Raw genomic sequence first — 288,358 nt, forward strand, 5'->3', positions numbered from 1 at the left:
ATTGTGTACATAATTGTTATGTTAGCAGTTAGCTAATGAGATATTATGATTGTGAAATTTTGCTATTCACATCTACCATCTATCTACTATATCTATTTACTTTAGGTACTATTGTACTTGTTTGAGTCTAAGGGTCTGTTCATATTTACTTAATTTCAGTTCAGTTCAATTCAGCTCCAATCAGTTCAATTAAGTTCAGTTCAGCTCAGCTCCTAATTTTCTTCTCCCATAAAATATTCATTTCAGCTCAGTTCAGTAAATGTGAACAGGCCCTAACTCTACAATAGTGAATAGTTTATATATAAAATTACTCTATAATAGATGGAAGTTTTGGAGGATCTTAATTGATAAGATTAGAGAATATAAATATATAATAGAATACAACCATTAATTTTTTATATGCTCACAAGGTACAAATTAAACGGGTAAGAAAAAATACAAAGTTTTTGGTGTTTAGAGAGCCACAAGGGCGGGGGTGAGAATCGATCCTAGGATCTCTTGAAATCGGGAGAAAGCTCTAACCACTTGAGCTATCCCTCACTCTCTAGAAAAAATATACAAAGTAGTAGCATAGTTTATACCATTCAAATAGTCTTATTTGTTATACATGAATTTCATATTTGACTCTACTTTAATCTTTTTTTTCTACAATAAACTATCAAATGAGATAATGATAGAGTCATATTAAGGGCCTGTTCACATTTACTGAACTAAGCTGAAGTGAACCGAACTGAACTGAACTGATTAGAGCTGAACTGAATTGAAATTTTTAAGTAAATGTGAACAAGCCCTAATACATTTCATTTTTAACTTGTTTATTCATTTTATCATCATCGTTGTTGTGTTGTCATAATATATTATACAGAAACTATTGGGTACGGCTAATTGTTTATACGGCGATTGAAACGATGAAGCGATACAATTGCGATGTACCTCACTCTTTCTCTTCTCTTCTCTTCCTCTCTCCTCTACTCTCTTCCTTTTTACTCTACGTACTCCATTACCAGATCTTCCATTTTCTCTAACCTCTATCTTCCTACAGTGCTCCGATTTTGATTTATCCGGCAACAATTGTTAGTTCCGAAGTAGTACCGGTGCTGGTGCCGCAGATGGAATCTGAAGCTGCCAAGAAAAAATTCATCATTATTAGAACGAATTCAACCTCTAAAATTAGTGAATTTTTTAAGAATTGATTTATTTTAGAATTTTTTTCAAGCTGATTTCGATTTTAAAAAAAAATGAGTTAGGGCCTGTTCACATTTAGTGAACTGAGCTGAACTGATTGGAGCTGTGAATTGAACAAAGATGAAATGAATATTTTATGAGAGAGGAAAATTAGGAGTTGAACTGAACTGATTGGAGCAGAACTGAACAAAGCTGAAATGAATATTTTATGAGAAAGGAAAATTAGGAGTTGAACTGAACTGATTGGAGCTGAACTGAACTGATTGTAACTGAATGAACTGAACTGAACTAAAATTAAGTAAATGTGAACAGGTCCTTAGTTGTTGAATGGTTGGACCATTTGAAATATGAGAAATTTATGGATAATAATGTAGGTAAAATTGCAAATGATACTATGATTAATTGGCTATATGACATGGTTAATTGTATAGATGATATCATTCATCATTTGACTGATACCATATATTAGTTGGATGATATCTTTTTATAGCTGGATGTACGTGATATCATGTAAACCAGTCAACAAAACGAACATATCAGCCAAAAGCAACATATAAGCCGACAAAAAAAACATATCAACCAACAAATGAAACATATAAGCCAAAAAAAATGAACTTATCAGCTCACAAAATAATTATATCATCCAACTAAAGAAACATATCAGCCAATATGGGTTTTTGGTTAGTAAGTCTGCTGCACGTAATTATGCGTTAGGTAGTCCGCACACAATACCTTCTCTGTATTATAATGTATTATATCAATAACTTATAATTTCAAGCATTGACATTCTCTCTCCTCTCTAAACCTAGCTTCCATTGTTGAATTTTAGAAATGAATTCCATTAATTTATACCAGTAGAAAACCCCAATATTTTTTTTTTGTCTGTCTTTTCTCTTTAATAGGTTTATAATAACTCTTCCTCTTCTAAGAGAATCGTTTTTCCCTCAGAGAGAGATCGAGGAATAGCTAAGATGGTTAGAGCTTCTCTATCAGAGGATCATGTGATTGATTCTCACACCTGCCCTTGTGGCTCTCTAAACACCAAAAAAGGAAAAAAAAAATCCCCTCAAATGATAGGGTTTTTCTTATTCTTTATGAGGATCTTTTCTTCTTTAAAAGACTAGCTAGATTCTTCTTCTTCTCTTTCGTGAGAGTATTTACTTTTTTATTATGATGCATTGATGTGAATTCTTTCATGGAGAAAAATTGTGTGAGATCGCAAAAATTATATAGTCAGATTCATCAAATGAAAAGCATCCTCACGGCTACAACAAGTTGTTAGATTGTTTCTCCAAAAAAGTTGTAATATTTCAAAGATGTAAGTGAAAGATCGATGTTCAATAGTGCAAGATATACTCGATGATCATAGCTATTATAGGAAGGAATTCTTTATTTGAATCAATATATTATGTATTTGTTAAATTTGAATATCTTTTGATATGACTTTATTAATAGATTGATTTTTGTAATACCCCTCATGATTGCTTTTAAAATGATTTGATATACTACTCATATCAACAAGATGCATCTTCTTTTTAGGGAGCTCAAATGCTAAGATACTCCATAGCTTAGCGTGTTTGGCTAGGATTAGTTTGAATTGGGATGGGTGACCTCATGAGAAGTTTACCCAAGGTGCGGATGAGTGACTTCCTGAAAAGTACAAGGTAAGGTGTGGTGAAATGGAGGGGAAAAATACTTAAATATTGTATATAATCTTTAATCATTTTTTTTTGTTGGCGAAAAATCATTAATCATTTTATTACAATTCTTATTGTGGTTACAATTAAAGATAAAAATAGTCATGTTGGCAAAGTCTATACGCTTTAAACTCTACAAAGTGTGTCCTATGCTATCCACAACCCGTAATTAGGGGTGCTAATTGAGTTGAGCAGCTCGCGAGCAACTCGTACTCGACTCGGTCAACGCTCGGTCAAAACTCGACTCGAGTTGGCTCGACTCGATTCGAGATGTTAACGAGCACGAGTTGAGCAAGCTCTAACTCGACTCGATAAGCTCGTGAGCAACTCGATAATATAATATTAATATAGAATTTGCAAACAACAAGTTACTATCTTTAAACAAATTTAACACTTATTAAGCCTTAATTTATATCATAAAAAAAGAAAGAGTAAATTTTTAATAAAATCTATATATAATAAGGAAAACAATATTAATTGAACAAAAAATAAATAAAGGCATATAATAATAGAAGGACCAAAATTTTAACGAGCAGAATGTGAGCTGCTCGACTCGACTCAAAACTTTAACAAGCATGAGTCGAGCAGATTTTATTTGCTCGAAACTTTAGCGAGCACGAGTTGAGCATATGTAAAAAGTTTTCGAGTTGAGTCGAGCACCCCTCAGCTCGTGATCGACTCGCTCGATAAGCACCCCTACCCGCAATCAATAAGAAAGTCTCATATTAACATGATTCAATTCACCATCTCTCTTAAGTCACAATTATCATTGTAAAACTTTCATAAAAACATAAAGAACGAGTATACAAGTATATTTGTATACTTCTCTTCTCTATTTTGGAACGTGGGTGTACCAAAGAAAGAGAACTCTTTATTTCATTTTCTAAGAGAATTCAAGTAATAATAAATAACACATCATTAATATCATTTTCAAACTTTTATTGAAATATCTAAACAACCCATCCCCCTCCACAAAATAATTTTTTTTTTTTTTTTTTTTGACAGGCACAAAATAAAATTAAGAAATGGATTCGTCAACCATATAAACTCTAAGAGGATATACATGAACCTCCTAAAATAAAAAATAAAAAATAAAAAATAAAATAAAAATAAATAAATAAATCAACGTCCCTAACAATTTCTTAAATGAGAAATTAGTTAATCAAGATCCGACCCCCCCCCCCCCCCCCTCCCCCTTTGATGCTGATATATGCTAAAAATGCAGTCCCACAATTTAAATATTGTACTCCGTATTTCATAATGTATCAAAATTGTAATATTTATAATATACTTTAAAATGACACCAATAATTACATGCCATTTGGAAGCTTAATAAGAAAGGTAGCAAAATTGTTACTTAACTAGATTAGTGCCCGTGCAATGCACGGATTTACCAGTAATATATCTTGAGATTTTTGTAATTTTTTTTGAGTTTACAATATTCATAAGTTCAATTTAATTGACCTTAATTATGCTAACAACTCCTATGAAGAATCTAACAACCTTATATGAACATAAATTACCAAAATATATGTACTTATTTTAAATTAATACCTAAATATAGCTACTATATATCTGTTTAAAATTAAATAGCATTTTTTTTAAAAAAAAAATTAAATAGCATTTGAGCGGGAAATCTTTTAATGAAATAGCGCCACGTGTATAATTTTTAAAAAAGATGACATCAGCGGTTGCTACTTTAGTATTAATCATAGATTATAGATTATAGACTAGTTGAATTTACGTTTAGGACTAAAACTAGTAAGAAGCAGCTTAACCACTTCCATAATTCATGCACTCTTATTCTAATTTTAATTAAGTTTGGTAGGCCGACATTTAAGTTAGAAAATTAGATAATTGGTGGGCGATGGCCGGGAATACGATGATTAATTAAACTATATATTATAATACATTTCATGAAATTAAAACTATATAATGTATTGATAATATTTACACATAAAGATAATTGTAGGGTGGGATTTGAAGGAATCGTTTAGGATTAAGTTTGGATATTCATATTCATAATGGAAAGTACTAAAAAGCAAAAGTTTACAGCCTAGCTAATGAAGAAAAAGGCGGTACTTTTAATTCATATTTTATTTAGTTAATTATTTTTAAATGTTTATTAATAATTTAAATTTTTATGTTTTTGTTTTTTATCTCATCATCAACTTTGCCTTGCTGTTAATGTTTGTACCATGTTTGACTAAACCTACGAAGTTTCTTCCTGCCTAGCTAGCTTTCTTTTTTTAGTTTTTTTAATTTTTCACTCTTCTTTCCTTCTTTTGGTTTTCTCGCATTTTGTTTGTTTCTTGGCATAATTGTCCTGAATCTTATTTTAATAACCACCCCTCGTATGGGAAGTATAATTGGCCAAGTATAATTGGTTATAGTAGAGTCCATTGATCCGAAATTAGTTGTCACATTATCAATTGATTAAAATAGTAATGGATTTAGATATAATTATACCTATAAGGCTATAACCTATTTGAAAAGGCTTAAATTTTTCTCAAACACTAAAGTTGTATATGTGCTTATGAGTTTTGAATCTTATAAATATTACTAATTCTAAAAGTAGTATTTGTTTTGTTGCAAGATTTCATGCTTTTCTAAAATTTATCTTTTTTTATTATTTTGGTGTTTCTTCGCAATAATTCTGTTGTAATGTGCTTCAAACTTCTCCTTGATTTCTCAAACTAAGGTTTCATTAATTTTTTATGTTATATACTTTATCCTTAATTTAAAAAATTTATATGATCAATAATCTAACATGTAGATATAATAAATTATGTTTTGTACGTTATTATTTCCATTGTAGGTAGATCAACTAATAATTAGCAACTAGCTAGTACTCATGCAATATACAATGAGATCGATTTAAAACGAATATTTTACACAAATTAAAGATTTGGAGATAATGCAACCGAAATTATCAAAAACACAAGCTTCTTAATTATGAAAAGACAATTTGCAACTAGCATTATGATTGCATGGATTAAAAAATTGCAAAAATGTATGGACAATCCGATAATATGACGGTATGACCTCTAGCTAGATACATATCAGTTTGCACACACCCTAACAACTAATTTTTCGGATTTTAGTTACTCCATTATATTTTGCACATACCTAGAATTGCAAATGCTGTTGTTCATGCATGAAAAATATGAATAGTTTTTACACAATAATTCACTTGTTCCTCTTTTTATATTGCTTAATTGTTGTATGTTTTCATAAAGCAGTGAAATTGATGAATTAAGTAAAATTTACCCTTCTTGGTTTTAATTGGACTTCTTATGACCAATCACACTCCTCCACCATGACAAACCACGATTAGATTTTTCATGTCTAGTGACCTAAAACATGTGAAGATCTATCATTTCTTATGCTTATATATCAATGTTTACGTTTTTTAAATCAGAAGAATAATTTTAAAGTAAATAGAGATTTCATTGTATCAAAAAAATAAATGTTTACTAATCCATTTTCTATTAAGTTATACTCTTCTCTATCTGTCTCTTACAGGCTGTCCTATACTTCAGGTTCACTTTATTATTAAGGCTTGGATAAAATTGTGTCTATGAATGACAAATTTAAGCACATGAGAAGGAAAAAAAAATGGTATGAGACAAACTCATCAAAAAGACATTCTAGAATATACTGCTCCGTATACTTGATAATATGTAATCAAACAAACAGAGTAAATTTAAAATAATCCTAGTTCAAAGGACGGCCTTTGCTTAAAATGATGAGGCTTCATACACCATACTCGAACTAGAAAAACAAGATAAGTACCAAGACATCCATAGTATGGAATAAAAATGGAACACTAGCAAAAATTGTAGCTTTATTGGCAAACCACTCAAATTCCAGAATACAAGCCGTAAGAAAAGTTGAAAACGATATGTAGATCAACCACACCCATTTTTTCATAGCGATTTGACTTCACCTCTTCATACACAATATACTTGCTACATACTTCCCCAATTTGAGGAATTTTAGGCTTGGACAATTATGACAGAAATTCCAGCTTTCCATGGACCATAATACCCATTTACGGAGTACTATAACTATATAATTATATATGTGCATGTATGGCATGATGTCATTTTGTTGGTTTTCTCCCTTCACCTGTTTCTTGTCCCCTTAACATTTATCCAAAAATTATTTTATACCGGTATTTGGCTTTGTTTAGTTTATTTAATTTCACTCCTTTTATAAGAATATGCTTGTATAAGTTTGATTTAAGGTTAATAAGCTCAAATACAGGTTTTACGATTTACTTAACTTATAAAATAAGTGAAAATCAGATGAATAAATCACACTATCTTTCATTATAAATAATAGAATTGTTGATGAAAATAATATAATAATAGAAGTTTTTTTTTTAATTTTTTTTTAATACTTTGTAATACTTAAAATTCTATATGAGTTATATATAAGGAGTTGTCCATAAATAAGAAGTGAATGCATGGCAATCAAAGGGGATGTCAAGTGTTGATTATTGGACGAACTTTTTAACTTTATATATGTGGTGTGTAATTACATGTACACAAAGTGTCTAAATTGTACAATAAAATAAAGTCTAATTCAAATAATTGCTGGTACTAAAATTAGATAACCTTTGCTTGAGATGTAAGGGAGTTAGAAATGGTATGTACTAGGGTTGCGGAGAAAGGAGGAAATCAAAAAAATCTTAACAACAATAATGTATGTCAATATGTAAGGTCCACGTAGTATCATTGATATGTTTTTTTAAATATCAATATATGAATAAGATCAAATAAATTGAAGTTATGAACTTTAATGATTTTCCAACTTATGAAGCATGCATGAGTTAGCTAGCTTATAGGTCTATTTGAGATTAATCATTACAATTACTAGCTATCATGTGTTAATGCGCTTCCCTCTTCTTAAGGGTTAATTATCATGCTTTCTTGTTGATGAAAGTGAGGTAATAATTGTAACTTTGTCGAGGGAAATGATCCATTATTTCTTCAATTTTAATTTATTTGTTACATTTGCTATGCAACATTATTAGTATTTGATTTTTCTTAAGAACTTGTCTACCAATAAAGTCCCTAACTTATTTAATTGATTAACTAAGCTCATATTCATTTGGACTATTTAGGGTGTATTTTATTTACCCAATTTTCACTAATCTGATCTTATTTTATCTTATCCGAACTTACCTAAACTTATCTAAATTTGCAAACCTTATTTTAAATGCAATTTGTATGGGGTAACCCTTGTCAGAACTTATTTTTTCTGAAATGAACTCATATGAACTTATTACGCTTGGATATGTGAAAATAAGGTGAACATATAGACCTAACCTTATTCATTAAATTTTCAATTCAATCCCTAAAACTCAAAATCTCAATTCAGATTAGTTTGATTCTATTATTCATTGCGGTTTAGTCAGTTTCCTCTTCTATTAATTTAATTCTAATTTATTTAATTTCCAAGAATAGGGCTTAAGTAGTATCGTGAATACTATTAAGCCGAGTTGGTAAAATTCATTAGCATGATATTCATGCCAAGAATAGGGAAGGACATCATTTATCCTTTGTATCACACTTCACACCCAAAAAGTAATAAATAGTATCAACTATTTGTTTTTATTAGTTTAACATAGTGTATAAATATCGAATGATGGTCTATAATATCATATGTTAGCCACTAGATGTTGATATATATTATGAGTAAGACATATTTGATCTACTAAGTTGTTTGAGCACATACATTATACAAAATCAAAATACTACTGTATTAGTTATGGCCAAGAGGCAAAAGCCCCATACTAGACTAGGTTATAATTATAAGCATCATGGAAGTAAATTCAGCTATGAAGAGGTAAAAATTAAAATTTTGTTTAAATAAAAAAGGGTATGTATGAATGCCACATGCAAAAGGTTTACTGAAGCTGTCAATTAAGTGGAGGAAAAAGTTTTGGTAAGCAAAGGTAAAAAGCAGGTTAGTGGTAACATGGGCCGGCCTTTATCTTTGCATGCTTTGGGCTTTTCTTCAAATATTTTAGATTGGGATCCACACGCTTAAGCAATGGATTTTTTTTATTTTTCCTTTTTTCAATCTCTTAAGAAAAATGGACAATGATGCCCTCTTACTTAAAGAGTACATTAATTTTTTTTTTTTTTTAAAAAAATTAGAATACTTACATCTTTACTAATATATAAGGAGTTTCTTAAAACGTCGATGTGCCACGTCACTTTTTCAACATTTCATGACGCCACATCATCACTCAAACAATCTTAGCCATTACGCCACGTCACCCAAGAAACCAACATTATATAGTATAAAAATATAAGGATAGAGAGATTCCAATCCTCAACTTTTTATAACAAAGATTACTATTTAAACATCTAAACCAATTATCAACTATGTTATTAATATATAAAAACATTTATATAATGCAAACCACAAGTTTCAATTTTTTTTATTTTTTTTTTAAAAATTACTTATCAAAGAACTCAATTTTGATTTACAACGACAATTAGTTTTGAAAAGCCTTTAATAAAATTTATTGATTGTATGTCAATAACGGTACCAACCTGGGACAATGTCTGAGCTACTCACTAGTTAAGAAGTTACAACCCGTTTAATAAACTAATACGTAGGTAATAGTTAACGATCCATTAATTACCACTAAACTTTATAAATTTTTTTTTTAAAAAATCATAATCATCAATTATTTTAAGATGCAACACTTTTAAAATTCGGAATTCTAGACATCTAAAAAATGAGAGATAAAGAAAAAAATGGACCCATATATTTTATACTATAAGAGAGATAATGCTGCATCTAAATTAAAACCTCCACATATCAAAAGTGATACATTTGATAAATAGAGAAAGTATTTCCCGACCTAGTTTCTATAATTCAATCTTTTTGATAATTGTTCATTGGACTTGAGTCCCATCAAGGTTACATCAATAAATCAAATAGATTCAATCATAGGTGGGTTCTTTGATAGTACATAAATATTGACCTATTTGATAGACACTTTTGTCAATTTTAGCTTCTACTCATAGTCTTTAGCATACAATTAAAATTTCTAAATCTTGTAAAAAAAAAAAAAAAAATTACTACTACATAAATACTTTGTTTTTAAATATATGCACCATTCTATCGAATTCTCTAATTGCTGAAATATAAGTTTGACCATTAACATATTTAATAATAAAAAATGTTTTTTTAAAAAATTAACTTTTAAAAATAGACCTTGTAAATAATCTAATGATATACTCATATTACATAATAACATTTATTCATTTTATAATATTAAAAAAATAAAGATGTTTACAATCTACAACTTGACTTAAGTTCTTAAGCAAAATTTGACCAAATAATAAAATCTACACCTTGACTTGAGTTCTTAAGCACCAAAACAAACCCAAATTTGAAACCCCTATTGCATCAAAAAGTTGCTCAATATTTGTTAGATACATCACAAAAGTCACATAATTTTATCTACTTAAAGATGTTTAAGTGCTTTAAAATGACTTTTTATGAGTACAAATCAACTGTACGTTTTTATAATTGGATTAAGAGTGGACTCCAATACGGAATCAACCCCACAATTTATTTATTTATATTTTAGTTTCAAGAATCAGATTTGTTAAATTTCTTCTAACCCCCAACTAGGATAAGTGGATAACACAACTTGACTACATGTCTAGTTGAGGATATAAAAGGCTATGACCTCAAAATCCTCCATCAACATTTGATAGATACGTACACAATCTGACATTCACATTCGTGAGCAAAAGAAAAGGATGTTTGGCAAATTGGCAAATGGTAATTTGTACCTTCTCCTACAGCTTTCATATTTATGTTACGTTCAATGTCCACTTTCAACTTTTCAAGTGAACTTTAACTACTCGCACTTACCAAGTTATCAATTAGTATTCTATCTGTCTCTTAATTATGTGCCTGTATTTTTTTTTAGGGGTGTCCAAAATGTTTTGCCTGTTTCAGAATCTTTAAGTATAAAGACTATCTTTTTGACATTATTATGAGCAGGTGTAATTTTTTCTTTTCTTTTGTACTTCATTCGTTTCATAATGATGTTCTGATTTATGTAAATCAATGCAAGTTTTTGTTAATCTTTGACCGCAAATATCTTTAATTTCACATTAGCAAAAATTATAAACGTTAGATATTAATTATGTTCTCATAAACACGTAACTAACTAGACCCCATATAAATATATTTGTTCTTATAGATTGAGAGTAATTTAGAAGATTCTCTCTTATTTTTAAAAGTTAAAAAATTCCAAATAAGAATATCATTGTGAAACGGAGAGGGTACTATCATACTTAGTAGCTAACATGAATGTAATATACTAATCACAAACTTTTAAATAAACGGATGTTCAGTAAATTACTCCCTCCGTTTTTTTTTATATGCATCACTTTGAAAATTGCACTATTCACATGCCATGGTTGACTTAATTTTTTCACCTCTAAAAAATGAATAAATGTTATTATATTATATATCATTGGATTCGTCATAATGTCTAGTTTCATAATATAATTTTGTTACAATTTTTACAAATACACAATTAAAGATATTTAAGGTCAAAGTAGAGCCTCGGCAAATGTTCCGGTCAAACTGATGCATATAAAAAAAACAGAGGGAGTACTGAACATCCGTTATAAAGTGACAATAAATGCGCAAAAGTTACACTAAAACGCACAAAAGTTACTCGGACATTTATAAGAGTTATTTATGCTTCATTGATAAATTTGACAAAAGTGACACTAAATTTGACAAAAGTGACACTAAATTTAACAAAAGTAAACCCGACGTACAGTAATTTACTGAAAACCGGGTGTATACAAAAGTGATTGTATACTAATATTTTTTTCTAAACAAAAATGCTCCATGGGCTGGGGCCATATTAGGGCCAAGCCTAGTCAACCTAAAACTCATTGGGTTGGCCCAAAGACTCTTTCAGAACATAATGTAAGTAGCAAACTAGCAATGATGAATGGATAATTTGATTCTGGCATTTTTAGCAATGGTCATTGCTTCCACAACCACACCACCACCCCACTCTCTACCCTCCTCCGCCATAACCACCACCACCAACCACCTTCTCTCTCTCCTCAACCAATGCTCCTCCATCACTCAACTCAAACAAATCCACGCCCAAACACTGCGCACAACCCCACTTCACCACCCTAAACACCTCCACTTTCTTTACAGCAGACTCCTGCATTTCTCTTCTTCCTCTGACATTCACTATTCTCTTACACTTTTCTCCCAAATTCACAACCCCAATTCCTTCATTTGGAATACCCTTATTAGATCTTGCGCAATCAGTAATACCCACAAAAAATTAGCCTTTCAATTTTACTGTAACATGTTGATTGATGGGAATGTTAACCCAGATAAGCATACTTACCCTTTTGTTCTTAAAGCTTGTGCTTACTTGTTTGATGAATTTGCAGGTAAACAGGTTCACACCCATGTTTTAAAACTTGGGTTTGGGTCTGATGTGTATGTTAATAACAGTCTTATTCATTTTTATGCTTCTTGTGGGTACTTGGATTGTGCACGTAAGGTGTTCGATGAAATGCCTGAACGAAGTGTTGTGTCGTGGAATGCGATCATTGATGCCTTTGTTAGGTCTGGGGAGTTTGATGTGGCGTTGAGGTTGTTTAGAGAGATGCAGGGGTGGTTTGAGCCTGATGGGTATACACTGCAGAGTGTTTTTTCTGCTTGTGCTGGTTTAGGAGCTTTGTCTTTAGGGGTTTGGGCTCATGCTTATATTTTGAGGGTTTGTGATGCTAAGTTGATTAGTGATGTTTTGCTCAATAATTCATTGGTGGACATGTATTGTAAATGTGGGATGTTGGATTTGGCTAAGCAAGTGTTTGATGGGATGGTTAAGCGCGATGTTAATTCGTGGAATAACATGATTCTTGGACTTGCTATGCATGGAAAATCATTGCTGGCGTTGGAACATTTTGATGAAATGACGAATGTTGAGGGGCTAGTGCCGAATGCAATTACATTTGTTGGCATTTTAAGTGCATGTAATCATGGTGGCATGGTTGAATTAGGTCGCGAGTATTTTGATAAAATGGTTAGCGATTACTCCATAGAACCTCGGCTAGAGCACTATGGATGCTTGGTTGATCTTCTTGCTCGTGCAGGATTAATAGAAGAAGGTTTAGATATTGTAATGAACATGCCCATGAAACCTGATGTGGTTATATGGAGAAGTCTTCTTGATGCTTGTTGCAAGAAAAATAAAGGCATACAGCTTAGTGAACAGGTGTTTGAAAAGATCCTCGAGGCCGAGGGAGAAACCTCCAGTGGTGTTTATGTGCTTCTCTCCAGGGTCTATGCCTCAGCTTCTCGATGGAACGAAGTTGGTCTTATAAGAAAGTTGATGGCTGATAGAGGCGTAAAGAAAGAACCTGGATGTAGTTCCTTGGAAATCAATGGCGTCCATCATGAATTTTTTGCAGGGGACACTTCTCACTCTCAAACGGAAGACATTTACAGGGTTATGGATGTGATAAATGAGAGACTTCACTCGGCAGGATATAGGCCTGACATTTCACAAGCACCCTTAGTGGATGGTGAATATGAGGATCAAAAGCAAGATGCACTTAAGCTACACAGTGAAAGACTTGCCATTGCATTTGGACTTCTACATCAGAAACCTGGTGTACCCATTCGCATATTTAAAAACCTTCGTGTCTGTAATGACTGCCATGAAGTCACCAAACTGATATCTAAGATTTTCGGTGTTGATATTATTGTGAGAGATCGAGCTCGATTCCACCAGTTCAAAGATGGTATTTGTTCATGTGCTGATTACTGGTGATATATGGTCTATTTGATATTATTTATATAGTTCTAGTATCAATTAGGTCAGGTGGTAACTTTTGATGATGAATATATTTGTCTGTGGCTAATAAATACTTATATACAAGAACATATTAAAAACTTTGTGCTAGCATAAAAATGAAATATGGAGAAACTGTTTAATGCTAATTTCTTTATTCATTTATCAATCACACACAGAAAACCAATCTCCAAAATAACATACTACATATATTTACAAGCAGCAACACAAAACTGCCAGAACATTATAGCTTCTACAAAAATCTGCTCAAGACCTGGAACATATGAAAAAATATATGGAGCACATCTTCAATTAAAACACAGGCAACAACACAAAATCGGTGGCTAACGCTTATGGAACCTGACTCTAGTATCGTCACTTGCTAAAACTGCAATTACTTTCTGGATCATTCAACACTACAAGGCAAACCCAATATGAAACTTGAATATCTGCTGAATACGTATTAACATCTCATGCCCATGTACAGAACTCGATTTGACGAGCTTGTCATAAAATTCCCACTTTTGTGAATTCGTCTGCCACTGGAATATGAAAACATAACAGAAGCATAGATTTAATTATTTTGTTATGGAATTTGTTCCAAAAGTAATGCAGGAAAGATTCAAGTTGCAGGAATTCAGTAACTCAGCTGACTATACTATCTACTTTTGCATACATGAAAATCCAACTTTTGCATACATGAAAATCCAACTTGTTAATACACATAAAATTCACACATTGATGATTGATCTACAAACTTCAGTGTTCGCGTATTCAAGATTTTTGTATATACATGAACTAGAGTCACCAAAAGCAACAGTAAATTGACAGCACCCATCATGAACAGCAAATTGTATCAACAATTTTAATAGAAAAATGAGCTAGTAAGTAGGGGAAATGATTTTGGCACACCCTTAGTTGATTTTGGCACACCTCTATGTGAGAGCACAATTTTCAATGCTCTTCTCACATAGGGGTGTGCCAAAATCAATTAAGGGTGTGCCAAAATCAATTTCCAGTAAGTAGTTAGAGCTATAAAGACAACGTTATGCTGATAGTCTGTATATGAGATTTCCCCATACCAAGTATTCACATCAAATACAATTTTTTACGATTGCCTTTTTACCATCCTAAAAGCATGACTTTCCCTACTCATGAAAAGTGCAGCCAGTTTAATACTAACAGCATATCCTTAAAGCAGATTTTCTATATGAAGCATAGCAAGTTTATCAGCTGACATAGTGTGATAAACACCCAACCAAACCCTTGCAGCGCTTTCATCCCATCTCATCCATAAATCAAAAGACACAGCAACAAACAACAAAGCTTACAAGACAGCTTAAAATTCCCAAACACCTCCCCAATCAATTTGTGGTACAATCTATTAAAGTACTGAACTAAGGAAAGATCACAATTGCATTTGTAATATACTTTCCCATAGATAACTTTGGTTAGCAAAGTCTAGCTATTCTCCTATTAGAAATAATGGGGGAGAAATGTGACTACTTATGCAAACCCAACATGCCAAAGAATTTTTGAATGCAATCCAGTCCTAACAGTATTGTATATCATAGCAAGATCTTTAGCTATACCATAATGACAGTTGGGACAATTCTGACCCCAAGTCTTCAGTACTAGTAGTTCATAGCATCAACATGGAGGGAATGCAAGGGAGGGGTGGAAGGTGATATTTATACGAGTTCTATGCTCATGAAACACTCTACTTTCTTGTTTTTTAAACGAGTAACTCTACAAAGTAAAACATATAAAGCAGTAGGCATTTAGGCAAATATACATTAAACATGGGATACGACCAGAAGAAAACTTACATCTCGAAGTTGATGGAACCACAACAATGTGCATGGTTGTGTTGTTTGGAGGAAGTCGCAAGCGGAGGGGATGCAGTTTCCCATTCAAAGGGTTACGCGCGCATACAAAAATATCCTCAAGCCCAGTCTCTTCCTTCAATTTATGAGTCAGCTCCGCAACACTGTGGCCTTTGAACGTAAAGGAGCTACCCTCCACACTATCATCAACACGACCATAGTCATCCGCAACATGGTAATAGATTAACCTACCATCCTGCTTAGGCGGTGAGTAAGTCCCCGAGTCACTTGACTGCAAAATTCAAAAACCCAAAAAAAATCAGCAGCATTTCAGCACTCAAACAATGTACGAAGCATTAGGTAGATACGCAATTTCTACTCAATCAACTATACAATATGAGTATATGACAAACCATTTTCTACAATAGAGACGCTCACACAACTAATTTCCTATTTCAATTGAGTGTAAAAAATTAAAAATTGAACATTCCCTGCCTATAAGGCCCCGTTCTCTTCACCTTATTTTGGCTGAACTGAAATTATTTTTACTGAAACAAAATTATATTTGCTGAACTAAAATTATTTTTGCTGATTTTCTTTAATAGTTCTTCTTTGAAGAACTGAATTTTACTAAACTGAACTTACTTTTGCCAAACTGAAATTATTTTTAGTTTTAATTGAAATTAATTTTACTGAATTGAACTTATTAAGTTATTTTTACTGAATTGAAATTATTTTTACTTAATATTAACTTTTTAAGGTGAAAGAACAGGGTCTAAGTCTAAAAGCAATTTTTTTTTGTTCATTTGTATAGTGAGTTACAAAAGGCAAAATGATGCACCATTATATTTTTGTTCATTTGATCATAAGACGTGACCCACAGGATTAAGTCAGGGTGGCTTAAATGGAGAGCGGCCACGGGAGTGCTATGCGACCGCAGCATTCCCTTAAAGTTGAAGGGAAAATTCTACAGGACTGCCATAAGACCAGTGTTGCTCTATGGTACAGAATGTTGGGCTTCTAAGAAAGAGCATATTAAAAAGATGGAGGTTACGGAAATGCGCATGTTAAGGTGGATGTGTGGAAACACTTTAAGAGATAGAATCAGAAATGAGGTTATTCGCAAGAAAGTAGGTGTGGCGGGCATTGTAGATAAATTAAGGGAAAATCGTCTGCGTTGGTTTGGACATGTAAGACGGAGACCCGAGGGTGCACCGGTGCGAAGAGTGGAAGAGTGGGACCATGGAGGGATTAAACGAGGAAGAGGGAGACCAAAGATGACTTGGTTGGAAGGAGTGAGGAAGGATATGAAGTGCATGGATTTACGTGAGGATGAAGTTTTGGATCGTAAGAGATGGAGGAGAAAGATTTATGTTGATGACTACACGGAATAATCAAATTTGGTTCATGTTAGCCGACCCCACTTTTGGGATTAAGGCTTTGATTGATTGATTGATTGATTGATTGATCATAATACAGTGAACCTCGAAAGGTTAACTAACTAAACTGAGTGTCAAAATGAAATGTTCCTCTATAGTTGATTGAGGAACAAAAACTGCAATGATGCAAACAATATTTGATATTGACAATTGTTAAGCACATTTATCATTTTCTCATTCTTATTCTTACTAAAAACTTTTTTTAAAAAAATAAAAATTACCTCTTGTCTTTTGTACTTTTCCGACCCATTAGAAACCGAGCTCAAATCCGACCCGAAAGAATCCAAATGCTCAACCTTATCAAGACCCGAACCCGGAATCGGTTTCACCTTGGGCTTCAAATCCTCCATTTTAAAATCCGCATAATCCGAAATCTCAAGAATATCAACATCCCAAACCACCCAATCTTGAGTAGCAGTCCGATGAGGAACATCATGAGTAACAGAATTCCTCCAAGGCGGCAACCCACCATTGGCCCGAAGATAATTCCCGTATCTAGTTTTTAAACGAACCTGTGACCCATCCTTGGTGGGCTCCCACTCAACCGACGAGTCAAGCCTACTTGGCAATGACTGAACCACCTTCCGACCCGTCATCCCTAGCAAAAACGGCTGGTTCGATGCGGTCAAGTATTTCCCATAGCAGCTCTTGAGTCGGATGGTATTGTTGGAACCTTGAACCGGTTCTACGACCCATCTTGCGTTTCGGGCTGACCCGTTTCGTTCCTGTGAAACAGATTCTTGGTCTTCTTCTGCGATTAAGTATTTGTCGTGGTGACTCTTTAATCGGACTGTTTTTGCGTTGTAGAACAAATCCATTCCTGACCTCTGAAATTAATTAATCAATCAATTGATGATCAATAAATACTTTGAATGAAATGATTGATTTATAAAGCAGAGAAAGTGCGGCGTCGGGTCGGTAGGCGGAAGAGAAGGTGGCGGAGGAAAGAGGGAAGAAGGTTTGAGAGAAATGGTGGAATTTGACTGAATCAAATACAAAGGAAAATCATAGAGTACAGTTGTTGATATTACTCGTTTTTTTTTTTGGGTAACTTCGATGTCATAAAACTCATAAAATTACATCACATCTAAATGTGAATTCATTACAACTTTCTACAGTGGTAACTGCTAAATGGCTGCGGTGGTCGGTTTGTATTTTTGGGATATCCCTGATTTTTTTGCTTAGTGTGTAAATAATGACGTCTTTTGTTTTTTTATTTTTTTTTTCTTTTTCCTATTCTTAGGGATTTTATTTTTTTAAATTTTTTTAAGACTATTCTTAGGGAATTATTTACCTTTTGGTGTAAATTTAGGATAATCTAACAAAGAATATTCATTAGTATTTACAACCCAAAAAAAAAAAAAAAAGAATATTCACATGTCACTAGATTTTTGTATTAAAAAAAAATAAAAAAATAAATAAAAATAAAAAATTGGCAATTTATTAAAAGTGGAATTAAAATTGTAAAATCAAAATGGATATTCCATATTATTTTCTATATAATATGATGTTCATGATATTTAATTTGATAAAAATAAAATTGACGAAATTATAAAACCCAATTAAATTTGATCATAAATGAATACTTCGTATATACTTTAGGGTCAAATTTATCCGGTTCTTTACCATGATATGAAACTCATTATATTCAATTACGTTAAATGCTTGTAAAAAGTTTATTTGTAAAGGGCATATTAAAATTTATTGATACTTCTTTCAAAAATAAATTTATTAATACTTCATACTAAATTAATGACATCTAATTGAAGATTACCATTACTGCACAACTAAGGTTTAATTCATAAAAGAAAAATTAAAATTAAAATCAAATCAAAATATCAATTGAACATAGTTAACATAAAAAAAGGAGATGTTATATGCACCCAGTAGGTGCACTCAAGGTTTTTGAATAATTGTTGTTCATTTAATTAATAAGTGAAAAGCAAAACTATCCTTGAGTTAGTTAGATGCATTGCGCATCTGGGTCTACGTAAAAAAACTTCAAATTAACTGTAATTTTTCAAGATTTACTAGTAAATATTTTTGATGCAATTATTTTCAAAGCTTGAAACTTACTCAATGTAATTTGTTTTGTTGTTAGTTTGTATAATAACGTTAACATGCAAAAGCTTGCTTGATCCAAGAAATGATTCTAAAGATTAACTCGTACATAGTTTTGAGGCCATTATAACTTTGACAACTAATTAATTTGTCCCAACACTTCTTATATTTAAACTTCCATACCATATACAGATCCGTTAAATCATGATATGGCTAAACAATATCAACTTTGAATACCCCATAATCCCATATGGCCCATAATTTCATATTCCCAACCTTAAAAAAAGGAATAAAATCTAATATATATATATATAAAGGGGAGTTTTTTCCCGAGTTTTTAGAGAGCCACGTAGGATCTAATTTTCTTAGCGCGCCATGTAGGATTATAAATCTTAGTAATAGCCAATTAAATAAGAGATTATTAATTTCTTTTAGAATTAAATAATTCAAATACCACGTAAGCAAAATTGGCGAATGAGATTTTTAAGTTTAAAATAATTTAATATTAAATATTATCTTTTAATATTAGGAATTTTATCTAAATATATAACAAATTTTAGCTCATAGATACAAAAAAAAAAAAAAAAAAAAAAAAAAAAAAAAAGAAGAGCTAGATGATGCACGGGCTTCATCTAGTACTTATTTAATTGGGATGGGAGCATACATAATATAATAAAAATAAAATCTTTATATGTATGTATATGAAACTTATATCGCTTTCAATTTATAATTCGTACGAAGTATATAAGAGTACTTGGATTAGTTACTTTAGTCAAACGCAATTTCGATTGTTTTATTCCATATCTATCTTTCAAACAATAAAATTACTATGCATTAAAATATAATTTTGTATAAGATCGATTTGATCATGTACCGTGAGCTTAATAAATTAAAGTATTAATAATCAAAGCAGCTAATATTTAATGTTATAATAAACATGATATCGTTATTTAACTAATTAATATACAACCTTGAATAGTACTCCGTACAACGTAATAATTTTGGAATACAGGTTAAAATTACTACGTATTAAGTTTGGGATACATGCTAAAGTTACGTGTCAATTAATGTAATTAGTTAACAATATACTCATAAAACCTAGTCTTTAAGGAGTAAATAATACGGAGTACTACGTAAAACTTTGGCTATATCCACAATGGTGACAAGAAAGACGGGGAACCATACCACATTACCACATGCTTTGCTAATCCTTATGTTTATTAATGTTTTCCTACCAAGTTTTGACGTTTTCGAGTGCACATTATGAGCATTTTACCAAACGCTGGATTTATCAACTTGGCGTTTTTATATACAAACAAACATACCATAGATTATCTCCAAGATTATATTCTTTTAATCATCTACCACTAGTGCGGGCACTTGACTTACAGTTGCCCTTCAATTATTGTTGCTTCTTTTTCTTGTCTGCATTGATTCTAATTGTATATTCTATCAACTATTATTAGCTTAAGCATCCAATGATCATGCTACTTAATTTTTTTAATAACGACAATTCGACAGTGATACTAATTGATTCTCCCTCTAAATAATGTATGTTATATTTTATCTTTTTTATACGACTATGTTCTGACTTTTTATATATGATTTATCTTTCATTACGACGTATTATAATTACGATAAGTATTAACTTTTGCATTATAGTTCATTTAAACTATGGTCTGACTTATTATAGTTAAGTTGACAAAGTAAACATACAGGTTATACAAGCGACATAGCTTCAAATAATGACACATCGAGCAACGATCCGATTAAGCATAATTATTCAATTCAATGAAGTACATTTTAACAAACTTTTACTAAAATGGAATTGCAATTAAGAATTAGCTAGGGTAGTTTTATCAAACTTTCACTAAAAGGGCAAAAGTCTTAGTGGCTTGAACACTAATACTAGTGGTCCTATTTTTTTTTTTAGGCAAAGAAAAATTTGCTACTAACATATTCCCACCTGAAAAATAGAATGGTACAACAGTACTATGAAGTGGTATGGTGGAACACGGTAGGCAAATTAGTTAAAATCAATCAAAAGACGCAAAATGACACAGCATCATTATCAAAGGTCAGCATGCTAATATTCAAGAAAGTCAATAAAATTACAAGGTCACTCCATTTTTTAATCTGGCCATGACTTGGATATAAGTCATATAACCATGTATGAGCCACGTACGGAACTACCGACATCGTATGTACAATTGTTTGGACCTTAAGAACCAATTATATGATAAAAATACTTGTCCCTTTACTTTTTATTTTTTTTATTTTATTATTATTATTATTATTATTATTATTTATTTATTTATTATTATTATTTATTTATTTATTATTATTATTATTATTTTATATATATATATATATATATATATATATATATATATATATAGCAGCGTTATAATCTTAATTAATTACATACCATCTAATATAAGGATTGATCACTGAACTTAGTTTGTTGAAAGCATGATACATACATATATAGTATTAATAATTGTTTTTGGTAATAACCGAGGTCACAATTTCGAAGGGGAGACAGGGAAAACTATTATCAATACAACTTTGTTAAGAATTGATTTGTATTCCACACTAGATAATTAGAGGATACTTTAGAAAGACCAATGATGAATCAATTTTTAATAAGAAAAACTAAAAAACCCTTGCACCTTATTTTTTTTAGCGCCATAATTATAATAAGCATTATTTTTTTTTTTGGTGAGAATTATAATAAGCATTATAACACCACTATTACTTTGTTGTAAACAATAATTACCTTATTAGCTTTATATTACTTATAATAATAATCAAGTTAAATGGGTCACATCCATACCTTGAGGTCCTTGACATATTAAATTCATCCTCAATTAACATTAAAAATTTGAAATGAATGAATGAACAAGTCACCATCAATTGTGTTGATAAGTTTTAATTGATGGTGGAAGGATTTTCACATGCATGATCTCATCTCTAATCCATATCCATTATCTCATCTCCCATCCACATCCACATCCAAACATTACCAACGTTAAGTTTATTTTTATAGTACTTATTGTCTTATTTTATACGATATTTTCGTAGTAATTTTCTAACCAATGCATTTTCCCTTACAAGTATGTTTTGATATTTTCCAAAGTTTAGCTATTACTATCAAAGTCAACACTCAAGAAAATTCAACTTACAATAATGTAACAATCACACAAACAACCAAATCAGCAAACTCGTCAAAATTAAAACAAGAGATACAATAAACATACCTTCTTGGTAAACAATTCTGCGGCGGGTGACATAATAGACCTCGTAGACATTGGTGTACCCGGGCACGACCCGCCAAAGTCGTCGGAAAAAACCGAATTAAAACTCGACAAAGGCGTTAAGGCGTCTTTAAATGACCCGGGATCCGACAACGAAACGGGCTCAACATCCCAAAGGATCCAAGCATTTGTCCCACCCGTTAGGGGTGAATCATGAGTAACAGAATTTCTCCAAGGTGGGGTCCCACCATTGGCCCTTAAATACTTTCCTTCTTTAGAACTTCTAAACTTGAGTTGAAACCCATCACAAATGGGTTCCCATTCCACTCGACTCGGGTCGAATATGGATAGTTGAACAACCCGTTTACCCGTCATCCCTAAAAGAAATGGACTATCGGATGCGGTCAGGTAGAGCCCCGAGTTGAGGTTCTTGAGCCTGACCACATCCCGGTTAGTCGAACACAGTTCGACAATCCAAACAGCTCGTCGAGACGAGCCGTTTCGGCTTTGTCGAACCGAATCATCATTCTCGTCTGCTACTAAGAACTTCTCTAGGTGACTTCTAAGCTTCACTGCCCCTGTTTTTACTAGAAGGTCCATGTATATGAATATGATCACAAAATAAAGGTTGTTGTATGTTAAAATAACAAAGATTGCTATAATATATGGGGGATGTCAAAAATGATAAAGCGTGAATTTGGATGGGTGTTGCTTGTTGTAATAAGAATGATTTGTTAATTATAGGTGTGTTATTATTTAATAGCAATTGACGAATAAAAAAGTGTTCAAATTAGATGACTTTTTTAAGTTACCAATTAAAAGGTTGACATGAAACTTCGAGGTTGGGTCATGGTAATTTCCTAATTGATGGTTTAATCATCATTTGTTCAAATGTTTCGAGAAACCCATTTATGACCGTGGTTGCCAAGTTCATGGCCCGATGGATTGTGACTAGTAAACAAATTCAGAATTATGGTTTAATATTCATAGAGGAATTGATTATATATGTTCACATTTAATGAATTGAGTTGAAGTGAACTGAACTGTTTGGAGCTGAACTGAACTGATAGGAGCTGAACTGAACTGAACTGAAATGAATATTTTATGAGAGACGGAAATTAGGAGCTAAATTGAACTGAACTAAATTGGACTGAACTGAACTGAAATTAAGTAAATATGAACAAGCCCATAGCACTGTATTAACTTAATAAAAGAAGCTCTCTAATCATTAATTAGGGGGAGTGTAACACTACAGCACATATGTCTTCATTTGGAGTATTATAATCAATCAATCAATAATCAATATCAATCAATAATATATACTAAAAGACACACCAGCAATGACACATGTCAGTTTCTGGTGTGTCCTTAGTATTTTTTTTTTTTAAAAAAAAAGGAATAGAATATTTATTTAAGGAAATTTTTGTAAAATTTAATTACTACATAAATAGAAATGATATTTACCTTTTTTTAATATTCACATTCAATTAACTAATTAATATGGAAAATAGAATAGCAAAACATAATCTTTGTGAATATTTTAAAAAATACAATCTTCCACTATAAGTTTTTATGTGGCTAACACAATATCCGTTTCAAGGACACAATTGAGATAGACAAAAATTAATGACTATATATATACTAAAAGACACACCAGCAATGACACATGTCAGTTTCTGGTGTGTCCTTAGTATTTTTTTTTTTTAAAAAAAGTAATAGAATATTTATTTAAGGAAATTTTTGTAAAATTTAATTACTACATAAATAGAAATGATATTTACCTTTTTTTAATATTCACATTCAATTAACTAATTAATATGGAAAATAGAATAGCAAAACATAATCTTTGTGAATATTTTAAAAAATATAATCTTCCACTATAAGTTTTTATGTGGCAAACACAATATCCGTTTCAAGGACACAATTGAGATAGACAAAAATTAATGACTAAAACCGAGATATACGTACAAAAATTAATGATTAAAAACGAGATCTACGTACATATATGATCACTGATAAGTATATACGTACATAATTTTTTTTATCAATAACCGTGCATGGCATGGGACCTAACCTAGTATTTCATTATATATGTCCTTATTGGGAGTACTATAATATTAATACATAGGAATTTTATAGGAAATATGTATTACCTTATTGGGAGTATTATAATTAATAATTAAAATATTTTCTACATTACTTGTATTATTTATTTGTCCCTCTTTTATTAGCTTGTTTTATTTTTTAGTGAGTTTATGATGTTATACTGAAATTTATTCTTGCTACCAATTATAGGAAAAATTGTTACATACACTCGGGTGCATAGTACACCCATGAATATTTTCTTCTCATTTTGATGATTGTTATTCATTTTAATCCTTCAAGATTAGTTGGGCACATGGTGTTGACATATCATTGACCTACTTTCCTTTAACTTCACCAGTCAAGTAATATCACATGGACATTATTTTATAGTAGGTGGTTATATATATAACCTAAACACCATACTGATATAAATATGGAGACCGATTACATTTATCTCTTGAATCCGCAAAAGGTTAAGTTGCATATTTGTAAAGCGGGGTGTGCTTATTGGAGCCAAAGAGTAATGGGTGGTTGGTGCACCCGGGTGCACCATGCATTTGGAAAGAACATTAGGTATATTTAAAAGAACATGAGCAAAAAAACAACATTATAGAAATTTATAAATAACGCGAGTATAAATGTTCTTTGAGTTTGATTATTATGTTCTTTGAATATGAACTACTCCGTGTATTTCCTTTACATTATATAATATGTTCTTTAATGTGTGTAGTTATGTACATAAAAAAAAATGTTAAATTCAAGTAACCATGAAAAATGTCATGTTATTTTTGTAATGACTTTGTAGACCTAATCATACTTAGCCCGATTTTGTTAAATTCAACCATGAAAAAATGCTAAATTCAACCACTTGAGTAACCCGATTTTGGAAGGATTTTGGGCAGATTTTTTCGGCTTAAAATCGAGTCGGGCTTAAAATCGGGTCGGGCTCGACCCAACTCAAAATTTTATATTTTTTGGACGGATTGGCTGGGAATGTGTTTTTATGCAAAGTTAGTTGATTTTTTTGGCCCGGCCCAGAATTGGCCCAAAAAGCCGGCACGGTCCCGCAATTTTGGGTGGGTTTGGGCACAGAAGTTTCAGCCCAAGAAGTGGGCTAATTTTTTGCTCTCGGCCCACCAATGATCACCTCTAATAAGACTTTACATTCTTTTTAATGTCATGTTCTTTTGTTAAACATAGGATTCTTTTCAAACATATTCAACCACTTGAGCAATCGTGTTCTTTATAATGTCGTGTTCTTTGTCAAACACGAAGATGATCTTTTGTCAAACACAGGTATATATGTTCTTCTTTTGCCCATGTTCTTTAAAATATGCCTAATATTCTTTCCAGGTGCACTATACAATTTTCAACTAAAGAGTGAAGGAAAAATGGTTTGGATGAGAGGTTGCAGTCCCAAAATTCAATGACTGAAAATTCGTCATAACTTTATAGACAGAAACCAAACCAAGTAGAGGGTTGGACCGCTAACGTAGTTCACTTATTGTGTTGAACTTGAACATCGTGTTTTTTTTTTTTTTTTTTTTTGAAGGCACTTGAACATCGTGTTTGTTTGTCCTTAAATTTAGATGTGTTAGCCGGTTAGCCCTGAGAAATGACCATGAGTCCATGAGATACAAGTACAAAATAATGTTATTGGAGCTGCTGCACGTTGGGCTCTAGAACATGTCAATGTCATACATTTTTTGAACAAATGGAAATATAACATGGTTGTACATGTAACATGCCTGCTCTCTGGAACCCTTCTTGGTACCAGTTTTTTAATGGCTTCTTGCAATTAATTGTGTAGCCTTTTTCTTTAAACCCTTTTTTTCACATTTTTCAAGACTTTGAACTACGCTACAACTAGTTCATTTCCATTCGAGAAATTCTAGGACTCTAACGTTTAGAGTTAGGAATGTCAATGGGGCGGGTCACGGGTCAAGTAGGAGACCCGCCCCATCCCCGCCCTATGGGTCTCGGTTTGGCGAGTGGTGGGGCGGGGATGGGGATAAAAACCATACCCGCCATGGGTGATGGGGCGGGGGTGGATTTTAAGATGTACCCGCCCCATCCCCGCCCCACTTTGTACCCGCCTCATCCCCACCTCATACCCACATCTATATATCTTTTAAAGCAAAATTACATACTTTTATACTATTTATAAAATAATTACGTGAAATACAATATTAATTATAATACTTTGTACGACACTTATATTATAACACAAAAATGTGTGTAGAATGTTTTATTTTACAATTCATAATAATTATGTAAGATTGTGTATTTGATATACGGAGATTAGGTGGATCTTAGGTGGGGATTAGGCGGGTCTTTGGTGGGGATGGATATCCAAGTGAAGGTGGGGCAGGGATGGTTTTGGAGTTGTACCCGGTGAGGCGGGGATGGGGACGAAATTTGGACCCACCGCGAGGATGGGGATGGGGATGAAAATATTAAGTGGGGATGGGGATGGGAATGGAAAGGCCAACATCCGCTCCGCCCTGCCCCATTGACATCCCTAGTTAGAGTCATAAATGACTTTATCAAGGAGTATAATCGTCCATTCACTTTTACCGTACTTGAAAAAAATAATGTCATAGCACATGTTGGTATTTCATTATACTTTAGATAGTATCGCCAAAATACCAACCACCTTATTCAATAATACCAACGAATATAAAATTGTTTGTTGGTATCGATATAATTTACTAATCAGTTATTGGTATCATGTGAAATACCAATGTGTGCTAATGACTCTAACAGTTAGAGTCCAAGAATTCCTCTCCATTTCTTCTTGAGTTTTGCTCATTTCATCTCGAATTATATATGCATTTCAATTTATTCCTGATCATTTTTGGTTTGGCATATATGGATTTTGTTTAATTTCTTAATCATCGGGTTTATATATATTGGGAATCAGGACTACTTGGGTTGGGTGCGGCCGTGCGGTTTAAGTTAAAATCTCTAATTCTCAAGCTATTTCGTAATGTGTTTTTGGCCAACTTACAAATAGCACTATAGCAGGTTAGCAAGGAGCGCGAGTCATTTACTTAATCTAATAAAGGGTGATAGAAAAAGGAGCTCCATCCAAAATTTCAGCTGTCATTGTTATAGAGAGCTAAACATATACTTGCACTGATGGCAATAATTTAAAAATGCTGCCCAAAGTGGCAAAGAATCGATCGGTGATACTTGATACACAAGCATGTATAAGCAAAAATTATAAACTTACTACTTGAATATTTGAACAAGATTTATACTTAGGCTTGTTCACATTTACTTAATTTCAGTTCAGTTCAGTTCTGATCAGTTTAGTTCACCTCCAATCAATTCAGTTCAGTTCAGCTCTTAATTTCCTTCTCTCATAAAATATTCATTTCAACTCAGTTCAGTTCAGTTCAGCTCAGGTCAGTAAACGTAAACAAACCCTTAATTAATTATTACAGTAAAATGTGAAAATTAAACATTTAAATACTACCTCTGTTACATATTATTTGCAACGATTTGACATAAAGTAGAGAGAAAAAAATGTCTAATCGTTATAAAAATATGCAACGAAGGTAATATGTTCTAAATCACGTACAAAACAGAATCAATAATTAAAATGACTTACCGTACTATTATAAAAATCAAAGAGTATTCCGTACAATATTATTAGAGAATGTAAAACAATAGAGACTAAAATGTAAAAGTGTCAAATGTGAATCTAATTCTAATTCCTCATCAAAAAACAAAATTACCCAAATGTCAATAAAGCAAAAATTTGGTGCGAATGACAACGAGTACTGTAAGAACTGACTTTCGTCACTGCTTTTTGACAGGCTGAGGCCTACCTTTAGCAAGAGCTCGTGCAACAACCCCCACTATTAACAGAAATCATTAAATCAACCATTAGAACCAACATTTTTATGCATTTGTGCAACCGAAATCATTTACTAGTACTCCGTATAAAATAAGGACATTGAAATTAATTTGATTTCTGCAAATTTTAGTAAGATATTACTCCAGATCTACCTCGTCTTAAAGAAAATGTACTTGAAATTCAGATAATTATATACCAAATAGGGTTAATAACAAGTTAGAGATTCATAATCCGTTATGAACTCATGTTACACAATTTGAGATGGAGGCGACTCTCGAAAACAATTTAGATTTTATGGAGAATTACGAGTTAAGTATAAAACTGAGTACTGTGTTTTTGTTTTTTTCACCTTTTGGGTACTCTATGTTTTATTTTCACCTTTTAGGTACTCTAGTTAGGAAACCGGTGACTTAACCCAACGTTAACCCACCGGAACAAAACTCAGTACCTTAGTTAATTAAATCCCAAAAAAAACTCAGTACCTTCATTTAATTTTCAGCCAAAAAAAAGATAGTCCCTGATTTAATACATGCACAGCAGCCAAAATAGGTAAGTCCTTAAATATTTATATGCAAATTCAGAGTATTTGCCCCTCTCAAAAAAAAAATAGCCGTTGCATTCAAAAGTTTAAAACAAAAGACTGAAAGCAACATCAGTAATTCCTTCAGCTCAAACAACATCTTCAATGCTTCTTCCCTGAGCAAGCCCTGTAGAAGAAAGAAAAAATAATGCCAACAGTGAACAACTTTTGCAAATGTAATAGGAGGGTGGCTAGAAGAATTTCAAGAACAAGCAAGAATCCCTTTAGGAGATTCATTACATGCCAATATTACAGGAAATATGATGGATGTGATTTATGGGAATGGGTAGATGAAGATTATGAATGGGAGGTGAAGTATGAAATGATCAAGGTGATTGAAATGAATGAGATGCTGCAAAACATGGAAGACAAGATGAAGATTTCGCTTTCTTTTTATAGGATTGTTATCTTATGTCTACTTGTAATTATATGTGCAATGATTACTTACAAGTAAAAATAAGTTACCTAGTTAGTACATCCTCACTGTTGTAGTAGTTGAACCAGTCTTGGATTGTGACTGAGATGGTTGAGTTGTATGAACATGCTGCAAAAATGATCAATAAATAAGAAATTTATTTTAAAATTTGCTGTTTTATAGTAATAAGTCAGTAATGTTTGTTTGTTTACCTGAGCTGTTCTCATGTAACCATTGGGGTAAGTGTATACTCCCACACCCCTCTGATGCATAGGCAGATTAACTTGACTCTGTTGAGTGGTTGGAGTACCCTCATTAGGTGGGTGTTGGGCTTGCTTCCTCTTGCCCGACTTAGGTGGGCCAGGGTCCTTCAATGGCATAGGGCATTTCAGCTTGTTGTGCCCTTGCTGTGAACAGTTGCTGCACTTGTGAGTTTGTCCCTTCTTGGACAATTTAGTGCCCTCAACCTCACCTAGTGATGGTTTTCTTTTTATTGCAGGTCTGTTCTGTATTTTCTTCACTGGTGGAGCTTGTATTGGTTCATATGGTGACTCAGGCCATTGCTGAGGGCCATTTAAGGGCTCTAAAGGGAAGGCATAAGCCTTCAAATATGTGTCTTTGCTGAACCAGTCAGACACATAATGCTCAGGGTGCTCAACTGCCTTCCAAATGGCTGCAACAGCATGGTGGCATGGCACTCCACTAAGCTGCCATGCATTGCAGCTACAAGTCTTGTCTAGAAGACTGACAACATACCTAGTCTGTGTTGCTCCCTCCCTAACCCCATAACAATAGTGGCCATCCCAAAATGCAGACCACCCTCTTGCATCAATTTTGGACTTCTCTAACCTTGTCTTGATCCTAGGGCAGATGGTAATGTCCTTGTTGCCAATGTAGTCCCTTTTCTTGTGAAGCCTCTCCATGAGGCTCTCTCTTATGTCCTCTAACATTGTGATAATAGGCTTATGCCTACTTGACAGAATGTATGCATTGAAAACTTCATTCATGTTGTTGTCAATCACATCACATGTGGACTGTGAAGTGAAAAATGCCCTCACCCATTTCTTGTAATTCCTCTTGAGCAAATCTTGGCCTGCTGTAGCTCATATTTTGTTGAACAATTCCCAATTCCTCTGAAATCTATTTTCTGTTGTTGATTTTGCAATTCTCCAAAAACCAAGTCTGTACTCCAAACTTCCACCAAAAACTTGCCTGAAATTGCAATATACATGCCTTACACAGACCCTAGTTTCAGCACTAGGCCATATGTCTGACACAGCCCTCAACAATCCTTTTTGTTGATCAGACATAATAGTGTACCCATGACCATCTACAGTCCCCAAGTCATCAGCCAACAGCTCAAGAAACCAAGTCCAAGTTTCTGTATTTTCTATTTGCACACAAGCCCAAGCAATAGGAAACATCTGATTGTTTCCATCCCTACCAACAGCCACAAGCAATTGCCCACCAAATGGGCCTTTTAAGAAGCATCCATCTAAGCCAAAAAATGGCCTACAACCAGCTACAAAACCTTTCTTCAAAGCAGCAAAGCACACATACACCCTTTCAAAGACATTGTTGTTCAGTTTGAACTTGATGGTGTTGTGTGGGTTTGATATAAGGATTTCCTGTGCATATCTATGTAAGAGAGAGTATTGTTCCTTATACTCACCCAAAATCAGTTTTTGTGCTAATCTTCTAGCTTTCAGAGCCATCCACAGACTTATTTTAACCCCCCAGTCATCCCACACAGTGTCAACAATTTCTTGACATTTCAAATAAGGGTTTACATTAAACTTTGAATGGTAATGCTTAGAAATCCAAGAAGCCCTTATCTTTCTCACCTTAGCTACTCTCCCACAGTTATGATCAGGATAATGTGTTCTGACGGTCATTGTCCCAGTACCCCCTTCAAGTGATGCCCACAAATACCATTTGCAGTCCTGTCCTTTGCATTTTGCCCCAATTCTTTTTTTATCATTTCTTGTGTACTGAACATCCCTCCCTACACTAACACAATATGATGTAATAGCTGACCTAAGTGCAACTGCATTTTCAAACTCCTGGCCCAAGTAGAAAGGTGATTGAATTTCAGCCCTGCCCCTAAGTGGCTTATTCAAGTTGAATTTAGGTTTATCTGGTTTACTTTTCTTAGGCTTAGGTAACAAGTAACCACAGTCATCCTCTGTGTCAGATTGGGGTGGTGAATCTAAGTCTGAATTTGACTCATCATCCTCATCACTATTAGTCTCAAAAGGGTAATCACCTGACCTCTCAGCTAGCCTATTCAGTGACTCTATTTCTTGTGTAAACTGATACTCAAGATCTGCATCTTCCTTCAGTTTAGCCCTATCATCCTTCAGTTCAACATCATCATTGTCACTACCCTCCTCATCATAATCAATTTCATCCCATAAACCTATATTCTCACCATGTAAACTGTAGTCAGTCTGTGTCAAATTGCTTAAAAGTGGGGGTTTACAGTGTTCACTATCCTCCAGTTCAGTTTGTAGTAGTTCTTTTCCCTTTTTCTTAGACACATAACCATTACCTGATCCTATGTTAAACCATTGCCTGTTCTCAGTGTCATGTTCAGTAAAAAGATCAATTATTTTGTATTCAAACAGAAGACTCTTGAACTTAGTGAAGGTGATATCATCATATCCTAGGACTCTTACACCATTTGACAAATTTTTTAAAGGATCACAATAGTGCAATTTGATAACATTGGAATAACCTAATGAGTTGAATAAGGTTTTGAGATATGTACCATCAAAATCAACATCCAACTCATTGAATACTTTCACTTGACCACCCACATATTCTGTATCACTCTGCCAATGCCCACCATGATGAAGTATAATGCAAGGTGCAATGTCATCAGCCATATCTACAAATCATTCATAAGTTGGATTCATGTTATGAGAGGTACATTACCAAAGATCAAATACAATCATTAACAAAAGTATAATTGCATTGTCATTAACACTTAAACAAAAAGAAGATGTGCATAAACATGAATAATGACAGAAAATAAACAATTTTTCATTTCCAAAATGTTTCATTACATATATGATCATTTGAAACACTTACTTGTCAATGCTGTGACATTGTGTTACAAAAAGGGACAACCTCACAATGTCACCTAGCATTGACAACTACAATAACAATATTAACATAAAGCTGAATGATTAGCATCTAAAGGGCTGCAAGCAAAAAACAATTATGCCCCCATCAACCTAAGTTAGCTGTACAAATCCAAAATGCTAACTACTACAACCCCATCTACCCACACCTACAGCAGCAGCTACTCCTCCCCAAACAAACAAGGGAAGCCATCACAATAGGCTGTCCAATCACCATTCATGTGAGCCCAGAAGTCATGACCTCCATTGTTCACAATGTCATGAGCTTCCCAGCCTAGGTGGGCATTGTAGTTGTTGTAGTAACGGTAGGCAACAATCCTCAAGACCATCCATTTTACTCCTACAATCACCAAAGACAACAACTTCTTTAATCTCACTCACTAAGACTCTGTTTTTATCAAAACCCTAACCAACAACCATCTCACTTCGTAACGCAACCAAAATCAAACACACACCAAACACATAACCCATTTTAGCACATCCACCATCTAAATTACACACATAATCGCATAATTCAAGCACAAAATTGAGAAAAAAAAACATAACCCTCAAACCTAAATATACCCATTCGAAAATTTGAACAAATTCGCAAAAAAAACCACACAACTACAAGTTCAGGATGCTTACCGATAAAATCTTCAACAATGGTGTTTGAATTACCACTTTTGGAAGCCCCCAAATCAGAAGAATGTTCAAGCTTGCAGAGAGAATGTGAGAAGACGAACATAGGAATAAATGAGAAATGGCGCCTAAATAAACCCCCTTGGTTTTCCAAACGCTGCGTTTCATTTTAAGCCACATAAATGAGTTGCTTGTACAGCGAGCTCCACTCCCCCAGGCACACGTGTTCAAATCCAATGCGCCGCCATCAAATCATACTCAGACGTAATTAATAGGGGACTCAGTTTTTTAATCTTCCCATTCTATTTTTTAAGTAGGGTCCCACGTTTAACCAAGGTACTCAGTTTTTTACTCACCTTTGGTAAACTTTTGGACGGAATATTCCTTTCAGTACCTAAAAGGTGAATAAAAAACTATCAGTACCCAAAAGGTGAAAAAACTAAAAAGTTAGTACCTACTTTTATACTTAACTCGAGAATTACTTAAGAACTAGAGCTCTTGAAATCCTCATTATTAGGGCCTGTTCTCATTGACTGAACTCAGCTGAACTTATCTGAACTGATTTGAAATGAATATTTTATAAGAGAAGAAAATTAGGAGCTGAACTGAACTGAACTAAACTAAACTGAACTGAGCTGAGCTGAACTGAGCTGAGCTGAACTGAGCTGAATTTTAACGTAACAGAACAGGCCCTTATAGCTCTTGAAATCCTAATTATTAGGGAATTCAAGCTTTCAAGGCACAATTGTCTCTTGATTTTCTCTATTTTCATGTAAGAATTACTTAATGAGATACTCCATGAATATAATTTCAATAAGTAAATCATTAGTGCTTTAATCACAATTTACAAGTGTAAAAATATAAGGTAAGAGTTCAGGAAAATAATTAAAGCTGGGCGTGGGCCGGGTCAGCACGCGGGCGGCCCGGGCACGGCACGAGGATGGCCCGGCACGGCACGGCCCGCCGGCAGGCCCGGCCCGGCACGATGGCACGCCCCTCGTGCCTCGTGCGGGCTGCGGTTAAAAAAAACCAAAAAACAGCCCGGCACGGCACGAGCCCGGCCAATAGCCCGCAGGCACGGCCCGCAGGCACGGCCCGCAGGCACGGCCCGCAGGCACGGCCCGCAGGCACGGCCCGCAGGCACGGCCCGCGGGCTAACGGCTATAAGGCTGGTTGTGTTTTCCCTCCAACGGCCATAAACGGCCATAAACGGCTATAAACGGCTATATTTTCACCTATAAATACCACCCTAAACTTCCAATTCTTTCCACAACTCAACTTCTCATCTCATTCTCTTACTCTCTTATTCTCATAATCTCATTATTCTCATATATTATAATTTATAAATTATAATCTCTTAATATTTCTTAATCTCTTATTCTCTTATAAATTTTACATTTTTAATATTATTAGTCTACTACCAAAAAAAAAAAAAAATACTTTGTTATATTTACATTCGGGAAATTATAATTTCGGGAAATTATAAATTCGAGAAATTATAAATTTGGGAAAGCGTTGAAGCGTCGTTGTAAGATCTAACTCAACTTTATTTTAATTTGTTATTGTTATTGTTATTATTATTGTTGTTATTATTATTATTATTATTATTATTATTATTATTATTATTATTATTATTATTATTATTGTATACTTGGAACTACTTAATTACATAAAAACTAATTTCTATTTTAATTGTGGGTTATTTGGATTGTTGAAATCTGTCTAAGGCGGGATTTGGGCTCTGGACAACGTCGATCCTAACCATAACCTACCTGGGATCTCATTGATTTAGATAATCTACTATTATTATAATTATTTTTGAAAATTTATTAACTTACTAATTAAGTAATAATTAAGAAAAAAAACTTACTTATACTTGTTAATTGTTATAATTTGTTACTTTGTTAGTGTTATAAACTTATAATTGTTAATTTGTTATAATTGTTAATATTGTTGTTAATTATTATTTATTAGTTAATAATCTTAATTAATCATGGCATCAAACCCGAACCAATCCTCCTCTAAAAAAGCCAAATCTAAACGACCATTGGAAGGCTCTTCTATGCCCCCCCCTACAATGCAAATCCCTACTATGCAAATCCCTACAATGGCCACCACCCACCCCGGGTTTTCTACCGGTTTTCCCACCGGATTAGATCAACAAGGGACATTCCAACCATGGCAAAGCACCCAATCTCCACCTTATTATGCCTCCGCACATGATATGCCTTTTGAATTTAACTATCAAACAACTCAAGCAAGCAACACACAACCTGCCGGCTCTAGTGACCCATCCGTCCAAAATACTATTCCCCCATCTGATAACCCATTCATTGAATGGTACACCGAAGAAGAAATGACCCTTTTGAAAAACCGAAAGAGTAAATGTTGGCAATATTTCTTGTTAAGTAGAGATGGTGAAAAAGCCAAGTGTAAAACTTGTGGTAATATTTATTCGGCTCCAGCCAAAGGCGGTACGGGGCACCTAAACCGACACAGTGAAAAATGTGGTGCCCCAAGTACTGACCCAACTCAACCAAAAATTTCTCAATTCCATCCTTATGGCTTCACTTACAATTATGAGAGAGATAGGGATGAACTTGGGAGAATGATAGTCCAAGCCGAACAACCTTTTCTTTTTGCTGAAAGTGATCCGTTTAACAATTACATTAAACGAGCACTACAACCCCAACACAAAAAAATCTCCCGAAAAACCGTTAAAACAGCTGCCATGAAAACTTACTTAGAATACAAAATGAAATTAATTGAAGAACTTAAAACTCTTACTTCAAGAGTTTCTATAACTTCTGATGCATGGGATGGTGGTTATGGTTTACATTATTTGTGTGTTACTTGTCATTGGGTTGATAGTGAATGGTTATTGCAAAAACGTATTATTTATTTCAAATTGCTTGAATACCCCCATACGGCCTTTAATATTTCTAATTGTATTATGAGTGCTCTTGATGAATATTGTCTTAGGGACAAAATCATGTCCATGACGTTTGATAATGCAACATCCATGACAGCTAGTGCTAATCTAATTAAACCAAACTTGCATAATGTCATAATGGATGGAGATGCATTACATATTAGATGCATTTGTCATGTTTTAAACTTGTGTGTTAAGGATGGACAAGAAGCAATTGGTCCATACTATTCCAAAATTCGAAATGCAGTTTTGTCTATTATGTCTTCTAGCAGTAGGTATCAGGAATGGAGGCGATATCTTAAGCAAAATAAGATAAAGCCTATTAGAATTAAAACGGATTGTCCAACTAGGTGGAACTCCACCTATGACATGTTGAGTCAGGCACTTTCGTATAGAGTTCCATTTTCATTGTTTTACAATAATAAGTATCCACAATTCATGATAGCAGACTCCGATTGGGATAATTGTGAAAAATATATGCAATTTTTACAATTATTATATAGTATGACTCACTGTTTTTCTTCTGTTTATGTTCCTTGCATTCATTCTTTCCTTCAAAATGCATGTTTATTTGCTCAACTTCTTTATGAACATCGATCACAACAAGATTACAATGATTATGTTCCACAAATGGAGGCTAAATGGCGTAAATATTACACTAAGCTTCCTATGGTTTATATGTTTGCTTCTATTTTAGATCCTAGATCAAAGTATGATGGCACATTTATGCTAATTGATATTTACTATGAATGCATGCAACTCGGTGATGGTGTCGAACAATATAAAAATCATGTGAAAGATAAATTTTTTGAGTTATATAGAGTTTATGAATCTAAATATGGAACCGTCACTCATTTTGCCCCTTCTCAAACATCCAAAAGCGTAAGTAAAACGGGCAAAAGTTTGGCGGCCCAAGCTGCTAACATGTTATCTAAGTTTTCAGGTAGTGGATCATCATCAAGGCGAACACAAAGCGATGTTTCGGAGTTGCAAATGTACTTAAACTACGACTTCATGAAAGGCTTGGACGAAGATTCGAGGTTGGGGATGGACATCCTAGATTGGTGGAAATCCCAAAGCACAAAGCATCCAATTTTGGCGGCAATGGCACGTGATATTTTCAGCATCCAAGCCTCCTCCGTTGCCTCGGAACGAGCTTTTAGTGCTTCGGGAAGGGTTCTAGACGATAGAAGAACAAGTTTGAAGCCCGAAACACTAGAAATGTGTGTTTGCTTGAAGGATTGGATGGATGCCCAAGAACGCATCCAAGATCGTACTTTTACGGCCAACGACAACATCGATGGTTCCGATCGTTCTGGTTCAACTAGCTCCTCCGCATTAGCTAGTGAACATGAAGCCGAAGATGAAGACGAAGAAGATAATGAAGACCTTGATTGAAGATTACCAACAACTCGAGAATTAATATTAATTAGCGAAAATTCTAGTATTTCCTATGTACTCTATTAATTAGTGAAAATGTTAGTATATCCTATGTTGGCTATGTACTCTATTAACATTAGCCGTATAATAAAATAACAAAATAAGTTATTCATCAATTATTGTTAGTTGTACACTTGTACTTCATATTATCTTTTACTTAATAAATTTTTATGAATGAATTTTTTCAACTTTTAATTTTATGGAATATGTTATATTGTTATTTAATTTTTGTCTAATACTTATATAGTTATATGAATAATATGATATATAGTAAATTATGAATGAACAATAAATATTAATATAATTTAAACAATATTTAATATAACTTAACTCCATAAAAAATTTAATAATTATTATATTCAAATATTAAATTGTATAATTATTCAATTCAATTTTTTCTTTCATAAAAAAAATTCAAGTTTTTTTAAAGTTTTTTTTAATTTTTTTTTTTAAAAAAAAAAAAGAAAAAAGGGTAAGCCGTGGCCCGTGGGCCGGCACGGCCCGCCTCCACCGTGGGCCGGCACGGTGGCCGGCACGACGGGCGGCCCGGCACGGCACGACCGGCACGGTGGGCCGTGCCGTGCCGTGGACAGGGATGCTTGAAGGCAGGCCCGGCACGGCACGGCCCGCCTCCACCGTGGGCCGTGCCAGGCCCGGCACGACACTGTACCAGGCCCGCCTAGGCACGGCCCACGGCAGGCCCGGCACGGCACGTGCCCAGCACTAAAAATAATACTCCACAATACGAGTTAAAAAAAAAAAAAAAAAAAAAAGCAAATCCGGAGTTGATAGTCACAAAAATCGAGTGTACCTTGCATCCTAGGGAAAACCTAAACAAAACAAATAAACAAAGACTACTACACCAATATACTTCTCTTTTTCTTTTTCTCCGTAGAAGAAAAGTAAAATCCCCCATTTTCAACATTTGTGTTCCCTCTTCTCTCTTTCTCTCTCCTTTCCTTTTTTAAAATCTTTGTTCACGTGACTCTTTCTCTCTCCTCAAAACCACACTTCCCCTTATTCTGTAAATCAAGATTAGATCTCTTTCCTCCATTTTCATGCCCACATTACTCCATGCCTTCTTTCTTCATCTTCCTCTCATTAATCCTCTTACCATTTTCATCAGCCGAGTTTAACCCCCACCACCACCACCACCACCACCACACCTGCACAACCACCGCGCAACCACCGCACTGTCCGCCGTTCAACACCACACCACCATACCCATTCTCCACCATTCCCGGCTGCGGCCACCCTGACTTCCACCTTCACTGTACTCCCAACACTTCTTCTTATCTCATCATCAACAACCTCTCTTTCTCTCTCCTCAACTATGAACCTTCTTCTTCCTCTCTCATTCTCTCTCCTCTTTCTCTCTCCTCTTCTCACAACACCTGCCCTTCTCTCTCCTCTTCTATCCCTCCTCACCCCATTAATCTAACCAACACTCCTTTCACTATCACTGATTCTTCCTGCTCTCGTCTATCTCTAATTAGACCATGTCCTACTCTCACTTTGCCTAATTGTCAGCTCTGTCCATGGCATTGCTCTTTGATTAAGCACCCGCTTCGGCTTACCCCCGGTTGCGGTCCGTCTTCTCGCCCCGCGACTGAACAAGGGTGCCAAAGCGATGTTATTGGATTTTTGGATAAATTTTTCAAGTACGGTATTCAAGTGGAGTTTGAGCTGACCCACGACGAGTTCTTCAACAAGTGCAATGATTGCCGGTTGGATAGAAATGGGGTTTGCGGGTTCAATTCATCCGACCCGAATAAGCAGTTCTTGTGTCTACACGAAACCATCCTCCCTCCTTCTTTGTGGGTCCAGCATAAAAAGCATATTGCGGAGTTTACTTCCGCGGTTGTGCTGATGTGTTTGCTTTGCTTTGTTGGGGTTTCATTGTTCGCGCTTCGAAACGGGCGTTTCGGTGGCAATGGTGGTGGTGGTAATAATGTGGAGGATCCGATGACGGTTTTTTTACACAATCACCGGTCCGCCTCGCTTCTTCCGCCGGTTTTCACTTACGAGGAGCTCGAATCTTCCACCAACCGGTTCGACCCGAACAGGAAGATTGGAGATGGTGGGTTCGGGTCGGTTTTCTTAGGGAAGCTTCTCGATGGTCGGACCGTAGCTGTGAAGTACTTGCATCGGCACGGCGGTAAAGCCGTCCCAACGAAGTCGTTTTGTAATGAAATCTTGATACTATCATCAATTGAACATCCGAATTTGGTTAAACTTCATGGTTATTGTAGTGACCCACGTGGTTTATTATTGGTGTATGATTACATTCCAAATGGAACATTAGCTGACCATTTACATGGTCCTAACCGGAAGATATCTGGTTCGTTGAGTTGGCCGACACGGGTTGATGTTGCATTACAAATTGCGATTGCGATTGAGTACCTCCATTTTACGGTCCAGCCGGCTGTGGTTCACCGTGATATAACTGCTACCAATATATTTGTTGATCAGTATATGCGGGTTCGAGTTGGGGATTTTGGTTTGTCTAGGTTGTTGGTGTGTCCGGAGAAGAATTTATCCGGGGAATTACCCGGTTCATCTTCGGGTTGTGTGTGGACTGGACCGCAGGGTACTCCGGGTTACTTAGACCCTGATTATCATAAGTCATTTCGGTTAACCGAGAAGAGTGATGTGTTTAGTTTTGGGGTTGTGCTTTTGGAATTGATTACTGGGTTGAAGGCGGTTGACCTAAGGAGAGAAAAAAGGGAGGTGGGGTTGGTGGATATGGTAGTAGCTAGGATTCAAATTGGGTTGTTGGACCAAGTGGTGGATCCCTCATTGGCGGCCGAAGGGCCTGCTGTGGTTGAGAGTGTTGCTGCAGTTGCTGAGCTTGCGTTCCGGTGTGTGGCCGATGATAAAGATGATCGGCCTGATGCACGGGAAGTAGTGGCGGAGCTACGACGAATATGGAGCCGTATCCGTGGGGTTAGAGTTTCTAATTCTAGCGTCGTGGTGGTTCCTGCTGCGGCCGAGGGATGAGATTGGAAGGGTTGTGTAATGGTTTTGTCTGGGTTTTGGGTATCAAAACTCTTCTGTAATTTTGTACCACTATACTATATCATAATCTCATATCCTTAATGACTTTTGTGGGGGTTTTTTGAAGGGTTTTGTGATCAATCTTGTAATTGTTATGATGAGAAAAGAGATGATATAATTAGGTTGGATATTTTGTATGATGCCACTTTGTATTATATTACATCATCATTATCACCAATTGAATGAAGTGTATTTGATATGATAAATAGGAAAGGTTGTTGCTAAATTTTTTTGATTGGGCACTTGATTTGTTCTATTTTTCAACAAAGCACAAAATTAATCATAGCCAACCTTTCGCTTTTGTTATGGATCTTATATTACCTGAAATTTGTACTCATAGTCTCATAGCATTGGTGGGAAATCGAAACCAACAAGACCACCATCGCCGGATGAGCTTTCAATCCCCCATTAAACTTGACCATATTTTAACATTTTTGCTTACTTGGAAATTTTTGATAGCTTTTTCTGACTCTTGATCTATTGGGTTTGGCTGTATGTCTCTTTCTCCACTGATAGTGGCCGAACCATACCTAAATACTTGAAGACCAATTCTTCATCCTGGGAGTTAGACCAATCTTGAATAGAACCCCAGTAACAGCCTGACTATCTTGTATACACAAAATGAGTACAGCAGTGTGACATTTAAACCTGCAAATTTTAAGCCAATTATGTCTTTATTCAAAGCATGGTATGGATCATTGGTGCAACAACGATGTCAATTGTTCACCCTTGATGTCTGCAATGGTTTGTTTGATCTTTACATGTTTCCTACAACCACTTCATTCACTATTTCACACCTTCGTATCAATATGCACTCTATGCATCCTTTGAAGGGGCTGCATCTCCTCGTTTAACTAAATACATAGTACATACATGATACATACAGCTATTGAAAATATATCCTCTCCAGATGGTTTGCCTTATCAGCCGCTCTCACAGCTTCCTCCCTGCCCATCATCGAGTATCCTTTCTCCTGATATACAAGTATAGCAAAAAATTTAAATTGCAACTCATTGCCACAACAACCAATTTTTGAAGGAATATACGAAGCCATACCAATAGACGCCATAAAAAGGGCACACCATCCCTTGTCTTAAGTCGTTTCTCAATTGCCTCTATCACTACATTAAACATCACACAAATAAAAAGGCAGTAAGTCAATAATCCACTATAAAAGCAGCCAATTGTTCTCTGCATCAAAGTCATACCTTTCGCAGCTTTCCCAGTATTCAGTAGCAAGATATACCAAATTTCATTAAACACATCGATTTGCTCATCGGATGCTCCTATTGCCTTGGAGATATGAGGCATTATTTCATTTCAGCAATATGAAGCCAATAGCATATAGTAATAGAGAATGTTCTGAATAATTGGACCAAGTATTAGGTTGTAATTTACCTTATAACCACAAGCATCAAAATCTGAACCCAGGAGCTGTAGGGCACGTTCGTCATTACCTCTACCATACTCATATACAGTTTCGGCTAGCTGAACAAACATTGAAAACATAATCTAATTATGTACATAAATAATGATTGAATCCCTTGAATCTTAAAATAACAATTGACATACAGAGATCCCTCTTTGAAACTGCTGCTGCTTCTTAGCGCTCATATTTGACACTCTACATAAAAAAATAATGCAAGTCAAGTGTCTATTCATTCAAGACAATGCAGAAAGAAAAGAAAAGATTTCCAAATTTCTGACCTGAGCTTCAAGCCTTTAAGTAACTCTTGTGCTGCAGGAAGCTTATCTGTATTTGTTAAAGCCCATAATATAAACAAATCAAGCTGCCATTCCAAGTACCAAAGTGACTAACACAAGCAAGAAACAGTAAGTATTAGTTACTGTAATTCTCTTTCTGAATATAACATAAGCATGACTCTTGGTCTGAGAGTAAATATTAGACTTTATTAAGACGGTATTTGCAAAAAGTTTTGACAAGTTTTTAAATGACAAGTACTCAAAGACAAAATTTTCATACACAAATACGGAGTATTAGTTTGTAGAAATTCCAAAAACCGTGCCATATGAGGCATTAACACATTGTGCAATACAAAACTTTAAGTCCAACACCACAAAAATATTTCAAACAACTGCTATATTTGTACAAGGTTTTGAAAATACACTGCAGAAAATTGATCACTTTACTCACTTTATCAGTCAAAAGTTCAGCTAAATTCTTCAAACGATCCTCAAATAGACTTATTTGACCTCGTATATGTAATCTCAACAGTAATCCCAATGCATTTAAATAAACCTGAAACCCAAAAAAGAAACAAAAATTGGAATTGTTAAAAAAAAAAAAAAAAAAAAAACAATTGGAAATAACAAAAGGGAAAATTATTAAACCTCTGGGCGTGTGGCATCAGTTCTATCAATTTCCTTCATGATACAATGGTCATACACATCTAAGACCTTTGCAACCGGAGAATGACCTTCCAAGTAACAAAGAGCAACATGCCACCAATTATGTGTGTACCTGGGGGCCAATTACTAGTCCTTAGCACAGGATGACAAGGGGAAGTTATCCAATATATTGTACTATAAAATATACAAAGTAGCATTGACAGGATAGACTCATGAAGGAGATTGCAATGCTAACAATACATGAATGACGAACAGGAACTCCATGAAGGCGAGCAATCTTCCATGAACTGTACAGCTTCAGCGAAACGACATTCATGTTGAAGAACATGGCACAGCTGCATTGACAGAATGTGTTAGCTGATGTTCCATCACCATGATACACACAGCTGTAGGCACGAAAAATTTATATAAGTGCCACATCGGATGTTATACGGGTCAAAAGTCAAATTGTTGACTTATTGGTTATTTGACTGTTAACTTAAATTATTTAATTTGGGTGAAATATATTAAATTAGCCCATTTAATTTAATAGGTTCATTTTGAGGGTTAAAACTCAACAAATGGGTTAAGCTACAATAGATGGGTCATGATTACCAAGTCAAAAGCCCAATACAAATATAACCCTAGCCCTAGAAGTCACACCCTCTATAAATAGAGGCTATCTAGTTCATTTGAAGGGGGAGAAACCTAGAGAAAAACCTAGAGGAAATAAGGAGAATCAGATACAGAAAAAAGCCTCTCAAAAACTCTAAACCTCTGCAAAGAAAATCTCTCATCAAATACTCTAAATCTCCCCAGAGAAAACCCCTCATTCACAAAGCCTAGAAGAAGAACAACAAGCATTCGACGTGCCGTTCTACTCTAGAAGATCATCCGTGGAAGAGATCAAGCCTCGACGGCCCTCAACACGAAGGAAAGAAGGAATTCAAATCATCGACAACACTAGTTGAACCTCTACATCAAATAATCATTGATCGAGATCAAGCCTCATCGGCCCTCAATCAAGAATTCAAGACAAAGGTCTACATCAACAACAAATCAAAGGTCTACATCAACATAAGTCAAAGTTCTGCATCAAATCTTCGATCGAGATCAAGCCTCGACGGCCTTCGTTCGACAATCAAGTCAATTTGTGAATTACGCCAAAGTCAGAGTGGAGACCGAATCAGAGGAGCAAATTAGAGATTGTACCCAAAATTATCAAATTAATAAAATTAACTCTTTGTTGCATTCATTTTGAATCTACTACCTCCGTTAAATGTTATGTGCAACTTTGGAATATTTTAAAAAATATTCCAAAGTTGCACATAACATTTAATGGAGGTAGTATTATTTTACAGATTTAAAATTTGTGTTTACAACAGCACACTGAAATTTGTATCTGACAACAAATTCAGATTGGCGGAAATGCAAAATTGCGTTCCTCATACACCAAGCCACTTGCTACTAAGCCTATAATATGGGCTATGGCTTTACAGGAATGAAACAACAGAGAATTGAGCCCAATTGAAGACAAATGGGTATAGATCCAGTACCATTATGCTGAGGCTTCGACTAGATTAGGCCTAACAGCAAAATGGAAATTGATAAAAGAGTCAAGTACATATGACATACTGGAATTAAAGGTACTTTCAAATTTCAGAAAAAAGGTGCTAAAAGGTTTGACTCACGCAATGTTGTGCCCAAACATCTTGCTTGTTGATCTCAAGTGCCTTTCTAGCAGCTCTTTCAGCTTCCTCCATCTGTCCGAGCTCCAACAGAGGAAAAGAAAGCATGCCATAAATGTAAGCTTCCTCTTCATTCTCGGGTAGTACCTAAGTGGATCAACGAAATCGGTAGCAAAATTCCAAAGTCAATCACAGTGGTATACAAGTAGAATAATCCTGTGTTTTGTTTTAATCAGAAACGCCAGAGAGACTCTAATGTATAAATGTTCGTTAGAAAGAGAACCTGCTGCACTAGATCAAGAGAAGGGTTAGGCTGCCCCATGTAGAAGCAAAGTATTTGAGCCCTCTTCAAGGAGGATAGGTCCTTTGGGAAATCCCTTAATAACTGTCAACCACAAACATGCAAAGACAAAACTCAGGATCACTAAACATCTGACTTTACAAAAACTAAAATATCAAGAAGTTTTATGCCGCTAAATCATACAAGTACTAGTTAAAATCAAATATCTCAAATTCTTGCTCACTTGAAGACTGTTCAGCATATAGTAATTCCAAAGACATGATACACTTCGCTTTACATAACTTGTAATTTTAAGTCAAACCCCCACCCCTACAACAATACTACCCCTTTCTATTGGCCTGACACTTGAATGCTTCAACATATCAACATAAAATCAAAGTATATCAGACTCTTTAATCTAGCTAGTTTGGAAGCACTAATGAGTGATTGCATTCAAATTTTAGCCCCAACTCAATAGTCAAATTAACACTATCTGTTTAACAGAGAAAATCATATACTCTTTCCGTTTTACTAGTTGTTCAATATGACTTTTGACACTAATTATCCACTTCATTTTGACCATCGTGTGCTATATATTATACTACATGATAAAATCATATTTATGTTGGGTCGTATTAGATTCATCTTGATATACTAGTATAAATTTTCAAACCATTTAATTTTTATAATTTTAATTTTAACAAAACAACAATTATAGATATTTAGGATTGAAGTCACAATTTGGTAATTAAGGATCTATTTTCCTTCTCCCGGGTTAATTAATGCCAAAACTACTTTATTACTTAAATCTCAACAAAATAATCATCATAGCCTTCATAGGACAACTCCAAAATATAGCGAATAAGAACAAAACCCAAAAAACAGGACATGATCAATTATAAACAAATAAACGTTATTTAAACAAGTTTCTAAAGAATCAGTAAAGAAAATCAAACCTTAAAATGTAAATCAAGAGCATCATCATCATCCATATCATCAGAAATTATACAAGAAACGGCATCAAACACTGCTTTCTCATAATCAGTTGCTTCATCCTGCATCATAAACCCCAACAATTAAAAAATAAAATCACAATTTTTAGAAAAATCCCAACAATTAGCAATTAATTGAAAAATTAATTATGAAAGTAACAAAGAGGATTTTTTTTAAAAAATTTACTTACATAGTGGGACTTGGCAGATTGAAGAAATGAAAGAGCTTCAGAAGGGTGAGTAGCAAAAGAGAAATGGGCAGCTAATGTATTCCCTAAAACACAGCTTTCATCATGAACTGGAGCATCCAATATGATTGACCTCTTTCTCCCATAATTCAACACCTTCAACCAAAGTAAACATAACCCAATTAATCAATTAATTTCAAACGACACGTGATTGAATCTCGTCTACATCATTTATCCTTGCGGGCGCAGCAATTAAAATCATTTATCCTTGCGGGCGCAGCAATTAAAAACAATGAATTCAAAATTTAACCCCAAAAATTAAAGGGGTTAATTAAGAGAAGAAAAACCTGGTCATAGAAATCATTAATGGCAGAAATACAGTGATTAGAAGTAGTATTGACTGGATAACCCCATTTATCAAACTTCAAAGCTTCTTCTTTTCCCATGATTTTCTCTCTCTAGAAAATTGGATGTGAATCAGTGATGACTGATGAGAGAGAGAGTGTTACAAGACTTAAAACTCCACCGAATGAGAATGATGTTGTAGACTAGTGTAGTTTTGGGAATTTGGTTGAGTGTTTTATGTTTGTTGTTGATGTTAATATAGGCAATATTATTGTGACATGTGAGTGGAATTTATAGCACAAAGTTTTTTTTTAAAAAAAAAAAAAAAAAAAAAAAAAAACTAAAGTTTAAGGGCACTAATCAAGATATCCTGGCGTTTAGTTTGCTGCCATAGTGCCATTTGGTAGTTGGTACCTTGCACTTGAATTTTTTTTTTTTTCTTCTCTTTTCTTTTCTATAATACTTATTACTCGTATGATCTCTTCTTTAACATTCCACAATAGTGCTCCCTCTATCCTTTAATTAAGAACCTATTTGGTTTTTTTTTTTCTTTTTTTTTTTCATAAGAAATAAGAAAATCGGTGAAATCATGAAAGTACATAGTGCATGTGGGGTTAAAGAAATAAGGATAAAAAAAAAGTTGGGAATAATTGAAAAGAGGGAGAGAGACTAAGGGAGAGTAAGACCGTTTTTGGTGAATAGCTTAAAGCTGATTATGTTAGCTGATTGTATTAACTGATTTGATTAACTTATTTTATTAGCTGATTGTATAAAAGTGTTTGGTAAATAGCTGATAGCTTAAAGTTGTTTGAGTATGTGAAATGACCAATAAACTAATTGTAGGGTAGGCAGTTTAGTAGGATTTTAAATTAAATGGAGGGTATAAGTGTCATTTCACCATATATTGATGATTAATGAATAAGTTAATTGAAAAATAGGATCTTTTTCAAAAAGAGCTTATTTAGTGGAATAAGCTCCCCACCAAACACCTTGAATTAGCTTATTTGATAGTCAATAAGCTAATGTGGTCAAATAAGCTAATTTTGCTCAAATAAGGTGTTTACCAAACACAGCCAAAGTGTTGGGAATTGATGTAAGACCATTTCTAATGGTGAGACTTTAGGGAGTTTCTTTAGGACAGAGAGAGAGAGAGCATTTTTGCAAACGATACACGAATAGGTTGTGGGTGGGTTAGGTTGTGGTTTTGTTTCTGGGTAGAAGTGGTTCGGTGGGTTGTGGTGGTTTTGTGGGTGGGTAGTGGTAATTTCGTGGGTTGGTAGTGGTGGTTTGGTGGTTCTAGGTTCTAGATATGGTTTCGTTGGTGGTTTAGGTTAATAGTGGTTTGTTGGTAGTTTAGGCTAGTAGTGGTTCGTTGGTGGTGGTTTTGGGTGGGTGGTAGTTTTTCGTTGGTGGTGGGTTAGGGGATACTAGATCCGGAGTTACTAGGTCGATATGGGGTTACTAGGTCAGAGGTTACTAGATCGGTCAGGGGTTACTAGGTTGAGGGTTACTAGGGGTTATTAGGTCGGTCAAGGGATACTAGGGGTTACTAGGTCGGTCAGGAGTTACTCGTCAAGGGTTACTAAGTCAGTCAGAGGTTACTTTTTCTGGGGGTTACTTGTTTGCTGACATGACACCATGCCACACCGTGTGGCTAGAGGCACGCAAAACTCGCTACCTAATAAAATAACCCGTTATACTAACAATCCATTTAATGTTAATTTTAATATAATATTTATGTTTCCATTTGAAAAAATATAGTAGTTATTGTTTGTTGTACTCCCTTTTCTCTTTATTTAACTTGAAGCAGCTCCGTCCAATACTTCAAAGACAAAGATATAGTGTGTGCCACAATATAATCTTAAACTGTTACTAAACTCTCAAGATCGGTGATTACCGTGATTTTGATATGGTTCCAACATGTTTGAGAACTCTTGACTCAAAACAACTTGTCTGTTGCTTAGAGCATGGTAACCTCGATTCATCAATAAAGTTAAAATACAAGAAATTTTTTAAGACAAAGTATATACTATATTGTGCAAAATCCCAAAGCACAACATTTGTTGCAATTTAACAATAGCATCTTAAGGTCTCTTTATAATCACAATAATAACTATGCCATTTAACTTTGGGCAGCAGCTTCTGCTTTTAACTTAGCTTGTAACAATTTTCCAAACTCCATAAGCTTGTCAGTCTCGGGCATATAATCCTTGACAGCATCATCTGCACAAAACCTCTCAGACCAAGTGAAGAGGTTTGGTGTCTCCTCCTCATTTAGAAACTCGACGATGTTGCGCATCTTTGCAACCGCGCGCAACCACCCTATGTAGCTCCCCAAGACAATGTCAAGGTGTCCAATTTTGTCACCGCTGAAAAAGGGCTTCCCTTTGCTGCATTTCACAAAGGCATCTTCAAACAATGCCAACCCTTCTTTCACTTTCTCTATTGTTGGTACTCGTAATTCCTCATTTTGTGAGTAGAGTAGCTCACGAAATGTTGGGAACCACTGCATTTTTTTTTACGGAGTAACACATTAACATTTAATTTGCAATACACACATTAGTTGTACGTGTAATTCAACAATTAACACATCGATCACTAACCAAACAAATCATACATGACATGTTTATATTGGATACTATTATAGAGTTTGTCATGTAAATTTGTGAATAATTTATCAGGTTGTTTTCTAAAAAAAAAAAAAAACACTTTATCATAAAATTCCAAATGTGATTTTTAAAGTGACCTTTTATTGTAGTTATTGTGACCTTATTGTGACAAAAATGCAAAACCATAAATATGAACCATCAATTTCTAAATAAAATAGGTAAAACATTTTCTTCTTATAACACAAAATAAAAATTGGATATTTTTCTCCTTTAACATTATTGAATCTACCAAACCACCACCCACCCTATCCTAATCTTAACCACAATTTCCCCTTAAACATCAATACTTAATTGATATACGTTCCTTTTTTTTGTGTTCTTACTTGAAGTCTTCCAATAACTATATACAATTTGAGAAAATCTTGTAAGTATATTTAATTCCAGTATATTAGAAACTCCATATTGTCATATTGATGATAGGTCTTACTTGATGCTTTAAGAATATCAGTAACTTACTATGCATTATTACTTTATTAGAGATATATATTAGAGGTCAAAAATGTGTATAGCACATGTGTACATATAAACAAAGAACATGAATACGAAGTGGAGGGTATAGTTTTATAAAATTTTGACATTTTTCTATATACTTTTGTAAATTAAGTTGAAAAAGGTTTTTTCTAACTTATATAAAAATCAAATGACTAAAAAATTCCCACCAATGCTAAAAATTTTCAAAACACGAGACTAATATACTAGTAATACCTTATCATCAATGTAAGCGGCCCAAAAGCGTTGGATGGCACGGTCATAAGGGTCGGAAGGGAGGATGGATGGACCGGATGCGGATGGAAAGGCCTCATCAATGTACTCAACAATGATGAGAGACTCACAAATTGGCTTATCATTGTGAAGAAGAACAGGGATTTTCTTGTGAACAGGGTTTGATTTAAGCAAAAGTTCACTTTTTGGTTGCAAAGTATCTTCAATATATTCGGATTCTACTGATTTCATGTGGAGTGCGATTCTTGGCCTCATAACAAATGGGCTTGGCCAAAATCCTATCACCTTCACCTCTCCCATTTTTCTTTGCTCCTTTTTACACAACTATACAACTGTTTCTCTCTACCTTCGTAAATGATAAGGCCAGATATGTAATAGATAATAGATATTATTTGAGATACATATACTTCCAACCATATGTGTATTATATTGTAAAGGAGAATTCCAACCATATGTGTATTTGTTTGGACCCCCTATGGGCCCAAGTTAATTGAATACAAAAATTACCAAAATGCCCTTACTTAAACCCGAAACAGTAAAATTCCATAATCATGCACACCACGCATACCGAGAAACCCTATTGTGGCCCAACAGGGCCTAATGTGGCCCAGAACGGCCAGAAACCCTATTCCTAACCCTAATCAAGTTAGTTAATCCTCTTCTATAAATACTGATCTACACATATTAGCGAGGTAACTAATTTTCTACACACTCTCTTTCTTTAGAAATTCTCTCTCTAAACACAGTAGACTGACTTGAGCGTCGGACGAGCAGGCTCCCCTACAACTTAGATCCAAAATTCTTTTGCAGAAACAGTATTAGTATGTTTTTTTTTTTTTTTTTTTTTTTTTTTTTTTTTTTTTTTTTTTTTTTTTTTTTTATCTTGTCCATCATTTTCCACTATTCATAGTTTGAGTGAGACACTCTTGTCAGTGCACAATTTTAACTATAGAATATTATATCGTTAATTGTCTGATTTTAAAAGCAACTAGGTTAAGTTTCGTGCCATGCACGCTGATCTACAGTCATACAACTTATATATAGTTATAAATTATTGATGATAAGTATTATAATCATAAATTAGTTGAGTAATAATAAAAATATGTGATACGTTGATTTGTTAGTTGTAGCCTCTAATACGCAACTAATAAACAAGAGTAGGCAAAAAAATTGAGCTACATTTTTTCTTGTTCTAAAATAGGTCACAAATTATTTTAAGAATATGATTTTTGGTTAAAGTCGTTCAATTTTTTTTGAAAGATTTGTGAATCATTTTATTTTAGGAAATTTTGATTTTTACCACCTTCCAATAACGACTTTGTCGAATTTACCACCTCCAAAAAAAAAAGATTTACTTTACCACCTCATAAAAAAATTAAACATCAGTTTTCCCACCTCCACCCTGACTCCGGTGACGGAAACTGCCAGTAGGGCCCACTAACTGTCACTTGCCTCCAATTTATTTCATTTAAACACGATTTCCCTCTCTCTCCTCCTTTTCTCACCTTCCATAATCAATTTCTCACCGAATTTCTCACCTCCTCATCAATTTCGTCTCTCTCTCCTTTGATTTTTGTTGTTTCTCACTGTAACACCTTCTCTCTCCTTTGATTTTTCACTTTCTCTCTGTAAAAACTCAAACCCTAAACTAGTTTGGGTGGTTGAAATCGCGCTGGAACCACAAAATTGCTACACATCAGCTTTGCTTGTCATCTTCATCAGGTGGAGGGAAATTAATTGTATTTCAACACCAATCACCATTATCTAACCCTAATTTCAGTAACCAATTAAGAAATCAAAAAACCCCAAATTAATTTAATGTTGCATGAACCCTAATTTTTTAAATCAAATTGGGGTTGAATTGATATAACAAAGCGTTTTATTTCAATTACTCTAAGCAAATGCATCAAAATCGCACAAAGATTTGCAAAAAATTACAACAGAATTAACACAAATTGCTTACCTGATTGATGTTTGATGTCGAAGAGTTCAACTGATTGCTTCACAATTTGATGGTTTAGGATTGTTAAGGTTGCCCAAAAATACTGATTTGTGAAGAAAATCGCAAAAAAAAATACCCCAAATTTGAAGAATTTGGTGTAGAAATGAAGACCTAGGTTTAAATAGAAGAGAAATCGAAAGAAATTGGGGATAAATTCAAAAAGTAGCCGTTATGGTGGGTCTCCATGCGTTTTCGGCCGTCACCTGAGCTCAGACGAGGTGGGAAAACTGATGTTTAATTTTTTTATGAGGTGGTAAAGTAAATCTTTTTTTTTTCGGAGGTGGTAAATTCGACAAAGTCGTTATTGGAAGGTGGTAAAAATCAAAATTTCCTTTATTTTAAATATATTTTTTTTTTTGAAAATATTTTAAATATATATAATTACTATATATTAATATGAATATATAAAATAAATATTATCTTTGTAAATAATTTATTTCCTTAAATCAATAGATTTTTTTTAATTAAAAAAATTAACTAAAGACACACCAGGAGATAACATATGTCATTGTTGGTGTATCTTATCAACGTGGTATTGGCTTAGTAGTTAAGACTAAGAATCCATAGATAATAGATTAATAGGTCATAAATTCATATTCTATCCCCTATAAAGGTTTATCCGATCCACACCAAACCTCAATTTTGCGGTTTGAAAATTTTGTGACGCAGTTTGCGATAATGACCAACCCGTGGTTTGTGGTTTGGTGTGGTTTAAAAAAAAATTAGATCGAACCGCACCGCAAACGCGATTTAGACCGTTTAACCATTTTATACACTTTTTTAAAAATTTATTTATAAAAAGAACTTTTAAAATGATGTAATATTTGATTATTAGCTAATTAAAGATTGAAAAAAGAGTTTAATATTTGAATTATAACTTTATAAGTTAATAATCACTAAATAAAAAAAAGTTTTTTTTTTTGTTTTTTTAAATGTATGTAATTTTACAAAAATGTGGCCGAACCGCACTGCACCTAGCCGCATTTTACAACGCGGGTTGGCTATAAGTACGGTTGGAAAAAATGTTAACCGCAATTTTGAATCCAAACCGCACCACGAACATCCCTACCCATGTATAAACCGTCTTTTCGATGGTCTTTTTTGTACAAAGACAAAAAAATAAAAAAATAAAAAAATATAAAAACATCGTCAACTCATTGCATATCCGGGGGTGTATGTCTTGGTCAAAAAAAATTATCTTCAAAGATTTTAGCTTATTTAACAAAATGCAGCCTTACTTAAAATAATTCTTGATCGGCTCTCGCTTCACACTAATGTAGTGGTGGCGAAGTCAAGAATTGAACCCATGACCTTAGAGGCACTTATAAGTGCTTTGACTACTAAACCACATCTTTTTTCTTTAAATCAATATGTTGCACACATTCATAACTAATTTTTTTTAAAGTTGTCCCCCTTGTCCCCGATTGGCTCCGCTTGTGATATAAAGTCTTACAAAAACCTTTGTTGTATCAATACATCCAAATTTTGCGCATAATTTCCAATAGGATGTTTTCTCATAGTCAAAGAATATCTTGTGTATATATTCTCACAAACACTCTAAGAGCATGTTTATTTAAAACTCACTTGTGCATGTTTAGTTTAAGAGATTTATGGAGCTAGAATAATTTAAACTAGCATAAAATACAACACAACATTAAAGATCAAAGGTGCATCATGTATCATGATCAACCAGCTGAAATACTATCCCTATATAGCCATCATATAGCTTTAGACTTTAGTTAGAACTCTTAGAAGCAACTGCTTTGAATCTAGGCATAATAATCTTGGCAAACTCCATTAACTTATCAGTCTCAGGCATGTAATTTTTGACAGCATCAGCAGCAGAAAACCTCTCAGCCCAAGCGAAAAGGCTAGGCGTCTCCTCCTTGAGCGCGCTAATGTTGCTTAGTTTTTCATAGACGTATAACCACCCCAAGTAGCTCCCTAGGGTAATGTCAAGGTACCCGATATTGTTGCCGCTGAAAAAAGGCTTCCCTTTGCTGCATTTGACAAAGGCATCCTCAAGCAATGACAATCCTTCTTTCACTTTCTCTATTGCTGCTGTTCTTACTTCTTCAGTTTGTGCCAGGGCTACTTCACGAAATGTTGGGAACCACTACATGTTTCGTAACAAAATGTACATAAACAATTAACTTGCAATACAGTCGTTAGTTTTGTATATTGATCAACACTAACCAAACAATCAAATCATACAGAAGCTTTACTCCTTTTAGGGCCTGTTCTCATTGACTGAACTCAGCTGAACTGAACTGAACTGAACTGAACTGAACTGAACTCAGCTGAACTGAACTGAACTGAACTGAACTGAACTGAATATTTGATTTAATGTTCAAATGTAACAAAATTTTACTAAGTCAGTAAGTCACAGTAGTAAACATATACGGATTATTTCATACAAGGTAAAGTTTACTATATACATAATATAAAGTTTTTTTAATTTTCTGAAAAAAAATTGTAAAACACAAAAAGAAATACAAGTACAGTACAAAAATTTTGTACTAAATTGCTTCCCCTGTACTTCATCAATTAATCAAGGTGAACAACACAAAGTATTTTTTCTGTTTTTTACTTGCAACACTTTAGTTCAATTATTGCCAATCCATTATTCAATCACTAAAATGTAAGCAGATCACAAAATTAAGAAATAATACCTCATCGATGTAAGCAGCCCAAAAGCGTTGGATGGCGCGATCATAAGGCTCAGCCGGGAGAATGGACGGAGTAGATGGAAAGGCCTCATCAATGTATTCAACAATGTTGAGAGACTCACAAACAGGCTTATTATTATGAAGAAGAACTGGGATTTTTTGATAAACAGGGTTTGTTTTCAGTAAAAGATCACTTTTGGATTGCAGTGTTTCTTCAATATATTCATAATCTACTGATTTCAAGTGAAGTGCAATTTTTGGTTTAATTGCATATGGACTTGGCCAAAATCCCAGCAATTTCACCTCTTTTGCCATTCCCAACTTTTTTTCTCTATCTTAAGATACTAACAAAATAAAGACTATCACTCTTCAAAATTATTGTTATTTTGTGTGGTATAGGAGCTTCATGGAAATTTCAAACCACTTTTAATCAATCACTTAGTCAAAAATTGTATGATTAAACTTGTTCAAGTCAAAATTGATGGCTTAATTTATCAAAAATGATTTTGATAACCACATATAATTCTTTAAAAAAATTGATTGCTCAAGTCAAAATTTGATAACTTGACTTCACATGTTCTGCATAGTAGAATAATGGAGATAGGCAAGAAGATTTAATGGAAACAGGAAAGAATTAGTAAAAGATGCAAATATATCAAAGAACCTTTTTGCATAAAACAGAACACTCTGGTTTCATAAAAGAGACAATGAAATTTGAAGAACAGTTGATGAAACAGAACACTCTGGTTTCTGAATAGAGCACGTTTATTTTAAGAGAAGGGTTTAAACTAGTCTCTTAGAAGCCAACACACAACAAGCATGCCTATAATTTTTAGTTAGAAGCAGCTGCTTTGAACCTAGCCATAATAATCTTGGCAAACTCCATAAGCTTGTCAGTCTCAGGCATGTAATCCTTGACAGCTTCAGCAGCAGAAAACCTCTCAGACCAGGCGAGGAGGTTAGGCGTCTTCTCCTCATTGAGCAGCTTGGTATTGTTCATCTTTTCAGAGACGCGCAACCACCCCAAGTAGCACCCTAGGGCAATGTCAAGGTATCCAATGCTGTCGCCGCTGAAAAAGGGCTTCCCTTTGCTGCACTTGACAAAGGCTTCCTCAAGCAATGACAACCCTTCTCTAGTTTGCTCTAATGCTGCTGCTCTTGCTTCATCAGTTTGTGCCTTGGCTACTCCTTGCAAACTTGGGAACCACTGCATTTTTATTTTAACGTAATTAGCACAAACAATTAATCTGCAATACACACATTCGTGTTTAACACTAACCAAATAAACGTTTCAGGGAGACGTATCTTGTTCAATTCACCACTAATGTCTTATATACAGATAAACTATATACATATTAATCCGATCCGTATAATGGTATTTGGAGCTCAACATGTTTGATTGGTTAGTGATAGAGTATATAAACTGATCTTAGCTAGGCTTCAACCATCCGCTTCAGCTTTAGGTTAAATTGATTATAGATTAGTTTGAAGGGCAAGGAGAACCTTTATGTTACAAAACTTTATGTTCATGTGATCTACGCTTTCATACAAACAGTGAAATAAACGAATTTTAATTTTAAGGATTTTACTAACGAGTGCCCTTGAGGCCCTGAATAACTAAAAAACATTATAAATTTTTTTAAAAAATTATATAATTTGATAACGCATATAAAAATCATGTGCGTCAAGAGTAATAAAATATTTTTTCAACTTAATTTTTCTACTTTTAGTTATGGACTCGTATTGACTTTTGACGTAAATTATTACAGTAGGTACCAATGTAATTTTGAAACTCTAACTTCTTTTTATTTAATTTTTTTTAAAACAAATTTTCAAACTCAAACTAAATACGACTGGTCTCAAAGTCTTGAAATTGGCAATTTGGCATGGACTATGACCACAATTTGAAGAATAGTACACAAGCACTTAATGCGAACGGCAAGATAGTACGGAGTAGTTGGTTATTAAAGCGAAATTTAATCTTGACTGTGATAGCTTAAAATGTGGATCACTTATCAGTTACTTTTATCACATAAAATGCTGGATCTAACCCACAAATAATCAAAGCCCATATATTTACAATTTTTTTTTTTATTACATGTTGCATAGAAATTTGAACAACTTTATTTCCACTCTTTTTAGCAAATAGCAGAATGTTTGAGAACAAATAGAGAGAACTAGTTCTTATCATTGCCATTTTTCATTTATGAAAAAGTTGTGCAAATTTAAAAATTGGCTTACTCAATTACTCATACATACTACTCCGTATAAGTGATGTTAATTTTGAAACCTGACAGCAAAAAATCACCGAAACTACAACTGTAAAAACTAAAAAGTAAAACTCAAAACAAAAAATCACGGAAACTACAACAGTAAAAAGTAAAACTCTAAACGATAACGAACAAGCCCTTCAAGCTAAAAAAGCACCAACAGATCTGACTAAAATTATAACTTTTAACCCTACCTAACCTCAAATGTTGTTAAAAATAGGTTTGATTAATTATGATTTTATCCTAATTATAAGCCATACTATATGAGACAATAAATTAAAGTTGTGGGATTAAAAAAAGGTGATTACCTTGTCATCGATGTAAGCAGCCCAGAAGCGTTGGATGGCACGATCGTAAGGATCAGAAGGGAGAATGGACGGACCAGATGAAAAGGCCTCATCAATGTATTGAACAATAACGAGGGACTCACAAACCGGTTTATCATTGTGAATAAGAACCGGAATTTTCTTGTGAACCGGGTTTGATTTTAGCAAAAGCTCACTTTTTGGTTGCATTGTTTCTTCGAGGAAATCATATTCGACTGATTTCAAATGGAGTGCGATTCTTGGTCTCATCACAAATGGGCTTGGCCATGCTCCCAACACTTTCACTTCTTTTCCCATTTTTCTCTCTCTTTTTTATTTTTTTTTAAATGAGGATGTTTTTAATGAAACTAGCCTTTTGGCCCGTACAATGTACGGGTTGTTACTTGGGTTAATCATATTCATAGTAGGTATGCTTTTATACAAAGTAATTGTTTCATTTCTAAAACTTAAAAGAAAAAATAGTGAGAACATGAAGGAATTTAGTTAGATATATATACATGAAAGAATGTGGGATATGAAATGACATATTAATTTAAATTATATTTAAAGTCTAGGATATGAAATGACATATTAATTTAAATTATATTTAAAGTCTAGGATATGAAAAGACAATTTTTATAAAAATTCATATGTTTATGTAATGTATACTAATTAATTGAACATTATTTTATTATGGTGAAAATGAAACACTTTATTTTCTTACTTGAATTTGCAAGTTGCATTAAGATTTAAATATACATATTAAGAGAGGTGTCATGTGGCATATAGGGTGATGAGTGACTTGTGAATTGTGATGCCATGTGTCATATGAAAAATTTGTGGTTTGTGTTTTTAAATACTAAGTATAGATATAGATATAGAAGTATAGATATAGATGTGTGTGTAATATTTTGTGAAGGTTTGAGTAGGTGTATTTATAGAGAGTATGGAGGACCCCTAGCGACCGTGATAAATGGATTCGTACTTTTCTAATCCGTTCTTTTAGCTTTTTATATGCAATCTATTTAGCATTTTCTTTTTATAAAAGAATGAGATAAAGATTGATTAAATTGATGAAAGGATACAATTGTTTATAATGTTACAAATGAAGGAATAATCCTAATAAATACAATCTCTATGATTCACAACAATTAAATGATATCCTAAGTGATTACAAAATTTGATATCAAAGATATTTACATAGCATAGGAATATAGTATCCTATTATACCATATATAAAAGATATGATAATAATAATATTGATATCAAGAAATAATCTTTTTTTTTTTTTTTTTGAAAAACAAGAAATAATATCTTGATATTTCTAATATCAACCAAGACTATCCGAAAAATCGAAAACTTGATCTGTATCTGATCCAAATATTAGGGAACCTGATCCAAAAATTTATTTGATAATATACTATAAACCATAGCATAATCATGATTGGTCTTATTATTTGATTTGTCTCAATAAGTAGCTCAGGCTCCGTTCACTTCACCTTATTTTTGCTGAACTGAAATTATTTTTACTAGAAATAAAATTATATGTGCTGAACTTAAATTATCTGTACTAAACTAAAATTATTTTTGCTGAACTAAAATTATATAATTTACCGTAAAATTTAGTAAAACCGTGCATGGCACGGAACTTAAGCTAGTATTTTACTATTCCGTATTAATATACAATTAAAGATAGTTATGGTCAATTGCATCCACAGTCTAACTTTAGAAGATCATTATAAAACGAAGAGTGTATAAATTGACATGACAATACAGTGAATTTTCACAGTTTTAAAAATGAATCGCTATTGGCCAAATATAAGAGGGACCATTGCCACGATAGGTAGAATAGAAGGATTTTTCTTATAAATTGTCATATAGGAGTTGGAATATTGTTGAATCTTATAAATTACTTGTCATGTTGGCTTAAGTCTTATTTAATTGTCTCAATGAATTAATATTTAAATATAATATTTAAAGTAGAATATCTTTTAGAAATAGAGGAGTATAAAAAATTATGTTTTAGAAGAAATAAATTTAACAAAGACCTCAGTTTTTCTTAAGGAAATACAGTTTTTACACAAATTCTTATATGTGGCCAGTCATCATGAGGTTATTTTGTTAGTGTTATATGAGTTCTCTATCAGTGTTATAGAAATTACTTCGTTAGTGTTATAGGAGTTATAGGGTTATTCGGCAAGTGTTATAGAGTTTACTTTGTTCTTTTACAAGCAGTCAATCATATGGTGTCACTGTGTCAGCACACAAAACATGGTTTTTTTTTTTCAATTTATTGATAAATCACAAAAGCAGAATTTTTACCACCCTTTCAAATTATTTGTAATGATAAGACATTTTCTGCTCACATTTTATGTAAAATTATTGCAAATATTTTAATACAAAAGTAATACTAAGTATTACAAAAAAAATAAAAAATAAATAAAAAAAAAGTTGAAAGATGATTTTCGAATTTTCACTTGTGTTGGTTGTGTGTACAACTTTTATAAATTGGTCATATTAGACCCTGTTCACTTCACCTTAAAAAAAATTATACTGCATTAAGTAAAAAAAAATTCAGTTCGGTAAAAATAAGTTCAGTTCAGTAAAAATAAGTTCAGTTCAATAAAAATAATTTGTAAAAATAATTTTAGTTTTGCAAAATTTAGTAACTTAAAAGAAAAAATATAATAGAAAATCAATAAAAATAATTTCAGTTCAGCATAAATAGTTTCACTTCTGTAAAATTAATTTCAGCCTTATACACAAACTTTTAAATAAATCGGATGTACAATAAATATTGTACATCCGTTATAAAGTTACCCCTAAAATAAGCAAAAGTTACCCTAATATGGATAAATGTTACCCTAACATAAATAAATGTTACAAAGTATTTATACTTTATTGATAAAAGTTACCCAAAAAATTGTAAAAGTGACCCTAAATTTGATAAAAAGTGACCCCCGATGTACAGTAAATTACTGTACACCGGATGTATACAAAAGTTATTGATAAAAATAATTTAAGTACAACAAAAATAATTTCATTTTAGTAAAAATAATTTAAATTCAGCAAAATAATATATATTTTTTTGGTGAAAAGTTCAGCAAAATAATATCAGTTTAGTAAAATAACTTTAGTTCAGCGAAAATATGGTGAAGTAAACGAGGTCTAAAACTCTAAATGTAATGATAATTAAATTCGAAGGACGCAACACAGTCCATGCAAAAATAAATAATCCCAAATTATTAGGTGCGTTGTCTTAAAGGTGTTTAGTGTTTACGCATGGTCAATAAGTAGGATGAATCCCTTGTTTATCCAATGGCTCCAATTGTTTTAAGGTGTTTATCGTCAAACACCAAACAATGAATGAGAAACTACATTATATTTATATGGGACATGCATTGACGCATTGTAGACTTGTAGTGTATACAACATTAGGGCATCCACAATAAGAGGTTTGTCATTGGGTTTATGGGAACTTTTTTGAGGTTTGTTGACAAACCTCTTATTGTGGGAAAAGCAAAATAAGGAACAGGTTTGTATATACAAACCGGTTCATTTGCTCCAAATGACCCACTTTCTTCTTTTTTTTTTTCAAAAATAAAATAAATCTAGTTAGGCTTATTTTATTGTTATAAATTTAACGAGTTTTAAGTAGGTCCATATACCTTTGAAGAGGTTTATTTATTGTTGATGAAAGGTTTGTCAAGTGTAGAGTTTGTATGATGATGACGTGGCAAGTGAACAAACCTCTTAGAGGTTTGTTCTATTGCTCATGCCCTTACAACGTATGGCATGACCGCATGACGAATTGCACGTAATTTATTAGACCAGCCAATATTTAATGTGTTGTAAAAATTATTTTTAAAAATAAATAAATAAATAAATAAATAAACCAATATTTAATGAATGGACTCGACTACTCGAGGTAGGTGGTGAATGTGGTGGAGAACTGGAGATGAGAGTAAGATTTTAAATGACTTTTTGTTCATTTTTTTATTTGGTTTTTTATTAAAAAAGAAAACTCTCGTGACGAAGCTAGAAATTTTAATTTGGAGAGACAAATTATGTTTAATAATTCGACAAAAAATCTCAAAAAATAAAAATAAAAATAAAAACTATATAAATTGTTTAATATTTGAATTGTATAGGATAATTATTCCTATATGGTACAAAAAGAGTTGTAAACAGTACAGTTCCATCATGTATTAAGAAAATTATCCAACAAATTAAAGACTAATTTTGTCTGTAACCCTGAATAACATATACACAACTTTCTTTGACTAATCATACAATCTACATCGTAAAAATTAATTTTGAAATTTAGTTACAAACAATTATTAATAGAAATATTTGAAATTTAGTTACAGACAAGTAATTAATTTGTTTTATGTGAATATCTTATATCCTTTTATTGGTATTTTGCAGTACTTTTCAGATTGCCAGCTCTCAAGTTTTGATCAAATTTTGGTTGATGAAGTGAGAAACTGAGAACGCAATGGATGCGCTATGTAATCCAAAAAAAAATAAATTATGTGTGCTTATTTTGATTTACATATTGTCTTTTTCTTGGAACACATTTCTTTCGATAATCAGTTTTGTTTTGACCGTGTAAAATTCTTTATTAGATCTTGAATATTATACAAAATTACCATTGTTTTATATACTACTAGATGAGAGTGAGGGATAGCTCAAGTGGTTAGAGCTTCCCTTCCGGGTCCAGGAGATCTTGGGATCGATTCTCACCCCCGCCCTTGTGGCTCTTTAAACACCAAAAAATATACTACTTTTTTTTTTTTTTTGAAAACAAAAAATATACTACTAGATGAAGCCCGTGCGATGCACAGTTTGTTTGAATTTTCTAAAATATATTTTTTTGTATTTATGTGCTAAAATTTGTTGCATATTTAGATAAAATTCTTAATATCAAAAGATAATATTTTATATTTAATTAATTTAAACTTAAAAATATCATTTGTCAATTTTGCTTACGTGACATTTGAATTATTTAATTGTAAAATAAATTAATAATCTCTTTTTTAATTGGCTACAAATAAACTTTATAATCCTATGTGGCGCGCTAAGAAAATTAAATCCTACGTGGCTGTTTTAGATTGTACAATTTTTAATGTTATGAAACATTGAAACTTGCATTTGGTTGTGATAAAAGAAAATATATGTGAAAAAAAATCGCTGTTTTAGTGAAAAATTATTCATAAAAAAGAGAAATATGGGCATATGGCAGCAAAGGAATTTACAACACTACTTTTACAACGGTTTTAATATGTTGTAATTGGACATTTGAGCAGAATCCCGAAAGCACTTTTTATAGCGGTTATGTAATCCGCTGTAAAAAAACTCATTTTTACTTTTACAATAGAGTGATTAATAGTGGTCTAAAAATCGCTATAAAAAGCTTTTTTTTTTATTTTTTTTTATTGTCGTGATACATTAAATTCGAAAATAGAAATATTTGCATTATTAGGAGTAGGTAAATGTTTTAGTAACAAGAATGGTTGCATTAGAATTATACAAATATTTTGAATAATGGGATAGTTATTGCATGAAATATAACCGTACAAGGGAAATGCATTAAAAATTTCTAGTTATATTTATTAGAAAATAATTGAAACGTAATCATTAAAGGAGAATGCAAAAGATGGTATACATAACCCTCTTTCATGAAAGGAGGTAGTATGCCAATTAATACTTTTTTGTTAAGGTTTTCTTATGTGGTCTTTTACATAATAGATTAAGTTTACCTAATAAAATTTGATATACTACGTAGTTGTAACTCTTGTAAGTGCTTGAGCTAGACACTTCAGAATGCATGACTCTAGCTGATAAGAAAATTACCGTCTAATAGAGTCATGCATTCTGAAGGTAATTTGCTTATAAGCTAGAGTCATGCATTCTGAAGTGTATTTAAATATATTTGCTTATCAGGATATTTAAATACGACCTTGATGGTTTGCATGTAATGATCCAATTCAAGAAAACAATATAATCTGTTGTTCGATTGCCCTCTTCATAAATGTGCTTGAAATCCACGTAGCAGAAATGACGAAGAAGCTCTTTGACATCTTTTCATCAACTGTCAAATCTTCCGGCCTTCCAGGAGCACTGAGTTTTATCCTGCAAAATATGAACAATACAAGTTATCACCTTCAATTAAAACATTACCTAGAAAAATTACGGGCACGAGCCAAAAAGGAGCTCATTTCGGAGAGCCATAGCTTCAGCAATTAGGGGAGTAGCCGTTCCCAAATTAAACGTGCGGCTACAAATATTATTGCCAAAGTAATCTCTAATAATAATACCCAACTTATCTCGAACTGAACCATCACAATTAATAGGTCCAAAATGTAAACAATTTTTTTGGTGTTTAGAGAGCCACAAGGGCGGGTGATGAAAATCGATCCCAAGATCTCTTGAAAGCGGAAGGGAGCTCTAACCACTTGAGCTATCCCTCACTCTCCCCAAAATGTAAACAGTGATCATACATGAATATTATTGTTTATTCTGATTGTTTAATGGGAGTTTATTGACTATTGATAGATGTCTAGGCAAAGGTTGGCACAATTGGACAGTAGGAGGTTCAACGGTGATGATATGTTGTTAGGCCCAAAATATGTACTCATGTTGTCTATTCTAACTGTTTGAAATAACTGCAGTACCTTATTTTTTTGTTTTCTAAAGCTCAATCACCCAAATAAACCCTATAATACTCCGTAAGTTTATTACTCTCCCATCTCAGGAATAATTAAACAAGAAACGAGTAGGAAAAAAAAAAAGAATAGGAGGAAAGAAAAATTTGGGAAAGCGAAATAATTTGCACCAGCCGGGAATCGAACCCGGGTCTGTACCGTGGCAGGGTACTATTCTACCACTAGACCACTGGTGCTACTTATTGTGATTTACAAAACCGAACGAGATTAATAAATTTTGTTGTAGTATTTAAGTTTATATCTTTGTAATATACACCATACTTTGTACTAAAATGAAATTTCTACTTTTTAACAATTTTCTTTTGAATCAATCATAAGCTCATGGGGAAAGCAATTAGTATAATATAATCCTGGAGTACTATGGATCATGGTATTCCTATACAATATGTTTGAGTTATTTTGCGTACACTTTATATTATTTTGCTTAAATGTTGTGTTATTTTGTTACAATAATTGATAACACGATATTATACATGATTTATATGTGATATTTGGTCATATTTTATTGTGTTTTCTTCATTTTTCTAATCTTTTAGAGTTATTATTCTTCCTATTTCTATATTGCTCTTCTCGTTTTGTTTGTTTTTGTTTTTATAGGAATAGGGCTCGATTTGTGTGGAATTCAACTTGGACGCGAGATAATCTTCATGTGGAGCGTTTCTAGCATCCACGAAGCTTCACGGCAGCCTAATCCGCAGCTTGATTGCGACTCATCACGATTTACCGCAGCTTGCCTGCGGCGCACTTCAAGGGAGCAAGAAACACAAGGCTGGCAGCCTACTCCGCAGCCTTACTGCGGCTCGCAACCTCGTACCGCAGCTCAGTTGCGGCCACTTATTTACCCACGAGTTTAGCCCAATTTTTGGGATATTAGGAGTCCTAATCTTATGTAAAGACTACTACTTTCCTAGCATATAAATAGGTTTTAGATAGTCTTTTATAGAACACTTTTTACATACATTATTTTAGAGCTTTTTTAGTATTACGTTCTTGAGCATTATTTTCGAGGGTTCTACTTTCAAGATTCAAGATTTCATAATTAATTCCAAGTATTGATTTCTTTTCTCAATTCTCTTATTTTATTATTGTTATTATGTTTTCTTTAATTATTTGTCTTGTTATTTCTATTATCATGTGTGAGTAGTTTCATAATCTAGGGTTAGGTTGAACCCTAATATGGATTAATGTGTTATTTAATTCCCAATTCCCAATTTAATTAATTTATAATTCCTCTTTATTAGGGTTGGTTTTATTATCAATGATTAACTAGAAATAGAATTATTGAATGTGATTAGGTTTACAACGAAAGTTGATTCTTAATTGATATTAGAACCCTAATTAAAAGTTGGAGCTTTTATGCATGAAAATAGCTAATTGTTCTTGCTAGGACTTATAGGATGCCGTTCTCAATGTCTTTAATATGTATGATTCCATGAAAATAGGTATGATTGCATGTTAGGGAAGCTATTAGTTGATCGAAAGAAACTCTTAGTATTGTTTTAGGGAGCATCTGTCCTGTGGAATATTTATTGATTTAATTGAGGGAAAGGGATTGTTCTATTGCATTGATTCATATTAGTGGGGATACTTAATCTTAGATGTTTTTAGTTCTTGATTAATTTCATATTATTGTCATTTATTGCTTATTGGCTAATATTGTTGTAGTTTTGATCTATCGATATTGATTGGTTACTCGCTTAGTATTTATTTGAGTCTATTTAATTAGTTGAACCATAGTCTCTTGGGATCCGACCCTTACTTGCCCGTCTACATAGTAGTGGTCTTGTTAGGTTATTTTTGTTAGGTACGCGACACGCCTACCAATAATATGATATTTATTTATTTACTTCAACCTTAACTCATGCTATTTTTAATTTACATAAAATAACAAGTACTTATTCAAAATAACATGTATATAAATTGAAATAATAATTTCACATCAAAATAATATTAACAACATTGAGTTTTAAGAGAATCGAACACTTCATGAGGTACTAAATTTTTGGACATGAACACATTTGAACCCTTAAATGGGTTCAAATCAACAGATTTATAAGAAACCCAGAAAATTGGAAGAAGAAAAGAGGAGATAGAAAGTGTCTTTGATTTAGAGAGAGAGAGAGAGAGAGAGAGAGAGGTTGATTTCTGGAAAATTGAAAGAAGAAAGGAAGAGAAAATTTATGATTTTGAGTTGGAGTAGCTGAGAAAGGGTGATAGAGAGTGAGTGTGGGAGGAAGATGACTGAGAAAGGGGGCGATATAACATACATTTATTTAAAAATAACATATATATAAATTGAAAAAATAAGAAGTTAACATCAAAATAACATGAATTTTATAAACCTGGAGTACCGTGTGCATGGTGCTCCAGGAGTAAGATAGAAATTGCGTGGGGCAAGAATGTAAGAAGATGTAAAGTTTCATTCATACCTTAGAAATTGTTCACATAGTCTCTCATACGGACTAATAAAAATAATACTAAGCTTACTATTTAGAACTACTCCCTCCGTTTTTAAATACTTGCTCCATTTCTTCATGCGCAGAGTTTTAGGAGAAATTTGAGAAAGTAATAAAATATAGAGGTAGTGGGGTTGGTGGAAGAATAAAAAATTGTAAAAAGTGAAAGTAGTGGAGAAATTAGAGGAGAGAGAATATGAAATTAATAAAATATGATATTTGTTGGGTCCACTAGGTAATAGATTGAATTAAATATTGTAAAGCTTTCTAAATGAGGAAATGGAGCAAGTATTTAAAAACGGTCAAAAAAAGGAAAGTGGAACAAGTATTTAAAAACGGAGGGAGTATCAAATTAATTCAAAATCAACAAACCCAAATTCAAATTTGATCAATCTAGATCATAGCTAAATTGAACTGGATTTGAACTTAAAAAAATGCCTGAATTTGTTTAATCAAGACATTTAAACAAATTTATTTTCCCCAAAAAATAAGCTAAGCAAATTGATAACACATGAGCCTAATAATATTGTGTAATTTTTTACAAATTAAAATTTCACAAACTATTGGGTGTGGACGTCCGCACCCAACAATTCGTGCGTCCATATTATTTTGCCTTCCATTTCTCTCTCCTTTTTCTCTTCCCTTCTCTTTCTCTAACCTCTACTCCTTTCTTTTCTAGATCTAAATCAAAATCAGAATTCATATCAACTGCATTAAATCAAATTGCTATTGAATTAAAAATTGATGATTTGCTCTGTTTGAAAGTAGATGACGGATGTAGAGGTGGAGGCATTCGCTGGTGGTGGTGGCATTCGCTGCCTGGGTCAAATCACTGGTGGTGGTGATGGCGTTCGCGAAGATGGAGTCGTTCGTTGGTGATGGTGGTGGTGTTCAGTGGTTTGTGGGTACGGTGGCCTGGGTTCGGTGTTTTGTGTGTGGTGGCCAGGGTTCGATGGTTTGTGGCCTTGGTTCGGTGGTTTGTGGGTGCGGTGGTTGATGCACTACATGAGCCTCTGTGTGTGCCCACTGTAAGATAAAGACTTCATCTGCACTTTATGCACAGTTGCATATTAGCACATGTACCATCTTTAGATTGATGTGGGTGTAATGTAGATTAGGCTTGTACAAAACTATCTGAGAATCCGAAAATCCGAAAATCCGATCCGCAACCGATCCGAAATTTAGGATATCCGATCCGAATTTTCATTTCGGATCGGATATCCGATCCGAAAAATCGGATATCGGATACGGATTCGGATACTGGTTTTCAAATTTTCGGATATCCGAAAATTGTCGGATATCGGATATCGGATATCCGAACTGATATCCGAAATTAATTGGGTAAAACTAAATCGTGATATTAGAAAATAAAAAAATAAACAAAAAAACTGAAATTTCTAAAATAAATTCACAAGAATTAGTGAATCACATTATCAGTTTATCACAACATCTACTTACTTTCAATCTCTCAATAAAAAAAGAAAAACCCTAAATTCTTCCCCCTTTCTCTATGTTCACTGTTCAGGCCGCCACCCACCCTTCGTCGCAGTCCACGACCACCCCATCCTAACCCGCCTCCTCTCAACCCTCCCCAAACTCGCCGATCCGACCCGAGTTAACTCCGAGTCCAACTCACTCCACCAAGAAAAACTCTCCGATCAGATCTCCTCGACCGCCGCGACGATATCCCTTTCTATGACACCGTCCGCTTAAACGACGCCGTCCCCGCTCAACTCCTCGCCTCCGTCGGCGCTGATATGTCACTGCAAAACTCCTCTGGGTGGAACCCGCTTCTTGATGTCGTGTGTCGCCGGAAACTAGAAATTGCGAGGATTATTGTTCAGCATCATCATCTTGCTGCTTGGGCTAAGTGGCGATGTCGGCTTTCGAGGTTACTTGCGAGAATGAGGGATTTTTATTTGGAGATTCAATTTCATATTGGTTCCTTTTTTGTTCTTTTATTGGCAAAATTGCCCCCTCTGATATATTGTACAGGAAGGCTTAAGATTAGAAAATTGATAAAATTAATGACATTTATTAGATAAGCATAATCAATTTTTTAAAATAATATCGGATAATGGATATCCGAAATATCCGATCCGAATGATTTCGGATACCGGATATCGGATATCCGAAATTTTCGGATCGGATTCGGATATCAATTTTAGATATCCGAAGCTTCGGATATCCGATCCGTGAACAGGCCTAATGTAGATCTTTAGGTTGATGGTTTAGTATCATTAGAAAATTGGACCATTTCATAGTTTAGACTTTAGAGGGTAGCATGAGTTGGTTTGATTTTTTCTAACACAAGAAAGAGAAAGAAAGGAAGATGAGAGAGAGTGAAATAAAAATTGTTGTACTTATTAGAGTCGGTTGAGTTTAACAGTACTCGTATTAACTTTGTGCATTGATACCGGGGACAGTTTTGCAATGACTACAATAAATTATAAAAACGAAATCTACACCGTTGATTATTATTATGTAAATAAGGCTATTGATTTAAGTTGACCGAAACAAATACCCAAAAAAGTCTTTAATAACTAAACTATAAGACTGCTTCCAATCTTCCATTAATGATTTTCTACAATGTATGAATAACCAACATAAAAGATTAAGCACCATTGTCAACCAAAAGGAAGATATTGCAATTGAAGAACTTTCCGACGCTTAATGTTTTTCGACGAATTTGCATTTATCGTTGAACATTGACATTGCTGTCGAAAATGAGCATCAGATATCTAATTCATGATATTTTTGGGGATAATTTGATAGAAGAGTGGGGGTGTTGTTGAGAGCGAGGAGAGAGAATCACTGTATAAGAAATCTATCAATTAGTGCAACTATGCAAGAGTAAAATGGATCCTATCTAATTATCCATGTACTTCGTATTATACTTATCCAATGTATAAGATCGTATGCTTTTTGGCAGTTTTCCATTGAATGTATGTTATATTTTAATCCTACCCATGTTAATTGTTTCTCTATGATTATTTAATGGAGATTAGGTTGAAGGTTTGTTTTTTTTTTTTTTTGACAAAGGAGATTAAGAAAACCTTAAAAAACATAAACAAAGTAATTCCCTACGATGAGCAGCACCAGCAAGAAGATGCGCGTCACCCACCGAGGATCTAGGAACCTTGCGGATGGAGCAGGAAACAAAGGACAGAATAATATGACGGATTTCATCAACAATCCAAGTTACTGAGATGTCCAAGGAACCAGAAGCTGAAAGCAGCTGTGGAATAGCCATACAGTCAGTGAGAAGCATAATCGTAGCATACCCCTTCTGACGAGCATGCTTAAGACCCCAGAGGCAAGCTAACAATACTGAATGAAGAGCAAAACTGGCCAGACAAGCCCTGGCCCCACCACCTATACATTGGGAAGAAGAATTCTGAAAACACCAACCAGTCCCAGCATAATAAGTGCCTCGATCCCAAGCAGCATCACACAGTAAAGAAACATCATAAACATCTAGAGGGTCGCCTTGCAAAATATAAATAAGAGGACAAGAGGAGAACCCCGAAGGAGAGGAGTACGAGACAGAAGCCAACAAGCGGGCTTCATGACTTCTGATACTCCACATCAAAGCTAAGTCCACGATAGAAAGTGGAGAATACACCTCCGAACGAAACTTAATACCGTTTCTAGTAAGCCAAATCGCCTAGTAAAGGCTAAAGACGTTATCTAAGGAAGCCCAATCCTTAGAAATAACAGACTTATCACAACATCTGCAAACCAAGAATGAAACAGAGTGGAAGAAGTGAGGCCTGGAGGAGGACCCTAAGGAACCATGTTCCAGATCATCTGAATAAACCGAAATTCCCGGAACAGATGATCAACTGATTCCGAGGCGAGGCCACAAAAGATGCATGTAGAGTCAATGGGTAAACCTTTTGACAAAAGTAAGCACGCCACCGGGAGAGCATTGTGTAAAATCTTCCAAACAAACAACTTCCATTTTGGAAGGATAGGCAAACACCAAAAACGATTCCACCAAGCAGAGGGTAACCCAGAAGTATTAACTGCATGATATTGATAAATCAAGAAGGAGTAGGCTGACTTAGTAGTAAAGGAACCATCCCGAGTGAATTTCCAATACACAAAATCATCAATCTTCTGCTTAGGACGCTCCAAGCTTAGAATCGCAGAGGCAATAGACTGAAGGAAAAGTTAACAAACAAGAGAAGCCTTCCAAGAAGAATCGCTAGGGGATAACAAGTTTGACACAGAAGAAGGTCTATCCGCCTCAGGAGCAGAATCCTTAAAAGAGACATCCACCCCAGGAACCAAACAATCATTTAAGATACTAATACCAGCCCCTGAACCAACTTTCCAGGCAGAACCCCTAGCAAACACCGAACAACCTTCTAACAGTCCTCGACTTCCCCAAGAGGGATGAGCACAAGAGATATAGGGTTTAGAAGAAAGCAAGCCCGGATATTTAACTTTCAAGGTTTTAGAAACCAGCAGTTGAGGGTGTTGCATCAAACGCCTGGATTGCTTAGCTAGTAAGGCTTGGTTGAAAGAACGAAAGTTGAATACCAAGACCGCCTAACCCTTTAGGAAGATGTAATAAGGTGGTAGAAGTCATAGACATACCCTTAGGATCCTTACCAAATTTCCACCAAAACCGAGAGATAAGGCCATCCAAGCGATCACATATGGAAGAAGGAATCTTAAAGACAGATTGAACATGATTAAAGGAAGCAACCAAGATTGAGTTTATGATTACCAACTTAGCCACCTGCGATAACCTGAGGGAAGCCAAAGACGACAGGCGCTGAACCATCTTATCCACCATAAATTGAAAGTCTTTACATTTACTTATGCCTAGATCAACTGGGACTCCCAAGTAAGTACCAATGGAAGTGTAGGCTTGCATTCGCATGGAAGAGGATAAAAAGTCACGGAAGTCGTCAGGCGTATTAAGGCTAAAACGGACGAAAGATTTCTGAAGACTAACCATCTGACCAAAAATAGAGCAGAATTCCTCCGTCACTGAAAGGATATTTTCATAGTCCGAAGGAGTAGCATGGAAGAAAAATAAAGCATCATCGGCAAAGAATAAATGAGAGACTGAAGGGGCCTTCCTAAACACACGCAGACCCTGAACAAACCATTCCGCTCATCCTGACAAAGCATCAAAGAGAAGATTTCCATGCAAAGCACGAAAAGATACGATGATAAAGGATCACCTTGACGCAGTCCACATTTAGGATGAAAGGACTGAGAGGGAACTTCATTCACCAAAATCTGATACGAAACCGTAGTGACACATTGCTGCAAAATGTTAATCCAATACGGGGGAAAACCAAATCGGCGAAGAGCCTCCCAAAGGAAGTTCTAATTGACTCTATCATAGGCTTTATTCAAATCAAGCTTTAAGGCTGCCGAGCAGAGCTTGGAAGGAGAGTTCTTCATATAGGAAAGAAATCATGGGCTAAAATACTATTGTCCGCCATTAAACGACCCGGTACAAAGGCAATCTGAGACTCTAAAATCAACGACGGTAAAACCCTTCTCAACCTATTAGTTAAACATTTCGCAATGCATTTGTAAAAAACATTTGTAGACACCTAAAAATGTCTCCCCAAAAACCAAACCCGATGATGAACAACCTTTCACCGCCATTATTGGTCGGGTTGAGTATTTAATCCCGGGAGTGCTTAAAATTCATATTCAATCAAATTCAGTTCATCAAATAGTCAATGGATCAGTCCTAATTTTTAGTCAAAGCATAGTTCCTCTTTTTGGCCCAAACCTTTTTTATTCATTTCACATTATTTATTGTTTTAGCCCAATTTTTTTTAAAAAAATAATAAAACTTGAAATAGCCCGAAATTATGAAACGACACTTAAAAATGCTGAATGTAATTAGGGTTAAAATGTTTTTGGGCAGATAAATGGAAAAAGCCCTTCGCGTCACGGGAAATAGTGCCGTGTCACAGGGAACACTCCCGTGTCACGGTAGGAAATCCCGTGTCACGGTGCCTTTCCCGTGACACGGGGCAGCTCCGTGTCCTTTCCGCATAAGCCCTTCACGCGTTTTATCTCCCGTAGCCTAATTATTTCCCGCATCACACAATATTCTCTCGTGTCACAGTAGTATCTGCCGTGTCACGGTAGCCTTTTTAGGGTTTTTGTTTATTTTAGGGTTCCGTGTATTCCCCTACTCATTTTTCCTATAAAATACCCCCTCATTTATGATGTACGGGGCATCAATTAATTCTCCCATTCTCTCTTCCTATGCTCTAGCCTAAACACTAGCCTACCTTTTTCTCTCAAAATACCTTCTTTAAGCACTCCAAGGAGTCCGTACTTTACCCGAGGTTCTGTCCTTAAACCAAGGCGTGAAAGGTAGAACTGTGTTGAGGGTTTGGCCCCAAATCAACTCTATTTAATTTCATTTTAATCATTGTTTTATTAATTTTCCTTGAATTTACTGACGAGTTTATTGTTTTTATAGTTGCAAGCAGGCAAAATCAAAATAAAGAATCATGTTCCTTTTATTTCTATTATTTTTCTAACGATTTTATATTGTTGGATTTATTGCTGAATTGCTTCCAATATTTATGTTATTCTATTATTGTTTATTGATCACTATATTGCATGTTAAAGGGAATATGTAATTGAAAATCACGCCTAATAAGATAATTTGGACAACCGGTTTAATTAGGTTCCTTTTTAATCTTGTTATTTAATCAAGTGGTCACAATATTTTAGAATTATATGTTGCATTAATATTCAACCAATTTGGCATAATTATAGTTTGGAGCAAATTGAATCTTTGTTTGCATGCTTTAAGATCGCAAGAATCACTTTTCATAATAAGAATCGAGTAGAGGCTAATACGGGCGAATTGAATGTGACTTTGACTCACTTCGTACCATCATCCCCGATCCTCCTTTCGTAGTTCTAAACCATATGGAGTTAGTAATCTCATGGATTATGAATGGGGTGTAACCTTCACGGGTCAATCGTTGTTGCCTTTCGTTGTCCCTTTATCGTGGTTGCCTTTTATGATCCGTGAACGGTTTACAAGTTCCTTAAAAACTTGTTGGTGGCTCCATACTTTCCTTGTCCTTAATCGTATATGTCAATTCCCACTTCCTATGAGTGCCAAGTATATTCATACATGCTTAAGTAGGCGCACTTCAAATAACGCCTACAACATTGCATAAACCAATAGGCCGGAACTGAGAAGCTTGTTCCGGGTGATCAACTTTGGGAAGAAGAACTAAAAAGGTGCGATTCCATTCTTTCAGCAAATAACCATGATCAAACAAGTACTGGATTGCGTCAATGATATGGGGACCAACTACAGACCAATGAGATTTGGAAAAACCTGCTGTATATCCATCTGGATCAGGAGATTTATCATTACCAATGTGAAACATAGCATCCTTGATATCTGCCCCAGAAAAAGGCCTAGAAAGAAATTGACACTCCAAGTTCGACAAGGTCGGGATTCCCAGACTATCCCAGTGGCATTGAGCAGGGGTCGGAGAAGTATCGTAACAATTGTAAAGAGAAGATTAATACTTCTGTAAAAGGGTTGAAATTTCCACCTGATCCGAGAACCAAGCACCATTCTCATCCTTTAAGCTCATTATTTTATTCCGGCGACGGCGCACCCGAACTGAACGAAAGAGAAGAGCAGAATGAGATTCCCCTAAAGCATCCCACCTTGTATTAAATTGTTGTTTCCAAAATAAAAATGAAGCTTGAGTCTGAGAAAGCTTGTCTTGGAGAACAACGAGGAGCGAACTTCTATTAATCGGATTCAAAAGATCGTTCGAATTTGTCTTGATTGAATCTTCCAGATCTTGCCAGTCAATACCCCATTCACGTTTATGGTTAACACACCAGGAAAGAAGGCTGCCTTTAAGAAGCTCCAACTTCCTCGAAACAGAATACATGCAAGAACCAGGACAGGAATTCTCCCAACTAGAAGAGATTAAGGCCGCAATATCAAGGAGTCCGAGGCACCAGTTTTTTATCTTATAGTGACGTTTCCTCATACCAACTGAACCAGATTCTTTCAAAATTACCGCGGCATGATCCGAAAATAAAATGGGTTGATGAAAAAGGGTGGCATTCGGGTTTGACACCAACCAGGAAGAAGGGGCTAAAGCCTTATCTAATCTTTCATAAGTCAAGTTCTAAATTTGACCATTTGTCCTAGTAAACCGAGGGCTAGAAAAGGGAATATCTAGAAGCTGAGAAGTTAATTTCCAATAAAAAAAGGCATTACAACCCGGAATATCCCCTGAACCTCCAACTTTATCACCGAGGTATTATACTTGATTAATTAAAATCCCCTAGAATAACCACATTTGGAACTGATTGTAAAATTATTGAAATTTCATCCCAAACTAAAAGTCTAGAAGAAAGGTGAGGCGAACCATACACAAACACTACGTATTTTATTGCTTGACCAGGAACCATTATTTAACATAAGATTACATGAGGTGAAACTGAAATAGGTACAACTACTACCGGGGCGAACCAAAAAACAACTAAGCCCCCACTAAGACCTAAAGCATATGAACCACAAAAACCATCAAAGCCTACTACAGACAACTTTTGGACAACCATATCTACAGATACATAGGTTTCCATCACAAACATAATATCAGCAAAGTTGCGGACTAACGAAGTGACATATGGAACATTAGAGGAGTCCGCTGCTCCAAGCCCCTTGCAATTCCAAGCTGCAATATTCATGGATCCTTGGGTGGCTCATATCGGGTAGCCACCACACACCCTCAGACTCGTGAGAATCACCCAAACTTGAGCTCTTGTCGCCATATTTGCGTTTCTTGAATAGCTTGAGGAAAGTCATACAAATTGAGTTTGCATCCGAAGCTTGACAGAGAGGAACATGAACTTCCGGTGATGCAGAACGGCGCTTGTAGGGACAAGCAACCTTAACCCAATTCCAAACCTTATCTCCTTTCTTTTGATAATATCAGAGTAAGAGCCCCTTTACCACGTTTCTTTGCCATTAAATTGGAATCTGTGGGAGTTGCTGATGCTGATTTAGGAAAAGACTGAACCAAAATTAGTGGTGAGCACTCCATAGGAACTGGGTCATTGGACTCCGGTATAAATTCTCCATATTTAGGCACAGCACCGCCAATTGCAGCATCAAAGTCGTTGGAAGATAAAGCAAACCCGTCCGCTGATGAGTCCACCATATAACCAGAATCATCATGAGTTGAAGTCGAAATAAGCGAACTAAATTAAAAGAGTGCGAAGGTTGCGGCAATAAAACAGGGGTGGCCACTGATTGAAGGAGGGAGTAGCCGCCGCTTGACCACCCGGAGAAGCCCCTGCCCAGTTAATAGGACCCACACCAAATGGGTCTTGGTGTAGAGGTCCTGAAGGTCCCACTGGAGGAGGTGAGAAATGACGGACGACCTTCGCCATTCCCGGAGGCAGAACCGAAGCACCAAATGGCATGTACGGGTTCAAACCCAAAAGAAAATAATTAAGATGTTGTGTATGAGAAGGATCAAACCTTGTTTCATTGTGAAGAACTTGGGCTTCCAGACTAGAATTCAAAGTTGGGCCTTGAGAACTAGGCCTGACAAAGATAGATGGCCTCATAGCAGTTGGACCAGATCTAAACTCAGAAGTGGCTTGTAAAGGTTGAGTGAGACCAAAATCCACCATAGAAGGAGCTGGCCCGAGAATAGAATTGGGCTGGGTATTAGGCCTAGTTGGATCAGGATGAGTCGCGTCAAAGCTATTCGAATATGTAATCGAAAAAGAAAAAGACTGATCTGAAATATTATCATGATTGCCAGGTGTAGCATTCAAATTCCTTCCCACATGATTAGGATGAAAAATTTGATGTGGAAGAGTAGGACCCCACGTGCTGCTAGATTACATCTCACCGAACAAATATGTGATGCATGATTGACAGGTGGTGGAGAATTATGCCCCCCCCCCACGAAATCCTGCCGTTTGAGAAAAGGTGAGGGGGGTTGCCACGTGTACTGGTTGGTGGTGCTTGCTGCAAACCCTAAGCTTCGAATTTCGACCTAATTGCTCGGTTAATTCCAAGATTACGCCCAAACTTCGTCTTGTTCACTCCGATAAACACCTGGAATGGGTGGCGGAAATAGCCTTGGTAAAGATCGTCTAGGCATATCCACTGAAGGTGGTGAATCCAAACTACTAATTCCAAAAGAATCACGGTCCGAAGGGTGGGAGTCCCCTGACATTTCAGAGTGGTCGTCATCATCATGGAAACCAAAATAGAGTTTTGTAGTTGTAGGGAATATTTCAAGCATTATGATCCCAAACTTGAACCCCACTGTGATCATACACTAAACTACGGTGGCGTTCCAAAGGGAAAGAAAAGAGAGCAAAAGAGTCGCCAACAAGTTTTAGGAAATTGTAAACCCAAAAGACAATCCAAAAGGACCATCAACTACTCCATAAGGTCTTGAACCAAACAGGGTTCGGGGATGAGGGTACGAATCCAATCTACAAAAGAAAGGACCCGCCCTATAAAATAGGCCTCTACTTTGTTCTGCTCATATTCATGTGCGCTTTTCGAATAACATACAAACATTATATTAAACCTACCCTGTTTATCTATGTTGGTTGAATATTAATGCACAAATAAAACTATTATTGGCGATCACTTAAGTTAAAATCACATTAGCCTAAACCAAATTATTAATTATCTTATTAAGCGTGATTTCAAGTACAAATTCCCTTTAACAATCATAAAAGGTGTGATCAAGCAATAACAATGAAACATATCAAGCAACATAATAATAATCAATAAACAATAACAATGATGATAATAGCATGATAAGGCATAATAAAGCTTAATAATAATAGCAAGATCCTAGGCATGATACTAACAAGATTAATAACAAATCCTAGCATGTCACTAAACAATAAAGATCAAAGCTTTAAACCTAACATGGTACTAACATGATATTAGAAAGAGTAAAGGCACCCTAAACATGATACTAGAAAGCATAACATAACATCCTAACATGATACTAGGAATTGAAGGCATCCTAACATGATACTAGGAATCATAAAACAATAATAAGCATGCAATCTACATTGTGAAAGAAATAAGAAGTAAGCTAATCTACTTACTTTGAAGCCTCGTACCTCTTTCTAATAACAAAATACACAAGTTAGTAAACTTCAATGAAAATAATAAAGAATAATTAAATAATTAGATTGAAATCAAATTAAATAAAGTTAGACTAGTTTTGGACCAAACCCTCAGAAAATATCAACCTTGCACGTCTAGGGCGAAGGCAACTTCGAACTTGGCTAAGAGACTCTAAGTCTTGTGAATGCGGAATATTGTGTGTAAAATACTAGTTTAGAAAGAGAGGGAGAAAGAAAGCATATATTGCTTAGAGGGAGAATAGAGAGAATTAAGGAAGGATTGATGAGAATTGATGAGAGTTGATCATTCTGAAAACAGGGATTCGGACCCTATTTATAATGAAAATAGTCCGGAAAAACATAGAATTTGATAAGGAATAAAACTACACGCTGTCGCCAGGAATCGACTCTGTCGCGACGCGACAATGTCTGTTGCGAGGCGACAGGGTCTGTCGCGTGGCGACAGACTTGTCGTTTGGCGACAACCTGTATTAGCGCGTTTTCTTCACGCGGAATCCGATCTTTAATCAACTTGATCTACGGAATCCGTACAGAAGATAAAATACGTATTTTAAAGATAATATAATATTATTTTACTCCAAATAAAAGTCTATTTTAAAATAAATAATTATTAAATCTAATAATATTAGAATTTAAAAGAATCTTCTAGAAACTTCTAGAAAATTATAATTAATCCTAATAATTTTAGGAATAATAATTAATATTGGGCCCTCCTCTAGATCATTGGGCCGTATTTAAATAATTAACCGGGCCCAGTTTAGTATATTGGCCATAACTTCCTCAATATTCATCGGAATTGGGCTTATAATATATCGTTGGAAAGGTCTTTTCGAGCCCCATCCAACTACACTATTATTGGACCTTAATTATAGACCAAACTAAACTGGTTTGGCTATTTTCAAATAAATAGAGTTATTTTCAAAACAGAGAGAGGAGAATTTTAAATAAAACTAAACCGCAACACTTGACTTTTAACCACTTTCACCTAATTCGATAATGGTTCGACGTGAAAGGCATTCATCACTGGGTTTGGTTTTGGGGAGACACAAATGGGTGTCTACAGAAGCCCCCACTTTGATTGAGTTTGAAGAAACTTATGTTTCGAAAAACGAGAGTCAAAGTATCGATAGGGACGGACCAAATCATTCTTATAACGTCGATACCTGTAAAACAACCATTAGTTAAACAGATAAAAAGAGTTAAGAAACGCGTATCTTGCACCGTCGAGCACACGTCTCTAAGCGTAACTGTTTTGCTGTTGCTTTTGTTGTTGTTTGTGACAACTTCCATAGTGCCTCGTGAACGCCATCGTTGAAGATAACCATATGTCGTCGTCTTCAATATTCTTGGTGACATTCCTCCACAGTATTTCGGGAACATCGTCGAAAATAATTGTATGTCGTCATCTCCAGGTTGTGGTCGTACGTCGCCACGGCAGTGCATCGCCGCTGTAGACAATCTCTTCTTTACCTTGAGGGACCGTCGAAGTTGACCTTGCTTCGCCATCTCCAAAATTTGTGACATTGCCTCGCCACGGCCGTGCTTCGCCACTTGACAACTCCTCTCTATGTTGGGACATCGCCAAAGAATCATTCTGCTTATTGACCCCTAGTATTGTTATTATTGTTATTTTGTTTGTTCCAATGCTTCGGTGCTTCTGTCTTTGTAAACCATTATTTCGGTGCTTCTATTGAACCATTATTTTGGTGCCTTGTTATGAGCCAATACTTAGGCGCCTTAAGCTAAGTGATACGATCTTTCATCAAGTCGATCACTTAATGCAACTGCAATCAAGCTGACTAAATCATGTCAATTTGCTTAAAGGGGCTAACTGGCGTATCAAGGAACCCAAACTACTAAAATAAGCCCACAAAGTCATGAGGAGGGGCCCAGCATTCTGTCGCCACTCCAGCGCTGCCCGAAGACGCATGTCGCGAGGTTTTGCCTCTGTCGCCTCGCGACAATTCTGTCGTTTGGCGACAGAATCGGGGTTTTAAAACCCGTCTTCTTCTTCATTTCCGCTGCTGCTCTGCTTCTCATATTTTCGCAAAAACTTCAAATTTCTCGTTCTTGCTCATTTCTCAACCAAATTCGCTCAAACTTGTTGCAAATCGAAGCTTTTCTCATCTATTTTCCCGATCTATGAAAGTTTTGCTCAAACTCTACTCGGTTTTTGATGAATTGTGCATTCTTATTCGCGAATTTTCGAAAATTTCGGAAGTGTTTTTGCTTAATTTGCTTTGTTCGTTGAATTTTATGCCTTGAATTTGTTTAATTATGCTTGTATATTACCTTGGGAGTATTTTGAGACTTGTTTGACTCAATTTGGTGAAGAAACGAGCGATTCACCATTGTTGGACCTCTTATGGTTGTGAAGAACAATGTGGGTCGTTCTTTGTATTTTTACTGCTTTTGCTTGTACAATTTGTCACAATATTCATCATATGTTTGCAAGAAATTGTTTATTTTCTTAAAAAATGCTTCCATGCTTGATTGAAATTTTGCTCTGTTTTAGTACTACGTACTCTGTTTTGCGAACATAGGATCATGCGGCCTAGGCGAACCTTAGATACTGTAGAGCCTTAAATTTAATTACTTTTATATACTTTAGCACGGCTAGACGACGTGGTTCTGGTTCTCGGTCAAGAGACACGCGTCGAGAGGACGAGCCCGCCAGTGAGGGCGAGGACGTGCCTTCTACTTCCAGGCTGGGTCTCATGCCGGATTGGGACGAGCGCACCCTGTTTCACGCGCCAGTTCATCATTTGTCGGAGCGAGTCCGACGAGGTCTTGCGAGTGGGAGGACTCGTAGCCACGGCTCGGGTAATTCCACCATCATTTCTCTGTACGACAACTTCATCAGTCGTGATGAGGGTCTTCGTCGTCTTTGGGAGTCATGGGGGTAACCTCGTTGTTCGAGCTTTGGTGGAGTTCTTTTGGGACACCACCAACACCTTCCACTTTCCCTGGGGTGAGATGACAGTCACTCCAGCTGACTTCAGCCTCATTACGGGGCTAGAGTTCCAGTCTACTCCTCTTCCTTTTGACGCCGGTGTCACCGTCTATTCGCCGGAGGTTCAGGAGTTGTTGGGGCCGATCGTTGTTCGGGCCCAGGCTGAGGCTCAGTCGGGACAGCTGAGTTCCCGATGTATTCGTCGCTGCACGCTGGCTGCAGCTTTTGAGGATGATGCTACCACCCGAGAGCAGCGGGTGCGCATCTTTGTGTTGATCCTGCTATCAAGGACGTTTTCCCCTGATCGAGGTAGTAGAGTACTTCTTTACTACCTGTCCGCTGTTCGCGATCTTCACTTGGTCGGGACATATGACTGGGCCAGCATGGCCTACGCGGACTTTCTACTGGGCTTGCGACGCTCCTGTCGTCACAAGGCCTTGTCTGGAGAGGTAGCCTTTTCCAGCTTTTGGAGGGTCGTAGAGGTACATCTCCTTTCCTTTTTGAGGTTTTAACTCTAGATTTAGAAGCATAATCTTTACTGACTTTTGTCTTTTCATATAGGTTTGGTTCTACGAGTACTTCCCTTTTCTTGTGCCCGCGAGGCCTTCTCCTCGCGTGCTCTCCGTTGCTGCCAGTTGGGGAGGCCGCCGAGGTCCACCGGAGGTGCTACGCCTTTGAGAGATGATTCTCTCGGTAGGTTTCCATAACTCATATTTGCTTTTATCATCTTTTAGTATTAGTGCCTTATTTAGTGATTTTTGTAGGAGCCTAGCCCGGTCTATCGACCTTGGGCTACTTTTCCTATTTCTGCGCTGGCGGCGCAGTACATAGCTGAGCGTCGTTACTTTCTGGGGACGTACGACGCGGTGGTTTACCTAGGGGAGAGGGTAGCCATCCAGCATTCCTCAGACACTTTTGTCGTTCCTGCTCCTCCACCCCGACATATGTTCCACGATGCCTTGCAGCGGGATCGTGCTGGTGGACCTACTCGGGGTACTCCTTGGAGGTCCTACCTTCTCCTCGAGCAGAGCTAAGAGGAGGACCTTCTACCGTTGCTAGCGCCGGCTCCTGTCCTTTCAGAGGAGGCAGCGGTATGCTTTTATTTTTTGTTTATCTTTCTTTAGGTAGCCCCCAAGTATTTTTCTAACTTTTTATTCTTAACAGGCTGGCCTTAGGGAGTTCATTCCTCCGAGGATGTCCATACGCTACCAGGGCATGTATGGGCCGATCGAGGAGCTTATTCCGCCGGCCACAGAGGGAGAGCAGTTTGTGGAGCGGTCTATTCCTCGTCACCAGACTCGAGTAAGTAACTTCTCATATATCATCTTTATGTTTGCTTCATAATTGTTACTGACTTGATTACTCTGGCAGTTTTCTCGCGAGGTGGTGACGGCTATGGCTAGGTGCATAGACGCCTTTCGCATCCAGCTTGTGAGGTTGCGGAACCGTGCTACCTGTCGTAGCAATGATGCTGAGGAGGTATCATATATATTTTTTTTACTTTTATCATTTTTGACTTGTTTTTTCATTTGTACTTGCTAACTTTGATTTACTTTTGCAAGGGCAGCCTATTCCTTCTCCACGCACTCGGTCGAGACCCGAGCCTAGGAGAGAGACTACTAGGTCCAACTCGAGGCGTCCCCGGACTACTTCCGGTGGTCGAGGTGGTCGTTCTGAGGCCGCTGCTGTAGAGGACTCGGCGTCATCACCTGAGGAATGGGTGGTGGGACGTACGAGTTTGGCTCGTCGTCGCAGCAGCCTTTGCAGTCGGGTTTCAGGGTGAGGTTAGGTGGCCTGGCCCTGAGTTGCAGTTTGCGCCGCCTGGTGGTTCAGGGGACGATGATGGACATACTCCACGGAGTAGGACATTTTTGATACATTTGGCGTCCCTCGCGACTTGCGACCTCCGGCACCGTAGTTGTGTTTTATTTATTTTGACTTTTGTAGGACTTTGTCTATTTTATTCACATGATTTATGTACTAGACACTTGTATATATATGCACTTATTATTTATTAACATTTTATTTACATGACTTATTATTTATTAGTTTGTATTGTGCATGTGAGTGTGTGAGAAAGTGTAATTTTTGCTCAAAATTTCCGTCATTTTTAATATTAGTCGAGGGTACCGACTCTCTCCCCCAAAAAAAGAAATGAAAAAATGAAGGAAAAAGTATAATTACCAAAAATAAGCCTAAAATTAATTAAGCTTAATATAATATAATGATAATAATAATAAAAGTAATAATAATAAGGGTGTGTGGATAAAAAAGGAAAATAATAAAAAGGTCAAGTCAAAGTCGAATTCAAGCAAGTAAAAACACGGTTTCCCACGCGTAATAGTTGTCGCTACGAAGAAAAATACTGGCGCCACGTAATTAAACCTGTCGCAACGCGACAGGGCCTGTCGCCACGCGACAGGGCCTGTCGCCACGCGACAGCCTTTGTCGCCACGCGACAGTTTTGTCGCTTGGCGACAGACTTACTTTTCCTATTTCCTACGGAAATTGAAATCTGTCGTGAAAAAAGAGCTTATAAATAGCCCCCGAATTCTCCGTTTACTGCATAATTTAACCAGTTTATTAATTAATTAATTAACTAGTAATCATGCCTTTAGCTAAAAGAACTTTTTGTGGATACATGAATGAGTGGTGTCGTCTTTTAACTTCTAAAGAGAAAAAAGCATTGGATACTTTCCGCATGGGGGGTATGTTTGGAATAAAGGGGGTGAGTCTTGACATGGATTTTATTTACTCTGCCATAGACTATTGGGACATTAATACTCACTGTTTTAGATTTTTCCATGATGAAATATGCCCTTTACCGGAAGAATTTGGAGCCATTATAGGCTATTATTCCATAGATCTTGCGGTAATGCCTAGAGTTAGTGAATATTATTATAAAGATTTTGAATGCTTTTTTGATCTAAGGGGTATGGCCTTAAAAAATATAGTGCATGGTAATGTAGTTGATTTGACAGAATTTGCACATTATTTTTATGACAATCCTAATCCTGATTTTCGTGTCCATAAGAGAAGGGCTTTCCTCTTTTGCATGTTTAACCAATTACTTTTAGTTAGTGGTAAGGATAATGAAGGCCAAACAATGATTATATCTGTTATAGAACAAGTTGAGTCCAGGAGAAATCCAATGCCGCTAATTGTTGGAGAGACCATGCTATGGTTGGATGCATTAAGAAAGAATCCAAGAGCACCTTTTCGAGGTTCTCCAATTTTATTACAGGTATAAAAATAATACTATTCTTAATTACAAAGAACTAAAAATATTTCTACGTTGTAATACTAATCGAATACATATTTTACGGAAAAGAAAGTTTGGGTAGAGAAGAAACATGGGGTTCTAGCGGAGGGGGAAACTATCTATACTAAAATGGAGTGTAGATCTTCTAATGGATGTCTCCTAGCAAAGGTTATGGATCAAGAGGAAGAGAATGAAGACAAAAATTGGAAGAGAATCAAGAAAGAGAAAAAAGAATAGCGCATTGCTTTTCCTTTGATTTATTAGACAAAGTTAATTTGTTTTAGTTAATTTCTCAGCTTTTATTTCATCAATAATGTAATTTCTTTATTAATTAATAAAATTTCAACTTTTATTTCAATTAACTTTTCAATTAAAGCAATGAAAACAATTACAATATTTATTTTTCGGAGAATTAATTCGAGTACGGAAGTCAAATAAATTTCCAGAATATACAAAACTTGCCCAGACACTCGCAGAAACCTGGCGCTGTTATCTGTTTTACTGTCGCTGTCAAATAGCGCTGTTATCTGTTTTACTATCTTCTGGCGCCAGTCTTGAAATTTTGCAGACATGTATTTTTTACCTAGGGGATACAGAATTTGAAAAAATTAAAGTGGTCGCACCCTGTCTGGGTTGCCTACGTATCCTTTGTTTAAGGAATCAGGCCCAACGTAGCTCTCTTAAGTATTTTACTCAAGTACTTATGGGTAGTATTTCTTAAGTTGGTCAAGGTTTGTCATGTTTGAAAATTCGTTACCATCCATGTCAGTTAACTTAGCCGCGCCTCCTGACAGGATTGTTTTGACAATATATGGTCCGGACCAATTAGGCCTAAATTTGCCTCTTGGGTCCAAAACATTTTTCCTTAATGCTTTCAATACCAAGTCCCCAACCTTGATATTTCTAGTCTTGATCTTCTTGTTGAAATGTCTAGCCATGCGGGTTTGATAACATCGGGTGTGATGTAGAGCCTCTAGTCATTTTTCATCGAGTAGAATTAGCTCTTCACACTAGGCGAAAAAAGGGCTTGGCCACGGGTTCAAAACCCCCCTTTGCCACCGGTTTTGAACCGGTGGCCAGTGGGGGGTTGGCAATACCCCACAAGAAAGGCCACCGGTTCAAAACCGGTGGCAAAAACAAGTATTTGCCACCGGTTAACCGGTGGCAATATTATTTCCCGGTTTTTTTTTTATTTGGATATTAAATATTATTGCCACCGGTTAACCGGTGGCAATACTGTCCCAAAAAAAAAAAAAAAAAAATTTTGTTTTTTTTTTTTTTTTTTTTAACTTTGAAATCAGGATACATTAAAATTTAATAATAATAAACATAAATTATGTAATATACATAAATCAAATCTGCAAAATTACATACAAAAATCAAATCTGCAAAAATTACATACATAAATTTGGGAAAATTACATACATAAATCTACAAAATTACATACATAAATTATATAAATCTATATAAAATTATAAATCTGCTTCAAAAAAAATATATATATAAAATTATAAATCTACAAAATTACATAAATATACAAAAATCTCCAACCCACCACCTCCTACCACCACCAACCGTCACCCTACACGACCCACCACCTCCTACCACCACCAACCGTCACCCCACACCACCATCTCCAACCCCAGCCCTCACCTCACGCCACCAGAACCCATCCAAACCCACCCAAACCCTGACCGAACCCATAACCTAACCAAAACTCTACCCAACGCCCCACCTACAACCCACAATCCACGACCCACAACCCACCACTAACAACCCACAACCCACCACTAACAACCCACCACCGAATTAACCAAAACCACCAACCAGCCACGAAAAACCACCCAAACACCCACGAAAACCACCCAATCACCCACCAAAAACCACCCACAATAAACCATCAAATCACCCACCACCCAAAAACAGAAAAAATGAAAAAAAAAATTGAAAAAAACACACAAATCTTCATTCGACGACTCTCCATACCTTGAATTAGGTTTACGAGGCCAAATTCGACCATAAAAACTCTAGATCTAGAGTTTTCATGGTCGAATTTGACCTGAAAACCTATGGTTTCATCACGAGGAGAGATAAAGTGCGAGAATATGACCAGTAAGACTTGTTGTTGATGATCGGCTTGGTGGCTGCGGTGGCTGCGGTGTTCAGTGGCGGTGGTGGCTGCGGTGTTCAGTGGCGGTGGTGTTCAATTCGCAGAGAGGAGAGAGAAAGAGAACAAGACAGGAGAGAGAAGAGGAGGATCGCAGAGAGGAGAGATAGAGAAATAGAGTAGGAGGAGAGATTGAGAACGAGGAGAGGAGAGGAGGAGGAAAATCGCAGAGAGGAGAGAGAAAGAGACAGGAGAGAGAAGGAGGAGAGGGGAGAGAGAAGGAGGAGAGGCTGCGAGAGAGAAGGAGGAGCTGTTAGGGTTAGGGGTTTATAAGGAGGGGGGGCGTTTTTTTTTTATTATTTTAAAAAGCCACCGGTTTGAACCGGTGGGATTAATATTTTCCCCACCGGTTCGGTTTGAACCGGTGGCAATACTAATACCTTAAAACCCCGCCCATTTTCCCCCTATTTTTTGCCACCGGTTTTCGAAAACCGGTGGCCATTGAGCGGTGCTTTTTTGCTTTTTTCTACTAGTGTCATACCGTGCTCTAGTCCATTCGACTTCATCAAGTTTACTTTCTAACGCAATGCGTAGCGAAGGTATTTCTAATTCTACAGGTTGTACGGCATCCATTCCATATACTAATTTAAATGGCGTATTTCCTGTTGATGTTCGGATTGGCGTGCGATAACCCCACAGTGCGAAGTGAAGTTTGTCAGGCCAATCCTTATAATTTTCAGTCATTTTCTCAATGATTGTCTTTAAATTTTTATTAGCGGCCTCAACTGCTCCATTTGCTTGAGGTCTATAAGGAGAAGAATGGTGATGTTGAATACCATACTTTTGTAGCAATTCTTCACATTCGGCTTGAAAGTGAGTTCCATTGTCACTTATCATTTCATGTGGGACTCCGTATCGACAAATTATGTTTCTTTCGATAAAGAGTGCTACATGTTTGGCAGTGAGTTTAGCATATGATTGTGCTTCCACCCACTTTGTGAAGTAATCTATTGCGACTAAGATGTATTCATGACCTCCTGTTCCGGGAGGTGTGATCTTTCCGATTATGTCTATTCCCCATGTAGAGAACGACCATAGTGAAGTGTAGGTGTAGAGGAGGGATGGTGGGATATGTTGCAAATTTGCATAAATTTGACATTTGGGGCATCTCTTTACATATTGATGACAATCTTTATTCATGGTAGTCCAATAATATCCTTCTCGCATTATCTTTTGGACTAGCATTTTGCCATTAACATGTGTTCCACATATACATTCGTGGACTACTCTCATAGCTCTTTGAGCATCCTTTTTGCCTACACATAATAGAACTCGACCTTTAGGTACCTTTTTGTGTAGTTCATTTCCTATGAGTACAAACTGGGAAGCCAAAAGTCTTAGTGCTCTTTTCGCTCTTTTGTCAGCATGAGGAGGATATTCTCCTTTGGTGACATAATTTAATATATCTATGAACCATGGTTCTTCTTCATGTTCTTCTTCTTGAATCACTTCATCGTCTTCTATAGCTTGAACATATGCTGGTTTATGCCTTTTTTCTATGGTTAAAGGCATTTGCTCAATTTCCTTAGGAATTCTAACCATTGAGGCTAGTCTTTCCAAGGCATCGGCGAATTGGTTTTCCTCTCTAGGTAAATAAGTGTATTCCACTTTTTCCAACTGATCAGTGAGAGTTTCCAAATATGTTTGGTAGGGAGATAAGCTTTCACTCCTAACCTTCCATCTCTTTGAGATTTGATTAATGATTAAAGAAGAATCCCCAAATATCCGGAGTTTCTTTACACCTAAGGCTAAAGCAGTTTCGAGGCCTACCACTCATGCTTCATATTCGGCTGCGTTGTTGGTGACGTCGAAATCTAATTTAATGGATATAGGGACATGTTCTTCTTTAGGTGATACTAGTAAGACTCCTACGCCGCATCCCTTTTGGTTTGAGGCTCCATCGAAATATAGAGTCCATGTATCATCCTCTGTCATCATTAAACTTTCATCTGGGAATTCATTCTCTTCCAAGGGTGTCGAATCTTCTATTGGGAAATCTGCTAGAAAATTCGAGACCACTGATCCTTTAATTTCCTTTTGAGGCATAAACCTTATATCGAATAGGGCCAAATTCACTATCCACCTTGAGATAAGCCCGTTAAGTGTAGATCTTTCGAATAGGTATTTAAGGGGGTCCATTCGTGAGACTACGTAAACGGTATGCACGAGCATGTAATGTCTTAATTTAGTTGTGGCCCACACCAATGCGAGGCACAACTTTTCCAATGGTGTATAGCGTGTCTCATACTCGAGCATTTTCTTACTTAGGTAGTAAATAGCATTTTCTTTACTTTCTACCTCTTGTGCAAGCATAGCTCCCATTGTTTCCTTTGTGACGGTTAAGTATAACCTTAGGGGTATTCCAGGGAGTGCTGGAGCTAATACGGGAGGATTCGAGAGATAGGCTTTGATCTTTTCAAAGGCTTTTTGACACTCATCGTCCCATATAATTGGTACATTCTTCTTAAGCTTTTTGAATATTGGTTCACATATTGTGGTTAGCTTGGATATGAACCTACTTATGTATTGCAACCGGCCAATGAATCCTCGAATTTGCTTTTCGGTTTTGGGCGGTGGCATGGAAATGATTGCTTTGATTTTGGTGGGGTCTATCTCTATTCCTCTAGAGCTTATGACATATCCCAAGAGTTTTCCTGAGGTAACTCCGAAAGCACATTTGGAGGGGTTCAATCTCATGTTGTATTTTCTCAGCCTTTCAAAGAACTTTTTTAAGGCTATTGGGTGTCCTTGGCGGTCTTTTGATTTTACGATCATGTCATCCACATAAACCTCCACTTCTTTATGCATCATGTCATGGAGTAGGGTAGTTGCTGCTCGTTGGTAAGTAGCACCCGCGTTTTTCAACCCGAATGGCATTACCGTGTAGCAATAAGTACCCCAAGGTGTTATGAACGTTGTCTTTTCCATGTCTTCTTCGGCCATGAGGATTTGATTGTATCCTGCGTACCCATCCATAAACGAGAGAAACGCATGATTTGCTGTATTATCTACCAAAATATCGATGTGTGGTAAAGGGAAGTCGTCCTTTGGACTTGCCTTATTTAGATCTCGATAGTCGACACACATTCGAATTCTACCATCTTTTTTCGGAACCGGGACGACATTGGCGACCCATTCGGGGTATTTAGATACCCTGATAAAACCTGCAGTTATTTGTTTTTGCACTTCTTCTTTTATTTTAAGAGCTACGTCGGGTTTCATTCGACGTAACTTTTGTTTTACAGGTTTCATTCCTGGAATTAGTGGTATTGTGTGTTGAGCTATCTCTCTATTGATGCCTGGCATATCTTCGTATGACCAAGCGAATACATCAATAAATTCTTTAAGTAGATTAATTAAATCGGTTCTTTCGTCTTTACTTAGTGTTAGTCCGATTTTAACTTCTCTTTTAATGGTTGGATCTTTTGAGATATCAACCGTTTCTGTATCCTCAATTATTGGTGTCTTGTTTTCAAGTGTTTCCATTGCTTTAATTATTTCTTTATCATTTTCATCATTAGTTAAGCAATGCTCGTCATCTTTAGATAAAGAAAAATAAGAAGAATACGGGGAAGAAGACATATTATTGAATTCAGAAATCATTACATCAAATAAAGAAATGTCCGTTGGGACTTGATTGCTAACTATCCTAGGAGTAGAAATAGAAGGCGAGGGTGCTACAACTAAAGGTTTGGAAGACTCGATAGGGGAAGACTCTAACTCAGACTCTGACTCAGACGATTCTTCGAACATTGGTCCTTGTCCTGTAGTTACTGAAATCTTCTTTCCATTTGTAGTGGTTATCTTCACCGTCTTGCGCCATCCACGCTCTTGATCTTCTATTGGAGTGATAAATTCCGAGGGATCAAAGCCTTCACTTTGGAGAACCGTTTGAAAGAGTGAAGAATCATCTTCCGCATATTTTGGCTCATTCTTTTCTCTTCCAAAGAGGAGTCCCATGACGTTAAAGTCAAAGCAAGGAGGTGCCTTCTCCTTATAAATTGGAGCTGGGATCTCGTCTAGGAAGTAACAATCCAAAAAGATCTCGAACCCAGGTTGTCTTATGCCATTTACAACGAAGGGTTCAGGAAATTCATGACAAGGATAATCCTCCCCTTCTCTTATAAATTGTCCATTTAAGGTGAGAGGATATTAATCCATGGGTATCTCCCTCTTTTGTGCACGAGCATTCCTTCGTGCTCTCGATTTTTCCTCGGCCCACTTAAGGTCTTCACGAGTTGGTTCAAAACCAAGTCCAAAAGTATCCAATTTAGGGAGGCCAGGTAGTCCCATATGTTTAGCTATTCCTTTCTTCTTTCCTAGAGTCATCCCAGGAAAATGTCCTTGCTTTCTTAGAATAGCATTAGTTGTCATGTTTGAGTGGAGGTCGTAATGAAGAGGGGTCCTTTCGTCTTCCTCTATTAAGGAGACCTCTTCGCTAAAGCCCCACAAATCTTCATCATTTTCATCATGTTCCACATTAACTAGTGGATTTTCCACCGTTTTGATCCTCATGGATGAAGCATCAATGGTAATTGGAATTCCTCCAACTATGGCCTTTACTTGTTGATGAAGAGATGAAGGGACGGCCTTTAGATCATGAAGCCAAGGGCGTCCCAGTAGCAAGTTAAAAGATGCCTTGATATCCACTACTTGAAATGTGGTGGCATGCTCAATTGCACCCGCCGTTATATTCATGGTAATTGTCCCTAGTGCTTGACGGCGTGAGTTATCATAAGCTCTTATGCCTTGAGTTGATGGGGATAAATCCTCATTTCTTATTCCTAATATTCTTGCGGTTCTAAGTGGGCACACGTTAATGGCTGAACCATTATCCACAAGAGTCATAGGAACGTTCATCCTCTTGCATATCACTGTGAGATTTAGAGCTTTATTGTGTTTGTCACCTTCCGGTGGTAAATCCTTATCCGAAAAGGTGACCAAGTTGATTGGACTTGGGAGATCACTCGTGAGGAAGTTAGCAAGTCCCTCAGAAGTAGTGTCCGAATCTATGCCTACTTTAGCCAAAGCATCCATGACTGCAACCCTATGCTCCCGGGATGTAGCTAAGAGCTTCCATACATTCATTTCCACCTTAGTCTTTTTTAATTGTTTGACAACATCGTTGTCTTCTATAATAGGCACGGGAATTTGCTGGATAGTAGGTATAGGTTGTGTTGAAATGGGAGGTTGTACTCTCCCGGACCTGGTGAGGACATCTATGGGCGAATCTTCCTCGTCCCGAATGTCACTTACTGGGTATATTGTTGATAGAGGAGTCTCTTCAATATCCTTAAGGTAAACGTCCTCATCATCACTGTCCCATACTCCATTAATTGTAGCATCTTGTGGAAGTTGAACCAGTTTCTTTTCATCAATCAAACGTTGAACCAAGTCTTTGAACTTGAAGCAGTGCTCTATTGTATGTCCCCCTGATTGATGATATGAACAATAGTATTTGTCCATCCTTTTTAATGACTCAAATGGTCTCGGTTCGAGAGGTTGAATTTTACCATTCTCGGAGAGCATTTTGAACATATTAGCGTACGACGTCCCAATTGGAGTATAACTTTTATTATTTTTCCTGGGAGTGTCAATCACTTGGAGAGAAAAAGGTTTCTTTTGCTTGGGTGGAGGTCTACTTTTAAGTAATTCATTTTTCTCTCTTATAGCCTCAAAGGTTTGTGATAGTAACTTGTACATTTTTGACAATATTGATGTCAACGCCAAAACTTCTTGCTTAGTTGCAGGTTCTTGGCCAAGGAATTCGAGAGCATCTTCGAAGATTTCTTCTTCAATGGTCTCGATAGGCTCTATGAGGCTAGATGGGTCCACTTGATTTTCTTCGTCGGAAATAGCCAAAGAATCTGACAGCGGTGCGGTGTTGATGCTTGGCTTCTTGCTTGCAGGGGGCAATGGGAGCTTGTTACTATCGATCAAGTCTTGAATAGCTTCTTTTAGCCTCCAACAATTTTCCGTAGGATGACCCCTACCTTGGTGATATTTGCAATGTGCATTTGGGTTCCAGCTAGCCGTTCTCCTTTCGACAGGTGGGTCCCCAAATGGTCCAATGGGAGTTATAAGACCTTTTGCATGTAAGCGGTCAAATGCGGTGTCATAACTCATACCAATAGGAGTATAATTCTTCCTAAATGGTTTCTTTTGTCCCTGATTGTTATTCATTGCCAGAACTTCATTTAGATTAAAGGTGCTAACATTGTTTGAGTGGGTGGATTTGGATGAAGAAGGATTGTCGTTCTTCTTATTTTTCCAGCCACTATTTGAGTTATTATTAGCACCTTTTTGTTTAGCGAGGTCATCTTCAATATTAATTCCAATATCATAGACAGCCTTAAAGGTGTTTAGATTGCTTTGGTACCTAAGGTGTTTAGAATATTTTTCTTGGAGGTTCTTAATGAACATCCTGACAGATTCTTTCTCACTAGGTACTTCAACCATTTTTGCAGTAGTTTCCCTCCATTTATTAAAGAAGGAGGTGAAACCTTCATTTTCTTTTTGCTTTAGCATTTCTAGCTCTCTATGATCGGTTTCAATTTGTATATTGCATTTATACCTTTCAATGAAAGCACTTACAATAGCTTCCCAACTAGAGGTCTTTTCTTTATCAAGTGAAAAGTACCACTGTTGACATACAGCTTCTAAAGATAATGAAAATACAGAGTGAAATGCTTTTCTATCTATCCCCTTAATGTTCATTACAGTTTCAAAAGCTCTTAAATGAAAATAAGGGTTATCCATAGCCTTAAATTTAGGGATGTCATTGGGATTGAACTTCTGTGGGAAAAGGTCCTTATCACCGAGACCCCTTGGGAGCTAATCTCTTGGAATCTAAAGTCGTTGGACAGCTTGCCCAAGCTTTCCTGGATTAGGTCCATTTATTTTTGTTTTTCAGGATTACTTATTTGCAGCGATAGGTTTTGTAACATCTCAGCCAAGTTGGCTACCTGTCCCTTGACCTCATTAAGTTCTTCTTGACTAGCCATTGCCTTCTTAGCTTTCCTTTTCCTACCGATTGGTTTGTCAAAAAGTAAAACTTGAACAAAAGTGTTGTCCTTGATTAAACGCCCTTCCTTTCTTGTCCACGCGCTGTAAGTTAAACCATATTTGTTTTAATACTTGACTCTAATTGACTTGACTTTATGGTTTAAAAATTAAAAAAAGAATAGGCAAAAATGGGGTATATATTTTAAGGGAACAATTTTAATGAAGTTAAAAAAAAAAAAAAAAAAAAAAAAAAAAAAAAAAAAAAAAAAAATTGGAGGATTAATATCCGACTTACCCCCCTAAAAAAATGACGGAAAACATGCATTCAAGACTCTCTAGACATGGTCATAATGTGACAAACATGTTATGTGTGTGCTTTATGTGTGTGTGAGTGACATGCTTTGACTCTTAGTGTATGACCATTGGACTTTAAGTGCCTAAACTCAATTAAAGACTTAAACATGGTTTGAACCATTAATAAATTGATAAACTGATTAGTAGACTGTAAATTAGACTCGTCGTGACGACCCGATCAAGAAAACTGGACTGTCGCCAAAACAACAGGACTGTCGCCAGACGACAAAATTGTCGCGCAGGCGACATACACTAAACTGCAGCGCCACAGTCTAAATTTCTGTGCCATTGCTGGAACATTAATCTGGACTGTTTCCAGTAATTTTACTCTAAATGGACATGCCTAAAGTCGTACTAAGTCAAATTGATTAATTTATTAGCCTTTAATTAATTCAAAATTAATTAATTAGACAAAGTCCTTTTAGTCATTAGTCAATTTATTTAGTCTTTAACACAAGTCAAACAAACGGTTAACACATATATAATATATACAAGCAAGGGTGCACAAGTAGTTCACATAGTCACAATATGATGAGCTTGCAACCTAACCATGGCTCTAGTTCTCTAAAGTTCGAGGATATGGGTTAAGTCAAAAGGGTCCATGGTTATGAATCAATATGCATTGCACACAAGCCTACCGGGAGGGTTGGAGCGAATGGACAGGATTCCGCGAGTTCGTGATGAAATCGAACTCGACTCCATGGTTTGGTGGATTCACAAACTTTGCACGTACCCAAATCTGAACTTTGCACATGATAGTGGGATATTCCATTGGGCAGGTGAAGCAGGAACCCCCCAGAGGGTTATTTCCATATGTAGAACACATATGGGTTCAGAAAAGTGAGAAAATGACTCAATCAATAAGCAAAATCAGGCCAACAATGCTAGAAATGGTCAAAGCAAGAAGGCAGACCCCTGGCTCGGTATTGGAAGAACTTGGCGCCAGACAACAGGGACTGTCGCCGCAAAAAAGCTCCTGTCTCCAGGCGACAGAAACTTTTTACGGGCGACAAGCCCTTTTTTCTAGACGCTAGTTCCTACATGCCTTGGCAAGTTTCTGTGTTCTTCGAATTTTCCAGATTTCGCATCATCTTTTCGATTCTAGTCATGAAAGATATTTCTCAAATTTCCTACGTGTAAATGTCCTATGGATTGACTCATGGGGTGCTCCCATGAGGACCTTTTAATGCATATGACAATAATGTTAATCAAATCACGCACATGAAATACTTAGAATTTTTCGAGTCTCATCCGCTCATTCTAAATAATTGCCAAAATTAATAATAAATTTCAGGAATATAAATAGAAATCCTCCCCAGCGGAGTCGCCAAAAACTGTAGGGAATATTTCAAGCATTATGATCCCAAACTTGAACCCCACTGTGATCATACACTAAACTACAGTGGCGTTCCAAAGAGAAAGAAAAGAGAGCAAAAGAGTCGCCAACAAGTTTTAGGAACTTGTAAACCCAAAAGACAATCCAAAAGGACCATCAACTACTCCATAAGGTCTTGAACCAAACAGGGTTCGGGGATGAGGGTACGAATCCAATCTATAAAAGAAAGGACCCGCCCTATAAAATAGGCCTCTACTTTGTTCTGCTCGTATTCATGTGCGCTTTTCGAATAACATACAAACATTATATTAAACCTACCCTATTTATCTATGTTGGTTGAATATTAATGCACAAATAAAACTATAATTGGCGATCACTTAAGTTAAAATCACATTAGCCTAAACCAAATTATTAATTATCTTATTAAGCGTGATTTCAAGTACAAATTCCCTTTAACAATCATAAAAGGTGTGATCAAGCAATAACAATGAAACATATCAAGCAACATAATAATAAGCAATAAGCAATAACAATGATGATAATAGCATGATAAGACATAATAAAGCTTAATAATAATAGCAAGATCCTAGGCATGATACTAACAAGATTAATAACAAATCCTAGCATGTCACTAAACAATAAAGATCAAAGCTTTAAACCTAACATGGTACTAACATGATATTAGAAAGAGTAAAGGCACCCTAAACATGATACTAGAAAGCATAAAATAACATCCTAACATGATACTAGGAATTGAAGGCATCCTAACATGATACTAGGAATCATAAAACAATAATAAGCATGCAATCTACATTGTGAAAGAAATAGGAAGTAAGCTAATCTACTTACGTTGAAGCCTCGTACCTCTTTCTAATAACAAAATACACAAGTTAGTAAACTTCAATGAAAATAATAAAGAATAATTAAATAATTAGATTGAAATCAAATTAAATAAAGTTTAGACTAGTTTTGGACCAAACCCTCAGAAAAATATCAACCTTGCACGTCTAGGGCGAAGGCAACTTCGAACTTTGCTAAGAGACTCTAAGTCTTGTGAATGCGGAATATTGTGTGTAAAATACTAGTTTAGAAAGAGAGGGAGAAAGAAAGCATATATTGCTTAGAGGGAGAATAGAGAGAATTAAGGAAGGATTGATGAGAATTGATGAGAGTTGATCATTCTGAAAACAGGGATTCGGACCCTATTTATAATGAAAATAGTCCGGAAAAACATAGAATTTGATAAGGAATAAAACTACACGCTGTCGCCAGGAATCGACTCGGTACTTCAGCCTTACAACTTTATCAGCTCTTCGTTCCGACGTCTCCAACAGTTAGGAATCCACCAAAAGCAAAAGCTCTGCCTAAAACCAAAAAAAGTGTGGGTTCCTAAACAGCCCGTTGTAGTGACAAATGCACTTTCTTAAGAAAAAAGCCTTGATCACGCCTGATCGCGGCGACAGACCCTGTCGCCTCGCGACAGACATTGTCGTTTGGCGACAACCTGTATTAGCGCGTTTTCTTCACGCGGAATCCGATCTTTAATCAACTTGATCTACGGAATCCGTACAGAAGATAAAATACGTATTTTTAAGATAATATAATATTATTTTACTCCAAATAAAAAGTCTATTTTAAAATAAATAATTATTAAATCTAATAATAATAGAATTTAAAAGAATCTTCTAGAAACTTCTAGAAAATTATAATTAATCCTAATAATTTTAGGAATAATAATTAATATTGGGCCCTCCTCTAGATCATTGGGCCGTATTTAAATAATTAACCGGGCCCAGTTTAGTATATTGGCCATAACTTCCTCAATATTCATCGGAATTGGGCTTATAATATATCGTTGGAAAGGTCTTTTCGAGCCCCATCCAACTACACTATTATTGGACCTTAATTATGGACCAAACTAAATTGGTTTGGCTATTTTCAAATAAATAGAGTTATTTTCAAAACAGAGAGAGGAGAATTTTAAATAAAACTAAACCGCAACACTTGACTTTCAACCACTTTCACCTAATTCGATAATGGTTCGACGTGAAAGGCATTCATCACTGGGTTTGGTTTTGGGGAGATAGAAATGGGTGTCTACAGTAGTCCAATTTTCCGGAGTGGGATTGTAGACACTCATTTGTGTCTCCCCAAAACCAAACCTAGTGATGAATGTCTTTCACGTCGAACCATAATCGAATGAGGTGAAAGTGTGGAAAGTTAAGTGTTACGGTTTAGTTTTGTTAAAAATTCTCTTCTCTCTGTTTTCGAAATTACTCTATTTTATTAAAAATTGTCAATCTAGTTTAGTTTGGTCCATGATAAGGGTCTAATGATAGTGTAATTGGATGGGGTTTGAAAAGACCTTTCCAACGATATATTATAAGCCCAATTCCGATGAATAATGAGAAAGTTATGGCCAAAATACTAAACAGGGCCCAAACTAGATTTTACCTACCTCAATGATCATGTGGAGGGTCCAAAGGTATACTTTTATTCCTAAACTAATTAGGATTGATTAGAATCTTCTATAAGATTCTAAATTATTTTAATTAGCCTTTTTTGAAAAAGATAAGATTAAGGAATTTGATTTAAATATAAACTTTCCTTTTTTTAAAACTTTCCTTTTTTAAGTCCTAATTCTATTCGAATTTAAACATGTTCAAAGACAGTCAGATATTATTTTCGTGCATCATAATTTTTATCCAAATTTTATATGGTTGGGTAGACCTTGAAATTATCTTTCCAATGATATATTATAATATTAATTCCGAGCTACAACGAAAAAGATATGAAAGAAATACGAAACTCTATCCAAAATTGACACCCTTTCACTATTTCGGCCATATCTTTTTATCTACAAAATATTTTAATCTGATTCTAATTTCATTGGAAAGTAGACTTTAAGATCTTTCCAACGACATATTATATGACTTATTTGAACTTTTGGATCAAAAGATATGATAAAAACAAAATCCGCCAAAACTGTCTTTGTCGCCAAACGACAAGTCTGTCGCCTGGCGACAAGATGAATTTTTGGCGACAAGGTCGGTTTGTTGGCGAAAACGTGTAGTTTTATTCCTTATCAAATTCTATGATTTTCCGGACTGTTTTCTTATAAATAGGGTCCTGAACCTCCGTTTTTAATCAACAATCTACAATCAACCATCATTAATTCTCTCTATTCTCTCTCTAAGCAATATAGCTTATTCTTTCCCTCTTGATTTCTAAACTAGCTTTTTACAAACACAATTCCGCATACACAAGATTTTGAAACACCTAACCAAGTTTGAAGTTGCCTTCGCCCTAGACGTGAAAGGTTTATACTTTTCTAAGGGTTTGGTCCCAAATCCAGTCTAAACTTTTTAACTCTTTCTTTCAATTATTTAATTTAATTCTTTAATTTAATTATTTTCATTGAAGTTTACTAACGCGTGTATTTTGTTATTAGAAAGAGGTACGAGGCATCAAAGTATGTAATCTTATTGCTCTATTCTTGTAAAAAGCATGCTTAGATTTGAATAATTCGTAGTATCATGTTAGGATGTTTTTATTGCTTTCTAGTATCATGTTTAGGGAGCCTTTTATTATTTCTAATAGCATGTTAGTACCATGTTAGGTTTAAAGCTTTGATCTTTATTGTTTAGTGACATGCTAGGATTTGTTATTAATCTTATTAGTATCATGCTTAGGGTCTTGCTATTATATTTAAGCTTTATTATGCCTTAACATGATGATGATTATTATGATTATTATTATTATTATTATGTTGCTTGATATTATTTATTTATTGTTATTGCTTGATCACGCCTTTTATGCATGTTAAAGGAAATTTATACTTGGAATCACGCTTGATAAGATAATTAATAATTTGGTTTAGGCTAATATGATTTTAACTCAAGTGATTGCCAATAATAGTATTATTTGTGCATTAATATTCAACCAACATAGATAAATAGGTTTAGGGTTAACCTAATAATAAAATAGAGGCTTATTTTATAGGGCGGGTCCTTTCTTTTGTAGATTGGATTCGTACCCTCATCCCCGAACCCTATTTGGTTCCTGACCTTATGGAGTTGACGATCTCCTAGATCGTTTAAGGGGTGTAACCTTCACCTCGTGATTGGTTTACAAGTTCCTAAAACTTGTTGGCGACTCTTTTGCTCTCTTTTCCTTCCCTTTGGACGCCACCGTACTTTAGTGTATGATCACAGTGGGGTTCAAGCTTGGGGTTATAGTGCTTGAAATATTCCCTACAGGGATTAATACCACGAGTAGCATTTGTATATAAAAGAGTATCCGTTGGACCAAATAGAACATGTGCACCCCTTTCGTGGAGTTTACGAAAGTGGCGCTCCAAGTGGAAGGTGATTTCATCTTGTTCCTTAGCACACGTTGTCCGACCGTGTCCGACAAAACCACATATTTTACAAAATCTAAAGATCCCCTCATATTTAAATCGGACCTACGTAGCACGATTATCATAGGTAGGTTAGTAACAACCCGTAATTACTGGCAATGATAGATCAACTAATAATTTAACTCTAGGCTTAGGAATTGGAAATTCACCTTGTAACTCTTCCTCCATAGTGATATCACCAACATGAGCGAGGACCGAAGCCGCCACCATCGGAGTAGAGTAACAAATAGGAAGACCGACCACCGTAACTCACATATCAGCGTGGTTAAGATTGAGATTCTCCGAGACAGAATGTCCTCTAAGACGCTGTAAAACCATAAGGATGCCTTTAAGATGAACCCATCCAAGATTATCAAGATCCGCTGCATCTTCTTCATTCCCACAGAAGAAGATGAAGTCACCATCATACGGAAAAACGACCACTGATTGACGTAGGTGCCAATATTTTGAAATTAAACGTTAAACTAATTCAACCGAGAAGTCACGAGCATCCTAGAACCGTCCTATAACACAGCAGAAATCCCAGCTAAGATGACTGATTTCATACACAGGGGGCGCAAAGGGGAAAGCTCCTATACGATGAGGGTACACGAAAGTAGTTGGAAAGATACAGTCACTCATGGTGAAAGTAGAAAGTTTATGGCAGAGAGTTTGAGTCAAAGAACAGAAATCTATTAGAGAGGAGTTAAAAGTAAAGGATACAGGGGAAAAGCTATCAAGCTTGATAAAGACAGAGAGAATTTTCTCTCACTAGAAACTTTTCTCTCACTAGAGAATTTTTGTGTTGATTAGGTTGAAGGTTGAATTCTTAGAAGTTCATCAATGGCAGTGACAACTGACAAGTAGTTTTTATTTTTATTTTTTTCAGTTTTTTTTTTATAATAATAAATTAGTTTTTAAAATCATTTATAATTTAGAGGTCAAATATTGAATGGATATGATTAATTATTAATATTTAAACGATTGAGATTGAATTTAGTTACAATGGCTATATTTTTTATGTAGCCATTGAATAGTCTTCCTGATACCGATAAACATTAAAGACATCAATAAAAATGTATCAGCCAATAAAAGAAACATATGAGCTAACAAAAATTACATATCAGCCAACAAGAGGAATATATCACTCAACAAAAGGTACAAATAAGTGAATAGTAGGAACATATCAGCTAACAAATGAAGTATATAAGCCAACAAAAATATATCAGTCAACAAAAGGTACTTATCAGCCAATAAGAGATACCTATCAGCCAACAAGAGGAGTGTATCGACCAACAAAAGGTATTTATCAGCTTACAAGAGATACATATAAGCCAACAACAGAAGTCTATTGGCCAACAAAAGGTACTTATCAGCTTACAGAAAGAACATATCAGCCAACAAATGAATCGTATCAGCCAACAAAAGGATGAAATCAACAAACAAAAGCAACAAGTAAGCCAACAAAATAAACATATCATCCAAAAAAATTAAACATATATGCCAACGATTAAACTATACATATCAGCCAACAAAATAAATATATCAGCCAACTAAAGAAACATATAAGCCAAATAATGTCTGATATCAACAAAATAAAAGGAACGTAATAGTTTCTCTTAAAATGTTTATCGCTGCTAAATTTGTTAAATTATTTCAAAACAAAGGAATCACGACATATTTGAGTTCAATTGCTTGAAATTATGATTGCACGAAAATTAGAGTGCTACTCTCGTCAAAATGATTAAGCAAAAAGGGGAAGCTGACAAAAACTAGTCCACTGATTAAATTATGGTATGACCCATTATCCCCATGCGCATTACATACAAAACAATATCTCTATGTCCCTTTATTGGGTCATTGGGTGCTTGCCAACCCTTTTTTTTTTTTGTCTAAAATGGAAACTATTGAACGTAAATCATTCGAATTACTTCTTAGGCTCTTTTTCTAGATGATATTATTAGAATGATCTTTCATTAATACCTATCTTAACACTGCTCTCTAAAATGAAATATTTTCAAATCTTTGAAAGACAATTTTGAAAGTTCATAATATGTTAATGTTCTCTTCCTTTCCGTCAAAAAAAAAAAAAATGTTATCTTCCTTGAAGATAGGGATTAAAGATACTCACAATTAAAGGTACCAAGTCCGTAAATGTGTGACTCAGTTTGTGTTGTTTAGTCGTGACTACTTTGTTTTAGTACTTCTTTTATTTAATGTTCGTTCTAGGCAGTTGTTGTCCTTTCTAGCTCGTTAATATATATGCCAAGGTTTTTGTCTTCGTGTGCATTCTCCAAGTCCAATGGAAAATGAGATACAAATATATAGGGCTTGTTTGGTTCACATTAAAAAAAAGAAAGATTTATTAGAAAGGTCCTTTTAGGTGGTCAATTTTGTGGCAAAGGTCTTTATATGAAAAAAAAGGTGGTTTTAAAGGTCCTTATATCCCACTTAGGGTTTAAGGAGGGGCATTTGACCGTGTTCCGGTGATTGACTTTATTTTCCGGCTATCAAAGTCATGTGACTTGTTAAAAATACCCTTATTATTCCTTCCCCTTTTTTTCCTTTAATTTCCCTCCAATTCCAACTCCCCCGAGCCAATTTTTGTCCCCCTTAATTCTCCTTCCTCGAAATTAAAAACCCAATTATTCAATATTGACAAATAAAGTCGTATATCAATAAATTCAATTTTAATGGAAAGGACTAGATTCATACTTAGTTGTTGCTTATTGAAATTTAGGGTTAGCAAGAGGAGAGAGAGGAAGAAGAAAAAGGAGGGAAAGAAAGGGGGGGGGGGTTGGAATTGGAGAGAAAGAGGGGAAAATGGAGGGAAAAAAAAAGCCAAAAAAAATAAATTAAATAACATGTTGGACGTGTGGCTGTTAATGGCTGGAAAATAAAGTTAATTGAAGGAATCTGGTCAAAGGTCCCTCTTTACAATTTAAGTGGTATAAATTTAGTTTTGTTAAATTCGAAATAATATGAAATAGGTCTGGGCAACCCGAATAAGGAGGATTGTTTGGTCCACAAACAAGGCTTAGGAGCTTTCATACTAAAACTAATTGACAATAGTAAGAGTCTAGGAGGTATTTCTCTACCTTATAAAGAAGAATTATCTCTTCTCTTTCTCCAATGTAGGACACTCTTATATCGATGTAAAGTTTATTTAAATTAATATTTCTACTTTTATTTGTCTTATCCAATGACCCGTTAGCTTTTGCCCATTATTAAAAGTAGGAAGAAGCCAAGAATATGCTATTCTGTTTTGCTACTTAGAAAAAAGCTAGAGTTTGGGTTTGATTTTTCTTCCTGAAATTGAAATGAAAATCCTAAAGTGGTTGGTTGACTCCATACCGCAATTTAGGTGGGCAGTGGTCAAATAATGGCACAGAAATCTAAACATAATGACACACAAAATAATCAATGTGGACACTTCGGAACGTACAACTGCCCCCAAATTCTTTTGGGTGTACCACACTACACTGCACTATCCACTATACTATACCCATTCTTTGCATTTTCTAAACTACCCCCAACCCACTCTAGTTAATTACGTAGTATAATTTTGTTAACATTAAGTCTTAATTAAGGAAAGTGCGTGCCAATTTTGACTTTCGGGTGTATTTTCCCCAAGTCCTCCCCCCTAAAATATATTGAATTCGGTGATGTTTATGTTTTTTTCACTAATTTAAAAAAAACGTTAAAATAGGATTTTATAAAGTCAAATAAGCTCACATTTGGATCGTCATAAATATGAGTTAACAATAGCTACCCAAGATCAATTTACCATTTACTTATGGCCTGTTCACATTTACTGAATTGAGCTGAACTGAACTGAACTGAACTGAACTGAACTGATTGGAGCTGAACTGAACTGATTGGAGTTGAACTGAACTGAACTGAACTGAATTGAGCTGAAATGAATATTTTATGAGAGAGGGAAATTAAGAGCTGAACTGAACTGAACTGAACTGATTAGAGCTGAACTGAACTGAACTGAACTTATTAGAGCTGAACTGAACTGAAATTAAGTAAATCTGAACAAGCCCTTAATTTTAGTTAATTTATATGTAGAAGATATGAAACCAGACATGAGTGGCAAATATGCCAAACCATTATTAATTCTAATGACTTCTATACTCACTAATATATTATACAAATATTGGATCCGAAGTTTAACATAGGTTAAGCATAAATGCAACAAATTTTTAATTGAGTGTAGATAATATTCAGAGATTTGGTAGTAGACTAGTAGTGCCCCTTTACAGCTTACCCGTATTGTTTGAATTTGGGACAAACCAACAATTAAAGATCTAGGAATTAATTAAACAATTTAATAAGAGGAATGGTGGATGGATAATGGTGGTTTCCACAACGGATTCCCTCATCCCAAGCCTGGTCTATAGGTTTTAAAATTTCTTTAACTTTTGCCTTTTAATGACCTAGTTGTCGAAAATATATTGTCACATTGTCCGATCCCTCTAACTATATGCAAAGACAACTTTTTTCTAAAATAGAATACGCGACTATAATTACATGCGGGCAAAGAGCGCCGTGCAGTAATATAATACAATGAAGAAGGAATAATTGGGATACACACGTAATATACCATAGACATAGCAGTTAGCATACCATCAATAAACCAGGGTGGGTCAATAAATATGAATGATTGACTTAAATCCCTAGTTTCCTATCCATAATAAAGGGCCATAGCTTACAACGTGATATTTGTCAAAGGAAAATGTCAAAAAGATTTGGGAAACCTGTGAATTTAACACTCAAATCTGACCTTTATAATTGAAACTTGCCCAACCAGTTGAGATCACTTTGCAGATACACAAATCGCAAAAGTCAGGAGCCGCTATCAGCTGCAATACTCTGAAGAAATGGCTGGTTTTGCTGTCATTTTGCTTCTCTTTCACTGTCTGCTTCTCTCTCAAAATTCCTACTCACTCCCCTTGTGTACAGACTTCAGTAAGCCTTTTTACTCTCCTTCTGTATATGTGTTTGCGCGCACGCGTGCGAGCGAGCGTGCGTATCTTCGTTATGGTTGCAGAGATCTTGAATTTTTATTGAAACAGGGGCACCCGCAAAATTAAAGACGCCTTTGGAATTCTGTCCTTACAATGGAACTTCATGCTGTGATTCAACAAAAGACCTTCAGCTGCAGAAACAATTCCAAGCTATGAATATCTCTGATACTTCCTGTGCTTCCCTTCTGAAATCAATACTTTGCGCTGTAAGCTCTCAAAACCATTTTAAATAATAACAAAAATGGTATAATAAAATGAATTTGTAGCAATACTAAATTTCTTGTTCACCAAATAAATACTACGAGTATTACTTTACATGGGAATATTTGCATAAAAATTCTCACTTATGCCTAAGAGAACGTTCAGCTAAAAGCCGTCGAAAATCAATGTTTTTGGTCATTTGCAGACATGTGATCCCTTTGCAGCAGAGCTTTTCAAGGCCAAAGCAGGGAACCAGAAGCAGCAGAAACCAGTTCCAGGTCTTTGCAACTCAACTGATTCAGGAAAATCACATTCATCAAAGCAATCAACAAGCAGCTTCTGTTCAACTGTATGGAACACGTGCAAGGATATATCCATCTTGAAATCGCCCTTTGCGCCTTCGTTACAAGGTGGAGCAAAAGGAGAAGCACCAATTGCATCGAACTTATCTACACTGGCAGATCTTTGGCAGTCGGAAAAAACATTTTGTGATGTTTTTGGCGCTTCTCCAGACAATGATTCTGTGTGCTTTGCTGGCGAGCCCGTCAAACTAAACAATAACAGTTCAGAGACTGATGTTTCTCCAAAAGGGCTATGTTTAGAGAAGATTGACGCTGGCAGTTATATCAGTATGGCTCCTCATCCTGATGGGTCTAATCGTGCCTTCTTTTCTAATCTACCTGGAAAAATCTGGCTGGCAACAATTCCTGAGCAAGACTCGGTAGAAAAGTTAGACCTTGACGAATCAGACCCATTCGTGGATTTAACCGATCAAGTTCTCTTTGACACTATATTTGGAATGCTAGGAATTGCATTCCACCCGGATTTTGCTCGTAATGGACGCTTCTTCGCTTCCTACAACTGTGATCGGCTAAAGTCACCCGAATGTGCTGGAAGGTGTGCATGTAACTCTGATGTTGATTGTGACCCATCCAAATTTAACACTTCAGGTAGCTCAACACCTTGTCAATATCAAAGCGTTATTGCAGAATACACAGCAAATGGATCTTCATCAGACCCTTCATCGGTAATTATCTCTACGATCGTTTGAGTATCGAGTCTAAACAGTTTCTGCTGTTTTATTTCCTGTCAATGATAGTTTGTCTTTCACAGATGCAAAGTGGCCAACCAACAGAAGTACGGAGGATCTTCACAATGGGTTTGCCATTCACAAACAATCATGGAGGCCAGATTCTATTTGGACCAGAAGATGGGTATATGTATGTCATGATGGGAGATGGTGGAGGAAGAGGTGATCCCTATCACTTTTCTCAGAACAAGAAATCCATACTAGGGAAGATTCTAAGAATTGACATAGATAAAATTCCAAGTAAGCATCTTCACCATTTTAAGACCAGAAGTGTCTTACGTTACTTCTTCGTATAAAAATGAGAAAGTTCTCAGGTCACTGTCTTCTGATGTGCAGGTGAAAAACAAATAGATGACCTTGGTCTCTGGGGTAACTATTCCATACCACAGGACAATCCGTATTCAGGAGACAAGAATTCGGCACCAGAAATCTGGGCTATGGGGCTCAGGAATCCTTGGCGCTGCAGCTTTGATGCAGATAGGCCTTCCTACTTTGTCTGTGGAGATGTCGGCCAGGTTCAAATTATAGCTTGAAAAACACTAAACTTCATGTATAAGCACTCCACTCTAATTAACAACATATCATTCATATGGCAGGATCAATATGAAGAGATTGATATAATCACCAAAGGTGGAAACTATGGCTGGAGTATATATGAGGGCCCCATTCCTTATAGTTCTGGAAATGAAACAAAAAATTCGTCAGCTACCCAAAATCTGATTTTGCCAGTAGCAGGTTACACTCATTCACAAATCAACAAGAAAACTGGATCAGCTGCAATGTCTGGCGGGTTTTTCTATCGCTCTGAGACTGATCCATGCATGGCTGGCAGGTGAGTTAACACTTAATGAGCAGCCATCACTAACAAATAAAATAGAAATGCTATTATCATGCACACTGAGTCACAATTGTTGGATGATTCAGATATCTGTATGGGGATCTATATGCAAGCAATATATGGGCAGCTACCGAGAATCCAGAAAATAGTGGGAATTTTAGCACAGCAGCTATGCCATTTAGTTGTGCCAAAGACTCACCTCTTCAGTGCAGCACTGCTCCAGGAACTATACTGCCAGCTCTGGGATACATATATTCATTTGCACAGGACAACAGGAAAGATGTCCTCATTCTAGCCAGCACTGGGGTTTACAGAGTTGTTCGCCCAAGCCGTTGCAACTATGCTTGCTCAAAGGAGATCGCAAGGCCTGCCACTGGTCCAACTCCAAGTCCATCATCCCCTTCAAGTAGAGCTCATTTTATTGCACCTCCTGGAAATTGGCTCTCCTTTCTTCTCTGTTTCCTGATTTTAGAGCGTTTGTATAACTGACACAACTGAAGCCGCATTTATCATTTTGAGCAGTGTTTCATTCAGTTTCAATAGGATAGTCGTGTAGCTAAAGTTCTTTGTATCTGAAAGAATTGAAAAAAAGTTATTTTGACAATTCTAAATTAAGTCCACCAAAAAACAGATAACAGCAGCTCACCACTAAGCTGTGCACTTCTACTGAATATTTGAAAGATAACAAGCAGCCAACAGAATAATTGCACCATTCAAACAGCAGAACATCGATGGGAATGGGGATGATTCTTGACAGTGTACAACACCACTAGTCCTGAATCCTGCAGTTACTTGAAAGCAGTAGCTATGAAAACACTTAATTATACAAGTACAACAAAATTGAATCATTATCACACTTATAGAGTTCTAGACCAAAGCCAAAAAATAAAAAAAATAATAAAAAAATAAAAAAAAAATCTTATAATTAAAAAAGCTTGTGAAATATGAAAATCTTGAAACTACTAACATCATCAAAATAGCATATATTATACCTTTGCCTTCCAGTCCATGTCAGCTGGTAGCAAGAACTAAGTCCTGGAGAATGTTGTCAAGGGATGTTTATACGCACGCTCTCAAAAAACTAATTAATCATCAAATATCATTATCTTCATTGACCTTATCAATAAGGAATCTCTCTATCACTTCATCACAAAGCTCAATAGCATTTTCAAGGTTCCCTTCATCGAAGTTCTTGTCCAGAAAGAAGTATAATATTTCTTCATTCGCAATGAACCCTTTTCTCCTCATCTCATCAAAGAGTACCTTTGCTTCCCCATACTTTTTCTTTTTGAGAAGCCCCTTGATAAAAGCATTATAAGAGCTGTCAGTGAGATCAAACCCTTTTGCAACCATTTCCTTGTGTATATACCACACTTCTTTCATATTCCTTGCTTTACTGTGCCCCTTGATTAATATATTATAAGTGTTGTTGTCTGGCATTACATTATAAGCACACATCTCCCTGTAAATTTTAGTTGTGTTATGCATGTTGCTTCTAATGCTATACTGCTTCATTAGAGAATTATAGGTTGTGGCATTTGGCATTATTCCCTTCTCCAACATCCATTTTAGCAGCCTTTCACCATCTTCCAACATCCCTGATGTGCAGAACCCATTCATCAACACATTAAATGTAACAACAGTAGGCTGATGTCCTCGATCCAGCATTCTCCTCAGAAGCTCATGTGCCTTAGAAATTTCTCCCGTCTTACAGTAAGCATCCATCAAAGTAGTATAAGTAATGGTATCAGGATGACATCCAGTCATCTCCATGTCTTCCATAAGTTTTATTGCTTGATTTATATTTCCTGTTTTACAGAGACCATTAATGAGTACATTATATGTGCACTGGTTAAGTTCTAGACCCTTGGCAGACATTTCATGCAGAAGTTCATTTGCTGTATCTACCTCTCCTTGTTTACATAGGCCATCTGCAAGGGCAGTATAGGTGACAACATTAGGGGTCACCCCCTTCTCAACCATCTCATTGTGCCAAAAAAAGGCTTCTTTCAGCTTACCAGCCTTGCAATAACCATCTACAAGTGTTGTATAAGTGATTTCATCTGGTGCTAATCCACTTTTAAGCATTTCATGGAACAGCTTCTCTGCTTCTTTCATGTTTCCACTTTGACAAAGCCCACATATAATAGTTGAATATGCAATAATATCAGGGATGATATGAACTCTTTGCATTTCCTTGAAAAGCTTGATAGCGGAACTAATATTACCAGACTTGCAGAAACCATCAATAATTGTCGTGTAAACTACATTATCTCGCGGTATATTAAGAGCAATCATTTCTCTCAGAACCCTTTCTGCATCTGCTACCTTACTATACTTGCACATAAGAACAATAATGCTATTAAATGTAAATGCATTTGGCTTCAATCCCTTCATTCTCATTTCATTAACCAGCCTCATCACCTTATCCAATTCACCAACATGACAGTATCCATTAATGACAATACTATAACTCACAACATCAAGCAGACAGCCTCTTAACTCCATCTGCAGCAGTAGATGGTGTGCTTCTCTAATTTTTCCTAACTGACAAAGAATGTGTAAGATTATGTTATATGAACCAGTATCCCAACAAATTCCTGCTTCAAGGAACTCCTGAAAAACCTCAAAAGTGTCCCTTTTCTTGTCTGATTGGCTGGAAAGATTAGCAAGAAGCAATTGACAGGATTCAGCAGAGATCATCAAACCAAAATTCAACATCCTTCCAAAAAGTCTCCTTGCCTCTATCAAATACCCAACTTGAACAAGCACCTCAAATAATAAATCAAATACACATGGATTTGAACCCCAATCCTTGTAAGTGTAGATCAATTTTTCAACAAAACTGGAAAAAGAATAGGCAACGTCAATATATGGTTTAGACCAGAAATCATATATAAGACTGTGAGCTATGTTCAAATCTTTTGAAGCAACAGCAATATGTATGACAATACTCCGAACTTCCAATGATGGTTCTCTATGAAGACATGCCCATTCATAGAAGTTATATACTAGCTCGGTATCATTCTTGATGTTCATTAGAACCCAAATAAGATGGTCAGGCTTGAATTTTGACTCGAAGGGTCTAAGAGCATGCCTTAACGTCTCAAAACGCCGTTGCTTTATGGTACTTGAAATATTCTGCACAAGTTCAGAGTCTCTGACTGTTGGCTTTCTGGGTGAGTAATCCGGAAATGGTCTTGCATCAGTAGAGTAAAAAGTGCAGAGCTTTTCTCCCAAATATCTGTCCTTAAATGGGATAAGCAGAAATCGACCCAAGTATAAACTCTGGGGTACGAATTTAGAGCAACCATTGATTACGGATATCACACCAATATTCATTTCTGTGAAAGAAACCCATCAAAGTGGATTCCGAAAAGATATTGTTAACGAAACAGAAACACCAGTCCATGTAGATTCCTCAAGTTGATAAGGCATTAACATGAGCCCATCGCCTGCAGACCATAAGCAACGTTATAGTCATAATCACCGAAAGATTCTTAATTGCATAAAAATTTGACTACTGTTACACTGATGATGATGAAGATGCATCTGACTTAGGCACATTTAGTAATTCAAACTAGGAAACAATATATCGCCCCAATTAAACATCAATTTTAGGATATATGAGAACAAGAATTCATTCCCACTAAATAAAGCTCCCTTTAAAAATAATAGTACATTTTCACTTGGGCATTTCATCAAACAGTTGGTGACCATTAACAAATTTGATTGCTAATTAACCCAGAAATACAAGCATAAAACCGCAATTTAAACCAATGTGACATGGGAAATCATTGATAATGCATAAGATGAAATTAACAATACCAAAGAGCATTGTTCTCATTGATTCACTTCATTCAAATGCAATTTTTCTCTACTATTCCAGAGTATGAAAAGAACATTAATTAAAAGATGACATTAAAGCAAACTTTGAAAAGAGATGAATGAAAGTGTTTACCTTAGCAGCGAAGAAACATTGGAGACATTCCAGATTAACAGGGAATAATGAGTGGGGAAGAGAGAGAAAGTTGGGGGTGATATGGTGGGAGGAAGACGATGGAGAAATTGCGCTGCTGCTTAAGAAAAAGAAAGGCGGGTAGAAAACTAGAATTGGAGTTCTGTGTTTTGGGCTTTTAACCTTTTAGCATAAATACGAAATAGTGTTCTATTTGGGCCAAAATAACAATAGTACGGCCACATGACTCACATCTAACATATTTACATACTTCCTCCGTTCTTTTTTATTTGACCCGCTTTGACTTTTACACTATTCACTACTCTCCTTTGACCGTCTTTTGTAAATAATATGTAAGGAAAAACATATTCATGTGGGATATTTTTGAATTCGTCTCAATAAATATTATTATAATATATAACTTTTATAATTTTTACTTATGGAGAATCAATGATATTGATCATTAAAGTTTTGCATTGGCAAACATGATAAAAGAAACAGGTCAAGTAAAAAAGAACAAAGGAAGTATGTAGTATAGACAATGTATAGTTATTCTTGTCAAAAACCGACTTGACTTGAAGCCAACCCGAAAAAATTAAATTTAGATTTTGATATATTTAGACCAATAATTTAGGTTGAATTAAAATATAAAATAAACTCGACCCAAATATTTGAATTAACACCTTTATATATGACTCATATTCACTCTGCATAAGGCCATTGATCGAACAAAAAAGGTATTCATATTGAGTATTGCGGGCGGTATTTGATCGTAGGTCTAATTAAAGTAAGAGTCCACTAGATTCTGATTAATCTGAATACATTCTAGGCCATACCTCAATTAAAGGGCAAGGCTCTTTGAATAAGTGTTGCTGCGTTTTCAAGTATTGAACCTAAAAGCTTGGTTAAGCTTAAACAACTTCATTGTCAAATGATATAAGCTTAAAAAACTTCTTTGCATAAGCACTTGTTGGTTTGATGTTATCGATATCGACACAATTTATACTTTGTATTGATAGAGAATGCCCATATGTATTGATTATTTATAAACTGGATTGTAACGTGAATTTTGAATATACTACTTACTACTATAAAAATAAATTAGGATCCATTTCAAAACTATACTTTATATATGGTTATTATGTTTTCCTAATTTGTATATTGTTCATTTCAAATTTATACTTGCACTTTTTTTAAAAAAAATCATTGATTACCATGGCTTTAAATCTTTAATAGATGTGTCCAATTTTCAACATGCCAAGTACGTACATTGTAAACAGAATGACACAAACAAAACATCAAGTTGATACAAAATACTTCACATATAACAATATACTGGTAACATCAAAGAAAAATCAAAAATAATCTAGTGTTATGAGCTAGAGATATTTCACAATATAATATTTACTCATTAATGATTATAGTCTTGATGAATGATTTCTTTATTTGATAAAATATGTTAATCTAGATTCCTTTTATAAATGTCATATGAAGTTTTATTATTGAATTGTTTTTAGTACATAAAACATGCGGCATACAAATTTCTTTTAAAAAAATACTTGTATAAATTAAGTTATTTTTAATGATGAATGTGTTATACAATTGACAAACTGGGGACACAGAATTGGACAATTGAATAATACAGATTACCAAATGATTAAAAAGTGGATTCTTATTCTTATTCTTTCTAGGAAATTTCTTTCTCTTCTTCAAAGTGAAGGGCTCATACAAGTATTAGTTAGATGTATGTTTTTTTAGGTAAATCCACAACCTTAATAGTTTTGTACATTGTCCTATAAATAAAATGCCCAAAAAGCAAAGCTTTTTACGGATAACTATCTTAGTATAATTTTCTACTAATTACAACGTCTTAATATCCAAAAATATTAATTACTCTCTCCATTTCTAAAAGTTCTTCTAGTTTGAATGGTGTTTGTCTTATCAAAAGAAAAAAAAAAATACAAAGAAGTTTTAGAGAAAAGACACTATATAAATAATGTCGTATATTGAAAGCTTTGGTCAGTTAAATCAAGATAGAGCGAAACACAATAAAAGAAAAATCCAAGAAACAATTGTTAATTTATGTTAAATACAGGTGGTAAACTAGTAATCACATGTTATGTTAGAAGTATAGTACAAATTAATAATGATTTAGTAAATAGTTTGTCGACCTTCATCGGATCTAGACCCCAAATTTTGGACAATACATGCCTTAGCTTCTAAATTGCATTATTCTCTGATCTGATGGTAAAAGCACACAACTTTAGTATTCATCCCAGATACTACCTTAGAAAGATTAGTATTGACTGCATTTGCGTTTGGTAGATGATAATATGTAGAGACAATATTATGTATGTTATGCATTCCATAGGGTGTAGCCACGTAGGGCAAGTATAATGACAATGTTCTTGATAATGAAATTACATTCCCAAATGAACATATGTTATTCCACTTAAATTTTTAATTCACTCAGTGCTACATCGAATTGAAATTATAGAGTGAATACATAAAATCATCAATAAAATGCCTAGTGATTAGTACGTAGTTGAAATAAAATTATTACACGACTAATAACATAAGACTTTATTATAAATAGATTTATTATCATACATCATCGTTATATGTTTGAAATGGATTTTCCCTTCTTCACAAGGAGAGGTAGATCAATATTCAATAATCAATACTCCGTATTAAGGTATGACGATAGTTGTCTAATACAGAGTAGTTTGTATGCGACTAATTCTCATCCAAAGAAATTTTTGAATATTTGGATTAACCGAAAGCAGTTTGTAGAATATATCACTAGCAGAAAAGAACTTTCCAAAAATCGAATACATATTGAAGTAACTACATTGTGCCCAAAATCCAAATCTCCAAAGTAACATATTCAGCAGTAAAGCAATACTAATGGACCATGGCCGTGGACCAAGAGCTATTGCCACTAGTATGCATTTTACTTTAATACCCCTTAGCTTTGTTTGAGGAATTTCAAGGAATAATTAGTCACTTCCCCTAACTCATCAAAAATTATAACCACCTAGTATTGTATCTTGTATGACTAGTATTTGATGCATAATGCATAATGCATAATGCATAATGGAAATCATCCTTGCTACCGCCCGAAGTCCATCCAATTCTCTGTTTCGATAGGCTTAAAACTAGTATCTCGTCTAATGGTAAAGATGGTATCATACAACCAAAAGTTTGTAGGATTAATCTTCATTAAGGACACTTTAAAGTTAAGTTTTTTATTTTTTACCCTTTCCATGAATTTCATGGTTTGCTAGTCCATACCGGAGTTGACTTGTGTGAGATTTCGATCTAATACACCATTTCTCTTTGTCTACCAGTATTCCATCTTCTCAGGATTGAAGTGTGATTTGGTCATGTCTTTTATACATTTTCTCGGGATTGAGGCATCTCATGACACTCAAACAGTCCATTGTTATAACCTTAAAAGTACCTGTTTAAAAATATATAAACATAAGCAATGACACAATAGGATAATGGTGACTTGTGAAACACTAAAAGCAATAAATTCCTCATATTAGTCGGCTAGTAAAGAGGTAGAAAAAGGCAGTTAGAAGCATGGAAACAGAGAGAAAGACGGCATCTACCACATACTACATAACTAACAAAGGTGAATCCAATTCCTTCCCATTAAAAAAACCCTCTACATTGGTCTTTCCTTACTTCACTTGCCTCACACTTTCCAATACAAAAACCACCCTCACACTAATCAACCAACACTTCCCCTTCACACCTTCATTTCTTAACCATGAACCTAAACCACCTCTCTCTATTCCTCCTCTTCCTCGTCCCCCTCGTTCACTCCCAAGTATGCCAACGCTTCTGTGGCGACATCCCCCTTCGTTACCCCTTCGGGGGTGGTCCGGGGTGTGGTGACCCTAGGTTCACCAAGCATGTTACATGCAACCAAAGACAGCTTTCCTTCATCACCCACACTGGCTCCTACCCGGTCACCAACATCGACTATAACAAACAAGTACTCTATGTCTCTGACCCTACTATGTCTACCTGTTTCTGTACTCAGCCTAGCAAAGGGTTCAGCCTTGACTGGGATGCCCCGTTCTCTTTCGATGACAGCAGTGTCTTCGCGCTGCTGGACTGCTCACTGGATTCTTCCCCTATATATAAAGGCGCTATCAATGGAAACACTTCTAACGTCCCTCAGTGTGATAATGCAGGTACCGTAATATATCAGTTCAAAGCTAAGTGTTCTAGCTTTCCATTATAATACTTGTACAAAATCATTACTCTAACCATATTTCATCACTGCGAATAGGTACCCCTCTCTGCAGCTCGCTCTACTCCTGCCAGCCTATCAGTCAGCTGAACGTCCCAATCAACACATGCTGCGTGTACGCGCCTGTGGATCTGGGGCCTGCCTTCGAGATGGACCTACAGAAGGCACAGTGCAAGGCATACACCGCGATTTACAGCTTTGAAGACCAGGAAGCGAATCCAGAAGTATGGAAGTACGGGGTAGCATTGAAGTACAAGTTCAACGTGAAGAACGACTACCCGGTTTATTGTAGCAACTGTGAGAAGAGTAATGGGGCTTGTGCATACACCGGGATTTACAACACTTTTGTGTGTAATTGTCCAAGTGGAGTGAACACTTCTACTGATTGTTACTTTCAAAATTCTTGGAATTCTGGACTAAGGACTGCTCCTTTGATCAAAGGTAATAATCATTTTTCATAAAGATTTCTCTTGATGCAAGTAAAGCACATGCTTCCTATTCTTTTTACTTCTTTTTGTCTAATTATATAGTTTATGTATAATAAATTAATATTAGGATTTGACTTTTTCTTAATCTTCATCTTTGGCTGTTTTTTTACAGGATCCTTGATCTTCTATTCTATTGTGCTGCTCCTGCTATCGATCTCGCTGTAGAATACATGATCACAGCAAAATGACAGACAAAAGAACCAGATCAAGCACCAGTGTTCTCTTCCCCTTCTTTTTGTACTCTTTAAGTTCTTTAGATTTTGCAATGTTTTTGTTTGTTTTAGTTTTATTGAGACAGGTAATTGTATTATATGAAAATGCAAATAAATATAACAGTTTACTCCAATGTTCTCGTGTATATATGTCACTAACTATTCAATATTGGGATTTTAATTTACTGACACTAGATGAGAAGCAGAACATGTCTCATTTATGATTTGATGGACGGACTGACAATGTGCAAGAACTAGCATATTACATTATTTAAACAGACACATTGGAGGAAAAAAAAATTGAGCCCTCCGGAGCCTTGACACGAACCTGCCCGGAAATTTCTGATCTGAATCCCACAGACCTCGACAAAAGTTAATCGACATGGACTTGACTAAAACACTGATATAAAACCAACCTGAGTTAAAAAATTAAAAAAAAAAAAAAAAAAAAAAAAGTTAGATTAGGACTCGACTTAACCATCCCGTTTGACACGTCCATAAGCAACAGGCGGCATCAAAAGGTGGTAGCACTAGCATATATTAATCAGACAGACTGGACATGAAAAATAAAAAAAAGTTAAGAAAAGAAAGAATTATTAGAGATAATGATCACAATAATCACCTTACAATACATGGAGAAAAACACAGTTGGAAAGTACAAGTTTGGAGGTTTAGTGGATTTTCTAGAAAATAATTTCATCAAGAATATGATTCCTTCTTTAAAGCCACTAGATTAGAAAGAATCACTTTTCTCACACAAGAATCTTTGCTTTTTATCTCCCACTTCAATGGGATCGGAGCTCCTAGACAGAGGTAAAAGAAAGTTTTTCCTAAACTAATGATTCAGAAACAGCAGAATGATTATCATAAGAGTTCTATTCTATTGGACTACATATAAAATGTTGTATCATGCACATCTTTATGAGGGTGAAGGGCATAAATACCCCAAAAACATGCAGAATTCGAGGAAGAAAAAGCCAAGTCTTGGTATCATCTCATAGACTGAGTTTAATCTTATGTTGTTGCAATAAAATATTCATTGCTAAAACTTCTGATTGAATGCACATGAATTACCAGCTTCAAAGCAGGACATATAGGACTATAGGAGAATATTCGTACCTTGAACTGGCAAGATGAGAGCTCGTCTTCAATTCACACCGTCAAATATGCTTAAAATGTACGTGTAGCCTTCGTTCTTTACCTAAATCATCAGCAAACATTATGATAACAAAGCTGTATACTCTTACTGTAGGCAAAAAACTGAACTTGTGAATGTGTAAACTTATTGTACATCCATTCACCATGATCAATTTGTATGAAGAAAATCATGTATAATTTCTCAAATTTAGAGTAATTTATATGAAGTTCCCAATAAAAAAGAAAATTCCTTGTATACATTGTAGGCTCTGTGCTACGCGCCAGGCCACCTTTCATCATGTTCATGATGATTACACAAGTATAAGCTATCTACAAGTCAAAACCTCTCTGTGTCACTTTTCCTATTAGCTAAATCCTCCGAATCATAAGAGAGGATAAATATTGGATGTCAAACTGGTCTAGTATAAATGTTACAGGTTGCAGCATATGGGTTTTCCTTCACTTTGTAGTCTTTCCCACAAGCAAATAAGTTGTTTAGGAGATTGATAGTGCGCAGTATAATAATCATCGATGCAACCGGACTGGTGGAAATGCGAGTTGTGCAGATACTCCACAGGTCTCGAATTGTTGAACTTCTCAACCCACATCCCCATGCTCACATCTTCCATCTTGAACAACTACAATGCAACATACATAATTACTGATTTTGTTCAAAAAACTGTCTAATATTGGCTAGAGAGATGGATAAGATATTTGACATACTCTCAATCTGTCCTTTCGATACTCTGTCACAATAAAACGGGCAATGTCTGAAGACACAATATATCCAGGTCCATCAGCATATGGTGGATAAATTTCGCCAGGCCATTCCTGAAACATTACAAGGACAAAAAAAAATCAGATATACAGCAGTAAAAAAACTGGTCAATGCAACTTTCAGCTCTCACTAAGAAAGTAAGAATAACCAACTATACAACTCTAAAATTGTACTAGTAGAATGCTACATCAAGTGTAGAGGTGGCCAATAGGCTGGTCTAAGTGGGGAACCAGGGGCAGACTAGATAAGCAAGGCCTGAACCTTGGCTAGGTTGGGTGGGCTTGAGTTAATCCGGATGACTGGCCACTTTTAGCAAACATGATTGACTAACTTTTTGAAATGACACGCAACAGGCTTCATACCGATATTATGCTAACATAAGAAAACACCAAATAGCCAGTCATGATTCATGACCTTTGATAGTTCCTTAATTATACCTCATATGTAACTGCCCATTTACCAGTGCGAAGTGGGGTGTGATAGTAATTAATTTTTCCAACATAAAGGCTCTTCCCACTATTAACTCGTCGTGCTTCCTCAATCACAGCGTCTACCCTTACAAAGGTATCATCATCGCATTTCATAATATATTTTGTTGACAAGAAATTTACCTGCAAAGAAATAAAAAAAAACTTGTCAATATGTTTTGGCAACTTTCAATCAAATGATTAAATAAAAATTACCCATATTCTTACCCCATATTCACAAATAGCTAAAGTCTTCAAAACAACAAGATCATAGTTGTCTAGGTATGGAACAATGATGATGTCGCCAAAAAACTCAGCTTCTTTCCTCAACTCCACATTTATAGTATCTCTTTCATGCTGCAAATAGTTTGATGTCAAGGATCACTCTCTTGGAATATAAGGATCAAACATATAGCATGGTATCAATATTGCCTCTTACCAGTGCTACAAAGAAGCGGGCTACAACAATTGAAGATTTAACCAAGTAATGTTGCATCCAGGATTTACGCACTGCCATACGTTCAGCAAAATGGTCTCCAGCTGAAATTACACCAATGAAAAGATCAACTGGTTCATAAGGAAGTGGTTGAGCCTTCCACACAGATGACATCTCAAGGTGCCTCTCAGGAGCGACACTAGGATGTGAAGTGGGCAACGAAGCAGCAAATGCAGAATGTACATCAACATCCCCATACACATGTAGTATCATGGCATCTTCTAAGTCAAAACCCTGTAAATGCAAGCACAATTCAGTAAGTTATTGTGTATAATAGGTTTCTCCTAGTTTCTGTGAGCTATCGAGCATCTCTAACAAAATGTTCCAGAAACAGGTAAACGTGCAAAGAGAGGTATTTATATCAATTTGTCACTGGAAGCAATTTTAATATAATGCTTACATTACGATAAGCAAATGAGGTGAGATGCCGCCCATTAACACTAATATGATAGCCTTCCAAGCCAGCAGTGATGGTAAGAACAAAGAACTTCTCTTCTAAGAAAGGAAAAGGCCAGTCCAAATCAATCTTTTTCCTCCGCCCCATCAACCTGTCCAACCACAAACTAGCCTTTGACTCTTCGAAATCATTAGCATCATCACGAATCCATTTCTCACATTTTACCTGTCCATCGACTGCAAAAAAATATCCAGCAATCAGCTGAGCGAGGAACAACAGAACAAACACACAGAATTAAGGATATTAGGTCTCTACTAAGTGCTGAGGACTGCTAACAAATAAATTATGGACTAACCTCACATATGAATGACAAACAATCACCACCTAAACTCTAACACAGACCGTCAATGTAATATCTGATTTATCGTACCATTATGGATACATGTAAGAACACTTTATTTTCAATAGGAGTTCAATTATGCAGTCAACCAAACCACAAGACCCAACTGTCATGTACCGACATGGCTAAGTATTAAACAGTAACTAATGGCAGAAAATTTCAGATTAAAGGAGGAATAATAAAAGCTAAATGTGAAACATTATAATTGACGAGCTGAAATTACACACACTAACACACTAAACAAACTACTCGTAAGATAGATTATCAAGCTTTCGAGAGGCTTGATACTCTCCCAATCAGTAACTTTAGGTTACCACTCTCCAAGTGACTTGAGGTCACAACTCTCAACAAGTTTCATCTGATTTTTGCCTACCTTTTTCCTTTCCTTCCCTCTCTATTTATACTAAGGACTATTAACCTAGTGAACTAATATTACTAGAATACCTATACTACCCTTCCTTAGGTTGATCTATTACACCAACTTCTGTATTTGTGCTAGCATCACAAAAGCTAGGTAATGGCATGTACTTATTCAGGCAGTAAGTTTCTGAAAATAATTTAAAATCTCTAGTATAGCTCTTCTAATTTATTGCAGAAGTCACTTGAAACAATATGAAAAATGAGCCTATCACAGTAGTCATTCCTACTCTTACCAGCTAAAGCACAAATCTCACAAATCCAATGTATTGGATAATTCTTTTTTTTTTTCAGGGTTTCGAGAAGTATGGCCAAATCGGTATAATTGCATTAATACAATTAGTCAATTACAGTATTATCTTTTAACCCAAAAAAAGAGTATCTCGTTCATGCATTAACAAACTCTACAATTGAAGTTCTATCAATTAGGTGGAACCTAACAGGACAACTCTGCTCTAACAGCTTATTAATGGAATCATTCATTAAAAAGCTTAAGCTTAGTTGTTAAGTTCCGATCAATGATTTTATGACTTTTATCCTTTTGAAATACTACTCTGATATTTTTAGCCTTCCTTCCAAATCAATAACCAAGACTATATTCACACAACAATTTAGATAATTAAATAATCCCTAGAGTGATAGTTTACAAATATATCCCAAGAACTGAAGAAAGGCATTAGTGCATTGCAATCTACAATTTCCTAGCAAGTGATGATTCCTATGTCTAACAAAACCACCACTTAGACCTTGTTCACATCACCCAATTTGTATCGAACCGAACTTAAATTACGATTTAAAACTTTAATGATTTGTACTAGGAAAAAAAATTGGACATAATAAATAGATTTTTAATTTTTTACTAATTAAAGTCTTTTATTTATTGAATACTCTGTAGTACCGGAGAAATCACTAGTGTTTATCTAGTGGCTTCCTCGTAGTACTGTACTTTATAAACAAAGTAAACATGGCCTTAGCTAAAGGGCTTGTTTGGTAAATGGCTTTTCATTGGCTTTTTGATTGGCTTTTGGCTTTTGGCTTTTTCATTTGGTCAAACATCCAAAATTTGTGTTTGGTAAATGGCTTTTTCAGCTAGCGGAAAGCTGGCTTTTAAGCCAAAATGAAAAAGCTACTTGGAGTAGCTTTTGGCTTTTGGCTTTTGGCTTTTGGCTACCTAAGTTACTAATAATATCAAACAACCAATTTTACCAAACATGTTTTTAGACTAATAAAAAGTCAAACAGCCAACAAAAAAGCCAATACAAACAGCCAATCAAACCAGTCGACAGCCAACAGCCAATTGCCAAACAAGGCGAAAATGTTAATTTTGACTCCAAAAAGAAAGGGAGTACTATCTAGGAATGAATGGAGTCAGAAAGTTTAATCTTATGAAGTGCACAAAAAAAAAAAAAAAAAAAAAAAAAAAAAAAAAAAAAAAAAAAAAATCTTAATTGCTACCATACTAAGTTTTCCAAAATCCTCAATGAGCTCACAAAATCCTTTGATCGAAAACATTTCACTTACCATGCAATTTCATCCACTCTTGGTAGACGCTAACATGATTTTACTAGATAAATATATACGGAGTACATTAAAAAAAAAAAAAAAATAGAGTTTAATTCATTAATGCCTGATAATTTTTAGTCTTCCATAAGAATTCACCCCTTGGCGCCTTTCTCTCAACAATAACAAGTTGCTATATGATTTGTGCATATGACATGGGGTGACAATGTTTCTTTCCAAATACTAGTAAAACAAAACAAATTTTTTTTAAAAAAAATTAAAAAAAAAAAAAAGAAAAAGACAAAAATGAAAAGAAAGACAGAAGTAGAACATTCATAATCAAATTCTTAACCTTTGAATATTCTATGATGCATTCCTAGCAGCAAGTTACAGATACTATTTATGAGCTATCACTAACAGAATTATAAACTGCTCGATTACGTACTAATATTCTTTAATTGTTGGACCCGTAATAAATAAAGTAAAGCACCACAAAATTCTCACACCTCATCTATTTATTTTGAGTATGGTATAATGTCGATGTAAATTGTTAAGAATAGCATTTTCTAAATTCTACGGGTCTTGTAATATTTAATTTTGAATAACACTAGTATAGTAGTATGACATTATTTATGAATCTCGGCAATTAAGCTATCATCTTTACTGTCACAAGTCTTGTATAATCTATACTTAGGGTCTGTTCTATTCTCATTAATTGAATAATTTATAAGAGGGAAAACTTTTGTATACACCCGGTTTTCAGTAATTTACTGAACAACGGGTTCACTTTTGTCAAATTTAGTGTCACTTTTATCAAATTTATTGTTACTTTTGTCAAATTTATCAATTAAGCATAAATAACTCTTATATATGTCAGAACAACTTTTATACAATTTTGTGTAACTTTTGCGCATTTTATTGTCACTTTATAACGGATGGTCAGTAATTTACTGAACATCCGTTTTATTTAAAAGTTTGTCTAAGGAGGATATTAGGAGTTGAACTTAACTTATTAGAGCTGAACTGACATAATTAAAGTAATCACCAAAGAGAACTTGACATAATTTCGTGAAAAATTTTACCTCTAAAATGCTATTTATTATAAAAAAAAATTATTAGGACAGATTAATAAATTCAAATTTCAAAAAAAAAAAAAGGTGTTACATAAGTCATTTAATTTCAATTAACTCTATTTCGATTGACAATTTATTATTTATAAATCTTACTTTATAAATTGTACATTGCATAGGGCCAAAACTAGTACATATATACTTGTAAGTTGTAAGTAATAAAATGTCAATATTTTGAATTTTGAATTGTTCTTTGAAAAAAACAAAACAAAATACAAAATACTTTAGATTTTTTTTTAATTCATCTAAAATTATATGTTGGTCAAAGCGTAACACATAAAATCAAAATGTATTCTATACCCAACAAAATGTTACTCACTTACTCCGTATACCTTCATGTTTAAATAAATAAAACGTTTTGATTTTTTACACGTATTTCATACAAGTATAACTTTAGCGGGAGCAATTAAAAAAAAAAAGTAAGTACCCCCCTTAATGTATTTTTTACAAAACAAATTAAAGAACAAATAAATATCGAGAGAATAACATACAACACCACAATAAATAAGCAAACCAACATTACCACTTACCAGTTTCTTCATTGAAAGGCGAACGCCACCCTTCGCAACGGACGGCATTGCCCCACTGCCCTCGATAACAATGATTCATCTCGATCACCGGCTTATCACTCCAATCCCCTTTAATCCTCGGATTAAAATGCAGTAACCTCGCCGCCTCCTCGCCTCGAACCACTTTCTCCTTCCTCAACTCCACCATAAACTGCGACACCATCACATCCTTCCCCAACGATATCTTCGGCTCCTTCTCTTTGTGGGCCTTCTTGGGCTGGCCCACCACCGTCACATGTGACCCAACTGTCAGCCCACAAGGCAGGCCCACCATCCCATCAAACTCTGACTCTACAACTGACACCTTCTCCGGACACTTAAACGCCGCCGTTTCATTCCCTGGACTCACCGCCGCATGGGCCTCCTCCTTGGGCTTTTCCTTCAATTGGGCCCATAATTCTGACCCCACAACCCACGCTTGCATGCCAGTTTTGTAAATTGAGCTATTATCACAATCTCGAGCTCTAAAGTCCAACCGGGAGAGGATTCGGGTCGGGTTATCGGGTCGGGCTGATTCGTCTACAAAACGGGTCGGAAAATCATGTTGATTGCCCAAGAAACGGAAAAGAACTGGGAATTGTGTTGTCATCAAGAAAAAATAGACGAAAACTAAAACCATTAAAAGATGAAGTGACTTGAGTCGACTCACTATTATCACCGAGTCAACCTTGTAGTTGTTGTGACTCGGTCTCTTCATCATCATCTCTCTAACTTTCTCTCTCTAAAAAAATCAAGAGATGAGAGATGAGAGAGAAAGCAGAGAATGAATTTTGGGTGGAATTTTTTAAAATTAATTTTAGGATGTTTCATGCAGTGTTTATATATATTTGGTGGCAGTTTTAAGAGAAATTATAGTAATGAGACCAGTTTAGATGTTTTTTTTAAAAATAAAAAATTAATATTGTTGGAGTTACTAGGATCTCTTAAATTGAATCACAAAGGATACAAGAATAAAAATGCGTTATATTGAAGGTGTTATTTTATGGTTTGGTCAAAAATTAATTAGACATGTTTGCATATTTGGAAGATATGCTTACATTATTTGAGTGATATTTACATGTCAATAACTTTTGATTTATGAGGGATTTATGTTGATTTGGTGAATTATTGGTTTTAAGTGAATGTTAATTTGAAATTGAGTTTGATTTAACATGTGTTTATAAAAACATTGACTTGTACTTATGTGTGGTAGAAAGAATAAATAATAATTGAATGTGGTCAACGTACATTAATTTTAATATAGAAAAATTAATTACATCAATAGTAAATTAGAATAGTTTGATAAATGATCAATAATTGTTATTTACTCTAAATTTTATTTATTTGCAAATATGGAACAAAATATGATAGTACTCCGTATATGAATTAGAGCAATTTTTTTTAGGACCAAACCTAGGTTACTCACGGGGAGATGAAGGGACAAACACGTCCATCCACTTCATGATGAGATTATATTAACTTGAAATGTGACAAAATTGAATCAAGATTGCGTCGAGCAAATTTTGGCTCATAAAATTTCAATTACAAACCATAAGTACATACTACAATATATATGGATAAATAATTAAATATTTATATTCTGAAAAACGGATTTTCACATGTTTTTCAAACTATTCTATAAGCCAAAATGTATATACTACAATAAACTTGAATAATATAGTACTCTATAATAAATTGTTAGTTATTTATTACACTACCAATGACAAATTATAAAAGTTACCTAAATGTAAGGGGTAAAAGTTATAATTGATTTTTCTTATTAAAAAGGGTTGTAATTGATTGTTAATACGAAAGGAAACTATTTAATTAACTGGTCAAACAATAGTAAATGTACGGAGTAACATAATAATTATTTAATTATTTTTAGGAGCATAATGTATTACATATAGTACTGTCAAATTTCAAACCGAAACCATTTTTAACTGCCCAAATCCAACCGACCCAAATGAGAACCGAACCGATTAAAAACCGTTTCTTTGAAACCGAAAACCGACCCGAACCGCATTTTAGTAAACCCGAATCGAACCGATTCGAGTAATGTTAAACCGTTTAAGAACCAAACATGTTAACGAACCAAACCAAATCTAAACCGAACTGAAAGAAAACCGAACCGAAAAAGATTTCGGATTGGAAGCGGGTTCGATATCCGATCTCCCACTGACGTAGGGTGCCATAAATAAAATTCAAGTTAATAATAATATGGATTTTTATTTACTAACAAAACTACAAAGAGTACACTATTATATACGATTATATAAGTAATATGATATCGTATGTCAAAATATATGAATTATCAAAAGGGATTAAACTTTCTTCTTCTTTTTTTTTTTTTTTTTTTTTATGTGCAAAAGGGATTATATAATTGTATTTGACATATAAGCCAAAAATTTTATCTTAAGTTTTGATAAAATAATTATAAAATAATACGCCACAAAACTAGTATGCAAATAATTATAATAATACAATATCATACAAACAGACATTGGGCATTAAAGACCATCGGTAATAATTCTCCTCAAAGGGTTGGGCTATCAATGCAGCATGCATCACACGCGTTGAAATCCCTATTAATTTCAAATTTTCAAAAAAAAACAAAGTTTTCCACTTTCCAAACAAACAGTATTTACCACTTAATTAGAAATGAGAAAAAGTAAATTATGTTTCTAACTAGTAACTACTACTACCTCCATTCTATTATGATATACTCATTGTAGATTTGTAATTTAAGAAATTGTTGAATAAGATGAGTTGCTATAAGATCAATAATAGATAAAATGTAAAAAGTTGGGTTTGGGTAAGAAAGAAGCTGAATAATAAATTAAACCACTACAAGAAAAATGTCTTTTCGTAGCGATTATTTCGTAACAATTGTACATTCGCTACAATATGGAAGTATGTTTGTGAATTAATTAAGGAAGTCGTATCATTTTACAATCGCCACGGTTTTCCCATATAAAATCGATACGGAAAACATAATAATACATATCCACACTATTTTACGCATTTACATAATTTTGAGAAATCGTATCATTTACAATCGCCACTAAATCCCAAAAATCGATACGAAAAGCCTATTCAACACTAAATATATAAATATTATTTGACAAAGAATACATAAATATGTCATAGCTTATTGGTGAAACATTTACTATGAGAGTTTGAGGTTGCATGTTTGAATCTTATAAAGATCATATGTATGTTTTTTTTTTAAAAGAAAATGAGTTCAAGATTTATAGCGATTGTAATCGCTACAATAATCACCACGATTAGATGTAATTTTTTTATATCGATAATTGAGGCCAACCCCATCGATATTGAAAACCACTACTAAAGGCTAAGGCAACGGAGGATATTGTATCGAATGACCATTTGCTGGGAAAGCTTTTTGTTGCAATTACAATCGATACTAAAGGTTAAAATAATCGCTACGAAAAAGTTATTTTCTTGTAGTGAACTAAGATAGAGAATATGAAAATGTGTAATTATTGTGGGGTTAGGAGGGACAAAATGGTAAAACAAAGTATAAATCAAAAGTAGATAAAACTCAAAAGCACGCCTTAAATTGAAGATTATTGAATAGAATTTAAAATGGCAAAGGGAGTACAATTTGCTAATTTAAGCCAAATGAACAAACTTTAAAGGTGTGCTATATTCATCTGATTTTCACTGATATGAACTTATCTTAACTATTCTGAATATATCAAAACTTATTTTTATTGTAATTTGTATTTAGGTAATCTTATCAGAACTTACTAAACGATTGAAATCTGAAGTGAAATTAACTGAACTTATTACACTTAAAATAAGTGAAAATAAGGTGAAAAGAACAAACCCTACCATTGACTAAGGGCCTGTTCTCATTGACTGAACTCGGCTGAACCGAACCGAACTGAACTAGACTGAACTGAATATTTTATAAGAGAAAGAAATTAGGAACTGAACTGAACTGAACTGAGCTGAACTGAATTGAGCTGAACTGAATTGAGCTGAACTGAATTGAGCTGAACTGAACTGAACTGAACTCCGCTGAACTGAACTGAACTGAACTGTATTTCAACGTAAGAGAACAGGCCCTAAGGCCCTATTCTTTTGAGTTTCTGGGTAGAGTAGAGCAAGGGCCAGCAGAGCATAGCAGATTGAATTTCAGCAGATCAGAGCAAAGCAGATTTCAACATTATTATTATTATTATTATTATTATTATTATTATTATTATTATTATTAAGTGCATATACCATTGATTTAGGTGAGTGAAAACATAAATATATGCGTATCATATTTAACATATGTTAATAGTAGAATGATAAAAGACAACGGTTTACTTATATTTATTTCACAAAAATTTTAAAATAAAATGATTTAATGAGTAATTATGATTTTATTTATAAATTTGTCTTAATCATATATTTTTAACCCTAACAATAATAATAATATACAAAGTACTACTTGAAAATAACCTCTTTTTTTTAATTGGAAAAAATTTGAAAATAATTCAACTCGATGAACTAACAATCAATACCCACATAAATGTTTCTACAATTGTGATTCTAATATCAAATGTTTATAAAAGAAATTGTTATTAATTGTTATTATTATCATTTATTTATTTCGAAAGAATTGTTATAATTATTAAAAATTATTAATTAATAATATTATTAAATATTAATTCTTAATAGTTTGAATTATTAAATATTATTATTGATAATTATTATTATTAATTGTTATTATGATTAATAAATATTATTATTATTATAAATATTAATAATTATTAAAATTATTTTTAATATTAATAATTATTATAATTATTCAAAATAATAAATTATTATCATCAATACAATATTAATTATTATTGTTGTTATTATTAATTATTATTTGAAAATATAGCAGAGCATATTTCTTTTGAGCAGAACAGAGCAGATTTGATTTGAACAGAACTCAACAGAGCAAAGCAGCTCTAAAGAATAGTGCCTATCAATAACATTTTAGAAAGTATTTAGCCCAAAAATTAATTTAGATAATGATACATTTAAAGAAACGGAGGAAGTAAACTATAAAGCGAGGGAGGTAAGGTTGAAATTCCGACGTAATGGGATGACGAAGGGATGGGACCCATTATGAAAACGTGTCAGAAAAGGAGAAGAGTTAGAAGAAGATGAGCATTGAAGTGTCAGAATTGCATGTCATTGTATAACAGCAACCTTTGAAATTAAGAGCTGATGTCCAGAAAACCTTTAATTTGCCTTTTACTTTTCAGTTTGGACTTCAACTTCTTGACTGCGATATTAAACTTGCCATGCTGCTCCAACTTTTCCGCCGGACTCCCTCCCTTCGCCAACAGCTTCGGGAATTTCACTTGACTGCTTTTACGGATATGATTTTGTACACCAAATATTAATTTAGACGCACTTATCAGAGAAATTCAGAATATACTCGTACTATTTTCTATACCTTTCTAACTAGGAGGTGTGTCAAAAACTCAAAATTACTGTTTGACGTGTTTAAATCAGTTTCCACATTAATGAATTAACATTGCTACTCCTACCGTGTTTTAATAAATGTTACACTTTTTAAACGTGGTCATGTTTTAATAAGTGTTACACTTCTTTTTTGGCAAAAAATTACATTTTAATATTATATCTTTTTCTAATATACTACTTTTTTTTATTATTTTTTTTCCCTCACATTCATTACTTATTAATACTGCATGCACAATGTATTTATACAACCTAATAGAAGAGAGTAGGTCTCATACATTGGCCTATTAGCTAGATACAAATCATACAATACTAGATACAATATTAGGGCTTAACATAATTCTTTTTAAGACAAAAGATCAACGCATTTATAATTTGTCTACGAGTACTTGTATAAGAATTTGAGGCCAAGGAAACCCTTGAAAATATCTAGAACTCTTATTTGAAGAATCTTAATGGTAGAATGCCGAATAAAGTTATGGAGGTGACAAAGCCATCATTAATCTCAATGTATTGTATGTAATTGTAATACTTCGTATGCATTGTAGTTTTATAACTCCGTAGTAGTGTAGTACGGTGTAGTTTTTGACATTTTTTTTTATTTTGTAACTAACACGTACTTTTTTTTAACTACTTCAAATCTAAAGACTTGTGTCTATAGTTCCATTATTTTTTATTCATACAATAGTTTTTGCTACTTTTTATAAACGCCTGCCTCCATTCTTTTTATAAACTACTTGAAATTGAATGTTTAATTGTCAAAATATATTTACCAATATTTTTGAATAGTTGTATCTTAAAACAGAAAATCCTAACCGTCAAAGGTCCCACACTACACATGGCAAACTTCCAATTACCTAACACAAAAAAGTTTGTTATTGTTCTGTTTTTCCTCAAACAGGACATCACGGATCATCATCACTCTCCCTCTCTTTCTAAGATTTTCCTCTTTTGCAATGAAATTATCCGATAATTAAAATGGGGATTTTGTTTCTTTTTTGAGATTAATTAGGAAAATGTTTTGATCAAAAAGAAAAGTTTAACCCCACAATCTAATTAGAAAGAATAACAAGAAAAAAAAAAAGATGGATCATATGGTGGTAGGAGGATCAAAGGAGCTAAGTTTGGGAGATTCAAACGATTTCGAGAGGGAATCAAACCTCTCGCTTAGCGACCGCCTTAAGGTCTTTAAAAGCTCTCAATTTGATCCTGACGCCTTCATCGACTCAAAATGCAGAAGAATGGCCGAAAAGGTATTGTCTTTCTTAAAATTACATTTATCATCTTTGTAATAATTTTATGATTAACATTGGGATTAGACTTTTGTTATATTAGCTGAATTGTTCAAATTTTTAATAAAATGTTGGGATTAATGGTTATTTTTCCATTGCATTGTGCTACATTATTCAATGTATTCATTCATTTATTGATTTGTTTGTATTTTGCTACGACACAGGAGTTAAAACACTTGACTATGTATTTAAAGGACTTAAAAAAGGCATCAGCTGAGGAGATGCGTAAGAGTGTTTATGCTAATTATTCAGCTTTTATACGGTCAGCAGAATCATCTATCTTGATTTTTATTATTTTTTGTCACGTCTTTGGTTATCCAATCATTTACTTGTATATCATGGTAAACTTTTGTATATGAGACAATTTTACAATAAGCTACGACTATGTATACAATTGGTTTTTTGGTGGTGTAACTTGAAATGTATCATAAAAGGTTATGTAAGTTGTACTTATTATATCTGCTGTATTGTTGGATTTATTATCAAATTTATGTACAAAAATTCCTGCAATATATTATTGTAGATAACATGATACATCTGCACAACTTGCAGGACGGCGAAGGAGATATCAGCACTTGAGGGTCAACTTCTATCACTTCGTAACCTCTTATCAGCTCAAGCAGCAGTTGTTCATGGCTTAGCAGATGGAGTCCATGTCAACTCTTTGTCACCAGGTGTACAAGGTCCATCAGATGAAGAATTGTCCAATAATAAAAACAGCGAGGTTACCAAGATTGAGACATGGTTAAATGAATTCCTCGAGTCCCTAGAAGTGCTTCTAGCCGAGAGAAGGGTGGATGAAGCATTAGCAGCCCTAGATGAAGCAGAAATAGTGGTGGAAGATGCCAATGACAGGGGATCCCTGAAAACAACGATGCTGATATCGCTCCAAAATGCCATCACAGCAAGCAGACTGAAGTTAGCTGACCAACTGGTGGAAACAGTTAGCCAGTCTTCCACCAAAGGTGCTGAAAGAAGAGCAGTTGTAATGGCGCTTAAGAGACTAGGGGATGGTCCGAGGGCTCATTCATTACTTTTGAATGCACATCACCAAAAGCTTCACCACACTATACAAATTCTGAAGCCTGCAGCAACTCTCAGTGCAAATCCAGGGGCTGCATACTGTACTAGTCTCTCACAGCTTGTATTCTCTACTATCGCTCAAGCTTCGAGTGATTCTCTAGCTGTTTTTGGGGAGGAAAATTCATATACATCGGAGTTAGTGACTTGGGCAGTTAAGGAAACTGAGAATTTAGGTGTTTTAGTAAGGAGGCAATCTCTTACACAGTCAGCTGCTTCAGGGAATCTGAGAGCAGCTGCTCACTGTGTGCAGATCTGTTTGGGACATTGTGCATTGCTTGAATCTCAAGGACTTTCCCTCTCTCCTGTTCTGCTGAAAGATTTCAAGCCACTTGTTGAGCAGGCGCTTAGTGCTAATCTGAGGAGGATAGAACAGAACTGTGCTGCCCTTGCTTCTTCTGACAACTGGTCTCTGACGCCTCCTCCAGGCGGGGGTGTGAGTCAATCTAGGCTCAGTAGCAGTGCCAATAGATTTAATTCTATGGTCCAGGTGCACCTCATCACCTATTGCAATTTTTTATTCAAATTCAAACTTCATAGTGAGGCATTGTGATGGTTGTATCAAAATATTTCCTTTTTCCAATATTATTTCTTGTATTTGTTTCATATACTCCAATGCTTCCTCTTTCAGGATCTTTTCGAAGACGTGGAACCCCTAGAGACTCTACAACTGGGGACACCATTGCTTGAAGGGTTAATCCATGTGTTCCACTCCTACGTGAACACCCTAATAAGCGCGTTCCCAGCATCAGTAACTGAGGCAATCCAAGATGGTCTAGGACCGTCAATTGTCAAGGTGGCCGAGACTGAAGCTCAACAGCTTGCTTTGCTAGCCAATGCACTCCTTTTATCAGACGAGTTTCTCCCCCGTGCTGCTGCAAAGATGTTGCCCTTCAACCAAACGAATAGGAATGAAGAACCTTCAAGAAAAGACATTGACCGACAACATCGTGTAGCTGAGCAGAGAGACTGGAAGAAGAGGCTCCAAAAATCTGTTGACAGGTTAAGAGATAGCTTCTGCAGACAGCATGCCCTTGAGCTCATCTTTACTGATGATGGTGAACTTCGTCTTACAGCACACTTATATACTAGATTGGATGGTTATGCTGAGGAGCCTGAGTGGTTCCCTTCTTCAATATTTCAGGTTCTATCCTTCACATCTTCAATTACATAACTAGGCCGTGTTCTCTTCACCCAATTTTTTTCTGAACTAAATTGATTTATACTGATTTTCAACTAATGAGTACGTATTCACTTACAACTCTCAATAGTATGTAAAAGAGTAGGAGTAGGACTGCACCAATAAAGGTCACTAAAAAAAAGTATTTTTGGGGTGTTTTCTTAGGAGCTTTACATGAGATTGAGTCAAATAGCTGCACTAGCATCAGAGATGTTTGTAGGAAGGGAAAGGTTCGCGACATTACTGCTAATAAGATTGACAGAGACAGTGATTTTGTGGATTTCTGACGATCAAACCTTTTGGGAAGAAATCGAGCAGGGGACTAAGCCTTTGGGTCCTTATGGCCTTCAGCAGGTGGGATACTCGAATTCTCACCCTAATCACCTTACCATAAGTTGCTTTTCTATATAATTATAAGGACTTCTTTTGCAGTTTTACTTAGATATGGAGTTTGTGATGCTATTTGCATCCCAAGGCCGTTTCTTGTCTCGAAATCTCCAACAAGTAGCTAAAAACATCATTGCTAGAGCTATCGACGCAGTTTCTGCTACTGGGATTGATCCTTACAGGTTAGAATACATTACATCAGTATAAGTTTAATTGGTTCATTGTCACTCGCCAAGTAGCCCAATGCTAAAGGCTTCCATCTCTGTTTGTTCTGCTTCTTTCACCCCCTTTGGCAGTTCTTTACCTGAGGATGAATGGTTTGCTGAAGTAGCTCAGATAGCATTGAAGATGCTAACAGGAAAGGCCAACTTCGGAAATGAGGAGCGCGAAGCTGTCAGCCCTGCAGCATCAGCATCTGGAAGGTCATTATCATCAGCCTTTTCTCATGGGAGCCTCACAAGTATGCAATAGTAATCATTCTACAGTTTTATTTTTATTTTTTCAGTCTTTAAGTAAGATGAAATAAATCCCAATTATAAATTTTCAATACGGAACACATTATGTTTGTGAGTTCAAATCTTAAGCAGTGTTGGATCCTTACGATAATTTTAATACTACGATCCTACAAAGTTTGAAATGTACTTCAAATCAACGCAAATGTGAGAGTTACGCACATTAAATTGATTTTTACTGATTACAACTAGTTTATTCGAACATCGATTTTTCAAATTTTATTAGGATAGCAACTGAACAATGCCTAAGATGTCAACAAATTAGCTCTAAACATACATAGTGAAGGTGGTAGACTAGTAGTAATATACTACATATGTATAATACAGAGTTGACCCCTAGCTAATTAACTTATAACGTACATAGTATAAGAGTACAATATATCATAATATTGCCCATGCATTGTTATAATTGTAAAAATATAAAAAAGTTTGACCTTGGAAGTCACATGGTGCCATCTTAGCCGCCAGATCTGGCATTGGGATATGCAAGGTTGAAAATATTTTGCTTTTGATGCTCTACTTTTGAATTATTTCTTGTTGGTTTTCGGACTATTGTAAACTTGTAATTATCATTGTATTTAGAATGACTATATGAATATGAGAATGAAATTTATTAACATAGGGCCTAAAGTTTGTACTAGCACGGGGCCTCTTAATCTCTCGAGACGGCCTTGCATCCGCCTCTCCAAGAAGGTTACTTCTTTAGCATCGGAGGGAGTTTCCTCAAATAACCCGCGAGAGCAGTTTATGTTTTATCTGTCATGGAGCAAGGAGCATCAAAATCATTCCTCTTAATTAGACTCCACGCTCATAACAATTATCATGTATCATCGTTATTATCATCATTAATTAATAAATTACAAGTTGATACAAGGATATATCTTACAAGTTTATAAGGAACAAAATAAAGCTTGTACTAATACTAAGTAAAAGTTGACTAACAACCTACCATAATTATTGGATAGTGGGGGGACCTTCAAACATAGGGTTGACCCCTGCTAATTTATACAATTAGTATCCAAACAATATCAACTTAACAACTTGAATAATACTTTTCACGTTAATTAATAATGCAAAAAAGTATCAACCTTGGTCGTCAGATTTAATATCTATGCAAGTGCATTAATCATTTGTATAATTTGTCCACATAATATATAGTTTATTACTTTTTTTTTGAAAAAGAATATATAGTTTAGTTTAGTATTAACACTAATAAGAATTTTAGTGTTTGTTGAAGATTTTTAATAACATGTGCCAGCAATATGTGGCTTGAAATTATATGCAAAGCATGTTCCATAAAGAGATTAATTCCAAAGATTTGACATTAGAAATGCTACTTAAAAGCTTTGGACTTTATTGAGCACTACAAAAGAGAAAGACAAGAAAACCAATGAATTCTCATGTTAATGAATAGTGTTCACTTAAATAATTAGAGAATATAGTATAATTACCCACCTACAATAGATGAGTAGCAATATCAAAAAAAAAAAAAAAAAAAAAAAAAAAAAAATACAGTAGTATAATTATTCCCTTGTTTCTTTATTGGTAACAAAATGCAAAAGAATTCATATTGCCCCCTCCATTTCATATTAACGGTTGCATTGATGAAAAAAAATACTAGTAGTCTGAACAAATCTTTGGATTCTTTTTGTTGAATCCTAATAATATAACAAATATTTAATATTTATTTGTTTTTAACCAAATAATAATATATTAATATTTTATTACCCTATCTGTTCCGTTATTCGAAGCCTATTTCTGATATTTATTACTCACATAATAAAGAGAAACAAGCTTTTAATTTAGGGATGGAGGGAGTACTTGGTAAAGATCAAATAATATTATGAGAAACAAATGACATGAAAGTAAAATGGAAAGACTTTATCAACAAATGGCATGATCCAATCCTTAGGATCACAAAAATAATCTCAAGTGTGTCGGTTAGTTTTTCAAATGACATGATAATAAAACTTTAATAATACATTAAAAGAGACACTTTTTAGTATAAAGATTAAAGAAGAAAGATATTTTTTGTTTACTCTATATAATAATAATAATAATGTTTTCTTAATGGTAGGGCTCTAATTCTATTAACTTATAAATACAGGTGCTAATCTCAAGTCTCATTCATCCTTTTTAGCCAGCAAAACAAAACATGGCATATAAGTTAGTGTTCATCCTCTTAACATTCTGTTTATTTTACCTTGAATTTGCCAAAAGTATTAGCTCCCAACCATGCAACTCTAATGACCTAACAGCTTTGCATAAATTCAAGGCAGCTATTCGCCTTGACACTTCTGGCAGGCTGCTAAAATGGGTAGGCCAAAAGTGTTGCGATTGGGAGGGGATTGTATGTGAGAACATGACATACAGAGTGACAGAAATCAATCTGCCCGGGCTCATCTCAACCGAAGATTTCATTGGTCAAACGAAGATGGAAGGCGTTATATCTCCCTCAATCATGCGCCTTTCCTCTCTTGAAGTTCTTGATCTAGGAGGGCTTGTCAGCCTTTCAGGAAACATCCCTAAATCTATTGGTCTTCACTTGGTGAACCTTAGAAAGTTGAATCTCTTTGGCAATAATCTGAGTGGTCCTATACCAGAAAGTATTGGTAAGCTGTTAAAACTCGAAGAAATTCAGCTTCAAGAGAACAGGTTTCTTGGATCAATACCCTCTAGTATTGGTTCTCTAAAGAACCTGCAAAGATTACTCTTGTATTCCAACAGACTTTCAGGGTTCATACCGGATACTATTTCAAACTTCGTGAACCTGGTGACACTTGACCTCCACGACAATGCTCTAAAGGGTTCAATCCCTGAGAAGATTGGGGCCTTGAGCTCCTTGAAAGCACTCGATTTCTCAAATAATCGTCTGACAGGAGAAATTCCTGCTTCTGTAACTAACTTAACTGCCATTTCAACAGCTTATTTTGACACCAACTGTCTCCAGGGACAAATTCCATTTCCTGTAAATCCTGGTGATATGCCCTCCCTTGGTTTCTTGAGGCTGCAAAACAATCAGATAACAGGAAACATACCCTCTACGTTTGGATATTTGTCATCCCTTCGTAGATTATCACTTGCAAATAACAAACTTGAGGGTGCATTAACTTCTAGTTTTGGCGATTTATCAAAACTATCAGAGTTATATCTTGATGGTAATCGTTTCACTGAAAATATACCAAAATCCATAGGCAAGCTATCAAATCTTATTCTCTTAAACCTATCACATAACTTTATACAAGGTCCTCTTCCTCAAGAGATATCAACCCTTAAGAACCTACAAATCCTTGATCTTTCTAACAACCATCTAACCCTTCAATCTATCCCAAAGTGGCTTGCTGAGTTGCCCTCTCTTTCCCGGATTTTGTTAGCAGGGTGCGGGATCCAAGGTGAGTTTCCAGAAGTTCTGCGAGCAACTCCAAGTGCATTGCAGGAATTGGACTTGTCAGACAACAATCTGACAGGAAGCATACCAGCTTGGATTGGGAAACTAACTGAGCTCTATTCGCTTAACCTATCTAGAAACTCCCTCATTTCAGATATTCCAGACACAATCATGAATCTGCAAGATTTGGGTATAATCGATCTTCACTCAAACAATCTCACAGGATCAGTGGAGAAGGTTTTCCAATTGGAGACCAGGTTTTCAGGCGGGTCTCTGACATACGTCGATCTTTCTAACAACGGTTTCTCAAGCGGGCATGAGAGTATCGGTTTAGGATCTCAAACTGGAATTCAGCTCCTAAATTTATCCAACAATTCACTTAAAAATGGACTGTCAACTTCCATAGGGAAGTTAGGATCACTGAAGACCTTGGATTTTAGCAGCAACCAATTAACCTCAGCATTGCCAGAATCATTAGGTGATGCAAGTTTATTAGAGATATTGAAGTTACAAAGAAACCATTTTAATGGCAATATACCAGATGGGTATTTAAAGCTGAGGAAACTAAGAGAATTGGATTTATCAGATAATTTTTTGAAGGGACAAATTCCTACCGGTAAACCACTTAGCGGGTTTCCATCGAGCTCTTACTCTGGAAATCGAGATTTATGTGGAAAACCTCTTCCTCCTTGTAAGATTTGAATTAGAGTTTTTGGGGTTAGAACTTAGAAGTAGACTAGAATACTTTTTTTTGTTTTTTTTTTTTTTTTATGCATTTTCATTTTTAGAGCAAGTTAGCATCACACATTCATTCTCTTTGGAAAATATAATCATGATTTTAGCAGAAACTTAATGCCTTTATCTTGGCATGATCCAAAATAATAAAATGGAGTACAACTCAGGAGTATGGGCCATACACCCATGATTTAAATCATGAGCAAAAACTACGGTGATGAGTTGGTGAGTGTCCAACTGTTTCCAAGAAATTCATGAACATTTAAAAGTAATAAAGTGCCATTTATATAGATGCTCAATTTCTTCAAATCAAGGGGCCATGCATTCATCATTATGTCTAGACACAATTATAATTACAAGTAGGGCAATAATCCACTATGTCTAAAATATCCTATAGTATTTTATATCATATGCATGTGAATGACCCTGTTATCTATGCACAGTACATGTGCATCAGAGTAAAAATTTCAGCTCCATTTATCATTATAGGAACTGTAAAAATAACTTTTAGAACTATACACATACATACAGACTATGGAAATATATAATATGGAGCAAAACTAAACTCCCTTTTCTTTTTTATTTCACATATATTGATCTTACAGTATACCAGCTTAAATTAATTCAATAAGGGGTTGTCTTGATTCATCCCTAATTGCTGGTAATTCATGTAGTCAAGTCCGTTTAATCGTACACAACATAAAATTTGCTCAGGCAAGTCTTCAGCTTTGTTCCCCTGTTTAATAATGTAATACAGTTTTATCAGTAAACGCTGTCAGCATGTCGCATGTGCTTAGTTTATGATAGAAAGGGATACAGCTGAATAATTAAAACATAATCTCAAAAAGGGCGGTATCAACTTGCCTGTATGGTGAGTCCAAAATCCAGTATACACATCTTTAGTCTGTCCAGGAATGCCTCAAAGCCTTTCCTTGAGATATAACTAAATCTGTGCATATCTAAATCGATTTCAAAGTAATTTTCTCCCTGCAGAAAATTTGCAGCAGATGTTAAGAATCCTAGAACATTGAAGTAATGGTTTAACAGGACTTACTGAATATTTGAATCAGACAACCTTTCAACATATTGCACTTAGTTTAGGTGAAGACAATAACCATTTTTTTCCCGCTAAGCAAAGTACAATATATGTATTGTTTAATTTTTCAAAGTACTCAAAGTTGATTTCTTAAACAATAAAATCCATTTTCAAAAGCACAAGCGCTTCAAAGAAACATAACACACCATTCCTTAGTTCTTACACTGCCTCTAAAATTATCAAAAACTTCAAGGTGGAACAGAACAAATATGAAATATATTGGGAAAGATAAATAGCTATATTTCTACTAACCGTAAAGAACTCATGTTGAGGACGAGAAAGGACAGGCTTTTCGTTATAGGCATTAATAAGCTTCTTCTCGGCTGCACTTAAATGAAGGTCGTCCACATTACCTAGACGACCCAAAATTTTCAACCGCTCCCGGTAAGGTGCAATCGTGTCCATTGGAAAACCTTTTACCTTTTCAACTTCATCATCCATCAATCTCTGGATACACAAGAAGCATACGAAATACATTTAGAATACAGAGAATTAAAAAAAAAAATCTGAAATTAGGAAATCACAAGTAATTAGATGACCATCACATCTTACCCTGATACTTTCTTGAAAGTTGGATGGAATTTCCTTTAAGAAGCTTTCATTTATCTTAAAATACATCACTATATTAATTCCTTCACCATCAACTTCATTCTGGAAAAATGCAGGAGGATATAATGGCACCTGCACAACAAGAAAAGAAAAGCTGAGACTATCACAAGCGAAATCTATATAAATTGTCTGTAGTGAAAGAGTAAGATCTTTGCCATCAAATTTAAGCTAGTTATTATGTCATTCACAGTACCATATTAAGGTCGAACAGAATAAATAAGTTAATAGAAACAAAACCATGCACGGTGTACTGCCATATGCTCGAATGGACAAATAATTAAAATGTGACACCTCAAAGAGTAAAAATAACAAAAACAGAATAAGGGTTCCAACGACCAAACGGAAAAGTTCAATGCAAGATGCCTGAGTCACAATTCTTTTAGATTTCAGCAGACACATCAAACTTAAGATGCCAACAATATATTCATCCCAGTCCAAAATAAACATAGAAAATGAAAAACTCATGCATATGCTCAGACTTCAGAAAAGTAGGAATGTTGTTCCCCTTTCTTAGCACTCTACTACTTTACTAAAAAAAAAAACCACGAAGCATAAGGTCTATATCGAGTCACTAAAGGTGCTCATAGAAAATTTAAGCTCCAGAATGAGTTGGCCAGTAGTCTTACCGATTGCAATTATTTAAGAGAATAAAAGTACAGAAACATTAAGTTATCTCAAGCTAAGAAACCAAGATCATACCTGTTAATCTAAACAAGGGAACACAATTCCTAAATTTTGGGTTTGGTATAAGATGAGTTAGATTACCTGAGCATTTACAATGAGAAGGGGTGGGAAACCCCCTGCTGAAGAATTTACTGCAGGAAGTTCCACAAGTCGAGCCACGTGCTCAATTTTTCGCGGGGACAAGAATAAATCAACACCGATAGGATAGTATGCAGCATAAGGTGGAGCGAATTCCTTTTTTTTATCCCTGTCATATGAAAGCAAGTTTTCTCAAGTCAAACAATCAGCAAAAATCTGAAATAATGGATCAGGAATTTAAGTTTTTACTATATTGATATTGACATTATCCTACAAAGACTAATAAAATTTTGTAGTTAAGCAGCATTTTGCTCTTACCTAAAATAATTCTGGCCGCGAACTCTAAAGGAATTTGGCTCAATATGTGACCAACTATCCATTACTCTCTTTTCTATCCGGCTAAAAGGTACTTGAGACCCTGCTAGTGGTTTCTGCAGGAGCATCTTTGATGAAACTGCGCAGTATTTAAATACTTTAAAGATTAGTTAATCGACATAAAGATATCTACCACATACATTACTTAATAGACACAAAGTAATGGTGCATACATCTTGAATTGGGGGGTCCATCCCTCCATTTGAAGGAAAGCTTTAGTGCTGCCTTCTTTTTCGCACTTTGCGGACTAGAGCTGAGTGAATTTCTCTTCTCAATAGAAGGTATGGTCGTAGTATTCAGGCAAGGCAAACAATTATTATGAAGGATGCCGCAATTATCCAACATTTTGTCCTCCTTGCTGCTGCTTTCATCTACAGAAGAGGATATTTCGTCGAGGTATACTGGATGCTTTGTTTCCATTGAGTTTCTACCAAGATCACTCATAGAGTTCCGAGCAGAGTGTACTTCATGCGAATTTCTACCCACTGATAAAGCATTTTGAGATAATATGTCTGCATTGATTCTTTTCTACTAAGAAGGGTATGGAGAACCTATAGCATTGTGTTCATATAAGTATAAGAAAGGGGATAACATACCTTCTGGAATACTCTGAAAATCTTCTTCGCCATCAGACTCAAAAATCATGTTTGAATCATACCATGCCTCCTCGACGCTACTGCCTGTCAAGACCATAAGAAGTGGTAAACACAGTTAATGTGAGAGAAGAGCAACAGTGCAACACAATAATCCACAAGAACTAACGTCAGTATCTCTTAGTCTGATATAATGCAATACTGGAGCTTCGGGCCTTTGTTTGATGAATAAGTCATCAGTGAACAATGCCCACAATGACAAGCAAGAAACAGCCACTGGATTTTTTAAAAAATTTAGTTCATAATGTCTAATTCATTTACACATTTGGAAAACTAAGGGATTGCCATTATTGATACTGCATAATCTCGATTACTCCGTACTTCTTATAAAAGACGGAGCAAACATAACATATGGTTCAACTAGATAACTACTTGACTGTTGCTTATCATTCATCATGGTAAAACAAATATGCCCACTACCCAGCTTTCAGCTCAACTGCATCAGGGAGCCCCAAGATTGTATTTAACATAATTCTATCCTTTAAAACAAGTCCGTAATTAGCACTTGGTGCTGGAAAACATTGCCTTCCACAAACTCCACATAAAAGCATTAGCGAGTTTGCCAACGATATACATTCTATGCAAGGTCAACAACAGGAATTCCAATCTGTTTAACAATGTGTAACAAGTCCAGCAATCCGACTAACACTGGTATCTCACACCATCAGCAGCAATTAATCAGAAGTTAATGCAGTCTGAGACGAATTGCTTGCACTAATAAGCGAATTCCACTGTGCTAAACGCCGTAAGCATGACTATCAGGTACTCAAATGCCAGCATATCAGCATTACTAAGCCTCATTTATCCTCTTTTTTCTTTAATTAGATTAATCTTGAATCCTTAAACTTCCAGCATTGAAATCCCACATAATTAGAACCTAATAGTAGCAATTACCTCTTGTTATAACCAACCATTCTCATTATCAATCTAGGTATTAGGTTCAAACAGGAAGTCAGAATCAAAAACCCACTTTTGGTACTAACTTCTACATGGAGAAAAGCATAAGAATCAGCAAAATCAAGTACTACCACAATTGGATAATTAAATTAATTTAATCATAATACTAATCACATTAATCAAACTCCCATCTAACTTTTGTATGTTTACATAATCTTACGGTCTTACCCACAAAATAAAGTAACTCTCAGCCAAAAAGTGAACAAGCATCAGCTGCCACCCAGAAAAATTAATGCACATTTTCTCACATCATCAATTAAAAAACAACAAAAGACCACAGCTTTATCCAATTCTAGTTGTCGGTATATAGAGACCGCCAAGGACAGTGGTGCAGACGGGATTCGATCTGAAACGACTCGACCACACTTCCTGAGACTTTACCAACTAAGCTAGCTATCATCAACTTTTACCATCCAATGCAAGTAATATTTTCAGCTCAATCATCAAAATTACAAAACCCACAAAACAAATCACACTAAAAAAAAAAAAAAAAAAAATTAAAAATCAGCTACAAAAATGAAATTAGGCATAAACCCAGAAAAATTAAAAGTAGAAAACAAACCTTGGTAGGTGGGATTAGTAATAGATCGATCTGTGAAAGAAGTATTGTTACAGGCATCGAAAGAACGATCAGATAAACGAGAAGAAACGCGTTTCTTAATTCCAGATTTTCTCTTTTTGCGATTGCTACTAGTAGTAGCAGTACTAGTACTATGATGGGTTTTCTTCTTTGACCTCTTTGATTGTTTCCCAACACACCCTTTTGGGGTTGATACACAAGCTCCCATTTTTTGTGCCCCTTTCTCTCTCTAGAAATTGCAGAAGAGAGAGAAAATAAAGGGGGAAGAAGATGATGAAAAAATGGAGGAAATATCGAGAATTATTATATATAGTATTAATAATTAACAATTTAACAATTATAATGAAGATGATGATGTGTATAAATACAATGCAATGAATTGAATTGAATTCAAAGAGAGAGAGAGAAAAAAAAAAAAAAAAAAAAAAAGCAGCAAAACGTGAAATCGAAGGGAAAAGATATATTTGTGTGGGTGGGTTGGAGGAAAGAAGAAAGAAGAGGAGAGAAAGAGCCTTGCTATACAACAACAAACGAGGAGAAGAACTACCGCATTCTTTTATCTGGTGTTTATAAATTCATAATTCCGTGGTGTAAATGAGATTTGATTTGAATATCACCCACATTAAAGTGTGTGTTTTTCCACTTAAATTTAAGGAGTTTTAATAAGACTTTTTTTTTTTTCTTTTTGAAAGAAGGATTTTTAATAGGACTTGATTAATCTTAATTAGATCTAAAATTCATTAAGGTAAATAAAACACACCATAGGTATACAAATATGGTTTTTTTTTTTCAAGTATAATACAAGTATTATTGTTGTTGATTTTGATTTTTCTTTGATTGATGTTGATATTTTATTTTCTTTGGTTGATGTTGATTGTTGAGAAAGTTGGAGTGATTATTTTATTAGCATTATGATGATATAAGGATTACTATGAAAAAGATTGATAGTAGATCTAAATATTTTAATGAATTAAAAAATATCAACCTTAATTATTGTTGGACTAAAATCTTATCAATTTGATTTTGTGATTTTAATTGAGACTTTTTATTCATATATTGGGAATTTGGGATATGAGGTGGATTTTGGAGCACCTACTTCTCCAAACTTCACTTTTTGTTTATTTATTTGACTTAGCTTGGATTATGTTAATGGTTAAAATGAATCTTATATTGCTGTCATGCAAAGAAAGTAAATATCTTCAAACCCTTTTTAATCATATTTGCTTAATCTTTTTTCTATTTAATATTCATCTACATACTCTAGTCTAATATTCGTACGGAATTTGTACTACTAATGTTATATCGGTAGTCAATTCATAAATTAATACTCCATTTTAATATATTCTTTATAAATAAGTTATTTTAATTACATAGTTAAAATTTGACCATTACAAAAGAAAAAACATTTGAGTGAGACTTTGATAGATTTGTGTCAATTTACATATTTAATATATCAATTTTCAATCCATTTTAATAAATCACATACTTAAACATATTTGCATTTAAAGTTTTAGTAGAGATTTGAAAAAGACAAACAACTCATTGAACTAGAATTATATTCGGACGAATACTTTCTTGGAATAACATATCTAATCAATTTACAAGTGCATTAACTAAAAAGTACTCAATACCTCACCACTAATATACTTTAATCAAGTAAAGGCTTGATAAAATACAAAAACTTTAAATACAACTTGATCATTCCAAAAATATAATAGAAATAAATTCAGCTCAATTTCTTGACTTTATATCAAAATTGATTTTTTGATAAGTAAATATTCATATAAATCAAAATAAACTAAACAAACTTAATTTAAAGATTTACAATCGCGATTTAAATAATTTTATACAATAATTTGAGAGTTTTAAAAATAACGCATAATTTTTAGAAACCAAACCCAAATTGTATTACAAATTGATCACAAACATGGTCTAAACATAAAGAAACCAAATCCAAATTAAAGAAGAAAAAGATGTCAAAAAAGAGTGAGATTGATTAGTTGAAACTTCAAAGTCTTACCGATAAGAAGGGCAGTCAAAATAGAAAAAAGAGGTTCAGATTCAGTCAGTCAGTCACGGCAGTTATAAGCCGCGTTTGTTAGCGTATTCTTATTGGCTTTAACTATTGATTATTACACTCATTAAGTACTTTTGCCACGTGTGACCAAATCTATGGTAAAGCGTGTGCAAATTTTTTATTTTATTATTTTTTTCTTTGTTTTCAGTGAATTTTTGTAATTTTCTGATTTTTATTTATTTTTTTAACTTTGATGTTATTTTTTAGTGGAAATTAGAAGGTACAGAAAGCAAGGGCTAATAAAAATGTTTGTTGTTGCTAGCTAGCTTTACCCTTTTCCCAATTTTGTCTATTATGATTGTTGTATTGTAATGTAATGGCAAAATTTTTTTGTATTTGTTTTTCTTATGTGGACCGCTTAAGGGCCTGTTCTCTTACGTTAAAGTTCAGTTCAGTTCAGTTAAGTTCAGTTCAGTTCAATTCAGCTCAGTTCAGGTCCTAATTTCCTTCTCTTATAAAATATTCAGTTCAGTTCACCTGAGTTCAGTTCAGTTCAGTTCACCTGAGTTCAGTTCAGTTCAATTCAGTTTAGTTCAGTTCAGTTCAGCTAAATTCAATCAATGAGAACAGGTCCTAAGTGGTTGTTACTAATCCTTTCGTCAGTCGATATTGTTGGTGGAGTTGACGAGTGAGAAAAGTGGTGACATCGAAAGTAATGCATTGGTGAGAAAGTTATGATTTATATTATAGGCGTTTATAATATGTATATGAAAACTTATTTAGAGATAGGGCAAAATTTAGGTGAGTGGAAAATAAATTTCATCATTTTTATGTGACATCATATCATGTCCCTTAATCTTAACGACTCGATCAATCAATCATGTGGCATGTGCTGAAATGTCCTTGCCACCAAATAGCTCTTTCATCATTTGTATAACAAACGTCTACATTATAAGTACATTGGCTTAAGGAAGTTGTTTTCCATCTAAAAGATGCCAAGTAGTATATGCTAATTATGGTTAAGACTTAAGAGGTATTGATGGTGATATTATTAACCTTGTAGTACAATCTTTTATTTTTTTTTTTTTTTTTTTTTTTTTGACAAGGTACATAAAACGTACAATCTTTTATGTTTAAGAGATTGAATTAGAGTCTTTTTCAATTTCCTTCTTATAGTGCTAGCTAGCTAATAGTTGTGTGTTTTTTTTGACCTTTTTTCATACACAAAGTAAATGTAATTTATCTTAAGTTATCCGTTCACGAGGTTTCACCTCAAAATCATATGGCAATGACCCTTAGCCTTATATTATGGTGGTAACCCTTGAATTATTTCAATGTGGGATTCCATTACCACTACACTCCCCCTTTTAGTGTTTTAGTGTGGGACAAGAGAATGCTTACATGTGGGTTGTTCTTGGGCTCAACAGTCATCGTTATTTCACTTATTTGTACAAATTTTCAGTTTTTTACTTAAAATAAAATATCAAATATAAAAATCAGAAAAAGTTGTTTTCACTTTTCTAGTTGTCAGTTTTCTTAATAATCATGATTCAATAAGTTAGACTAATTTTTTATTCTTAATATGACATATACCATGTAACTTTATAAAAACAAAAAACCAAAAAAATTGTAAACTATATTGATGCCGAACGAGTCCTAAATTTTGTGTTTTTTTGGGAAGTCTACCATTATTATTTATTAACCGTTATACAATAACCCCTTTAATTAATGCTTATATATATGTAGCCCTAAGAGCTATGTATAACATTTTCCTTAATTAAATTACCGCTATTAGCCTTCTCTAAAATTTTACTAGCTATTTAGTTTTTATCCATGCTTTCAAGTTTTATCCACTTTTATTTACTCTATTTCTTTGATAAATTTCTTTTTATTTTAATTTATAAATCTCTCTGATCTCTTTCTCTCCTTTAAATGTAAAATACAGACTTGAACAGTGTCCAATATGAATTTTTCTAAGTTTTTGAAGTCATGGTAATTATGTACGAGTAGAAATTAGTAATTAGGATAATAAGGGTAGAAAATGTAACCTAAAAAGTGTTTAAATCACTTTTAGCTTTTTCTCAAATTTGTAGAAAAAGCCATATACAACTATCTTGAAGTGGAGAAATTGGTATTAGTCTATTAGACCTCAATGTATCATTTTTGCCACAAATCTTTAAAGGGTAAATGATTTATTATTAAAATAAAAAGTAACACTATATTTAATTTTTGTAACAAAATCAACTTTTTACCGTAGGCAAAAGTAGTTGTTACATAAATGCAATTAAGTCCAACTAGTCTCTACCTGTGTTTCTTCACTGCCATCTATCTTTTCATCTTTGGAATAGTAAGTAAGAAGTGTCCCAACTACAAGGTACAACTACTAGAGATGCCGTGAGTTTTATGGAACTTGCAACATTTTTGGTCAAAATACAAGATAATAATAAGATAAATAGATACACCACATGACCAATCAAATATGCCTTTTAAAGGTCTCAAATTTTGCTTATATCACTATAACATACTCCGTATTTATCTGATGTGTCATCACCACCAAAATATATTTATCAAATATCATTATCAAAAATCAATATCAATATCAATATTAATATCAATGCATAAGATTAAGATACCGACATAAGTATTCAAGTCTCATCGTTTTACCATAACCGTTGTGAGATCCTAGTACTCACTCTTCTTGTAGATAAAGTCACACGGAGTATAGTCTTTCGTAGAGGTAACAAACAATTTATTAAATTGGATTTGGTTATGGTCATTAGTATATTATGGGTCGTTTTGTTTGTGTAGCATTCAATGGGGTATTGGGGGTTGTATTCAAATGCATTATCAATTAGTTTATCATGGTATTATAATTAACACTTTGTATTACATTATCTTTTGCAATCAAGTTGAGATTAGGTCACACTCATAATTTAAGAATAAAATTCGAATTGAAAACAACTAAGGGCTTGTTTGATTCACCTTTTTTTTTTCTTATTTGATCTGGTCTGATTTGATCTGATTGTCTAATTTGACCAAATTTTGACCAAGTGTACAATAATCTATTGTATAAAGAAAAAAATGTATCAAGTAGGGTCTTGTTAGATTCGTAATAATATGTATTTTATTAATATGTAATTTTCATAATTTTTTTATCACGGAATTAAAGATGCTTAGTGATAAAAAACTGCACATAAAACGATGATCTTATCTGAACTTATTTTTTCAGATCTAATACGAACCTTTTTTTTTTTTCCTGAAATAAGTAAAATGAGGTGAACATCTCAATTAATTATTGAAAATTTGAAATACATAATGAGCTTCTTTGGTAAATGGCTTTTCAGGCTTTTTGATTGGCTTTTGGCTTTTTCATTTGGTCAAACATCCAAAATTTGTGTTTCGTAAATGGTTTTTTCAACCAGCTAAAAAGCTGGCTTTTAAGCCAAAACAAAAAAAAGCTATTTGAAGTAGCTTTTGGCTACCTAAGTTACTAATAACATCCAACAACCAATTTTACCAAACATGTTTTTAGACTAATAAAAAGTCAAAAAGCCAACAAAAAAGTCAATACAAACAACCAATCAAACCAGCCAGCAGCCAATTGCCAAACAAGGCCAATGAGAGTCAAGACTCGAGAGTGAGCCTTAAACGCAACACCTACTAGTCTACCCGTTCCATCTTTAAGACAGCCGCATGGTCTTCTTGGTCGGGTTCCATAACAATGGTTTCGAGTAACTACCCTTTGAAGCTAGTCCCAGAGAATACAATGTGGATAGTTTCATCCTTTAATTTGACTACCAAAATTCGAATATTCGTTGGGACATTTCCCTGGAATTCTCTCTTATGCTTTGTACTTCGTATAAGACATTGACAGGGCATCGACCTCAAACAATATCCCCTTCCACTTTTTCCATGAAACTATGTGGATGATACAAGAGTTTTCTAAAGTGCGTGACTTGCATATCACTTTATTTCATCTTCCACAAACAACACTCTCCTTTATTCCGCCTTTTCAGAACATTTGCGTGCTTCATCTGAGTTAACGCTTCTTTAGTAGGCACTACCGGGTGTTCTCCCCACCCTCTAACCAAAATTAAAAACAAACAGCCAAAGCTCTGTGAATTTTGTGATAAAACGGAGCCTGAGACAAATTTGGGATTGCTGCCACACTTGCAACTCTCAGTCTTCGGTCAGTACCCCTGGCACTCTGTATCAGCAAACCTGCATGATATTGGTATTGGTGCAGCAGATAAATAATTGGATCCAGCCAATAACAAAGTCTGTGTAGGTTCATGTGTATACAGTGTAAAACTACAAATTATTTGCAAAAAAGACAAGAAAATAATTCACTGAAAAACACCCCTTTTCTCTCAAAACTAATGGAGTAATTACTGTATTTATAGGAACAGGTAATGAAAGAAATATGGTACCTTGGGGCAAAATGATGAACAATGTAATCCGGCACAGAAATGAAGTTGCTTCAGCTGGCCTCACCCCATCAGAACTAATGAAGAATGGGACAGATACTTTAATTCCATAGCAGTGATCACGATCTCCCTTGCCTACTTCTGAGATGCCTTTACCAAAAAAAAGGCGCACAGTTCTGATTTCACCACATCATTTTAGCAATACAAAGTGATAGAAGGGACTAGTTTAAGTAGTAATGGGTGGAGAATTGGAGATCAGTTGCATCCAGATTCCAGCATGTACTAAAACTCAAAAGCTATTGATCTTTCAGTTCACAATCGACTTGCCCAGATAAGCAGCAGCAGCAACAACAACATGAATCGTCTAACGTGTATATGTCATAAGGAACCGTAAGATATAGAATTGGGGACATAACAAGATAACCAGTTGAAAGAGTTTGAATTAGGTGTAAAGTGAGAAACAGAAAGAGCATCCAATTAAAAATATGAGGGATTTTTAAAGGAGAACCAAAAATAGAATTCAAGAAAGTTTTAAAGCAGTAATAAAAACGTGCGAGTAAAAAACATAAAATGTTTGAGAAAAACTTTAGCAAAGGAAATCAATACAGTTCATAAAACACGAAGTGGGTAAAATAATAAAAGTACTAAGATAAATTAAAAAACAGTACATACATAATCATGACATGTCATTGACGTGAATTTTCTTCCTCCACACAGCCGGACAGCCCTATCCAACACCATATATTAATCAATCCCCAAAGCACTCCTACGTCATATCACTCTGAACTTAAGCATTAAGGTTTAAAAAAGAGATAGATAACTCTCATAACTTATACAACATATTTAAGATTCAATTTGTCCACATAGGAAAGACTTACTACACCTCATGCTATGCATACATTATGTCAATTAAAGCTCGCTTATCATGACGAATCAGATAGCAAAAAAGGAAATATTTCTTCTTCAAACACTGAAGACGGTAATGCAAAGTGAATTCAGGCACCACATGATTAAAATTTTTGCATGGTCTATATGAAGAATGTAGGTCTAGCAAGAAAGTGGGCGCAGTAGACAGCTCCCGTCCCATTTCATAGCTCACCTCTGAACCACTGTCCACCACAATGCCACATCATCCACATTCATCAATGATATAAGAAAATCTAACTTTAAATTGGTGATGCATCTCATGAAAGGGGAGATGGGGCACTAATTGGGATACATGATCCCAGAACCTATTTTAAGGTGTCTGCAGTTTCAGTAGGACCCCCAATTCCTATACTAATTGAAGAAGGGATAATACCAATGCAATCTAAATAAATAAGGGGAAAAGTTGCAACTCACAAGGTGCTGGGCTTCTCAGGCATTCTCCTTAATTGAACAGCAACAATGCTAACAATACTTCTGACCTGCATTCTCTTATATAGAACTATAAATATAAAGACCAGTCAAGCAAACAAACCTTAGCATTGTGAGGTTGAACATAATCTAATTATGGTTCACCAGACATGCTAACGCCATTTTAATTCTAAAAGTAAGAAATCCAAGAGACACATAGGTTATTTCCAGCTCGAGTGACAGCTTGGCAAATTGACTCCACATAAGTCATCTGTCAGCCCACTATATGGTATGGTACAAAGGCACAATATAAATGGACAAACCAAAACTGCATGCACAAAGGAAGAGTCAACTAGAACCTCAAAGTCCTCAAGTAGCACATAACAAGAGTTGAATGGTGACTACATGTAATGCTACTTTCTTCTTTCTGCACTACTGCATGCCACAGGTGGTTCTAAACTTCTGACAGATGGCCATGTTTGAACCCCAAAGTACAATCAAGTAAACAACACAGGCTTTTTTTACTTACATGGAAATTCAAATGTCTCGAGAAACAGCTGAGTAGTAATCATCAACCAGTTCATGAGGTAATCCAAAGACAGGTCTCCAAGTATATGTATGCAGCTTTATTAAATTGATTTCTACAAGCTTCTGAAACTAAGGAGAGTACAGAACAAGTAGAGAAGAAATCACAGGATTATATAAAAATAAACTCACTCTTCCCTACAGAAGTTAAAATTCCTTTATTCCATTCTAAGGTGCTGAAAAGAAACAACAAAATCTACAATTGAATCTTCTTCAACAATGGTAGCCAGTAGCCACTATAGAATGCAGCTAAGGGGAAAAGAAGGAATTTCCTCATCTCCAAGCAGGATAAATAAATTACATACATTATCATATAAAAACAAATTAAAAAAAAAAACTCCTAAATGATTGACCATTAACTTGAAGTAAAGGGAGACAGATTGCCTACAGAGCCTACTTGAAGGGAAGCCTTTACACAGAAGTTTTCATATGTGAGTATGAACAACTGCTACATGACACCATGGAAACCAGTTGAATCCAACAAAACCGCTTTGATCTGCTCAGGCAAGATTTCATTCCCTTCCCTGCATTGCTGATTGCAAAAATAAGAATTGTGAATGTCTATCCCTTTAATTATTACTGATAAGCCATATATTAGAAAGTACCTCTAGAAAATAATTTATTCCAAATAGCAATTGCTGCCATCTGGAAACATTGCCTAAGACTCTAAGAGCATAATACCCAACTATTTGGAAGTTTGGATAACAGTCAAAATTCAAAAGCGTTTTAAAATTTAGGGGACAAATCAGGTTTATAGAGGAAAAAGGGAATTTGCATATCTCTCATTGCAAAACTAAACCAAGTATACATGCACATATACATTAATAATTTAATACAGCATAAGCAGAAATAAGAGTCTTTTTGTAAGAAATTGATAGGGCAGAGCTCATTCAGTGAAGACAAGTTAATCTAAATCAAGCTATTCAATCCAATATTGCCTTAAATTATTGTTAAATAATATATCCTTACCTCCGCTCGAAATATATCCAATGCAAATCCATTGAAACAGCTAATAACACCTTGCTGAATATCCAACCCAAGGTTCTCCAAAGCTTCTAAAGTGGATAGCAACAAACCAGGTCTACGAGCACAAAACAAGTGGATATTAACTGCTCTTCCTTCTCCAGCACTGACTTCAATCTATACATAGTGAAAGGAAACACGGAACCATTTAGATTACAAGACAAATGGCCTATATAGTTCCAATAGGCCCAACCGCCCAAGCATCAAACTGAAAAGCCAGGGAGCAGGATTGCTGATAAAGGCCAAACTAAAATTACTTTACTGAACTAAATTTTGCTGATTAACTTCTACTGATGCACTATATTATATTTTTCTGTAACTGCAAGGTCATTGATTTTACTAAAAAAAAAGCTAATTTACTGATTAAAACAAATTTCTTTTATGGATACAAAACTGAATGTTACTATAAGGAATTATTTTTTAAAATTAGAAAAAAATAAAAAATAAAAAAATAAAAAACTTCAGGCAGTTGTTAAGCCTTAGGGCCTGTTCTCATTGACTGAACTCAGCTGAACTGAAATGAATATTTTATAGGAGAAGGAAATTAGGAGCTGAACTGAACAGAACATAACTGAATTGAGCTTAACTGAATTGAATTTGAACGTAAGAGAACAGGCCCTTAGTTATACTTCCACACTTTAGGAAGAAAAACTTCTGTCTTAAGGACTGTTTAACAAGATTTAAACAAATTTAACATCAGGTTTTACTGCCATAATAGTCCCTTTCTCATTATTTTTCTTCATCAAATAAGAAGAAAATAGCATAATATTTAAGTTCGGATTCAGTAATTGTTATACTTCACAACAATTTTTCTCATTCTCAATCTTTGTAAGTCAAATTAGTACACATGACTAAGTAAGCCCAAAATCACTAGTGATTCTTGGTTGCTAAAGAAGCCAGAGAACATGACATGAATACAGACCAACCTTCCAACCTTTTTGAGGAAATCATTTTTTAATGTTATTAATAGAATAATCATTCTCGATCAATGGATGAACAATCTACAAGCAAGCAACCAGGTTTCATGCCCAGCTTCTAAGAAGGGTTATGCATATAAAAAATTATGAGCAACGAAAGGACTCTAAGGCAGTTTTTACAAAATCATTCACTGACAGCAACTTTTCCAGGGACAAGGTGAGCAGTATCATGATATTGAGTGGTTATAGTCTATAGCTTTTTATGTGTTTGATCAGCCCATTTCATACTTCTAGACTTAAGTGGCTAATGTGCTAATCTAGTTGGCAGAATAAGATTCATAGCTATGGCATTTCATCTGCAAAATCAGCCAGGTTTTCTGATTGCTATGGCCATCATAACACTTGTGAGTTATGAGACACTAAATCCCAGACACCACCCACCGACCATAAATAGACTAGCCATATAATGATTGATATCTGTAACATTGATTAGTCAGACTAGGCACATGAAAAGACTATTACCCCCATCAACCTCGTTTCTTACACTGTAGTTGACCCCCTCCTTTGAGTCTTTTCCACCAAGTTCCTAATTACCTGCAATCACTTCAATGTCTCATTTGTTATCATCAAGAGCTTCAACTAGCATGCATAGTTGGAATGTGGTAATCAGCTGTGTTCCATGAGTCTGTAACTCAGTATCGATCTCCCCTTGTTCCCATGTTAATTTAAAAGCTACAAGTGATACTAAAATAAAACTTTGCCTTTGAGTACTGCACTAAATTTGTCACCACAGTTTAATCACCAATTTCTGAGAAAATCCTCGAGTTACTAAGGGTATTCATACCATCCATTAAGGAGAAACTTCACTCTGTATTCACTTGGATGAAAAGTGTTATTTTTTTTTTTTATTAAATAAAGATTCAGTACTGATTTAAATAATTGGTCAACATTTAAATAACCCCCATATCATATAGATTTAACAGAAAGGTCATAGATCCTACATATCCAAGTCTTTCTATATTGCATTACAGTAACCAAGCCATTGGAAACTAAACCATCCATTATTTGCAAAGGCCTAAATGGACCTATTTTCCTAGCACACCTTTCATACCAGATAATTCAATCATGTCAAACATTGTGTTAGAAAGTCAAGAGTGGAAGTTATTATATATACTCCACAAGTCCACAGTTACACATTAGGAACCGTGTAAAAGATAATCTCTGATAAGAGAGTACATTCATCAGCTACTTAAAGAAGCCCCAATTTGATACCAATCTGACTCAAATAATTACCCTAACCCACCCCCCCCCCCCAACCCCCCCACCCCCTCTTTTCCACGACGACTTTTATCACCATCAATGAGCATAAAGCAGAACCATATAAAATAACTTCAAGTTTATCACCAGAAATAAATAGATAGATATGGAAGTATAGAGGAAAAAAAGAAAAGAAAAAAAAAATGATCATCATGCATATAGAGGTTCCATGACAATCGACCTAATTCTGTCCCTTGGCAAAATATAGCTATAATTCCAGTTATTGAGGTAATAGCGGTTCTTTCCTACAAATCTACAATATAAAGCACTATAGAGCTCTCCTACTCCCGACCCCTTCTTGATCTCCTCTCTTAGTACATTAAGCAATCTAACTCTTCTTGTCATCACTCATCTGGTAGTGGTTGCTTCTCCAGTAGAATGCATCCTCTACCATTAGGAGAGCCTACACGCTACTGCAGTACTACCAATGTAGTCAACACAGCACCACTACCCATGAGAACCTCACAAACAAATGGAAATTAAACAAGAACTGCCCAATCCATGGCCCGTTATAATTGGTGAGAAGATTGCACATTACCTTTTCAGCATTAGCAGAAGAATAATCTCTCCTTAGCCATCATGGGTGAGATAAGTGAACATTATCCATTTACAGATGTTTTACAGCAAGAACTCAATTCACTTCGACTTCGTGATAGTGTTCTACATTAGCTTGAATAGCATCAACGATTCAGCGGTCACTCAGTCAGCTCGTCAAACTAGTTTGCAGACTTAAAATTTTATGCCTTCTCTTCTTTAGATTAATTCTCTCTCTCTTTCTAAAGCTGAAATACTTTTTCATAAGCAGTCAAGTCCTTGAAACTCAAGTGGGAGCTCCATAGTCTGGCTACCACCCAAAAAGATTTATGGATGAAGAATTCCTCTCAGATCAAGGTTATAATCGATTTCATAGTGGAGTTTCCACTTCCCATCCTATGGCTTAAACTTTCCCCTTGGGCTGGAAGCTGGAACCCACTCCTTCCCAAGTCTCATAAGAGCTAGTCCACATAAATCAGCTATTCACCAAATTAAATAAAGGAAAAGGAACAACTCCTTTCCACAGAGGTTGCGCATAGTTTAAACGAAATAAAGGATACAATTAATTGGGGATAAACCTAATTCAAGAAAGATTGATCTTTCCAACTATAACAAGAAGAAAAACAACGATTAGAAATCAATTCGATTCACTCGAATTAACTCAAAATTTTCAGATTTTCATAAACAAAAGGCATTTCTTTTATTGTTGATTTCTCACCCCTATTTATAGGATTAATTGTACACGAAATAATCTGGAAACCCTATTCTACTTGGATTCCTAATTAGACTTGGATTGCTAGCCCAAAATCTTATCTAAATAAACTTAATTATATATACTAACTCAAACCCTAATTAAACTCCTAAATAATAATTCTAAGGTCTAAAGTACCCTTTCAAGTGAAAGGTAAAAAAAATCTTAAGAGGCAAAATCTAGATAACTACTAGAAACAAAAACAAGAAATTCTCATATTCAATATGCATCACCTTTACATTAATATACCCCATAAGACACAAAATAAGGCTCCTAGTTCATGAAGATCTAGGTTGTGGTCGAGGACTTGCTCAGCTATTTTCCTTATGTGAATCAGTGTCTCCTTGAAACTTCCAATTATTTATGATTTACATCTGTCATCTTTTGAAAAAGCTGGATTCTGGGATTTTGGCCATGCATAGCTCCTACTTAATCTAAGATTGGAACAAGCAATTATGTGGGCTTCAGGGACTACCATTATGATTCAAGGCATGTAGCAATGTGTTTATTTTATTTGTATGCTTGTATCGCAAGATCTTTATCAAGCAAGCATATCATCTTTATCAAGCCAATCCAAAGAAAAATAAAACAAAGCAAACTAGGCAATGGAAGATTGAGGGAACAAAATAAGATATTGATAGTCAATTCATAAAGTTACCCTAGCAAGCTGATTCTTAGCAACCGGCAAAGAATTTGGGGAAATTTCCTCCTTCACACGGCATGGAAGTGTTGGTGGAATAAGTGTAGAAGGATGAGAACTAGTTGGCATCAGAGGGCCAGGATTACTAGACTCCAATTCACTGTGAAGCTCACTAATCCTTTCCAAGAGCTCTTTTAAATAATCAATAGCATCTCCAAGTATTGAGGCTCTGTCCATCTGCAGGAGGAATATCAATTAGTGTGTTTAATAGTGGGAATAGTGGACGTGGGAGTATTGTACTACATAGAGCAGTAAAAAGAGTACATAAATAATCCACTGTAAAGAAGAATTCTGTTGACTGTTGCACTAAAAGATTTATCAAGTAATGGCCACAAATGTAATCAGGAAAAGACGTACTACGTATCATAAATAGCATCCAGGGCATATTCATACAGTATAAACCAAACAATACTCTGTAGAAGTTGGAACTCGTGAGAAGCAGGCAGCCATCTAGCAGTGTTTTTATCTATCATCAAAGCACTCTCTAATAAGGAAGATTTCCACATCAAGCTTTTGGATGTATCTTCCCAGTCTTAGGAGCCTTAGAAAGTAAGTCTAAAAATCCCCTAGAATTATAACAAGTTATCCAATCTAAGACAAGCAAAATCATCTGCTGACACAAAACTCCAGATAAACCAGGTAAAGCTAGACTACAGGGTGATAGGTTGATCAAGTGAAGTTCCGCTGATCCGGTGATCCCAAATGCCATAAACCCTCTAAAGTACCACCTTTACCATTTGAAAATACCACCCCAACCATCCAAAGTACTACAGTATCATATATGCACCAGACCAGTCCACCGCAATTCTAAGATGTACAGCCCTACAGATTCAATGTAACGCCAAATTCACAAAATATATGGGATTGGATTATTTATTTATCTCCGAGATCAATTGGAAGCTCCTCAAACTAGACCAAAAAACCATCAGCATGATTCCAACCAGCCTACTTTCATGCATGATCCAATCATCACAATCCCAGTTTTTAACTACAAAACTTATGGTTATGACTTATGAGATTATGTTACTCTAATGATCACAACCTAAAAAAAAAGTTGAACCTTGTTAAAAGATCTAACCTTTTTGTCCCCACTTAGCTAGCTAAGCAAGTTATAATTCAAATCGCAATCACTAAAAGCAAACTAACTCAATCATATATATACCAATCCTTTTCAGTTCTTCAGTATAGATACAAAATTAACTAGTTCTAACAACAAAAAGTATCAACTTCAAACATCCACAGAAAAAAAGGCAATCAACTAAAGTTCATAAAGCTAGTAATCATACACACACAAGATTATAAGACCCCAAAACCTAAAGGTGTCTGAATAAATATTAAACCAAAACAAAGTGAGCTAAACTAAAGATAACCTTGCTAATCTTAGGCAAAAATTAACCAAAACAAAATTGGCTAAACTAATACTGACCTTGCTAATCTTAGGCACAACAGACCTAAGCAAATAAAGGCGGTCATTAAGCTTCTTCCTCCGCCGCCTCTCCGCCATCAAATTCTTCGCCGGCAACCCCTTCCTCTTTCCCTTCCCCTTCCCACTACCACCACCACCTGCCACTAAGCTATTGGTATTCGAGTTCGAAAAATTACCATTATCATCATCATTAATACTATTATCATTATTCATAGCAATACTATTGTTATTATTATTATTATTTCCAACATCTCCTTCCTCAAACTGTTCATCAGAATCATAATTAACCATTGAAACCCCAAAACTTCCTTCAACTTCATCTTCCTCAACATCACCATTTCCATTATCATCCCTCTTTCTCTTCCCTCTTCCTCCCCAAAACCCACCACCCAATTCCCCCAACTTATCCGACCCGGTTGAGCTGGACCGGACCATAACCCGTTTCTGAAACAAACTGGGCTCAACCGGACCCGACCCAATACTCGGGCCCACTTCAAGGGGCATCAACATTTTCACCCGGTTCCCAAACAAAGCAGAATTCGAATCCAGCCCATCTAACCCAGAGTACCCAAAACCAGGTAGCTCGAAACATGAACCCGGTTCAGTCGCATGAACCGGAGGAAGAAAACCCGGTTCAGTACAGAAATTATAAGCACTGGAATCAAAAGGACTGTTATTGTAGAACGAAGAAAGAGAAGATTTAGCAGCAGAAAATGGGAAGAACGGAAGTTGTTGATGTTGCGAAGAAGATGATGATAATAATAATGGGTCGAATTGAGGTTGAGCAGAGCAAGACGACGTCGTTTGAAGAGTAGAAGGAAGGAGTAAATTGTCATTTCCAATTTCCGATGGTGGGGTGATAATGTGACCGCCGGTGAGGTACCAATCACCACCGTCAAGTGGTTGTTGTTGAGGTGGAGGTGGAGGTGGAGGTGGGGGTTGTCGTGCCCATGAAACGGCGTCGTTTTGGTCAGGTGTGTCATCGACCCATGCGACGTCGTTTGATCTTGAAAGCATTTTTTTTAGGAGAGAGAAAGTGGGTTTTAGGAGGAGAGAGAAAGAGAGTGAGTGAATTGGGGAAATTGGGAGGGTAAAATTAGAGTGATACGGTGGTGGTTCAGTGAGTGCCGTGCACGGTGGTGCGAGACACGTGGTTTATGATTTATGGAGGCGCTGCTTCATGTCACGGGTGTGTTGGGTTGAATTCAATTTTGAGATATGGGTTCAACTTTCAACTTTTCAACCCTATTTCTCCATGCCACATACAATGACAGACACTATTGTTTTTGTCTTTTCTGTCTTCTCGGCCGACCTACTTGCGATCTACGTAGTAGGTTGTATAAAAATGGATACGGATATGTTAGGATATATGAGTTGAGATAAGGTCATCCGATAATCAAACAAAACGACTCTAATGCTTACACTAAATCTAGATACGGACTATGGAGTATAATCAAATGTATGTTTACTTTAATTTGTTAGTAAGAGTTTCCTTCATTTTAAAATTGGTCACATGTTCGAAACGTATCAATTTCGATTCTAACCTTTTCAATATGTGCATCTATATAGACCTTATTAGTTTAGCATTTAACCATGATTAAGTATTGACAACGTTGAAGGAGAAAATGAAATCACATACTGTGATATTAGTATAATATGCCTTGTAGAGGGGTGTTTAGCTCAAGAATGCCATGTAAAAAGTTAGAATGATATCAACTCATACTGCTTTGCGAATCATAAACCCCTGATTCCCTATTTCCCTAAACGTGTACTACGGTGAGGTAATCCCAGCAGCAAACGAAAGTTAGCATGAATGAAACAATTATACATTTTGATGCTATCACTTGATGGAACTGTGAAGCTAGTAAGTAGTAAAACAACCAATAAACATGATTCCATTAGTACACATAAACGAAGAATCTAGTCTATTACTTCGTATTATAGTTGTACACTTGTACGTGCAACTAAAAAGTATGTCCATTAGGCCATGAAACTCACCTTTAAAATATTAAGTGGTCCACCATACACCAAGGATGAAATTGACAATGCAAAAGGTAAGAAGAAGAATTAGATTAAGCTTTATATATCATCAAGTACTCGATTTCAAAAAGTTAGTCCTCATTAACTCAATCGTGCTGATTTCCTCTTTGTGAGGGTTCAATGATGTTATGGTTTTATCAACTCAACATTATCGATTCTAAATACTCGTAGTCTTTAGGGTCAGGGATGCATATAAGAATCTAAAAATAAAATTGTTTATTGATATTCTTGTGATTTCGTCATTCATTCTTAATTTAATATTCACCTATACAGTAGTTATTTTGAAAATGTATTAAATGTTTACATGCATTCCAATATATCTTTACCATTCAACATATTGTCTTGCTCAATATTTTAATGTCTCCTTCTTTTAACTTGACAAGTAAAGGTGGCAATCAAAATTGTTCCAATTGAATTCGAGTTTACTGAATACTGATGTCTAGGTGGAACATTGTTGAGAATGATTTTAGATCCTTTTGATTCTATAAGTTCATTGTGATGAGAATCATGAGATAATCACTACAAGTATTTCAAATCAAGTTCAAGTTAAAACTATTTGTGTCGAGTGACTTTAAGTAGAGTTTGGTTTTATTATTTCTTGTATAGATTTGACAGTCCAATTTAAGGCGTAAAAGATGAAACTACTGTATTTGTTTTGTTCCAATATAGTACGTAGTTGTTCCATCATCATCGTTGTGCAACTGAGCATCTTACTTTTAAGGCGTAAAAGATGAAACTACTGTATTTGTTTTGTTCCAATATACTACGTAGTTGTTCCATCATCATCGTTGTGCAACTGAGCATCTTACTAGATAAGTTCTAAATCTAAATACATATACAAGTATATATATATATTTTTAAAAATGGTCTATTTGCTTAAGCAGTTAGAAATGGAGTAGTTAACAATAGACAAAATGTCATAAACACCTTTAATGGCCACTACTATTATACTCATACCCCTATTGAGTAGTAACTATGTAGCTGTTAGACAATTCAGCCACTCTTCTGTATAGACATGAAATTCAGGCAATCTATTTAAATAGACCAATAACATTAAAATAGACATGAAATTAGACAAAGTATTTAAATCATAGTAGTTGAAGTTACAATGATGTCTAGCCAATTTCTGAGATGCATATACTGATGATATATTTAAACCTCAACCCCCAAAAGACATTAAAAAGGCACTATAACAAATCTGGTGGCTGAAATTGATGGCCGCTGCTATCATATATTTATACTCCACCGCATGCAGTTGCCTGCAATCCTGGTTCACAAATAATATCACATTTTCAGAATAAATGCAGGGTATCATTTTGGGCACAATGGCAATTGTCTATAATGGTACACATCTACATTAGTTGTATTTCCATTTACCAAAAAGGAGGGCTTAAGACATTAATATGATTTAAATATAACACTAAGAATGAATAAAGAATTAAACCGCCTTCAGCATTAAGATTACAGTGCAACTAGAGCAGACTCTCCAAAGTTTAAGACTAATGGGGTGTGCCTTCGTATGAAGCACTTCAGTAGCCCAGCTGATGGAGCCCCAAACCTCCAATACTCTAAAAGTGCCTGGAGAGTACCATGTAGGATGCCCTAATTCAAGGCCAGATAAACCCAATAAGTGTTTAAGCAACCAATATAAATAAAGTGTTGTTTTCGCATGAGATAAGCAGAAACATACATGGTATCATTAGTTGGAACTTAGCCAGGAGGTTATCAAGTTTCTGCTTGAGTGGTAGAGCACTCAGAGTCCACCTGGCAAGCTGTGGTTGTGCAGACACACTATATAGAAGAAAAAGAAGGATTGAAGTTAAGCAATGATCAAATTCAGCTAAATTCAATTTACTGAAGAATTAAAGGAATTTGTAAGCACCAATCAGAGCTCACTATGCTTCAGTCACTATATATAGCTGAAACTAATTCATAACTTCAGAGTTCCAGAAAACACATCTAACTAATAAACAAGACAACAATAAATACTGCATGTCACCAGAATATCCCCATGTCAGTCAGATTGAATAATGACACTAGGAGCAACAAAAATGATGCAAATGAAGTTGTGGAATCAATTACATGAACAGAAGTTACTTTGTTGTACCTTTGCTTCATTGATGGGCTTGGTTTGAGCAGAAGTAATTGATTCAGGTCCAGAACAAACAGACTTTGTAGAGCAAGCAGGCTACAATGTCATCATATAGTAACTCATAATTATTCAGTACTACACTACCACATATAAGAAGAAAGCTATTGCATGAATAGTGCCATATGAAAGAGATTTACTTGCCTCTTCTGCATGGAAATCCTGGACATTCGCTTCTTGCATTTCTGTGGAAGGGTATATATCACACAGATCACGTTGTGAAGACGCTGCAAAAAGTAAAGGCAACAGATTCAAAAGATATAAAAGAAGACAAACCATAAGTCTGTGCACCAGTTTTAACTCTTTACAAATGGTGTTGTGTTCATCAATAACACAACATACGGATTACTAAAAGGAAAGAAAAAAAAAAAGCCAATGTTCGTTAAGTGTTAACCCAATCCCACTCAACTCTAGCTTAAAGAAGACCTAATTTTCTTATGTTAATTAGCCAAGGATAAAGTACAAATCTTCGTCTAGACTTTCATGTGCTCTATATGTATATGCAATTTTCATTAAAATCTTTGTCTTGCCAATATAACCATCAACATCATAATTTTTCATGCCCAAGGCAGGGTAGGGAGGATTGGATATTAAAACCATGAAGTCAGGTGATTTATACATTACACCAGAAGATAAAATCTTGAATAGGAGTTTTATAGTTTTAGTTTTCTATGGAGGAACTTGACATAAATTCTTGAAGTCCAGAAAAATGAAAACTTTCAAATAGTGCAAGTATTCAACCAATATGCATTTCCCCAATAGGTTGAAATTGAGACAAGAGATAAGTGAATATACGTAAGGTGCAAAGCTTATGTAGACTTTAAAATTTTGAGCCTTGGACCAGACAAGAGAAAGGCCATGATCAAACATATCAACTACCTGTGCAGCCTGCAAAGCCTCCCGAAGTAAGAAGTGATTCAGCATCCTTCCTCGTGTCAACCTTAGAATCTTCAGTCCTGGAGGCTCAATGTGAACAACAAGAATCAGTAAATCACTAAGAAGAATCACATATTGTCAAAAAGAAACAAAAACGGGAAGGAAGAAGATCCACAAATTCTCAAGCCAACAGTTAAACTTTCTTAGTTTGCACCCCTTGATCCACCGGGCCACCCCCAGTCCCCACGCCCACCCACCAACCCCCCACCCCCCCCCCCCCTACCCCCACTGCTAATTAGCCATATGTATTGATTGTATTCCCGTACTCTAGCTGGCAAGAAAACAAGTCAAAGAAATTAGGATTTAGATTCACACATGTAAGTGTGATGTAAAAAATGCATAAAATAATATGAAAAAATGTACATGGTTTTAGCATAAAAGTACTATTCTAATTTTCCAATTAGCATAATTCCTTAATACTGATCAATTCACATGATTTTCACTCTTCTGTTTTTATTTGTACTTACCTAAACTTATCTGGACTTATTAGAACTTACTCTAGTTGTAATTAGAACATGAATTTCCCTAACTAACCCCTTATCAGAACTTATTATGTCCCTTATCAGAACTTATTATGTCCTGAACCTATCTTATTAGAACTTATTTCCCTTAAATAAGTGGAAATAAGGTGAAAAGAACAGGTCCTTTTGGTTTTTTCCTCTCTAATCTTTGGGGGAAGAGGGAGGGATTGATAGCAACATACTAGCATTTAGGAAAGCTTATAAATGTCATAAAATCGCCAGATGCTGATCATGAACGACAATGGAATCCAGAGCTTGACCTTCTCATTTCCTCTCTAGGAATCGTACAAAACTTTTCCTTGCTTTCAATTATTGAGAGAAATGCTTCTTTGTCCTGTCATTTGGATCAGAAAATCACAATTGGAAATATGTTGCATTCTGCAAATATGAAGAGAGATGCCATAGATTATTGTTCTTACAATCTTGACATGGCAGTTGTAATTAGATGTACCAAAATAATGTACATGAATATGAAGTTCAAAAGCTATATTAAATATACACAAGTTTTAACAGGGTGTGCCAATAACCTATTGAGAAAAGTATAATCTGATGACCTTGCTTAGTTTTTTCTTTTTTTGTAAATCTGATGACCTTGTTGATACCACACAGCTGATCGTCACTTTTTATGTTACTTACATTTTATAAGAATGCCTAATCTATGAACTGGCAGATGTCCAATCAGGAAATCAGCATGATGATACACAGTTGTCAAATTGTTATACTCCGTTCAAATTAAGAATAAGCATACAGTAAAACAGGGAAACTGATTATGACAACTATGCTAAAGACCTCATTCATATCTCTGAAAGCATGCTGGATCTTCTCCAATACAGCACCTAAACTCTTTAGTTCAGAATCCAAAGCCTGCAGTGGAATATAGAAAGTGAAAACTAGAGCAAGGGGGAAATCAATCAAACTGAAAGGATGAACTACAAATAACAACATGAGCGAGCAAAAACTCTGTACCAGCTTCTCTGATAATAAATTTTGAATAATATCTTCCTTCTTTGATAGAGTTTTCTGAAGGTGACAGTAGTCAAAGTATAACATTTTGGAGATTGCTCACATATAGGAATTTAAGAAATCACTTAAATTGCTCTAAAAATGCATTGATCAGAAGGATATAGTTTCCACTTGTGTTTGATTTTTGTTGCTAATTCTTTGTGCTTCAATATGTGCTTCTAGGTCAGAAATAATCTTCTCTTTTCTCTGGAGCTCATCCTTGTATATCCCAAGCCTATTTTCCATTTCATGTATTTTTCCTGCATGACACAGCATCAAATAATGTTTAAGCCTAAATGAATCAAGAAAAGATTAGGTCAACTAATGAGCTACAGAATAGCAATTACCCATAAGAGCCTTCTCGGTTTCAGGAAGTCTGTCGAATTTTCTTTTCAAGCTGTTTACTGCACATATAGACTCAACAAATGCTAATAATAGAAAATAAAGACAAGAAATATTGAGTATATTCACAAGGCTATTACTGTAACAAGTTTATATAAACTATTTGCAACTAGCAAAGTGAGTGATCAAAAGAAAAAACTTAAGAATCAAGGTTTTTACATACCGACATCCTCTTTTCCATTGACAACATGCCGCACACTATCAACAACTTGCTTTACAGATGATGCCTCCTTTTCTATAGCATCAAACAGTAACAAGTGTGACTTCAGCTTCTCTGAGAAAAACTTGAGCTTCCGGTCTCTTTCTTCAATTGAACGTTTCATATCATACGTTGATTCCTGAAAAACAAACCAATACATATATGTATATATACTCAATATAGAAGAAGGTCCATTTGGACTACAATAGAAGTGAGTTCAAAATATTACATAAAAAATGGGAATGTTACATTATACATTCAATGGAATGAACATTGCAGAAAACCCTTTCGATAAGAGCCAGAGCCGAAGATGTTATCATCGTAGTGAAAAATGAACAAATTATCCAAGGTACAGCCATAGTGTCTCACAGGATAATAAGACATAAAATAGCTTTCATTAGTCAGTTAAACATGTGGCGATTTAACATCCAAATGACTTTCATACCTCAAATCAACTTACAGGCCAGGCCTTATCTTATGGTAAAAGCCATGTTCAAAATTTATCCAAATAACTCATCCTAATTAACTTGAAAAAGCTTTATGAAACTTGACAAGTTTTAAAGTAGAGTCTTAGTTTCGACCATGAATCCATGATCCTAAGCACCACATGTATTATTCATAGTTGGGTGACCTCTTAGTCTAATCACAAAGCCAGCTATACCTAACTATAGTTGTACTAGTGTTTGATTGTAAGTATTAGGTGTCGAAGTGCTACTAAAACAGTTAAATATATCAAACCCATAACATAACATCTTGAAACTCCATCAACAACTGATGCAAAACTATTTCACTCTCTTCAAGATTTCAGTGAAATCAGATACAAGATCATTAAGTCATAAACAAACAAAACAAAGCCGCGATCAAACAAAATAAACCTGATAAGCATTTACGAATTGCTCCCTCGATTGAAGAAGGCTCTGTATAGTGCCATTCAGCTCCTTTTGCTTGCTCTCAAGTAAAGCATTATCATTCTGGAGATAACTTACCTATCACAACAAACAACAATACTTAACAAAACAGAACTAGTATCTCTCACAGGAATTTCATCAAACAGTTGATGTGCAAAAATTCAAACCTTCCTTTGTAATTTCTGGCGTACTTCAGTTGATGAAGCTAATTCAGATTCCAATTCCTTCAATTTCCTCCCAAATTCCTCTTCCGATTGCTTCTGCTTCTGAAATTCAAAACAAAAATCAGAAAAACACTCCATAATCAAGCTGAAAACTGCGTATTTTACAGAATTGAAAATGATTGGGAAAACCTGGGTAGAAAGATGGAGTTGTTCAGTAGCAGATTTTTCTCGTTCCTGATTTAGTGCAGAAGAGATGAATTAGAGAAGAGGGAGAAAGAAGAAAAGGGAGAGAGAAAGAGAGAAAGCTTACTCGAAGATCTTTGACCTCAGAGATTAGGGCACGAAGCTGGAGTTTGAGTCTGGAGAGTTTCAGCAACTCCATTTTCCCTCCAAATTTTGCTCTTTCCTTCGGCTTCTACCACACAGTCCATAGACATTTGTACTCGTTAATTCATACACATAGTATTAACCATTTTTCAAATTCATTTCCTCCCTCCTAGAGTCCTAATCCATAAGGACCATTACTGGCTAGTGCGTCATAAGTATAAGTTATAATTTGAGTGTTTGGATCGGGTTTGATAAAGTTGCGTCGGTTTTTATAAATTTTGAATCATGTTAAATATCGAGTACTCAGTACTCAATTGGGTCACCCTAGTCCATCTAAAATAGGTGTATCACCAGCCCAAATACAATACAAAACTCATTTTACGCACTTCAAACTCTCGATTTTCTTTCTTTCCACTCAATTCAATTATGAACATTTACTCTTACAATTACTGAAAAAACTTCTCTCTACTCTGCAAATTCGTGAATCACCATGGAAGAAAAGCAAGAAACACATGCAAAAAGGTAAATTAAATTTTAGAACCTAAAATTTCTTTAAATTTCTTTGAATTTGCAATTAACAGTTAATTAAATTTCTTCATTAAAACATTTTCACATTTTTTAGAGACCCAACAAACTATTCTACAAGTAGAGATGAAGATGAATTGTTGAAGCTAATCCAATCGATTTCAAGGCGTGCAGTGGTACATTGCGATTGTTCGGATATTTTTACTAAAAGTTCAAAATTTGTGATGTAAAGATTTTTTTTTACTAAAAGTTCAAAATTTGAAATTATTCAGACTAAATGTTCGGATTTTATTACGAAGTGCTCAAATTTTGAAATCGTTCAGTTTTTTTTTACCAAATGTTCAAAAGTATAGGCGTGGTACCTTAAGTATTGTTAACCTCCATTTAATGGAAAACTCTTCATATTAACCTCCATTTGAAATTAATCAGACTAAATGTTCGGATTTTATTACGAAGTGCTCAAATTTTGAAATCGTTCAGATTTTTTTTACCAAATGTTCAAAAGTATAGGCGTGGTACCTTAAGTATTGTTAACCTCCATTTAATGGAAAACTCTTCATATTAACCTCCCTGTGTATTTTATTTTTTTCTTATCTCCTTAGTTTTTGCACAATAATAAAATCTAATTAGCAAGTAATTAATCACCCTAATGGCAGTGGCGGATCCAGGATTTTCGAACTGGTGAGTCACCATCAATAATTGATCACTTGTCCTTATTCCAAAAATAAGACATAAAAATCCATACTACAATAGTACTTAAAAATTTAATCTTACAAGTCGAAAGTATGTACTCCAAATAAATAACATGTTACAAACATATAGTACTATAAAATTATTACATTAAATTGCCTTTATAACTTTTTACTTAATTGATAAGCTTTGTGGGAAAATATTAAAATTGGTTGCACAAATATAGTATAAATAGAAACAAGAATTATTAAAAAATTTTACGGAATACAAAAAAATGAGATAACTTAAGAGACCTGTTATTAAACATAACAGGTCTCTTTGATGAAAAATGAAAGCAGCGCAGCAAACAAATTCAATGTCAGCAGAAAAGAGACCAGTTATCTAAATAACCGATCTCTTTGTAATTTAAAAAAAATACGAGTATCTTGCATTCTGACAAAGTGCTAGGGAGCAATAGCAGCAAAGAGACCTCCTATCTATAATAGGCGGTCTCTTTGATATTTTTTTATAAAAAAAAATCAATTTTTTTTTTTTTTTTTTTTTTTTTTGCTGGTGAGTCACGTGACTCACCATGCACCTACATAGATCCGCCCCTGCCTAATGGTGATTCATTGAATACTAAGCATCAAGCAATTTTACAAAATTATATTTCATCCTATTTTAATAAATTTTACATGTTATTAATGTTATTTTTCTAACTCTTACGTCCATTAAATCAAATTGTATGACTAAAGTTTTAATTTTGATACTTTTTTTTCTCTATTTTTAGTATAAGGCTTGGAATTTTAGTATGTGCCTATAATATACGAAGTACAATCCTCGTTCATAATATACTATAAGCACTAACTCGTGAAATATTAGCTTCAATGTAAGAGATAAGAATAATCGAAACTTACGATTTTCATAGTATAAATGAAAAATGTATTGTACATTATACAAGTAAGCACTAACTCATAAGAATAATAATCGAAATTGTATTACCTTATAATGTACTAAGCTGGTTACATAACCCGTGTCTTTCGCGTCCGACCCCTAACTCATAACTCATAAGTCATGACCAGCTCGATCTTGATATATTCACATCCCATTCATTTCCTTGCTAATTGCCTTTATGGCTGGTTTGGTGCATAGGGGCCATGGCAATCTTGTTTAAGGGAACAATCATAGTGTTATCGCCATGTACGTCTTCAAGTACAATAGAAAACAGCTGGTTATGTCCATTAATATACAAGTATAATGTATCATCACGATATCAGATTTCCGATTTGGAGTCTACATATACATGAATGCATGCGTCAACACATCCCATCGCATTAGTTGTCATTTTGTCAATAGTTCTTAAAAATTTATTAACTAAGATTAAGGGGGCCATCATCATCCTTGGATCCATACATAATTAGCTTCATTTACAGGGGACTTCGTTCTAAGCAAGTTCATGTGTGCGCGTATATGATGCTCTCATTTAACAAGTCTTTCATTCTATGTTTTCATAAATTTAAAAACGTGACAACATGGATTATACTAGACTTGAAATCTTGAATCAAAAAATTATGTTATATCGATCCATTCAAAGTTGTGTAATCCATATAAAAAACCAAGAAAATACTTAGTACATATTAATTTGTAAGAAAGTTTTTGCTTAATTTTTTAAATGTCAAATCTATAGTAACTTAGTAATCAAGAAGCATAAACTAGTGGTGGTGATATCATGCCTAATCAACTAACAAAATTCGTTAGATCACATGCATGACTAGCTCTACTAATTATAAAAGTATTATAAGCAGGTATGCTACCAAACATGGGTCTTATATGTCTTTAGATACCTTTCCTTATTAGGTAATACATCACATGCAGGGGCGGATCTATGTAGGTGCATGGTGAGTCATGTGACTCACCAGCAAAAAAAAAAAAAAAAAAAAAAAAAAATTGATTTTTTTTTATAAAAAAATATCAAAGAGACCGCCTATTATAGATAGGAGGTCTCTTTGCTGCTATTGCTCCCTAGCACTTTGTCAGAATGCCAGATACTCGTATTTTTTTTAAATTACAAAGAGATCGGTTATTTAGATAACTGGTCTCTTTTCTGCTGACATTGAATTTGTTTGCTGCGCTGCTTTCATTTTTCATCAAAGAGACCTGTTATGTTTAATAACAGGTCTCTTAAGTTATCTCATTTTTTTGTATTCCGTAAAATTTTTTAATAATTCTTGTTTCTATTTATACTATATTTGTGCAACCAATTTTAATATTTTCCCACAAAGCTTATCAATTAAGTAAAAAGTTATAAAGGCAATTTAATGTAATAATTTTATAGTACTATATGTTTGTAACATGTTATTTATTTGGAGTACATACTTTCGACTTGTAAGATTAAATTTTTAAGTACTATTGTAGTATGGATTTTTATGTCTTATTTTTGGAATAAGGACAAGTGATCAATTATTGATGGTGACTCACCAGTTCGAAAATCCTGGATCCGCCACTGATCACATGTGTTTTTTTTCTCTTCTCAAAATAGAATCTAACTGTGATCTTAAGTTCTTAACATCTAGAGTTGCCACAATGTTCACGTGCTATTTTCTTAGTCCTCTAAATTAAAAAACAAAGAATCAGCTTGAATGCTTGATGGATCTGAGTTTACTAAGCTACCTAGCTACATTACCCAAATATGCACTTAAATTGAGATTGACATTTAGAGATAAAACATAACAGTATCAATCTATAGAGAGCCTAAGGCAAGTCATTGGCCACATGCTCATCGAACTTGATATTGTAGTTTAAATATTAGAAACAATATATCCTCTAGACCATACGTTCAGAAATTATAGGTCACATCGCTTTAAGAATGGTACTCTGTATATGAATAATAATAAGGCTTTTGTTTTCAACTGCCTTTAATCGATGGCGTAGAATAAATAAACAACATATTGATGATCAGATTCAAATCAATGAACATCTGTTAGACTTTTACAGAAGGTGTATCAAACTTTACCAAATATGGGTCTAAATCTTTAGAGCGGGTTAAGAAAGTTTTAAAGTTAGTTAATAAGTCTAATAACTAGTTATACGGATAGTTTGTAACTTGTAAGTATCATTTACAAAATTAGGGCAGCGTATTAATGCATTCTCAAGGTGCAAATTTAGCAATTTATTTGTGACTTGTGAGATGTTGATGGATTTAATAATTTAATTAATGTAACGTACATGACTGTCAGCTACATTAATCATAACTCTACGTACACAAGTAGTACTTTCAATTATGTGCATGATCTCCATCTCATATAATCATCAGATCAATTAAAGTTAATTACACGCCACTTAGATTCAATTAAGATTGTTGACTGTCATATTCTCATATAGCACATTAGCACCTTGATAATAAGCTGCACCAAAAATCATGTACCTAGGAGTGCATGTTTACGCTACCACAGTACTATACAACAAAGAAGCACTCCCTCTGATCACTTTTGTTTTTGTTTTCTAATTAACTTCTATGAGTACCTTTTTTTTTAATTCATTTTTTTTTTTTTTTTTTTTTTTTGGTCTCATCAAAAGATTACAAATAGGAAAAACAAATACAGAGTAAAATATCTAACGACTATAGACATTAGTCTCTCAGTTCCAAACTAATTGCCGCATTATCTTCTATAAAATATTCAAATTAATCACTACTTATGTACGTAGAACTTATTTTGATAATATTTTCTCTCTATGCTAGTTTATTTTTCTTCAAAATCAAAGTGGAACCCCCTACATATATTCTTTGTGCACTTTTGTTAATTTTTCTCTTGAATTTGTGATGAATGAATGAGACTTCTACACAGGCCCGTCGCTGAGCCGGGGCAGCCGGGGCACCCGCCCAGGGCCCACGGACGGAGAGGGCCCCATTTTCTGTTTTAAGTTCATGAGACAGCTATATTTATTTTATAGAAGCAATAGCTAACATGAGTATCTCGCCAGCTTGGTGGTTAGGATAAGTTGGTGAAGTTAAATGTTCTCTATGGTCAAAGGTTCGACTACCATCTTCACCAATTTTGTTTTATTTTTTTTCCTTCCCTGTTTTAAAAATTAGTAACCATTTGCGTAGTATATATCGATAATAACTACAAAATGCTTCCTTTATAAATTCTTTTTTTTACTACCATATAGTTGTAGTAGTAATGTAGTATATAATCATAGAAGTATTATTTTTACATTGAGTTTTTTTTTTTTTTTTTTTTTAAATGGAATTTTTACATTGAGTTTAACTTATTATAAGTTTTTTTCAACAATAATTAAAACTAGATTATTTGGTCAAAACTTTTTTTTTAAATGATTATTTGTTCATATATATATACTATAGGGCCTCAATTTATTATTTCGCCCTAGGCCCCCGAAATCTCAGAAACGGCCCTGCTTCTACATCTAGCAGTTGAAATCAGAGGCGAAGCTAGGTATCAAGAATCATAAATTACCGGAGTCGAATCTAGGAATCATAAGATAGGACTATAATATAGGAGTCAACATAATAATCCACTACGGAGTAAATTGTATATACATACGACCACTGCCCAGCTCATTTCTCAGTCCCTCAGATATGGGGGTATAATCGTCTTTTGAAGTGCTATTATAAGGGTACATGCGTTACTTGCGATGGATGGACAACTAACTATTGTAGAGCAATAATTGCATGAATGGATGAATGAATGTACAGTTGATTAGAATTAGTGAATTAATGGCCACGGTATTTGAACATATTTACGAAAAGTGCCATCAAATTAACAATTAACAATTTTCGTTAATCTGAAATTTCAACTTGTATTTGCCGTATACATACCTAACCTCAAATGAAATTTTTGGACCGCATGGGAGGCCGAGGCGCCTGCCCCACTAGCTTCGCCTCTGATTGAAAATTTGAAATGGGAGGGAGAGGGAGTAATATGAAAGTACGTATGTGTTACATCACTTACATGATCAATTCTCTTTCAATATCTATGCCTCTAGCCAAGTTGTCATTTACCAATATAGCAAAATCCAAATGAGACCGGACAAAGTTGAACAAATTCTTCACATGTATGTCTATTACAAGAGTTAATTATAGAGTACAGGAAAAACTGTACTTGAAATAAATTTCTAGCCTAAAGTTCAAATGCACTATCTAGTAAAAAAATTCACATCAACGACATTAAGTTTGATACACCTTTTGTACGAGTAGAAAAAGTATAATAGAGAGTAGTACCAATCAATCAATAATGTCTTATACACTCGGTTACGATGTTAGTGCATACCTAGATTAAATGTACTTCCTATAAAAGATTACATGTACTTCCTATAAAATATATTACGGTTTAAATATTATATTTGCTAATGCACAACTCTAATCATTACTTATTTATTTTTCATTATAAAAAATTTGTGTATAAAAATTTAAGATTCATCTATATTACACGTACTAGACTACATACAACATATAATAGCAAAAATATATAAAGGGCTTGTTCTCTTCAGCTTAATTTCAGTCCAGTTCAGCTCCAATCAGTGCAATCTAGTTCAGTTCAGTTTAATGCAGTTCAGTTTAGTTCTTAATTTTTTTTCTCTCATAAACAATTCATTTCAGCTCAGTTCAGTTCAGTTCAGTTCATTTCATTCAGCTCAACTCAGCTCAGTTCAGTAAATCAGAACAGGCCCTATGTATATATTTTCAAAAAAAAATTTATGTGAAAACTTCTTCTCTACCTATATAATAAATTTATTATCACTTCTTGTCAAAATTGAGGTAGATCAAATCAGACCATTAGTATTCAATTATTCATATAAAGTCAAATTAAATGAGAACTTTAATATTATAATTTAGTGTAAAAGGATGATTAAAGTTTAGTCAAAGTCGTATAGATTTGAAGATTCAAACTTGATCTAATTCGATCCCCAGAAATTTAGACCAAAACATCTTATTTGGATGAAGAAAGCAAATTTTGAATAGTAACGTCAAAGTCAATTCAAATTATTGCAAATTTAAAGAAATATGGGAATTTGATGTTAATATAAATGGAGTTTGATACCAAGCCCTTACATGCAACTTTTTAAAACATTACCAACAATATTAGTTGGCATCTAGGTCGAATGGTCGATTGCTCTTAATTTGAGGAAGTACAAGTATGCCTATCAATTTCAACCCTTGTTGCAAGTGACAAGAAACTTAACAAGATAAAAGGGCCAATTTCCTTCCTAATTTTGTAATAGTTCAGTATGTGTCGTTTAGACTTTCCTCACATGATAACATAAGTACATAACCCATCACTTTCACAGTTTCACTCTTCTCTGTGTTTCAAGCTGCCAAAACTAAGCAATACCAATTGCTTCTTCACTTTCCCTATGTTTCAAATCACTTGCTATTTTTAGTAATATGCCTTGTAAAACACGTGTAGTTATTTGAAAACAACATGGCACTCCATTCTTAAGAGATGTTCTCATTTTCTTTTGGCACGTTAATGTATAAAAATCAATTCTTAATTTCAACGCATCAACTTAACTAAGCTTTAAGTAGAGTTGATATCATGATAGCTTGATTAACGAGATGAATCAAACAATATCTCACGTGAGTATTCTTAAATAGCCACCGGATTCTAAGATCAATTGATTAATTACAGTACTAGCTAGAATCTAAATAGCTGGCTGTTGGGAATGAAATTGGTGGAGAACAAAAAAAAGGAGGCCTAAAAGATCGAGGAAACGCATCAGATGATTTGATATGATAGCAAGGCTGGCATCTACCAATATATATTGCGGCATTGACGAAAACAAAGCTATCATAGTACTACTACTTGACTTAGCTAGCAATGTGTCCAATCCCCTCGTCCTCGAAAGGGAAATTGTCTAGTATGAGTGGTGATATAAGAATATATTAAGTCATAATGTCTTAGTTTTAAATAAGATGCTTATGTGATAGTATCGTGTTAGTATTGTGAATGTTATGAGCTTGAAAATGTAAATAGATGCAATTTTATAGGATTTAAGATATGATAGGGGCTTCTTGTTGAAGATAAGGCCCCCTATTATTTTGAGCTTCTAAGCAAGCAATTGCAAGTAAGTGTCAGCATAGCACAGTAGATCATTAATACTCAGCATGGTAGAGGAGAGTAGACATCGACAACTCAAAAGAACAACTAGGGCCTTATATATAGTGTGATTATTTTCATCCATACCTAGATTACAGGACATGCACAAAGGTCATTATAGTAATATAAGTCACATGTTCAAAAAAGTACAATCAATCGTACATCCAAATATGATTTTTCACATTGGCATAATAACACTAATCTCAGTTTTCTAATCCTCCACATACTAATCTTTCTCCATCAAAGCAATCATTTCATCCTAAACTCAAAATCAATCACTAATCATTCCCTTAAAGCAGTCTAATTAATTAAATTATGCTAATCACACATCATCATCATTACCTAATTAAGAAGTAAAGATGACTAAAATAACAATAAAGGAAATCTAAGCAGCTTTGCTCAACTAGTTTGTACCTTTCATTTGTACTATCTCCTCTTCCCCACCTAAAAAGGAAAACCCCCCTAAAATTAAAAGAGATTGTAATAAATACCAGCCAAATTGCCAACTCATCAAATCTCTACGTGTCTGATCCCCGAATGACCGTCGATAAAGTGGACCCACTTGAATAATTTTATTCCAAGATACCAATCTGACGGCTATTAAACCCAGATGTATCACTGTCTATTGTAATATTGTTGTAGCAGATCATGTGTATGAGTGTTTTTTTTTTTTTTTTTTTTTTTTTTTTTCCTTTCTTCCTCTCCGATTAAGCTACAAGCACAATACTTTGTAGTATTATTGTATCTCCGTTCATATTATGTGCAAAATTTTAAAAATAGAGAATACTTAAATATGTGAGTTTGAACTGTGACCTAATTATATAAGCTGTCAAGCTAAAGTATTAAGTCAAGGCCTCATTAGTAACATCCCAATGTGAAAATTGAATAATGATATATGAGTATTTAAATTTGCACCAAAAGAACATACGAGTATTTAATTACCAATAAGTAATACAATTCTTAAAAGTATTAACATAATCATGTTTTATGTTTTGTATAAATATTCAAAATAGGATACAAATTAAAAGGAATGAATAGTTATTGCTAACTAATGATTTACTTTCTCTGTTTCAATTTAGTTGACACGTTCAATTTAGGCACACATATTTAGAAGATGAGAGAGAATGATAAAACAAGTGGGGTACACTAAAAAAAACAAGGTATAAAACTTAATAAAAAAAAACGTGTCAACTAAAAATAATTTTTTTTAAAAAATAAACAAATAAAAATAAACTTTTTAAGAAGAAATACATGTCAACTAAAAAACACGGAGGTAAGTAATTGTTTATAATTTTGCATTTCAAATTAGGGCAATTTAAAAAATAGAGCGAATACTTTTTAACTTTATTTTATCTAGTGGAAAGAACTATGAGTACTTCATATCTCTTCGACTCTTCTCCAACTATCTAACATCTTTCTCTATACACCTTTGATGTTCCCTAAAGATCTAAGGAATATTTCTAGAGGTAATCACCAATGGTCTTATTCGTTAGTCCGATCAAACCCAACCTAAAAAGTACTCGTATGTGTTTGAACAAGCTTTAAAACGTAACTTTAGTTCGAAGCCCAAGCTCAAGTCCGGACCAACAAAAACCAAAAAATGCCACTTTAGTTCGATAAGCTCGACATTGTTTTACAGGTTTGAACATAAAATTTTATTCATAAGCCTTGCTCAGCTGATTTTTTTATCACTTCTAAAAACGGAGTATTCTGCTAACCTTTGACCGAGCGTCTGTTCTGTTTTATTGAAAACAACTGAACTGAACTGTGATTGGGACTGAACTGAACTGAAGTGATTGGGACTGAACTGTACAGTTTATGAGAGAAGGAAATTAGAAAATATACTGAACAGAATTGAACTTAAATTAAGCTGAACAAAACAAGTGAGTTGATCAGCTTTGAATTAGGTTTCGATTCGAGAGTAGGCCTTCTTAATTTCTCCGTACCTACCAAAAAAGAAAGAAAGAAAAAAAATAAATTGTCTATAAGTAGTACTGTACTTTGTACAATTTTCTTTTAGCTTCCCAGAATACCTCACTCAAAAGTCACTCTTCTTCTTCTCACTCAACTCTTTCTTTAAGCTCAACTCCCGAGGACAACTTCCATTTTCTCTCTCCTCCCCATCCGTTGAAGTTTTTAACATATTGAACACCTTCGAATATCATAATCTTATATTATACCATAAAATTACTACTACAATCATAAATTATACTTCTATCATATAGTATTATTGTTTGTTAAAATTATATTAATATTTCTGGTATTGTAGCGAGATTTCGAATGGTGTATTGGATTCAGCAGTTTTAAAAAGGTGTAATGGATCCGCAGACGACGCTGATGAATGAAACGGCGTCGTTTAATCTGTCGGAGATCTGGCCGATTCCGTTAAATGGTGTCGCCGCGACAGGACTAGACCTCCGGAGAAGCCCGTTTGGGCCGAGTTTGGCCCGGTTTGTTGACCCTGGCCCGAATCTGGAAGTTTCTGGAAGCGACGGCGGTGCGGCCAGGAAGAGGAGAGAGAATCTTGCGGATGATGATTCCGTCAAGGGTGTGTGCAATGGCACGGTATTTCTATTTTTCCTTTTTAATTTGCCTAAATATCACCAAGTTATGTTTAATTTACTTATTACTGTATGATTTTGCCTATATTTCGAAGATTTCAGATTTAATGACAAATTTTGCTTACTTGCAGATTACAATAAACAGTTGATTTTGCAATACTATATTGAAATTTGATTTGAGATGATTATTATTTATTAATCACGTCCAAATTATTACTAGCAATATTTATTTGATTGAATTTTGAATTTTGGTGAATATTATTGTGTGCTAATTGTGATCAATGATAATCATATTGATTTTAGGCTGCTTTATGTTATGAATAATGATAGCAGCAATATAAATTACTACGTATTATTAATTATAGAGTTTTGCAATAATATTGCACTGTATTAGTTAAACATCATCGAGATTTCATTGATTTTGGTTCTTTTAATAAAAATGAAATTAGATAGTTGCAGGAGCCATAGTGGTTTTTTTGGATGGAACAATCGAGCAAATAGGAGTTCGATTGAATAGCCAATTACATGATGAATGCTCGAAATCGATTGTGTCATCATTGTTGAACCTATCACCTATGGATTGCTGAACTGTTTTTATCTAGTACTTCCTGTTGTTGGCCTGTATGTAATGCAAATATGCAACAGAGAAGATTTTACGCTCAATTTTTCTGTTTTGACAGAGTGATTCTGATGGTAAAAGGCTCAAATCAACAGGATCCGGTGATGAAAATCAAAACCAGAAAGCTAATAATGAAACAACTTCTGGAAAAGGAGGTGAACAAAAGAGTAAGCCAGTGTCTGATCCATCAAAGGATTATATTCATGTTCGAGCAAGGAGAGGTCAAGCAACTGATAGCCATAGCCTTGCTGAAAGGGTATTTCCTTGCTACTTGTTTTCGCTTTTTTTAGGCTTTCATCAATTTTTGTAATACTCTATAGCTGTTTTTAATTTCCAAAATTTATAACCTTGCAATACAATTGTATATTATATGATCATTTAAAGCGATTAGATAAAAAAAGAAAAATAAATAAAATTATATTTATCGTTTTCCTGTAAACCATTTGCTGTCAGAGATCTAGGAAAATGATACAGTTGATAAAATATCAGATATTTTCTTTCTTTTGGTTGCAGGCTAGAAGAGAAAAGATCAGTGAGAGGATGAGAATACTACAAGATCTTGTCCCTGGGTGTAATAAGGTTCGACCCACTGCTGCTACGATTTTTCCACGTATTGCTGATGTCATTATTGTTATCATTTGAAGGGCTGATAAACTGTCATATTGATTTTTGCCATTGACATGAGTATTAATTGGACTGAATTCTCGGTCCACTTTTCTCTTATTGCATCTTATCAACTTATCTAGTTACACAGTAAATCCTACTTTGGTATTTGACGGTGTTTGAGTTTTTTGAATATGTTTGAAGAGGTTCATGATCAATATCCTGACCAAACTTCTGGGTTCAGGTCATTGGCAAAGCACTGGTACTTGATGAGATTATAAATTATATCCAATCGTTACAGCGTCAAGTTGAGGTGTGTAATTGCTGAAGCTGGTGGTTGTTTGTTCTTTCTGTTGCCTACTTATTGATTTAATGCTAACCTGGAATGCTCGTTGCAGTTTCTCTCGATGAAATTAGAAGCTGTCAATACGAGAACGAGCCCTGGTATTGAAGGATTTCCCTCAAAAGATGTAAGTACATACTATTTTCTCTACAAGGAAAGAGTTGGGGCAATATTTTTTTTCGTCATCGGATCCTTTTCCTGTTGCTTTGTTAAATATATGATACGTGTAATATTGGAATGTAAGTTTGGCAGCAGCTTGCTTCTAATTGGCCTTGCTTCAGAAAATTAATCGGCCCTTCCTCTGACTGTGTTCCCCTGCCTATCTGCAATTCAGCATGGCATATCCTGGTTCTTACCAGTGTTTTCAAGTTCAAGTTCCCAATTTAATTAATTTTATGAGGGAAAATCAGTGACTGATTCTGCCAAGATACAGCTGGCTTTTGAAGAATACCAAATTAAGTTTTATCCTCCCTCCGTCCCTTAGAGTTTGCCCCATCCACAATTTTCCCTTTATTAAGGGTTGTGTTGTGTGATTAGGTAGACCATAGACTTATGTGGGGTAGTAATTAAAGTAGAGACTGACTGTAGGGACCATATTAACATATAATGGGACAATCTTTAAAGGAAGGAGGGAGTATTTAGACATTAATTTTGAAAATGCAGCCTTATACGCCATTGTAGTGATCGTATCACATTATTACTTGCTTGATATATACCATTATTGTATAGAAATTGGAATGGGAAAATTGAAGTTGTGAAATGAGTTTTCATACTATTGGGGGTTTGGGATGTGTGGAAATGCAAAATCTAAACCACATTTTTGATTAACTCATTCAACTCCATTTTTTTGTTTTTATGAACAAAAATTATCAAGTAAAGAGTTCACTAGAGTTTTTCTTCTTTACTATACATGATGCTTAGAAAGAAGAGGTCATGTTGCTACTATTCAATTTTTTTGCCGGTCAATCATACACATGGAATTGAGTTTCCATTTCTCCACTTCCTGTTTCGCTCTTCCCTCTACGGTTTGTTTATATTATTAAAATACTACTTAGAGTACTAATGGTAGGGACAATTGCTACACATGCTATGTCCTATAGCTTTCCTAGAAGGATTCATCAGATGGAAGAATTTGTCATCTAACATGCTAGGAAACCATTACGGAGTATTTGTTTAACATGGAAGAATTCATTAATGTTCTTACGATTGCTTCAGCTGAAGCGTCATTAGTTGGACTTTTGTTTTTATTTTCTTACTTTTTCCTCAAGTGTATACATAGAGCCGATAGAGGAAATACCATTCATATGTTTACTTGGTTTTGCAACCTTTATTTGACTTTTCAGTTTGGCCAACAAGCTTTTGATGCTTCTGGAATGGGATACAATTCACAAACCCCAAGAGATCAGTATGGTCGCGAGACATCACCAGAATGGTTACACATGCAGATTGGTGGTGGTTTTGACAGACAAACATGACAAAAGTCCACTGTTTGTCTCTCTAGCCCGGAAATAAGATACATTTTAGCTAGAAGTAGCTCATACTCCTTCAATGACTGTAATATTGTATACCAGTCTACTAGTACCTTGATATAAACACAGACCTTACATCGATTACTGAATCAGGCGTGAAGTGTACTCTGTGTTTGTAAGAATACTTCAATTGAATTTACAAATTCCCTTCTTTATCACTTTCCTCTTATGTAATACTTGTAATTGAACTTGTAGAGAATGTTCCCATATCAAAGGCTCAAAGCCTTAAAGTAGTCTTGTTATCTCTTAGAACATGACAGGGAGTCAGGGATACTGACGACTGCTCCTGGGTGTTTCCTGAAAAATAGGAAGTATTATGTTAACATGCAGGCCATATGCCCCATATCCAAGTGGAGGTTATTGCTTGAAGGCTTTGAACCCTGATTAATAAGTTACAGATCATTGTCATATGTTAATACATTAATCCTACTGCGACTGCTTTGTAGCTACTAAACTCCAACTGATCCGAGTTCTAATCAGGTCGGGCCATAAACAGCGGAACAAACTAAATTTGATGGCTTGTGGTTCTATTCTGTTACTACAAGACCAATATTCATTTGACTGATTAAGAGGGTTTAATATTCAGAGGATCTTCTTAATCGCTGTTAATGAAAATTTTAATTATGAATTTGCTAGTTACTGCTTTAGAGGGTATCAATTTGGAAATTCTATATAATACTTTATAACTAGTCCGTATATACGGATGGAACTCTATGGAAGTGTTGCATAATTTATAATTTAAGCCATCAGCAAAGCAGCCTGCCGGCCATGTTTGGTATATGGTTCAACTGTTTAACCAACCAATCTCTAAGAGTAGCTCATCAGTCATTACATTTTTTGGCAGTCGTTCCTTAAATCCAGAATACACTCTTTATTTATTTATTTATTTATTTATTTTTAATGTTATATGTAGCCCGGTGGGTTATATATAAGCATTAAATACACTCTTAAAAATGGTGTAAAATTAGGAATTCATGACAAAAACACGCATAAATCAGTGTAATTAGGGCCTGTCCTAATTGACTGAACTGAATATTTTATGAGAGAAGGAAATTAAGAACCGAATGGAACTGAAAATAATTTGAAGAGAACAGACCCTTAGTGTTTTTATTTCATGATTTTCTAACTTTACACAATTTTCTAATGCATATTTAATGCTTATATGATTTGTCCCTATCATGTAGCCCTAAGGGCTAACATTTCCCTTTAAAAAAACACGAACAACTGTATTTTTTGTTTGGAAAAATTGCAAATAATAATCCCAACTTTGCTCCATTTACTTTTAACAATCCCAACTTTGGATTATTTTCTTCGATCCCAAACTGGTCAACAGACGTCAATTACTTATTATATCAGGTCACTAGACACGTGTCAAGTTCTGATTGGTCCCAAAAAAACAAGCAGCAAAAAAAAAAACTCCTCTCTTTCCACCACCGGCCCACTTTAACCCCACCATTGCCCAACCCGCCGCTGCATTTCTTGCCGGCAAGCGTCGCCGATTTCTACCTGCCTCGAAACACTCTCCATGCAACACCAAGCAAACCCATCCCCGACTCCCAGAAACTCCAAATCACTCCTCCACCACTGCAAAACCCTAGCGGCTAGGGTTTCGATGGTAGGGGAGGGGTGTTTGGGGGTTTTCGAAAGTGGGGAAGGTGGTTTTTAAGGCCTATTGAGTGTTTCAAGGGAGATTTGATGGTGGGGAAGGTGTTTTCAAGGCGTTTCGACTTTCGAGAGTCGGAAAATGAGGGAAGGAAGGCGCTGAGTTGGTGGGTCGCATTACCAATGCGGAGGAAGAGAGAAAACGGGCGTTGGGCGAGGGGGAATAACGGTGCTGCAAGGGTGGGGGAACAGAGGCGCTGCAGGGATGGGGCAGCCGGCCGACGTCAAGGTTCTGGTGGCTGAGCTATGCTGAGTGGGGTTTGGCCGGGAGGGTTTTTTTTAGTTCTAGTTTTAGTTTTTTTTTTTTTAATTTTTTATTTTTGTTTTTTATATTTATTAACCAATAAAACTGCGCCACGTTTCATTTAAAGAAAAAAAATCACCCATTTAATTGGTAACCGGTCATTGAGATAAAAGAAAGAAAACACCCCAAAAGTTGGAATTATTTAGAATAATCCAAAGTTGGGATTATTAAAAGAAAATGGAGCAAAATTGGGATTATTATTTACTCCCTCCGTTCCCGAAAGAACGACCTATTTGGGTTGATTATGCGGGTATTAAGAAAGTTAAATCAAAAGAAGTAAAAGTATATTGAAAAGATAAATTTACATGGGGTTTGTAAAAAAATTGAGAGAGAAAGTAATAAAATTACATGGAAAATCAAATTTTTATATGGGGAAGCTAATTTTGCACAAATATTGTTGCAAATTGGTGGGTATTTTAATGCAAATGGGTCATTCTTTTTGGGACTAAAATTAGGACAAATGGGTCGTTCTTTCGGGGATGGAGGGAGTACAATTTTTCCTTCTTTTTGGAACGAGTGATGTTATTTAAGATCTCATTTGATTGTGCATAAAAAGTGGGAGAATTGAAAATTCCTATGAATTTATGTATGAATCCCATGTGTAAATTAAATTACCTAAATTATACTATATGTTATCTTTTTGAAATTTAATTCATTTGGAAACCAAACAAGCACTAAGAATGGTATAAGGCATCTACGAAGTACAATAATAGCATTGAGATAAGGGAATCCCCCTACTTCCAAGCATTTCATAGTTAATGGGAGTCAAACTTGTGACCTTAAAGTGACTAGGTCAGTAAAGTTGATATTCAAAAAGTGTGAGTATACATTAAGGAATCGTTTGGTTGAATGCGTGAATTGCAAATTCCTTGGAAATTTATATTCCCATGTAATTAGAATTTTTAAAAAATGCTAAATTGTGTTTGATAACTATAGGAATTATCTTAGTCCCTCGAGATAATTAACTTCTTCCATTTTGTGAGAAGTTTATACTTTTTATGAATTTGTCAAACAAAAAACACAAGGGAATTTAAATTCTTGAATTTTAACTTCCCTTGGTTTTTTTTTTTTTTTTTATTTTTTTATTTTTTTTTTATAGGTAAGGATAAAGAATCTGACTGTACCTCAACCCTCACCGTTTTTTTAGTCCGGTATTTGTGGGTTAGACACTTTGAAAGTGAGGGGGAAGAGTAAGAGATCTCTACTCTCAAAGTGTCCCTAGTGGGGATTGAACCCCAAGGCCCCAACCATGTTTTTTGTTGTCAACCAAATGACACCTCTTTTAGGGGGCGTTTGGTTCAAACAATGGTATGGGTTTGGAATGAGGAATGAAACCTGGGTGGTATGGGGTTGGAACTTGATACTTGATTTCATGTGTTTGGTTTTTATCTAGGAATGATGGTTTTCCTTTTAATTTTAAACCTAAAGGTATGGGTATGAGCCATACCCACCTCCTCCCTTGGGTTTCAAAAACCCATACCTTGGGGGTTTGAGGTATGGGTTTGAAAAATGAAATTTCAAGAAACAAACACAAGGTATGGGTTTTGGTCATTCCAAACCCATACCTTATACCTAATATGCTTGAACCAAACACCCCCTTAATGCACTAGACATTTTTTTTTTCAAAAAATACAGTACAAGTATATATTCTCACGCGTAAAGAATCGCGTCGGCGGTGAAATTAAACGCAGAAGAGAGAATCCTGAACGCCGTTAAACAATTAGCGAAGACCGAAAATTCAAAGGACCTGAATCATAAAACAAAAAATTAAAAATAAAAGTCTGGGGAACTTCTCCGAACTTGAAAACCAAAAACTTCAACCCGACCCATTCAACCCAGGCGATCGAACTACCAACAAATGGAGGGTGAATCTTTTGGTGTTCCCACTCATTTCTGAACTACATCCTTCCATCTTCCTCTTCAAATTCCCGATTTCAAAATTCCTAAAATAAAAATAATAAAATTTGAAAAATTCCCTTAAAATTCCGCCATTGTTGAATTTGATTGGAAGGTGTTGAATTTGAAGAAGAAAGAGAAGGTGGGTGATGGCGGGATGGGATGGGATTCAATCGTCATCGAGATCGGGTTTCAGCAGGAATTCTTCTGGGTTGGATCGTTCTTCTTCCACTCGAACGGTTCGACTCGGTCGTGTTCAGCCTCAGGCTCCTACTCATCGCACTATCTATTGCAATGATCGTGATACCAATTCCCTTGCCAAATTCAAGGTTTCATTTTGCTTGAATTTTATTTTATTTTATTTCTTTTCAATTTTGCGGTTTTATTGTGCAATTTCGTGATTTGTTATGTACTAGTATACATTTTATGATTTGCAATTATGTTTTAAGCTCTTATTATGCTGGTTGAGATTGGATGCTGAATATAGGTTTGCGTTTGTTTTAATTTGCGCTTATAAAAATAATTTCTATATGGATGGCAAATTGGCATTGCACCCTTATAAACCCTCTGAAATTGCTAATTTGGAGTTTGTTGGACATGTTTTCAACATTTTTGGAACAAAGAAATGGTGGTTGACCACTCGTGCCGAATTCGAGTGTATTTTAGTTTTAGTTCGGCTCTTTTTTTCCTGGTAAATGAGAAATGAGAGTGGATTGGAGGTTGAGTTTGGGATTGTTATAAGACCATCTCCAATGGTGAGACTCAACTTTGAGTATTGAAATACAAAATGATTTGTTTTTTGCCTCCAATGGTGAGATCATACTCACTTCTCAATTTAGCAACTCATGTTAAGTCTAATTTTCCAATGGTGTGACTCTCTAAAATATACAAATGTCACTTTCAATTTATGACCCATCAATTATTGTAACAGTAAAAAATAATTAAAAAAAATAAAAATTAACCTTAATTAAATTACAAAATATTTTAGAATATTGACAAGGGCCCACACTTTTTGTCAAATGAGACTCAAATTTGAGTATCTAAACTTAGCAACTTTCTTTTGGAGTTGCTAAGTTTAGATACCAACTTATTGGTATGCATTGCAAAAAATACCCTCTCTCTCCTAAAAATACTCACTTGAGCCTCACCATTGGAGATGGTCTAAGAGTATAATGTATGCACAGAAGTTTAAGAGAGTTCTATTAACTAATACTCGCATATTGAATGAGGAACAACATGTTAGTTACATCCTCCGAGCATAAGAGAGGAGGTTTTATTAATCTTGAGGATTTTAGATTATAGAATGAGACTAGGTATAGAGTAAGGGAATTTATGTATTACTTTTCAGAGCAGATATTTTTTAGGCTCGAATATTTGGTAACTTAGCCCAACACAACAAGCTGAATTACAAGGCGTCACCACAAACCCTGAAATTGCTGTGCTAGGTTACACGGAGGCCAGAGTGCTAGATTATATCCTAACTTCTCTGTTCTTTTAAAGAAAATGATTCTTTTGTAAGAAGATTCGCTGTTGACTTGCGGACTCTTTGTTCTTCCTTAGCAAATGTGTTTTAGCTCTCGGCTTTGGTCTCAATCACTAGTTTGTGAATCTCCTAATGGAAGAAGTTGAAGCTTGAGAAGAAACTATTAATCATTCTTTTTATGGATTCAAGATGCTACTTTACAAATCCCGTACATCTTATTATCTTAATACAGCTGTTCTTGGGTCATATTTGCTCCAAAAAAAAAAAAAAAAAAAAAAAAAAACTTATAAACTTGAAAGATGGAACTTGAATGGTGGGAGTGTTAATTGTCTGTCACTTAGTACAAAGGAATATAATATGATACTCTTGCTGTACTCTTTAAGAGATGCATAGGAACGAGGATGGAGTTTTAGGCGTTTAAACTTTCAAGCTCTTGCTGACGAGAATGCCTTTATATAATCTTATACTACGTAATTGTTATGTTAAAGTGGGTGGTAGCAATTAATTCTTAGAAGTTAGATTTTGAACTTGGGTGAGAAGTAATGTTCCCACTCACATGCTAAGTTAATTGAGAAAACATGATAATTTTCAAGTTTCAACTGATGTTACCTGCATTTCTTGTTGTCATGTGAAAATGTGAAGTACTATGTCCAATTTTTGGACATAAAAGTATGTTATGAGACTTGGATTTACCAGTTACATACGAGAATTTACTGCACAAACTCTGTAAAGGTCACCTGCCCTACTTTTTGGATGTAGGGACTAATGGTATACATGATCCATACCTCTTAAATGGCTTGGGTCAAGCGTGTTGAATATCTTCAAATTCAACTAACTGGGCGTTCCTAGTCTTGTTAGTTGCTCCTGGAATTCTTTTTATCATTTTTTTTTGACAAGAAAAGAATAAATCAGTTGAAGGAAAGAGTAGAAACCAAAAGGGAAAGTTGTACTCTTTAACCTAATTTCTGTGAACCTCTCCAATAAAGTTACTCTCCTCAATTGCCTTAATGTTAGAATGTAACTTATTTTCAATATTAAAATGATTTTGTTTTTTTTACTTTTCATTAAGTTTATAGGCTTTGCCAATTGCTGTTCAATTGCAATTGGGAAACTATTTAATTACGAAATATATCTCATTTCGGAGTGATGATTAATGAATGGGAGTTATCCATTCTTGTCTTGCGTCAATACTTGTGTTGTGTTTTAGGCTTTTATATATTTTTGTAGTGCCACTCGTTTTAAAGCACCTCAAATTCCGATAAACCCTCATAATAGATATATTCTCGTTATCAACCCTGGTTGTGTCTGCGCCTTGCTCACGCAAGCGCCCTGATTGACCTTCATCCCTTGCTCTTGTCGCCAATGGACAATAGTGTCCTTTCTGAATCAAATACTCAGTTCTGCTTCATCGAGCTCTAAGAGTCTTCTCATTATAAGGCTTGCGCCCTTGTCACTGGATAGGCCAAAGCACGCTGCATGATTTAGTGACAAGACACGTAGACTGTGACGCTTAGCGTATAACAAAGCTAAACAAGTGACTTTGTCCCAAAACAATTGAGAAGACAAAGAGACTTGTGAAAGGACCCTTGAGATCTGCTTTGCCATAGAGACCATGCATGCTCTTTGAGAGTCAGTTTGTCTTTGCTGATTTTTAAATAAGTGTCCTGAGAAAAACTTCTTCTTCTTACCTTTTTTAAACCCCTCAAAATCTGAATTGCAGCCATTCCACAATTTTTAAAGGGAAAACCAAGATTGTTTATGCAATACTTTAGAGGTTTCTTGCAATGTAATGTATACATAACACTAGACTAGTAGCAGCTTGATGGTGTTTGTTAGAACTAGTACCAAGTGATACGAAACGACAAAAAGACATGAACCGGACATGAAAAAATGGGTTAGTGTCAAGGGTTTACAACCCATTTAGTTAAATAAGTCAACACGACACAACACTGTTTAATACAAAGTAAAAAAGGTTGAATTAGTGTCCGAGATTCTTGACACGAAACTAACACTTTTTAGGGTGGATATTGTCTTCGAAATGTTATGCTTTATTTTCGTTCGTTGTGATTTTTTAGTTGTGAAAATATGGAAATAATTGTTACTCCCTCTTTTTTGTTTTAATAAAAATAATGAAACTTTTGACTTTTTACACTATTTATTTCATCCACTTTGACTAATGTCAATGGTTTATACAAAAGGATAAATTAGTCTTGTGGGTACTTGTTGGTATCGTTTCAATGAATAGTTTATTAATATTTAATTGCTATAAATTTTACTTGTTGATAATTAAAGATAATATTGGTCAAAGTTTTGCATTAGCATACCTGCCTACGAGAAACATTTCACTTTTAAAAAGTAGAGCGAATACTTTGTTAGGTAGCCTGTTTTGGGATATGGCCTTTAGGGCCTTATGTTCAGAGTATACCGATTAACTTTAGTTAAGGGGCTGTTTGGTTCGCTTATGAGGAAAGGAAACAAACCAACTAAGTTTATTGCTTTATTGGAATGATTTGGATCCACCCTGTTTAGGTCATTGTAATTCAGAATTAGTGTATGCATTTCCTAGTTAAATATAGATGTTTTCTTTTTAATTAATAAGGGAATATATGGTCATTTGTGTCTACTTCACATAAACCAGTACTTCCTCCCCTACTGTTTTCAACACAGTAAAGGATATCTTAAACTGCTTTTTAAATATATAAACCTACTTTTACAAATAAACAATTATGGGAAAAAAACTCATTTTATGTTTTGTTTTATTTTTATTTTCATCCCTAAGATTTCCACGTACCTCACTATCCATTTATAATTATTCCAACTATCACATGGTGTGGCTCACTTATTTCATAGCCTTAAATGTGTGCCCAATTCTACTGTGGAAAACAATAGATATTCAGGGACTCAGGGAGTATATCTTCTATATTGGTATGTATGTATCACTCATATTTTTAGATAAATGAAATAGTTGTGCCATTGTCTTTGGCGAAAGAAACAATTTATGAGTTTGTGTAAACAATTTATGAAATAGTTTGATGTACGATATGAAATTATGAACATTTAGTTTTTGCAACTTAGAAAGTAACTCCCTATTGTTATACAGGTAGTGGACTACCTCAGTATCTTGACTTCTTAGTTTGTTTCAGGAGTTTATTTTGTTTGCTGTGATGAGAAGGAGAATTTTTTGACACTATTGGCTTGATTTTTTCAGGGGAATTCCGTGTCAACTACAAAGTACAATGTTCTTACCTTTTTGCCTAAAGGGTTGTTTGAACAGGTATACCATTATATCTTTACATGGAAGATTAAGTATTGTTACTCTTATATGTCTTGTGCAGTTCATTGTCTCTGACCTTATGAAGTGTTCTTTTATCACTATGACAGTTTAGACGGGTGGCTAATATGTACTTCCTGACAATATCCATTTTATCTTGGACACCAATGAGGTACAGTCTTCACTGCAAACTGTGGAAATCCACTCCCACACATATGTACTATAAACTGTTGCAGGTGTCATCATGAAATTGCCTGGCAATTACATTAGTTCTAATTGATGAGTATTGTTGATGTACATTGTAACTATGTAATAATAATGAATATATCTATGTGGAAAATAATATTAGACCTTCTATGATCAATTCAATTCAACCTGCCTGAAGGATAAGAGATAGGCCTGGCACATTTGCATTTTTATAACTGCTGTTTTCCTTCTGGTATTTCTCATTTGCCTTTTATGTCAACTGTTGTTTCAAAGAGATGGGATCAATTCTTTTATTGATTTATTCCTTTATTTTCTTTGATTGATTTGTTCCTTTATGTTTCTTTGTCATTTGCTTACTTAATTCTATATTTTGTACTTTCTGCATGAAATTTATGAATTTCATATGGATGTGATATTTCGTTTCTATTGTTGCAGTCCCGTGAGTCCAATTACAAATGTGGCCCCTTTAAGTATGGTGCTTTTCATTTCCCTTGTGAAAGAGGCATTTGAAGATTGGGTGAGTTTCACTCAGTTATTACTAAAACTACTTTGTCTTTCTTAGTTACGGGTTTCTGAAAAGATACCTATTATGGTAATCTGTGGTCATTCTTTTCTACTCCTGTTCTGTATACTTGCATTTTACCTACTTGCTGTCACTGATTTTCATAAAAAAATTCTCTTTGTTTTTTTTTTGGTTCATGTTTGACAGAAGCGATTTCAGAATGATTTGTCCGTGAACAATACCCTTGTAGATGTACTGCAAGGACAGAGGTGGGAACGTATTCCTTGGAAAAGGTTGCAGGTTGGCGATATTGTCCGTGTAAGTATTAATCGATTATTTCAATTTTATAGGATTCAAATTATGTGGTTGTATTATATATAGAATGTGATAAGTACCCCCCCTTTGACGAAGCACGTGATGGATTTCCTTGAGTTTGTAGCAAAAATTTGAGTTACAAGATTTAAATTATGTGCCAAGTATAGTGTAGTTTTTGCCAACTTTTCCTAAATTAACTGCCGTACAGAACTGTTGAAGTTAGTACAAAAATAGCCGTGGAGTCTTGTAAATTTACACATATATGATATATCTATAATATCCAGGTGTATTTTTTTTTTAGAAACTATATAATTGTGTCAGCATTTGGTCAAAGTATTGTCTTTCTGTGTCACTCTTAGATCCATACCAGTGTTGGACATCTGCATACAAGTCCACGCATCATAGATTTGACAACCACAAGCTGTCATGATCTTTGTCAAACCATACACTTCAAACTTATAAAATCAAAATAGATACTGATGTTCAAATCAAGTTAATTACTAAGACTGTAAGAGATTAAGTAGTTTAAATTTTTTGTTTGCAGGTTAAGCAAGATGGGTATTTCCCGGCAGATATTCTATTTCTTGCAAGCACAAATGCAGATGGCGTGTGTTATGTTGAGGTAATATGATGTCCTTGAATATAATAGTCAACCAATTATGTTGTTTTATTTGAAGTATGTGGGAATATATTATTTTGTATAACCTCGTTAGTGGTCGGTCTTATCCCTTTCTTGGGTGTATATATTTTGTAGTATCATTTCATTCTATTTCAGAACATTTAGATTAGTATCTTTTTATTACAGACGTCAAATTTGGATGGTGAAACAAATTTGAAGATTCGGAAAGCTTTGGAGAAGACATGGGATTTCTTGACGCCTGAGAAGGCCTCTGAATTTAAAGGTTTATTTTATTGTTGATTTATTTGGTCTTTGTTGTTTCTAGGTTCAGAATGACATTTTTTATTTGAAATCTGAAACTTTTAATATACCTTATGCATGTTTTCTTTCAAACATTAAAGTGATGGTTGGGTTACTGATGCATGACTAAAAAAAATATGAATTGTGCTATTAGCATGTTGCATGTTATTGCTGTGGACAAATTGAATCATCCCCCCTTTGCATTACGCGTTTATTTTTATTTTTTATTTTTTTTAATACTTTATGATTTAGAATCTGTCAACTTTGATTTGCTTGATGCATTTCTTCAGCTTGTGTTTCAAAGCTGTCCCTGTTGCATGTTTGAACACTTATTTTTTGTAAGTACCATATATTTAAGGTATTACATCTGATCATAGTTGGCCTGGCCGTTGGGTTTGGGCATAATTATTGGGCCTGGCCTGATTTGTTTTTATTTTTTTGGGGTATTGGCAGCACGAATTTTTTTTTTAGTTTAAAATTAGTTTCAGACTATTTTGGCCTGAAAAGCCTGCTGTTCAAGAACCAAGGAATTGATTGATTCAAGGTCTTTTTTTTGGCCCAAAATAGCAGTTTTTTTTTTTGGGCCAAAGCGTGGCCCGTGATCACCTCTAATTTAAGGGAAGACATAGCTATATCCGTTTTCTTGTCCTCCCCTAAGTTTTTTAGTGAATCATTGATTTACTTTAATAGAACCAAATGTCTGCTGCCTGGATGTAGCTTTGCTGCCTTGGTGCATCCTTTTTGCATCTTATAATGTAGTGTGTTTGTTGTGTGTGTGTGGGTGGGGGGGGGGGGGGGGGGAGGGAGTAAGTTTTTAAAAGAGATCTAACGAATAGGTTATGATTTGTCTAGTCTTGTGTGCGAGTACTTTGCTTATCAAGCCATTTTATTCCCCAGGTGAAGTACAATGCGAACAACCTAATAATTCCTTGTATACATTCACCGGCAACCTCATTATTGAAAAGCAGACTTTACCTCTATCGCCGAACCAGCTTTTGCTCAGAGTATGGCCTAATATCTTGATCATATATGTTGTTGTAATGTATCTTTATGTTCAATGCCTTGATTTTTTTAGATGAGGAATGGATATGTTTGGCCCTTTCTTCCCTGACAGAGTGGACATTGACTCTTTCATTTGTTTATACTAAAGGGTTGCAGTTTGAGAAATACTGAGTACATTGTTGGTGCTGTGATATACTCTGGACATGAGACTAAGGTATGTGCTTGTGTCGCGTGCGTTTGAGTTTCTTGGCAGATATGCTCATTCTTTTTCATATTATAAAGTTGGCTGTATTTCGAGAGAATTTTATTGGAATGTGCAACATATTCTTCACCTACATGGTTTTCCAATTTCTCTTACAGATAGTGTATTGCTGTCTGTTATGACCTATTAAGGGTAACCCTGTTTCAATTGACAGGTTATGATGAATACTATGAATGTTCCTTCAAAGAGAAGTACCTTGGAAAGGAAGCTTGACAAATTGATTCTTGCTCTTTTTGCTACATTATTTATGATGTGCCTCATTGGATCCATAGGCAGGTAGAGTATGCTGTGTATTAGGATTTTTTTAATATGAGTTAATGAACCTGTTTTGCCCTTTTACTTGCTAACTTAATTCTTGTAATTTTTCTGAAATCATTTTATGCTCATACCTTAAGACTTTTGTGGTGTCTCAGTGGTATTTTTATAAACCGCAAGTATTTTTACTTGGGACTTCTTCAAGGAACTTTAGATGGAGCTGATGAACGTCAATTTGATCCAAGCAACAGATTTTTGGTGTGTTTTCTGCTTTAAATTTCCATACATAAACTTTAAATTTTAAAAAGAAGATAACTTTATGCTTTTCTGAGGGCACGCTTGCATGTCTCCATTTGTATGATTGTATCTGTTAATCTGTTATTGTGATTTTCTTCTTTGCTCTCAATATTTCTTCTTTCCTGGCTATTTTTTTTTTTTTTTTTATTTTAATTTTTTAATTTATTTTATTTTTTATATGCATGGTTATTGCAGGTTATGATCTTGACAATGTTTACTTTGATCACCCTGTTTTCAACTATCATCCCTATATCACTTTATGTTTCAATTGAGGTAACTTGGAAAATCTGCGAAATTTCTTTCCAAGAGCATGTTACTTGTAGAATGTAGATGACTAAGCAAATCTTTTCCTTGGCATTTCAGGGGATTAAATTTATACAGTCCCTTCAGTTTATCAATAATGATTTGAATATGTATCATGCTGAAACAAACACGCCTGCATTGGCTAGGACATCGAATCTTAATGAAGAACTTGGACAGGTATATAATCTGGAACTCTAGAATATTTCCAGGATTTTACAGGAGTTATCTCTTTACTTGTGTTCTTCTATGCCATTTTGTTATTAGATCTTCTGAGTGGGCTAACTCTTCATCACTGTTTTGTAGGTAGAATACATATTTACTGATAAAACTGGGACTCTTACTCAAAACTTGATGGAATTCTTTAAATGTTCCATTGGAGGTCAAGTCTATGGAACTGGTATAACTGAAATAGAGAAGGGTTTGGCTGAGCGCATTGGCACTAAACTTCCGGAGGTATGATTTGCATATTCCGGAGGTCAAGTCTATGATTTGCATATATATTCTTCCTCTAATTCAACACAGGACTGTTTTAATAGGTACAAAAGTCAGCTAATGCAATTCAAGAAAAAGGGTTCAATTTTGACGATGTTAAGCTTATGCGTGGTGCATGGAGAAATGAGCCTAATCCTGATCTTTGCAGGGTAATTTTGATTATATGAACGAGCATAAACATGAAATTGTTTTGTTCGAGTTGCATATTTTTGAATGGTGTCTAAATAGGCTATTTTGTTTTATGCGGATCAAGTTTTTGGCTTTGGGCACACAACCTAGTTTGGCCATATTATATGTAGATTGTCATCACCACTAAAACGCCCATCTAGTAAGTACATGGCCTTACTCTCATCAGTCCAAAGATTTTGAAAGAGGGTTTCCAATAGACCGGATATGTTTTGTTGTTTAAGGAAAACATATTTAGTATGGAGTAAAGGAATAAGCAAAAACTTTCCTTATAATTACGGAGTAATATTTTTGTTTCTTGAGATTGAAGTTAGTTGGAGAAGTTTTTTAGTTTTGTTAGTAATAAATTGACAAAAGTAATTGTATTCCAAAGATGATAACTAGTGAGAAGGCAGTTACAGCGATGCTGATAGTGATTACAAGGTATTATTATTTTTTAACTAAATTAATATACTGAGCTTTCTATGCAAAATTTGTGGGAGTACATTCACTGATAACTCATTTCTATCCCCCCGCCCTCTTAATTTAACATTTTTCATTGCTTATCTTGATGAAAAGATTTCTCTTCGTATTTTTCTGCCTGCATCAGTAGCAGGGTTTTAGTAATCTTCTCATAAATTTTCAATTCTAAAGTGGTTGTCACACCTGTACTGTGGTATCATGCGACCACATGTTAGCTGCTATCTTTGCTTTGATCATTTTGATCATGTTAATTGATAATTGTATCACTAGGGGCTATAATGTAGCAGTGACATTTGGGTTTAGGGTGAAAGTAGAAGAGAGAAACTCCGGGGAACAAGAGATATTGAGGGAGAAAGTGAGAAAGGTAAAAGGAGGTGGCCAGAGTAGTGATACAAATTGACACTGCTGATTGGTTGAAAGAGAAGGTGAGGGTATTAAATGTAGGCTTATTGTCATTTTGATAAAAGCTTTGCTTATTTAATGACTGGCTTGGATTATTTGATTAAGATCTGATGGTTGTGAATGCAGTAGGTCACTAATAGAAGTATGGAGCAAAGTTGGCTGCCATTGCTATCATTTTCAATATTACAAGAAATAATTTATAAAAAAGTACAATAGTATTAAGAATATTTGGTAAATTGCTGTAAGTAGCTACTATACACTTCCTGCATTTTCACACACCCACCCACCCATATAATCACAACATGTTTCCTTGGTACTCATTTTAGGATAGAGAACTAGAGATCCAATAAGTTAATGGACACATTAATGAAAATAACTTAAACATGGGTATGAGGAAAGGGCTGGGAAACTGGTGTTTAAATTATTTTTAATAAAATTGCCATTTATTTTATCTAATTTCCTCATAATGCGTGCCAAGAGGGCATGTTGCGGTTATAAAAAAATGGAGGTAATAATTTAATTGAATAAGAAAATGCGGATATGATAAAAATATAATAAAAAAAGAAGTAGCTTATGGAGCTAAGGGACTTATGGCCCACCGTTTTTATGTTTCACACACCCCTTATTAAGCACTAAATGGGAAGCAAAAGTAAATGAGAAACACAACTTGCATGTCTAACATTAGGTGATAGGAGATAGAATTTAACTGTTGGTGAACTGCCTGTATTTTAGCACGTGGCTCATCCCTGAGTTGTATATGAGCCAGATTTTGGATTATGTTAACTCTTTGTTTTTCCTTGAGTATACCTTTTTTTTTAAAAAAATATTCCATTAGAAAGATTTGTAGTTTCATTTGGGTTGTCAAGTGCCTCTTGAGTGAAATGAGTATCCACAACTTTGAAGATGAACAGGGCAAAGTGATCAGCTGTGGGATACTAATAATTCTGAACCCTCAAGGTCTCATTTTTCACATCTTTCCTTAAACGTGCATATCTTTGCTTTGGGGTAATTGCTATTGTATCCGAGGACTTAAAACAGTCTACTACTAAGACTAAAAGGCTGAGGATAACTCTTTTGGCTTTTTAGTTTGTACTGCAGTTTGTTCTTGTTGCTGCAAAAGTATATCCAGATCTTTGTACCAATCAGGCATAGAAAAACTATCATATGTGAAGAGAGTTTGGAATGAAAAAAAGCTCCGGGATGGGAATTTCTCTGGGGATAGAAATCTGAATTTATAAATGTTGTTAGTGTTGGGCTGTGATGGTGGGAATGTTTGTCAACAATTTACTGGAGATAAAATCTTGGTCAATGTAACCTATTCCATCATTCTGGGATTAAGGCATTGTTTGCTGCTGTATTGTGCGGGGATGGTGAAATTGTTTGGAAGTAGTTTATTGATTGACATCTACGTTATCCTTCTTTGCATATGACTATGCATATTTATTTTACTTTTACTAAAAATTTTTGTGTTTCTTTTCTATTCTTTTGTTTAGGAGTTCTTCAGGTGCCTCGCGATTTGTCATACAGTGCTCCCTGAAGGCGATGAATCTCCTGAGAAAATTGTGTACCAAGCAGCTTCTCCTGATGAGGCAGCTTTAGTTGTTGCAGCTAAGAATTTTGGTTTCTTCTTCTACAGGTCTTCATTCTGTAACTTTTTTTTTTAAAAATAACTCACTACACTTTCCTTTTTGAGAAGTTTGAAAAGTACTTGCAATGCAACTTTATTTGGCCAGTGGTTTCTCTTTATCTATTTCCTCATCTTATATGCACTTCTTCCATCTCTCTCCTCACTACATGGGCCCTTAAAAACTTGTCTCCCCCCCCCCCCCTCCCTTGGAAGTTTATTTTAGTAGCAGAAGCATCAGAGGTTTGCATCTACAGTAGGCTTAAGTCAGTTATCGCTTTATTGTGCAAGTAAAAATTCCTTGGGGATATGATATGCTGTTTGCCTTGGTCCTGCCATACTACTTGAAATTCACTGCTCAGTAAACTGATTTCACTCGTCTTGGGAATGCTTGTCTGTTTTGATGAAGCATGAGAAACCTGTGTCTATGGATCTTAACATTTTCTTCTTATATTACGTTCAGGCGTACACCAACAACCATATATGTGCGTGAGTCACATGTTGAAAGAATGGGTAAAATTGAGGATGTGCCTTATGAAATTTTGAACGTCCTTGAGTTTAATAGGTGATTTACTCTTTTACCTTTGCTGTTTATATACTTGTATAATATTTAAGAAGATAATTTGTAATATCTAGCTCACTTGTTTTGTTGCCCACCAGTACACGGAAACGCCAATCTGTAGTGTGCCGATATCCTGATGGGAGACTTGTTTTGTACTGCAAGGTACTGCTTCATGGCTTCTATTGATCTAAATTTTTTTAAAAAAATTTGGTAACATTAGCATTGCATTTAAACATTTGTCTCTCAGGGTGCTGATACTGTCATATACGAAAGATTAGGAGAAGGGAATGAGGATATAAAGAAATCTACCAGGGAGCATTTGGAACAGTTTGGATCATCTGGGTTACGAACACTATGTTTGGCCTATAGAAATATAAGCTCAGATGTCTATGAGACCTGGAATGAAAAATTTATTCAGGCTAAATCTTCTTTGCGGGATCGGGAAAGAAAGCTGGATGAGGTATTTATCCAATCATAGATTCTTTATTGAATAAATTAGGTCTGTCAGTGGCTGGAATGAAATGTTTATTTTTAATTTTGACAAGAAAATTTTTGTCTAATATACACTTAACTTTCTGTACAGTTTGCTTGTTAAAGTTACCAATGTTGTGTTGTTTATGCTTTTCCTAATTGAATACCAATTTCAGACGTTACAACTTTTGCTATGCATCACTCCTTTTACCTTAATTTTTTTTTATAAGTGATATTATTCATTAAAACGTCAATGTAACCTTAAGAATCTATTTTGATGTAACCACTATGCATAATCAGTTCGCTTATTGTCCTCTTGATGGTTTGGGACTTTGTGTTCATGATTTCATGTAATGTGCCACAATAAGGATGGTGATAAGGAGATTCTAGGAGATCTTTTATAAATGGTAGAGATGTTTGGGAAATAAATGTAATAATGGCATTGTGAAGAGTTGATAGTTATTTTTTAGCATTAAGGAGAATCGTCCTCTTGAATGAGGGTGATTGTTTTCTTTAATTTCTCTGATTAAGCAATACATCCCTATTTTAGTCTGCTTATTTACTGTGTCTTTTTTTTTTTCTTCTTTTTTCTTTTTCTGCTTGCTCCAATTGAATCATTCACAATGATTCCTATGTGCTTTGTAATTGGCTTTCTTTATGTAATTCTTATTTTTTGTTTGCCTTCATTGCTCTGTGTGTTATGGAAATACTCCTAGTGTACAAGTTCGGTTAATTTTTCTGTGTCTTGAGCTGTACAGGTGGCTGAACTAATAGAAAAAGATCTTATATTGATTGGTTGCACCGCTATTGAAGATAAGCTTCAAGAAGGGGTACCTGCTTGTATAGAGACTTTAGCAAGGGCTGGAATCAAATTATGGGTGCTCACTGGGGATAAAATGGAAACAGCCATAAATATTGCGTATGGTGAGTTTGGTTTATTGGGCATAATTTTGTGCAATCTCTAAGGGTGTTATGACTTTATTTTATATCTAAAGTCTTGCATCCTGTATACCTTGCAGCGTGCAGCTTGATAAACAATGACATGAAACAATTTATTATTAGTTCTGAAACAGATGAAATTAGAGAAGTTGAAGATAGAGTAAGTATTATTTGTTGGGTCCATTTTGTGTTGGACCTTATTATTATTATTTTCTTCCGCTCTTTATGAATTTTCTTAATTCATGGGTGCTTTCCACCTGAAGAAGTTTATTCTTTACTTATATATTCTCAAATGCTGCATGCGTTAGGGTGACCCTGTGGAAACTGCTCGATTTATAAAAGATGCTGTCCAAACACAGCTGAAGAATTGCATTGAGGAAGCCCAACAAACTCTTCGTACTGTTGTTGGACCAAAACTAGCACTTGTAATAGATGGGAAGTGCCTGATGTATGCACTAGATCCAAATTTGCGAGGAACACTTCTTAATTTGAGCTTAAATTGCGCTTCAGTGGTCTGTTGTCGGGTTTCTCCTCTTCAGAAAGCGCAGGTCAGTAATATAAGGAATTTGTTCTTTTAAATATTATAATTTGCAACCTCTTTAGTTTTCCCTATGTTGTTGTAAGCATGTGTGTGTGAAAGAAGACTTGGCTTTTGTTTTCTATGTTTTTGGTTTCATTATACATGGTCGTAAAAAAATATACCCGCTGTAAATTGGCCTCAATAATTCTTGAATGTTTGCAGGTAACAAGCTTGGTGAAGAAAGGTGCTAAAAAGATCACATTGAGTATTGGTGATGGAGCCAATGATGTTAGCATGATTCAGGCAGCTCATGTTGGTGTTGGGATTAGTGGGCTGGAAGGCATGCAGGCTGTCATGGCTAGTGATTTCGCAATTGCACAGTTTCGCTTTCTCACAGACTTGTTGCTTGTGCATGGAAGGTGGTCGTATATAAGAATTAGCAAGGTTTGCTTGTTATGTCTCTTTACTATCTGTGCTTTGTCTATCCATTTGTTGGTTCTCACATTAAGGGCTCTTTCTTGCAGGTTGTAACATATTTCTTTTACAAAAATCTTACATTTACACTGACTCAATTTTGGTTCACCCTTCAAGCTGGGTTCTCTGGTCAAAGATATTATGATGATTGGTTTCAAGCATTCTACAATGTATTTTTTACATCCCTGCCTGTTCTAATGCTTGGACTATTTGACAAGGTTGCGTTTCCTAACTATTTTATTGAGTGTAAAATTTCATATAAGAAATGATGTTATTGTTGCTAATTTTTTTGTTCAATACCAGGATGTTAGTGCATCTCTTTCAAAGAAATATCCTCAGCTATACATGGAAGGATTGAGAAATGCCTTTTTCGAATGGAGAATTGTTGCTATTTGGACCTTCTTCTCCCTGTACCAGTCAATTATTTTCTTTTATTTCGTTACCACATCTGGTTCAAAACCTCAAACTTCAGCTGGCAAGATGTTTGGTTTGTGGGACATTAGCACAATGGCATTCACCTGTGTTGTTGTCACCGTCAATTTACGACTTCTCATGTGCTGCAATAGTATCACGAGGTGGCACCATATAAGTGTTTGGGGGAGTATTATAGCATGGTTCATTTTCATCTTTGGTTACTCTGGTATCATGACTAACGGTGATCGGCAGGTGAGTCAATCTTTTTTTTGTATATACACACAAGTGAGTCAATCTTAAAGGTTTATTGGTTGATTTCTTCAAGATGCTCAGTTGTCAAAATGTACTCCAAAATCATAACTTGCTCATTGCAAAACTCTGTTTGTAACAGAACATAAATGGTGTTCACTGTTTTAGTTGTTAGTCTAAGTATCTAATATGTACAAAAATTCTGATCAATGGATTACTGGATGAAAATTCACCACTGAACATGCAAAACTCAACTTTAGAGGCAAGAGCACAGCATTTAGGTGTCAAAACTATAAGTGTTCTTTATTTAATTTTGTGAGACGAATTGTCGAGTAGATGGAGAAGTGCAGTGTTTTTATTTTGTTAGGAATCCACACATTGTTGTATCTGATAGTGTCAAACCTTGATTAGCTGAAAATACAAGGTTTTTTTTTTTTTTTTTTTTTTTTTTTTTTTTTTTTTTTTTTTTTGGGGGGGGGGGGGGGGGTGGTGGGGGGGTGGGTGGGTGGGTTATGTTAATTAGTGGTCTTCTCTTGTTCTTGTATTGATCCCATTTGCTTGTGTACTGATGCCTTACGTATCATGTTTCAGGAAAATATCTACTTTGTCATATTTGTTTTAATGAGCACTCCATATTTCTATCTTGCACTATTTTTGGTTCCTGTTGTTGCTCTTGTCGGGGACTTCCTATACCAAGGGTGAGACACTGAATTATTTTTCTTTGAAGCGTGATTCTTCTGGGTACAATGTATGGCTGCTGCAGATTTATTGATGAGTAAGGTAGAATTTCTGAGTGTTTCACTTGTCTGATTTCAGTGTACAGAGATGGTTTTCTCCATATGATTATCAGATTATACAAGAGATTCATCAGCATGAACCTGATGATAACCATAGGGCACAGTTTTTAGAGGTTCGGGATCATCTTACTGCAGAAGAGGCACGAAGCTATGCTCTGGCTCAACTCCCTGGGCAGAGATCAAAACATACAGGTTTTGCCTTTGATTCTCCTGGCTACGAGTCATTCTTCGCTGCTCAGGCTGGTGTGTTTGCTCCTCATAAGCCATGGGATGTAGCCCGGAGAGCAACCATGATGAAATCACGTGCAAAGCCACCAAAGAAATAGTTGTTTTTCTCTTTAGTCTTTTTGTACAAAGAATTCCTTCCGCTCCAGGCGTCATTAGGTGATTGTGTAGAATGTACTGCCCCTATCTTTTAGCCCTTCTTTCTTTTCTTATTCTCACTACGTTAAGGATCACATTTTTGATGTAGCCTACATTCAGAATTAGGTATAATAGTTGGTTATGAGTGTAAAATTGATGTAAAATTATATGGATGAATATAGTATACAGTGATCATTCTTTTGATTTTGTAATGACTAATGATACACTTCTTGACTAATGATACACTTCAAGCCTTCTTCTATGTGTACAATTTCTACTTGCTGCTGTAATTACAAGTAGCATCAAATAATTTAAAATTTAAGGAACTTTATTTGCCAAATTCAGATATGCGAGTATATATTCCTCCCCTCGTCCCTTATTTACATGTCTATTTCTCTTTATTATGTGAGTAATAAATGAAAGAAATAGACATTTAAATAAGGGACATAGGGAGTAATGATTTTGCATTTTGCTCCAGCTTATAATAATAGTTTTGGTCATGAGAGTGAGGGATAGCTCTATTGTTAGAGCTGCCCTCTTGGTTCCAGGAGATTCTGTGATTGATTTTCACCACCCGCCCTTGTGGCTCTGTAAACACCAAAAAATAAAAAAAAATCTGCTCATGAGATAAGCAGTTAATGTTTGTTTCTTGCTTGTTATCATTATGTATTGTTCACCAATAGCTTTCATATTTCTTGTGGATTACTCCGTATTATGTAGTTTTCTCTCGTATTGATTGTTACCATCATTTTACACATGGTAAAGATGGCTCTAGGTCGTGCCTAGTACCAGGCCATGGGTTTCGTGTCGTGCGTGCTAGGTCGATATTTTCAAAAGGTTGTCCTGTAGAAATTAGTGCTTCAAGTTTGTGGTTAATTAGCTTCCTTAGTTTTAGGATAAATATCTTAGTTTAAATTTGTTAATTAGAATTAGTCAAATTAAGTACGTTAGTCATGTGTTACCTATTGTTAGTGGATGTTAGTGGACTTGCTAACTAAGTAGTTGGAGTATATCATGAAGTACCCACTTCCTACTTAGTTGCTTTATTTTAGTTGTTTGGTTTATCTTGTAAAGGTTATTTATATGGCCTAACTTTCTATTATTGAATGAATTAGAAAGCATCAGTTCATATTCAACGTGTTCCCTACTATTTTTGCTTTCTTATTTCCAACAAATTGGTATCAGAGCCATTTGATCCTTAGGGCTTGTGAGGTTAAAAAATCGTGAGAGTTCTAATGTCTACCCCAAACAATTTTTCACTTTCTATTCCCACATTCAAAGGGGATAATTATAGTACATGGGCTATCAAAATGAAATCATATTTGAAAGCCATGAGTTTATGGGAAGCAATTGAGAGTGATGTGTATCCAATTCCTCTTTCACAAAATCCAACCGTAGCCCAAACCAAAAAATATGATGAGGATATGGCAAAAATTGCAAAGGCACTTTCGTGTCTACATTCGGCGGTGTCGGATGAAATCTTCACAACTATTATGGGTTGTGATACTCCTAAAGAAGCATGGGAAAAAATTAAGGAGTATGAAGGAAACCATCAAACCAAACTCATGCAAATTTTGAACCTTAAAGAGAGTTTGAAATGATGGCAATGAAAGGTGGAGAAGGTGTCAAGGAGTATGGGAATCGGTTGATGTGTGTGGTCAACCAAATCAAGCTACTTGGTGGAGAATTTACAAGCCAAAGAGTGGTCGACAAACTTCTTGTAACTCTTCCGGAAAAGTATGAAGGTAAAATTTCTTCACTTGAAGATACTAAAGATCTTTCCAAATTGACATTTGCAGAATTGATCAATTCACTACATGCGGTGGATCAAATGAGGTCCATGAGAAATGAAGATGGTGAAAACAAGAATGAAAAAACATTTCTAACAAGGTCTCCTTATTAAAAGGGGAAAGGCAAGTCCCTCCAATGCAACATTTGCCACAAAATGGGTCACGAGGAAAATGATTGTTGGCATAAGGGGAAACCTAAGTGTTTTAATTGTCAAAAATTTGGGCACATGGCAAGAAATTGTAAGTCCAAAAATGAAGAGCAAGAGAACATGGCACAAGTGGCTGTGGAAGAGAACTTATTTTAGAGTTGTGGGTAAGAAGTGCACCATGGAGGGAAGTACTCCAAAATTTGAAGAGTGTGTTGGTGAGAGGTGCATCAACAAGTAAACATTGATGGTTGGTGATAATGTGCATCAACAACGAATTGTGTAGGTGATGAGAAGGGCATCACAACATTGAAGAGACGTGCTTCATGATTATCACAAACTTTGAAGCAAGGGGGTGTGTTGAAATTAGTGCTTCAAGTTTGTGGTTAATTATCTTCCTTAGTTTTAGGATAAATATCTTAGTTTAAATTTGTTAATTAGAATTAGTCAAATTAAGTACGTTAGTCATGTGTTACCTATTGTTAGTGGATGTTAGTGGACTTGCTAACTAAGTAGTTGGAGTATATCTTGGAGTACCCACTTCCTACTTAGTTGCTTTATTTTAGTTGTTTGGTTTATCTTGTAAAGGTTATTTATATGGCCTAACTTTCTATTATTGAATGAATTAGAAAGCATCAGTTCATATTCAACGTGTTCCCTACTATTTTTGCTTTCTTATTTCCAACATGGCCCGTGCACGGGCCAGACCCACGTACTATGGTGTTGGGCTTGCTTGTGTAAGCAAAATTGCATTAATTTTATCATGCTTTGTTGTGCCCGAGACAGCTAGATCCGGTAGTGCCATGCCTTATCGTGCTTTTCCCAAATAAATGAGGCCTACGTCCCACACGCACATTACCGTACCGGTCATGCTTTTTTGTGCTGGCCATGCCACACTTCAGGCCTAGTGCCATCTTTACACCATGGTAATATGCACATAGAATGAAAGCCCAAGGCAATATTTGATGGAGGGGAATAGCTCAATTGAGGTTATATTATTTGCCTACTAGGAGAATTAAAAAATAAAATAAACATCATATTGATATTATAATGCATGTTATCACCATTAAGACTGTCGTCACATACAAGTTAACAAAAAAAAAAAAAGGTAATCAATGTAGGCTTTATGTTCATAAGATAAAATTAGTAGTTTAATTAGTGTGTTAAAAAAAAGTAAGTGTAATTTTGTAAAATCACACAAAAACAAACTAACTATATAAAAAAAAAAAAGTTTGTTGAGAATAATATGTAACGGTCATTTTTAGTAATTGTTATAACCTATAATCCACACTTTTTAGGAAAATTTGCGGTTTCAGGGCCCGGTGGCAAAGAGTGTTGAGACCCTTATATATTGTCATAAACGTACGTGGTAGGCTTGAGTTTACGAAATCAATGCAAGTTGTGAACGGGTAAAATGACCGTTTAAGGGCATATTGGATGGTTCCACCGAACCAACTGGACTCCCGGAGGGTCTCAACAATTTTTATTTTCGGGCGAAAAAGGTCAAAAAATTACAAAATTAAAGGCTACAATGCAATATTTTTGAAGAAATTTTGGGGTTTAGAGGACCAATAGCGAAAAGCCTTGAGACCCTAATGGATACATCTCGGGGTCATATAATGCCGTTTGAAACCATATATGATCATTATATATCGTCATAAACGTTCGTGGTAGGCTTGAGTTTACGAAATCGGTGCAAGTTGCGAACGGGTAAAATGACCATTTTAGGACATATTGGATGGTTCCACCGACCCATCTGGACTCCCAGAGGGTATTAGGGACCATGGTAAACATCTCGGCATTTTTATTTCCGGGCGAAAAAGGTCAGAAAATTACAAAATCTTAGGCTATTGTAATCGTTGGTGAAAAGTGTTGAGACCCTAAGGGATATACCTCGGTGTTATATAATGCCGTTTGAAACCATATATGAACATTATATGTTGTCATAAACGTCCGTGGTAGGCTTGAGTTTACGAAAGCACTACAAGTTGTGAACAGGTAAAATGACCGTTTAAGGCATATTAGATGATTCCACCGACCCAATTGGACTCCCGGAGGCGAAAAACCTTGAAACCCTAAGGGATATATCTCGGGGTCATATAATTCCGTTTGAAATCACATATGATCATTATATGTTGTCATAAACGTCTGTGGTAAGCTTGAGTTTACGAAATCACTTTAAGTTGTGAATGGGTAAAATGACCGTTTAAGGACATATTGGATGGTTTCACCGACCCAATTTAACTTCCGGAGGATATTAGGGACCATGGTAAATATCTCGGCAATTTGTATTTTCGGACCAAAAAAGATCAAAAATTACAAAATTGAAGGCTATAATCCACGCTTTTTGAGAAAGTTTGAGGTTTCAGGGCCCAGTAGGCTTGAGTTTACAAAAACAGTGCAAATTGCAAACGCGTAAAATGCCCCTTTAAGGGAATATTGGTTGGTTCCACCTACCCAATTCGACTCTTGGAGGGTATTAGGGACCATGGTAAACATCTCAGCAATTTTTATTTTTGGGAGAAAAAAGGTCAAAAAATTACAATATAATATTGAAGGTTATAATCCACGCTTTTTTAGGAAATTTTGAGGTTTTGGAGTCCGATGACGAAAAGTATTGAGACTCTAGAAAATATATCTCGGTGTCATATAATGCCGTTTGAAACCATATATGATCATTATATGTTGTCATAAACGTACGAGATACTACGCTTGAGTTTACGAGATCACTTCAAGTTGTGAACGGGTAAAATGACCGTTTAAGGGCATATTAGAGGGTTCCACTGACCCAATTTGATTCTCGAAGAATATTAGGGATCATGGTAAACATTTCGACAATTTTTATTTCCGAGCCAAAAAGGTCAAAAATTACAAAATTGAAGCATATAATCCTCGTTTTTTTAGGAAATTTTTAGGCTTCGAGGCCCGGTGGTGAAAACTGTTGAGACCGTAGGGTATATATCTTGGCATCAAATAATGCCGTTTAAAACCATATATGATCATTATATGTTGTCATAAACGTACGTCGTAGGGTTGAGTTTACGAAATCACTGCAAGTTGTGAACGGGTAAAATGATCGTTTAAGGTCATATTAGATGGTTCCACCGACCCAATTTAACTCACAGAGCATATTAGGGGGCCATGGAAAACATCTCGTCAATTTTTATTTCTGAGCGAAAAAAGGTAAAAAATTACAAAATTAAAGGCTATAATCCACGCTTTTTGAGGAATTTTGAGGTTTCGAGGCCCGATGGTGAAAAGCCTTGAAACCCTAAGGGATACATCTCGGGGTCATATAATGTCCTTTGAAACCACATATGATCATTATATATTGTCATAAACTTCCGTGGTAGGCTTGAGATTATGAAATCATTGCATGTTGTGAACGGGTAAAATGACGGTTTAAGGGCATATTGTATGGTTCTACCGACCTAATTGGACTCCCGGAGTGTGTTAGGGACAATGGTAAACATCTTGGTAAATTTTATTTCCGGGCGAAAAAAAAGTTAAAAAATTACAAAATTAAAGGGCTATAATCCACGCTTTTTTAGGAATTTTTGAGGTTTAGGGGCTTGTGGCGAAAAGCCTTGAGAACCTAAGGGATACATCTTGGGGTCATATAATGCTGTTTGAAACCATGCATATATGATCATAAAATGTTGTCATAAACGTCTGTGGTAGGCTTGTATTTACAAAATCAGTGCAAGTTGCGAACGCGTAAAATGACCGTTTCATATTGGTTGATTCCACCGACCCAGTTAGACTCTTGGAGGGTATTAGGGACCATGTTAAACATCTCAGTAATTTTTATTTTCGGGAGAAAAAAGTTCAAAAAATTACGAATTTGAAAGCTGTAATCCACGCTTTTTAAGGAAATTTTAAGGTACTTATTGAGTTGGTTACTAGTTCAGGTACAAATTGTTACTCTTAGGTCGGGAGCAGGTTTGGGTTCAGGTAAAAAAAGTATTGGATCAAATCGATTATCAGTTAACATATGGTCAGGTTCAGGTTGGGTTATAGGTAATTAGTTTCACCCCATTGTCCGAGTGCAGGTTGGGTTCAGATCATTGCCGGTTCATGTCGAGTTCTCGGATCGGGTCAGTTTTTGACAACTCTAGTTACAAGTAATATGTAATGGAGGGAGTATATCAAAACTTATATTTCCGATCTACAAAACGGGACCAATGACATAAATAGTTAAATATTGTACGGAGTACAACGTAATATGTAATAAATGACGTTGATAACCCCAAGAATCTAGCTATAAAATTAAACTATTGACCTTCAAAAGAAAGTCATTTTCATGCATCATTATCTTCTCCTAATTAATTTTATATCAACCTGAATATATTGACTCCGTAAAATTTGAACAATCCTTTATTCCAAAAATTACTCCTAATCCGTAACACCTACCAATAAAACCAAAACCTCATCTTTTTTACAAACTATTCCTTGTTTTATTAAAATAAAAATCCTCAATCTCTTGAGCAGATTTCATCCTCAAACCGTCAAAATGTGCAGCGTCGAAAAACGAGGCAACATCTTCATCCTGACGCTTAAAAGCGACGATAACAACGACGAACACCGCCTTAACCCAACCCTGATCGCCACCATCCGCTCCGCCATCGCCGACATCAAATCCCAATCAATTTCCTCCCCTCAAACCCCTTTCGCCCTGATCACAACCGCAACCGGCAAATTCTTCTCAAATGGGTTCGACTTAAAATGGGCGCAATCGCAACCCGGAAACTTCATAACCCACTTACAAAAGATGGTAGATTCATTCAAACCATTGGTGGCGGATTTGGTGTCTCTTCCGATGCCGACGATCGCGGCGATTAATGGGCATGCCGCGGCAGGTGGGTTCGCGCTTGCGCTAGCGCACGATTATGTGGTGATGAGGAAGGATAGAGGGGTGTTGTATATGAGTGAGGTTGATATTGGGATGACTTTTCCAGAGTATTTTAATGTGTTGTTTAGGGAGAAAGTTGGGTGGAAAGGGAGGAGAGAGATTATGATGAGAGGGATGAAGTTGAAGGGGGAAGAAGGTGTGAAAATGGGGATTGTTGATGAAGTTGTGGATGGGATTAATGGGGATGAAGTTCTGGAAAAAGGGGTGAAATTGGGGGAACAATTGTTGAAGAAGAAGTGGAATGGTGAGGTTTATTGTGAGATTAGAAAAGGGTTGTATCCTGATTTGTGTAATGAGTTGGGATTGATTAGGAAGAATGTCGTCGTTCCGAGGCTTTGAATCGATGTTGTGTTCGTGTTTGTGTTTAGTTTCGTACTTTCGTGTATGTTTTTGTGTTCGATTTGTTGTTGTGATCAATTTTATGTTGTTTATGCGTTCAATTTGTTGTTTTTTTTTTTTTTTTTTTTTTTTTTTTTTTTTTTTTTTTTATTTATTTAGGATGTTAGTATGTTTGATTTGTAGTTTATTTTGTTATGTTTTGTATGAATTTTAGAACTTTAATCTCTTGAATTAATCATTGTTTTTCAGTTTAGCAACAATCTTTACCCTATTTGTCGTCAACGGTAGTTAATTAATCGCTCGATACCTCTAAATTTCTAATATATATACTAATAAAAGGTTTAAGCCCCCACTTTCTATCATTTTATATGCTTCCTCTACAGAGTTTTTTTTAAAAAATAATACCTCTATTAACTTTTAATTGCAAATTTAAAATATTTAATATCTCTCAATTAATACTCTAAAGTTGCAACTAAAAGTTAACAGAGGTAGTACAACAAATACTGAAATACTCATGATCATGAAGACCTGTTCATCAAGCAGGTTACGAAACTACGGATTGAGCTTGGTAACGACTAACGAGAGCTTATGACGGTCAGTGGTTGGCATAATGCTGGCTCGCCATATCCAAGTTGAGAGTTGGCTCATGTTGGTTGGCGAAGGCCCAATCCTCATGGGCCCTAACTCCTTAAAGTAGAGGGGCTCGCAATAGTTGTATGTCGTACCTTTGTGTAGCTAGAAAAGCTAAATTACGCCCTATAAAATGAATACGAAGTATTTAATAATAAAAAATAAACACGTAAAATAAAAAATGAATAATTTTAATAATAAAAATTTAAAATGTAAAAAAATTAAACAAAAACCTTGTTCACTTTACCTTATTTTTGCTGAAGTGAAATTATTTTTGCTGAACTTAAATTATGTTTATTGAAGTGAAATTATCCAAGCTTGACACGAGTAATGATTTTCGATGTCTTTGCATCTTTCCAAATAAAGACCTTTGCAATCTACGCTAATGTTTTAAATGTAGAGTTTATGTCAAACCTTATGCCCATATGGATCCAAATCACATTCCCAATTATTATTAAAACCTTAAAAAATAATTTTATCTAGTTAAAATCCCTAAAAAAAAATTGGGATTGACTTTCACTAATGGAGATAAAGAAGCAAAGCAAAACAAAAGCAAAAGCAAAGTTCTAAATTAAATTAAAGATAAATGTTCAAAAATAGTATAATATCCAAATTACACTATTTTCGGCCAAAACATCTAAGAAATCTAAAAACCTAAAGGAGACAGGGGAGAGAATGATAAAATTAAACAACACAAATTTGGAAAAAATTTGAATTGAAAGATCAATCTACAATAATTAAGCATTAAGCAACTTAAAAGACCTAACTTTAACAAAATGTACTTTAAACTTTTTTAAGCATAATGAAGAAGGGTACATTAGACAGTATCATAAAACAACAACAACAACAAAGCCTTATATTACTCCTAAAATGACTTGGGATCGGGTAATATGAATCGTCTTAAGAAATCGTACGATATACAGAAACGGACGTAACAAAACCATCATTGAACCGTTCTGAAAATATTGATTAAACAGTACCATGCATTAAAAAAATGATAAAGATGTGAAATCTTTTTGAAATATTTCACTTTTTCATTGGGTAGAAAGTGAAAGAAAAACCAGCTTCCTTAAGTTTTTCAAGAATTTGATCAAATTGCTTAGCCATTGAACTAGTTAAATGACTGCTCCAATCTCCAACCTCTCCTTTCCTAAATAAAGCTTTGTTCTCAACCCAAACATAAAATTTTCCATTTTTATTAACCTCCATTTCTTTCATACTTTTAAGGCTACAAAACTCAATTATATTATCTATAACATCTTCTTTCTCCTCCTCTTCAGAAAACGGGCAACCCACAAACTCGGCCAATTTTTTCAAATGAGCTTTTGGTTCCTTTTTTAGCCCTTCATATTCTATGAACATCACATGTTTTGGACTCTTTTTGCTCTCCTTCCAATACCCTAACACATGATCTTCGTAAGGGCCAAACGGGGAGACACCCGCGCAATACTTATTTACATATTTCTCCATCATTTCCTTATCCGGGTTACTACCCTTACTTACATCAAACCCAAGATAAAAATGCCATAACGACACGAAAGTGTCAAAGGGATTTCGACAAACATACACAATTCGACACTTTGAGGTTTCGATTGAATTTGGTAATGAATGGTACGGCATGTGGGTAGCATAGAGTCGAGGTGAGGGTAGTTTTGTTAAGTCTGGTGGGTTTGTAAGGCCATTTTTGTAAACTTCTATCTCGAGGTGGAGGACTAGCTCATGAGGGTTTTTGGTGTTAAAAGGGAGTTGGGAAATATGGGATAGTTTATTTCGATTTACAATGGCAAAAAGGAGGGATTTTAACCATGTTGTACCAGTTTTAGGAAGGCTAGCTAAGATGATATCAGTATCATGAGCTTGAAAGTGGGTTTGGAATGCGATTATGCCCTCTAAAAGTACACTTAAACACCAATAACCCTGATAAAGATGAAGTGGAAAGCCAAACCATACATCTTTAGGAAGAGAGAGTTCAAGATCTTTGATTTCCTCTTGAGTGTTTGATGAGTTTTTGGGTTCTGATGGTGAAGCCATGCGTGTAAAATAAAGAGTGAGTGAGTTATGTATTTCTCTTATTCTACATACATAACATATCACAGTTAAAGGACCAGTCCCTTTTTTCTTCTTTCTCTAAATAGTCAGTTAATGATGTTAAATTAACACTATTTTAGTTGGAGGAAGTGGACAACTACTCAGCAGCCGAGTCAAAAGAAGCCCATATTCTTTTTAACATTTTGTTCATTAGGTGCTACTTGACGTTGGAATTTTTAATTTATGTTTGCATTAAATGTTGGTAGGTGGAGGTTTATATATACCAGTCAAATATAGTTGTTAAATCAAAGTGATGCATTTAAAAAAAAAAAAAAAAAAAAAAAAAAAAAAACATATATTAAGGAAAATTACACAATCCATTTTTAAATAAATGTTACTATTTGTCCGCAACATTTTAGGATTTTTCATTGTTTAGTTGTAAATGAGATAGTTGGTGTACTAAATAATGTACAAAAAAATAATGATTTATTAAACGGTCATTTCACCAAATGGCATTGAGTTTTTTTAAAATTTACTAAATGCCATGAAGTTTCAAAATTCACCAAATATCATTTATTTTAATTAATATATAAAAATAATACTTTTTCACGTTTTTCGTGACAAAAATTGCCCGAGTAAAATTTTGGGAGTCATTTTGACCCTTTATGAGTTCAAATTAAGTTCGGAAGTGACAAAAAAATAACATAAATGTCCCGTTTAGTGTGCCAAAAATTATCTCAAATCGTGTGTCGTTATAATACAAACTAGATAAGCCCCGTGCGATGCACGGCATAAAAAAATTCATTAAAATAAATTTATATTTTATATATGTTCCTCATATGAGATAAATTATAGAATCATAACCATTAATTGCCATTTGCAATAATATATAGATCTTATTAATTTTGAAGAAGAGTAAAAACTTAAGCAAACTATGCATTACGGGGTACCCTATAACCGAGAGTAATTATATTTTAAAGCCAGATATTCACTCATAAATTCATAATATAAAATATGGATTATAATATAATATAATAATAAAAATAATTGTCTTATATGATTATTGTTATAATTTAAGGTAAAAAATTAAATAAGAATATGATATCAGCAATTGATTTAGGCGGGAAAATTTTTAACAACAGCTTGACATGTGTACAATTTTAAAAAGTAATGATGTCAGCGGTTGTTGTTTTAGTTTATTTATAGATACTATCTTGTGGATCGAGTTTAATATTTATTGAAAAGTAATGTGCAACAAAACCAAAAAAGAACTAGATAATTATAGATGACTAAACTTAAATAGTATATGCATTACAAATCATAAATTTTGGACCGAATTTATTATTTTATTGAAAATGCCTTACAAATCATAATTTTGGACCGAGTTTATTATTTTATTGAAATGTAATGTGCAACAAGACCAAAAAAGAAGTAGATGATTGAACTTACATGGTATATCAATATATGCATTACAAATCCTATATTGTAGACCGAGATCAATATTTTATTGAAAAGTAATTTTTAACAAGACCAAATGTAGATAATTATAGATGATTGAGCTTAAACGATTTATGCATTACAAATCATAAATTATAGACTGAGTTTAATATTTTATTGAAAAGTAATGTACAACAAGACCTAAAAAGAAGTAGGTGATTGTATATACGGGTGAGCAAAAATTCAGGGTACCCTGATATGGAACCGGAACCTGTTCGGAACAGCAGGTTCCAAACCTGGAACCTGTTGATCAAGTTCCGGTTCCAGGTAATAAAATTAGGAACCTGTTGCAACAGAATCCGGTTCCGGGTAATAAAATTTTGGATCTAGAACATGTAAAGTACCCTATTAGTACAGGTTCTCTATAGGGTACATGAAACCGGAACCTATATGGTATTAAATATTCTAGACAATTAGTGTTGGTTTGTTATATTTGAAGTACTATACTAAAGTTGTAAGCTATTATTGTGATCATCTATTTTACAAAAATAAATTTGTCACAATTTATCAAGTAACTATTAAGCTTACTTTGACAGACAGGGTACCCTATTTAGGAACCGGAACCTGCAGGTTCCGATTCCGGTTCCCAATTCTTAGGAACCTGCTGCAACAGGTTCCGGTTCCGGTTCCTATATTTAGGAACCTGTTGCAATAGGTTCTGGTTCCGGGTCCTGATATTTTTACAAGGTACCCTGCTACGCTCACCCCTAATTGTATATGATTGAACTTACATGATATGTGCAAATTTACAAATACTATATACTATATTTTGGACCGAGTTTAATATTCTATTGAAAAGTAATGTGCCAACAAAGACCAAAAAAAAAGAAAGTAGGTGATTGTTTATGATTGGATTACATGATATGTCCAAAATTACAAATACTATATATTGTGGACCGAGTTTAATATTTTATTGAAATGTATTATGCTACAAGACCTAAAAAGAAGTAGATGATTAAACTTACATGATATATGCATTACAGATACTATATTGTGGACCGAGTTTAATATTTTATCGAAAACTAATGTGCAACAAGACCAAAAAGGAACTAGATAATTATAGATGAATGAACTTAACGGTATATGCATTACAAATCTTAAATTGTTGATCGAGTTTAATATTTTACTAAAAAGTAATGTGCAATAAGGCCTAAAAAGTAGTAGATGATTACAGATGATTGAACTTACATGGTATATGCATTACAAATCACAAATTGTGTGCTGAGTTTTATATTTTATTGAACTTTAATGTGCAACAAGGCTTAAAAGTAAGTAGGTGATTGTATATGATTGAATTACATGATATGTCCAAAATTACAAATACTATATTGTGGACCGAGTGTAATATTAATTGAAAAGTATTGTGCTACAAGACCTAAAAAAAAGTACTTTATAATTAGTACTTCCTCTGTCTCATAATAAAAGTCCCTATATAAGGCTTCTTTGGGTTTTTATGGCGGAATCAAGATAATTGAAACAATTAAAAAAAACTAATAATTGGAAGTGCATGTTTGCATTTGGGGTGAGAGATAAAGCGAAACATAAAGTAGATGGGAATATGGATCTTTACAAAGAGATTAAAAAAAAATATATGATTTCAACAACTCATCAAAAGGAGAATAATAATGTCAATAATTGCAAACTTTAAATAGAAATTAGTATTATATTTTTGTTTTTACCTCACACTTTTATTTGTTTAGTTTACTTATTATATTCTCCAAAAGAACATACAAATTAACCCAATCACTAATCACCAACCCAAACCAATTATTTCCCAAACAAAACATAATTTAATCTACCTATAAATCATTATCTACTTAAAATATTTATTTTGTTGATTAAATCTTGTATGACACAAATTTTCATAATATATTAATTCTTTACGGCAGTTTTTTATTTATGTTTTTGTTAGTATATTATGTGATATTATTATACAAATAAATGTCATATAATTTTTATGGACTTGTTGTCCTGCTTGTCCCTAATATGTCATTGTCATTGCCGGTATATAAAATCCTACACTTTGTGTCATTGGACCTCTAACTAAATGCCTAACACTTATTCTATATCGGTGTCTTTAGGGACTCAGTGAGCAGGGGTACGCATAGGGGTGCTAAACTGCTAATCGAGTTGAGCAGCTCGCAAGAAACTCAAGATCAAGTCGGTCCAAACTCGACTCGATTTGGCTTGACTCGAACTCGACTCGAAACCTTAACGAGCACGAGTCACTCGACTCGATAAGCTCGTGAACAACTTGATAATATTTTATTATTAAAAGTATTGGTTTTTTATAATTATTGAAAATACTATATAACAATTTATAAGAAAAGTAAAAAAAAAAAAAAAAGATACTAAAACGTGGCATAAAGAAATAAATACAGCAATTATATAATCGAAAATTAAAAAAAGAAAAAAAAATAGCAATACTAGAGTACTAAAAATCCTAGGGTTTTGAAAATCAGATGCCTTCCCTCATTTTATGTTACTAGGGTATCCTACGCGCGCGATGCGCGCGAAAAAGTTAGCTTTTGCACATAGAAGTTGTATTAGCGAGTAGTTACACCTTTGGTTTGGGTGGTAGATCTGGTAATTTTAATACGTACTATTTGGTTATGCGCCTATATAGTGGTTTTGTAGAAATATAAAAAAGCCACCAAAATCTTAAATGATAATTATTTTTTAAAACCCTCAAAAGTTTGACAGTGTTATTTCAAAATTATTATTAAATAATATTTAATTGATTTGCATCCCTTCATATCTTAATCTAGTTTAGAACTCTTAATTGATTTGCATGATTCAATGATACTTAACGTATTTTTCTTCAAACGAATTTTTTGTGAGCTTGGTCATAGGTCATACGGAGTAATAATATGTGAAATATTCGTTGTAGCTAAAAACTTAATAATGTAAGTTCAATGTTCTACGACCATGTAATATCTATATCTATAACTAATAACAAAATCAAGCAATAACCACTTAGTTATACCTCTTAAATTCTCTCCATATTTAATACATTTTTTTTTCTATCATCGATTTCCTTCAATTTTAGGATTTTAAAGTTATTTTATACCTCTTGATAACATCTGCTCAAATATCATTATTTAATATGAATGTCATTTACATTCCACGTTGTTTATGTGCGTACCATCAAATAATGTACAATTAAAAAGCTAATAAACAATAACAATATTTGTAATAATTAAAGGACAACAAAATTGTAAATAAGAAGAGCAACCACGGAGTAAAAATAAATCATCTCGTGGTAATAAACAAAGTCTTCGTACATACATTTTTTTTTTCCTTTTTAAATAACAATAATAACATATGAAGTACAAAACATTATAATTTTTTTTATTTAAAAAAAGGCATTACAAGTTTTTGTTTTAAAAAACTTTGTATTAATTGATGGTATGTTCAATGAAAAAAAACCTAATTAAATATTAATGAGAGTAAACATATTAATGAGGGTAAAAAAGTAAATATATATTTTTTTTGGAGGGTATATTTGGTAGCACACTATTCCTAAGAGTTATTTTCTACTTTTTATAAGGTAGGGAAATCAAATTATGCCTCATTTTTCCCAAACCAAATTATGCTATGTGTGTGCCCATTAATGAAATCAAGTTATGGCATTGAATGTTTGTTGACTAACGGCATTGAACGTGTGGTATAGTCCGTGAAGTCCAACTATGCAAGCCTTGTCATACGTGGATGCTTAGTCAAGGGTAGTAATCCAACTCAACAGAGCAACTTGACAATCATATCCTCAACTTAATAGGTTGAAATACCATAAATGACCTTAGATTGACAAAGTTTGTCAATCATAAAGATTAACATGTAATTCCCCGATTTTTAAAAATTGTGTTGTCCGTGTAGAATTTAGCTCACACAGTCACACTCACATAACGTCTCCACGTGAGAGTGAGGGATAGCTCAAATGGTTAGAGCTTCCCTCTTTATTCCAAGAGATCTTAGATCGATTCTCATCATCTGCTCTTGTCACCTCGTGGCTCTCTAAACACACATAAAAAAATAAATTAAAAAAAAATCGTCTTTTGTTTTTTTTTGTTGGTATGTAATTTATGGGTGTGATTGAAAACAGATAATCACGTGGAATTTCATTACCCATATACTCCAAAACAGATATCATCACAGGCTTTTTTTATCCAAACGAGGAAAGAAAATCCAAAGAAAATGGTTTTTGATATTATCAGAGGTATTGGTGGTAGTTGTTTGTTGCTTTAATTGTTTCTGTTGAATCCCATTATAGCCCACTTATGAGTGTCCCACATTGGAGAAAAAAGAGAGATAGTTTCACTTTATAAGGTAGAGGAGTACCTCCTACTATTGCCAATTGGTTTTAGTATGGAAGCTCCAAAAAACCTTGTTTGTGGACCATATAGAGGAGTACCTCCTACTATTGCCAATTGGTTTTATTATGGAAACTCCAAAAAAACCTTGTTTGTGGACCAAAACACTCCTCCTCCTTGTTTGTGGTACTCCTCTACCTTATAAGATGAAACCATCTCTCTTCTTTCTCCAATGTGGGACACTCATAAGTGGACTACAATGGGTTTCAACACTCCCCCTCACTTATGAGTGTCTTGAGAACTTCAGAGCTAACTGGATATGGCCAGATCAACAATCCTCTTAGGGGCTGGACATCCTGTCGAGGTAAATCCTTATCCAATAGCGATTAAATACCAAGTTTAGAAAAGACCCGGACTCTGATACCATGTTAAATTTCGAAACAATATGAAATGGGCCTGGGCAACCCGAACAAGGAGGAGCACTACTAGAAAAAATCCTAATACCGATGGCCAAAATCCATCGGTAAATATATAAAAAACCATCGGTATCACGTTTACCGATGGCTGCCATCGGTATTTTGGCCTTCGGATAACAATTCGTCGGAAAATCTGAAAATACCGATGGAAAAGCCATCGGTAAAAATAATACCGATGGTTTTACCGATAGCCAAACTCCATCGGTGATTTTTAAAATAACGATGGCTTAAACCATCGGTTTGTTTTTACCGATGGCGGAAAACCATCGGTATATTAATATTGCCGATGGTTTTTGCCATCGGTAATTATTTTTAAAAAATAAAAAAAAATTTAAAAACCCACCTACCCACCTTATTACTCCCTGCCCCTGCCCCAGCCCCATACCCCTACCCCCAGTCCCCCACCCCAATGGCCCAATCCCCTACTAGCTACTAGCCCCTACCCAAACGGCCAACCACCCCACACCACCTAAGTTCCAGCCACCGCAACCACCACCACCCTCATAAATTCAAGAAAAACAACCAATAATCCATGAAAATCAACCATAAAAACTAACGAAAATCAACAAAAATCAACCAAAAAAACCAATGAAAATCAACCACAATAATTCATCGAAAATCAACCACAATAATTCATCGAAAATCAACCAAAAACCAAGGAAAATCAAACACAACTCCCTCGAAAATCTATCAAATAAATCAGAAAAACCAACCACAAAACCCATGAAATTAACCACAAAACCCACGAACATCAACAACAAAACCCACGAAAAACAAAAAAAACCAACGAATATTCAACCACAAATAACATACCTTTAGATTTTCTTTTCACTTCTCAAGGTTTAAATGGTCTAATTCGACCATCAAAACTCCAGATCTGGAGTTTTTATGGTCGAATTTGACCAAAAAAACCACATTGCCGCCGAAAAACCCACAAATAGCCCATGAACACCGTCGAACAAAGCCACAAACACCATGAGAAAGAACAAAACTTAGAGGGAGGGTAGAGAAGTGAGATGAGTGATGAGGAAAAGAAAAAAAGAAACAAGGGAATGGAAGAGTGAGAGGAGAACGAAAAGAGCAAAAGGGGGAAGGAGGAGAGAGAGAGGAGAGAGAAAAAGAGATGAGAGAGGCGTGAGAAAAAGAAGATGATAAGAAGATAGAAAAATAGAAAAGGGTTTTACTTCATTTTTTTTTAAAAATTACCGATGGCTTGTAACCATCGGTAAAATACCGATAGCTAAAAGCCATCGGTATTTATTTTATACCGATGGTTTATAGCCATTGGTAAAAATTTTAAATTTTGTTTTAAAATATAATATTTTACCGATGGAAGAAAGCCATCGGAAAAAATATACCGATAGCCAGGCCATCGGTATTTCTCAAAATACCGATGGCTAAGTAAAACCATCGGTAAATTATTTTTTTACCGATGGATTTTTCTAGCCATCGGTAAATCCCATCGGTAAATGAGCGTTTTCTTGTAGTGGAGGAGAGTTTTGGTCCACAAACAAGGTTTTTTTGGAGCTTCCATACTAAAACCAATTGGCAATAGTAGGAGGTAGATGTTAAATTTCGAAACAATATGAAATGGGCCTGGGCAACCGAACAAGGAGGAGGAGAGTTTGGGCCTGTTGAATCCCATTGTAGCCCACTTATGAGTGTCCCACATTGGAGAAAGAGGAGAGAAGATTTCACTTTATAAGGTAGAGGAGTACCTCCTACTATTGCCAATTGGTTTTAGTATGGAAGCTCCAAAGCCTTGTTTGTAGACCTAACTCTCCTCCTCCTTGTTCGGGTTGCCCAGGCCCATTTCATATTGTTTCGAAATTTAACAGGGCCACAAACAAGGCTTTGGAGCTTCCATACTAAAACCAATTGGCAATAGTAGGAGGTACTCCTCTACCTTATAAAGTGAAACCATCTCTCCTCTTTCTCCAATGTGGGACACTCATAAGTGGGCTACAATGGGTTTCAACACTCCCCCTCACTTATAAGTGTCCTTTGAACTTCAGAGCTAACTGGATAAGGCCAGATCAATAATCCTCTTAGGGGCTGGACATCCTGTCGAGATAAATCCTTATCCAGTAGCGATTAAATACCCAATTTAGAAGAGACCCTCAATCCTTATCCAAAACAATTATCACTGCATATTGCTGTTTCAAATCCGTAGGGCGAAAATGGTGAGTGGTTTTAGCTCATTGTTTTGTTGAGTAAGCTGAATGCAACTAAATTTTGTTTTTAATCATGAAATAAGATAAAATATGATATTACCAGTCTACCATATATATGGGCCTTAATTCAGTTAATAAGAATATAACATCTTACTTATGTAGTTATGTAATATTACTCCTATATCACTAACAAATAAAGGCGGATTCCGTAGCTAGATTATAAGACAATGTCACTTGACATTTTAAATTATGAGTAGTTTATTTCAATTTATCGAGATGTGAAAAAAAAAATTAAGTAATATATGTTGACCAGTTCTGAGTAGTTCATTTCAATTTAACGGATATGAAAAAAAATTATTAAACAAAAAAAATTACTTTTCAGTTATGAAATATCTAAATGTGGATGACTATTATCCCATGTACAATCTAGAACATTTTAGAGTTGGGTATTTGATCTTATCCGATGATGGAACCCTAGATAATGTACATGTATATATATCCCGTACTAGATGGAATAATATATAGAATGTAGCAAAATTTCTCTCATCTCTCTATATTTCTCTTCCATATTTAACACGTTATCAACACCTTCTCTGCACACAGTACAATTAACCACAATAATCAAGAAAACCAACAAGAGGTACGCATATACTTCGTTTTATGCTTATTTATTAATAAATTTTCTCCAAATCGTTGTAGATATATATAAATATGTATGCAAGTTGGAATGTAAATTATTTATTTGGTTAATTGAATTAATTGAATCTATGATTTTGGACCATGTGGCTTACTTCTGTGATTGATCAAATAATTGACATAATTATTGGACTTATATATTGTTAATTGGTGGTTTGTTTAACCCATTATACACTATATGCATGCGTCATATCCTTAGAGGTTTTACTTTATGATCATTCATGGCTATTTTGTCTCTTTATTTACTTAGCAATTCATAATCTGACTTTGTATTCATGAACATAGCGTGTCATCATGTATGTATATATGTATATGAATTCTGCTGTACTTGCATGTGATTACTATATACTTTGTTTATTTGATCAATTAGTATTATATACTCTTGGAGTACTCTGGATCATGATACTCCATACACAATATAGTTGTGTTATTTTGCCTACACTTTATGTTATTTGTTTAAATCTTGTGTTATTTTGTTAAAACAATATGTTATTTCATATTTACTTATTATACTTCAATCTCAACTCATGCTATTTAAAATAAAATAATATGAACTTATTTAAAAATAACATATATAAAAATTAAAATAATAAAAAGTTCACATCAAAATAACATTAGCAACGTTGAGTTTTGGGGAATTGTAAAGAGAAATCGAACACTTCAGGTCTTCGGGAGGTACTAAATTTCTGGACATGAACACATTTGAACCCTTAAATGACTTCAAATTAATTGATATCTAGGAAACCCAGAAAATTGGAAGAAGAAAAGAGGAGAGAGAAAGTGTGTTTGATTTTGACCTAGAGTAGCTGAGAGGGAGAAAGAGAGTGATACTGAGTATGGGAGGTTAATTTCTGGAAAAACTAGAAAACTGGAAGAAGAGAATATTTAAGTGCAATAGGGGCATTTATGTATCTTGCTAGTCTTACACGACCCGACATATCATTTTCAGTAAATTTGTTAGCAAGATTTAGATTATGCCCCACCCGAAGGCATTGGAATGGGGTTAAGCATGTACTTTGTTACCTTCAAGGTACGAAAGATCGATATGGGTTTGTTTTTCTCTAACCTATCCAAAGAAGGTTTGATTGGTTTTGTAGATGCAGGGTATATGTCTGATCCTTATAATACTAGATCACAAACTGGATATGTGTTTATGTGTGGAGGTACTTCTATTTCTTGGCGTTCTATGAAACAAACAATTGCAGCTACTTCTTCTAACCATGCAGAAATTTTGGCAATCCATGAGGCTAGTCGTGAATGTGTATGGTTAAGGTCTGTAATTCAACATATACAAACAGATTGTGGTATAAACTCCGAGAGAGAAGTTCCAACAATTTTATATGAGGATAATGCAGCACGCATCGTCCAGCTTAAGGAAGGGTATATCAAAGGTGATAGAACAAAACACATTTTACCAAATTCTTCTACACTCATGATCTCCAGAAGAATGGTGATATAAAAGTCCTTAAGATTCGCTTGAGTGAAAACTTGGCAGATTTGTTTACTTAGGCGCTTCCAACAGCTACATTCAAAAAGTTAGCTTACGGCCTTGGACTGCGTCGTCTTAAATCTCAAGTGATGTAGTCATGAGGGGGAGTTAATGCGTGCTGCATTCTTTTTTTTTTTTCCTTAATTATGGTTTTTCCTGGTAAGGTTTTTAACAAGGCAGCATCTTATGCGCATTATTAGGTATTCTAGAGTTGGGTATTTGATCTTATCCGGTGATGGAACCCTAGATAATATACATGTTTATATATCCCGTCCTAGATGGAATAATATGCAGAACGTAACAAAATTTCCATCATCTCTCTATATTTCTCTTCCATATTAAACATTTTCAAAATTTTGATGATATATATTACTTTTTCTAAAAAAAAACCTCTGTTTTCGAAAAATCGCTCATAAACTATTCATGCGTATGATTTATATACTCCCTCCGTGTTTTTTTAAGTGTTACAGTTTGACCGGTACATAGCTTTAGGCAATTTAATTGACTTAAATAAAATAAAAGGTAAGTGGGGTAGTTGGAGTATTAAAAAATTGTAAAAGAAAGATAGTGAGGTTAATAGTTGTGATTGAAGTAAATCATCCAGTGAGAAAGATAAATTGTGGTACAAAAATAGTAATCACTTAGGATTCTAATCACCTAATGTTAACCAATGGAAATGAGTTAGTGCATTTATTTAAAAAGATACTCGTACTAAACGGTTTGTCATCACTTCAATAAATTAAAGTAGTGTTAAACCAATTAATTAATTTTCCAAAAAGATAATTAATAATTCAAATTTAATTATTGTATAACTTATTCTCTACTCTCTCTCCTCCTTTCTTTCTCCAATACCCTAGCCTCCATCGTTGAATTCTTGAAGGGGCTTCTATCGATTTTAATCTGTGGAAAGCCCCAATCCTTGTTTCTTTATAGTTTTTTTAGGTTTATTATAATGCTTCCTCCTTTAAGGAGGGACCTTTCAACCTCGAAAGAAAGGGTTTCCAATCTCCTTTGAAAGATAAGAGTTTTTCGACCTCCTTCGAAAGACAATATGTATCTCCTCTTTTTGAGGGAGAAATTTCTTAGTTTTGAATCCATGGTAGTAGATCTAATGGATTGTCGTAAAATTATTTCGTTGGTGAAAAAGTTATCAAGTTTTCGAATACGGACAGATGATACAGAAAGAAAACATCCTCACGGCTACAAAGGATCATTAGATTGTCTCTTCAACAAGGATGTAATTTTCAGCGATATAAGCGGAAGATGCTCCACATTGCAAAATCTACTCGACGATCGTAGTTTTATGAAGGAAAATTCAATTTGATTCAATATCTTATGTATTTGTTAACGTCGAATCTCTATTGTAGATGTCGTATGACTTTATTAATGAAATATTTGAGAAGGTTTTGCGTAGAACAGACTCATGTGAGTCCGGTTTATGAGCATGAAGATAATGTAACGCGCTTAAAATCTGTCTGCACCAATTCTTGATCGACGTATTTCCTACAAGATTATCTCTGTTGTAGTCTGTCAGATTTCCGGAAAAACAATGCTCAGTAATCATGTTGACAACTTTCTGGTCATCATCAATCCATTAATGGAAGCATTTCGTAATGTTTTCATGGTCTAACGACTTCAGATCATTAGTTTAGCTTCTACACATAATTCCTCGAGATTTTCTAAGACTCTTCTTTTCCTGATAATACTTTTATCTTACTCCAAGCAATTTCAGTACCTTATATAACAGTGTCAGCTCCTTCTTCTTTGATTTCTTCAGCGAGTGGTGGACGGTACTACAGGTGAGGAGTTGATGGGCTGGGTGTTTGGTTTTTTTTACCTGACCAAAATTATTTAATACCTGACCAATATTATTTAATACCTAATCAACATTATCTAAAATCTGATATTTGTAATCTAATTTCTGACTATTGTTATCTAATTTCTAACCATTATAAACTAATACCTGACTATTTATTTAATTTCTGACCATTAAGATTTTTTTTCCAAATTTTTTTTTTCTTGTTTGTATGACCGGACTCGCGTGAGTCCGTTCTACACAAAACTTTTACGAAATGTTTTTGCTATTAAAAAGGAAAAAAAAAAAAGTTTAAATTAATTCAATAGACAACTTGACATTTTTATTTTTCAACTTAACTGTTTGTCATCACTTCAAAACCTAAAAATCTAACATCTAGTCTTTTTGTTGCTTAAGCTCATGTCAAAGAAAAGAAAAAAAAAAAAAAAAAAAAACCCTTTCCAAAAAAAAAAAGAAAAAAAAAAAGGCTTAAATCGCTCAAGTTATGATAACAATTAACAAAGTGAAAGTAAAAGAATAATATTGGATAGGAAACGAATTTGACATGTAAATTCATATCGAAAATGCTTATTCGTGGTGGGATAATGTTGTGCGAGAATTATATATACACCGTCTCATAAACCTACTAACCAATTTTCCAAAAGTAACTACGGAGTACTATAGACATTAGATGACTCATATATATGTACAAATTACAAAATAACTTCGATGTAAGCAATGCTCCACAACATTAGAACGTGGTATAGAGACAACAAACAACACAGCCTTAACCTTAACCTTAACCTTAACCTTAACCTAAACACCATCAACATTTTGAAGGCCTCTGATAATGTGGAGGCAACGACGGACAATTTTCATTCATGTGGGCATATGGCTCTACAGTGTTGTATTCCGGCAGTTCCATGCGATACTCTCCAAGAATCTGGCAAAACGGAACCTTCCCGTTCTCAGTGTTACACCAGCTTGGCAAACGTGTTGTGTTGCTCTCGAATATTTTCAGCATATATGCATCGCGGATCTGCAGTATTAGTCATACATGCAGGCATTAAATAAGGTGACCAAAACAGGAAGACATGAGAAATCATGAAATATTTGGACAAAGTAAATAACACTCACTGTGAACTCTGTCACTTGGACAGAGTCATACAAAGGATCAAAAACTCCAGCCTCTTTATACATTGCAAGGATGAAGGCAACACATGTTGTGGATTTACCGTCACTGTATATCCATTCATCTTGCTCTGGGATGGTTAGCAACTGCTCAAATGCTATGCCTCGGTTTTCAATCTCCAAAAGGATTTCGTACAAGTCCAAGCCCTAGAGTAAAAGGTACTACGATAAAATTACTGTATTCCAAAGGGATAATGTAAATAAATGTTGAGCTAAAAATTATCCATAAACCTCCCTGACATTAGTAAACATAGTTTCAAAGCTGTTACATATCTATTGTTGTTAGCATAAAGATAGCGACTAAAAAATAGAAGCCAAGTAAGTTTGAAGTTATTCCACTTCATATGACTACAAATTCCAAATAGTAACTTTAAAATAGAGCATAGGCTAGTATTGTCAATTTTATTTCGCTTGTCCTAGCTAGCTTTCATCAAGTTTCCAATTAGTCAACTGTAGCCATATACACATGCTTCTTTTATTATTATTGTTATTATTATTATTATTGTTATAATATTATTATCATTCCCAAAAGAGTATCCGGTGGTCCAAACAGAAGATAAGTCATAGTTGGAAACTACAATAAGAATCATTGGGAAAAGACAACTGGTTGAAGTATGGAATATATTAATAACAGGTCAGAACACGGGAGGAACTTAACATTAGAATAATCACATTTAAACCTTTGAAGAGCTAATCTGACCGTTAATTATAAAGGCTGTCAATTTGCTAATAAGATGGCAATCCAAGATTCTGACTTTACAATTAAACTATTGACCATTAAAAAAAAAAAAAAAAGGATGCACCATCTTTTCCTAATTCATTTAAATCAACATGAATTAATGAATAATAAACATGAATAACATGTTGAATAATGAATAATCTTTTCTAGTTAAATAATAAAGCAAAGACTCATTGTCAAAAATAACTCCTATAAATGTGTTCCTCTCCATGTTACCATTACTCATAAGCTGTAACACCAACCAAGAAAACAAACCCTCATCTCTTTCAAACATAATTTGAAAGTTGAAACATAAAACCCACTCTTAGTTCTCATCTGAAAACGTCAGAATGTGTAGTATCCAAAAACAAGGCAACATTTTCATCTTAACCCTTACAAGCAGCGACGAAAACGACGAACACTGTCTTAACCCAACCCTAATCACTGCCATCCACTCTGCTATTTCCGACATTAAATCCCAAACAATTTCTGCACCTCACACCTCCTTCACCTTGATCACCACCGCAACAGGCAAGTTCTTCTCAAATGGGTTCGACTTACGGTGGGCGCAATCCCAGCCCGGAAATGTTATGAATCATTCACACCACATTGTAGAATCCTTCAAATCTTTGATCGCAGATTTTATCTCGCTCCCGATGCCGACGATCGCGGCTATCAATGGGCACGCGGCAGCAGCAGGGTTTGTGCTTGCACTGTCACACGACTATGTGGTGATGAGGAAAGATAAAGGAGTATTGTATATGAGTGAGGTTGATATCGGAATGACATTTCCAGAGTATTTCAATGTGTTGTATAGGGAGAAAGTTGGGTGGAAAGAGAGGAGAGAGATTATGATGAGAGGGAGGAAACTGAAGGGAGAAGAAGGTGTGAAAATGGGAGTTGTTGATGAGGTTGTGGTTGGGATTAATGGGGATGAGGTTCTTGTAAAGGCATTGAAATTGGGGGAGGAATTGTTGAAGAAGAAGCGGAATGGTGAGGTTTATTGTGAGATCAGGAAAGGGTTGTATCCTGAATTGTGTCGTGAGTTGGGGTTGATAAGGAAACATGTGATTGTTCCGAGGCTTTGAATCGCTTGTATGTTCGATTTTGTGTTTGTATTTGGATTCAATTTCAAGTTGTTTTACCATTTGATTTGTTGTAGTATTTGTGTGCAATTCATGTTGTTTTTGTGTTCGATTTTTTGTTGTATGTTTGATTTCTTGTTGGTTTTTGCTGTTAGTAGGTTAAAATGTTTGAAAGGTACATTGATAACAGGTTCTAATTGGAAACAATTTCAATCATATATCTAGACCATTGAAGAGCTAATCATATCTACTATTTGAAGGGCTTACTAATAGCTAATAAGATGTAATATTAATTATAATTCCAAAACAATCTACCCATCTTGAAACCTGGACATTTAGACATCATCTTAAACATCGATCAATGGACATGTAATAATGCCTGGTATCATAAAGAATAGGGTACTATTTTTTCACAAAAGCAATGTGCAAAAAAGATCATAGTGGTATTGACACCCAAAGAAATTACACACTTCTGTATGCCGTTCTACTGTCTTCCTCTATTTCACCCAATGAAAACAGCATGGGTCAAGGGATAGGGATAGGGATAGGGATAGGGAGAGAGGAGGGGGTGGGGGTTGGGGGTTGCCATGCTTACCTCAGTTCCAAGTCGCTTATTTAAAGCCTCATTCCACATATTTGCTGCATACGCTGGCTGTACTCTAGTCCACATAGACATGACAGAAATGACCTGCAATATTTTACAGCATTTATTGAAACTGAATGAGCCACCCTGATAGATCAGATAACAATAAAATTCAAAACAATCAAAAGCAGCACCAAATAATTCAATAACACTGCTACAACAAATTCTTGCAGCTAGATATAGAAAATTATAATTAAAAAGATGGAGATCAACAAATCAAAAATTAACAAAGTAGATGAAACAGTTCAGAATCCAGGCAAAAGGTATTACCAAGTGAGCATCAAGAGGAGGCGGAAAGTTGTCGCCTATGGTATCAATCCAACTAAATATCATGTTATGGTAACCATATGGTTTTCCAGACATGCTTCGTGCAAATTCCCAAGCAGCAGTAGAGTTGAACTTTGCACGCACGTCAGGATGCAAGGGAAGCAAAGCTATCTGTGGATTGGATTTGTCCTTCAGCACCAGTTTCCACCATTCGTCCCATGGAATGATCGCAATAACTTCTTCACCCTACAATTGCAAAGGAGTAAATCCAAGCATTGAAGAAAAGGATCAAACTAGCATTACTTACAGAAAATACCTTTTCATTCTCATGCCCTGATTCACCAACCCAAAGATTACCATCCTCGTCTTTTAGGCAAACTGCCGTATGACCAGCAAATGCCCCAGTGACCCATTTCTCCAGTGTTTCAAATCCTCCCCAACGACCACGGATCTTTGAAACAGCCAGAAAATCCCCAGAATGGACATCCTCTGGATTAATTATTGTCTGCCAAGGCTGAGGACGCTTCTCAAATGTTGCACCCATGTGCTTCTCAAGAAAAGCTAAATTAGCATGCTGACCCCAGACTGAATCAGAAAATAAAGGCAAAACATCCACCAAAGAAAGGAAAGTCCCCAACATTCCAGATGGCATTAAAAACACTGATATCCCATGTTGCTTTACCTGCTCCATGACCAGTAAGAAAATCAATTGTGTATCTCAACATTAGGAGAAATTATATAAACTAAAATATATAACTAAAACATACATATTCCAATTCAGCAGCTTCTTCCCACGATTCAAAATTAAGTGTATGCTCACTCGAGGCAAAATAATAATCCCAAGTAACCCTGTAGGGCGTCGCAAAAACATAAAGATCCATACAGGTCCAACTGTGAGCTGAAGACGTCTGCAAAGAAAGCAGGTAACGTAAGGAAGTCAGCATAGAAAAATGGTCACGAAACTCAGTATTCTACTCTAACATTGCTGATGGGTCATCAATGATGCATATCACTAACATTTCTTCTTTTTTAGACACACACACACACACACAAAAATAAAAAATAAAAAACTATAGTCGCTAATTTTGTAAGATTCTTCAAAAAGAAGCACCACAGAATTATAAATTAGTTACAAAATCCAATAAAATCAAGACTTCCCAATTTCCATATCATAAATTTCAGAATGATGACTGTTCTAGTAAATTCATCGACTAACTACCGAGGCTTTCTTATTTCACGATCAAGTAACAATAAGATAAAATGTATTATCTCAAACTAGCCAGCCTAACCAATTCAACATGAATACAAATAGTGCCAGAAAATTGATATGCACAAAATTCCACCCAATTATTCGACCCAAATTATACAATCAAGCAGCTTAAATTAGTTCAGACCTTTATAAAATTTAAAGAATAACTTCAATGCCAGCAAAACAAGAAATACATATACTGATCAACGCGTGATTTTGTCGAAACAATAATAAATATACCGTAAGATGGAGAACACCACCACCCAAGCCTTTATCGCCGGAATCAGTGAACTCAAGACGAGCAGTATTCTCAAAAAAGCAAGCACCTTTCCACTGAATTGACTCGTTATTTTGAGGGGTAATTGAACCCACAAAAGAAGGCATCAAATCAACTGCATTATGAAGATTATTAAGTACAGGCCATGAAATTTGGCGGGGTAAAACAGGAAGAACATCATTCACCCGAAAGGGTACTTTAATTGCATCGCCCAAATTCAAACAAAACCCTAACCCTAGAAAAATTATGAACAGCAGATTGAATTGGGGGTTTTTTGTTTGAATCATACTGTAAATTAGGGTTTCTGGAGGTTAATTGAGATGAAAATTTGAGATTGGAGTAGGTCAAAAGTGACAAATTTGGGGGTTTTAGTCGTATTATCGATCCATTTTGGATTAGAGAGAGAAAGAAAACGTGTGAGGATGATTGGGGACGATACTATTCAACTGGATTTTTTTTTTTTTTTCTGGTTGATTTAAATTTGGGGGTTAATTAGTTGGATGTTGGTATTCAACTTCATATATGATGATGTATTGATGTGTTGTTTGGACTCCCAGTCCAAGTTAGTGTAGGAAAAACCGAAAAACCACAACATATCTGTCCATAAACTTAAAAATAATAATAATAATAAAATAAATACTACTAAAAAATAAAGAATAAAACATATTAATAATCCGGTTTTTGTAGGGAAAATCTATATCATGCCCTCATAATCGCAATTTCTTTTGTACTCCAGGAGTACCATGCACAAGGTACTCCGGTTGTGTACATTTTATGTTATTTTGATGTAAACTTCTTATTATTTTAATTTGCATGTATGTTATTTTAAAATTAATTATATGTTATTCCGTATGTACATTCTTTTATACTCATGAAATACAAAGTTTTTGTTGTTTCATGTTATTTTAAAATTTTTTTAATGTTATTTAGTGATGTATTTCATGTTATTTTACGATACAATAATGTTATTACATAAATTTGATCATTGTATATGAATGCTACTTTATTTAGTGCATTACACTATTCAGTATAAATGATATGTTCACCGGGCCATATTCATCTCTTTCGATTTTATTCTCTATTTTTATTTAGCTACTTCCTCTAAAATAAGTTTAAACAAAATAACAAGTTTTTGGCAAAAAAAAAAATACAATGTTTAATTAATATATAAAAAAAGTTAAATTAAAAAAAAATAACACCAAGTTTAAGCAAAATAACCTGATACTTAAAAAGATCGTCATATGATTTAAACCAAAATAACACAATTCAAAGTTTTAACAAAAAACAAAAGGCTTATATAATATATACTAACACAACGTTTAAGCAAATAACATTATATTTTAGCAAAATAATACTTCGTATAAGGTTCAATCTAAAATAACTCATGGCTTTAATATAATAATGTGTATAGCATGATAGTATGGTACCTAAGGAGTACCATACTCCAGGAGTACTTAAGACTAATTGATCATAATAATTAAAAAAAAAAGAAAAATAACTATCAGATGTATGATTCCTTGTTAGCTCTAAGCAACATCCAAAATTTATATCAATTTTTAATAATACTGTATAATAAAAAGGAAGAAAAGGAAAAAGTGAGAAGATAAACTAGGTTCTGTATAATAAAAAGGAAGAAAAGGAAAAAGTGAGAAGATAAACTAGGTTAGTTTAGGAGATCAAGAGCCTTCCTAGAAGTTACCGTCTCAGCTTCTCCATTTCAGAGAGGTTACCCAAATTCTACTTTCTTCTTATTGTAACTTTCTATCAGGAAATTAGAAATATATTCTTAATAAAGGCCAAGAAAATACGAAGTACAAAATTGCAAAGCATGCATACACATGTGGGGCCTGTGTTTTTTTACATTAGGAATTTCACCGCGTGAGGAGGGCTTCCTAATGTTTATTTCTTTTTACCTTCTCAAAAAAACAAAACAAAACATGTGAAGCGTGTGTTATTAAATATAATAACAATGTGGGGTTCTCCTACATTTATATCTTACTAGTAGTCCTCTTGCGCGCATCGCGTGCGATAGTCCAGCGTGTATATTGTTTGGCATCATTGGTTGTGTGTTTCGTTGATTAGTGTTGGAAAGGAAATAAATCGTATTTGTTGTTCACTTATTATTAAAATCTTGTTTCTAATAAGTAAATCAATCTTTACTCATAGCAAACTATATAATTCCGTTTCTTCAAAAAAAAAAAAAACTATATAATTCCGTTATACCTAAATTAATAAATATATATATTTCTCTAACCTACATGTATATTAGTAAATCTGATTTTTAATCACAAATTTTGTCTTATGAGTAATGTTTAGGGTAAAAATACCCCAGGTACATGGCCCAATCTCATAGTGACACGTGGCCCAGTAAGAAGGCGACACGTGACCCTATGAGAGTGTGACACGTGTCCACCTGTCAGGGTGACACATGTCAGCCATTTTTAAATACCCAAATACAACATCAGAAAGAGAAAAAGGCCCTAATGACCTCAGGCCCAAATCCCAAGAAACCTTTGAAAGCCGTAAAACGGCGCCCCCCCATGACACGTGGCGGCCTCTGATTGCGCAGCCAATCATGTCACGAAATTCTAGGGCATAAACCCTAGAGGGGCACATGTTCCCACCCCTATAAATACCCCAATCATTTATGATGGGAGGGGTGGATTTTGGACATAACATAAATATAGAGCACTAAAAGCTCCAACTTCTCTCTACTTTCTCTCTCTAGCCTTTTCCGGTTTCCGATCACTAACTTGATCGTCGGAGGCGAATATTCCGATCACCGGAATATTCGTTGTTTTGCAGGTGTCCAAGTCTCATTGTCGGCAGAACGTGACCAGTATCCGAGGGAATCACAAAAAACCCTGAAACATTTGGCGCCGTCTGTGGGGATACTCGTCCGTTATGGCAATAGATGGTCAGACACCTAATTCTGGTCCTCGTCCAGGTGAGGACGGATATGTAGAAGACATACGTACTACAATACATTCAAGCAATCCTTTGACTGCCTCATTACAATACAACCTCCTGTCACCCCAGCTACTCTAATGGCCGAGCTGACTAAGCTCCGCAAGTAGTTGGCGGCTACCCAGCAAAAGGAGGGGGGAGGAGGCACGTCCAAGAAAGCCAACAACAAGACTAACGCAACTGATGCTGGTAACACCCCATTCCGCCGTCCGCACGGAAGGTCTCCCCGAGTCCCTCGGACCAACTTCTCTAGCCTGCTGGCGAAAACACAGTCGGCTGGGGGGAGGGGCAGACAGCCGAAAAGAGTTGAGACTGAGCCGTCACAGCGTTTCAAGGACGCAAGGGATTACATTCGGCACAAGCAAAGGGAGAGGGCCGCATACTCTGACACGACCTCTACCCCAACCATGCCAGATGAAGTCTCCAACCAATCTTTCTCCCAATACACCAACACGGCCGTTTCCAGCAGAAGTCAAGCTGCTCATACTATTACTCCCGTTCCAGTTCAGCCATCACAATATCAGCCCCCTCAAGTACTCAATGGGTTGATACAGCCAACTCCCGAAGTCTTTGGGCAATATGGGCCGTATGGTCGGATGTTTGGCCAGGCTCCCTACCTGGCTGGAACGTCCGCTCAGCCTCAGCCCATTGATTGGCAAATGCGTTTGTTGAATTTGGGAGATAAGCCGCCTCCGTTTTCTCAAGACATATTAGCGTCCCCTCAACCAGCAAAAGTGAAGAGTGTACTAGTGGGTGCCTATGATGGTACGGGCAACCCAGAGGAGCACATTACCTCGTACAGGAACTTGATGTACTTGCAAAGTGTAGACGATGCTACATGGTGCAGATGCTTCCCGTCCACTCTCAAAGGGGTGGCCCAGGATTGGTTTAACAGCCTTCCAGCTGGATGCATCAATTGTTTTACTACCCTCAGTTTGTTGTTTGTGGGAAACTTCTCATACAACATCCCACCAAGAAAGACAAGTCTCAACTTGGCAACAATTGTCCAAGGAAAGAATGAAGGACTACGCTCGTACGTCCAAAGATTTAACCAGGAAAAAGCCCAAATTCATAATCTTCCGGATGAAATGGCATACTCAGAATTTCTCCGGGGATTAAGGCATAATGGTTTTAAGTTCGATTTGGTAAGAAAAAAGATTCGGTCATACGCATGCGTATTGCGGGAACCCGAAGCCTATATTGAGGCCGCAGACTTTTGTTCGCTCACCAAATCAGAACAGTCGGCCAAGGGGGCTGAGAAGAAGCAATCTTCTCAGCAAGACTCGGCCGGCCGAAAGAGAGAAGGAAACAAAAGAAAAGAAATCTGGATGGCTGATGACAAGCAACCCAAGTCAAAGAAAAGCAAGACGTATGAGCCTCAGTATGAGTTCAACAAGGATGGCTACTCCATTTTGATGGAGATAAAAGACAAGTTTGAGTTTGAGAAGCCTCAGCCTTTGAGAGGCTCGGCCCAGTACAGAAACAAGAACAAGTATTGTCATTACCACAAGGATGTGGGTCATGACACGAATGAGTGTATCAATCTGAAGAGGCTGTTGGATAAGTTGGCCGACAAGGGTTTGCTGAAACCCTATGTGACCAAGTCCAAATTCACCTTCAAACGGACAGACAACACGTCCGAGAAAAAGCAACAAAGTGATAAGAAAGATGACAAGGAAGATGATGGGAATAACACTGATTCAGGTTTTGTGGCCGTGATATCAGGAGGCTTTGCTTCAGGCGGCCCTACCATGAAAGGGATCAAGCAGGACGCTCGAAATCTGTCAAATGTGATGCAAACGGACGCCGTTAAGGCCGAGCCATTTCCTGAAGTGATCATAAGTGAGGCTAATCGTGGAGAGGTCAGGGCTTTGCACAATGATCCCATGGTCTTTGTCATGAAGATAGCAAATTTGAAGGTGGGACGGATATTGATTGATACAGGGAGTTCGGCCGATATCATCAGCTTGTCTGCCCTAAGGAACTTAAGTTTCCCGGAAGATGCTCTTCAGGATATCACTCACCCCTTAGTAGGATTTGGGGGGAATATCATTCATCCGGTCGGACGGATTGACCTTCCCATCTGTTTCGGGCAGAAGGGAGAGGGAAGAGACATGGTTGTCCGCTTCCTTGTTGTCAAAGAATTGACCGGGTACAACGTCATCCTTGTCCGCCCCACTCTGAATGCAGCCAAGGCGGTCATAGTACCCCACTTAATGTTGCTAAAGTTTGAAAGGTCGGACGGAAAAATTGGAACAATTCAAGGAAGTCGGAAAATGGCTAAGGAATGTAATCAGCTGGCCGTGAAGCCAACAGCGCGCGGCCCAAAATTGTCCGAGCCTAAGGAAGAAGGAACCTCACTCCCGGCATACCAGGTCGGCCAGAAGCGTAAGGCGGCCAGGGCAGAAGAAGCCTAGCAATTAATGATTGTCGGCCGGCCAGATGAGTTGAGGCCCCAGCCGGCCGGCAACCACCAGGATATAGTGCTTGACTCCAACCACCCAGAACGGACAGTTAGTGTTGGCACTATAGCTTTGGGATTGCTTGGGGATGAGTTAGTTCAGCTGTTAAGAGAATTCAAAGATGTGTTTGCATTTGAAGTTGGTGAAATGCCAGGAATAAGTCCTGACCTGGCCGTGCACAAGTTGGCCGTGAACCCTCTGATAAAGCCTGTCCGCCAGAAGAAGAGAGGAATCAGGCGGCCGCAGTAGAGGTGAAAAAGCTGCTGGACGCCGGTTTCATTCGGCAATGCTTCTACCCAGATTGGGTGGCCAATGTAGTTCTTGTGAAAAAGCCGAATGGGACTTGGAGGATGTGCGTGGATTACACGGACTTGAACAAGGCGTGTCCTAAGGATAGCTTCCCCTTGCCTAAGATTGACCGTTTGGTTGACTCTAAGGCTGGACACGCCCTAATGAGTTTCATGGACGCATACTTCGGATTCCATCAAATTCCTTTGTGGGAAGACGATCAAGAGAAAACAGCGTTTGTGACCGAGCAGGGGTTGTACTGTTACAAAGTTATGCCATTCGGCCTCAAGAACGCCCCTGCTACATTCAGAGGCTTGTTAATACAGTCTTTAGAGACCAGCTCGGCCGGAACATGGAGGCATACATTGATGACATGATTGTCAAGTCAAAAGAGCCGGCCGACCATCTCAAAGATCTACGAGAAACGTTCACCGAACTCAGGCGGCATAAGATGATGTTAAATCCAATGAAGTGTGTATTTGGTGTTGAGTCCGGCAAGTTTCTCGGATTTTTGATTGATCAACGTGGAATTGAGGCCAACCCTGAAAAAATTCAAGCCGTCCTTGACATGAAGTCTCCGAGAACAATTAAGGAAGTGCAAAGACTGACCGGCTGTTTAGCAGCCCTTGGAAGATTTTTGTCAAGGTCAGGGGATAAGTGTCGTTACTTTTTTCAAACCATTAAGAAGAAAGCCATGTTCGAGTGGACAGAGGAGGCCGAGGAAGCATTCGTACAGTTGAAGAGTCACTTGCATACATTGCCTCGCCTCGTCAGTCCGCTCGGGAATGAGAAGCTATACATCTATCTTGCCATCTCTGAACACTCTCTAAGTGCCGTCCTTCTTGCTGAGAGGGACGGCCATCAGGTCCCAGTGTATTTTATCAGCCATGTACTTCACAATGCTGAGCTTAAGTACCCCCCAATTGAAAAATTTGGCCTGGCCTTGTACATGGCATCGAAGAAGCTGCGGCCATACTTTTTGGCACATTCAATTGTGGTCTACACAGACCAACCCTTGAAGAAGCCGTTCTCAACATTAGAGGCAAGTGGCCGCATGCTCAAGTGGGCCTTGGAGCTCAGAGGTTTTGACCTTGTGTTTGAACCAAGGAAGGCAATCAAGGGGCAGGCTTTTGCGGATTTTTTGGCTGAAATGACACGGCCTGATCTTCAGCCGGCCGGGGACCAAGTTTGGAAAGTGTTTGTGGACGGTAGTGCAACAGCGACTGGGTGTGGCGCTGGTATTATATGTGAATCTCCTGAGGGAGACAAGTATGAGTACGCATTGAGATTTCAGTTCCAAGCGTCAAACAATGAAGCTGAGTACGAAGCATTGTTGGCCGGCCTAAGGATGTGTAAAGCGGCCGGGGTAACCAAAGTTGAAGTATGCTCGGACTCCCGGCTAATAGTTCACCAAGTCAATGGTGGCATCGAAGCTAGGGAGCCGGCCATGATGAAGTACATGCAGCTAGTAAAAGATGAGGCCGAGGGCCTAGAACATTTCTCTCTCAAACAAGTTCCTCGTTCAGAAAATCATCAAGCGGACGCCCTCTCCAAATTGGCTTCCTCGGCATCATGTGATACTCCAAGATCAGTGTTTTGGGAAGTAAAAGAGAAAAGGAGCATTGATGCCGAGCCCGTTCAGATAATAGATAGAAGTTCAACCTGGATGGACGGAATTATTTCCTACTTAAGGGATGAAGAGGAGAGCGGCCTGGTTCGAGATGAAGGATGGGGAGCTATTTAAGAAAGCCTTTGTGAAGCCTTACCTTAAGTGTATAACTCCTGAAAGAGGGCATGATGTGTTGGACGACCTTCATCAGGGACATTGTGGCTCACATATTGGAGGACGAGCCTTAGCTGAAAAAGCAACACATTTGGGTTATTACTGGCCGAGCTTGAATTCGGACGCCATGAAAATGGTGAAAAAATGTGACAAGTGCCGGAGATTTTCAACCCTTATTCATCGTCCAGCAAATAGTCTATCAGCCATCAGTAGTCCGCTTCCTTTTGCTAAATGGGGCATGGACATTTTGGGGCCGTATACTCCTGCATCCGGCCAGAGAAGATATGTACTAGTGGCAGTAGACTACTTCACTAAATGGGTTGAAGCTGAGGCCGTCCGGGGCATCAAATGGACGGATTTGTCAGCCTTCATTTGGAAGAGCATAATCACTCGGTATGGGGTACCTCAGTCAATGGTGTTCGACAACGGACCTCAATTTGAGACGCGCCAACTCAAGGAATGGTTGGGAGACCAAGGCATAACTCATTGTTTTGCCTCAGTCGGCCGACCACAAGCCAATGGTCAAGTTGAGGCTTATAACAAGTTGATTTCAAATGGGATCAAGCGCAAGCTTGAAAAAGCAGGCGGCCTATGGGCAGACGAGTTGGTTAATGTGTTATGGTCCATACGGACAACAGCAAAAAGTTCTACAAGGGAGACTCCATTCTTTTTGGTCTATGGAGCTGAGGCTGTACTCCCAATTGAAATGTACGAGCCCACTTTGCGGGTAATGCTTTATGATGAATCGGCCAATTGGGAGGCCATGAAGACCGCCCTAGACTTTCTTCTAGAAGCTAGGGGCAATGCGGCGCTTAGACATGAAATTTGTCGCTTAAGGATGACAAGGGCATATAACCGCCGAGTGTCTAAGCGGCCGCTCAAAATGGGGGATCTAGTGTTGAGAAAAATGGAAGCTGTTGGCCGTGCCAATGAGGATGGCAAGTTGACCCCAAATTGGGAGGGGCCGTACCGAATCAGGGAAGAAGTCCGAGACGGCACATATCGCCTTGAGGCAATTGATGGCCGTCAAATCCCACGCACATGGAACACTGATAATCTGAAGAAATATCATGTTTAAGTTTTCTTTAAGTACTTAGCCAAAAAGCTGTGTATACAGCTAGGTCTACTGACCGAGCCTTGTAATTAAAGTCATACGGCCACAACAATGTACTTTTGACAAAATTAATGAAAAGTCAGGCATTGTTGAACTATTTGCTGTTTTACTTATATTTATTTGCATATTATTATTTGTGATTAAAGGCCGAACCACAACAATGTACTAAGTTGCTTCCAATATAGCAACACGGCTTATCATTCTTACTAAATGGCCGAAGTGAAAAGGAAGCAAGGTTGCTCCCAATATAGCAATTCGGCCACACAAAAAAAAAAAACCGATTTAATTCAGAGAACAATGCGTCCGCCCAATTCTAGGCGGACGATTGAGGCAAGGTATTCCGAACTTGTGTAGAAAGCAAGTGTCTTTTACAAATAGGGCAAGGGCATACCTAGGCGTTTAGCCTGGCCGAGCAAGGAATCTCTAAGTTGAGATAATACTTGGGATTTCTAGGGTGCGTCCGAGCGATAGATTCAACGGACTACTCGTACAAGGATAGCCGAACGGCCAATTAAATTGATTCGGTGCTTCACCTAGTCCAAGGGCAATCATTACTATGATTTGATTAACTTGCTAGTTGTCATACCCTCTAAGGCATAAAAACTACCAAGTTAATCAAACCACTTAGAGAATGGACTAGGCGAACACCGAATAAAGGGGCATACCCCTAGGAACGTACGGAAATGCATAATATTTAGACGTACGAAAAGCATTCAAAAAGCACGAAATTGCAAAAATTCTAAGTATGCAAAAATTGCTAAGTATGAAACAGAGGTGAAAGAACCGCTCAAATTTTTTCATTATGAGACCGCGCAAAGGCGGCCGAAATGTGTACAAAACCGCTCAAACAGGCGGCCTCAAAATACAAAACAAAAGAAAAAAGAAAAGTTACAACAAAAGCTAAGTGAAAGCTGAAAAAAGAAAGAAAGCTGGAAAGCTGAGCAGACGACTGCTGGAGGACCTGAGCTCTACTTAGCCGTATTATCTTTGGCAAGCTCCTCCGCATTTTTGGCGTCCTTGGCCTTGGAAGCCCCGTCGTCCGCCTCCTCCTCCTCATCCCCGTCCTCTCCAGACTCGGGGGAAGTAACTACTAGCTCAGGAGGAGGCTGGTCGGCCTTCTTTGCCTCTTCTCTGAGGCAGACGTAGTGCAGCCGCTTCTTGAAGCGTTCCTCATAATAGGCGGCTTCACCTCATCCACCATCAAGTCAAAAGCATCGAAGAAGTATGCCTTCAGACGGTCTTCGGCGTTCTGCTCAATGCGGACAATTTCTTCCGCGCTGGGTGGCCGAGGAGTTTTCAGTTGCTCCTCATAGTCCGCAATGGACTTCTTCAAGGTCTCCACCTCGACCTTCAGCGCGTCCGCTTCGTCCAGAGCAGACTTAAGGTTGGCTTGGGCCAACCTCAGCTCACTCTTCAAGGCCTCAGACGCCTCGAAGCCCAGCCTCCATTTTTCTTTCTCTAGGACGGCCTCGTCCCTCTCAACCCGCATGGCCTCCCTGGCCAAGGACTCCTCGTTGAGCGCCTTGCCCAGTTTGACCAGGTCTTCAGTTTGCCGCGCTGCCTTGTCGGCCAGCGCGGTTATCTGGGTCTCGAAGTGCACCCTTTGGACGGCGGCCGTCCCAGTTACAGCATCCTCGGCCTTCCGAATTTCGAGCCAAGCCTGCTTCAACCGCTCGTTCTCTTTGTCCTTCCAGTCAAGGAAGGCGTTCAGGCGGAGGAAGAGCTACGGACAAAAGAAGGAATCTTAGTCAAATATATAAAAATTGGCTAAGTATAGGAAAGAAAAAAGTATAGAGAAAAGGAGGCGTACCTCAGCACTACAGTTGAGCATAGGGCCGAGGAAGCCCTCATTTATTCCCCGCAGCTTGTCACGCTGCGCTTGGGGAACTGCGCGGACCATGGCCTCGCGCATTGCTTTTCTGTCCGCACCAGTCAGCGACTGGCCGGGCAGTCTCATCTGCAACTCCTCTCAGATATCTGCATGCGGCCGTTCAAAAAGAGTTAGTTAAAATTTACAAGTACAAACCTAAATGTACAAGAATAAAGCAAACAGGCTAACCAGTGGAGAAGCTTGGAGGAGAGTGAGCGATGGGAGGAGGCGGCAAAGAGGCCTCCCCCTCGTTTCCTGGATGACCAGCATCAGCATCGCTGGCCGACTGACTGGCATGTAGCCAGTCAGATTTTTTGACTATCTCGACTCCCGGAATCGTGAAGGAGCCGGTCATTTTCTCTAGGGTTGACTTATCCCCACCGTCCGAAGGGACGGACGCATCGTGGACCTGATCAGCAACAGGTTCCACGGGCTTGGAGACCCCGCTTTGTGTCAGCCGGGGCTGTTCTCCTTGAGACTGCGTTTGAGCAGTCTGCGACTTCGCCTTGGCCGCGGATTTAGAAGGCGTCTTGGTTGCAACCGTCTTCCTCCGTTTAGATGCGTTCGCATCAGGAGTGGACGTGGCCGGTTGCTTCCTCCTTGCCTTCGGAGTAGAGGAGGACTGCAAAAAAACACAATCAAAGTTAGAAAAATTTTACAAGACAAAGAATGTGTTGGCGTCCGTATGAATTGGGGAAGGAGCTCCCTTCCAGCATGCCTGAACGGACGAAAAACGTTCGTGCAAACTCAGGAAGCAGGCTCCTTCCAATATAGCAGAACGGACACAATGAGGAAGGAGAAACTCAAAAAATAAACTAAGTGTTTACCTCTTTGAGCTGCTCGTACATTTTGAAACGAGCTTTGTAACGAGCCAAGTCCACCTCGGACATCTCCACCTCTCCTTTCTGGGCCGAATCAAGCATAGCGTACGCCTCCGCTGCAAAGAGAAAAAAGCAAAAGTGTTAGCATATTTTTCTAACAACTCTACGTGCGTACAAAAAGTTTATATAAGTGTCCACCTTGGGGCATGTTCTGGTACAGGCCGTACGCAGACATGAAGGTAGTGTCCCTAAGCCAATTGGCAAGAGGAACCCAATGGCTAGGGACACGTTCAGTTTTGTTACCCCGCTTGACTCGGTTGACCTTGAAGTACTCAAGCTGGTGCTCATGGCTTGGATGGATGGGCGGCTTGTCAGGTCTATGGTCCCCGCGTCCGAGCTGAATTGGTTCTGGACGGCACTTGTTCATGCGAAGGTTGAACTCCGCATCTTGGGTTTTGATGTGGTAGAATCGGTGCTTCCAGTCCCTCCATTTGCTAACACGGTCGACCACGACCATGTAATCCCTGGTCGCACTCAAGACGAGCCAACCATCCACATCCTTCTCCAGCCGAGTAAGTGAGTGCATCTCACAGAAGACCGCAAAGTCTGGCGTGAAACCCTTGCAGATGCACGTCACTAGGTACCCAAAAATATTTAACCAACTGTTTGGCGTCAGTTGGAAAAGGCCGATGTCGTATTCGTCCAGAACTGTCCGGACGAATGGATGAAGAGGGAAGCGGAGGCCTACATCCAAGGCGGCCCTGTAAACGCAAAACGCCCGTTTGCGCGGCTTCTCCTCATCCCAGGTAGCCACAGCAATGGCTTTCCTGGGCACTTGTATCTCGAATCCCTCCCCCAAATGGAGGGACTCCTTGTACTGCTCGAAATCCTTTTTTAAGAACTTCAGGGCCGTCTCTCCAACTGTACAGGCGTACGGGTCCCTGAAGTTATCAATATTGGCGACAGTTTCTTCGGCCGCCGCCTCACCTTCGGCCGTCTCACCCACGGCCTCTTTCTCAACTTCTTCTTCTTCCACTTGGTGAGAAGGGGCACTCCCAAATTCCGAAGACAGCACTCTGTCCAAATCTGCTGCTTCGGCCGAGCTTCGGCCCCTCGAGCTAGGAATGCCCATGGAAGAAGGAACGTCCTCCTCAACCATCGGACGCTTGCCCTTATCTTTGGCAGCGTCCGCCTCATTTCCCAAAGTAAGGGCGTTGCGAATAGGCAGGTCGGATGGTTCCCTGATTGAGATTCCCGTCAAAGGTCTTTCCGCCCCGCCCAGTTGAAGCAGAGGTTGAGAGGAAGAAGGGAGGGACGAACCAGCAGCGTCCGCCCCAAGATCGGTAGAATGGTCTTTGCAGGCTACCAGTTCGGCCCCATCCATGACTGAACTGGCGAAGTGAGGGAACCTAAGTTCCGGAGGAAGAATGGACGAGGCGCCTTCAGCTTGTAGGCGTTCCTCGAAAGAAGAAGTGACCTCCACGGCCAAGTGATGAGAGCCAGTGGAGGCGGTCGTTGTTTGGGTGGTGGAGGTAGTCTCCACCTCCATAGTGCTTGGGTTGCTAGGGTCATAAGGGACCCTAGGGTGAACCAGACTGCCGTCTGGGTTTCTGGCCGCATGACGCTCACGCGTACGCATTGTCCTTGCCATTGCATGTTGGGACAGAGAAGAATAAGTGGGGGTGAGTATGTACACATCAGACATAGACTCACTCCAAGGAGGAGACAACTCTTCTCCGTCCACTCTAGACTCCTCAGTCCCAGGCGAACAGCCGGCCTCATGAGGAGAGTCGGACGAAGCCGAGTATGGATCCAGAATTGAAGTAAAGAAAAATAAAACAAGTAAAAGTAAAAAAGAAAGATGTAGACGGCCTACCTTTGTACATTCTGAAAACTTTGAAGGTGGTGGTGAAGTTCTTGAAGATTGACCGGAAAACTCAAAAAATGCCCGGAAAACTCAAACTCACGGCGGCGCTCTTGAAGATTAAGGGAAAAATTACTTTCTCTCACTAGATTGCTCTGACTTCTCTCTAGAATTCACAATTGGGTAAAGTGTGAAAATGAGAATTCACTTCCCATATTTATAGAATGAACTCATGGGGGCAAAATGGTAAAATCATTTTTCCCGCTTAAACTTTCAAACGGTAATTTCTTGAGAAATTACTCGAAGAAAGGGACAGAACGACGTTAGGGTTCTGTTAACTTGTGAAAAAATCAGACGAACAATTGACGGCACGTCAAAGTGAGTTGAAATGAGTTAAGTGACAAATTCAAGAGTTTTACACCTTCAACACTTAGTCTCCAAAACTTGAGAATATTTAAGAGGAAAATGCGTCCGCCCAGTTCTCGGACGTTTAGTCCAAAAGGAAAAATTCAGACGTACGCAGCATGATTAAAGAGCCAGAGAGTACGTCTGAAATCATGGAAGCCCAATCTATCTCAAAAAATATGTGGCCGCTCTGGGTAGTTAGGAGATAAGCTCCTCCCAGAGTATCAGAACGTCCAGACCCACTGTTGTGGCCGCTCTGGGTAGTTAGGAGATAAGCTCCTCCCAGAGCATCAGAACGTCCAGCTCCACTGATGTGGACGCTCTGGGTAGTTAGGAGATAAGCTCCTCCCAGAGTATGAGGACGTCCAGTCCAAAGTATGTGGGCGTCCAAGAGAACTCAGGGGTTAAGCCTCTCTCAGAGTAAGAGAACGTCCAGTACAAAGTATGGACGTCCAAATAAGCAAGAAGACAAGCTCACTCCAGACTACGAGGACGTCCAGAACAAAATATATGGACGTCCAGGTAGCAAAAAGAGCCTTGAATCAAAAGTATATGGACGTCCAGGGCAAATGGGAGGTAAACTCAACCCAGGGTACCAGGACGTCCAGAATGCAAGATCAGAGGAGGCGGCCAGCAAGTGTACGAGCCACCCCCTCTGAGGGGCAAATGTTTAGGGTAAAAATACCCCAGGTACGTGGCCCAATCTCATAGTGACACGTGGCCCAGTAAGAAGGTGACACGTGGCCCTATGAGAGTGTGACACGTGTCCACCTGTCAGGGTGACACATGTCAGCCATCTTTAAATACCCAAATACAACATCAGAAAGAGAAAAAGGCCCTAATGACCTCAGGCCCAAATCCCAAGAAACCTTTGAAAGCCGTAAAACGGCGCCCCCCCATGACACGTGGCGGCCTCTGATTGCGCAGCCAATCATGTCACGAAATTCTAGGGCATAAACCCTAGAGGGGCACATGTTCCCACCCCTATAAATACCCCAATCATTTATGATGGGAGGGGTGGATTTTGGACATAACATAAATATAGAGCACTAAAAGCTCCAACTTCTCTCTACTTTCTCTCACTAGCCTTTTCCGGTTTCCGATCACTAACTTGATCGTCGGAGGCGAATATTCCGATCACCGGAATATTCGTTGTTTTGCAGGTGTCCAAGTCTCATTGTCGGCAGAACGTGACCAGTATCCGAGGGAATCACAAAAAACCCCGAAACATAACCCCTATAACCCTAAACGACTAATCCTTATAACACTAATTAAGTAATCCATTGTAGATAGCTACACTATGTGACCAACCGCATACATAAAAGTTAGTGATAAACGAAACTAAATAGAAAGAAAATAAATCAAACGGAGCAATATGTCTATAATCATAAGCCACCTTATATTAATTATCATTTCAATTCAAAAAGCTTTTCTCTTCATCTCTCCACTCTCTTTCCAAGAACCTTCATTTTCTCTCTACAAATATATAATTATCGAAATTTCCATATCCAAATTCAATGAATTGTGTAAATATTGAGAATTGTTTTGTATATAGTTCAATCAACTAATCAAGAGAATTATACTAAAACAAGCATGAAAACCATCTTGTTGAGTTTTAAAACCCTAGAGGCCCTTAATTACAAGTTTAAAAAGTTGTGCATGACAAACAGAAACTCTTGATCTTATATTATCAAAATAAAATGTGCAAATAGAAAAAGCAATCGAATTATATTAGTTTCATTATAGATTTAAGCATTAAGTTGTTCATTATCTCAAAAACTTGCATTGGTCATAATTTTGAACATTCGATGCTTAACCGAGGGAATTACAATTTCAAGGGGGAAAGGGGACACTATGCAAGTAGGTAACATTAGTTTTTTTTTTTTTTTTGCAAAGGAGTATTTAGTTAATTAGTTAATGTCAAAAAAAGAGGTATTTAGTTTAGTGATAAATTGATAATATATAATTGTACTTTGTATCACACCTAAGCCCCAACACCTCCAAGAGCTTTATCCCCTTATCCGAGTCAGGTTCATTGGTGTAAAATTTTGTTTTACTAGTACGCCTCTTCCTTACCTATAAAAACATTGACACAAAAATAAAAATAAAAAAATAAAAATAAAAAGGGGATTATGTCTTCTATGATGATGCCAGTACAAGTGTACTAGATACTACCATCATCAATTCATAACCATGTGAAATTTATGTACCCAACAAAGATTGGTAGAGTTGGTGGGGAACTCATCTTGTGACTTTAAGGTCATGAATTCGAGTCTCACCAACTATAATTTCTTGGAAGTAGGGGGATTCCCTTTCCTCCCCCCTCTATTCTCAAGCGGTTGATCTGTATAGTTGGGTTGACTTAAAATTAAAAAAAAAAAAATTAAAAAAAAGTTAAATTTGTGCGCTAACAATTACGGAGTACTAGCCGGTATGAGAGTATTATTATATGCATCCTTGTATTATTGTAAATAATATTATTTTTAATAAACACGCGAACGAAAAAATCTAACGACGATTGACTACTATACCTTGAAGAAGAGAACTTGTGTAAAGTAGTAGTTTGTTTCTGTCCTGGTCTTATATACAAGTATAAGAATACAAGTACATACATATTCTACTTTTCTTATTTAATTTGTCGGATTTTGATGGTGGTTTTAAGTTACGATTATATTAATCATGCTGCATGAATTATCATAGTGTTTTTATTTGAGTTGATATAGGTAATAAAATATAGTAGATGCTATACATATACAAGTAGGGGTGAAGCTTGGAAGTCGGACAACATAAGGTTACATGAATAGAAAGTAGGTGTGAAGCTTGGAAGTCGGAGAACATAAATTTTGTAAGAGCTATGGACGTGGTATGACTAAGATTTGTAACTTAATATTAAGAAGACAATTGCCATGGTCTTATTGGTGTTAAGACTATTTACTTTAAAAGAAATGGTCTTCAATTTAGTAATATATTAATAATATAGCACATGCAAACAGCAAACTAATCTGGAAGAATATATATGTCAATGACACTTTGTTCAACTCTTAATAAATACTTTGATTCAAATCAATAGAGTAGATGGTGTTAAATTGTATTTTATATGTACACACGCCAAAAAAAATAAATAAATAAAAATAAAAAACCCTTCGATTCCACACCAATTAAATAATATACTTATTGTGAGGCTACAATGTTACATAAGAAAAACCGATAATTATGTATTGGTCATGCCTTAAGCAATTTCATTATTTACGATATTTGAACATAATTAGGTTAAATATATGCATTGAAAATTGTACTAAACAATTGACATAGACTGTAATATAGAATAAGTAATACCGATAAATGATCGATATAAACTTGTAATTAAAATAGAAACTAGACAATGTTCAACCTTGTGAATGCGAGTTGGGGGGTATAAAATATGTACAAATTCTTAAATGGACCTGATTCACACTAATTTATTGTGGACCACTAACATTAGAGAAACTATGGTTGTTTTATTAATACAAAAAAAAGTCACTATAATAAAAAAAAAAAGGTCACTATGTTGAAAATAAAAGTCATTTTGGTAATATATAAGCTATAAGAGGTTAATTTTTTTAATAAAATATTTTATAACGTCAATATTAATAATAAAGGTCATTATGTTAAAATAAGGGTCATAACGTCGTACTTCAAGTTCACAATTGTATTAAACATTATGCAACTTTTAATAAAGGTTACTATGTTAAAAATAAGGTTACTATGTTAAAAATAAAGGTCACTATGTTCAATATAATGTCAGTTGCGTGTGTGTAAACCTCGGTTCCACAATAATATTATTGTGAACCAGGTCCACGCAAGTATTTCTGGTCTTGTTATAAACTATTATCGACGACTTTGAAGAAGAGAGATTCCAAACTTGTGTAAAAGTAGTATATTGTTCCTGACTTCTTGTCCTCATCAATTATGTGAATACTTTCATTTTCTTCCTTTCTAATTTGTTTTGTCACCTTTTTTTTTGTTTTGGGGCGGTAGTTAAGTAGATTTTATCACAGATTTAATTAGTCGAGTATATTGATCGATCAATTAGGGTAGGTACTAACAACCTGCGTACGTAATTACATACATGTATTTTCTCAACAAGCATTATAAACTTACGGTGTTAGTTACCTTCTAATAAATTATGTTTATCTTCACCAAAAAAAAAAAAAAAAAAAAAAAAAAAAATATTATGTTTATAATATTATCTACAAAGACAACGTAGTACATAACCTAAAACTTAACTTTCAAAGAACCATCTATGTTCATATGCACTTGAGTAAATAATGCTGTCAAAAATTATATTTTTAAGGGCTTGCCCCTCGTGACAAAAAAAATAAATAAATAAAAAATAAAAACAAATTGTGTTTTTAATACAAATGATTAGGAGAGGTGATTTCAATGAATGATAACAATACTCATTCGGCACTTAAAAACATCTCTTAAGAGATTTGAATTCTCAATATAAGTATTAAACACGTATAAAGTACAGTAACAACGTCGCTTCTTAACTAATCCTGAATACCTTTTTTTGTTTCTACCCCGTTCTTGACGGAGCTCCATTGATGTATTGTGACAAAAGTGTTAAACATCAATTGGTAATCAAGATCGACAATTCTAAAACAACAATCCTATACCAACATACACAATTCCTCAAATTTGCACAAAGAATCTTTTATCTCTGCACACAAGAAAAACAAGCAAACAAACAAACAATACTAAAAATCCCACCATAAGGGAAACGTACCGACCACAACTACATGGAGGAACTTACTATACATATTGTATATTGTATATTGGGGATTTTTATAGGATAAAGGTATTAATGGAAGAAGAAGTTGAGGCTCATCATTGATTTTATCGATGGCAACCCCTAAATTTAACTGAAGAAAAAAAAAAAATACACACACATATATATATATATATATAGTCACAAGAGGGTCCTTGGGTCACACGATGGCACTACAAAGGCCTTAGAGCGAAAAGCAAATACCTAGGTTTGTTGGGTCTTTTATAACTGGGCATTTGTCAAGCCACTAGTTAAGGGGCCTCTATTGGATGTTCATTCTCAATGAGGATTATATTGTACCTTTTGGAGTGTTCTAAGTTCTAAGGACACTCACAAGTGAAAGGAGATGTTGAAACCCATTGTAGCCCACTTGTGAGTGTCCTACATTGAAGAAAGAGGAGAGGTGATTCCACTTTATAAGGTAGAGGAGTAACTGTAACTCCTACCCGAGTATATATAACAAATTCTACCACTCAAATATTCCACTACCTTCACATAACTATGGCACATGTTTGATTTCTAAAAATAAAACTAATATTCTGTAACTTCACTCTACAATAACAATTCAATAAAACTAATTCACTCAAATATTTCTTAAATTTCTTGCTCATTTCAATGTGCCATTTAAATGGAAACGAAGAGGTTATTAAAAACCTCTAACCTAGTGGTGCTGTTGCTAATGAACTCCTAAATAATCTTAGATGACTTCACATTGTTCTTGACAGAGCTCCATTGATGTATAGTCGTAAAAGTGACAAAACTTTATTGGTCATCAAGATCAATCGAAAAATTTGCAAGACATGTCTTTAAATATGCAACCCTATATTAACAGACATACCTTAATTCCACAAGCTTGTAAGATGTCTCTTCCAAATTTGCATCCCTACACCCAAGAATCAAGCAAACAAACAACACTAAAAATCCCATCGTAAAGGAATTGACTTAACCCTACATGCATAGAGGGAGTAGGGACTGAATGTAAATCACTACGTTGTTAGTGAAATTTATTGGCTAAAGACATTTATTAACTTGAAGAAGAAATTGGGGCTTACCATCATGGAAGCCCCTAAGTTTAATTATGGTGGTTTGGTTTGAAGAAAGAACAGAGAATTTAGCTGAAATTAGAGGAATGAGGTGTTTGTTTGCAAGTTATGGATAAAGCGATGTTAGCTTGAGTAGTGGGACTTTTGAATCACCCTTTTCTTCCATTCATACTCTTTGTCCACTCTTTGAAGCAAATAATATTTTAATAATTGTTTGCTATTACAGGAGTTATGTAATGTAATGTAGTGATCTTCATATTCTTCGCCATCGTCAATCAAACAAACATTTCTCTGACAGAAATGCAACCAAACTAACCAACCTAGCTTGCAGCTTGTTGTTGGTTGGCTAGCATTTCTTTCAAATTTATTTAGAAGATTTTCTTGTGGTGTTTTTCTTCTTGCTGTAAGCCTAAGACCTGTAAAATATTAGGTCCGATCCGTTAAGACCTGTAAAAATAAGAGGAAATGTTTGACTGTCTGTATTTCTCTATGTCACACTTAAGTTTATTACATGCCTTATATAGGCTACACAACTACGGAGCCCTAATATACAATGAAATTATAATAAGTCAGATCCAATACACAATATGGGCCTTGTCTAAGTTTTCAATACTCCCCCTCTAGTGGGAGTGTGAGGATCCCGAACACCCAACTTGGATAATAACGTCATAAATTGGGCTTCTCCAAGAGCTTTAGTAAACAAATCCGCTAGTTGTGCATGAGTACGAATGTGAGTTGTGGTAATGACACCGGCCACAAGAAGCTCACGAACAAAATGACAGTCAATCTCTATGTGTTTAGTGCGTTCATGAAATATCGGGTTTGCAGCTATATGTAAAGCTGCTTGATTATCGCAAAATAATCGAACAGGTTGTGTATGAAACACACCAAGAACAGCAAGAAAACTCCTTAACCATTTTACCTCCGCACAAGCAAAAGCCATAGACCTATACTCAGCTTCCGCCAAAGATCGTGAAACAATTGTTTGTTTCTTCGTTTTCCATGAAATGGGGGAATTCCCTAACATAATAAAATAACCTAAAACTGATCGGCGTGAAATTGGGCAGCTTGCCCAATCTGAATCACAGTAGGCATAAAGCTGGAGATCACTATCTGCACGGAGGAATAAACCTTGACCTGGACGAGCTTTCAGGTAATGCAAGACCCTAATCGCAGCATCATAGTGATCTTGGCGTGGTTCTTGCATAAACTGTGAAAGAATGTGAACCGGGTATGAGATGTCTGGACAAGTCAAGGTAAGATAGATGAGACGTCCGATGAGACGCCGATATAAAGCAGGGTTAGAGAAGAAAGGGCTAGTTGAAGCTGCAAGCTTGTGATTTTGAGGAAGTTGAGTACTTACAGGTTGTGCTCCAAGAAGACCTGTTTCAGAGAGAATATCCATAGTGTACTTCCTTTGACATAAGAACATTCCTTCAGCAGACCGAGTAAACTCAATACCCAATAAATATCTCAACGGACCCAAATCCTTCAACTGAAAACACTTATCCAAGTATTTTTTGAAAGAAGCACAAAATGTGGGATTGTTACCTGCTACTAGGATATCATCAACATAAACTAACACTGAGATACAATCATCCCCTTTTCGAAGGGTGAAAAGAGTATTGTCAGGATGTGATTGTTAAAAACCATACTGCGAAGAGCAGTTTGGAGTTTGGCAAACCAATTTCGAGGAGATTGTCGCAGCCCATACAAAGACTTTGTGAGATGGCATACTCTGTAGGGAGAAGAGGATGAGAACCCGGGAGGCAACTTCATGTAAACCTCCTCATGTAAGTCCCCGTGTAAGAATGCATTATTCACGTCGAGCTGGTGTATCTCCCAATTCTTAGTAACAGCAACAGCAAGAAAAGTACAAACGCTCACCATTTTAGCAACAAGTGCAAAGGTATCTATGAAATCCTCTCCTTCCCGTTGCAGATTTCCAAGAATTACGAGTCGAGCTTTATCTCGCTCTATTGTTCCATCTGAGTGATATTTGGTCTTGTAGACCCATTTACAGCCAATTGGAATTTTTCCTGGAGGTAAGTCACAAATTTCCCAAGTGCCATTCCTCTCCAATGCATCTATTTCCTATCTCATAGCACCACACTAACGTGCTTCCCGTGCAGCCTCTTTATATGACCTAGGCTCAACATTAGAAGAAATAGCAGCAACAAAATTTCTATGGTCAGGTTATAAATTCTTATATGTGACATAGTTTGCAATAGGATACCACATACCTGAGGAAGACATTGGCAGGGTTTTGGAGGAGATGGGGTGTGAAAGACGACCCTTGTGACATATATAATCAGTCATCCAGAATGGTGTATGACGTTCACGCTATGGGTGACCAGTAGGTTCAGAAGACAATGGAGAGGCGATACTCGATGAAGAGGTACTTTGTTGAGTAGCATTATCAGAATCTTCTCGCACCACTACAATCGGGGTAAGAACTGATTGGGATGAGGTAAGTTGTGGTGCAGGAGCACTTATACTAGAATTGGGTATCAAAGGTTTCTGGGCAGCAGCATGGTCATTGCTCCACCTTACAACAGGCTGTGAGTGTGGAATGTGGGAATAGGAGCAACATATTCTATTTGAAACTCCCAGTCACACATCTCAGTAGTTGGAAGTGATGAAGGAGCAGCAAGTGAAGCATCAAGATCTGGGGCAAACAGAAACACATCCTCCTGAAAACGAACATCTCTTGAAACAAACACCTCATTAGTCTCTAAGTCCATTACTTTCTACTCTTTCTTGCCAAATGGGTATCCAAGGAATACACACTTTCGACTTCTAGAGGAAAATTTATCCTTTTGACGAGGTTTGTTATGAGCATAACAAAGGCATCCAAAAACACGGAGCATATTATACGGAGGAGGAGAACTAAACAGAATATCATATGGAGTTTTACCTTCTAAGATTTTTGTCGGAGTACGATTAATCAAGCTAACTGCAGCATGAACTGATTCACCCCAAAAACGTATGGGAAGTGATGCTTGAAATCGCAGGGCACGAGCAACCTCTAAAATGTGACGGTGTTTTCGCTCCACTCTTCCATTTTGTTGTGGTGTTCCAACACACGACGATTGAAACAATATTCCCTATTCACCAAAAAATAGTAGCATACATGTAAACTCAGTACCGTGGTCAGAACGGACAATCTTAACAACCCTGCCAAATTGGGTTTTTACCATAGCAAAAAAATTCCTGAAGCATGAGGATACCTCAGTTTTCTCCTTTATCAAATATACCCACACCGCTCGTGAGCAATCATCAAACAAAGTAAGAAAATAATGTGCTCCAGATATAATAGACTTTGTGTAAGGACCCCATTAATCGCAATGCACAATATCAAATAAATTCTCAGCTTTATCATCACTTAAAGGAAATACAGATGAAGCTTGTTTGGCCTTAAAACATACATCACAATTATCCAAGGCCTTTTTAATCTTGCTATTATGACAAGAACTAGAAATAAATGATAAAGCTTGGCTAGAAGGATAACCAAGACACTGATCTAGGAGCAAAGTATCATCCAATGTGCTAAGATGCGAGCTAACCTTCTGAGTAACAGGCCGAAACACATACACCCCATTCCTAAGCTCCCCTAGACCAATAGCCATCCTTGTAGTGCAAACCTGGATGATACACAAACATTCCGTAAATGTCACAAAACAAGATATATCAAGAATTAATTGACCAATAGAAATCAAATTGCATTTGAGATTGGGAACATATAAAACATTGTGTGTGATCAGTTCTGGCATCAATTGCACACTTCCTTTTTTAAGAGCAGAGGTTTGAATTCCATCCGGCAAACTAACCGGCAATGGTGGTAAGTCGACACAATCAAACATTAAATCCAAATTGATTGTCATATGGTGGGAAGCTCTACTATCAAGTAACCAATCACCTATAACATCAACCTTACCATTTAATTTATCATTGGTTGAAGATGTGTCAAGAAGGGTCAAGAGGCGCTGCATTTGCTCAGCATTGAGCCCTGGAAGGGATGTAATTGATGCTACGGTTGAGGAGCTACTATTTTTGTTGTCGCCTCGGCGAGGGGTTGATGACATAGCATTATGAGCCACCGCATTAGATGAAGAACCTAGCCCACGACAAGCTTGTCCTCCTCCCCTACCACGGCCCGAGCCACGGCCTCTACCATGACCACGAGAATTAGATGGATAGCATGAAGTTGATAACAATACTGAACTTCATGTCCCTGCCTACCACAATGAGTGCACACCATAGGTGTGGTTGCAGAGGGAATAGACTGTTTTGATGGAGTATGGGTAGCTGCCTGCATGGCGAAGCTCATAGCATCGGTTTTGTCATCCAGACCTTGAATGATATCTTTGTGTCTTTCTTCCTGAGTAGCCAAAGAGAAAGCCTTATTGAGCGTTGGAAAAGGATCCACGCTCAGAATTTGAGTACGAAGAGGACCATACTGCTCATCATCAAAACCCATCACAAAATCATGAATCTTCTATGTTTCAGCCCGAGCACGAAGCTTTGGAGCAGCAGCACAAGTACACCCACAATTGACATCCTCAGAACTGTAAATCAACTCCCACAATTCCTTAAAGTTATTGTAATAAGACACAATATTCATTGATGAAGGCTATTGTGGAAAAAAAAATTATATAATTGATCTTGCGGAAGAAAGAAAAAGGGATCTTAAACCCTAGGCTCTGATACCATGTAAAAATAAGAGGAAATGTTTGACTGTCTGTATTTCTTTATGTCACACTTAAGTTTATTACATGCCTTATATAGGCCACACAACTACGGAGCCCTAATATACAATGAAAATATAATAAGTCAGACCCAATACACAATATGGGCCTTGTTTATGTTTTCAATAAGACCCATTGTTGGAGTAAAGAGAGTAAAAGAAGAACTTGACCAGTTTATGATTCCACAGGTAGGTTTTAGCCTATCTCATTTGTCCTTGGGTTGGTTGTGCAATAGAATTTTCCATTTAATCTTAGGCATTAACTTATCTCCAACCTCCCACCCAAAAGTGTTTTTGTGCGGGAGTGGTGGGTAAACTTACAAAAACGTGCTAGCAGATACATTTTAAAACATCCTGATTGCGCTGATATTCGTTTTCAAGTCAGTAATTTATTAATATATCATGCCACACAAAATTTCCTACATTGTTTGTAAGTTGATTTTGTTCATTATTTTCGTTGACTATTTGTAGTAGACACCTTGTAAAACAACACCCGTGATGAATTGCTAAGAAAATTTAGTGATTGGACTTTTGGATTGAGACAATTATTACAATTACAGTGATGATAATTCTGATGCAACAAATAATAACCAACACCACAAATATAATAAATCTAAAGATCACTTAATCGTTTGATAAGATAGAAATAGTTGCTAGCCTTATTAATATTAGTAAGAGATTTAAGAAACGTTGTACGAAGTCCTTCATATTCATACCCTTGTCGATTTAAAATTTAAAAAAAAAAGAAAAAAGAGTTGGGGTTGGGCTTTTAAACATAGAGGCGCTTCCAATGACTGAGATTAATTGTTTAAAAAATTCTACATAGTCGTTTACAAAATTACTACCACAATCTATAATATTAAATTGTTGCTATAATCTAATGATTTTGAATTATTAATTTAATGCTAAAATTTAGTTAAAATTAATTTCCTTATTTTAGGGATTTAATTTAAATTTTTGAAAATAAATTATTCCAATTTTTTTTAAATAAAAATAAATTATGAAATCATTTTTAATTAAAAAAAAGGGTTAGAAAATAAATTAAATTTTTGATCAAAAAAAAAATTAATTAATTTTTAATTAATATTACATTTATATATAATTCAAAATTCATTAAATTTTAATATTTATTTCAAAAATTATGGTTGTTATTTTTTAAAAGATAGCCATATATAGAATCATCCCTAATTTTCTGTTCAAAAAAAAAACATCTCTAAGGCCCTGTTCACTTCACTTTAGAAAAATAATATTAAATAAAAATAATTTCAGCACAGTAAAATAAGTTCAGTTCAGTAAAATTAATTTATGTTCAGTAAATATAATTTCAGTTTAATAAAAATAAGTTCAGTTTATTAAAATTCAGTTTTCTTAAAGAATAATTATAATAGAAAATCAGTAAAAAAAATAATTTAAGTTCGGTAAAATTAAATTTAAGTTATGTAAAAATAATTAAAGTTCCGCAAATATAATTTTGTTTCAATAAAAATAATTTCAGATTAGCAAAAATAAAGTGAAGTGAACGTGGCCTAATTGTTGGACTCTTGATATTACAAATAACTGGTAGTTTCTTTTAATTTGGCAAATATATATTTGTAATTAATTGTCTTGGGGTTATAATAAAGTAAGTTAAATAGATTCCTCAAAACAAAAAATAAATAAATAAATCAAAAATAAAAAAAAAATTAAAAAAAACATTAAAAAAAAAGAGTAAGTTAAATAGATGCATGTTTAAATATACGAAAATCGATTATGGAAAAAACCCTAAAATTTTCTCTGTTCTCTCTCTTCAAACCTAGCCACCATATTAAAACTTAGGGGCTGCCATCGATTTTTATCGATGGTAAGCCCCAAATTCTTCTTTAATTTAATGTTTTTGGCCAATAAAGATCACCATCAGTATGGTGATTAAAGTCAGTCCCTCCATGTAGGGTTTTGTCAGTCTCTCTATGTAGGGTTTTGTCGGTCCCTCCATGTACGGTTTAGTATTGTTTGTTTATTTGGTTTTGGTGAGTGCAGGGATACAAATTTAGAAGATTCGTCTTGTAAATTTGTGGAATTGCGCGTCTGTTGGTATAGGGGTGCAGATTTAGAAGATTCGTCTGACAAATTTGCAGATCTTGATGACCAATCAAGTTATATCTCTTTTGCGACTTTACATCAATGGAGCTCCGTCAAGAACGATGTAAAGACATCTAAAATTATCCAGGAGCAGATCAGAAGCGATGCCATTAGTTTAGGGATATTTAATTCTTGTTTTGAGAATTTAGATCTCTTAAGGGATGATTGTAAGTGCCGAATGGCTATTATTATTTAATGAATCACCCTCCCTATTCCATTCAAAAAACAAAAAATAAATAAAAAAATAAAAAAATAGATGCATGTTTGGGCACATTGAACCTCGATAGATTATTTGCTTATTGAGCTACGTATAGGATTAAGACGTTAGCTAGCTTTACCATTTTGTTAGGGTCTATGGTTAATAGTTGTCGTGTTAGTGTTTTATTTTCAACAAAATTCTAATATTGCATACGTATAATTTAATTATAACTTTAAGGAAAAATTGTAAAAAATCACCTTTTATAACAACTTTTTTTGTAAAAAAAAACACCTTATAATTTATTTTTTTTGTAAAAGCACACCTAATACCTTTTTTTTCTTTTTTTTCTTTTTTTTTTTTTTTTTTTTGCGAATTAACACCTTACCCTGGTTTCCATCTTTTGACTTGGTTTTCAAGCATTGACTTGCACATGAGAAGCACGTGTTCCAATCAGTTCCCCCTTTTCTTTTTTCTCCCCTAATTTACCCTCCATTTCTCCAATTCAACTTTCTCTCTCCTACCTTCTTCTCCAACAAAACCCCAATTACTCACCACCAATAAAGGAAACTCCATTATTAAGTGTGAATTGCTGCAATTAACCTAATTTCGAGTAAGGGCCCGTTCACATTTACTTAATTTTAGTTCAGTTCAGTTCAGCTCCAATCAGTTCAGTTCAACTCCTAATTTTCCTCTCTCATAAAATATTCATTTCAGCTCAGTTCAGTTCAGTTCAGCTTCCATCAGTTTAGTTCAGCTTCCATCAGTTCAGCTCAGCTCAATTCAGTAAATCTGAAGAGGCCCTAAGGTAAGTTGTTGTGATTACTAATAAATTTCTTGTACATTATATTAGGTTTCGATTTTCATAAATTAGGGTTTGTAATTGAAAATAGGGTTCTTCGTTTTTGCCCACAATGGTGGAATTAGGAGTAAATTCGAGAGGCCAATGCATGTACACCAATTGGATCTTTGATTCTTTTGAGGAATAAAGAAAGGGTGTGATGAGGTGGGGTGAGGTTTTTTGGGTGGATGGGGATGAATTAACGGGGGTGGAATTTTCATTGGAGTAGATTTATTGGGTGAGATAGTGTTGGTGAGGGTGGTAGTGAATCAGTGATGGCGGTGAGGTAGTATTGGTGGGGGTGGCGGTGAGGTGGTGTTGGTAAGAGAAAAAAATTATATATGAAGACTATTTTATGATATCACGTGATTCACACGTGCCAACAAGTCAATGCCGGAATACCAGGTTAATCACCGAAAACTGGATTAAGACGTTACTTCGAAAAAAAAGGTGGTTTTAGGTGTGCTTTCACAAGAAAATTTTTATAAGGCGTTTTTTCACAAAAAAAAAAAAAAGGTGTTATAAAAGGTGGTTTTTTGCAATTTTTCCTAACTTTAAATATATATTTTCTCCATTTCTTATAGTTGCAACACTTCCCTAAAATGGAAATGTTACAATAGTTGTAACACACCATAAAAAGAAGGTTTTTATGGTGAAAATTATATTATTACATACCTTTAATTAAAGCACATGACCCACTTGATTATGCTCCTAACAACCTTTTAAGTGTCGCCATGGTAGGGGTGAGGATGTGTCACCCCCTGATGAAGGAGATGGTACTGTTCGTTTTGTGTTACATAATTTCACCAAGCCACAATCTCCTTCTTCTCTTGCTCGAGTTGGACATGTGGATGGTTTGGCATGAGATCATAGCGGTGGTTTTGATGTGGCTCTCCTTGATTGTTTATTCTCTAAAGGGTTTTGCTCTGTTAAGTCTATCCCTCCCAAGTGTCGTTTGGGTTTTCTCGGGTTCTGAAAGGTGCTCTTGATAAGGTGATCTCTAAGCCTGATGACATTTCTTATTGGGTCTCTTTGTTGGTGTTACCTCTTTGCATCCTAAGAACCTTTCGCCCGCGGAGTAGTCGTGAGTCTCGGTCTTCGGTAAGACGTCGGCTTCAGGAAGAGAGTATTTCCTGTGCTATTTGTTCTTGGAGTGTAGCGGTGGTAATTTGCAGCTTGTGAGGGAAATTTTGGCAGAGGATTCTCTTACATTGTCGGTGGTTGATGATGAAGACCTTGATTTGGAAGAGCGTAATATTAAGCAGTGTTGTAGGAAGATTTGCGATGGCCATTACACCGCTGTTGTTCGGGTTCTTTCTTCTTCAGGCGTTGCCCCATATAATGACACCACTCTTGCGGATTTACAGTCAAAGCACCCTTCATCTCCAGCTCCATCATTGCCTGATATACCTATTGATCAACTTCATCTCGTTACAACTTCTACTGTTGTATTAACAGTTTCCCTCGTTGAACATCATGTGGTAGGGATGGTTTGCGTGCTCAACATCTTATGGATTGCTTGAGTGGTGCAGCTGTGGCAGTCTCGGATGAGTTGGTTGACTCTATTACCGGGGTGGTTAATCTCTTTATAGCTGGAGGATGTCCTATGGAATTAGGAGAGTATATTGCTAGTGCTCCTCTTACACCACTTGTCAAGCCCGGTGGTGGTATTCATCCTATTGCTGTGGGTACAATTTGGCGGCGTCTAGTTTCGAAGGTGGGTGTTGTTATGGTTGGTCAGTCTTTAGGGAGTTACTTTGATGGTCTTCAATTTGGTGTCGGGGTCTCTTCAGGTGGTGAGGCAATTCTACATGCAGTGAATCGGTTGATTGAGGATCGTGGTTCTGATGTGGGTCTTTCTATGTTGTTGGTGGATTTTCAAAATGCCTTCAATCTAGTTGATCGTTCGGTTATGTTACATGAAGTACGTTGTCGTTGTCTAGTCATTTCGCGATGGGTTGAATTCTGCTATTCTAATCCAGCAGATTGTATTATGGGGACCAAACCTTATGGTAATCTCAAGGGGTGTAGCAGGGTGATCCTCTTAGTCCTTTGCTTTTTGCTTTGGTTTTACAACCCCTGGTGTGTAAAATCAGAGAGACTTTTGATGTATGTCTTTAGGCTTGGTATTTGGATGACGCCACTATTATTGGTGACACGGTGGTGGGGAAGGTTTTACAGTTGATTATGGAGGAAGGGCCTCGTTCTAGGTTACGTCTTAACGTGGAAAAGACTGAAATTTTCTGGCCTACAGAAGATCCTCGAAGCAAGCGTGAAGGTGTCTTTCCACCTAATATTGCTCGACCTTTGCGTGGTGTTAAGTTGCTTGGTGGTCCCGCTTGTTCCGATTCTTGTTTTAGTGGTGCTTGTGATGCAGAGAGTGACCAAGACTATTGCCCTTATGGCTAAGGTCGCTATGCTGGATGATCCTCAGTGTGAGCTGTTGTTACTTAGGGCCTGTACCAGAGTTTCTAAACTCTACTTTGCATTACGTACTTGTCCTCCTAGTACTTCTGAGGCGGCTCAACGCACTTTTGATGGGGCTCTTCGATCTTCCTTGGAGCGTATTGTTACTGCTTCGGGGCCTGGGTTTGGCGACTGGCAGTGGCGGCTTGCCACCTTACCATTTGCATTTGGAGGGCTTGGTGTTTATTTTGCAGGTGATGTTCGTCACTATGCTTTTCTTGCTTCTCGGTTGCAGTCTGCTAGGTTGCAGACACAACTTCTACGGCATGCTGGTATTGTTGTTCTTGGACGAGCCTTTGAGGATGCACTGGGTCTGTTTAATGAAACAGTGGAATCTGACATTTTGAGTAATCCTAGTGAGGTTGCTCCCCCTAAACTCATGAAGAAATTGACAGATATATATTTCACAAAGGTTACCGCTTCAACATACTCTGCTTTTTCTTTAACTCCTTGGCAATCAGCATTATGGAAATCACAGCAAGGAGATCACACCTCTGTTTGGTTTAGGGCGGTCCCTATTTCAGGGTTGGGTCAGACGATGAACACCAAGACTTATCGATGTGTGTTGTGCTACCGGTTGGGTGTTCTATTGTTCTCTATCACGACGCCGTGCTCTGCTTGTTCAAGAGTTTTTACTGGGGATATTTACGGTGAGCACTTGGAGTCTTATGCTTGTATTATGGGCATCAAACATCGGCATGATGTTGTTTGGGATACCCTTATTGATGTTTGCTATCGGTCAGGGATTTCAGCTAGAAAAGAGGTGGACATTGAATTATTTGGAGGAAACGACGGGGCTCTCAGACCTGCAGATGTGTTACTTTATTCATGGGATCGTGGTCACGATGTCTGTGTTGACTTGACAGGGTCTTCTCCTTTGACACAGTCTGGGCTTTCTGACTTTGTTCCTGGACGGGTAGTGACTGATGCAGCCAATCAGATTCGGGTCAAGTACGAATCCAATTGTCGAGCAATTGGATATGGCTTCCTTCCTTTCTCTTTCTCTTCTCTTGGGGAGTTAGAAAGGAGGCTGCTGCATTGCTTAAGCGAATCCAGAAGTTCTCGAAGACTCAGGATATTGGGGCGCGTGCTGCAGCTCATATCATTACTAGGATCGGCTTTTCTACAGCTAGAGGAATGGGGGCCCAGATTATATCTCGACTTCCCACTAATTTTCTATAGGTTGTACAACTTTGTACGGTTTTGAAGTTAATAATAATAATTGGATACTCTAATCCTTAATTCAATGGTATGCATGAAGTGAAAAAGAAATACAAACAAACAAAATAGGGATGTGAATCATGTGATATGATAAATTGAGATTAAATAAAGGAAATGGAGTTTAGGCATTTAGCTAATAGTCAAAGCAATCTTGCAATTTTTTGGGGAAAAGAATATAGTTACATTAATTTATTTTTCCCAGCACAATATAAAAGCATCTCAATAAATAAAAAAGCATGATTACCTAAAACAATGACCAAATTGGAAATCATATTATACAAATATTCTTTTATAAGATGTTGGAAAGAAAAGATACGAATTATAATATATTTAGTATAAAATTTTAGTTTATTATTTATATATATAGAAGATATAAGAAAACCAATAACAAATCGTATTATATAAATATTCTCTAAAACATTTTTGGCAAGAGAAGATGGAAGATGGTTTTGGAGGGAAAAATGACACCACCAAGAAATGACACGTGTCATTCTTGGTGTCTGTTTTAGTATTATGTTATTGATTGATTGATTACGGAGTAAAAAAAAAAAAAAAAAATCAATTATGTACTTGTTTAAAAAAAAATTAATTACGTTGAACAAGAATTTCACCAGCTGAAACAATTACTGGTAACTGGATGCTAAGCATGAAAGACTTCATAGACTATTTAGATGAATATATGTAATGTAACACAACTTCCTGTTATTGAAGAGTTTCAAACAACTTGTACTGTTGTACAATATGTGGCAAGACTTTCAACATCAAATTCAAGGCAGCAAAAACCAACACTCAACAAGTGAAACAGACAGATGTGAATTAATTTTCAATTCAGGTCTTTTTAGATCACCTCCAAATCTTCCTATTTCAGCTTTCAAATCTTGAACCAAAACTCCAAAAGCACAAAACTGTTCCAAGCTTGCTTGCTCAAGTCATTATTCACAGGGAGTATAATTATGATGCGTAATCTTAATTAAAAAAAAAATGAATCTATGGTCGTAATAAAACAATATCCTAAACCTTAGCATTGTGCCTTTTTCTATTTGAGAGCAACCCCAAACAGGGCAATTAGCTCGTATAATTAATTCAATCATTTTCCTAAGACAGTACACACAAGAGGGGAAATCACAAGCTAGTTCTCCAACCAGTTTCCCACCAAAGACAATGTGCTCACTTGTGGGAAACCCTGATCCTTCCAACAACAAAAACACTAGGAAAGTGTATATAGTTGCAGCAATATAAATCCACCCATTGTTAATAGCATCAGCCACACTTTTGCAATCACTCTATACCATGACATACACAACCCCGGACTCAGCAGTTGACTGCAGTGGAATGAACTCACTGTGCATAATTTCCTGAAACAGGGAATAAACATGAAATACAATCCAAATGCCTTAATCAACACAATTCCTCTTGGTCTTTCGGTTCCACATAATGAGTTGCTCTTCTTTCCACCTTTGCTCTTGAGGCTTCACTTTCGATGTCACCATTTCATATCCCAAACAGGAAGCAATTGGAATAGCAAGGGACATGCAATGCAGTATCTTCTACTGCCATTGGTTGCCTAAATGGATTTAACTGGATCTGAAAATACAAAGAACAAGTGTCAATTGTTTGACTCTTTGGAAGAAGGATGAGCAAGCATACTTACAGGAAGTGCCAGCTTGCAGCCTGTTGCGCTGCTCAGACAGCAAGCAGCTAGATGAGCAGCTTCTTCACAGAAATCAGTAAAAACGGCTGGAGTATTCAGCCCATGAATCAACTCCTGAGAAACTCACGTAAGAGATTCAACAAAATTAAAGATTACATATTATCTCAGAGAAAGGCTCTTCAAAGGGAAATTCCAGGATATAAAGAGATTTCTCGTAGTATAAGCCTTACAACTGTTTCCATCCAGCTTGGATAAGCAGCAACACCAGCATTTGGGGCGATGATCAGATGTGGGAAGGAATCCTGAAGATCAAGAAGTGACAAATTCAGGAGCAGTGCCATGAAGATTAGATTTTAATAAAATCTTATCAAACTTAGTTTCAGTTAAGTATTATCCTTCTATATGCTGATAAGTCATAACATCCATATCCAAGTCATTTTACCATGCATACTACATTACTACTAATTTCCATAAAAAATAAAAAATTAAATAAATTAAATAAAAAAAATTTAATAAAAAAAATTAAATAAAAAAAATAAAAATAAAAAGTGTGAAATTTTAAGTAGGTTATTCCAGACAGTGCATGAAAATAATACAGTTAGCCATGAACCCCGCACCTAAATATACCCTAATAATTCTTCAAGCACCTCGAATAGATACATATAAGTGGGTAGACAATGGGAGTTAAGACCTTCATTAGATCTTTAAACCGATCATGATAAAAACCTTTAAGAAGCCGCAACGTCACCACACTACCACTACTAGTCTCATTAGGATCCTTGCACTCGCAATCTCTATCATCACAACACACATAACTATGGAGATGAGTCTTTTCACCATCCCTGCAGATTTGAAGGCAAAAGAAGTTAGAAACAGGAACCCGCAAATATGTGGGAGGCAGATGAAACATACAAGCTGCCAACAGTCACAACCTACATGAAAGTGTTAGGCAGAAATTGGAAAACAAAAGCTCTCCATCACCTGCATGGCAAGTAGAGAGCATATAGGGGGGCAATAGAACAAATAGTAAGAGCAATGGGGGCAGTTGAAAATATGGCATGACTACATGGAATTAAATAAAAACCTCTTATCTTGAATCCCTAACACTAGCCAAAAGTCACCTTAAACTATGCAAGCAATCAAACTCATACAGTTGTAGTACATAAGAAGCTTTGTATTGTTATCCATACACATCTTTGTCACAAGACTCACAACCCACAAGCATCTTAAGTTTGACAAACAAGCAATCAAGAGTATACATTTTGGATATCAAGCATGTCAAGGGCAGCCAACCGCCACACATTCATCAATCCAATCTTGATGATGGTGGTCGAACTTAAACTTTTCCCAAAGCCCCTCAACTGGAACTAGCCTGAAGGCCCTGAACAATACTTGTCTCTAGTCCTAGGCCAAACTTAAAGCTGCAACTAGTATCAGAAGTCACTGACCTATACTCTGGAATCGCCGGTCCAACAAAATCTATATGCACGTCATAGTCCGGGAGAAGTGCAAGCAATTCCCCAAAGACAGCAAGTTGAATAAGCTCCTTATCAGGTCCTGAAGAATGCCATAAATCAAAGAGTATGTTAAAGCAAAAGGAATTAAGAAGTAATCCAAATAATTGCCATCATTATACAGTTCTAGAGAATCAAACAATAAAGTACAAATACACAATTGCAAGCAAGTGCATTGTTTCTAGAAGTGGCATGCATATACAAACTACTTTGTATTAGGCAATACACAACTACTGATTATCAATAATAAATCCATGATTCAATAATGCTTATTATGCTTCTAAATGACACTCAATCTCACTCATTAGGACTTTAGGAGGCATACAGTTGCAATGTTGGATTATGTAAATATACATGTGATCAGTAAAACCACTCAAGCATTCAATTACTAATTTTTTTCATGAAGAAAGAACCAGGAGGAGCTTACAAAACAAGCACCTACCTAAATCATCCTTTGGAACGGAATTCCAGAGAGACAAATCATGATAAAATAGAGCACCATGAACCATAATCCCTAGTTCCTCAGTGGCATACTATAACCCAAGACCATCCAAAGAGACCTTCCTATAGCCCTTAGAAGGGTGCAGAAAGCAGCTGATAAATCTCACAGACAGAAACATATCCCAAGAGCCTAAGACACCTAAAACTAAAACTATAAGGAATTAAGGCAAACTAAAACTAAGCAAAGGCCTGATCAAATTTACAAAATATGAAGAAAAAAAAACAAAAAAAAAACAAAAACAAAAACAAAAAAATAAAACCAAAACAAAATATCCCAAATGAACTAACAAAACCGCCAACGGAAGAAAAACTCCCCCCGAACCAAGTAAAGTGGAAAAAGCTAATGACGACAATGACTTAAGTGCCGTGAAGTTGATAAACACAACAGCAAAGAACAGGCTACTAAAATTGAAGTGCTGTGAAGTTGGCTATTTCTAGGTAAAGTCAAATAGCACTAATAGAAGTTGAAGTGCCGTGAAGTTGCATTCAAGAAATCAGAATTGCTAAAAAGCCAATATCACAGCATCATCTTTTTAAACACTTATCTCCATGTTTCTCACAAGTTATTTATAACTAAAAACATGACCAATCCCAGGCATCCTCCGTAAGTGTTGCGGAGACATGAGAGAATAGAAAAACAAATCTAAAACCGCTTCATTGCAACTGAAATTAATAAATATCCAGAGAAATAATCATAGCATGCCAGAGGAAGGTAATACGTTTATTTCATTTTAAGTGGAGTCTGCTACTAATGAAAGTAAAAGGAAAATCCAGATTTCGCAATAAAGCTGGGAAGAGGAGAGTCATGAGGGGAAATGAAAAAGATTTAAAGACATACACCATCCAAGCAAAAATGGGTAGTAGTCAAGAATATAATTCATTATTGTCATCTATTTAATGATCGCAGAGTCAATTTTTTAAACCTTTAATGACAAGTGTCCAAACCCTTAATACTCAAATCTTACTAAATTCTCTATTTTTATTTTGTTTTATTTAGTCTTTTAAACACAATCAATTCTCATCTTAACTTCCACTACCATCCTCATATTCAAATATATATACTAATCAAATTTCCTTAAAAAGAAGAAAAAAAAAAAAAAAAAAAAACAGTTCTAATCATATTTGAAAAAAATAATACTGGTAATAATATAACAAAAAAACAAATATTGTATATGATTATTATACCCCGTGCTTTAGCACGGATGAGCTTTTGTTATTTCAAATAGAACAGGTTCACATTGTCCCTTTGTACACAATTAATACAGGGACCAAAGCACCAGACTATGCCTAAACAATTTGCAACATTAAATCATATTCCTACTCTTAGATTTTGGGTTTAAAAACAAAAGCACCAGTGGAATGCAAACCATATGTGCAACCTCAGAACAACAAAATTTCTCAGCAGTCCTGAGATAAATATAGAAAAAAAAAAATTACATAAGACAAATGCATACCAAGATAATGGATGTTGATATGTCTACTAACATCTCTACTCCGTATTCTACTATCATTAAGTTGGAGAGCATGGTAAATTGTTAGAGGCTGCCATGAACAAAAAATATAGGTCAATACAAGCAATATCAACGATACCAGATTACTAGTATGCAATTGTAATTCAATGGTGTGTTGCATTTTAACCAAAGAGCACTGGGTGCAGATAAGCATGTGAGCAATGCACATGTATTTGGTTGTATCATTTTTGACAGAGCAATGAGCTTCTGAATTATAATATTTCAAGTCTCAAACATATATAGCTCAATGCAGTAAATTAGATACAGATTCAGGACTAAAAGAAAGGGTAATAGCAGGAAGTAGGATTTAGGAAATGAAACACAAATAGTATTAATTTTATAGAAGTAGCATATTAGCCAAATTAGTACTACAGATTGTACATTGTTTAATATACAAATTCTTTGAAATTACTTTTTAACGAGGTACAGAGTAAACAATAGTTTTATATTGACCTTATTATAGGGAGGGGAAAAATCCGTTCATCCATCTTTGGAAATAGAACCTTACAAACTAAAAAGTAAATACTAAAAGAAAAATCAAGGCAAATGTTATTCAGTATAATAATAATAATAATAATAATAATAATAATACAGAATCATTGTCAGATTTTTCTGGCAGTAGATCTCAAAAGTTTTTAAGAACCCTAGTATCCATATTTATCTATAAGATAAAGTTATACAAGTAATTGAAATAATAACATGACCACATCACACATTCTAATTTGAACCTCAAGCCCCACAACCACCCTTGAGCCATAAACATATATACGAGTATAAATTAACAATGTTAGCTAAATCAGTAATCAAATAGAGGGATCTACAGCATACTTTTTAATCATAGTCCAAAAACTTTATATATAGTACATACTTCCTCTGGGTTTTTTTCAATTCAACACTTTTTATTACACGCTTGCCAATGCATTATTTCAATCATTAGTATCTTTTATAACTAATATGTAAAAATTACAAAAATTCGTTATTAATAAAGTATAAACCGAGACAAATCTAACATGATCTCACATGACTATAATTTTTCCTTAACTATAAAGTGGAATATATGCATACTGTAAAAGTCAAAGTGTTGCATTTAAAATAATGTTGGTTAAAACTAACAGCCTAACATGTAAATTGACCAATAAGATGCTCCGGTTATCATAATAAATGTTGAAATCCTTTCTACCAAAATTTAATAGCCAAAAGGCAATTGAAAATTGGCTTGAGGATATATTTCAAACAAGGGTTCTATAGTGGATGATTATTAACAATAACACACTAACATTGGCCAAAGTTTGACATGATTGCATAAATGAGATACTGTTTAAAGCAAAGAGAGTAATAATTAGGAAAGCATGCTCTTTTAAAAAGACATTCATCACTTCATAATTCAAAAAAAACATCCTATCCAAAAAAATACCAATTTCAAATGCAATTTTGTCAAAACATCATCATAATTTTTTATGTGTACCTTTGTACATATAGATCTTTTTCATACTATAGATTTTCCCAAGTCATAAATGAAATGCAACATACAACGCTTTCCCAACAAAAAATTGGCCTACTAAATAGACGAGCTAAACTGCTTTCATTGTACAAGAAGTATAAATAGAAGAACAAAACATCGCACACAACCATACCCAATGAAGCAGCAAAGCAACAGGTGAATCTAACGAGATGGATCTCCATTCATAGTATTCCTTCCAACAGCTTAGCTGTTTTGACAATGGAGATATAGGATCTGCATCAGATGTCATCAAATAAGTCCCATTACAAGTTAATAAGCTTAAAAATTGACAGATGTAAGGGTATTTATAGTTCCAAAACCAAACTAGGGACTGGACTGTACTCAAAGCAATTCTCTTGATCAGTTAGCACCACTGCACCAGTAATACCTAGAATGAAACTGCACCGGGTTTTCAAATTTTAAAAGTTTAAGTTATTTTGCTCCTTTTCACATATAGAGGGGAAGACACATATTGTGATATCAGTCAGGGTCCACCTACCTCCTTCCAAGATTATACAAATCAGCATATCAAACACACACACACACACACACACACACACACACACATTCAAAGGGACAAGTGTACTTCTCCACCGTATCGGGTTACTCTGTAACCAGTCAGGTTTTGGACTGACAAACACCCTATCAGTTACTCTGTACTAGAGAAAGCAGAAAGAAATACCAGAACAAGGGACCAATGTGCTTGGAAGGTTCCAACAATTGATTGACCTATAAAAAGGGATTCAACTGAAATACTTTAGTGATGAAAATTTAACGGTTCCAATCACAGACAAGGAAAAATACACTATTCTAGGAATCATATGATCAAAGGGATGAAACTTACGCTGGGCAAATATGATTGGTGTTGGAAACCCCACAAGAGCATTCACATGACCAAATTCCTCTCTGATGTATGCTCCTTTTTGACAAAAATGTACATCTACTCTCCTTTTCTTTCAAAATCTACATGCATTAATGAACGCAACAGATAAGAAGGCAAGTACAGTTTCATAAAGCCACTATAATGTAATGTAAGAATAACAGTTATTAAAGACATACATGGTACCTGAAGTGTAGCTTCCTCAGAAAATGAGAACGGAAATGTGTTCAAAATATCAGCATCTCTCATTTGTTCCTCTAACCTCTCACATTCTTGCTCGTGATCACTCCAATGAGAAATCTAAAACACAAGTGGCAGAATGTCAAAATCGAGGACATGGTGTGTGTCTTGATTTAAGGTTGGATCCTAACAATGTGCCTTGTATACATTAAACTCAGCAATAGTACATCAGCTGTTTCCACAACGTAAAAAAACCCAAACTCTAGAAATATGAATGTAATGAAATAATGCACCTTTCAAAAATAAATAAATTAATTAATTAATAAACAAGTTTCTAATTCCAAAGGTAACACGAAGGACTTTGTAGATCATGATATCTCCCAACGGTTTTCAAGCACCTTACCACATCAGTAATAACATTCTACTTAAGACAAGAAGCATTATAGGAGACAGGCAGAATTTGAGAGCAAAACAAAACATTCTAATCAAACCATATCCAATACTGAAGTTCGTAAATAAGCCTACATACCGCTGTGTTTAAAAGGAGTGACCCATTTCCACAGATCATCCACATAAGGAAATATCTACATGTGTGTATAACATCCTAGTATTATAAACAAGAAATAACCAAACATCCTTTATTAACCATCAATCCCTTTTGCGCACAAGAATTCACCCAAACAAAACACAAAGGACCACAGATCAGCAATAATGCAGACTTGAGTTAACAATGTTTCTTGCTCATTTCAGTCCCAACTTGAAGACTAATGATCATATGATGATACTTTATCCAGCCTAATGTGCACTACATTACGAGTCAATGAATGATCAAGTCATTGAATGACCAATACCAATATTTTAAACTTTCATAATTCAATCACGAAATCAAGCATCCAAAACAATTCGATATGTATTCAAGATTCCATAAACTACCCTCAAACCTTATTCTGAAGCATATAAATTTACTCTCTCACCCACTTATTCACCCCTTGAAATAGGGTTTCAAAAAATAAAACCCAACTCCAAAATCAAAGGCTTCACAAAATCCTTATGTTTGCACCCAAATATTGCTCAACAACAGTGTACAATTCTCATTAGCAGTTCTAGTACCATACAAAATCAAAGTAATCAAAGCAATTTAATCTCCCAGATCATCAAAACTCATTATGCATATCTATTCTCACTCAAAGTGTCTCAAACACCCAAATTATAACAATAATAAGTAAGAAATGAAGTTCATAAAATACCCAGAATAAAATAAGACTATGTACTAGATTATGGATCAACCCTAATTACAGGAAGATGAAATTGATGATGAAGAAGAGAGAGAAATGAAAAACCTGGTGAGAGAGTGAACAATAAGCTACAGCACCGCAACGAGCACAGCGCCTTATTGCTGGGCCAACGCATCGAGTGCCTCGCCCTTTTGCCGCGCACTCCATTTTTGCTGCAGTCGAAGTGTGCCTCTAAAAGCTTCCCTCTTCTTCTATGGCTTAAACAAGTATCGGACATTTGGACCCTCTTTGGGCGGGTGGAATAAACTTTTGTAGTCCTATTATCTTATATGGCTTTCTTTGCCCATCAAACAAACCAATTACAACCAACCCAATTGAAATCATGCAAAAGATAAAGCCGACTCAACCCACTAATTATCATTAATAACCTAACCCAAGTTGTCAGCTAGATAAATGCAAATTTTTATACATGGCTGGCCATCGTGTGGCCTAAGTTACTTATTCAGGGATTACTTATCATAGGATTACTCATTCAGAGGTTAATCGGTCGATCAAGAGTTACTAAATAAGTAACTCCGACGAAAACGCAGTAACGGACTAAATAACCCCAAAATAAGTAACCCTGGCCTTGACCGACTGAGTAATTCCTAAATAAATTACCTCGACTACATAGTGTAACTAGCCACACAGAAAAAGCGTCGTTTTAACTATACACCAATCTCAACTTGAATTGAGACCAAACCATCAACCCAATTAACAGGGTTAGGGTAAGGTGTCATAGATGTAAAACTTACTTAGGACTTTGATAGACTTAGGGCCTGTTCTCTTCAGCTTATTTTCAATTCAGTTCGACTTCAATAAATTCAGTTCAGTTCAATTCAGCTCCAATAAGTTCAGTTCAATTCAGCTCCAATAAGTTCAGTTCATTTCTTATCTTAATTTCCTTCTCTCGTACAATATTCAGTTCAGTTCAACTCCAATAAATTAAGTTTAGTTCAGTTCAGCTCAGTTCAGTCAATCAGAACAGGCCTTTAATTAGCATGTTGAACTAGTTGTTGGACTAAATGTTCACACTTGTATTGTTGTACCTAACACTATCAATGAAGTTATTGTTTTATTTGTGACTTCTTATATGTGATTAGTACGAATTATTTTTAAAGTACTCTTTCTATTCAAAATATTAGTGATTTTTACAATTTAGGAAATCTCCATCCATCCTATAGACACAAATTTGCGCTTGTTGGCCACATGATAATCTGTTAGGTCAATTGTATAACAATACTAGATGAAGCCCGTGTGATGCACGGTTGGTTAGTATTTTTTATAAATTCTAATATCTAATATCTAATATATATGTATACATACATATATATATATATATATATATATATATATATATATATATATATATATATATATATATATATATATACATATGTATACATATATATGTATACATATATATATACATATATATATAAGGGAGTTTTTTCGCGAGTTTTTAAAGAGCCACGTAGGATTTAATTTTCTTAGCACGCCATGTAGGATTATAAAGTTTAGTTGTAGCCAATTAAATAAGAGATTATTAATTTTTTTTAGAATTAATTAATTAAAATGACACACAAGCAAAATTAGCGAATGATATTTTTAAGATTAAATTAATTAAATATAATAGATTATCTTTTGATATTAAGAATTTATATATATATATATATATATATATATATATATATATATATATATATATATATATATATATATAAAGGGGAGTTTTTTCGCGAATTTTTAGAGAGCCACGTAGGATAGGATTTAATTTTCTTAGCGCGCCACGTAGGATTATAAAGTTTAGTTGTAGCCAATTGAATAAGAGATTAATTTTTTTATAGAATTAATTAATTTAAATGACACGCAAGCAAAATTAGCGAATGCTATTTTTAATATTAAATTAATTAAATATAATAGATTATCTTTTGATATTAAGAATTTTATCTAAATATGCAACAAATTTTAGCACATAAATACGATAAAAAAAATATATATTTTAAAAAATTCAAACAAACCGTGCATCGCACGGGTTTCATCTAGTATTTTTCATATTTATGTGATTAAAATTGTTATTATATTAGTTTTAAAATATTTGATAAAATTCCTAATTACAAAAAATAATATTTTGTATTTAATTAATTAAATCTCATTCATCAATTTTGCTTACGTAACATTTGAATTAATTAATTGTAAAAGATTATGATAATCTCTTATTTAATTGGCTACTACTAAGATTTATAATCCTACGTGGCGCACTAAGAAAATTAGATTTATAATCCTATGTGTTTTTTCTACAAGTATTAGTTTTAGCTCTTAGATATATAGATGGATATATGAGTTCAAAACAGTTGTAGTATTTAATCCCTTTGTTGTATGATGTTAATTATGTTGTTGGAGGCTCTAATATGTGATGATTTTTGTTTTCCCCTTCTAAACAGCTTAAATTTTGTGATGATCTAGAATGCCCAAGTTTGAAGGTTGTTGATGCAAGTGTATAGCTCTTTGGAGATCAAGTAGCTGCTATATACTTTTGTTAAGAAAACATTATGCTATGAAATCAATTAGTACGATAGTTTGTGTGGTGGTGGTGATGTAAAATGCACCTTTTTTTTTTAGAGAGAATGTAAAATGCACTTTGTATTACAAGCATATACTTTAGTTTTTTATACTAGATCTAGAGCTACATAATGAGATATATATAAAATAAAAATTCTTTTGTACAAGTATTTGTAGTATATATTTAATTGTGAATTATTTTATAAGTAATTAGTTGCACACTATAGAATTTGAAATTAAAGAGTCTCTTATATGTGTACATTCAAGTATTAGAGTACTTTTGTGGTATTAAAGTATATCTTTAGTATCGGAAATTTTCGATACTAAAGGGTTTTTCCAAAATCAGTAATAATTATAGTATCAATAATTTCAGACACTACAAGGGTAGTTTAGTATCGGAAACCAATCTGATACTAAAGACCTACTCTTTTGTATCAAGTAGTTTCGATACCATTGTATGTATAGTAACTGAACAATTTTGATACTACAAGAACAGATAATTGTATCAGAAATTATGTTACTAGTTATCCGATAATATTGATTTTTCCGATACTATAGGCACTCCTTTTTAGTATCGGATTAAAAATCTGATACCAACACATTAGCCACGGAGGTACTAGTATCAGAAGAGTATCGGTAAAAATCTGATACCAACACATTAGCCACGGAGGTACTAGTATCAGAAGAGTATCGGAAATTATTTCCGATACTAATGACCTTTGGTATCGGAAATCAGCCCTTTAGTATCGCTTTATTTCCGATACTAAAGACCATTTTTCTAGTAGTGTACGTGGCTCTCTAAAAACTCGGGAATTTTCCCTTTACATATATATATTAGATTAGATTGTGATGAGTATTGTGGTTATAAAAGCTAAGTATCTAAGAATCTAAGATATATCTTTCTTTATCCCAAAGTTTTGGCTTACTTAATAAGATGGTTACTTCACATCCTAGAGGTTTGGGGTTCGAATTTTACCAAATGATGGTGGTTGAATTGGGGGTATAGATTCCCTTAATTTCCCAAGTGTCTAGCCCGTAAATACTGGACCTAAACCGTAATGATTAAGGTTTGGTCTGTGTTGATCCTTCCGCTAGCCCATTTATCTCATCAAGTAATTAGAAATTATTAATACCTTAACTATAGCAAAAACGCATACCCATAAATTTAGGGTTCGTTTGGCATCGCTGTGGTTTTCTGTTTTTTGGTTTTTTGTTTTTTCAAAGTGTATTATATATGTCACATAATGAATCAAAAAATATATAAACTTATTAAAATCATGATAATTTTGAAAACTGACAACAAAAAAGTAGAAACACCTTTTTCTTGTTTCCTGGTTTTAGTTTTTGGTTTTCAAAAAAACAGAAAACTGAAAACCAAAAATGATGCCAAACAAACCCTTTGCTTCTTTTTTTTTTTTTTTGGAGACAATATTAAAGTAATTGAATACTCATTATGGTTTGCGACAATTGATTTAAAATAAAATTAATAATCTAAAAAATTTAATATAAACTCTGTAACAAAAAAAAATATTTAATTTAAAAAAAAAAAAATAGGACCAAAAAGCTACTCATTAAACATGTCACTATAATAAAATGGCTATAAATCCCTTTAATAGCACTTTTTACCCTAAAAATTTGGGTCATTTGATTCAATCCCTTGTCTTTCTTTTGTGCCACACGATCTATAAAAGATGGAACATATAATTTCATTTGATTTTTCCTGATTTTCGCACTTTTATTAAGCACGCATGCATCCAAATTATTTATCTTCTTTACTCTTTTAGAAAAATAATCAAACATTATCCAAATAAAGTAGTTATATCAAATCATACGACCAAGATCGAATAATAACCTACTCCCACGAGTCAAATTATATTAATATGTCATATGGTATGAAACAATCAAACAATAATGTATGTTGGGTAAATATTGTTAACTTTATTTTTTAAGAATAATGAAAGCATTAACATAATTCAACTGTGTTGGCAATCTTTAGCACATGAAATGAATCCTCTAAACATGGGCAAAACTATTTATTATTCTTTAGAAAGCAAGTTAAAAAAAATAAAGGATGGTTGATTGTCTGAAAAAGAGAGATTTGCAAGCACTTTGGTGATCTTAATTTGCAAATAGTAAACATTCCTAAAATAACGTAGGAATTTAAACCCCTTTTCTTTCCAAGACAAGGAGATGGGAAACTTCCTGTTTTCAGACAACACAATATATATTTCTAAAAGAGAGATTCACCAAATCTTTTGGTAATTTTAGAGATTATTAGCACGTTTAAGTTAGTACTTTTGCTTTTATTGAGTTGAAAGAGAGACCTAAGAAAGCTATGGAGTTAGTTGTATGTAAATATGATCGATCACACTACTATACATACTTCGTATATATTCGTGCTCATTAATAAAATTAGTTGGCTATTGTAATAGCGGTCAAGTCCTTTATTAACCATGCGTTATATTTCAATTGTTACATATAGATAAGTATAGAAATAGAATAGTAGTAAAATAACGTAGTCAAATGATAATAATGCATGTGTATGTTCAACACGACCAACTAATGATATAATTAAGTGAAAATTATATCCTTTCATAAATTATATTGCTAATTTTGATAACTTTTGCAATATGTCACTCTATAATCTAGTAATTGTAACTTTTATTAAAGAAAATGAATGGATTTAATGATGCACCTAGTTTCCCTAATAAACAAAATTGATGAACGGAATATGTATTTTCCTAAAGGCATACCAATTCACTATTTGAACATGACACTATCACTCTGCTGCCATAAACTCTATGCAAAACACAACCTCCTAAGTTACAAAAAATGTCTAGCCACTATTTTGTCAAACACTAATACAAGTTTTATTTAAATTAGAATAAGTAATATTTAAATTTGTATCTTTGAACTAACTAATCATACTTCAAAATCTATTGTCAAAACATACATATTTATACACGTATTTATAGTCGTCTCATCTCATTCTCACTCCCAAGCTCTCGAGCCTCAAATTTATTTCCTTTTTTTTCGTGATATTGTGCTTTGTTTTAATTTACTTTTCTTTGGCACTATTCACAATCATGAGCCATGATGTTAAGTTAGAACTAAATAAAGCACTAACTACCAATTTTGACATAAACAATGAACATGAAATATTTTCAATCACATCTTATTTCTTGTCAAACTAGCTAACAAATAAAAACTAATTAAAAAAGAAACTACAAATTTAAAAAATAAATAAATAAATAAATAAAATAATATAATAATAATAATAATAATAATAATAATAATAATAAATAGTATCCCACTTAAGCTAAATTTATAATTAGTAAAAGATGGAAATGTTTCATAGAAAAGCATTGGAATACAAATTACAATTTAAAAATATTTTGAAGATCGAATAAAAAGAAAACAAAACGGAACAGAAAAAACCACATCATTTCCTACTCTCCACCTAAATAAAGAATTATATTCATAAGTGATAAATCCATTTTAATTTAACTTGCATGTATATAATGTTAATTTGTTTGTTTCAAAAAAAAATTGTTAATAATTACTACGAAGTACGGAGTACATAATATGGAGTATTATTGTTTTTACAAATATGCATTGGGATGATTTAGTTATATACTTCCTCCGTTCTTTTTTACTTGACCCGCTTTGACTTTTACACTATTCACCATCCTTCCTTTGACCGTCTTTTGTGAATGATATATAAGGAAAAATATATTCATGTGGGATCTTTTTGAATTTGTCACAATAAGTACTATCATAATATACAACTTTTATAATTTTTACTTATGGAGAACTAAAGTTATTGATCGCTTAAGTTTTGCATTGGCAAGCGTGATAAAGGAAACAGGTCAAGTAAAAAAAAAACAGAGGAAGTATATAGGAGTACTATGTATTTGGTTTAAAAAAACATATATGGGTTAATTGATTATTTGACCTAGGGGTAGTGGCGACTGGCGAGCTCATAATTCATAAATGTCAAAATCTATGGGTTAGTTTATTGTATAGTGTAAATATAATCACGTAACTGAAGGACCAATCAAGTAATTAAAATCAATACTCTTCCCACCTGAATCAAGTCAACAACAATATTCTTAAATAACTACTTACATTTTAGAATTAGGGCTTGTTCTCATTAACTGAACTGAACTAAACTGAAATGAAATGAATATTTTATAAGAGAAGGAAATTAAGAGCTGAACTGAACTGAATTGAACTAAACAGAAATGAAATGAATATTTTATAAGAGAAGGAAATTAAGAGCTGAACTGAACTTAACTTAACTTAATTTCAACGTATGAGAACAGGCCCTTAGTCTGGACTAAAAGTTATGCGTCCTTATCTTTTGCGTTCTCCTCAACTCATCGCTTCATTATTATTAAATTAAATGGGTAATAATTAAAAATCTTTTTAAATCAAAAATGTTATAATGGATGTGAGAAACAACAAATAAAGAATGCAAAATAAATAAAGGGAAATTCTCAATGGTAGCCGCGTACTATTGCTTATTTTCAATGGTAGCCAATTTTTTTTTCGATTCTCAATGGTAGCCTTCAACTTTTTAAAATTTTCAATCGTAACCTTATTTATGATTTTCCGTTAAATTTTGTTAAATCTAAACTTATTTTAAACCAAGGTTAACTTTTTTATAAGAAATAAAAAACAAAAAATAAAAAAAATAAAACAACCCTCCACACTACTGTGACCAACCCTCTCCCCCACCTCCTCCACTGTTGGCACACGGCTAACCTCCACCGGAGACTCTACCCGAGACCTGACTGATCCTCTTCCCCCACCCCCACACCCACCATTTCCCCGCCCCCTTTGATTTTCAAGCTCAAGCTAAGGCAACAATGGCCATAATCATGACCGAAGTAACCGCCGAAATTGTCTCACGCTTACCCGTTAAATCACTTCTACGCTTCGCATGCGTCTGCGAATTATAGAATTCCTTAATCAATTCCCCCAAATTCATCAAACTTCAACTCAATCAAGCCCTAATTTCCAACTCCGAATCGGTCGTAAGTGCATTTGGGGGTGGGTGAAGGGGGATGGTTTGAAAGGAGGAGCGGCTAGATGTCGGGGAGAATTGTCAGTGGGTGGGGGTTGGTCGGTGCCGGTGGGATATAACGGAGGAAATAGTTAGGGATGACAGCCATGAAGGGAGGAAGAAGATGAAGAAAAATGGGGATGGGTGGCACTGTGGCAGCCATGAAGATGAAGGGAAGGAAAGAGAAAATGTTCAACTGTAGTTAATTTTAACAATTATTTTGCTTAACTGTAGTTAACTTAACAGTAATTTAATGTTTTCTAGTAATTGAGGTTACAGTTGAAAATTTTAAAAAGTTTAAGGCTACTATTGAGAATCGAAAAAAAAAAGTTGGCTACCATTGGAAATAAGCAATAGTACATGGCTACCATTGAGAATTTCCCATAAATAAATTAAAATAATACACAAATTTATGTGGTTCACCAACAATACATTGGTTATGTCCGCAAGCAGTGAGAGAAACAGATTTATTGATCTTGAGGAATTCTAAATTACATATTGATAATAATATCATATATAATGGCTGGGAAATAATCTAAGGGGTATTTAAAACCAATTTAATAGAAAATATTGGTTTTATTAAGGAAATAAAGCACTATGCGAAACCGACTTAGTTGGCCCAAAAACACCAAGTACAAACATGCCAGACCGATCTTCTATATATGCTTCTTCGTCGAGGCACATTCATGCCACTGTGTCTTGTTGTACCTTTCTAATTTCCGACTCTCCCTTTTCTTTTGAGCTTCAGGGCAGAGCAGAGAAGAGCAGATTTCAGCAGAGCAGAGCAGGACAGAGGAGAGCAGATTTCAGCAGAGCAGGGCTAGGCTTTCACACATTGCGGAGCAGAGCAGGGCAGGGCAGGGCAGAGCAGTGTAGGACAGAGCAGAACAAGTGCAGAGCATAGCAGGACAGAGCAGAGCAGTTCTAAAGAACAGGGACTTAGCTTCCAATCCAAGGAACCAGTTTAACAAAAAAAAAAAATGGTTGTTAATAAACGTAATTATAATCCATGATAATTGATCGAGAGAGTACGTAATAAAATAAAATAGTAATAGGCCGGATTACTATTTACTACTAGATAAAAAGTATGCAAGTATATCCCAATCACCCAATGCAAGACGATTTCAAGGAAACGTGCGAAGTTAATACTCGTATCATTCTCAGATCTCATTTCATGCATTATGGTCATGCATGCTGATTTGGACAACGTTGTACATACTAGAATAATACTCCTTGCTCTCATCCATGACCATGACTAGTCTAAAGCACAAATAAATAATTCTCTCTATTCTTGTGTTCCGTATAATTTGACTATTTATTTGAACAATGCAAATTATTAGATGCGTCACATACGTAGCAAAAACCATAGTTGAAGACTTCTCAATAGCTAGTTTGGAAGTTTTTCAATAACGATGCGACTTGATTTTGTTAAGATTTTCAGTGCAAGAGATTTCTGATTTTTTTTTCCCCTACAAAATGTGACAATTCGTCATTTGTAAAATGATACATACATATATGACATTGTAGTCTTAATTCACACTGGTACAAGATGTGATGATTCGTCATTTGTAAAACGATACACATGAGATTGTAGTGTTAACTCATATGGAGTAACTTATGCGGATGTATTTAATGTAGAATACCCTAATACAGTAATAATTGATCATATGTTTTACCGTGTCATTACCTATCATATTAGAAGAAAAAAAAATCTTCTGGAATTTTCCGTGTCTTGAGCATGCAACCAATAAAGATTTCTTTTTTGTATTCAAAAATTCACTTATGAACTTGGATCCATGGCATAATACAAATCTTAGACGACAAAGAATTTTGATAAGTAAAGTGATTGAGACACAGTGCATGCTCAAGCTAAGCTTTGTTCATTGTTGATCTTTAATTAAGGACCCACGTAAAATGGACCTCTTTTTGACTCCTAGCAAAGTGTATTACTGTAATTATATTAGTTTCAATTAAAAATCATGATCTCCTACTACATAAAGTAGATGGTAGAAATTTTGATTAGCTGACACCTCATATATATTCGTCGACATAGCTGAGAAGATTCTATTTGACTAATTATAAGGATTACCTGTACATTTCACCTAATATAAAATTTACTATATGGAGTATTCAGTATTGTACTATGTTTGCAAATTCATGGAATAATACGAGTATTTCTTTATACTTATCTTTAGTTTTGAATGAAATTATTTTAATGAATACGAAGTATGATAAAGTACATGTATGGTGCAAAACAAAAATTTAAATTGCTGATTTTAATTTCCAATAAAATTAGTATATATAAATGTACAACTATATTTTTTTTTGTTAAAACACACCTAATTATCAATTTCTCTTTTGTCAACAACCATTAAAATCAAATTTTGACCCACTGTTTTGACGTTGACCACCCTACCAGGTAGAGGTGATCAAAATTCGGGCCGGGCCTTAACACAATTCCTCGTGCCCAAATTCGTAAAAAAGTAGCGGGCTTGTCGGGCCAAAACGGGCTTTTCGGACCGGGTTCGGGCTTTTTAATTAAAAATGTGTTTTTAAGCTTGTCCAAACCCGCCTTAAATTCGGGTCGGGCTAGCGGGCCGGCCCAATGTTGATCACCTCTACTACCAGGCCACCCCACTCACTCCAGCTTATAACCACCTCAGCTCAAAACCACCCCTCACTAGCCCAAAATCCCACATGAACCACCCAAAAATCGCCCACCCAACCCGAAACCACCCTTGCCGGCTAAAACCCCACCCCACACGAAAACCACCATTGTCACTCTGACACCGGCCACCTGGCCTTCACCAACCACATTCCCCACCGTAACCACTTTAAAATCACTCCACCCATCACGCTGACAAATTAGTACGGAGAGGGGTGGTTTGGGGTTGGGTGAAAGGTTTCCGGGTGCTAATGATGGGGTTTTAGGCCGAAAAGGGTTTCAGGTAGGGTAGGTGGCTTTTGGTGGATAGGGTGGGGGTTGAGGTGATCAACATTGGCCCGACCCGCTACCCGCTAGCCCGGTCCGATCTATCCCGAAAAATAAGGTGGGTTTGGGCAAGCATAAAAACATTTTTTTAGTTAAAAACTGAACCCTGCCAGAAAAGCCCGCTTTGGCTTGGCCCGCTACTTTTTTGCGAGTTTGGGCAAGAGAAATTGTGTTAAGGCCCGAACTGATTTTCAATCACCTCTACGGTGGGGTTTTGGACTAGTGAGGGCTGGTTTTGGGTTGGAAGGGTGGTTAGGATGGGTGATAAGGTGGCAAAGGTGGAGCGGGTGTTGGGGGTGAGGTGGTTAACGAGTAAAGGTAGTTTTTGACCCCAAAAAAATATATATATTTTAACGAAAAAAAAAAAAAAAAGATAATTTATGACTAAATTTGTATTTTTAACGGCTATTTCACCAAATGTCCCTGAGTAATTTTTTTATTCACCAAATACCCATAAACATTTTCAAATTCACCATATACACTTAAGTTTCACACAAATGTCACGAAATGCCCTTAATGACTAACGGCGGTTAACTCTGTTAGTCATTAAGGCTAAATTTGCCACGTGGCGACATTTGATAGGTTATTTTTTTAATTAGTTAATTTTTTTTTTTTTTAAAAAAAAACACCTTTAACACCAGCCCAGCCACCTTCCGTCAACCACCAAACACCAGCCTATCCACCTCCCCTAAACCGCTAGCCTACCAGCCTCCCCACCACGCCGGTGCCACACATCCCCGACAAGCCACCTGACCCGAAATCCCTTCTCCGACAACAAACCACCCCAAAACCCCCATTTCTAAACTCCCAAATTCGCAACAAACCACCCCGAAAGCCCCTGTTCCAAACTCCCGAATTCTCCGGCAACCAGGTCCATCCCCTACATCGGCGCCGCCTACCTTAGCCAAAAACCACCACCCCGAACTCCACCCTTTCAACCACCACAACATAATCCTAAATTAAAATCCCCTAAAATCGAAATCTAGGGTTTCTATTTATTTTAGGGATTTCAATTTTGGGGATTTCGATTTTAGGTGTCGAGGATGGTGGTTTAAGGGGGGGAAGTGGGTGGAGATGGTAGGGCGAGGGGTGAAGTAGCTTCCTCGGTGCAAGGGATGGGCTTTAGGGGCTGGTTGGGTGCCCGCTGGGCACCGTTGGGGCCTCAGGAGGAGAGAGAGGTTCGTTCGATTTGTGGGTGGGGTTTTAGGGTGGGGGGAAGATGGTTTCAGGAAGAAGAAGGGCGGGGATGGGGAGGGGAGTGGCTGCTGCCTGCTGGTGTCGGTGCCGTCGGTGGGGGTGGGGGGCAAGGGGTTGGGTTGTTGGCGTGGGGGTGGTGGTGTGGTTGGGAGAGTGGCTGGTTTGGGTTTTTTTAATTTTTTTTTTTATCTTTTTTTGTGAATTAAAATAATTATAACAAATGAACCAATTAGAACATGCCATGTGGCATAATTAGCGTTAATGACTAACGGAGTTAACCGCCGTTAGTCATTAAGGGCATTTCGTGACATTTGGCTGAAACTTAAGTGTATATGGTGAATTTGAAAATGTTTATGGGTATTTGGTGAATAAAAAAATTACTAAGGGGCATTTGGTGAAATAGCCGTATTTTTAAAGGTAGTTTGTGGCAAATTTTTCATAATACTATAATCAAACACACACTTGAATTCCTACCCAAAAAAAAAAAAAAAAGCACACACACATCCTTGAACACAGTACAGCTCCAACTCAATTCTCTGTAGTTTTTATATTCATGAAGTCATTAAAGGTACTCTCCCTTAACTTTTTCATTAAAATAATTAAGCTAATCTAATGCCTTTTCGTTTTATAAAAAAGTACTCTTTGTGTCTGTTTGTGGTAGGCTGTTAGCAAGTCAAACCCATATAACTAATGATCGTATTGCCAACCACAGATTAATTTAAGTCCAATCTTTCCTGATACTTAACAAATTAAATACTGTAGTTGTTACTCCCTTTTTTTTTTTTTTTTTTTATATGCATCACTTTGACCGGCACATTTGCCGAAACGCTATTTTGACCATTAATATCTTTAATTGTGTATTTGTAAAAATTATAAAAAAAAATTACATTATGAAATTAGACATTATGACAAATCTAATGATATATAATATAAGGCATAATATAATAACATTTATTCATTTTTTAGAGGTGATGAAAAAATTAAGTCAACCATGATATATGAATAGTGCAATTTTCAAAGTGATGCATATAAAAAAACGGAGGGAGTATAACAATTTAACTACTAATAATAGTAGTAATTAAGGTCATGTTCATATTTACTGAATTGAGCTGAGCTGAACTAAACTGAACTGATTGGAGTTAAACTGAACTGAACTAAACTGAACTTAGCTGAATTAAATATTTTGTGAGAGAAGAAAATTAGAAATTGAACTGAACTGATTGAAGCTAATCTGAACTGATTGGAGCTGAATTGAACTGAAATTAAGTTAATGTGAACAGGCTCTAACTCTAATTAACCTTAGTTTTTGAAGGGTTCCAAATTATATAGGATCTTACAACTTTGAATTGGTACATGAATCATGAATGCATGCATGGTATTAGCTGATTCGTTAACTTAATTACATAAGTTTTTAATTTCAGATGACTGTGATTAGAAGCAAACATGAATATGACTAAGATATATAGATAACCAACACTACCTAATTAATTAAGTTGCAAGATTAGAATTTGAGTATGATCACATTGTGATTTGTGACATTGATTTCTTCATTATCTATCGGATCTTTAACTTGTCAGCAAGATTCTATGTGATCCAAATGCTCATATTTTACTGGGTGATTATAGTAATATATATTACCTCCGGTTCAATTTAGTCGCAACAAAGGACACTTTTACGCAAACCAAGGCAAAAGATTGAAAGCATGATTATGGAAAATAAGGGTACATGCTTAACTATTAATCCAACAATTAAAAAAAAAAAAATCAACCTTAACTAAAATAAAACAGTAACCCACCACCACCACCACTACCGCTACTGACACCACCAAGCATCACCCAAACCACCCACCACCACCACCAAGCATCACCCAAACCACCCACCACCACCCACGCACCTAGAAACAAACCAACCCAGCACAACGGCCGCCGATCTCATCTACGAAACCCACTGCAACAACCCACGAACCTAGCACCACCAACCCAGCAAAGCCACGAATGCAACCCACGAACCCAACACCCACCGAACCCAGCAACCCCACGAACCAACGAAACCAACCACGAACCCAGCAACCCCAACGAAACCAACCCACGAACCCAGCAACCCCAACGAAACCAACGAACCCACCACCACTACGAAACCAGCACCAACGAAACCAACCCACCAAACCAACGAAATCTACCCACGAAACCAACCCACGAAACAATACCCACGAATCAGACCTGCCGATCTGAAACCACGAGCCAAACCCGCCGATCTGAAGCCATACCCACGAACTAAACTCGCCGATCAGAAACCACAAACCAACCCGCCGATCTGAAACCAGAAACCAAATCCTCCGATCTGAAACCACGGAACTCGGCCCACGAACAAACCCACGACGCCGCCGTTATGCAACTCCCCGCCGCTCTTAACACCACAAAGCAACCATGAAATGGGGTTGGAGGAGGAGAGAGAAAATTAAGGGATGAGGGTTTAATTAATTAAGGTTGGGGTTTAATATAATAAAATCAGATTTGTAAATTTAATAAGGTTGTTTTAAGAAAAAAGTAAGGGTATATTGGTCAATTATCACCCAAAAACATACTAAAAAAGAAATAAGTTTGTTGCGAGTAATTTGAACCACCCCAAAATGAAATTTGTTGCGAGTAAATTGAACCGGAGATAGTAACATTCATCCTAGAGAGCATACAATTGTATTATAGGGTTTGTGTTATGGGTAAAATCATCACTTGGTTGGTTGCGATATATATATGTATATATATATATATATATATCTTGACACGAGTGTCCACTACTCCATTTTACAAGTCTTAGAAGGTTCCATTTTAAAATCATATGACATGATGAGTAGTTCTTTAGTATTATAAAGTAGACATAACTTTTAATTTTATTTATTTATTTATTTTTTGGTGATGTAGAATATACATTCTAATATTCACTCTTACTTTTACACTCGGTCACATGTAAGTTTGTTCTGTTTGTTCATAGACTCAATATTGAAATACTCGTATAGTCGTATGAATACAATACCTCCCAGGCCAAGCCAACATTGAAACGACCAAACACTACAACGGTTGTTCTTCAACGTTTTTCTAATAATAATGTATAGGAATTTATGATTATTCCTTTTTTTGTACCGTTGTACGTGGCTAAAAACAGAAATTCTCAAGTATAAACATGCAAACAAAATTACTTTAATTCAACTTGTGAAGGCGTTAAAACATTGTAATTCACCTACTGTTTTTTTTATCTAAGAGTAAAATATAAGTAGCAAAACAGAATATGTTGACAAGTCCAAGAGGTGATATGCTGATATCTCTCAACAATTATGTTGGGATCCTCGTTGATAACATGACCAATTTTGTTAAACTATATTAAGATTACTTTACGTAAATTAAAATTGGTTAATCTTTAATAATTTAATTAGACTTTGTGTATAGTGGACTTGGACAACCAAACTCAATCAATTTCTGTTTCCAACTTTCCACAAATAAAATATACTCCGTACAAAGGTTAGGCCAATAATCGTATCTTTTAAAATCAAATCCCAACTCATCTACTAAAAGGAAATTAGGAAGCTTACTAAGTTAATTACTCCGTACTATAGAGTATCCAAAAAGGATGACTATACAATGCATTCAATGCTAGGATGACTAGCTTCTTGGTATACCTAATGACTGTAGATAACAATTCTGTTTCGATTGAGGTTGAAACGGGTTCATTTGGTTGACAAGTTAGGTTGGATAGGTTGTACTATTAGCGGATAATTGTAATACTTTAATTTATATGGCGCATCATATCAGGCTAAATATGTCACAGTTGGAAAATGGTTTGATTTAAACGGTTAGTGGGTTGAACTGGATTGGTTTAAACGATTTTTTCCTAGATTTATATGATTTCGGGTTACAAAAGGTCCGAATCAATAACGGTTTCAAACTTATACAATTCTACTCGATTCCGGCGGGCAGGGTTAGGTTGGTTCAATATGACAATATCGAGTATGATTCTTATACAAGTAAATGATACTATATATTACTCAGTTAGATTCAATTTCAATTTTCGTTTCTAAATAATCAAGTTCTAAGCTAATAACGAGTACTCGTATTAATTAATAACGTTATAAGAGTGGGCTAGTAACTGCTTGACGTCATCCATTAGAGAAGCATGGTTTGCTGTTTGATGGCATTTAGCGCTTTGCATAAATATATTTTCTTCTCGAGTTTAAGAGATTCTCTATCTTCGAGCATTAAATTTGTGTACTTAAATAATGAGCATGATTCTTATGTTATTTTTAATATCGCCCCACTTGTTGCATAGACGATACTAGTTGGAACGTATATGGTGAATTACCTCCGTTTTAAGTAGCTTGACTTCAAGCCACCGTTGTTTACTTACCATTCTCGTGAACATTTTTGGGAAAAATTCTTTTGAGATACGTGTGGTAAGGAATTTTGTTGTAGTGTGTGGTCACGAGATTGTACATATAGTATGATTATTACGAGTAATTTTTGTTGTCGTTTTTCTTTGTATAAATTTTAATGGACGTAAATTAATTGCAGTCAAGATGTTTATCTGATTGAGAAATTTTTGAATGGAAATTGAGCTTACTAACAGTGTTTGTACTGGTACGTCAAACTTTTAATATAAGATATCATGCATGGTGGATATTTTAAAAATGCACATAATTTAAAGCAGGATTTTATGGTAGTCATCCTTGGCTTAAAATGACTACCATTATACTGTATTAATTTGTTAATTATTGGTTGATCTTAATTTATTTTTAGCATCAAAATTAATTATAAATTATTTATCTAATTTTTAAAATTTATTCATCAAACTTGAAATAAATTATGAAATTTTTTTTATTATTTTCCTAATTATTTTAAAAATTCAATTTTTATTATCACTGAAATTAAATAAGAAAAAACATCTATAATTAATTTTGGCATAAAAATAAATAAAAAATCATCCAATAAATAATTATTACGAGTATAATAGTGGTCATTTTAAGGATGACTACCATAGAATTTTTATAAAATATGAAGGTTCTTTTATAGTTTTACTATACACTCTTATTACTCTATATAACAATATGAAGTTGAGATTCTATCCCATATATATATATATATAAAAGGTTTATCAACGTTAAATTATACAAATAATAATTATTATTATAAAAATAACAAAAAACCTACAAAGTCAATCAATTTACAAGACATTAGTGGGGAGCCGAGATTCAATCTGGGCCCCCACCCTAGCTTCTAGCTATATCGAACCCGATCTTGTTGAAGATGTGAGCTAGCTGCACGAGCACCAATATCCTGGGTCTTAGCGAACGCCTGAACCCGCTTCAGCAACGCAATAACATCCTTTTCTAATTCCCCCAACAAAGAAAAGGAGATCGGAAGAAAACCATAGCCAATAGCCCTGCAACGCGCCCATACTTGTTTCGCTTCCGCTAAGCCGCCGCCGACAAAACACGACCAAGAACGAAGTCAGACAAACCCGATAAGTGTCAAAGGTGAAGACCCGTCAAGTCAACACATACCGACGACTTGTAATGTTCACCTAATTTTCACATATTTTAAGAAAACAAGTTTAGATAAGTTCATTATAAATAAATTCAAATAGATTATTATAAGGGCAATTCTATTCAATTTTCTACTAATAAAATCGGTTTTATAAGGTCTGAAAAAATATAAAGAATATAAAAACCAATTAAATAAAACACATCCTAGTACTCCGTACTTGGTACTTCCTCCGTTCTTTTTTACTTGACCCGCTTGCATGCTAAAATTTATATTAAGGCGAATCTAATAAAATCTTACATGCTACATTTACTTCTTTGTATAAATCATAAAGTAGTATATGTAGTCAAAGTTATACTTCGTATTATTTTGACCAAATTAATTAATGGTAAATGAGACGAACTTTTAATATAAATAGTCAAATACGGTTATACTCTTCTCAAACTAATGTTTTTCGAGGGAAACAAACACAATCGACAGTATATAGTATCACCCAATAAAATGGATATTTGTTAGAGAAGATCTTTACGTGCATGATTTGGTGTTAACATCGGAGTATAGTCAATGTATCTTGTGAGGGAAACGAAGACTGGTAAGGAAGGGTTGTGACCTGTCATAGATTTTATAAATACAGTTATATACATTGCAACCAAAATCGTCAAATGAACACACCATTACACACAATTACCAGGGCCGTAGCATGGCCAGGGCAGGTGGGGCGACCGCCCTGGGCCCCCGAACCAAAAGCCCAACTTCTGTTTAAGAAAAGGCCCCAAAATAATTATGTATAAAAAAAATAAAAAATAAAAAGAAAAACTAAGGAAGAAGCGTGAGTTTCAGAAATTCAATCTCCATATTTTTCGTTGTTCAACCTTCTTCCTCCCTAATTTTTCTCCCAAAATATTCACTTTCCTAAGTGAATTTGATTTATCCAAAAAAAAAAAAAAAACTGCCATAAATTTAATTTTATCCCCTTTTGTTGGTAAATTTATTTTTCAATATGTATCTCAATCCAATTTTCGGTCAGATTAATCCCTTCTTCTACATAATTATGATAAACGGTAATTTTATCCTTCAATTTTCAAAGGAAATTTATATATAATTCTCTTTGTAAACTCTACTTTATTCATCTAAATCTTTTCTTTCTATTAAGTTTTCATCTGTACCATTGGGGGAAAAATATTAAGTCATTGATTGGTGTTGTCTACTTGTCTGGTTGAATTGGTTGTTTAATTCAATTAATTGTGCTAATTGGCTAATTGCTTCGACTCGTTTGACGAGAGCTACGGCCTACGAGTTCATCATTCAATGCTACGGAGTACTGGAGTAGTTTGCTAAGGTAATTTCTTATCTAACTTTTTAATTTTGTACTTTTTCATTCTTAAATCATAATGTAATTATGTAATTTTATTTTTATTTGGTTAATTTTACTAATTTTTTTTTGTTTCAATTGTTTTGTATTTTTCAGATTTGATTACTTGAAATAACATTTGTTTGGAGTGCAAATTGAGCGTACTAAGTCTTTTGTTCAATTGCTTCAATAATCAGGTGTTTTTGTTCTATTCTATACTTATTAATTTATTATTGGTTTTGTTTGAAAGAATGTTGCCCAGAAAATATTTATCTGGTAATGATAAGAGGAAAAGAAGAAAACGGACAGAAGAGTTAAGAGAATCTCTTAAGGGTTCCATTGACAAATTTTTTACTAAAGTAGTACAAGTAGAAGAGTCTTCTAATGAATTGGGTGAAGATGAAAATCATGAACAATTCAATGAGAATATAAATAATGAAAATATTGATAATGAGGCAAATGAGCCTAATGAGGATGCGACTAATATGAATGAACAAACGAATGTACCAAATACATCCGATGTTAATGATGTTGGCAATGATCAAGTAGTCCCTCCTTTAGATATTTATGATCCTAAAAATTAGGGTAATCTTGACATTAAAGGAAGGGATATTTTGATAGAAAAAGGACCTATTAGAGATTTGAACCTTGTGTTTCCAATTGATAACAAATTAAGGCATTTTTCATATGCTTATTATACTAAGAAGTTACTAAAAACCTACTTGAGATCTTCAATGTCACAAGAAAGGTTGAATGGTTTAGCTACTTTATGTATTGAAAAAAATATATTAGAACATATCAATGTAGAAACTATTATTAGTGACTTTGCTTCTAGAAAGGCTCGTAGAAATATTTTCATATGAACGCTTAGGCTTTGATTTCAATGTTTTATCTATAGGAAATTTGATATTTTGATGTTATTAAAGATTATTATGCGTAATAAAACATGTATTTTTTTGCCCACCCAAATTTTATTTTATTTTAAAATTCTATATGTGAATTAGGGCCCCAATTTTTGTCTTCGCCCCGGGCCACCGAAATTTCTGAAACGGCCCTGACAATTACATACACCCTTCAATTCGCTAGGACCCTGATGGACTATTCTCAATCACAATTTCAACTTCAATTTTTAACATAATTTAATAGAATTGTTATCTATAATCAGTTTCAGAGTAGAGTTTATTTTGATTCAAATTATTGTTATGTACTTCATACAACAATGCTATGTTTGTCTTCTATTCATAAGATCATCAATATTTGTACACGGAGTACTGGCTAGCATGGGGTACATAACTACGCCAAAAAAATTACATGTTAGGGGAAAACAAAAGTAACTTCAATGGTAAGGGTTTGCTATATTAATAGGCTCTGATATCATGTCAAGGATAGAGGGAAATATGTTTCATAAATCACATATTGCTAGTAATTATACTCACCACCCGATTAATGTCACTCCAAAATACAATGTGACGATACAAAACAAACAATATCACGCTAATATTGATATATACACCCTAACACACAATTCATTAATCCGTTACAGTACAATTAGCCTGTAAGGTACATTACCCTAAAAATATGGAGTATAGTTTTGTTAAACAAAGGATAGTGCATGGAGTGTTCTCTTTAAGTCATTCAAATGTATGTTATTCAAAAAAAGGATGGTGTATGTGTATGGAGTGTTCTCTTAAATGCTATTCACCCCGTAAGAAATTAGTTATTTAAAATAGGGTAATGCTATATGTAGCCCTAAGGGCTATATATAAGCATTAAATACATTCTTGGAAATAATATAAATTTAGGAATTCATGACAAAAACACGCGTAAATCAGTGTAATTAGTGTTTATATTTTGATGATTTCTTACTCCGTAACTTTTTACGATTTTCATGTGTAAATTTAATGCTTATATGTAGCCCTAAGGGATATGTATAGCATTTTCCTTTAAAATAAATCAAAATAAGATATGAAAAGAGTAAATTAAAGCCGAAGAAATTGTAAACATTTACTTAATATTCAAGTTTTGTTCTTTTATTTTTTGAAATAAAAAACTTGTAAAAACGGTACCCACAATTGAAAAAGTGTTGTGGAAGCAAAAACATCAAACAAATGTGCAAAAAATAGGGTAATGCAAAGGACGATGATGATGATAAATGACAAATGTAGTTGGCGAAAAATGTGTTGGTAAAACCATGTGTGTAAATGGTAATGTGACCCGACTGAAAACAGAAGAGAAGGCAAATAAAAATCCACATTGGAATTGGAAAATAAAAATAGGGAAGACAATTCATTTATTCATTCATTCAATTTGCAATTGAATGCCAAAAAATAAAATAAAAATAGTGATATCCTCCGAGATTTGATTTGTTTGTCTGATAC

General features: G+C 35.3%; 21 protein-coding genes, 1 non-coding gene and 4 pseudogenes across 29 annotated transcripts; 10 read left to right on the forward strand and 16 right to left on the reverse strand.

Moving 5' to 3' along the window:
• The first annotated feature begins 11,925 nt into the window (after positions 1-11,925).
• LOC145601332 (pentatricopeptide repeat-containing protein At1g59720, chloroplastic/mitochondrial pseudogene) lies at positions 11,926-13,902 on the forward strand (annotated as a pseudogene).
• A 1-nt stretch (position 13,903) lies between these two features.
• On the reverse strand, positions 13,904-23,006 carry LOC145601333 (uncharacterized). Its single transcript, XM_081657332.1, has 4 exons — positions 22,354-23,006; positions 17,254-17,859; positions 15,597-15,885; positions 13,904-14,309 (listed from the first exon to the last, which is right to left on the reverse strand). The coding sequence occupies exons 1-4, from the start codon at positions 22,948-22,950 to the stop codon at positions 14,275-14,277; spliced, it is 1,527 nt and encodes a 508-aa protein (XP_081513458.1). The 5' UTR covers positions 22,951-23,006; the 3' UTR covers positions 13,904-14,274.
• Positions 23,007-38,435: 15,429 nt separating this feature from the next.
• Positions 38,436-40,707, forward strand: LOC145601648 (LEAF RUST 10 DISEASE-RESISTANCE LOCUS RECEPTOR-LIKE PROTEIN KINASE-like 1.5). Its single transcript, XM_081657698.1, has one exon. It carries the CDS (start codon positions 38,509-38,511, stop codon positions 40,432-40,434), a length of 1,926 nt encoding a protein of 641 aa, XP_081513824.1. The 5' UTR covers positions 38,436-38,508; the 3' UTR covers positions 40,435-40,707.
• Positions 40,708-41,146: 439 nt separating this feature from the next.
• LOC145601475 (uncharacterized) lies at positions 41,147-46,577 on the reverse strand. Its single transcript, XM_081657493.1, has 14 exons — positions 46,336-46,577; positions 45,992-46,144; positions 45,765-45,863; positions 44,812-44,913; positions 44,532-44,675; positions 43,102-43,196; positions 42,844-42,973; positions 42,647-42,751; positions 42,199-42,305; positions 42,064-42,115; positions 41,890-41,979; positions 41,700-41,784; positions 41,548-41,612; positions 41,147-41,464 (listed from the first exon to the last, which is right to left on the reverse strand). The coding sequence occupies exons 1-14, from the start codon at positions 46,432-46,434 to the stop codon at positions 41,378-41,380; spliced, it is 1,413 nt and encodes a 470-aa protein (XP_081513619.1). The 5' UTR covers positions 46,435-46,577; the 3' UTR covers positions 41,147-41,377.
• A 1,690-nt stretch (positions 46,578-48,267) lies between these two features.
• LOC145601158 (glutathione S-transferase U17-like) lies at positions 48,268-50,098 on the reverse strand. The gene is made up of 2 exons (XM_081657109.1): positions 49,708-50,098; positions 48,268-48,839 (listed from the first exon to the last, which is right to left on the reverse strand). Exons 1-2 carry the CDS (start codon positions 50,023-50,025, stop codon positions 48,456-48,458), a joined length of 702 nt encoding a protein of 233 aa, XP_081513235.1. The 5' UTR covers positions 50,026-50,098; the 3' UTR covers positions 48,268-48,455.
• Positions 50,099-53,268: 3,170 nt separating this feature from the next.
• Positions 53,269-54,856, reverse strand: LOC145601845 (glutathione S-transferase U16-like). Its single transcript, XM_081657924.1, has 2 exons — positions 54,400-54,856; positions 53,269-53,843 (listed from the first exon to the last, which is right to left on the reverse strand). Exons 1-2 carry the CDS (start codon positions 54,709-54,711, stop codon positions 53,463-53,465), a joined length of 693 nt encoding a protein of 230 aa, XP_081514050.1. The 5' UTR covers positions 54,712-54,856; the 3' UTR covers positions 53,269-53,462.
• Positions 54,857-55,049: 193 nt separating this feature from the next.
• On the reverse strand, positions 55,050-57,333 carry LOC145600944 (glutathione S-transferase U17-like). The gene is made up of 2 exons (XM_081656826.1): positions 56,975-57,333; positions 55,050-55,603 (listed from the first exon to the last, which is right to left on the reverse strand). Exons 1-2 carry the CDS (start codon positions 57,287-57,289, stop codon positions 55,229-55,231), a joined length of 690 nt encoding a protein of 229 aa, XP_081512952.1. The 5' UTR covers positions 57,290-57,333; the 3' UTR covers positions 55,050-55,228.
• A 5,628-nt stretch (positions 57,334-62,961) lies between these two features.
• LOC145600689 (uncharacterized) lies at positions 62,962-74,888 on the reverse strand. The gene is made up of 7 exons (XM_081656572.1): positions 74,628-74,888; positions 73,750-74,323; positions 73,331-73,572; positions 70,704-71,268; positions 70,341-70,606; positions 69,212-69,822; positions 62,962-63,106 (listed from the first exon to the last, which is right to left on the reverse strand). Exons 1-7 carry the CDS (start codon positions 74,886-74,888, stop codon positions 62,962-62,964), a joined length of 2,664 nt encoding a protein of 887 aa, XP_081512698.1.
• Positions 63,805-63,875, reverse strand: TRNAG-GCC (transfer RNA glycine (anticodon GCC)). Its single transcript has one exon. It is a non-coding gene; the product is annotated as a tRNA-Gly (tRNA).
• A 28,562-nt stretch (positions 74,889-103,450) lies between the features above and the next one.
• Positions 103,451-106,500, forward strand: LOC145601502 (HIPL1 protein-like). Its single transcript, XM_081657529.1, has 7 exons — positions 103,451-103,783; positions 103,891-104,048; positions 104,249-105,070; positions 105,157-105,373; positions 105,470-105,648; positions 105,730-105,965; positions 106,058-106,500. Exons 1-7 carry the CDS (start codon positions 103,696-103,698, stop codon positions 106,458-106,460), a joined length of 2,103 nt encoding a protein of 700 aa, XP_081513655.1. The 5' UTR covers positions 103,451-103,695; the 3' UTR covers positions 106,461-106,500.
• Positions 106,415-110,043, reverse strand: LOC145601501 (uncharacterized). Of its 2 annotated transcripts, XM_081657527.1 has the most exons (4): positions 109,933-110,043; positions 106,964-109,426; positions 106,618-106,753; positions 106,415-106,543 (listed from the first exon to the last, which is right to left on the reverse strand). In XM_081657527.1, exon 2 carries the CDS (start codon positions 109,311-109,313, stop codon positions 107,064-107,066), a length of 2,250 nt encoding a protein of 749 aa, XP_081513653.1. In that variant the 5' UTR covers positions 109,314-109,426; positions 109,933-110,043; the 3' UTR covers positions 106,415-106,543; positions 106,618-106,753; positions 106,964-107,063. The 2 variants fall into 2 exon arrangements, with proteins under 2 accessions (XP_081513653.1, XP_081513654.1); XM_081657528.1 differs by lacking the exon at positions 106,618-106,753.
• A 3,541-nt stretch (positions 110,044-113,584) lies between these two features.
• LOC145602461 (uncharacterized) lies at positions 113,585-115,030 on the forward strand. Its single transcript, XM_081658649.1, has 3 exons — positions 113,585-114,137; positions 114,236-114,637; positions 114,797-115,030. The coding sequence occupies exons 1-3, from the start codon at positions 113,708-113,710 to the stop codon at positions 114,847-114,849; spliced, it is 885 nt and encodes a 294-aa protein (XP_081514775.1). The 5' UTR covers positions 113,585-113,707; the 3' UTR covers positions 114,850-115,030.
• Positions 115,031-115,938: 908 nt separating this feature from the next.
• On the reverse strand, positions 115,939-122,943 carry LOC145602361 (hydroxyproline O-galactosyltransferase GALT6-like). Its single transcript, XM_081658552.1, has 7 exons — positions 122,149-122,943; positions 118,175-118,407; positions 117,718-118,008; positions 117,507-117,635; positions 117,249-117,422; positions 116,757-116,864; positions 115,939-116,671 (listed from the first exon to the last, which is right to left on the reverse strand). Exons 1-7 carry the CDS (start codon positions 122,888-122,890, stop codon positions 116,465-116,467), a joined length of 1,884 nt encoding a protein of 627 aa, XP_081514678.1. The 5' UTR covers positions 122,891-122,943; the 3' UTR covers positions 115,939-116,464.
• Positions 122,944-128,744: 5,801 nt separating this feature from the next.
• LOC145600690 (exocyst complex component EXO84A-like) lies at positions 128,745-132,069 on the forward strand. The gene is made up of 7 exons (XM_081656573.1): positions 128,745-128,912; positions 129,116-129,213; positions 129,504-130,521; positions 130,663-131,175; positions 131,377-131,565; positions 131,644-131,780; positions 131,895-132,069. The coding sequence occupies exons 1-7, from the start codon at positions 128,745-128,747 to the stop codon at positions 132,067-132,069; spliced, it is 2,298 nt and encodes a 765-aa protein (XP_081512699.1).
• Positions 132,070-134,265: 2,196 nt separating this feature from the next.
• LOC145600691 (uncharacterized) lies at positions 134,266-136,200 on the forward strand. The gene has a single exon (XM_081656574.1). It carries the CDS (start codon positions 134,266-134,268, stop codon positions 136,198-136,200), a length of 1,935 nt encoding a protein of 644 aa, XP_081512700.1.
• A 332-nt stretch (positions 136,201-136,532) lies between these two features.
• Positions 136,533-141,713, reverse strand: LOC145601958 (uncharacterized). 2 transcript variants are annotated; one of them, XM_081658050.1, is made up of 9 exons: positions 141,248-141,713; positions 139,672-139,755; positions 139,249-139,560; positions 139,019-139,154; positions 138,704-138,869; positions 137,882-138,010; positions 137,582-137,776; positions 137,098-137,220; positions 136,533-136,969 (listed from the first exon to the last, which is right to left on the reverse strand). In XM_081658050.1, the coding sequence occupies exons 1-9, from the start codon at positions 141,471-141,473 to the stop codon at positions 136,853-136,855; spliced, it is 1,488 nt and encodes a 495-aa protein (XP_081514176.1). In that variant the 5' UTR covers positions 141,474-141,713; the 3' UTR covers positions 136,533-136,852. The 2 variants fall into 2 exon arrangements, with proteins under 2 accessions (XP_081514176.1, XP_081514175.1); XM_081658049.1 differs by having other exon boundaries at positions 139,249-139,587; positions 141,248-141,711.
• Positions 141,714-146,759: 5,046 nt separating this feature from the next.
• Positions 146,760-157,501, reverse strand: LOC145602369 (transcription factor ICE1-like). Of its 4 annotated transcripts, none has more exons than XM_081658564.1 (6): positions 156,298-157,501; positions 154,830-155,048; positions 150,599-150,769; positions 148,382-150,161; positions 147,713-148,073; positions 146,766-147,503 (listed from the first exon to the last, which is right to left on the reverse strand). In XM_081658564.1, the coding sequence occupies exons 1-4, from the start codon at positions 157,312-157,314 to the stop codon at positions 150,078-150,080; spliced, it is 1,491 nt and encodes a 496-aa protein (XP_081514690.1). In that variant the 5' UTR covers positions 157,315-157,501; the 3' UTR covers positions 146,766-147,503; positions 147,713-148,073; positions 148,382-150,077. The 4 variants fall into 4 exon arrangements, with proteins under 4 accessions (XP_081514691.1, XP_081514688.1, XP_081514690.1 ...); XM_081658563.1 differs by having other exon boundaries at positions 146,769-147,503; positions 147,713-148,436; positions 149,051-150,161; XM_081658565.1 differs by having other exon boundaries at positions 146,760-147,503; positions 147,713-150,153.
• Positions 157,502-160,630: 3,129 nt separating this feature from the next.
• Positions 160,631-165,036, reverse strand: LOC145603111 (uncharacterized). The gene is made up of 11 exons (XM_081659242.1): positions 164,929-165,036; positions 164,808-164,852; positions 164,622-164,720; positions 164,422-164,532; positions 163,511-163,685; positions 163,293-163,349; positions 162,910-163,205; positions 162,733-162,807; positions 162,204-162,277; positions 161,366-161,442; positions 160,631-160,713 (listed from the first exon to the last, which is right to left on the reverse strand). The coding sequence occupies exons 1-7, from the start codon at positions 164,998-165,000 to the stop codon at positions 163,057-163,059; spliced, it is 708 nt and encodes a 235-aa protein (XP_081515368.1). The 5' UTR covers positions 165,001-165,036; the 3' UTR covers positions 160,631-160,713; positions 161,366-161,442; positions 162,204-162,277; positions 162,733-162,807; positions 162,910-163,056.
• Positions 165,037-175,226: 10,190 nt separating this feature from the next.
• On the forward strand, positions 175,227-179,067 carry LOC145601991 (transcription factor BHLH089-like). Of its 2 annotated transcripts, XM_081658098.1 has the most exons (6): positions 175,227-175,819; positions 176,496-176,690; positions 176,948-177,013; positions 177,282-177,350; positions 177,436-177,507; positions 178,724-179,067. In XM_081658098.1, the coding sequence occupies exons 1-6, from the start codon at positions 175,571-175,573 to the stop codon at positions 178,853-178,855; spliced, it is 783 nt and encodes a 260-aa protein (XP_081514224.1). In that variant the 5' UTR covers positions 175,227-175,570; the 3' UTR covers positions 178,856-179,067. The 2 variants fall into 2 exon arrangements, with proteins under 2 accessions (XP_081514224.1, XP_081514225.1); XM_081658099.1 differs by lacking the exon at positions 176,948-177,013.
• Positions 179,068-182,601: 3,534 nt separating this feature from the next.
• LOC145600117 (phospholipid-transporting ATPase 3-like) lies at positions 182,602-199,780 on the forward strand. The gene is made up of 27 exons (XM_081656005.1): positions 182,602-183,100; positions 187,463-187,528; positions 187,636-187,697; positions 188,168-188,249; positions 188,442-188,552; positions 189,094-189,171; positions 189,355-189,451; positions 190,366-190,472; positions 190,619-190,684; positions 190,887-191,008; positions 191,146-191,245; positions 191,480-191,557; positions 191,648-191,764; positions 191,891-192,040; positions 192,124-192,228; positions 194,623-194,765; positions 195,217-195,318; positions 195,414-195,477; positions 195,563-195,775; positions 196,545-196,710; positions 196,806-196,885; positions 197,034-197,273; positions 197,468-197,689; positions 197,770-197,937; positions 198,023-198,385; positions 198,974-199,080; positions 199,199-199,780. Exons 1-27 carry the CDS (start codon positions 182,921-182,923, stop codon positions 199,503-199,505), a joined length of 3,696 nt encoding a protein of 1,231 aa, XP_081512131.1. The 5' UTR covers positions 182,602-182,920; the 3' UTR covers positions 199,506-199,780.
• Positions 199,781-205,869: 6,089 nt separating this feature from the next.
• LOC145601953 (enoyl-CoA delta isomerase 2, peroxisomal pseudogene) lies at positions 205,870-207,069 on the forward strand (annotated as a pseudogene).
• A 1,316-nt stretch (positions 207,070-208,385) lies between these two features.
• Positions 208,386-209,390, reverse strand: LOC145600693 (cytosolic sulfotransferase 5 pseudogene; annotated as a pseudogene).
• Positions 209,391-222,354: 12,964 nt separating this feature from the next.
• Positions 222,355-227,748, reverse strand: LOC145601643 (uncharacterized). The gene is made up of 7 exons (XM_081657694.1): positions 227,218-227,748; positions 226,496-226,636; positions 226,045-226,410; positions 225,732-225,974; positions 225,414-225,506; positions 222,962-223,162; positions 222,355-222,863 (listed from the first exon to the last, which is right to left on the reverse strand). Exons 1-7 carry the CDS (start codon positions 227,539-227,541, stop codon positions 222,651-222,653), a joined length of 1,581 nt encoding a protein of 526 aa, XP_081513820.1. The 5' UTR covers positions 227,542-227,748; the 3' UTR covers positions 222,355-222,650.
• On the forward strand, positions 224,084-225,355 carry LOC145601645 (enoyl-CoA delta isomerase 2, peroxisomal pseudogene; annotated as a pseudogene).
• Positions 227,749-249,431: 21,683 nt separating the features above from the next.
• LOC145600694 (uncharacterized) lies at positions 249,432-251,161 on the reverse strand. The gene is made up of 4 exons (XM_081656575.1): positions 250,902-251,161; positions 250,512-250,851; positions 250,110-250,325; positions 249,432-249,788 (listed from the first exon to the last, which is right to left on the reverse strand). The coding sequence occupies exons 1-4, from the start codon at positions 251,159-251,161 to the stop codon at positions 249,432-249,434; spliced, it is 1,173 nt and encodes a 390-aa protein (XP_081512701.1).
• A 7,727-nt stretch (positions 251,162-258,888) lies between these two features.
• LOC145601987 (uncharacterized) lies at positions 258,889-267,513 on the reverse strand. 2 transcript variants are annotated; one of them, XM_081658091.1, is made up of 11 exons: positions 267,349-267,513; positions 266,015-266,128; positions 265,793-265,911; positions 265,631-265,677; positions 265,082-265,182; positions 263,391-263,478; positions 261,370-261,478; positions 260,613-260,763; positions 260,152-260,223; positions 259,922-260,035; positions 258,889-259,854 (listed from the first exon to the last, which is right to left on the reverse strand). In XM_081658091.1, the coding sequence occupies exons 1-11, from the start codon at positions 267,448-267,450 to the stop codon at positions 259,762-259,764; spliced, it is 1,110 nt and encodes a 369-aa protein (XP_081514217.1). In that variant the 5' UTR covers positions 267,451-267,513; the 3' UTR covers positions 258,889-259,761. The 2 variants fall into 2 exon arrangements, with proteins under 2 accessions (XP_081514217.1, XP_081514219.1); XM_081658093.1 differs by lacking the exons at positions 263,391-263,478; positions 265,082-265,182 and having other exon boundaries at positions 258,894-259,854.
• Between the last annotated feature and the right edge of the window lie 20,845 nt (positions 267,514-288,358).

The sequence above is a fragment of the Chenopodium album genome, chromosome 21, assembly GCF_948465745.1.
Source record: "Chenopodium album chromosome 21, dcCheAlbu1.1, whole genome shotgun sequence".
Lineage (NCBI taxonomy): Eukaryota > Viridiplantae > Streptophyta > Magnoliopsida > Caryophyllales > Amaranthaceae > Chenopodium > Chenopodium album.

Excerpts from the sequence above, each read along its gene's own strand:
- LOC145601475 (XM_081657493.1), bottom strand. The coding sequence starts at position 46,434 with ATGGGAAAAGAAGAAGCTTTGAAGTTTGATAAATGGGGTTATCCAGTC. Across the intron at positions 43,197-44,531 it reads ATGTTTGGGCACAACATTGC|CTGTGCCATGTTCTTCAACA; the intron begins GTGAGTCAAACC and ends CTGTCAATGCAG. Across the intron at positions 42,974-43,101 it reads AGTTCCTGTTCGTCATTCAT|GTACACACATAATTGGTGGC; the intron begins GTATTGTTAGCA and ends ATTGGCCCCCAG.
- LOC145601648 (XM_081657698.1), top strand. The coding sequence starts at position 38,509 with ATGCCTTCTTTCTTCATCTTCCTCTCATTAATCCTCTTACCATTTTCA.
- LOC145601158 (XM_081657109.1), bottom strand. The coding sequence starts at position 50,025 with ATGGGAGAGGTGAAGGTGATAGGATTTTGGCCAAGCCCATTTGTTATG. Across the intron at positions 48,840-49,707 it reads CCGCTTACATTGATGATAAG|TGGTTCCCAACATTTCGTGA; the intron begins GTATTACTAGTA and ends AAAAAAATGCAG.
- LOC145600117 (XM_081656005.1), top strand. The coding sequence starts at position 182,921 with ATGGCGGGATGGGATGGGATTCAATCGTCATCGAGATCGGGTTTCAGC. Across the intron at positions 190,473-190,618 it reads CGAACCAGCTTTTGCTCAGA|GGTTGCAGTTTGAGAAATAC; the intron begins GTATGGCCTAAT and ends TTTATACTAAAG. Across the intron at positions 195,478-195,562 it reads GACTTGTTTTGTACTGCAAG|GGTGCTGATACTGTCATATA; the intron begins GTACTGCTTCAT and ends TTTGTCTCTCAG.
- LOC145600944 (XM_081656826.1), bottom strand. The coding sequence starts at position 57,289 with ATGGGAAAAGAAGTGAAAGTGTTGGGAGCATGGCCAAGCCCATTTGTG. Across the intron at positions 55,604-56,974 it reads CTGCTTACATCGATGACAAG|TGGTTCCCAAGTTTGCAAGG; the intron begins GTAATCACCTTT and ends ATAAAAATGCAG.
- LOC145602461 (XM_081658649.1), top strand. The coding sequence starts at position 113,708 with ATGAACCTAAACCACCTCTCTCTATTCCTCCTCTTCCTCGTCCCCCTC. Across the intron at positions 114,138-114,235 it reads CCCTCAGTGTGATAATGCAG|GTACCCCTCTCTGCAGCTCG; the intron begins GTACCGTAATAT and ends CACTGCGAATAG. Across the intron at positions 114,638-114,796 it reads GACTGCTCCTTTGATCAAAG|GATCCTTGATCTTCTATTCT; the intron begins GTAATAATCATT and ends GTTTTTTTACAG.
- LOC145600694 (XM_081656575.1), bottom strand. The coding sequence starts at position 251,161 with ATGGGTTTTGATGATGAGCAGTATGGTCCTCTTCGTACTCAAATTCTG. Across the intron at positions 250,852-250,901 it reads AGGCAGGGACATGAAGTTCA|AGGCCGTGGCTCGGGCCGTG; the intron begins GTATTGTTATCA and ends TGGTCATGGTAG. Across the intron at positions 249,789-250,109 it reads AGGCCTTGGATAATTGTGAT|GGAATATTGTTTCAATCGTC; the intron begins GTATGTTTTAAG and ends TTTGGTGAATAG.
- LOC145600689 (XM_081656572.1), bottom strand. The coding sequence starts at position 74,888 with ATGAATATTGCAGCTTGGAATTGCAAGGGGCTTGGAGCAGCGGACTCC. Across the intron at positions 70,607-70,703 it reads TAAAGGGTTAGGCGGTCTTG|TTAAATATCCGGGCTTGCTT; the intron begins GTATTCAACTTT and ends AAACCTTGAAAG. Across the intron at positions 63,107-69,211 it reads CTTTGTTTATGTTTTTTAAG|GATAAAACTCAGTGCTCCTG; the intron begins GTTTTCTTAATC and ends CATATTTTGCAG.
- LOC145601502 (XM_081657529.1), top strand. The coding sequence starts at position 103,696 with ATGGCTGGTTTTGCTGTCATTTTGCTTCTCTTTCACTGTCTGCTTCTC. Across the intron at positions 103,784-103,890 it reads CCCCTTGTGTACAGACTTCA|GGGCACCCGCAAAATTAAAG; the intron begins GTAAGCCTTTTT and ends TTATTGAAACAG. Across the intron at positions 105,966-106,057 it reads GATCCATGCATGGCTGGCAG|ATATCTGTATGGGGATCTAT; the intron begins GTGAGTTAACAC and ends TGGATGATTCAG.
- LOC145601643 (XM_081657694.1), bottom strand. The coding sequence starts at position 227,541 with ATGATTCAAACAAAAAACCCCCAATTCAATCTGCTGTTCATAATTTTT. Across the intron at positions 225,975-226,044 it reads CAGGGCATGAGAATGAAAAG|GGTGAAGAAGTTATTGCGAT; the intron begins GTATTTTCTGTA and ends TTGCAATTGTAG. Across the intron at positions 225,507-225,731 it reads CTCCTCTTGATGCTCACTTG|GTCATTTCTGTCATGTCTAT; the intron begins GTAATACCTTTT and ends AAAATATTGCAG.
- LOC145602369 (XM_081658562.1), bottom strand. The coding sequence starts at position 157,314 with ATGCTTTCAAGATCAAACGACGTCGCATGGGTCGATGACACACCTGAC. Across the intron at positions 155,049-156,297 it reads TTGTGCCTAAGATTAGCAAG|ATGGACAGAGCCTCAATACT; the intron begins GTCAGTATTAGT and ends TTCCTCCTGCAG. Across the intron at positions 150,770-154,829 it reads CTAAGAATCAGCTTGCTAGG|ATTGAAGTCAGTGCTGGAGA; the intron begins GTAACTTTATGA and ends CACTATGTATAG.
- LOC145601958 (XM_081658049.1), bottom strand. The coding sequence starts at position 141,473 with ATGGGAGCTTGTGTATCAACCCCAAAAGGGTGTGTTGGGAAACAATCA. Across the intron at positions 139,588-139,671 it reads TTTTCAGAGTATTCCAGAAG|ACATATTATCTCAAAATGCT; the intron begins GTATGTTATCCC and ends GAATCAATGCAG. Across the intron at positions 138,870-139,018 it reads CGCGGCCAGAATTATTTTAG|GGATAAAAAAAAGGAATTCG; the intron begins GTAAGAGCAAAA and ends TTCATATGACAG.
- LOC145600691 (XM_081656574.1), top strand. The coding sequence starts at position 134,266 with ATGGCATATAAGTTAGTGTTCATCCTCTTAACATTCTGTTTATTTTAC.
- LOC145601991 (XM_081658098.1), top strand. The coding sequence starts at position 175,571 with ATGGATCCGCAGACGACGCTGATGAATGAAACGGCGTCGTTTAATCTG. Across the intron at positions 175,820-176,495 it reads AGGGTGTGTGCAATGGCACG|AGTGATTCTGATGGTAAAAG; the intron begins GTATTTCTATTT and ends CTGTTTTGACAG. Across the intron at positions 177,014-177,281 it reads TTGTCCCTGGGTGTAATAAG|GTCATTGGCAAAGCACTGGT; the intron begins GTTCGACCCACT and ends TTCTGGGTTCAG.
- LOC145603111 (XM_081659242.1), bottom strand. The coding sequence starts at position 165,000 with ATGGAGTTGCTGAAACTCTCCAGACTCAAACTCCAGCTTCGTGCCCTA. Across the intron at positions 164,721-164,807 it reads AACTCCATCTTTCTACCCAG|AAGCAGAAGCAATCGGAAGA; the intron begins GTTTTCCCAATC and ends TTTGAATTTCAG. Across the intron at positions 164,533-164,621 it reads GCCAGAAATTACAAAGGAAG|GTAAGTTATCTCCAGAATGA; the intron begins GTTTGAATTTTT and ends TTGTTGTGATAG.
- LOC145601845 (XM_081657924.1), bottom strand. The coding sequence starts at position 54,711 with ATGGCAAAAGAGGTGAAATTGCTGGGATTTTGGCCAAGTCCATATGCA. Across the intron at positions 53,844-54,399 it reads GGGCTGCTTACATCGATGAG|TGGTTCCCAACATTTCGTGA; the intron begins GTATTATTTCTT and ends CGAAACATGTAG.
- LOC145602361 (XM_081658552.1), bottom strand. The coding sequence starts at position 122,890 with ATGATGATGAAGAGACCGAGTCACAACAACTACAAGGTTGACTCGGTG. Across the intron at positions 116,865-117,248 it reads AATGGGCAGTTACATATGAG|GAATGGCCTGGCGAAATTTA; the intron begins GTATAATTAAGG and ends GTAATGTTTCAG. Across the intron at positions 116,672-116,756 it reads ATCGAAAGGACAGATTGAGA|TTGTTCAAGATGGAAGATGT; the intron begins GTATGTCAAATA and ends GTTGCATTGTAG.
- LOC145601987 (XM_081658091.1), bottom strand. The coding sequence starts at position 267,450 with ATGGAGTGCGCGGCAAAAGGGCGAGGCACTCGATGCGTTGGCCCAGCA. Across the intron at positions 266,129-267,348 it reads ATTGTTCACTCTCTCACCAG|ATTTCTCATTGGAGTGATCA; the intron begins GTTTTTCATTTC and ends CTTGTGTTTTAG. Across the intron at positions 260,764-261,369 it reads CCGGCGATTCCAGAGTATAG|GGATGGTGAAAAGACTCATC; the intron begins GTCAGTGACTTC and ends TCAAATCTGCAG.
- LOC145601333 (XM_081657332.1), bottom strand. The coding sequence starts at position 22,950 with ATGGACCTTCTAGTAAAAACAGGGGCAGTGAAGCTTAGAAGTCACCTA. Across the intron at positions 17,860-22,353 it reads CAGAATTGTTTACCAAGAAG|AGGTCAGGAATGGATTTGTT; the intron begins GTATGTTTATTG and ends AATTAATTTCAG. Across the intron at positions 15,886-17,253 it reads AAAAGTACAAAAGACAAGAG|TCAAGTGACTCGGGGACTTA; the intron begins GTAATTTTTATT and ends TGAATTTTGCAG.
- LOC145600690 (XM_081656573.1), top strand. The coding sequence starts at position 128,745 with ATGGATCATATGGTGGTAGGAGGATCAAAGGAGCTAAGTTTGGGAGAT. Across the intron at positions 131,176-131,376 it reads TCCCTTCTTCAATATTTCAG|GAGCTTTACATGAGATTGAG; the intron begins GTTCTATCCTTC and ends GTGTTTTCTTAG. Across the intron at positions 131,781-131,894 it reads ACTGGGATTGATCCTTACAG|TTCTTTACCTGAGGATGAAT; the intron begins GTTAGAATACAT and ends CCCCTTTGGCAG.
- LOC145601501 (XM_081657528.1), bottom strand. The coding sequence starts at position 109,313 with ATGAATATTGGTGTGATATCCGTAATCAATGGTTGCTCTAAATTCGTA.